Genomic DNA, 278578 nt, shown 5'->3' on the forward strand with positions numbered 1-278578 from the left:
AGCCTGATGGTTTTGTTTGCCTAATATGTGAAAATGGACTTTCGTTGTCTTTGTCCGAACACCACGCTGGTCAGAGAATCGAATACACAGTCCTTTGTCTAGGGCAAACCTGTTTACCAACACCTCCTGACATGCCTGCTTTAAACACACTTGAGTCATAATTCCAGCATATATCTCTTAATGCACATGCTGTACGCACCTCACACAAGAACTTTAGTGATCAGTGAGTTATTAGATTTCAGATGATACCTTTCAAGGCATATTGTGAACAAAAATTATTACAATAGTGAATACAGGAGTGTCCAGGGTCACACGCTTCCCTTACAAAGCTGCAGGAGAGTTACCCACTGGCTGACTCGGAGGCAGCAGGTCAGAGCCCTCTTTCCTGGATGGGGCATCTGCCACCACATTTTATTTCCCCTTTTTATAGAAGAAACCTGTTTTGTCACCCTTGTGTACAGTCTCCAGGAGACTATACCGGAGAATATCCATAATTTCACCTACTGAGTTGTTACAAACATTTCACAGTGACATTAATGACCAGTGTGTGAAGTGTAATGAGTATGTCAGGCCTGACAAGAGTTGCTGACACAGAACCACCAATGGGCCTTTGTGACACAGTTCTGATTTTCAAAAACCATGTGTCCCAACTGCACGCTCAATTCCTCCATGAAATTCCTGCAGTTTTGCACACAGATATGTCATTCACACACAAGTGGCTAGTTCTTTGTTTAATTTTGCAGTTTTGAAAAATCAGGAAAGCCCAGGAGGATGTGAATAAACCTGGTAGGATTAGGATTACTCCAAATGGGTGACTGAAGGGGAGAGGCAAACATAAGCAACCCAGTGGTTGACAGTGGTTAGTCAGCTGCTGTGCCGTGACCACTGCTTTTCTTGCTGACCAATAGTGTCTCATCTTTACTTTGGGCTCCCCAGTCTCTATTTCTTATATTTGCACTGTAAGCTCTTCGGGCAGAGACCATCTTTTGATTCTGTGTTTGCACAGTGCCTAGCACAATGGGGCCCTGATCCATGACTCAGGGTCCTAGGTATTATTGCAATACAATCCAACAAACAATCAACGAAAATGCACAGAAAGGAAGTGAGATGCATAGCCGTGAATGGAGAGAAGAAAAAGGAAGTAAGGAGTGATACACTTAGTACCAATGTGGACACAAGAACAAATGGATATAAACTGGACATTAGGAAGTTTAGACTTGAAATTAGATGAAGGTTTCTAACCATTCGAGGAGCGAAGTTCTGGAACAGCCTTCCAAGGGGAGTAGTGGGGGCAAAAGACATATCTGGCTTCAAGACTAAGCTTAATAAGTTTATGGAGGAGATGGTATGATGGGATAGCCTAATTTTGGCAATTAATTGATCTTTGATTATTAGCAGGTAAATATGCCCAATGGCCTGTGATGGGATGTTAGATGGGGTGGGATCTGAGTTACTACAGAGAATTCTTTCCTGGATGTTGGCTGGTGAGTCTTGCCCACATGCTCAGGGTTTAACTGATCGCCATATTGGGGGTTGGGAAGGAATTTTCCTCCAGGGCAGACTGGCAGAGGCCCTGGAGGTTTTTTGCCTTCCTCTGCAGCGTGGGGCACGGGTCACTTGCTGGAGGATTCTCTGCACCTTGAGGTCTTTCAACCATGATCTGAGGACTTCAATAACTCAGACATAGGTTAGGGATTTGTTACAGGAGTGCGTGGATGAGATTCTGTGGTCTGCGTTGTGCAGATCAGACTAGATGATCATAATGGTCCTTCTGACCTTAAAGTCTATGAGTCTATATGAAAGAGAGTCTGTAGGAAGGTGAGAGATCATTATTTTGAGTTTCCATTAGATATGGATGAACTCTCTCTTCATCCCAGACCATCTTTTCAGGCATAGGGAGCAGTTACAATGTTGCCATTCATTGTTGTCCATGGCTTGTTCCTCCATTGAGCCCAACTCGGTCATAGAATCGTAGGACTGGAAGGGACCTCAAGAGAGAGGTCATCTAGTTCAGACCCCTGCACTCATGGCAGGACTAAGTATTATCTAGACCATCCCTTACAGGAGTTTGTATAACCTGCTCTTAAATATCTCCAATGATGGAGAGTCCACAACCTCCCCAGGCAATTTATTCCAGAGCTTAACCACCCTGACAGTAAGGAAGTTTTTCCTAATGTCCAACCTAAACTTCCCTTGCTGCAATTTAAGCCCATTGCTTCTTGTCCTATCCTCAGAGGTTAAGAAGAACAATTCTTATCCCTCCTCCTTGTAACAACCTTTTATGTACTTGAAAATTGTTATGTCCCCCCTCAGTCTTCTCTTCTCCAGACTAAACAAACCTAATTTTTTCAATCTTCCCTCATGGGTCATGTTTTGTAGACATTTAATCATTTTTGTTGCTCTTCTCTGGACTTTCTCCAATTTGTCCACATCTTTCCTGAAATGTGGTGCCCAGAACTGGACACAATACTCCAGTTGAGGCCTAATCAGCGTGGAGTAAAGAGGAAGAATTACTTCTCGTATCTTGCTTATAACACTCCTGCTAATACATGCCAAAATGTTTACTTTTTTTACAACAGTTTTACACCGTTGACTCATATTTAGCTTGTGTCCACTATGACCCCCAGATCCTTTTCCGCAGGACTCCTTCCTAAGCAGTCATTTCCCATTTTGTATGTGTGCAACTGATTGTTCCTTCCTAAATGGAGTACTTTGTATTTGTCCTTATTGGATTTCATCCTATTTATTTCAGACCATTTCTCCAGATCATTTTGAATTTTAATTCTATCCTCCGAAGCACTTGCAACCCCTCCCAGCTTGGTATCAGCCACAAACTTTATATGTGTACTCTCTATGCTATTATCTAAATCATTGATGAAGATATTGAACAGAACTGGACCCAGAACTGATCCCTGTGGGACCCCACTCATTATGCCTGTCCAGCATGACTGGAACCACTGATAACTACTCTCTGGGAACAGTTTTCCCACTAGTTTTGCACCCACCCACCTTATAAGTAACTCCATCTAGGTTGCATTTCCCTAGTTTGTTAATGAGATGGTCATGCGAGACAGTATCAAAAGCTTTACTAAAGTCAAGATATAAGATTACTAAAGTCAAGTCATGTCCCCACATACGATATCCTGCCATCTAGTAGGTGGTTGTCTCTAGGTCCGACTGACCTTGGTTGCATTTGCATTATTTTCTTTGGCATTCTATCATCTGTCTTTTGCAGCGCTCACACCATTGTAAACTTTTTGATTGTTACCCATATCATACCCTGACTTCACATTTTGAGACCTATCAGCAGTTTTTAATGCATTTAATGTATATCTTGTTGATTCTACCTTGTGCTTTGAGATGCACAATCTGATTATTGGCAATGCTTGGTTTCTTCACAAAGACATGCAGAAGGTTACCTGGAATTCACTAGATGGCCAAACCAAAAACCCAGACTGACCACATTATCAGTAAGATGCACAGCTAGTCACTGTTGGATGTCAGAATCCATACAAGTGCCAGGTGTGGCAGTGATCATGAACTACAAATGGAAAGATTAAGTTAAAGATGAAGAAAAAGACGGGTGCAAATGGAACTAAAGTTGATCATGATAATCTTTAATTTATCTCTGTGAAGAAGGCATACAACGTGGTGCTTGGAGAGTATTTCAGGCCATTCATTTGTGCTAATGAAGAAGTCTCATTACAGATCAGATAGGAAATATTCAAAGCAGTGCGATACTGGAAGGCATAAGCAAACAGGGAAAAACTGGATAAGCAACAAAACAAGAACATTACAGGAAAAGTGCAAACAAGCCAAGACCTCTGGAAAAGTGGAAGAAGTAAAACCATTCTGCAAAGCGGTGAAGAAATCACGAATATTGGGATAAGCATACATTTTGAAAAGAAGAGGCTCAACAACTAGAGGAGAAATCAAGAAAACAAAATATGAAAACAATATACAAAAATGGTTAGGTTGTATGGATGAACTATATGTAATAAAAAGTTAACTGACTCAAAATTTGTGCTTTTTGTTACAAACTTGACAATGAGCACAGGTTTGTGAAACATTTTGCAAAGGTTTGAATATTTTTGTTTAAAAGCAAAACGTGGCCATTTTTCATTGACAATGACCCGATTTTCAAGCAATCATAGGTCTTTTCCAAGCTAAAAGGGGCAAAAATGAGTCTGCTTATCAAATAAACATAGCAGCTGTATCAAAGAGACATATAAATATATGCTTTTAACATACTTTCATTGTGAAAATAGCCATTTTGTCCAAATAGCAGATAAAGCTAAATTGCAGGAGAGGTGAAATCACTGGGAATGGGGAGCATTTTTCAGATGAAAACAAAATGTTAACTTTTGCACAACTTCATCTCTTTTATATATAGCAGCTTTGTCTGAGGATCTAAAAGGGCTGAAGAGGTGATTACATCACCCCTCTAAAGTAGGTAGATATTATATACATTTAACAGATGGGAAAAGTGAGGCCTGGTATGTAAAGTGATATCACCTATATCAAACATTGCATGCTCACAGAAGAGCTGTAAATAGATTAGAATAGAGGCCCGACCCACAGTCTCCTGCTCTGACCACTTGACAACACTCCCTTGTCTTTAACTTCATTCCCTTCCATGTATATTCTGTGGTAAACATGCTGAAAGTTGCCACATACCTCTTATTAATCACATAAGTGAAAGCACAAGTCCTAAAATCTATTCTAATTACTGAACAGTTTAAACTTCAAATTAGATATTTATATATTGTACTTTCCGTTTATTCAACTAGATGGAACATTTGATAGCTGCCTTTTACCACAAAAACATTTTTAGAGTAAAATTACCCCCCATAGTTATCTGTGGGCACTTCTAGTTCTGACAAATTGTTTGCTGGTGCTAAGGAAGCAAGAGCTGATTGGTTACTGGAAATTATAACAAACTTTACATTTCAGCAAAGTGCACAAAGCCTACAAAGTCTTCTGAAGAGATCTTGCATTCTGAAGATAAAAAGGTAATTTCCCTTGCCCCACTGCCCTATTGCCTTTTAACATTTCATTTTTCCCTACAAGCATAAATCTATTGATTAGTGAAATGAAGCTGATAAACAGTAGCTGAATTTAGTCTAGGCAGTGCATAATTTGCTTAATGCATGCCAAACAGAATATAATATATAGAAATGTCTGTATATAAGTGACAAAGTATGGTTTTTCTGCAGGTGTTTTATATACAAGCATTAATGTAACAAGAATATTTCATGGACTAGACCTGTGTAATCCACCAATGACCAAGCAGGACAAAAGGAATATGCTAACAAGCATTAATAAACACATTATTTGTGTTTCTATTTACATATATCACAGACATTTGGCACCTGGCTTTTATTAGTTTTGGTCCAGCAATTAGCAGCACTCAGAAGAGATAATATTAGTGAAAGCTTTTTACAATAGATTAATTTAGAATTATAATGAAGCACATGCTAAATTAATTACTTCAGTTATGATTATATTTCTTTCCTTGCATATGTTAATATACTTATTTGTTTACAACATTCCCCAGAACCTCTTTCATAAAAACTGATCTTTAACAAGGGGTGTATAACAATACCTTAAATAACTTTAATGTCAGATACAAAACTATATCACTATAACACTGAGCTGACATATACTTAGGGTGACCAGATGTCCCTATTTTATAGGGACAGTCCCAATATTTGGGGCTTTTTCTTATATAGGCGCCTATTGTCCCCCCACCCCCTGTCCCGATTTTTCACACTTGCTGCCTGGTCACCCTAAATATACTACACACACACACACACACGCCCCATATTACTTTGTTCTGAAACAACAACAATCCCTGCCATTACAGGCTTCTCTGAGAGAGACAGAGCCACAGCAGGGTTAGGTACCAAAGGTCAGAGCACACAAGGGACACCTAGGTAAGTTAATCACCATTGAACTGCCTTTGGTCACTACTGCTCTGGAGTGTATGAGAACCAGAGATTCAGAGGAGAATGATTCCATGTTCTGTTACTGGTCCCTCTCAGACATCCAGTCTCTTCAGAGCAAGTGTTTTACTTCTGAGGAAGTTACTGTAAGTCACCTACAGACACTTCTTATAATGCTTATGATGATTCACTGCACATCTCTAGAAAAATGAAACTAGGTGAAGCCAGTTGGAAGAAAACTTTAATTACTTTCCTTCTTTTATTTCCTCTCACCCAAAAAGAAATTCAAACAGGCCCCATTTTGAGGTTTCAGGAAGTTCTTCTCTTCTGTACGCAACACTTTAATTGTCATAGAATACTACAATTTATATTTGAGATAAAAACACGTGTCAAATAATGTATTGCTCTGTGTCCTTAGGAATCTCTGAAGATGAAAGTTTCCCTCTTGTGCCTGTGCCTCTTTAGCGTAGCCTGTGCCGAACCAGTGAGTATTTCTTTCTTTGGCTTCTAGATGTATATTTAGCATGGCACGAGACAGTAACCTGTCACAGCACAGTCAGAAGGGATCAGAATTGCCAACATCACCATTTCTGCATTAAATTAAAAAACAACAAAGAACCAGGGAACACACCTACTCTGGTGGGTGTCTTTTACATTCCAAATGTTCATTCAGTCGTTTTGTGAAACAAAGCAAACACCATACATTGACCTTATCTTGGCAGGTATTAGGAAGTTTCAATGCCACTGGAGGAAATTATTTTTTTCCAGTTTTCTTATGACAAGTTTCTATCTATGATAAGTGCCACAGCTTTTTATAGTCACAGTAACTGAAGTGAACCAAGCAATAAAATGTCCTTCATAACATAGTTGTCTAATATATCATGTTAATGTCATTTTTTGCAGATCAAGACTTTTTGCAGGTCTTCATCCAAAGCCCACTGAAGTCAGCAGGAATCTCTCCATGAACTTCCATGGGTTTTGGATCAGGCTCATTTGCTTTTTATATAGGCACTGGGGAGACTAATAAAAAGGCAAGCTGCTGTGGAAGTATGCCCAAGTTATTAATCACAATGGGGTGGATGGAACAAACGTCTTTACAGTGAATTCCTATATTCCTTTCATTTTATGGGCATGAAATATTGTTAAAAGATAAACTAAGATAAAAGTGTTTACTAATCTTCTGTGTTTAAAATGTTTTGTAATTTTTTGCCATGAGCTATTCCCAACAACAATATATTTGGAATATAATGGCAAAACCCAACAATTTAAATACATGGTCTAATTCTGCCCTCAAATACATGGTTGCAACTCCTAATGGGGTTGAGCAGGGATAGGAACTAATCTGTTAGGTAAAATTAAGGCCCATAATATGTATAAATTAATATCTGATTTACATCCTGTACAACCCAATCATATTCAATAGAGGGGAAGGATGTAAGTTACAGCAGAATTTTGACAAATGTAGTTACAGTGGTTACTGTTACCAAATAGAGTTGGTTAAATAATATTCGCTAAATAATTTATTTAATGCATTCCATTATATTTTTCAAACAAATTATTCAACATCTATGGCATTTTCCCATATTCACTAGTAATTGAATAATTCAAAATATTAAATATTTTGGAACATTTTTCTAGGTAACTTCCACTTACCCTCAAAATGGACCCATTTTTGAGTATTTAATTTGAAATTGCCCTGTAGAGGAGTACAGTGACACAAAGGAAAGTAGTTAGACAACTGTTTTACCCGCTGCCTTTTTACAGTAGTTTCACCCCATATTAATGGCTTTCATACTATTCTGGTCAGTTTGTTTTCTACCTCTTGTTAAAATCGCAGCAACTGAGTGTTGATGCTCAAGGGGGTTCCTTGTTTGCTAGTTTAAATGCCACACGGTAGTCACTAAAGTACTTAAACAGCACGGAAAGGATTTTCAAACGCTCTGGGCAATGGTCTAACCTTGCTCTCACTGAAGTTAAGGGGAATTTTACCATAGATTTTGATGGGAGCAGAGTTAGGCTGACACTGAGTGCTTTTGAAAATTCCACCCAATATGGAGTTTACTGTGAAATTTATTGTAGCCAATTTAGGCACATGGCTATTTTGCTGTGGGGGATGGGCACACTTCACTAGACCTCTGTAGCTGGTTAGACTAGCCCTCCTTCCTCCCATAACTGTGTGTGGTTAGACACCTCAGGGTGCCATTTCCCATGTGATGAGGCCACTACTCTTTGCCTGCCTTATAGGAACACTATCCCTGATGCATAATCTATCATAAGCCAGTTGTACAAGGCTCAATCATGTTTCTGTAATGGTCCTAAACATGGGATGGTCCTAGCTACACTTACGCAGTTTTCAGCACCAGGGAGTTGCACCAGTTGCTGACACCTGTTGTGACATTTGATATATAATGAAAATGATTCCCACTAGCTTCCCTCCCAAATGGATACCATAGGCCAGAGGCTCAGCTAATGTAAATTGACATTGCTCCACTGAAGTGAATGGTGCTACACCAGTTCACACCAGCTAAGTCATCTCGAACTTTCAAGACTTATAGAACTTTCACCAGCTATCCCTCAGTTATTAGAAAAAAGAAGCATCATCATTGCTGTACTTTACAGGCATCTTTTTGCAGCAGCCTGCCGTGTCAGAAAAACCATTTACCACCTTCACCCTCTAGTAACGTGTATGAGCACCCATAACACAGGTCTGATTCCCTTGTATCAAATCCTGTCAGATGCCTATAAAAGACAGAGGAATGCTGTTAAATAAGAATTAATTTATTATTGCACCCAAAGAAATTATTGCCTGACATCAGGTTAGTCAAGGAGGACAGGCAAACTAACAAAAGGTATCTGACATAAGCACACATCCTTGCTCCCAAGAATTCACTCCTCTTTTTCCTCCCTTTCCCAATTAACATTCTGAATAACCTGGCACAGAGCATCTCATCTAAGTCTTGCCCATCTAGTATAGCACTTTCCTCAATGGGGTCCTGGTCCATGACTTGGTTCCTAAGTGCTATGTGAACACAAAAGCGCTATGGGAACACAAAAATAAGTACAGAACTACTACTAGTAGTCAATAGGGCTCTCTTTATTGAAACTCTCACTTCCAGTACAATCTCTCCCAAACTCAGAGAGGGAGCAGCCATCAGTGCTACTGGCCAGTCTCCACAATGCTATGGCAAGTCTCTTATCCAGAAGAGCAGTCATTTGCACGTGTATGTTTCTTGGCTTGGTCTGCATACTCATAAAATGCCCATCTTCCTTAGCATATGTAACTGCTCCCAAGGTACTGTGTGATTTGCCACCCAGAATACATTCAAAAACATGGTGAGGCAGGTTGTTTATTGTGAATGCAAACACACAATTATGGCACAAAAGTTGTTGGGTGGATACAAACCAAATGTTGTTACTTGTAAGTGATTAATGGAGCCAATCCTTTAGTCAGGAACAAAATCATGGCTGTAAGTTGCAGCGTAGGCATGATAGTACAATGTATTATGAAAGTCTAACTAGAGCGAATTACTTTTTTCAGAACATCTGTAGAGAATCCCTTAGTTGTAGTACAAAACCCATTACTTGATAGCTTTGATCTTTTGTTCCTCTCAGGTGTTTCAGTCACACTCTGGGAAAGCCAAAGAGAACTGCAGTGAACACCACAAGGTAAACTCAGTTATTATCCTAACAGAAATGTAATTTCCCAAACGTGTTGTTAATACGTGTGTGGATATGGGGCAGGGAGTAAGGTGGGAATGTGTATTTAGAAAAAACGTATTCTTCTTCAAGTTAGCCAAGAGAGCACTGGGAAAGGAGACTGAAATGTCACAAGGTTCTTAGACCACTGTGTTGTATAGGAACATTGGAGGGCCAGTTCAGAAAGATCTATGGTGGAAGGGAAAAAATTATGGTGAATCCAGACAAGAGCGAGAGTCAAGAACTGTCTTTATCCAAGGGCGCTGGAACCTTTGTAGAAGTGGGGGGGCCAAAGCCAAAGTGCCCCCCCTCCGTGGCTGGCTGCTCTGGCAGTAAGCCAGCTGCCCTCTCTTCTGGTGCCACAGCAGCTCCTGGTGGGTGAAAGGTGTAACTGCAGTGCCTCCCTGGCAGAATCTAATATTCTGCAGGGTAGTGAGGGGGAATCTACAGGGGACATGAATTCTGCACTTATATTTCTTGGGACATGGCTCCCTGGCTCTCCTGGTTCGACACCAGTATCTCTATCACCTCCCTGGACAGGACAAATTTTCAACCTTTAAATTTTCTCTACACTGAACTCTATTGTATCTTGTCCCTAAGCAAAAGGAGTGGACCTGCTCCATTTTCACTACAAATACAGGCCCCAATTCAGCAGTCCATCACTATTCAGCAAAGCACTAAAGCTTAACCTTTTTGTTGAACAGGGATGGACTTAAGCACATGCTTAAATGTTTTGCAGGGAGTGTTCACCCTGAACCTTGTTTCTATAGTTGAAGTACAGGCACTAGTTTCCTCAACCATAGATGAGCAGATTGACAAAGGTTTTAGAGGTCCTAGGCCCAGTTGTTGATAAGGAGATTTACTTAGGATTGTAGAGGCTGCATTACTAATTGCATATAGCTGAATATATAGCTTGAATTGTTTGTTTGGAAAGAGTACATTTGCCTAGGCAAGGACTCAGACCCATAGACTTTAAGGTCAAAAGGGACCATCATGATCATTAGTCTGACCTCCTGCAGATTGCAGGCACCAGAACCTCACCCACCCACTCCTGTAATAGGCCCCTGTGTCTTCTTTTGTATTTCTACAAGGTTTGTGTTTGTCACAACTCATTGTGAGCACTACCAGAAACAAATAAATATTAATGGAAGAAAACCCTACTACCTTTCACAGGAACTAAATTATTTATACTAAAAATCATGTAATTTCCTCCTATTATTTCAATCAATTTGGATCTTAGACAAATTGAACTAGTTTGTTTACCACCAGTGACTGAACTGTTATTTTGCCTAACAGAGAAAGTCCAAATTCTAAATGAAAGCAAAAGATGAGAGTTGAAAACAGATCCATACAAAAAAAAAAAGACAAACTAAACAATTCCCTATTCAGATGAACATGGCTATGATCCATCCTGCAACGATGTTCTGCAGAAGACAAAATATGCCCCCTCGTGGTCATATGGCTGTCATCATCATGAGCCACTTACAGCATTCAAAGTGATAGGAACAGACTTGATTGAAATAAATAGAAGGCACTGAACTGTAATTACAACAGAAAACTTCCTCAATAATATTTACGTTTTTAAAGTCATATTCTGTTGTCCTAGATACTGGTGAGAGGCCATAATCTCAAGCATGGGTATTATATATTTAAGTATGTATATGCATCTTCAATCCGAAAAAATCAGACACAGATAAAGGTAAGAGGACTCTAAATTGATATTTCTGTATTATGTGTGTAGGTAACAGAATAGGAAAACTGCAACTGAAGAAACCACAATTTTCACTTTGTCCTTAGGAGTCCAGTGGTTGAAGAGTAGCCAACACTTCATAGGCAATTTTCTAAGTAAAATTCTTTCTAAACAGATTCTGTTATATTTTCTGATTTCTCTTGATTACATTGTTATATTTTGATTGCTCATGATTAATTATTGCCATCTTTGTCCTTAAAGTGCCCATAGCCCTCTGAAGAATTAGGGAATCCTCTATTTGTGACATCACACCTGCTTCATGTGGAAAGTAAGATTGGTCACAAAGAATGGAAGTGTTCTGTGCCTGTTTATTTTAAAATTGACTGATTAATGCCAGGATGCAAGGACTAGCATATGACGTTACTATTTATTTTATATAAAATAATCCTGTGCAAAACAAATTATAAAGTTCAAAATGCAGAAGTCAAGGTTAGACTACAAACAACTAAGTCCCTATGTTGTATTTTAAGCTCATGAGTAATTGTACTGAAGTTATTGCACATTTATAGGTGCCTCGGTGATTCAATGATTGACTAGTAATGACTAACTATGAGGTTAATTTGTACTGAAGCTCACCCATTAATAAAGCAAACCTACTATTCTCACAGTATATTGCTTATATTCATTTGAAGGTTAGTCCCAGGTGGGGGCTAGAACCTACTTTCTTAAAGGACCATCCCATCCACCCTTTGTCCCCCCCTTTAAGGTGAAGGACTGAATGGGCATAGAGATTGAACTACCTTCCTTGCCTCCAGATCAGACTGGATGTACATTACCAGGGCACAATGTAGAAAAGTCTACTGCCACTGACTGTGCTGAATGTGTTCTAGGAATAAATACATTATTTCAGTTTCCAGTACTATCCAGATAATAAATTCACAACAAAAATGTGCGTGTATGTTTATATATATATAGATAAACAATAGATACGAAACATATGTGTGTATATATCTAATATTGCATAAGAATATTCTCTGATCAAATCCACTATCTCACTTTTATACGACAATTTAGAAAGAAGAGGAAAATAATAAAAGCAATGTTTCTACTCACTGGTTTAACAACGGAGTCGAAGTAACAAAGCTTACAGAAGAAGACTCCAGGGTAAAAGAGAGAGGTGAAGACCAGAAATACATTGGTGAAAATGGAATTGCCAGAACATCTGAGAACAGAAGCATTTCTGATAGCAGACAGAAATTTATTGGAGTTAATGGAAACACCAGCAGCTGGGACACTCATCATCACTTAGAGGTCATTATACACAAAGATGACACTGAGATTACTACTGGGAATATTATTGCTGACATAGAGGGCAGTGGTGACCTAGATTTTCTAGACCTCCTTTCTATTAATGCCCACCGTGCCAGAGGTAGTGGCCAGCAGGATACGAGGGGCACTGGTCACACAGAAGTTTTGGGGAAAGATAAAGACAAAGATGGAGCTGGACTAACCAGTAATAATGAACCAGACAGTACTGGTTCTAATGTCACTGGAGAAAAAGATGAAGCCAAGGTCAATGATAGTGCTAGAGATATCTCTAAGAAAAACAAAGACATGAGTCAGGACCCAGAAAGCACTGGTTATTCAGACCAAAAAGGCACCAAAGATAGAGAGCCTGGCAATGAGGGAAGTGGTTACCCAGGCTTTCTAGACAAAGAGGAAGAGGATGTTGCCACCAGCAATGGGAATGCCCATCATGATATAAGAGGCAATAGTTCTACAGATATTCCAGAAAAAATGGACGATGCTAGAGTTGATGCAGAAGGCACAGAGGATTACACGTATCTTCCAGCCACAGATGAAATTAAGACAATTAAGGGGAAGTCTAGCAGTCATGTGGAAGGACCTAGTTTCACCAAAGAACATAGAAAAGGTGAAGTTAATATCCTTAGTGGGAGGGCTTGTAGTTGTGTAGAAGAACCAGATGTCACTGAAGCACATATCAAAGAGGAAGGGGAAGGTATCATTAGTGGGAGAGCTAGTAGCCAGAGAGAGAGACTTGGTTCCACCAAGAAACATAAAAAAGATAAAGGTGAAAATAATATCCCTAGCAGGAAGGTTAGCAGTCACATACAGGAACCCGATGTCATCAAATCACTTAAGAAAGATAAAGGTGAAAGGAGCATTATTAATGTGAGTATTAGTAGTCATGTGGAGAGACCTGGTTTCACCGAGACACACAACAAAGATGGAAGTGATGTTAACAAGAGTAATGGAAATGCCTATGAGAGTAAATTGGGAATTAGTTACACAGAAGCTCCAGAAAAGGGGAGAACCATTACTGGGATTAGCTTTAAAGATGGCAAAAATGATTTGACAGAAAGAGGTACCAGTTATAGTAAAGCCCCTGGATATGGTGCCAATGTTAAGACCAGCACTAGAGTTCCCACCACAAAGACAGAAAACATTAGTCACAAGTATATTAGGGGCAAAGATGCTACTCGACTCCGTGCATCTCAAGACCACAGTGAGCATATTAATAAACTTAAGAAAACTGATGAAATTCATACTTTTTATGTCCTTGGTAATGATGGAAATGTTATAAAGACTGATGAAAAGAGCAAGAAGAACAATACTGGAACTGACAGACAATACACAGCCAAGGCATATCAAGGAAGTGATAGAGTCCTAAGGAGAAAGGGCATTCGTCATGATAAAAAGGACCAGTCAGCTAAGAGCTTTCGTGGCAACAATGACGACAGAAGCCAATCATCTGACAGTCAAAATTCAAGCAGGAGTGATAGTCACCAGTCCTATGAGGTTTACCAGAATGATCAGCCTGGCAGTTACCAATCAGCTCAAGGTATTCAGGATGAGGAATATGGTCTCTCAGCTGAGAATAATCAGAGTGACAACCATAGCCAGAGGGCAGAGCAAGAGACTGATTATTCTCATGAGCACTAGCCAACAGGAACAGTTTCATTTACTGAGGTATCATTTCTGAGAACCATGTTTCATAAGCCCGCAGGTCTCACACTGAAAGCAATACTGAAATGTCAAAGTGGGATACGAACTACTAGTAGGACATGGGCTGAGATCACCTGACGTGACGGTTGCTTTAGACTATAGTATTGGAATAAGAAGCCATTATAACTACACTGATTAATATTAAACATGGCACACCAACTATTTTTGAGTTATTAGTTATGGCAGGGTAAGTTTTAAAGTCTGGGAGCCACTACTATAAACTATAATAGCATAGCCAAAATATAATATATAGGTTGAGGGTTGATTACATTTCATATTTTGAAAGCAGTTTATGGATTTGCTGTAGGTCAAATATGTTATGAAGTAGTCGAGCAAAATCTTAAAATAACCATATGTTAGCATAATATGTTGCAATTAAATAAACAATAAGAAAGTCTCCTGTCTTAGTTATTTCTTTTAAAATGAAAACATTATGTGCGCATATTATGGAGAAACAGCTGGCTAAGGCTGAACTGACATTTGCATTTGAAGTGTAAATTAATTTTGCTTCTTATTCATGAATAATACCATGTATGTCACTCTTTGGGCACAGAAGGAGTTTTCTGAAAATTTACAGAAGAATCTCCTCATTAGTTTAGGAGCTAATAGCGATTGAAACCTCTGAAGCCATTCCAGACAACATCACTGATTGAAAAGATGAATAATATAAGAACGCTAATCCTGCAAATACTTACTACGAAAAACATAGTAGTAGATCCTGTGCTGTGTCTTCTGAAAGGAACAGCGCCGAGGATGCAGCCCCAGGAATAGGAGGGGGGCAAGGATGGTTTTATGCTACATTTGTGGATTCTGGCCTGCAGTAGTGGCCAATAGATCCTACCCTGGCACACCCTTGACACCAGAATCTGTGAGGCTGAGCTATTTAATAATAATATAAAAATAATACCTAGCTTTTGTATAGCAGTGCTTTCATCAGTAGATCTCAAAGCCTTTCACAAGAGAGGAAAGTATCATTATCCCCATTTTATAGATGGGGAAATTGAGACTCCAAGTTGAAATGACTTCCCCAAGGTTACCCAGCAGGTCAGTGGCACAGCCATTAATAGAACTCACATCTCCTGCGTCCCAAAGGTGTTCTACCCACTAGGCATCTACCCACTAGTGTATCTAAGGCTGCTTGCATTGGCCCCATGCTGCCCATGTGTCAGGGTTCTCCCCCTGCTCCTTTGTGACTCCTTTGCAGACACCAGAATGAGGCCTATAGCAGGGCCCAGGATCAGCTCCACAGTGTCAGTAACCAGTGGTCAGAACCAGGTTACCTGAAGTAAGGCAAGGCTGGGTCCCAGACAGGAATAGGCTCTATCACAGCCATGGGCAAATATTCTGAGCAGCTACTGAACTGCTGCTGCTGGGTTTCAGAGGCAGTCTGCTGACTCTTCCAGCCAATGAGGAAGTGTAGCCAGTCAGGTAGCCTACTCCAGGCTAGCTGCACTTGTTAGGTTGTCTGGAGACTGGCTTTTCTGCAGGCCTTGATTCCTGACACGCAATGCTTAGAACCTGGAGTAGTACCATTGACTCCAGAATATTTAGAAACGTCTCAGTTAATGCTTCAGGTGAGCATAAGGGGACAGTGTACACCCTTGTGCTGCTGAGAGGGATCCAAATACATTGCAAGTTAAAGCACAACAACTTTGACCATGGATAGATTCCTCTATGCTCCAACCTGGGAATGCATTTTAGGTCCTTTTCAGTAGCACAGGAAGCATTAACTCAGAACATGCAAAACACGCTCTTCATTTTGGAGGTCTATCCAAGACAGTCCGGTTAAGACCATTTTCAGAGCTGGCTTTGGCCTTTCCTTTCCACAGAAAATCTGTGAGTTTTATGCGGTAGCGGATTTACCATGGAGCCACTGGCGCCATGGAGCCAGGCCCACACTCCAGGGGAGCCCCGACCGGGCCTACTCTTCTCCGTCCCCCGCTCTCTCCTGCGGGGGGCAGAAGTTTGGTGCTCCTGGCAGTGAGGCTCCTGCTGCAGTAGGGCAGCCAAGCTTCCCCTCCCCTGCCTCTTCTCACAGCTTGCTCCGTTCCCACCCTCCCACCCCCCACCGCCGATCAGCTGTTTGCCAGCAGGAGGGTGGGGAAGAAGCACAGCTGCAGCATGCTCACCTGGGGAGAGGAGGCAGAGAAGAGGCGGGGTGAGGACTTGGGGAGGGGGGTGGAATGAGCGTACCTACTCTGCCTGCAGAGCTGCACAGCCAGGCTGAAAAAAGAAGGTGCTGCTCAGCTCTCGGGACTTTGCAGCTGGACACCACCTTCTGGGTCCTAGTGCTGGTTGAGCTCCCTTCCGTGTGCTGGGAGCCATCCTTCATCTTGTACAACAGTGAGTGCCCGTGGTGGGGCAGGCAGGGCAGGGGGACAGAGGCAGTGGGGAAGGAAGGGGGTGGGATGGGAAGGAGATGGAGTGGTGGGGAAGGGGTATGGGATGGGGAAGAGAAGGGGATAGGGCAGGGATCAGCAACCTTTGGCCCGCGGTCCGCCAGGGTAAGCCCCCTGGTGGGCCAGGCCAGTTTGTTTACCTGCCGCAGGTTCGGCCGATCACGGCTCCAGGCCAATGGGGGGCTGCAGGACGAGGGATGTGCTGGCTGCGGCTTCTCGCAGCCCCCATTGGCCTGGAGCGGCAAACCACGGCCAGTGGGAGCCGCAATCAGCCAAACCTGTGGACACGGCAAGTAAACAAACCGGCCCGGCCCGCCAGGGGGCTTACCCTGGTGGGCCACGTGCCAAAGGTTACTGATCCCTGGGATAGGGGAAACAGGGGCCCAGCATGCGGATCCCTGTGGCAGCAGCTGGGGCTCCTCTGTTAAGCAGGCCCATCAAACCCTCACCCTGACAAGCCCCACCTCCCCTGCATCTGTACCACCCCGATGAGCCCCCCAGACACCCTCCTCACTGAGCCCCAACCACCTACACCTAGACCTCCACCCAAATGAACCCTGTAGAGAAATCTCTGTATTAAGTATCTTCACATAACTTTCATATGACTTTGTATTATGCCTCTTCATATAACCCTGTATTAAGCTATTTTCATACAACTTTGTATCAAGTCCTTTGATATAGGAACTTTGTATCAGATCCCTATGTAGAAAAACTTATAGAAAACTTTGTTTTAAGCCTTGGTATAATCTTATAGCCCCTAAGGATAGTTAAAGTAGAAGAAAAATGTCTTTTTGCTAGGAGTAGAATAAGATTCTCCCTCCCCACACTCCCTTAATCAATTGGCATGTTGAATGAATGAGGTGTGAATGAGCAAGGTGTGGAAGGCAAGCACCTCCAGACAGCTAGTTGGAGAGGGGATGGAAGCCAGATCCAAGGACAATCAAACTTGTCAAGTGGGTTCACTAAAGAAGAGCAGACATATTGATGGCCTGGGGAGGGGAGAAAGGGAGGGGGTGGTTTAGAATCAAGCATCTTCTTTGGGAAACATCCTCTTTGAACAGCACCTTCTTTTGGAAACAACCTCTTTGAACAGTATTGGGACAACACCCAGAAGGAAGCAGAACAAAGGACCAACAGACACAGATTTTGAATCTGGTATAGATTTGACCAACGGACACAGATTTTGAATCTGGTATAGATTTGCATGAGAGGGAAGCTGCCCTAAATGTGAGGTGTCTTGCAGAGGACCCTGGGTCATGTTAACATCAGAGCATTGATCCAGATCGGCAGAAGCCCGGCTCCACCCCTCCCCTATGTAACTCACCTGGCCAGTGAAGCTAAGGGGAGCAAATAGTTGGTAACAACAACAAGACAGAGTGTGCTTGTGTGTGTGTGTATGTGAGTGCATGAGTGTAATATAGATCATATGCATGTGATACAGTGTTGATTGATGCATGTATTATCAATGAATGTGGCGTTTGCCTTATTCCCCCTGAAAAGATCCTGTGCAGTACTTTAAGTACAACCTCCCCTGCACCCAGACTCCCTCCCCTAATGAGCTCCAATCACTTTCACTTGGTCCCCCCTGCAGACTCCCATTGCCCCTGCACCTGGCACCTCCCTGTGCATCCAGATCCCCCACTGAGCTGCCTGCACCCAGACTGCCCCCCACAGAACCCTCTTACCCCCATCTGGACCCCCCCACACTAAGTCCCTCTGCACTTGGATCCTGCTGCCGGGCTGAGCCTCCCTGCCCACATCTCGTGAGCCTGGCACAAAAGGGGCAGGGCCCCAGGATGTTTCTGTGGCAGGCCTGGCCCTTGTGCTGTGTCAGGGTCAGGTTCAGTCTCACTGCCAAGTCCCTGTCCCAGGGGGGTGGGGGAGGTTGCAGGGTAATCTCCCACCTCCATGCAACCAGTGGCCTGTGCTCCCCGCGGCCACGATGGAGCTGCGACATTTATTTATTATTAAAAAAAATCAGAATTTTAAAATATTATGCACAGAATTTGATGCAGAATCCCTTCAGGAATATGGGGCACTGTCCAGCTGTGTTGGTGGGACTGTGAAGGGCGTGCTGGACAGTGGGGGATCTGTGGGTGGGGGAGCTGGGCAGGGAGTATGGTGTGCAGGGTGCTGTGCAGTTGTGGTGGGATGTCAGCGGGAGGGGTCTCTAGGCAGGGGGTGCTGGCATAGAGATCTGTGGGGGAAGTCTCTGGGTGAGGACGCTGGCATAAGGGCAGGGCACTGGGCAGGGGGCAGTGTGGAAGGGGCACGCTGGCAGCACAGGGCTGGGTGGGCCAGTGTGCGTCTAGCAGTTTGGGGTTTGTAAACAGTGCCCTTGTGCTGGGCTGAGTGGGGCCACTCCTGCTGCGCTGCGTCTCATTGCCCCCAACCAGCCCCTCGCTCTGCGGACCGCCGCCCATCACATGCCCTATTTCCCCAATGGGGGCCCACAAATATGTTTGGCGCCAGGCCCACAAAAAGTTAATCCAGCCCTGGTTTTATGTATTTTGTAGCTTGAGTTAATACTGTAAACTCTGCAGCTGTTTATTACCATCTATGGGCCATGTTCATAGCCAGACTTCAGGCCCTGGGCTGTTCATGGGCATGTGCCCTTCTGATTTGGAGAAAACCAGAAAGGTAAAGAAAAAACTCAGCTTTCATTGAAAATAAGTACCGGTAAGTGTCTTTTCCTTGCAAAAATAGATTTGAAAATGTAAAACCATTCCTGGGGTTGTACGGAGCATACTGTCACAGTTCAGGGCAACTGCATCTGTCTTTCCCCCTCATGGTCCAGCAAAGGCAGACACACTCCTCAGCCATCACCTTGCCTGTGTGGAGACACAAGTCTCTCTCCCTCCAGACCAGGGTGTTTCCAGGATTCACAGCTCCCTGCCTACACTGTGAATTCCCCAGCAAAGGGGAAAGTAAGCCAGCCTGCTCTACTTTTCTCCTCAAAGACAGTAAACAGCGTAATTGCTGCCACATAGCTCTTTCTAAACCAGCCCATGTATTCTTATGGTAAAGGCATTACAGAGAAAACATAGAAAAACAATAAAACGAACCTACACCCATAGGGCTCTGGCTGGCAAACAGTCCTTCAAACCCCACCAATAGTTTTTTCTGTCGTCACAGGTTCATAACAGCTGTTAGCTCAGAACAAACACACCCAGGACTCCAAGAGTCCCTCCTCTATGCCTTTTGGGCCTTTTGATTTTGGGAATAGCTAATTCCTAGACAAAGGTCCCCTCCCCAGGATGGACCTTCAAAACATCAGGTCTGGAGGTGGGCATTTACCGTCCCCTCTTCCCAAGTATTTCCTAGGAAATCTACTCAACTAACAGTTCATTCTTGTCTCAGCCTATTGTTGGGAAGTGTTACCAGCATCGAAGGACTCTTTTCAAGGCTTACATTAGTCATGTCTCCTTATGCAAGTTACAATCCAGTCCAAAACAACACAAACACTTGCACTTCGAATACAACGAGCTTTTAAGATACTTGCATGTAATTCAATAAGGTTTGTCCAGGATTGTGCAGGCAATTGCCACACCTGTCATAACACAGCTGCCTCCAGTTCTGTAACAGAATGCTGGGGGAGCGGGGAGGAGCCAAGGATTCTCTTTGTGTGTAAAATGAGGCAGTTAAATTTGGAGTGTGTACCTCACAGAACCATTTTGCTAGCCCTCCCCAAAATCTGTAGGCTGGCTCTGCACACACCAGTTACATTGTGGGGTGGGGAGCAGCAAACAAAATGGTTTCACGAGATGCCTCAAAACTGCTAAAGGTTCTGTAGGTCTCCTCAGCTCTGCAGCCAGCCCTATTCAGAAGAGGAAATACAGTAACTGCTAACTTAACCTGCCTACGCCTGTCTCTTTCCAGTATTGCCAACCCCAAACCCATGATTTTTTTTAAAAAGTTGTCTTGTTTTTTGGTCTGTCTTTTGATTTTTGAACCCTCTGCCCCCAGTGTGTGACAGTTATAGTGTCACCAGCTGTCCCAGATGTATACGGTGAGGTGATGCTGGCCCCTGGGATCTTGCTGGCTGCCTGATGGTGCAGAGCTTCCAGTTTCTCCCTAAACTTCTAATGAATTTTGTGCCCCCCCCCCCCCCCCAGTCCCTCTGCAGCTGCCCTTGCCCCTCAGTGCACCTCTTCTCCTGCTGCAGCTCCTCAGGTTCTTGACCATCCACACCCAGATGTGGGGGTTTAGCTGCAGAGGGGTGCCCTTCTCCCCTTCCCTCCTGGCATTCTACACACCCCATCCCCTATGTCAGCCCTGGTGCTGCATGGATGGGGAGGGGCAGACTGAGCCGTTGTTCACTGGAAGGGAGGGGGAGGAGGGAGCTGAGCCACTGGGACCTTGCTGCTCCCTTTTCCCTTCCCTTCCCCCCAAAAGTCCGCTGGGCTCCTAAGATGAAGGGGGGAAAGTTCTGCCTGTTTCCTCCAGCAGCCCTGATTAGCTGCTCTTCACCAGGAGGTGGGCAAGTGGGCAAGGCAGCCAATCAGACAAGGTTATTCCCTCCTGCCAGGGCTGAAATTCCCGTGAAGGCTGGAGCTTCTCACATCATTCCGAGACTGGCTCCAGCAGGGGCCAAAATCCCGTCACTCACAAGAGTTGGCAACACTAATTTCCCAGGGGCAGAGTCTGCAATCCAGCCCTCTTGGTTGCCAGTGATGCTGAGAGACATGTGGAGCATGGAGGCAGTGAGGGAGCAGAGGATTCTTTTCTTGCTCATTGGTTTGAGGCAGTCAGGGAGGGTGTTTTTTTAAAAGGTCAAGTGCCAGAAATGCCCGTCTCAGACTGATAATTCGGAAATGGAGTTTAGCCATGGAAGGGAGGAAGAATGGTTCAGTGGTTAGGTGTGAGTTTGGGAGATGCAGCTTCAATTCTTAGGGTCTAGAAGTACCTCAGATAGGCCATACAGCAAAAAGACATCTTTGGAATTTGTAAACACAAAATTCCTCTACGTGATTTTTTTCCTGCCCCCAGCTTCACTGACTGTTATATATAGTCATTTGAGATGCGCTTGCCCAAATCGCTGCAAGACAATGGTTACAACAATGAAAGATAAAGAGAGCAAAATTATGTGTTCACACCTTCCAGGAGAGACTATCAGATCATCCTGGCTCCTTTCTGGTCCCCCCTCATTTCTTTCGATACAGTTTATATATCTCACTTATTTCCCATCATGTCTTGTCAGCAAAAGCTTGACAGACATGTTGTAAAATAAGTGGAGTATTATAAAGAAAGAAACGTGACCTTTCTGCGTATCCCATTGCCACTGTTAATCTAATCCTGTCAGAACAAGATTATTATACAGATCTATCAAAATTAAAGTCCGCTAGTTGACAATTATATGAAATACCATGGCGCCATCTTGTGGGGGAACTGATTCAACGCAAAGGGTTTCTCTATTCACATAACAGACTTCTTTCTGTAATATTCTAGGAAAGGCTTTCTGTGCTCCCATAAAACACAGAGCGGGAATAGTAAGTAGTTCCTAATATAGTACACCTTCATTCAAGCTGCATTTGAAACTCTTGCCAAATTTGGATTTTTCATGCTTGAATTAAGGACTGACAATTTACTTTCATTTTATAAAAAGAACAGGAGTACTTGTGGCACCTTAGAGACTAACAAATTTATTAGAGCATAAGCTTTCGTGGACTACAGCCCACTTCTTCGGATGCATACTCTTACCTAAGAAACTACACCATCTGCTAAAAAAACTCCCTGACAAAGCACAGGAACAAATCTGTACAGACACATGCCTAGAACCCCGACCAGGGGTATTCTATTTGCTACCCAAGATCCATAAACCTGGAAATCCTGGAAGCCCCATCATCTCAGGCATTGGCACCCTAACATCAGGCTTGTCTGGTTATGTGGACTCTCTCCTCAGACCCTACGCTACCAGCACTCCCAGCTATCTTCGAGACACCACTGACTTCCTGAGGAAACTACAATCCATTGGTGATCTTCCAGAAAACACCATCCTGGCCACTATGGACGTGGAAGCCCTCTACACCAATATTCCACACAAAGATGGACTACAAGCTATCAGGAACAGTATCCCCGATAATGTCACAGCTAACCTGGTGGCTGAACTTTGTGATTTTGTCCTCACCCACAACTATTTCACATTTGGGGACAATATATACCTTCAAGTCAGCGGCACTGCTATGGGTACCCGCATGGCCCCACAATATGCCAACATTTTTACGGCTGACTTAGAACAACGCTTCCTTAGCTCTCGTCCCCTAACGCTCCTACTCTACTTGCGCTACATTGATGACATCTTCATCATCTGGACCCATGGAAAAGAAGCCCTTGAGGAATTTCACCATGATTTCAATAATTTCCATCCCACCATCAACCTCAGCCTAGATCAATCCACACAAGCGGTCCATTTCCTGGACACTACTATGCTAATAAGCGATGGTCACATAAATACCACCCTATACCGGAAACCTACTGACCGCTACACTTACCTACATGCCTCCAGCTTCCATCCAGGACACACCACACGATCCATTGTCTACAGCCAAGCTCTAAGATATAACCGCATTTGCTCCAATCCCTCAGATAGAGACAAGCACCTACAAGATCTCTATCAAGCATTCTTAAAACTACAATACCCACCTGCTGAAGTGAAAAAACAAATTGACAGAGCCAGACGAGTACCCAGAAGTCACCTCCTACAAGACAGGCCCAACAAAGAAAATAACAGAACACCACTAGCTGTCACCTTCAGCCCCCAACTAAAACCTCTCCAGAGCATCATCAGAGATCTACAACCTATCCTGAAAGATGATCCTTTACTCTCACAGATCTTGGGAGACAGACCTGTCCTCGCTTACAGACAACCCCCCAACCTAAAACAAATACTCACCAGCAACCACACATCACTAACAAAACCACTGACCCAGGAACCTATCCTTGTAACAAAGCCCGATGCCAACTCTGTCCACATATCTATTCAAGTGACATCATCATAGGACCTAATCACATCAGCCATACCATCAGGGGCTCGTTCACCTGCACATCTACCAATGTGATATATGCCATCATGTGCCAGCAATGCCCCTCTGCCACGTACATTGGCCAAACCGGACAGTCTCTCCGCAAAAGAATTAATGGACACAAATCTGACATCAGGAATCATAATACTCAAAAACCAGTGGGAGAACACTTTAACCTGTCTGGTCATTCAATGACAGACCTGCGGGTGGCTATATTACAACAGAAAAACTTCAAAAACAGACTCCAAGGAGAGACTGCTGAGCTGGAATTGATATGCAAACTAGACACAATCAACTCAGGATTGAATAAGGACTGGGAATGGCTGAGCCATTACAAACATTGAATCTATCTCCCCTTGTAAGTATTCTCACACTTCTTACCAAACTGTCTGTACTGGGCTATCTTGATTATCACTTCAAAAGTTTTTTTTTTCTCTTACTTAATTGGCCTCTCAGAGTTGGTAAGACACCTCCCACCTGTTTATGCTCTCTGTATGTGTGTATATATATATCTCCTCAATATTTATTCCACTCTGTATGCATCCGAAGAAGTGGGCTGTAGTCCACGAAAGCTTATGCTCTAATAAATTTGTTAGTCTCTAAGGTGCCACAAGTACTCCTGTTCTTTTTGCGGATACAGACTAACACGGCTGCTACTCTGAAACCTTTCATTTTATATAAGCTTTTATCACAGATTCTCTGATGCACAATACTCTAACTTGGAAGGAAAGCTAAAGGATAATTTCCTTAAAAAGAAAATGAAAAATAATGTTCTCTCATTAGTTTCTAGAGTATTTACATTATGCACTTTTAAAAACTTGAATCTACCTTTCATTCGGTGCTATTTAACTGTATCTGTTACCAAGGTCCTGCATCTCCCACTGGCAGCACCTTGAAGTTCTGGTGCATAGTGATTATATCTGCATGCTTTTTCATGGCAGAAATTTAAAGCCCTAAAATAACATCTAATACCCACTGGCCTCTAGCACTGATGTAGCAGTATTTCAGTTTTTCTGAACCAATTCAGCCCATCTCTAATGCTGCACATTCAGAGTAAGTTTTTTAGTGGAAATTTCAATAAAGTCCATTACAATACTTCTGCTAGTCTCTGGAGAAACCAAAAGTTCAAAAAATCTGGTTGCTCTCTTCCAAAATCTAGTTGCCATATAGAACACCTAGAAGACAGATGAATAATTGTAGCTTGCATTTCCAGTAGGGAAATTCCGTACTGCATTTTTAGACCTACATATACATATTGTATACTATTAATAGGAATAACTAAATTAAAAATATTCTTGTTAAATATTAAAGCTCGGATTTTCAGTCATGCCCAGGAGACTATGGTCACAGCTGAAGGGGCGGAGGGCACCTGATTGTAATGCCTTGTTCCTGAGACTGGTTCTGCATCAGTATTGGCCCCAACCTATATTATAGCAGCCTCTAATCTATGCATGGCTGGTTATGGCTCCCCCAAGGAGTACTCCACCAGTCAGGGACGGCCACAGTGCAGTGAACTCTGACCATGGACCCTGCCGGCCCTTCCCTTCCCTAAGTCATATGCAAGGGCTACCAGGGGGTGGAAGAGAAGTCCCCACCTAAGCAGACGCATCTGCTTTTGGTCCCTTTGCACGATAGGTGCAGTCCAGAGGGAATGGCGCATAGCTCAGGGTTTAGGCCTCTGCATTTGGGGCTTACTTGCACTTCTAAGGCACAACCCTGCACTGGAGGTCAAGACACACCACTTCCCCAACCAGCTTGATTCTCCACTGCATTTGCACCTGAGCAAAGGGGGGTAAAAACCCTGCCGCTGACCCGAGAAAATGGAGAGTTCTGCTCTGGTAACGCTTCATGCCCTCTTTGTATGGGTGCAACTGACTACACAAGGCAGGAGTCTGTAGGGGCGTGTAGGAACCGCACAGCTGCTACAGACCCATCTTGAAGGGGGCAGTGCCCACTTCCTTTCTCTGCTCGCTGGTGCATAAAGGGCGGGGCCTGCTCGTCATCTTCTTTGGAGAGGCTAGTCCTGCTGATAGCACTATCCTCATGCAATCACTGAGCAGAAGGAAGGCCACTGTGCCTGGCTTCTGCATGGGAAAAGTAGGAAGGTGGTGGCATGCTCTCAACCCCTTATGCACCCACATAAAGGCCAACCATAATCTTGATGCCATCGACAGCTTGTAGCAGCATGAGAACCTTAATAGACTAGAATGCAACACTAGCACTTTAGTGTTTTTGACCATTATTATAGAATTCTGTAGGGCTTTTTTAAATAAAGGGCTTATGGATAAAATAAGCCCTACCAAGGAACTTTCACATAAAACTTGAAGTGAGCCTTTTATGTGATTAGAAAACAATTTAATTAACTACTCCCCAGTATTTTATGTTTGTAGTCATCTCCGCACCCTTGCGATGGGGCTGGGTCTGCAATCTCACAGGGAAGCCTTTCCTCAAAAGAGTCCAGGTTTAAAGATCCAAGAGTTTCTGATAACCATTTAAAGTGTTGATGTTTATCAGGACCAAACACACACTCCAAGTCTTTTGAGGTTCACCTGTTGGTAAATACTGACCAACACTCTGTGTTCCTTGGCAAGTTTTATTCCTGGAGCTGTAAAACTATATATACACATGTCAAAACCAAACAAGGATTTCCGTTTTGTGTTTCCTTTTGGTTTATTATAGAGAGGGAATGAACTGATTCAAGAACTTCTGCCTGTTTCTGACTTACGCAGTGTAGATTGTCTTATGGGTCTGCTGCTGTATTTGCTAGCTAATGATTGGGAGGTCAAGCAGGTCAGACTATGACCCGCTACACCAAATTTAAATCAAAACAACAACACTAATGTGACAAGTATGTCTCAACAAACATGCCAGGAGTCATGCTTGGTCAGAGCTCCACCAAAACAAATCTGGCTTATTCTCACAACAGCTCCACCCACTTCTCCAGGCACTTTTCTTACATTTTTCACTCTGTTTTTCTTATTTCATTTCCTATGCCACTAGTGTCTAAGTCTTAATATACAGGACGGCCATTCCAATGTTGGCTTTTGTACATTTATATTCCCTGCATGTTGTGTTTTGTCATCACCTACGGTATTTATTTCACTCCTGAAAGCTCCTCACCCCACAGACTGACACTTTATCTGTCTTTGTACAACGGCCATACAATGCGGCCCCAATCCTCACTGGAGTCTTTGGATAATTTGCCTCTCCAACATCCTCGTGTAGGAGGAATTCTGTTTTTCTGAAAACTCCAGGAGTGTCTATGAGACCTGGGAGCTCTGTGATATGTGACACAATCAAAAGAGCATAAACACATGATTTTAGAAGAGCTCCACTCCCCTTTATATCGTAATGAACTGTCCAGTATTTCAGTCGTGCTCAGATTTGACCTTTCGGTGACCTAGAAGCTGTATTCATATTACATCCTCCGTACTATGCTAAAAGAACTATGCTAGCCCATGCCACCACCCATGATGCAGCAGCCTCACTACTATTGTTATGCAAGCTAGCTTTGATCCAAATCAAAAGCTAGATCAAAGCTTACTGTGACCATCTCGGGTCTTGAATCCAGGCCTGGGAGTCCCCAGACAACTGCCGCCTCCTGGCCTTCACCCAATGTCTTCTGAAACCTAGTGGGCTGAGAAGCCAGTAGGACTATAGGCTCAGCCAAGGCACCACCCATGGGAGCCCTGATTGGAGAATCACCTGGCTCCACCAATTGGTCCAACCACACTATTTAAGCCAGAAGACGGTACAGGAAGTTTGTCTGAGCAACAAGGTGATTTCCTGTTGTGCCTGCTTCCTGCACCCAGCCCTGTTCCTGATTCCCGTTCTGCTCCTGGCTCCTGCTTCATCCCTGCCTTCGCTCCTGCTCCAGGTTAAATCCCTGCCTCTCCTCCAGTTCCTGCCCTTACATCTTGCTTCCAATCATCAGTGACCAGTCTTGGCTCTGACCCGCCTCCGACTTTTGACCCTGGCTTGACCCTTAGCTCTGGCATTTGGTATCTGACCTCGGCTCTGACCCTCAGCTTCGATTCCTGGCTCTGGCTCTGGCTGGATGCCTGGCTCTGGTAAATGGCAGTTGACTCAGGTGCTGATTCTTGGCTTCGTTCCCCAACCTGGACCCCTGCTCTGCCCACTAGACCTGACTCCTGCTCCGACTACTAGACCAGGTCTACATCCTGGTCTATAACACTAACTCAGAAGTGTCTCCCCATGCAGTCATGCTTCCCGATTGCAATGTAGACGTACCCTGGGTGGACCTCTTCTTGGCAGCCTCAGGAGAGAGGCCCACAACTGAACAGTCTAGGGCACGTCCCTTGCCATCGGCTCTGTACTGCACATCTCCAGCCCACTGCCATAGCAAAGATCTGCAGTAAGAGAAAAAGCTAGTGGGGGTACAACAATTAGCCCAGTAACCCCAAATTACCTGGCACTATTCTTTCATCAAGGACCTTGGCATTTGTACCCAACCAAATGACATTGTTAGTTAGCATGCAGCACACATTTCCTTTTGCTGCCCATACAATTATTTCATTCATCTGACGTCAATGGCAGTGCTACTGAAAGTAACAAAACTGGAACTCTCATCACACCCTCTGAACAGGAAACCCGACTATTCTGCCAGCCTTCTTTCATCTGCCGAATTCTATGTGCCTTGCAAAATTGCAAAAGCCTTTCTAGCTCCGGTCTACAAACGGGGAAACCAAGGCAACTGAATGATATGCAGATTGCAGGGCTGGCTCCAGGCACCAGCGAAGGGAGCAGGTGCTCGGGGTGGCCAATAGAAAGGGGTGGCACTCCGTCCGTTATTGGGGCAGCACGTCCGGGTCTGCGGCGGCAATTCAGCGGCGGGTCCTTCAGTCCCTCTCTTCCTCTTCAGGTCACTGCGGCGGCAGCTCAATCGGGTTTTTCTTTTTTTTTCTTCGTCGCTTGGGGCGTCAAAAAAGCCGGAGCCGGCCTTGCATCTGTGGAATTCTATGTGCCTTGCAAAACTGCAAAAGCCTTTCTAGCTCCATTTTACAAATGGGGAAACCAAGGCAACTGAATGATTTGCAGATTGTAATAAATTATAACAGTTTAGATTTATAGCTCATAGCCCCCAAATCCCAACATGCACGACAAATGATTTTAGACTTTTTTTCTAGGGCATTCCTATGTTTTAAACGATTAAAAGGATCCAGTTAAACAAAGACACTTGGTTACTCATTAAGCAAGGAATTTTCCCAAAAAGTGAAATATCTTTGTTAGAAATCAGTGATCCCTCACTAAGTGCTCTAGCCTGTGAAAAGCTGAGTGCCTTCTAAAAGTTGAATGTCCTCAATGCCTATCAAAAGCAATGGGAGTTGAGGACCTCCCCCGTTTTGAAAGAGCTGCTCACAGCAGCAAGATCCAAAGTTTGGGCATGTTGGATCCAGGGTTTTAATTTGGGCTCATTTCTAACACACACGAAAGTTGTAATGCAAAAAGCAGACATTAAAGTCCTAGGGAAACAGGAAAATTAAGTTTGTCATGTGAATCAGACCTTGGGCAATGTGACCTCCGTTTTCCATGATGATCCCAAAGTGGAAGTTGCCTAAAAAAAGTAGGCATATTGGTTAAGGCGTGGGTCACAGCTGTGAAAATTATGTTTCCTTGAAGCTTGCATGACCAGAAAGGTTTTCCAGTAACACTGGAAATAGCCTTCTGCTGACAAGGTCAAGATGGCATCACACATACACATCACAATTGGAGAAAACCTGTTTACCACAGCATTTTTATTTCTGTCCTGTTGTGCAAATATTTCCAAACTGTTTCTGGATACTGCCAACATGCCCTGAGATCTCTTCACAGTTACTGACTATTAAACAATAGTTTACAAACACAGATCAAAATCCGGCCCTGTGCCCTAGGGATGTGCTGGGGTGATGCTGGGAGGGTAAGAAGAGAGCATACAGACACCCCTCCTCCCAACACACCTGCTCAGCACTAAAGCTATCCTTGGAGTGTTCTCCTGAGCACTAAGAAAGGGGTCCTGGCTAATGTGCTCTAGCACACCTCGGTGCATACACTTCTGTGTTGAGCAGCTGCTAGAGTGGTGTGCAGGACTGCTCTTTTCTGATGGAGAACTCCATGTTTTAAATATAAATGACAATTGTAATCATCTCTCAGCCACTTTAAAACCCTTGTCTACTCAACCAGTAGGGTACGTGGTCAATTATTAAAATGGAGCAGGAACTTGTGCAACTGTGGTCATATGCAATTTTCCCAGACTGGTTAGCCAAACCTTAACTGGCACCGTTCTGTCACTGGGCACCTTGAGACTTGCGCAGTGACCCATTCACTATCCAAATGCCACCTTTAATTACAATGCAGCAATTATTTCTCTTCACCTTCACTGCCAGTAAAATAGCTTCATTCACCTCCTGCCATGGTTGGTCTAATGACATCAGTGGCAGTGCTGCTGTGAACAATAGAATTGGAAACCTATTATTCTGATTCACTAGTTTTATTTATTTATATATATGAATGAATCTTTCAATGAATACCAAAATGGGCAAACTGTATTATTTTGAATAAGAGATATTTTATTAATCTCTTACATTTCTAAATCCTGCTCTATCTCTAGGGATTACAGGGCACTTAACTCTCTTAGATTTTATTCATTTCATTATCTGATACAACTTTTCTATCCTAACCAGAATGTAGTAAATAAAGTAGTCTAGCAAGTCCCTCACATGGGTTAGAATTCATATTAGTTCCTTCTCTCTCTCTCTCTTTCCATGCCTTATAAAATAAACTATGTCAGATTTTAAAAAATTCTTTATTCTTTATTCTGCCCAACTCCACCCCAAACCATCCATCTATAAGACATTCAAAACTGGCTTTAAGAATTCCTCCAGGATGCTGGAGGTATAGCCAAGAAAGTGTTGCCAACTAAGTGCCTGATTCTGTAAGTTGTTGAGTGCCTCCTGCCAGGTGAGGAGCATCTCTAATTTCTCTTGAAATTAAGGCGAGTTAAGGATGTTCAATACCTCACAGAACTGGTCCCTCCCTGGCACATTTTTTGGTCCTGCTTGGTCATAAAAGCACAATATTGGCACAATATTGGCCAACAAGATTGTCCAGAGTTTGTGGCAGGAGGACAACTTGCCAGGAGCCCAAGGGCCACACCTAATTTTCATATAGAATGATTTAATGAGAAAGCAATGCACACAAATACTTGACTAATTTCCATTTGTCACAGTGGTAATCTGCCAGGGTAATTCCACTGACGTCAATGAAATGGAGCGGCGAGTCAAGCCCAGGATTTGCTTGCACTCGTGTCTTCCATGAAAGCTGATTAGAAACTGCTCGTCATTTGAGTTTCCAGCAATAAAATCCTACAAATGAGCCTCAGCTGCATTTATCTGGATTTTTTAGGACTCCTTGGACCACCCGTGATATATGTAGTTCATGCAATTGTAGAATTTACACTTTCTACCAATCTTGGCACACTGGATAACTATACAGGATGGTTTGTTTTTTCTTGCTAAACCAACCCTTGTGAAAAAGGACATGTGTGGTAGTAGGTCTGTCACATTTTTATGTCTGTGAACTATAATATATGAGACTATCCGCTTCCATACATATGTCATATAAGCTCATTACAAACTACATATACTGACATGTATGTCATATATGTTACATTTATTTTTGTTTCAGATAGGAGTTGGCTTTTTACTACCAAAGTAACAGCTAGGGAAATTGTACTGACACTGAAAAAATAAGGATCAACCCAGAGATGCTAAACAGGTGTCTGACAATCACTATTATTGTTCAGATAGAAAAGTTAAAGCTACATTAGAAAATATGGGTGAATTTATTATTCCTCTGATGAGCATTTCAATAGTGTATGCTCCCCTTGTTTTTGGGGGGTCTGATCCAATGCCCATTCAGGACATTGTGGTGTTTTCCATTGATTTCAAGGGGTATTGAATCAGTTCCTTGTGTTGTTTTCATTAGTTGATATGGTACAAATTGTGAAGTTCATAATTGGGTTTCTCTCTTCTTTTCTTCTAAACAAATCCAGTGAAGATTTTTCTTTAAGTTTTAAGGGACTGCTATGTCACCTCTGAACATGTGGATATATTAAATCAACAAAAGGATATGAAATATTATGTCAGTGATATTTTGTATCAGCTGGGTTATTTTCAACACCTCCACGTTGCATCTGATATGTTGTTGCTTGTGGGTATTTTGAATCAGAAATCTGTAGGTTTGTTTTTATACCAGCAATTCAACCACTTCTGTATGTTCAATGTTTAATCAGGGCTGAGAACGAGAATGCCAGACTGTATGAAAACATGGGTTGCAGATGTGTTCAAAAAACCAAAAGGAAGCTGTAATTTACTGGAAGAGAAGGTCCTCTTTAAACTTACAGAAAAGGGCATATATAGATCCCTAACAAAAACATGTAATGATTCTTTGTCACTGTCCACAGTGGCATCCATTTGCCTTTGCCAATGTGGAATCTGTCATATCCGTCACATGTTGGACACAGTTTGTTTTGGTCAGATCATTATACCACATCCTTTTTGGGGCTTTCTCTTTCTATTCTCATTGTTTGCCTCCTCCCTCTTCCCCCCACTTCTGGGGAAAAAGTAAACTTTCCATTTTGCTTGTATATATTTTTCCTGTTCAAATATTTTCGCATAGATTTTACAACCTAAGCATATTATTTATTTGTATTACAGTAGCACCTAGTGGCCCCAGCCAAAATCAGGACTCTGCTGTGCTGGGCACTGCACAAACATATAGTAAGAATGAGTCTCTGCCCCAAAGAGTTTACAATGTAAGCTGACAAGAGAGGCAAAGGAATGCTATTTTCCTCGTTCCTTACAGGTGGAGAAAGCATTTTGCCCAGGGTCACACAGGAAGTCTGTGTCAAAGACAGGAACTAGACCCAATCTCCTGAATTTCAGTCTGGTCCATTTGCCACAAGATCATCCTAAACTTATTCTGCCAGCACAGTCACAATGCAGTGGAATATGACACCTTCGGTTCTTGTTCTTTCTCCTAATTCATTTGGAATAAGTTATTACGATATAAATACAACTTCATCTCTACGAGTCTTTGAAACTCTTTATGAACATCAATTCTCACAACATTCTGGCTAGATAAGTATTACACCATTTTTCACCTGGGCAAACTGAAGCACAGAAAGATGAAGTGACTTGTCTAAGTTCACATAGCAATCCAGTGGTTGAGTCAGGAAGGGAACCCAGTTGTCCCGACACAAAGTTTCATACTCAAACCACTAGGCAGCATTACCAGCTAATACTTCCCCCCATTCAGTCAAAAATAACTTCCAGAGTGACCTTTTGGGCTCTGAGAACAGACTGTGCAAAGATCCCTGGCAGAATTACCAAATCACAGATCAATGTGAAGTAACAACTATTCAAAGCCAACATCTTAATTGATTAATTTTGTCTTTTTTCCTTTCTGATTTCACATTGTTGTCCAGCACCTCGCAATTTTGTCGAGCTATTGATAATTTCAAATTATTTCTTAAATATGAGTGCCACAAGAATGCCCATTGAGTGTTTGTGAGCAGTTTGCTGCAAATATTCTATATTTGAGAGGTGTTAAGCAGTTTTCAATAGACACAGTCACACAGTGTTGTTTCTGTTCTCTGGACAAGCATAACTCTTACATCAAATTTCTGGTGCAAATTCTATTTTGAGTTCAAAGCCCTCTTTGAACTCAAATAGCTCAAAGGGATAGCTCAATGGTTTGAGCATTGCCCTGCTAAACCCAGGGTTGCGAGTTCAATCCTTGAGGGGGCCATTTTGGGATCGGGGGCAAAAATCTGTCTGGGGATTGGTCCTGCTTTGAGCAGGGGGTTGGACTAGATGACCTCCTGAGGTCTCTTTCAACCCTGATATTCTATGATTCCATGAATACTGGCTAACAGTCACTTAAAAGTCAAAATGTATTAAAAGGAGACATGGAGCTAATCTAGCTTTGATTTTTCCAAGCTCAAGCAAAGATACAGTGCATGCCTTTTTAATATTAAGGCAATAAAAACAGCATCTTTCCATCCATTTATGGGTCTCTGTAGCTGTTTTCAGGATGCTTAAGAATTTCTCAAGGAGAAGAGCCCATTAGGTTGGTTTGTTGCAGTCAGACACTGGAGCTGTGCTCGCACCCTTTCCACAGGAAGGGCCAAAGAAATTTAATTCTCCACAATTTCTTTTAAAATAAAATTACACCTTTTAAGAGCCTTGGTTGGAATTTTAAGCTTATTTCTTTTTTCAGCAGGACAACTGAACAAGTGCATTAAGGGTGTGTGTGCGGGAGGTGTGGGGGAGCGGAATCTGGTGGAAACCAACACTGCCTCTTTCCACTTTAACACCAGCACACTAAGTGAAATGTAGGGAAAAATATTTTTTGTCGCATGGAAATATTCCCTAAATGGGCTGTTGCAGCCTTACTAATTCACGCTGTCATCTCGTCCCCTGTCATCAACTCAACAGGGTTGTGCCAGGTCAGTACTCTGAGGTGAGATGACCTGAAAAGCAAATACAAAGTATCCACAGGAAGTGGTACTGGGGATTCAGTAGGTGGCTCTCTGAGTCTACAGAAACAATGATCCAGCATGGTGTTGGGAGGGAAACGTGTCACTGAAGGCGATGCAAAACAAGGTCATGACCTTATCTAGTGGTTAAAATCCCCTTTGCACTTTTCAGGAGAGTGGAGGTGTTATGCCACTGTCTGGCCAAATCCCATCAGTATATTGGTAACTGCATTCTGCCTCCTTAAACATTCAACTCCCTCTTCGCTTTCAGTTCTTCTGTAAACGGTCTCTGTACTGTTAAACAGTCACCACCCTTTCCCCCAGCCAGGGGTTAGAGCACTAGGTAAAATGAATTCTGATGGCATATAGACTTTGTAAGTCAGTCAGTAAGATGTGATGGCAAAGTATCCCTTATTAGCCTTCTGGCTGAAAGTTGCTATGTTATTTTTAGTGCCCCAGAACTCCAGTCTATGTCATACCAGGGGAGAAAATATTAGTTAAAGAATGAGCAAACCTGGGAAAGATTTAACCGTACAGTACATGCCAGTCACCCAGTGTTTAATGTAACCACTGCTTTCTGTCCAATTTTGTGATATCCTTTGAGAAGGACTTTACTGCAGTCCACTCTCTCTTTCCTAATTTGGACCTCTGTCCTACAAACTTGAAATGAATGCAACTACTCACCTAGCTAAAGTGAGGCACATGCACCACATTTTGCAGGATTGGGGCCTGGGCCCTTTCTACTACTAGTCCACATATCCATCGCTATTGTGTTGACCCTTCCAAAGGCAGTATTTCCTCAAATGGACTGACTGGCTGATTCTGGTTTTGGACGTGCCAAATTGGGACTTCATCCAACATGCATGGGACACTCCAATTGACTACGCTCAAGTCCTTGTTGCACTATGACAATGATGGAGGCTCTCAGTACCACTGGCAGTGAACTTCTGTAAAATTCCTAAACAAAACAGTGTTGCAAAAAGTTGCAGTTGCAACTGTATTTAAGTGGAATCCAGCTAACACCCAAAACAACAAGCTATACCTTTAAAAAGAAAAAAAAACCCACCCAAGTTTAGAATATTTGGAAGCTTCATAATAATAATAATAATGTCATTTGCCCCCCTCCTGATTTACATCATCCACTCACATTTAAGTTTTCCCCTAAAATTTGCAGGAGATTGTTCAAAAGATCAAAACAACAAATTACTAAAAGTCGGTTGGGAATGGAGCCCTTGAATAGGAAATGGGATTTCATAATCTCCTAATAATTTGTAATTTTGACTTTTGCACATATACTTGCAAGTTTTAGATGGTTAACTTAAGGTTGGGTGGATGTTGTAATATTTTTGGGGGGGATCAGAGGGACTCAACTGAACACACTTTCAGCCTTATTATTAACTAAAGGTTTTTTTGTTTAGTAATTTCCATGGTTTTTGACAGGAATGCAAAATGTTTGTCAGGTTGATATATAAGGTTTGCAGGAGAGGATCCCTGCTCCCACATATCTTCTTATGTCCACCAAGTCAAGGCTTCTCTTCTGCAGACTTTAGGAAGTTCATAGAAAGTATGTGTGGTGGAGAGAATTATACATGGGAAAGATGTGGGGGAGGAAAAGAAAGGGGGGGCTTTTATCCATATGGAAAACTTTAAGGTCTTGAAATGTTTTATTGTATCTAGAAAACCTATATCTAGAATGTTGTTAACATGGATTTCAAACTGCCTTTCCCAGTCCCCCTGTATGCCACAGCTGGTGGTCCCCTCCATCTAATCTCAATCTAGAGAATATGGGTTTAGAGGTCTACATATTACAAGGCATATCTGTCCAGCAGTTCACTAGAGAAGTAACTAAAATCAGTAATGGAATTAATTTTCCTGCACTGTCTGAGAGAGGGGCCTTCTGTGCTCCCAAAAGGGGGGTGGGGCAGATGTGGACCATCTCAGGTGTTCTTCCTGAAGCTCTTTCTGGGTGGAGGGGGTAGCCACATGGTATCTTTCTGGAGATTTGAGGGAGGTGATAGATGGAACCCAGCACAGAAACAGATGGCAGGCCATTGGGCCTAAGACACTGAAATACATGGTAAGTGGGAGATCTGTGGGTCAAGGGGTGCTGAGGAGAAGGAGGAGGATTGATCCAGGTGCTACAAACGGTATCAGCAGATGTTTGAGAACATCTCTGAACTTGGGCTGGTGTCCAGGCATATTAGGGAACCTGGAACTCATCCCAATTGCATGTGGATTCTGTGTTTGATGCAAAGGATTTGCACAACCTTAGCGCCAACCTACGTAAACCAAAGCCATAGAACAGGTTTGTCCAGACCTCTGCCAACTGAAACCACTGGATTCTGTGGCGCTCTAGCTGTGACCTTCCCCTCCCCAATTGTTTCCATGCTTCCCAGTGACAAAGGCTGAACTTTTATCCTGGCGCATGTTTAGCTGCTGCTATTGTTCAGATGACTAACTGCTCATAGTTTCACTCTCACCTACCTCCTTTCCTCACATACCTGTAAAAAAATTAAAAGAGAACAGCCTGCTGCTATTCTTGTGTTGTGCTTAATCATTAAATCAAACCCACGCGAGGAAGGATGGGGGAAGAAGAAAGGCTTAATTATGAGCAACGCAACCAAGGAAGATCACGGGAACCTGCCAGAAAAGAATCAATGGGGCAGTAACCGTCACTAGTCAGTGGTGCGTCAGCAAGCAGCAGTCGGGATGTCTGGACTGCCCAGATCTTTTGAAAGGCTATTCAGGACTGGATTTAAGGATAAAAGTCTATTGGGCAGGAGGCTAATGTTTAGCAAAGGGCCTGGGTATGGCGAGCTGGAGAATTGGAGTGAAGGGAACTGCAGAAGGAAAATGAGGTTGATACATAGCATCCAAAGGGAACTGGATCCAGTAAAGGAGTGTCACCCCTCTGTAGCCACAAGCTGGGAAAGGTTTTCGATTTTGTTTTACTGGAAGCAGCAAAACCACAATGAAATCAGATTCAAAACACAGACTAAAGCAAGCTTTCTGTACAGGGAAACAGCCGTCATTTAAAGTCTCCCTGTGGTTACTCCTTTCCCCATCCAAGATCTTGATGGGTCTCTTCTTCATTCTTTTATATTGTCTGAGTTTCCCTCTGACTAATTATCTCTGTTTTCAATCCCCCTTTAAAAGGTTTTTTCTCTTTCTCTCCCCTTCTCTGATTCAGCTTCTTCCCTACTTACTTTTACCTTCATTGTTTTCTCTCCCTCCACCTTCCTACCAACCCTCATTCTAAGTTTTCCCTCGTCCCCCTTTGTGCAGTACTCTCTCTCCCTGCTCCAGTCTCCTCATCCTTGGTCCTCTCTGCTGTCCATTTCGTTCATATTAGTGCTCTTCACTCCTGTTTCCCCAAGTGCATATTTGCGCCCCCTACCATTTTTCTCCTTCCTTTCTCTGCCCATTTTTCTGCCCCTGCGGCTTTGCATCCTGTGCGGCTGCCCTGCTCACCCCGCCCTAAATGATTAGGGGTTTGGAACGGGGTCCTATATGAGGAGATATTAATGAGGCTAGGACTCTTCAGCTTGGAAAAGAGGAGACTAAGGGGGGATATGATAGAGGTATATAAAATCATGAGTGATGTGGAGAAAGTGGATAAGGAAAAGTTATTTACTTATTCCCACAATACAAGAACTAGGGGTCACCAAATGAAATTAATAGGCAGCAGGTTTAAAACAAATACAAGGAAGTTCTTCACGCAGCGCACAGTCAACTTGTGGAACTCCTTACCTGAGGAGGTTGTGAAGGCTAGAACTATAACAGCGTTTAAAAGAGAACTGGATAAATTCATGGTGGTTCAGTCCATTAATGGCTATTAGCCAGGATGGGTAAGGAATGGTGTCCCTAGCCTCTGTTTGTCAGAGGATGGAGATGGATGGCAGGAGAGAGATCACTTGATCATTGCCTGTTAGGTCCACTCCCTCTGGGGCACCTGGCATTGGCCACTGTCGGTAGACAGGATACTGGGCTAGCTGGACCTTTGGTCTGAACCGGTACGGCCATTCTTATGTTCTTATGTTATGTTCTTATGCCCTGGTTACAACCCTGTTCACATCCATGCACCCTATTAGTCCTTTCCTCCCCTTTCCCCTCCCATAGGATACTGGGCTAGATGGACCTTTGGTCTGACCCGGTACGGCCATTCTTATGTTCTTATGTTATGTTCTTATGCCCTGGTTACAACCCTGTTCACATCCATGCACCCTATTAGTCCTTTCCTCCCCTTTTCCCTCCCACTGGCTGTCTCTCCCATTGTCTCTTTCTGCCCCACCCACCTTCACTCAGAGAAATGGGGGCTAATATTTTGCTAATATATTACAGAAAAGAACAGCAGATTATTACTTAGAGTTTGTAGAAAGCTTGGGGATTGTTTAATGAAAGATGTTTAATAAACATCAGTTGTCACTAGTAAGCAGCAATCTCTTTTTTTCAAGCTTACTTTTTTCCATCTTCTCTTCTTTCTATGCTTATTTATATCAGGCTCTCCCTACATTTATGGGATTGGGGATCCGCTTTTTAAAACAGAAACAAAACAAAAGAGAGGAAGGATGATCTTGTGACTCAGACCCTGGACTGGGACTCAGGAGATGTGGGTTCAATACTTGGCTCTGCCACAGACTGCCTGAGTGATTTTGAGCAACCTATTTAATCTCTCTTTGCCTCAGTTCCAACTGTAAAATGGGGTGATAGAACTTTTCTCCCACCTTTTGTCTGTCTTGTCTATTTAGACTGTAAGATCTCCAGGGCAGGGCCCATCTCTTGCTTGGTAGATGTACAATATCTAGCACAATTGAGCCCTGGCCTCAGATGGGGCATCTAGGTGATACTGTAATACAAATAATAAATAATGACAATAATAAAGACTGAGAGCAGATGCACGTCAGAGAGCTTACTGGGTTGGCAGTTCATTGCTCTCAGAGTTCTGTCTAGGAGGACTCATTCATACTGCAGGAACAAAGGCATCATAAGGAATCAGTTTCATCTGGATTATATTTGTGTTTTCTATTTACAGTATTTAAGCAATCCAAAATTTCATGAACTAAGTGTCCCTTTTTTGCTGCTGCTCCTCTCCAGGCAGTGACTTATAAGACAATATTCAATCACAGTCCTCTTCACTTGCACCTAAAATTGATTGCTAAGTAAATAACATTCTTGTTAGCTATAACTTCAAGAAAAAGCTGGAACTTCTTTACACGTGAGTTAAAAGCTGCAGGCTGCAGCTCGGTCCCAAGAGGAAAAAACAAAGATAAATTTGCTTTCTGTTTCAGCCTCCAAACATAAACAACTGGAGTGGCTATTTCTCAGCTGAATTCTGAATTAGCATTTCAGGGTCCTACATCTCCATGTAACCTTTCTTCAAATACTACACTGGTAGGGGACAGCTTAGATGTCTATAGAACCACCAATTCTAATCCCAGCAGGATCCAACTAACCAGTCTCATTTCCACAGTAGATAAGTTGAGATCTATCTTTCTTACCCTACAGTCATTCAAATTAGGTTTTAAAAACCAAGGGCCTAATGACCAGGGCCCAATTCCCTACACTGTTATAAAAGGTTCTGTGCAATAATGGTATCTCTGGATGCACTTTCCTCCCAAGAGGTGGTTGTATGATTCCAATTCATACACACTTTGCTAAAGGTTTCAGGCAGACAGGCACTGTAAGAGTATGGCATTAGTACTGGTCCAAATTCTGAGGGACTTATTTAGCCAAACTCCTTCTATTGTCCTTAATAGGAGCTTGTCTGAATAAGAACTCGGTGAATACCTTGAGGTTTGGTCCATTTTATTATAAGAGGTACTTAGAACTGGCCCACTACACACCAATACCACACATAGTAATCAGGGCCGGCTCCAAGCACCAGGCACCCAAGCACATGCTTGGGGAGGCACCTGGTAAGGGGCGGTGGCGGCGGGGGGGCGCGGGTTCCGGTGGCGCGGGGCTTGGGGGGGCGGCACGGGGCACGGCGCTGGGGGGGGGGTTCGGCGGTGGGGACGGGCTGCGGCGGCGCGGCGCTCGGCGGGGGAGCTCGGGGGGCGGTGCTTTTTTTTGCTGCTTGGGGCAGCAAAAAAGTTAGAGCCGGCCCTGATAGTAATGTACATTGCACTAAATCAACATCTTTTAAAAAATGCCCTGTACAATATTTGCTATATGTTCAGAGCTGTCTGAGCAGCTGTCTTGATGGAATTTATCCCTGGTATAACTACTGAATTCAGTGCAGTTATATCAGGGATACATTTGGTCAGGGGCATCAAGTTTAAATGGTTAGGAATGAAAAACATTAACAGATCGGCTAAAAAACAAATGAAGGGAATGAAGCGGAAACAATTAATCACCCCCACATGAAGGGAAACCATTGCAATGGAAGAGACGTTCTCCAGCTATCACATGAGCAGCTGATTATGTAGTCATCTCTTTCTTTAGACTCACTGACTCAATTGATCATAGACCAGTCTGAGATAATGTAGGTTTAAATCTAGCAGCAAAGAATGTTAAAATTGAAAGTGGTCAAATTTCAGAGAAGAGAGAGAAAAGGAAAGATAGATCAAAATCTCTGTGCAACAGTCTAAGTGAATTCTCTCCCCTCTGCTCTTTCTGGAAATGATTAAATAGTACAGGAAAAGTAAGATAGCAGGCAAAGCTTCCAGTAGGATCAAGAGAAACTTGAGCTTTGCCAGCTATTTCTGGTGCCCATGAGGGTTTCACTAACCCATGATGGTGTGTTAAACCTTGTGTGTTTAACTACTTCATGTTAGCAGCACCACATCAGTGCAGTCTTCTAGAACCTTCAGGACAGCTCCTCTCATAAGTTTAATCCGTGACAAGGTGTGCTCTGGTGCTTCCTACCGGGTGTGTAGAAAGAGAAAGGAGCCTCTGAAAGAAAATGGCAATGGAGAGCTCATGATGGACAAATCTGTGTATTGAGGTAGTGTCTGGGCTTTAAGTAAAGTGCTTACAATCAGCATTTGGATTCTTCTAGTACTGCACATCAGGAGGAGTGTAGGAAAGCCCAAAGACATTCCAAAGGAGCCTCTCTAAGTGAGGCTGAAAATATCAGGCATTAGCCTGAATACTGAAAACCTCAGACCTCTTGGCAACAGGCTCAACCATATACTATTAACTACTGGAGTCAGTGAATATTGTTGCAAGGCTATTAACCTTTGGAACAGTAACCCTGGTCATGGGATTGTGACCAGGAAACAAAGTTTCTTGCCAGCACTCCTATGTATCAGCCCTTTGTTACAAACTATACAACTCCAGTCTGGCCCATATCTGAACTAGCAGAGATCAGCTATGTGGTGGGCCCAGTGCACTTGATGGCTGTAGAAGGCAAGATGGGAATGGGTGCTGTGACTTCTCTCACAATGGTGTCTGCCAGCGAGTCCTGCACTAACTCCATGGGAGTGGCTCATTTTTTAACTTTTCTCCTGTTAAGAGACCGTAGATTTGATAGTTCCATAGTGTCAGCCACAGAATGCTTAGGAGGTAGGCCAAAGACACTAAAAGAGGAGCAACCATTCTTTCTTGCTTGGGGTTGGCCTCCATTTATGGAAAAGGAGGCGGAGAACACAGAAGTGAATTGGGGACCTCCAGCTGGATTCACTGAGCTCCCATCTGTAGTTACATAACGACAGATACATACTGGGCAGGAAACTAAAACATCATCATTTGAGAACAGCCACCCTGGTGCTAAGTGAAGATACTTTTGCAACTACAGTTTGACATGTTCTGATTTTTCCTATGCCGGGGAACATTCTGAAGGGTGCACATGTCACAGCTCACTGCTGTAGCATTTTCAGACTTCTTTGGTTTTGAAACCAGACAACTTTTTTTCCTCTCCCAACTCTCTGGGTCATTAGAAAAACATGTGAAAGGAAAGCCAAGGCAGTTACTATTTTACCACATACACAGAAGCCCACCTCAATGGAATCTGATCTGTTTACTTGAATCGAGGCAGAGGGTTTTAAACTAATTCACCTATCCCAGCAAACTGTATCCCAGCCAACCTTGATTTGCCAATAAGTCTGTCTACTGGATACAGAGGCTGGAGTGTGGGGGAAGGAGGTGTGAAGGAAGCATAAGGACATAACAGAAGAGGAGCCATCATGATTGCTTTTGAACTGCAAGCTCTCCAGCATTTCTTCTTCTGTGTTTGTGTAGTGTCTAGCATAACAGGGCCCCAATCCAGATTGGAGCTTCTGGTAACGTATATGCCAGACTGTATACCCTTACTCACATTCAGTAGTGATTTACTTCAAAAGTGAGTAATTACTTATGGTGAAAACCGTTATTCAGGGTGAGTAAAGATATGCATTTATGCCCCTCACCTCCCCATGCGAAAAAGAGACCCCAGGCCTTGTCTACATGGCACCTTAGTCCTCACTGGCTGCTGAGTAAATTCTATTAAGCACCAGCGTGTTGCACACTAACTGGCCCGTGCAGACCCTGCTGGGATGCACTAAAGGTTCCCTAATGTGCATTAATATAGTCCGATTTCAAACAGGACTACATTAACATGCATTAGGAAACTTTTAGTACATGCCAGCAGGGTCAACATGGGCCATTTAGTGCTCAACACACTGGTGCTCATTCGTACTTTCTCCACAGCTGGTGCGGACTAGGCATTTGTGTAAACCTTCAACAACAAATTTCTCTCTGGTGCCCATAAAGGCCTTAATAAAAGTGTCCTACAATATTTCTAGTGAGGGAACAGCTATAAAAGTCATCTATAGAAATGCTACAGAAAAAAGGTCAAGGTGCGTGAGGTGATATATTTTATTGGACCAACTTCTGTTGAGACAAGCTTCTGAACTACACAGAGCTCTTCTTCAGGTCTGGGAAAGGTACTCAGAGTGTCACAGCTAAAACAAGCTGTAACAGATTGTTTAGCATAAGCAGTTAGCACATATTCTATGGGAGAATTCAAGGTGAAGTGGCCCATTAACACCCCTGTTGTCATACAACAAAAGGCGGGGTTAATGGGTTACAGATTGTTGTAATAAACCATAAATCCAGTGCCTTTATTAAGACCATGATTTTTAGTGTCTAGCAAAGTTATGAATTTAAACTCCCAGGCTCATCTTTTGAAAGTGTTGTGCAGGTTTCCTTTGAGGATGAGGACTGATAGGTCAGATATAGAGTGATCACTCTGTGAAAAGTGTTCATCCACTGGTGATATGGTGTTTTTGTCTTGTATCATTTCCATGTGAGTTCATTCGAGAGCTTAGTGATTGCTTGGTTTCACCCACGTCATTGTTACTGGGGATTTAGTGCACTGGGTGAGGTACACAACATGTTGTGATAGGCATGTGTAGGACCCCTGGATCTTGAAACGTGTGTTGTGGGGGGTGTTGATCATTGTAGCCGTGGAGATATGTCTGCAGGTTTTGCATCTGATCTTCTGGCAGACTCTGGTGTGGCTTTGAGTTGGTATGTCCTGGTCTGAGAGAAGCTTGCTTTGTCTCCCTCATCAACAGAAGTTGGTCCAATAAAAAGATATTACCCAACCCACGTTGTCTCTCTGATATCCTGGGACTGACACAGCTACAATTACACTGCATAGAAAAGAGGAACATTCTTCTGTTCAGTGTGCAGACAATTCTCAGAAATTCTATTGCTACAGAATGTAACTGAACAATTGTGTAGAAATGCAAGTGTCATCTCTGGATCAAACTTGACAACCTTCTTCACTATTTTGAAGAGAGTTTTAAGCTCTCAAAGTCCCCCCCCCTTCCCAAAGGCAGAAACTTCCTTAACCTTTCTTAAAAACATGGATTCTTGTGGCATCGTCTTAGCCACACTAAAAGCTGCACACTCACTAGGCCAAAAATATCTTTTGTATGATAGGGATACTTGTATTTTACATAATATGCCAACAAATATTCTATGGATAACAATGTCTAACCTTTTTGATTTAAATTATTTCAGGCTTATAGGGTCACAGGAACATCAATAGTCCAGCATCCAGTCTCCCAATTGAGAATTTCAAGAAATGTTCATAGCTCCCACATCATTTTTCTGATCAGTTAACTAGTTAATGTTTGTAAAGCATTTGGAAGATGAAAAGAGCAATAAAGTGTCAAGTCACTGTCCTGCTTAAGACTCTGATCCTGCCTGTCTTCTGCATATAGAAAGCTCTTTGAAGTCAATGGAGTTCTGCACATGTAGGGTTTTCAAAGTATGGCCCATAGTAATCAAGGTCAAATCCTGCTTTCCTTAATCATATAAGACTTCCATTGATCACAGCAGGAGTTTTGCCTAAGAAAGTGGAACTGGTCAGCGTGTATTGCATATCCCGCTCCGTGTCTAGCCACAGAGGATGCAATTCCATAACAGCTTTCTGCTTGGCAGCTTGGCTCTTTAGCTCAACTATAATGTCTCATGCTTTTAGGAAGACCCTAGTTCAATCCCTCGTGTTGGCCAAGCTGGCAGAATCAACACAAGAACTGCGAGATTTGTCACGTAGGGACAGATCCAATGCTCTTTGATGTCAATGACAGCCCTTCTGTGGGCTATACCTATATCTATCAGAGAGGAATATACTAAACACAGCAATAAAAGCATATCCTTCAAGTGGAAAAAAGTAGTTTCTATCTCAGGTATATATATTCTGTTTCTGTAATGTGTTTCCTACAGAACATGTTTCTCATGCGATAGCTTTCTTTGGCTAGATAGAGTATCTCCATGGAGATTTTCTCCTATATAGACTCTCTAGCATTTTAGAGATGCTTAGGCCGCATCCTGCTCCCACAACAGGAGCACTCTCAGGTCATTCATAAGGGACCACCACTATTGCATCCTAAATGAAAAAAAGCAGAGTGATGCTGAATACTCATTAGTACAGTACTTCGGTCCCCTCTTTCTTCTCAGACTAACTGCGCTTTGAGCCTCAGCCTGAAAGCTGGTGACTGCTCTCAATTTTCAGTGATATCAACAGGAGCGGATGGCACTCAGCAGCCCACAGGATGAGGTCCTTGTCACTTTGTTTCCCAGAGTGCTGTACAAATTCCCAGACAGACACAGCTGTTTACAAGGCACACACTGTGCCATGCCTGCCTGTAAACACAGACTCCACTATTTAGAGCTGATTGCTTCACAAGTTGTATTTCCTGTGTAGTCAGACTGGCATCATCACGTGTCCATAAACAAAGCCAATTTACTCTTTTTGATCTGTCTGCAAAGTAGATTTTGTAGAATTCTATTGGGGGTGTAGGGGGAAGGAGGCAGTTAATTTTTCACTTCCTCTTACTGCAATAAAGAGCAAACTGTTACCACTTAGTGCACTAAGTAAGAGACTTTGTGCTATTGCTTTTAATTAGCCATACATCAACCTACAGTATTTTTAATTCAAAGGGCAAATCCTGTAAATCAGCATAGTTCCACTGAAATTAATGGTAGAATGATAATCTACACCAGACAAGGAGCAAGACCAAAGTGCCCCAGAGTGAGTTTCCCAGGGGACTGGCCAGAGTTAAGCTATAAAAAATTGCAGCAAAATATTTTTAAAAGATCAGCCTAACAAAAAGATCTGAGCAATGACTGTACTTTCAGTATACAAAGAATAAAATTCCACAGCTAAGGAGCAGAGAGATATATTCCCTTCAGCCACTCGATCACCTTCTTCAGGGATATGGGTGGCAAACTCAGCTCCCACCCACTCACGAGATGGGCCCAACCTACAAAATTCAGACCTGGATCTGGAATTTGACAGCAACTTGATTCAGAGTTTTAACTTTGGCCTATTACAGAAATACAGGCCATTTGTGAAATTCAGAATCCAAATTGGATCTGAACTTTCACCCAGAACAGTTGGGAATGTTCCAACATGGAAGTTTTATTCAGACCCATCTGTAGGAAACTATACTATGGGCCATGACTATTGATATATGAAAGATCTTAACATGAACATTTTGTGGAAAGGAGGAATATGGCTATGCCTGAAGCCTTCACTGAAGTGTGCTGTGGATGATGGATCACTTGGTATGTACATGGAGCTTGTGGAGAGGTGGGCTGGAGAGGTGATCCATATTTAGATTAGATTTAGACTGATTCCAGGCTTTCACTTTGAGGCCAAATTAAGTCTGGTGCTGGGATTCAGGTTCACTGTATCTGAAAGTGCTGAAATCTCACAATACCACTAAAGTCGCTGTGCTGTGACCACTGCCAATGAGGGGACTCAGCTCTCCATTGTACTAAGGCTTGGCAGAATATGGTTTTCATTTTTTATAATTTTGATGGATTCTACCAATGTTTATTTTAATCATTGTTTTAGATTTTTAACTATTTAAATTTTCACCGTTGCAGGAAATTATGGGAGGCGTCACATAATAATTAATATCAACAGACCCAGAGATTCAAAAAGTTAACACTTTTGTTAAAACACAAATTGTCAACACTGCATGTAAAATATACAAAGCAAATATCCTTAAATCAAATTCTCATAAGTTCTCAAGCAGCATGTTTCTTACTTTGCCTACCTGTAAATTTCTATTGTTGTCAATTGGAAAGATTTTTTCTGTTCATGTTTGTACAGTGAAATCAACATTTACTTTCATTTAATCAATAAAAACGTAATACTTCCAAGCCTAAGTGCAGCAAAGGCAACCTCATTTAAGCATCCCTAAACTGCAAGCCTTGTGAGAGCAGCTGTTTTTGCAAGATTTTGGCCACATTTGTACAGGAACTGGGAAAAAAACCCAGTTCATCTTTACATCTGACCTAGAACCAAAACCCATGTCAGATCCAGGGATTCAAATCCAAAAAAAAAAAGTTCTTGTAAGCTGGAATTCTACGCGTTCAGGTTTGAGATACTGGTTCTTGCCCATGCCGAGTTTCTGTACGTAGGGAATGCCACTTGTGCATTCTCTAGCAGCACAAGAGGGACAGAAGGCTGCCAAATCTGTCCAGCTAAGAACTTGCCTGACCTGGAGGTGTGGAACTGGCATACCCTGCTCTGGCCACCTCCATCACTACCCTAGGTACAGGGAGTGCCAGGGAAGTTTGTGCTAGGGACATGGTTGGACCATGCCGTGCTCCAGCTGATGTACACCCCATTGCCAGCAGACATAGGTTACAGCAGTCTGGAAGCTGTTCTAACGTATGCTAGGGCCTGTGCAGATGTACCCTGAAAATCATGGAGCTGTAACCAGCTCCCCCCACCCTTACTTACACTCTGCCAGCAGAAACTCAGTGCAACGCCACTGGGAACCTGGGCTATAATTCTTAGAACAAGCAAAAGCCACCTAACTAGTATGTGAAGAGAGACGATGAACAAAGAATAAAATGATCACACAAATCCAATAAAGCCAAATCATACAGTTTCTAAGTGACTTCCTAGGCCTTCATAGCTCCCTAATTGTTCGCTAAAAGTTGATCAAACTTGTTTCAGGTAGAATTAGGGATTAATCACACCCTGTAGACGTCTAGATGGAGAATGTGGTACCAGCTGCAATAGCTGGAGGGTAATGTCTGGAACGCTCTCAAACAAACAAAGCACGGCAGTGTGCAGACAGCAGTATTACTACAGGTTGAAAGAGAATAAGGTTGCCAACCTGAGTCTTTGAGGTCTTTAAGTTTAAGGCAGTTTATTTACAAAGTATGCAGAAGTGCAAGATGCAAACACCAGTGAGCAATATTTCATGGTGACACACAGCAATAATATACATACTATTTTATTGCTATTTATATGTGGTTAGTCTGGACCTTGCAGGACTGGAGACATTCTAGCAGGCCACCCAGGGATCTGACCAGTTCAGGGTTTCTGATACCCTGACGGCTGCTTTCCCATTCCCTCCTGTCCAGCAATTCCTCACCTCACTCAGTCTAAAGGACTAGCATGGTTTAATAACCCACAGCAACATTCATAAACAGTTTTCTCTCTCTAACTTAGACTTCTGGCCTGCTTTCAGAAGTCATTATACATTTGCAGTGGACGGTTTAAAAACACAGACAGCATCAGGTACTGTTCTGGCAGCAAATAATTTAATAAAATTCAGGCAACCAATAGCCACTTATAAACAGCCACCACCCTAGGCCAGTCCTAGACTCTGGTTAAATTCATAAAACAAAATTGTGTGTGTGTGTGTATACGTGCACACACAGACACACAAAGTTCTCTTAAATTTTACGTCAACAATATGCACCCATTATTATGACTCAACAGCAATTACATCTGGCAACAGGACAACTCAACAATATATCCTTATGGGGCTAGACTGTATCAAACTGGTAAAGACAGAGAAAAGGAAGTTCCCAGGGCCCAATTCTTCCCTCTCACGATAGGAGTAATAACATATCAGATCCCAGGGACCTTATTCTGGCCCATATTCTGCTTGGCCTTTTTGTGGGCATGCAGTGGGGAAGAGTGCAAGAAGATCCCTCTCCCTTGAGTGGCTCATGTAGGGACCAGGCAGAATTGCCGCTCCGGCACCACACACCAGCCAACTGAACTGGCCATCTGTGCAACACGGAGTATGCTGTATCTCCGAATGGTGTGTAGTAGTAAATACACACCTTCTGTGTGCCTCGGAGCTCCAGTAGCTATTTTGCCTCCCCGTAGGGCAATGTGGCTCTGCTCCAGCCCTTACTGGGGGCTATGCCTAAATGGGAGAATTCTAGCCCTCATGTTACCACAGCAACCTTCCACTGATCTGCCTCAGTCAATGACAAACAGAGCGAGCCCTCCAGGATGCTGTCTAGAACCCAGCCTCTAAGGTCCATGGTTTTATGAAGGAAGTGACTTATGTGCTTGTGATTTGATTTTCCTTCTAGGTTTCCTGTCAGGGAGACAGCAGGCAAGCGTGGCGACAGTGATGAAATCTGCTTGCCACACCAGGCTCAGCCCAGCACTGCCCAGGGTTTGTTTTACAGTGGGATGATCAAGGTTTTCACAGGCAGAAGGCCAGTTCTGAGGGCATTCAGGCAGCACTCTCATATGTTCACACAGTGACTGTGTTTCAGAAATGCAAGTATATACCTGTTCATAAACGGAGCAGTCTTATCCCTTACTACCCATCACGATAGGAGAAGACTAGACACATATTACAGTTCCCTCAAATTGTGTTACAGAGACTAATACTGTCCTAAATATTACACATAATGATCAGATCTCCATGAAGACACATATCTTAGCAAGCTGCACTTTGTAAAGGCACTGTATTCATCCTGATATCAGTTAACTAATATAATAAGGATCACCTAATTAGGGGACAAACACTTAAAAGTCATGTGGAGGTAGGGTGACCAGATGTCCCAATTTTATAGGGACAGTCCCAATATTTGGGGCTTTTTTAATATGGTCTCCTATTACCTCCCATCCCCTGTCCCGATTTTTCACACTTGCTATCTGGTCACCCTATGTGGAGGAGAAAATTTTTCAGAAATGATTATGAGATTCAGGAGCACATTGACTTTCAATGTTTGACTTTCAATGGAACTTGTGCTCCTAAATCCCTCAGACTTTTGAAAATCTCCCCTTTAAGCCAATCCAACTTGCATAATGCATTAGAAGCCAAAGTATTCTTATTTATCTTTGTTCTTTTCTCTTTTCTGCAATAATCTTGTCTTTGTACTTTGTAGGTACCTGTGGGGTTGCTATTTGATGAAGGCCACTGATGCGCTATCTGAGTAAGTCTTTTCTCCACAAAAAGGGGAAAGATGATTACTGGGCTTTTATTTGAACATTACTAGAGTGTATAGTATCATTATGCTTACCAGTGCAGTATTGTCCTTTTCATTGTTTTCATCTGTACAGACATTTTCTGTGATGGTGTGAGCTCACCACACTAGCCCTGGAAGAGCTGAATTAGGCCAGGTGGGCCCAATCAGCTAATTAGGCTACAACCAGGGAGCATTAGGCTGGAGGCAGCTAATTACAGAGAAGCTCACCTGTGAGGGACAGGCAGGGCTTCTACAAAAGCCAGGAGGCTGGGACTAGAAGGGGTAGTAGGGAGAAGTATGTAACTACTTCCTGAGAGATGGGAGGTGTGTTTGAGGGGCTGCAGAGACAAGCTGTCAAAAGTTACTCCCTGGGAGGAGGGAGTGAAGAGACTGGAAAACTCAGAGGAGTGGGGAAGGCCAGGAGGTATGGGAGTGGCTTAGGAAATGGACCTTGACTACTGTGTAGAGCAGGGGTGGGCAAACTTTTTGGCCTGAGGGCCACATCTGGGTATGGAGATTGTATGGTGGGCCATGAATGCTCATGAAATTGGGGGTTGGGGTGCAGGAGGGTGCTCTGGGCTGGGACTGAGGGGTTCAGAGGGTGGGAGAGGGGTCAGGGGTGCAGAAGTGGGTCAGGGTGCAGGCTCTGGATGGTGTTTACCTCAAGCAGTTCCTGGAAGCAATGGCATGTCCTCCTTCCGCCTCCTATGTGGAGGCGCGGCCAGGCTCTGTGTGCTACCCCGTCTGCAGGTGCTGCCCCTGCAGCTCCCATTGGCCCTGGTTGCTGGCCAATGGGAGCTGTGGGGGCAGTGTGCAGAGCCCCCTGGCTGCCCCTATGCATAGGAGGTGGGGGGGGGGGGGGGAGAGATGTGCTGCTACTTCCGGGAGCCACGCAGAGCCCCAGCATGCATGGAGCGGGGCAAGCCCCTGACCCCGCTCCCCAGCTGGAGCTCGAGGGCTGTATTAAAATGTCTGAAGGACTGGATGTAGCCCCCAGGCTGTAGTTTGCCCACCTCTGGTGTAAAGGGTCCCTGAGCTGGAAATTGGAGTAGAGGGTGGGCCTGGCTTCCCTGGCTAGCCATTGTGGAAGTGGCACCTGAGGCAGTGAGCGGGAAAACTGCCTAGAACTGTTGAAGGAAAAATTTTGATATACCCTGGAGAGGGGAGGAACACGGAGTGACCTGGCTGGACAGCTGAGTCCTGAAGAAGCTTCTGTGGTTCCTGGAATGAGAGAGGGGCTGCAGACCAGACAGCGTGATGGCATGCAACTGCAGAAATGGGTGTTGACCTGATGAGCTAATCTCTGGAGTGGCTAGTAGAAGGTGCCAGACTGGTGGTGAGTGGATTTTCCATCACATTTCCCCATATGCTATAATGTGCATTGTATTGCTGAAAGAAATTATTTGCTAATGGTAGCATTCATGATGCATGAGGCACTTTCCAGACCTTCAGGTAAGGGTGGTCCATGCATCAAGGATATCAGGGTCTGTCCAGGGATGGACAGAGAGACAGGCAGGTTAGTACATCGAGGTCATGGAAGAGAGATCAAAAGGGATTTTTAATGCAAATCAACAAGATTCTTGATAGACAGCACTACAAAAGTAGGTTTTAAGAGGGGCTTAAAAGATGGAGAGGGTAGGACCCTTGCAGATGAGTTCAGGGAGGTTAAAACATGCATGAAAGAAGACACTAAGTACCGGTTTGAGGGATTGGAAAAATGGGCATTCAAGGGTGGGATTGTTGGTTTAAAAAGGGGGGGAAAGGAGTGCAAGGCTGTAAACTATGTTGAAGATATAGAAGCTAATATATAAAAGGGAATGTGAATCTCTGGAAATGGTATCGATCTATGATGATCAAAGGTCTAAGATCGATATACATGGCTCTGAATGGTTAAAGTTTTCCATTTCCCAGTGACTGCACAATCTTTTTTCATAACACTCAAACAGAACTAGCTGACTGCCTCCATGTCAGGTGCACCCAGTATTCTGGGTAGCCCAGTGGGAAGTTAGGCATATCCCAGTCACACATTGCCTTATTCTTCCTCCTTGTTCCAGTTTCTGTGCATTTCACATGAGTATTCATGAAAGGTGAAACATTCTAGCATTATTATTTCATGCTGTCATAAAAGAGGGGACATCCTCCCGTTAGGCCAATATCATCACATAGATTGTCAGCACTTTGGAGCAGAAACAGTCTTTTGGTTTGTGTGTACAGTGCCTAGCACAACAAGGCTTCTAGGTGCTACCACAATATAAACCATGAATAAAATGTACAAATTTCAACTATGCCTGTCCCTGGACAGTGAATTTCTAGATACAGCCTGATCTTAGGGGCCAGCCTTTACACTCTCTCTGGGGTATTTACATATCCCCAATCACTGTGGGAGCCCAGTTTGTGATTTTAAAGGTGTTAAACTATATCTGCACAAGGGGCAAAGTGCTAGCTAAAATGGTTTGACATAACTTGCTTTGACAAGGCTTCTTCACCACTTCTAAAAGAACCCCTTCTTGATGAACTCCAGGGGGCCTGACAACCCTCTCCCTGCAACCTCTAACATGCCTGTGACCTCTTGTTGTCTTATCCTTTCTCTCCACAGCCTCATGAACCTCCTTCCCTGCCCTCTGCATTTATTACTACTTTCTTACTATTTATTACTATTTGTATTGCAGTAGCACCTAGGAACCCTCAGTCAGAGGTCATCACCCCATTGTGCCAGGCATCATACAAATACAGAAAAAGCCATTCCCTGCTCCAAAGAGCTTACCCCACACACACAACTGTTGATGCATTATGAGTTTTGTGGGGGTTTTTTGTTTTTTCTATTCAGCATTCATATTTTCTGGGGTTTCCATGTTGGAGACCTGCCAGCACGTTCTTCACTCCTCTGATAAGAGCAAATGAGCAAGAAAGATCTGAAAGGATAAGCCAGCCCTGGAACACAACAGAGCTGATAGAAATGTGCAAGACCCTGGAAGGGGATATATAATTTTTTTTAATAGAGGGAGGCAACAGGTGGGGAAGATGGAGTTCATGGAGAATTGTTGGGAGCTCTTGAGGTGAGCAGAAGGGGTAGGGAAAGGAGGGCTTTGGGGGAGAAACCAAGAAAAGGATGCTTAGCCAAACACTTGAGAAAAGGTGGGGTTCAGTTTGAGGACGAGTATGAGGTTCGGGCCAGTTGTTCCTGTTTATTCCAAACTCTTTCACTCAACCACAGTCCAGCACGATTGAAAAGGGTGACTTTATATTTTCTTGCTGTTACTTAAAGAATGCTTTGTAAGTAGAAGGGCAGGGAGAGGTTGGGGTGTACATGACTTCCTGTCAGTCAATCTCCTGTACCTACTGGAGCCTACACAGGTTTAAAAGATGATGTCTTGCTACCTTTTCTATCTTACTGTTGCTACTGGCCTGCATCCAACACACTTCCCACTAAAGTTTGAAACGTTGCCCAGCCACACTTGGGTCTGACATGAAAACATATGACACACAGGAAGAGTTGGGCAGGCTCCCATGGCGAGAGGAGAGCGTCAGAGTGCATAACAACAACATAACATTTCATCCCATGGTGCTACAAATTCCCTAGGGAAACTAGACTCCCAGCTGAGGAGTGTTTCTCAAAGGGACTCTTTGTGAATCCAGCATGTATCGATTGAGTAGAATAAAACCAAACATAGACTCTCCCATAAGCAAATTTCTCTCTGCTTTTATGCGGCCACCTGGCGTATGTGATTGTTAGGACGTACTGCCATCTCGGCTGAATGAGAGCCAGAACTGAAAAAACACAGCTGTCATGACTTAAAGACTAGGGGAGGACACTATTGATATTGTTTAGAACTGTAGCTGCTTAGAAAGACTTGTAACAAAAATGAGATCAGACCTACGATTCGTTGACATACTGACGTCAATGGAGCTATGAATATCAACAATAGCTGAGTATCTGCCCTAGAGTGTATATAGTATCGTTCTTGTCCCATTATTGGCATATTCGAAGAACCCTGTGAAATAATTCAGATCTTAGTAAATGGTTTATCTGGTTATTTTATCTGCTTTGATTATATTCTTGCATGTAAGTGAGCCAGAGCTAATGGAATTACATATCTGAGTAAAATGACTCCTGTGCAGTAACTTGTTTTTGGTTTTTCAGGATCAGATTCTTGGGTCCCAATCCTGCAAACACACATTTACATACATGTGAATAGCCCATTGGCTGTAATGGGAAAATTCAGTGGCTTTAGGATGTGCATCTGCTTAAACGCTTTGTTCATGTGGGGGCTTAGTGTGAAAACTTAATGGAAAATAGGATCAATTTCAAATATGTAGGGGAATAGGAAAATGTTCCTATTTTGAGTAATCCAAATTTCATTGCAAATATCTTGCCCACTTACCTTTTAGTTTTTGCAAACTTATGATTTTTTTCCCCCTAAAATCTGATTCATTTCTGTGTGTGTCCATCACTAATACTTTTGGGGTTTGTCTATATCAATGCATAAGAAACATCACATTTCTCAGTGGGTAATGTTTTTGTACAACTTTTGCAATTACTCGAGATCAGAGTTTGGGTTACCCAGTTCATGTCGAGTCAAGGATCACAGCACAATATTTGTCTGTGGTGGTGTATGTTTAATCTTCCTGAAACTACGTTTATAGACAGAGGGAAACAAGTTTCTTCCAGTGAGCAAACTGTCATTATAGGTTACGGCGGCCCTTCCCAGACTGACTTAAACAGGAAGTGAAAGAGACGTTTGCTTTTTTTCTTAACAAACCTAACTTTATAAATTATGTTGAAATGCATAAACCATAACCCAAAATAACTTCATTCTTATGCTTCAATTTACTTTCACAATTATACCTCATAACAGGAAGAAAACTCTGTTAATTACATTTTACTGAGGAAACACTTTTTGTTGTGCTTTCCTAAACATTGTGAAAAGAGGAAAATAAAGATTCTGACCACTGTTCAAAGTTCATATGATATCCATTTTCATCGGGGAGCCCAATCTTGCCATCTGTACTCGGATGAAGAGGCCTTACACACTTGGGTAGACCCAATAAGTAGTAGTAATCTAAATGCCTGAGTAAAGGCTTGAAGTTTTGGGGTGTCAGGTACCAACCCTGTATAGTTACTTTGAGCAACATTATGCCCAGGTATAAAAAGTGTTTCCAGGCCTGATGCCTGAGACACCAATCCTGTCAGTTACTCCCTGAAAGCAGACTCCTGTAATTGTGCAAAGCCCTATTGACTTCAGCAGGGCTCTGCATGATGATAGAGGTCCACCCATGTGGAGTAACTTTTGCAACCGGACTTTTAATTTGTGTATGTATTGTGCTATGTGGATTACATTCCTGGCTGACAGACATGTAGGGTCTTTTATTTTTAATTCTAATTCTTGTTTACTAGAAGAATTCTGGACATATTTATCCTCTTGATTCATAGAAAGAAAAATCTGAATAGAATAACACACTGCATTCAACTTTCTAGTGTATAATCCTGTTGCATCAGCAGAGATACAGACTTGATGATTTAACAGGTCTTTTCTAGCTCTAAATTCTAGTCTTCCCTTTCTTAAAGGCAAGGGGTGAAGAAGAAAGTTCTCTCTGGATCTCAGAATTCATCCAGGGCAGTAGGGGATGGAGGAGAAACACATTTCCTAGAAAGCCAGTGGCGGCAGCAGCAGCAATAAGCCAAATATTGCTAAAAGATCTATGGCTCAAGTGTGCTGATAGCACGTAAGAAGGGGCAGAGCACAGCTGCACCACCCTAGAGGGAACGCTAGAGCCATTGTGCCTCTGAATCAGAATGTTTCCTGCAACATCCCAGTAGAGCTGATTGGCCATCAGAAAATTTTCCACTTTTCCATTAGAAAATACTGACTTGATGGAATTGAAATAGCCCTTGGGAATGTGGTGATTCCATCAAAATTTTACCAAGTGTCCTGTCAGTCCAGGCACCTCTGGCTCCCCAGATGTATGTCCCTGGGCTGCCTGCTCCCTGGAGAGTTGGTCTGCATGGGGGGAGGCAGCTCCTTCAGAAGCCAGTTCCTCAATGCCCTGGGTTGCTGGACTCCCCAAGCAGACTGGTCTCTGGGGAGTGAGGTAGCATGGAGAGACAGCTGCTGGTTCCCTGACTCCCTGAAGCTCTTGTGGCTTGGAACAAGCCAAAAATTCCACTTTGGGAGACCCCAAATGGAATCTTTCAGAACCTTTCCTCTCATGAAAAATGTTGGGGGTGGGAGGGGGGTTTATACTTGAAATCCCATTTTCCAGCCTGTTCTACTCCTCAGTGAGTGAGGCAATGGACAAACTGCTATACTCCTTTAAGGGGTGAAGCCAGTTCCCCGGAGGAATGGCCTGTTAGCTCCACAGGCCAGAAGAAGGGAGGGAGTCAGAGTGGCTTACTGTCTGACACACCTCACCCTTTGTGGGCAGGAGTTAGAGTATAATGAGACCATGGAAGCAGGGAAAATGTTCTCCTTCCTTTCCCTCTCCTGGCTTCTGGGAGCTCCCCTCCTCCTGCCTCTTGCACTGCCTAGTGAATTGAGGCCTTAACAGGCCAGAGACTCTGAAGTGGGAGCAGCAGGAAGAGCTGATACCTGGCTGGAGAATTTATTGGGGTCCTAGCCTTCCTACCTGCAGGTGGAGTAGCACCGGCACCTGATGGGAAAAGAATTGTCCAAGCTGGATGTCCTCTATCTGTCCCCTTTCTTCCACAGGAAGGCAATAATGTTGCACCCTCTGATACCAGTTGTGAATTTTGTTCTGTGTCCCATATTTTTTTTTTTCTCAAAATCAGCCTGGGAGGTAAGGAATCTCTCCCTCCTCTGGAATAGTGAAGGTCCAGAGGGAGAGAGAAACACCATAATCTACCTCTTACTCACTTGGAATAGGACATTTCATCATGGGTTGTCCCCATTAGGCCAGATTCTGAATTCAGTGGAGTTACTCCAGCTTACACCACTATGACTGAGATCAGAATCTGACCAATTGAAATCAGTGAGCCAGAATATGCCACCCTTACTCGTGCTGAATAGTAGCTTACTCCATAAGTTGTCTCTGCTATTGGCAAAATAATGGAAAAGCTGATATGGAATTTGATCAACAAAGCATTAAAGGATGGGACTATAATTAATGTAAATCAATATGGTTTTACTGAAAATAGCTCTTGTCAAACTCGGCTGATTTCATTTTTGATGCGATTGTGTGTTTGGTCAAAGTAACTGCATAGTTGTAATATGCTTATACTTTTGTAAGGAGTTTGATTTAGTACCAAACCACATAAAATTAGCACCATATTCTATCAATAAAGCATATCTTAAATAGCTGCCTCTTGAGATCTGTCATTTAGACAGTTCTTAATCTATCAATGGGGAATCATCATTGAATGGATGTTTATAGTGGTGTGCCACAGAGGCAGTATTACAGCCCATGATATTCAATATTTTTATCAATAAAGTGAACAAAGTTGGAGAGGATGCAAAAGAGAGCCACCAAAATGATTTGAGGGTTGGAAAATATCTTCCAGTAAAAGATTTAAGAAGCTGATTCTGATGATCTTATCAAAAAGATCAAGAGGTGATTTGATTAGTGTATAATTTACCTTCACAGGAAGAAAATACCAGGTACTATCAGTCTCCTTTATGCCTTTCCCCCATTACATAACAAGAACCAATGGCTGGAAGCCAGACAACTTCCAATTAGAGATAAGGCACACCTTTTTTAGAAAAGAGTGATTAGCCATAGACACAAACTACCAAGGGAAGTGGTAGATTCTGTCTCTTTACATCTTCAAATCAAAACTGTGTCTTTGTGGAAGATGTATTTGACCAAAACATAAGTAATTGGGCATAAAATAGGGAGTAACTGCATGAAATTCTATGCCTTGTGATATACAGCATGTCAGACTAGGGCCTGGTCTACACTGCGGGGGGGGGGGGGGGTCAACATAAGATACGTCGACTTCAGCTACGCGAATAGCGTAGCTGAAGTTGCATATCTTAGGTCGACTTACCTCACGTCCTCACGGCGCAGGGTTGACTGCCACTGCTCCCCCGTTGACTCCGCTTCCGCCTCTTGCCACGGTGGAATACAGGAGTCAACGGCAGTGATCAGGGATCGATCACTACCCCCCAATCTGTAGTGTAGATGTTCCCTTGATGATCTTATGGCCTTTAAAATTGACTATATGAAAGCACTATTTAAAAAGCAGTGCGCATATATATTATATATATGCTGTGTGTGTTGATTGTATAGATTTAAGTGATGTACTAGTTTAGTCCTCCAGCACTGCTAATTCAGCCCTAGAACAACACTCAACTCTCAAAGATTGTCACATGTGTAGCAGTTATTCTAGTGTGCAGCAACTCAGTGCACAGTCATTCTCTTTCTTTTCATGTTATTGCTGTAGGTGGATGGGTTAGGGATGGGAGGCAAACCAGCACAAAGCAAAATGGACAGACAATTGTCAGGAAGGTGATGTATTGGTGAAACCGACATAACCCTAGGACAATTGGTACCCTAAGCCTCAATTAGTAATGTCTGCATAGCCACATTATATAAACAGCTCCTGGTTCACATATCTCCAGTGTGCAATCTGCACATGTGTGCATCTCATTTTCCCACTTATGTCTACAGGACAGGACTTCCAGTAAAAGGGAAGATAATTAAAACCTATGTGGGGTGGGATTCAATTACACAGCCAGGTTACTTGTGCCTGTGTTGTTCTTTGCTTTCAGTATCCATAATGATGGTAAGTTAATGTAATACAAGTTAGACTAGACTAGTGTAACGGCGGGGTGGTGGTGGTGGGTGCTAAAATATAATGCTATGTTGTATTTGAGGTTGGCTTGTCCCAGGCAGATATTTATGCCTTGTCTGTTTTGCAGACCATCCTTAACCAGAATCTGGTTAGCCTTTGTATCCAGGAATGTTCAAATGGTTATTCCATGGACATTCATGATGAGCTTTTTGTGGACTTTCTTATATTAATAGTCACCACCTAGGGCCAAACCCTTGACTACTTACCTAGGCAGAACTTTAGCTGACTATGGGACCACTCCCTGAGTTATGTATGTTTCTGGTGATTCCATTTCCCTCTGCCACTGTTCTCCCACAAACCATTTCTGTCATAGCATTATCCTATTACCATTATGGCAACTATGGCATCATCTATCTTCCCAATTTGGTGTTTGATAGGCTTTATGGCCTCCACTGGACTTTCCCATTGTACGGCACTCAGTGGTTTCAGTGTCAGAGGATGTTCCCAGATGTTGCTTCAAAATTTGCCATAAATGAGTTGATGCTGAGAAAAATACATAGATGCTTTGAATTACATTAAAAAATTCAGCAGCCTCACTTGAAGCTGATGCTGCATCACTGACCACCAAGTTTAATGAATGAGAACTGCATGGGACAAAAGAAGCTCGAAGGTTTAACTCTCAGATCCGTGTCTGCACTCCTCTGTTCTTTCCTCTCATGTTGGCACCATTATTGTAGCCCTGACCTGTCATGGGAATTGTGATAGCTGACACATCTTCCAGCTTTTTAAGAAGCACATCTGTCATACCAGCACCTGTAGTATCAATGTCAATAAATTCTAGAAAATGCTTTCTGACAGTCACCATTGCAGGTACATTTTCACTAGGTTCTGTTACAAAATGCACCATTAAAGTAATTTGTTCCATATGGCTGATGTCAGGTGTGCAGTCCAGAATAACAAAGTAATATCTTGCTGACTTCAGATCTGCCACAATCTTCTGTTTGACTTTTGTTGCCAGTAACTGTATGATCTCATTTTGAATTGTTTTTCCAAGGTAGTGGTGTGTACATTTCTTGGGTGGTGACTCTTCTTAAATGCTCCTGGAGTACAGCATCAAACTCCCCCATCAACTCCACAATTTTAAGGAAGTGTTCATTGTTTGGAACATACAGCTGATCTGAAGTGCCACACAGGGCTAAGTTTTGGGTAGCAAGCATTCTCACAATGGCAATGAGCCTTTTCAGAACATTTTGCCAGTAAAGAGACTCTGATGCAATCTCCTCTTGATGCTGATCACCTATGGTGGCCTTTAACCTTAGTCTCATCTCACGCTCTTTCCACCTATGGAATGCTCTCTGGTGATTTGCTGCCTTCTCATGGCATGCCAGATTTCTAGCCAGATTTTTCCAGTCCTTTATTCCTGTAGAACTCAATGTGGCTGGAACATTAGACTGGAAGAGTTTGCAACAAAAACAGTATGCAGCATTCTGGGTTTTTGAGTACATAAGCCATGGCCTCTCCACTCTGTCACCGTTGGGGATTTCATGCCAGTAATGTGTTGGATGGAAACTTCTATTTTCATTGTCTTTGGGGAACATGAAGTTTTTCACTTGCTGTGCCCCATGCAGTACAAGGAAGTCCCTCAGGCTATTGCTCAAGTGGGTCCAGAGTCCTGGATCATCTAGACTTAAGGAACTAAACTCAGCAGCAGCTGTTTCTTACGCCTCCACCACACTCTCTTCTCTGATCTACACTTTTCTTCAGGAACGTGCATGGTTACATCCATTTGAGATGGAGATATGGATGCTGCAGTAGCTGCCAGGTCACCTGCACTCTGACTGGAAGATCAGGCATCCACTCACATCCTCACTGGGGCCAGAAGGCTCACTGTGAACATTTGTGTCTATGCATCTCAGGAGAGCTCCTTCCTGCTTAGATAGAAAAGCTTCCTTTGCTTGCTTGGGGAGAGGGATAGCTCAGTGGTTTGAGCATTGGTCCCCTAAACCCATGGTTGTGAGTTCAATCCTTGAGGGGGCCACTTAGGGATCTGGGGCAAAATCAGTACTTGGTCCTGCTAGTGAAGGCAGGGGGCTGGACTCGATGACCTTTCAAGGTCCCTTCCAGTTCTAGGAGATAGGATATCTCCATTAATTTAATTTTTTTTTTTTAATGCTGCCCTAGAGGGGCATTTTTCTTCTTTCACTCAGGACTGCTGTTCTGTGCCAGCTATAGTGGCTCTCAACACTGAATTAAAGAGGACAAATAAATAAGCAGGCTGGTGGTAGGGCCTGAGTGGGGGAAGATATCAGCATCTTAAGGGCCTAACTGGCTCCTACTACTTCAGTTGACTGCCTGTTCTTCTCAAGTGGGTTCAGGGAAACTGCAGGAAACTCCCTGAGAAGCTGGTGTTAATCAGTCCAGGCTCCTGGGGGTGCTAGAGGAGCCTCTTATGTACCTCTCCTCCTTTCTCTCTCCCTGCAGCTCCTGCTTCTTTCTGTTATTCCTTCTCACCTTTTCTCCTGCCTCCTTGGTATGTCACTTGTACCCTCCTTCCTCCAGCACAGCACTCCACCATCTCTTTGCAGCTAGAGCAGAGAGAATACATATGCACCAGCAGCAGACACAATTTTCTACACTCTGGGTCCTAGGGGTCTCCCCTCACAGTCTGGCACCTGAGGCGGCCACCTTAGTTCGCCTCATGGTAAGGCCAGCCCTGGGTGGCAGAGGCAGCGTCAGAAGCTGCTGGCCTGGGGTTCTGTGAAGTATGGAGCTTGGGTGTGGTCTCTGCCCAAAGAATGGGCCTGTCCCCCCTCAGCTACCACCTTGCTATGCCCCTATATCAGAGGAGAATCAGAAACGGCTGTCTCTCAGCCCCACTGCAAACACATTAAAAGTACTGACCTTCATGACAAAAAATCCCTGCACGCTAATCACAGGGTACAAGGAACGAACGTCAATTCAGTGGAGGAGCTGATGTGTTTGGCTAGATAAGGTCTCCGTATCCCATGTGAAAAAGACTTGTTCCTTCATTACAGTAGGAAAGGCTACTCGGGCATTGTTTTGAAGCACAGGAAAATGGATGTAGTGGCAGAAGCTGCTGTTGCTAACCCCATCTGACCCCAGCTATTAAATTTTGATAAAGTTACATCACTAGCTGGTTAAAAGGAAAAACAAGTCACACGAATCAGTATTGATTATTACTTATATAGTGCCATAGATAGTCAGGACTTTATGGTAGTTAACATATAGAGGACAAGGTCCCTGCTCTAAAGAGCTTCCAGTCTAAAGGCATGAGCAGGTATGTAGTGCGATTACGAAGGAAGTGCTCAGCTGAGGCCATTGTCAGCCTGATGGAATAGAAGGGTTTTAAAGAATGAGTTGAAAGAAAGGTACTTACTCCAAAAATTTGCACCCGTGGAATCACTTGAATCCATTGAGTCTTAGATGACACAAATAGTGACTTCACAGCTATACAGAGCAACTGAACACAAATTTCTACAGCGTTGGTTTTACACCCAAGGACGACATCTCAGGTAGAAAGTGAGTATTTTATCTATTTAGTAAACTTCTAAAAAGAACACACATATATGTAATTCAGACATATCTACCACTGTCTGTATTGAGACCCATTTGACCTCCATATTATAAAACCAACACTGCTTTGTTTTGCCTAATTTACATTTATGATCAAGCAATAAATCTATTCTACCAAAAATCCTTGCCCTTTTAAGTTTGACTTGCAACTGTTTCATATTAAAAATATTGGCCAAAGTAATATGACTCAGCTGCACATAGAGTTAGAGCATGCGAAGAACAAATTAATTCATTTGGAATAATTCATCTAACACTTTCCGCCTATGACAGATGAGTACTACTGACCCTAATGCACTCTTCTGTCTCATTCCAGCAGTATCAGCCTAGGAACAGGCCAGTGGTAAAGCACTACAATAATATCTCAGCCTCAAAAGGTTTTGGACAACATGGATAAAACATGCAATCAGAAAACTTCAATCAACATGTGATGTAAAAAAAGAGTGAAAAGTTTGTTTAAAAAAAAGATTGTGGATTATGAGACTGCTGGGTCATTAGTCATCCCTCAGACTCTTACCTGATGTATAGTTTGATGGTATCTTCTCACTGTCTCCAACACCTGTGATTTTTGCAGTGGGTTCCACATAGCTGGTTACACTATATTATGTTACAACCTTTCATTTACAGTAGGACACACATGTATTGTCACTAGGGCTGAGTGAATCAGTTTAGATGAAAGAAGAAACAGCCCAAAACTTCATTAAATACTCTCTAGGAGGCTATATGCTCAGCTGGTATAAGTCAGCATAGCTTCATTTCATCAAGGGAGCTAAACCAATGTATGCCAAGAACCCCTTCTGAAGTTTGAAAAAGTATGGTGAACTTTGGACCGGATACTGCTCCTATTAGTCAGTGGGACTTGTTTCATTTCCACATGGCTCTGCACTCCCTCGCTCCATCTGGGACGGGAAGTGGAAGTGCTAAAATACTACAAGAAAGGTCTATTTGACTTGGTCAAAACCAGGGGCTGCTTCTCAGAATGGCCATTCTAATGAGATTCCCAGCCCATGACACAGTCTGGCCTCCAACTTTTTGACCAAAGAATTTCCAGCAGTCTTTGCATATGTGAGCAAATGGCAGGGTGCTTTGCTTCACTTGCATGCACTACATGAGCAACTGGGCTCTCTGCAGGTGAACAAACTACCACACAACAGGGCTGCAATGCAGACACTCTCCCTAGCCCACTGTCAGTGCCCCTTCCATAACTGCCTATAGGAGGGCAGTGCAGAGACCATCACCCCCACAGTGTGAAAGGGGAGGATAGACCCTGCCTGCAAAGCTAGTTTGGCCAGAGATCAAATACAGGGTGTAGGGTTCACAGTTGGGAGAGGGTCAGAGTTTGAATGCTGCCCTTCTTCAGTTCCCATCATATAAGAACAACACTATTCTGTCTTCTAACGTGAAGGAGAGCTCTGTGTGGCTCCAAAGCTTGTCTCACCAGTAGAAGTTGGTCGAATAAAAGATATGACCGTGCCTTGTCTCTCTACTATTCAGCAAGGTATCCATCTTTTCCCTTTTATAACATGTTTATTAGGCTGGTATTTTAAGATTGGCTCTGGATTCTTCTTATTCTGCTGGCTGAGATAGGACCAACACAGCTCTAAAACCAAAAACACTTGCTGCTTTGCATTGTCTAACCAATTGTTTAGATGTGAATTAGGTCCTCTTTTTATTTTTGGCTCAACAGGACAAGTTTCTCCCCTTAGGAAAGAGGTCATTTCCAAAAACTGCCTGTCACCATCTCTAGTCACATTTTCCAGGGGTGAAGCGAAGTCATTTGACTTCAGTCTGCTAAATAAGATTCTATGAACAGCCAGCAGCATTGATTTACCTCATGCCTCCCAGTGATCTGTTCCCAGCTACTTAATGCTTCCCAATACATGGCTGTCTCTCTCATGGTTTGCTTTAAAGCCTGGTGACTAAACATGTTTCTAGGGTTTTCCTTTCCTTTCCTTAATGTATATCTACTGCTCGTTTTCCTTCTCTGTGTACATGTGCCGACCACAGTTTCCTATTTGCTCTGCCAAATTTATATTTACATACTCAACCAATAATCTTTCTGTATAGCTAGCATCAAATTATATGCAAAACATTCTCCCTAAATCTGGATGCTATTATCTTAGAATTTTACATCCCGAAACAAACTCTCCTCTAAGATTTCCCTGCTGAAGAGTATTTGCAAGGAAGGTGGGGCCTCCATAGCAATGTATTGCACACAGGTAGAGCTGGTTAAAATATTTCCAGCTGAATAGTTTTCCAGGGGAAATGCTGATTTGGTGGAATTAATGCATTTTGTGGTAATGCGTTGATTCTGTCTAAACTTTCAACAGAAACTAAGCAGGCTGGGGGAGGCGGATTTCCTGCAAGTCCACCCAGCTCCGCAAGAACCCAGGCTCCCTGCATGGTGGACTGCCCAGCTCCCTGAATGACCATAATAAGGCCATATTGGATCACACCAATGGCCCATCTAGCCCTGTATCCTGTCTACTGATAGGGGCCAGTGCAGTGCCAGATGCTTCCAGGGAATGAACTGAACAGGGCAATGATTGATTGACAGGCTGTCTGGTTCCTACTCCTACTCCCCCGTAGATTGCTGGGCTCCTGGCTACCTGGGCTTCCCATCTTACCACCTGTCTGGCTGTCCAGTTCCCTAGTTGCATGGCCAGCTTGCCAGCCAACCAGGGAGCTGGGGAGCTAGAAAGCTTGGGTAACTGGACAGCCCAGGCAATGGGACCATTTTTGGAGCTTCCAAAATGAAATATTTCAGAATTATAATCCTGTGAAAAATTTTGACTCTTCATCCCAGTTTGAGGCACCTTTTTTTTTTAACTTCAAAATCTCAAAATTTGGCGTAGAACAAAAATTCCCTATTCTGGCCAGCTCTACTGCCTGGTCTCATTTTGGCTTGGCGTACATTGGCTTCAGTTCACACTTAGTTCCTGGGACATGTGTACTGGGCAAAATATTACCAATAAAACCCCTTCATGCTGTGTCTGTCTTTCTACTTCCAGCCCTGTCCTAAAAAAGAAATGCACATTTTAACAATGAAAAAGTTAACTAAACTTTCCCTAAATCTCAGTACAAAACGCTGTCAGATCTGAGTTTGGGACAGTTCTTACTGTATCTGATCTGATTACTCTACCTGACTTAAAATATACAGAACCAAAATATGGTCATGGACACTTCCACCAACACATCAACTCTGTCTTGTTTCTTCAGCTCCAGTATTAAAATGACAAGCTTCAGCACTGAAGCTTAATCCTGCAGTACCTCTCCCTGGGTCTTTTTCAATCCAAAAATAATCCCTTTACTATTAATTTTAAAAAAAAATAGAGAATCTGCTTGTGAGTCAGGGTGGTGGGATAGGGTGAAATCAAGGACTCATTCAATGAGCTCTGGTTCCACCACAAAATCAGGCCAGTTCCCTGGCAAAGATACTTCCTCCCACTTCCAGCCCCAACTCTTTAATCTTCCTCCCCCAACGCTACAGTTGGCTTTTTTCCTCTCTGTCCCCTCACCATGAACTCCTCCCCCACGCATGCATACACACATCCCGTAACAGATTATTGGTGTTTTTCTGACTCACTGCTGCATCAGTTCACCTCAGACAACACTAGGCTGGGATCTGGAGCTGGGCAAAACCTGAAACCACACAACAGGCGCTTGGTTACTGGGTTTGTAACCAGACTCCGAACTTAGACTGGGCTAATTGGAAAGACCACAAACCATTCAAGCAAGCCTGAACCTATCACAATGCCACTACCTTAATCCGCCCTAGGAGCTTGTAGAGATAGTGGCAGGGTCAGAAAGGATGGCAGACAAAAGGTCTCATGTACAGATGATGACAGATATGTGGCCCAGGGTTCAAGAGGTTAATTACATAACACTGGCCAATTTTCCAGATTCCCAGCTCCAAGTGTTTACCAGGGAAGTGGACATTTTAAAAGATTTGAAAAAGTCTGCCTCAGGGGATTTGTGGCACCATCTTGCAGACTAGCTCATCCCCATACTAAGCGTGTGCCCACTCCACAATCCAGGGGCATAACTGTAGCACAAGTAGACGTGTCCGAGCTACTTTACTGTAGCTAGCTTGGGTACTGATGGAAGTGAAGCTGCAACATGGTGGACTTCAGCATGGACTAGCTAGGTTAAACTATCTTGAGTTTGTCACTGAGCTCTGAAGTTGCCATATAGCACAATGGTACCAACGTAGGGTATGTCTGTACTTACAGTGGTGTGTAGAGTACAGACATTGCATGCCCAGCTAGCATGGGTATAAATAGCAGTGAAGTCAGTGAAGCACGGCTCCCCACGGTATGTAGCCTACGTGGGCTCCCTACATGCCCAAGCAGCACCTCCTCCTGCAGTGGCCTAGTGCCTCCCCCCTTCTGGAACCATTCCCTGCACCATGCAGCTACACATGTAGTACCTGTACTCTACACCCTGCCTAAGTGTAGACCTAAGGGTTAGACTAGATGACCCTTGTGATCCCTTCTGACTCTGTGCTTCTACAGCCTTAGCGTAATGTGCTAAAGGGTGGTGGATACAAATGTATCTCACCCTCTGCCCTGAAGAGGGTCAAATGCACACGTGTACCTAGCACACCTTGTAGACTTGCTCACCCTTGACTTCTTGTATCATAGCTCTGGAATTAAAAATAAACGCAAAGCAGCGGCATGCTTTTAGCCAATATAGTTGCAGTTGATTGAAAAGGATAATTTCATTAATCAACAGCTTCAGAACGTCGGCCATGATCTCCGTGCACTCAGTAGCATTACATCAGTGTAACCGAGAACAGAAGTTGGCCCCTAGTCCTTTGCTTACATGCTCCTTGCCATGCTCTCCTGTTACCTTTTCTCCCTCCTGTTTTCTTGGCCGTGTGAGGGCTGGAGGAGTCCTTCATGCAGTGGCAGCAGTGATGAGTGCAGATGAGAGTGGGTATGCTGTAGCCCCAGATAGTCATTTCCATCATGCTCTGCTAAAAAGTTTCCCACAGTCAGTGAAACAGACATCTTGTGACTTTCCACAGTTTCACAAGACTAAGAAAACCCCTTTCCTTCCTTCTACTTCTGCAGTTGCAAAAAATTCCATCATTCCCCTTTTTTTTGTGCTTGGTGGAAAGAGAAAATGTCATAAGGACTGAAAAGAGGAAAATAAATGAATTCAAGAAAGTGGGTGTGGTGGGGGAAACAATTTTTATGTCACCAGCATTCCTCTTCCCCCTGCCCCTCGAAAAAAACAACTCAAGATAAAGTCCTAGCACTTTCAACCAGCTTCAGTTTTCTTGGGACTAGGGCCAGCTCTGGCAAGATGCTAAGTGTCCTCAAATCCCCCTGACTTCATTTAGGGGGAGATTCTCCAAAGCACCTAAAGGATTGAGGAGCACAGGTCCTATTGCCTTTCCTTAATTCTGGAGAGTTACATCTGCTGTGGTTCTCAGGCTTTGGGATTAATCAGAAGGGTAGTTTTGAAGCTCACTTCAGTGGGCACTGATGGTGTGACGGGTTGGATCACAGAAACCCTCTTGGGAGCTGCCACTCGATGTGCCAAGACTACTTCTACCCCTGCTTTCCCTGCCAGCTCAGGACTCCAGCACCCTGTCTTGCTGAGCCAGACACACCCGTCTGCTCCAACAAAGACCCAGGGTCTGAATTACTTGCCCCAAAGCTGCAGCCTTCACTGAAAGCAGCTCACAGAAGTGTTCTTGTCTTTAACACTCAGATGCCCAACTCCCAATGGTGTCTAAACCCAAATAAATCCATTTTACTCTGTATAAAGCGTATACAGGGTAAACTCATAAATTGTTTGCCCTCTATAACACTGATAGAGAGATATGCACAGTTGTTTGCTCCCCCAGGTATTAATACATACTCTGAGTTAATAAGTAAAAAGTGATTTTATCAAATACAGAAAGTAGGATTTAAATGGTTCCAAGTAGTAACAGACAGAACAAAGTAAGTCACCAAGCAAAATAAAATAAAACACGCAAATCTATGTCTAATCAAACTGAATACAGATAATCTCACCCTCAGAGATGCTTCAGTAAGTTTTTTCCTCAGACTGGACACCTTCCAGGCCTGGGCACAATTCTTTCCCCTGGTACAGCTCTTGTTCCAGTTCAGGTGGTAGCTAGGGGATTCTTCATGATGGCTCCTCTCTTTAGCCAGCTGAAGACCAAATGGAGGGGTCTCCCAAGGGTTTAAATAGACTTTCTCTTGTGGGTGGAGACCCCCTCCTCACTCCTATCCAAAGTCCAGCTCCAAGATGGAGTTTTAGGAGCCACCTGGGCAAGTCACATGTCCATGCACGACTCATGGGTTTTATCTCATGGACTCATCCATTGTTACATGCTACCTTGAATGTCCTCAAGTAGACTTCTTACATGGATTGGAGCATTCCAAGATCCATTGTCCTTTAAATGTTTCTTGATTAGGTACTTAATTTCAACATTCCTTTCTCCAGGAACTGACCAAATGCTCTACTAAGGTTATTTAGAAACCAAGCCAGTACACAGCCAACATTCATAACTTCGAATACAAAAATGATACATGCATACAAATAGGATTAATACATTCAGTAGATCATAACCTTTCTGGAGATATGTTACATGGCATATGTAGCATAAAACACATTCTAAGCATATTTCCATAAAGCCTTATGGGAGGTACCATCACAGAGGCACTCAGCACCTTGATGGAACAGCTCAGTATGCTACAAGATTACACCCTTTGGTTCTCAAATACTTGACCTGAATGGTATCCAATACCTAGAGTCCCTAATACCATACTCAATTGCCCCACTGGGAACATGGAATTTCCTGCAGGTAACAGGAATGTGTCTTCTATTCTAGTTCATATATAATACTAGTGCAAACTAGAACCAGATTCCTAGTTCATGTATAAAGTCAACACGTTTAAACTTGGCACCCAAATCCATAGCTAGGCACCTAAATGAAAACTGCCTGATTTTTAGACTAACTTCAGGCATCCAGGTTTGAACATTTTTGCCTATTTTTGTTTTTGATGGGAACAAAAAACTGCACCCAGGGCAAACAAATATATGTAGATTTTTTTCAGTTGTTTTAAAGTTTATATTAGATACTGAAATATATGGTGACTCACTTTTCACACTAGCAACTGAAGTGACTTGAAAATAATCTGACATTTCTGAGTCCAATTCATCTCTGAGCTGTTACTCCATAGATGGCAGTATTAAATATGTCAATGGGGCATAAGAATTGGAGAAATATCTTGCATGGACTTTTGTAGGTGGCATTAAATGTCAAAGGACAATAGTTTAGCAGGATTAAATTTCAGTAAACCACAGACATCTTGATTCTATATCCGCCAGTGTCAGAGCCAGCCTTTGGGCCCCATAAAACCCAGGACCTACTTTTAGCTCACAGCACCTCCGGTTTGTGGAGCTAGAAATGTACAAGAGAAAATCTTAGCTCTCAAATTCTGAAAAGTTTCTAGATCTTTTCTCTTAAAAAGAGGTTTGAAAATGTAAACTGATCTTCAGGCTTGGAAGAAGCAAGCAGGTTGGCTCAGTTTCTGAAGTGGAGGCAGGGATGGAATCAAAGATTACATGCAGACACTTTTAATGCAGAATGACTCTGTTCAATTTGGGTTGTCTCCCAAATAATCATCTCCTAAGATCTTTGGGCAGGGTCTGTGCATAGTGCTGTAACCAGCAACCTTCCCAGAAATGCAAAGGCAGGCTCTGGAAAATGTATTGCAATCTGTCTCATTCACTGAATAAGTGTGAAACAAAACCTGCCATGTGCACAAGTTGTTTAGCCTGACACACAGGCATGCTTGGAACGGTGGAGGGAGTGACTGGGAAACTGATACCCATATTGTTATGGAACTGCCTCTAAATCCATGCAATATTTTCCTTTGAGGAAACCAGCTTCTTCCTGGTCTCTCACTTTTTTTTCTTTATTTAATGCTTTAAAGTTACTCAGGAAACAAATGTTTAGAGTTTGTGCAAAGCATTTGCATGGAACCTCGAACACCCACTTGAGCTTAGCGTGAGTTAGAGATTCAGGAAGTACAGTGAATGGGGATGGAGGCTGTTCACACAGCTACAAACTTCGAGAACCCAAAGCAGACTCCCTTTCCCTTAATTTTTGGCTGCTTCTCTGAACTGAACCCTCGGAACCTTTCGAGGATTACCTATTACTAGTAAGAACAGAGCAGTGTGATGGATCTTGCATGTGAGAGGGCCCATGATCCAGGATATTAACATCACCACAAATGACTCCAAAGACAGTATAAAGTCCACTTGAATTGAACATTTAGGATTAGCCATAACTTGGTGGTAGCCATTTTGCATTAATAAAGGTCATTCTGATGTATGAGAGTGTGACAGCCTTGTAACCAGGGCCGGCCCTAGATCAAATGGCGCCCCAGGCAAGGAGCATCTTTGGTGCTCTCCCTCTATTTGTTAAACTTTTGAATACCTTATTTTTTATTGCATGTGTAGCCAATTTCATGACTTTGACGCATGGTTTGCAGGCATGATTTATCCCTATTATGCAAGATGATAAATTTGCACGATAGGCTCTGTAAATCTGTATTTTTTTCAAGCTAACAACAAAAACACCTCCCCCCAAGCCCTCCAGTATTGGAGTCTCCAGGAATTAAAGATTAATCTTTAATTGAAGATTATGTCATGAGATGGAACCTCCAAGAATACATCCAACCAAAATTGGCAACCCTGGTGCTACCATCATATAAATATTTACTTCTAATAGTCTATTGCACAGATAGTAAAGGGTCTTTGTAATGCTAGAAATATGGGCCCTCATTCTCATTTACATTAAGGCCCCTACTGCTCTAGCAGTATAGAAGGACCTTAAGGAAGATGTAAATTATATGGTGTAAAGGGACTTTAGTATAAATGTGCATCAGGGTCATGCTTCCACCATGACTGTCACCGTGACAGTCAAAACAACACCCAAATTCTGGATCATGAGACTTATTGACATGTTGCATATAAACAAAGACTAACGTCTGGGGCCAACATTTTCAAATATAGATACCTAAAGTTAAGCACCCTATTTAGTGCCCACATATGGGGTTGTGTGTTTAACTTTGTGCACCTACATTAGCAAATTCTGACCTTTGAATGTAATAAGCTTGTGTTTTCAGACACAAGGATCACTGGTGCCGTTTCTTTTCCAAAGTGTTCGGCAGCCAATTTTTCTCTCTCCACCATGGATGTAATTAAACTAAGTAGAAAGAGTGCTCTTCAGGAAATGGAAGCAGATGTTACAATATATGTTGTCTGTGCAAAGGCAAAAATGTGAACTGTAACTACGAACATGTCTCCTGCTCTGGGGCTTTTGTTAGACAGGAAATTCAGGGGTATTTGGGATATATAACATAAGGCTAAAAAGTCCAGTTTTTGAGGCATTTTTCAGCAACATCTCATTCCAAGATGCACTGCAAAAATGTTTTGGGTTTTGGTTGTTTTTCATATAAACCACTATTTACTACTAAGCCTGCTTTTCTTTGGGAAGTTCTGACCGCAAAGATGTTATTTACAGGAGCACTGCCAAGTGATTTTTTAAAATAGTTTTTCATTTGTGTTCTTAGAAACTTGGAGATAACATGTCTGCCCTTCCCAATTTTGTCCTTTTCCATCTGGAAGACATTGTTCCCTATCCCTCCCACCTCCTCTTTCTTGTGGGACACAAGACAACAGGGCTTCACGTTGTTTTTGTTCTGTTATTATCTTGTCTACCAACAAGTGAAGATGTCACCAATGAAGTCAGTGCGGTGTCTGGCACATGGCTTTGTTAGTTAAATATAGCACCCTCTGGTGGCTAGGTGGTTCCCCATTGCAGTAGCACAACCAAATTCTTACAGGATCATGAAGTAACAATGGCTGTAGTTTTACTTTTTGGTACAGAGCTTTAATTTTAAAATAATGAGATGGAATTGTAGAAACAAAGGGCATGCCATATACGATCAGACTGCTGGTCCATCTGATGTGGTGTCTTGTCTCTTTCAGTTGCCAGTATCTGATGCTTCAGAGGAAAGCAAACCACATGGCACTTACAAACTAATGCAATACTTTACAAAGGACAGAAGAATCTCTCCTGAGCCTCCTGGGGGATGAACTTACACCCGGAAGCAAGAAGAACTGATTTCTATTATCTTTATCTCAGGTGGCTAGTTTATAATAGTTTATAGCATGGAAAATTTGGAGCTGTCCCCCTAAACTAACAACCAGAAACTTTCACTAAAAGTGATACCTTTTACTGACACTGTGATCCTATAGTCCTCATACAAGCCAACTCCCACTGAGTTAATGGGAGTTGGCCTGTGTGGGGACTGTCGGATAGTAAAGGGGTCCAGACTGAGTCTGGAGATGTGCGGTGTGTTTATGCGATGGAAGTACAATGAAACTTATATCAAAAAATCATCATAAGGCAACCTCCTACCTTCAGTGACCATTGCAAAGTGACCCCAAACCTACTTCTACTATGACCCCAAATGACTTCCACTAAACAACCACATGTTGTTGCTTCCATAAATAGTACATATAAACCACCCCAAGGAGAGATGGGCTCAAGATGAAAAGTTCAGCTCAAGATCTAGATCTAAACCTACCCAGTGCCTGGGTGTATTTGGCTCTCAGGTTTTGGTTCAGGCTCGTGTCTAGTTTAATGGTATATAAAAAAGAATTACATTGATTCTAACACAGATTACTACTCAAGACATAGCCAGATCATCTGCACAATACAGTATCAGACAAGCCACGTAAGACAGAGCTCTGATGGGAAATGCTCCATCAAAAGAAGGAAGTCATTATACGGAAGGAGAGAGGAAGATAGCGGTGGGTAGGGGTGGGGGTGGGGGTGGGAGAAACGGATAATGGCCACATCTATAGGCAGATTGGAATTTCCCACATAGGCCAGAGGAACTATTGTCAGCTCCTGTCACTGTATTGAAGACCTAGTTCATGATTTTAAAAAAAGATAGCAGGTTGCATATAGAAGCATTGATAGTGGATTTCTACAATGAAAAATAACCACGCTTTAACAGTCTAACACCTCATTCCTGATGTTATCCAAAATGGAACTAAGTGTTGTTAAAAAATCATGTGTCAAGACAAGCGACTAGCAGATCTTGCCTGCATGCAATTAATTACATCCCTATGCAATTGCATTTTGCACATTTCCAGTTACTTTGTGGAAACTCCACCATATGCAGATTCCAGAGAGCTATTTATGTTGCCCCTGTATATTCTGACTCATGCTCTCCAGATTTAAGCATTTTAAAATGGTAAATAAAAATAGCAAACTGATCCTTCCATTCCATTCTAGCAGCCAGTTTGCTTCTGCTTTCAGTAAGCACCCACTACTACACAGCATCTAGGAGTTCTCAGCTGGGCAGCACCATCCGGAGGAGGGAGACCTTTGGTATTACTGTACTGTTTCTTGCTGATGGGTAACCACAACTGACAGACATGAGACAAATGCTAAATTTAATACAGGTTTACATAAGCTGATTTTGCATGAAAATATAGCAGTTTACTGACAGTCACTATGTCCTGTCCCTGGATTACAGCAAAACATCACTGTTGATCTTTAGCTCTTACGAAATCAATACTTCTATAACCCGGAGTATCTGCATAAACAACAGAAACAGGTTGCATGTTCAGCCGTCACAGCAGTGTTCAGAAGCACTGCCATCTGGTGGTAGTTTGGAAATATAACCTACTTACTTCTTGCATCCGAAGAAGTGAGGTTTTTACTCATGAAAGCTTATGCCCAAATAAATCTGTTAGTCTTTAAGGTGCCACCAGACTCCTTGTTGTTTTTGTAGATACAGACTAACACGGCTACCCCCTGATACTTACTATGAATACCCTATTAGGGATCATAGGGTTAACCCTTGAAAGATGGTGTTCTAACAAATTCCCCAGAAATCATTACCTATAAGTAACCAAATTGTCATTTATTCAAATGGCTGGTTACTGAATAAACTGCAGTGTGAATAAAGTTGTAAAGTATCTGAGCTCCACCAACCAATTTATGCTGATGTGCTTGTGAAATTCATAGATGCCAAGGCCAGAAGGGACCACTGTGATGATCTGGTCTGCCCTCCCATTTGGCACAGGCCAGAGAACTTCCCCAGAATCATTCCTAGGGCAGATCTTTCAGAGAAATAAATAATTCATAATCACCAAAGTAAAAATGTGTTTAGCAGGTTTAAAAGTTAGTTCGTGGTTTTACAGATATTGAAGCAATTTGCATAATAATGTGGTACCCCTTAGGTCAAAGATTGGTTCTCACAAAGGGGAAAACTTCAGTTTTGAAGAACAAAACATCATGATTTATTTTTTCTGTGCAAGGTAGTATTTGTTTCTCCAGTGCTTCATTAATGGATGATCTAGAAAATGTGGGTTTCACTGAGCTCAGTATGGAAGGCAGTGGTTAAAACAGGATTACACATTGATTTGCTCTGCATTATGTGCAAGTCATTTAATCTCTCTGTGCCTCAGTTTCTCGCTCTGTTCAAATAGAGATAATACTTGCCTTCCAGGGGGATTGTGAGAATAATTTGTAGAGAGTTTTGATATTCTTGGACTAAAGGTGCTATGCTATTTAAGGGCCTGACCCACTAAAGGTCCAATGAAGTCAATGGGAGTATTTCTATTGACTACAGTGGCCTTTGGACCAGTCCCTAAGTGCAAAGAAATATTAATTAATATTTATAAATACCTAGTTTTTCCAGCTTCACTATTAATTAATATTCAGGCTGAAACTTTCGAAAATGGGTATCTAAAGTTCGACTCCTAAATCCATGCTTAAATACCTAAATAACTGGGCTGGTTTTCAAAAGTCCCAAATCACTGGGAGACACAAAGTGATCAGCATTTTTGAAAACCAGGCCACTCAGAGCCTAACTTAGGCGCCTATTTCTGAAAATCTCGAACTAAACAATATAGTTCCCTTTACTTCTTTTTTATGTGTAATCCTTCATTTAAATTTTTAGGTACTTCGACTAAAGAGTTCCTGAATGCACAGAATTGAAAACATTAGTAATAAACTACAGCAACTTGACTTCAAAAGTGGAGAGTCTTACTAACTGTTTAAATTATTCATTCTAGACATATATGTTCAGAGTTTGAGTATACACTTTTAGAACTATTACTCAGGTAACACTTAGGTCACACTCATAATGCATCTTTCCTCCATGGGTATCAAAGCACTTTACAAACAAGAATTAATTTTCACAACGTACTTGTGAATTGGGAATCTACAGCAATATTCCAAAGGTCCATATATTGCTATCAGCAGCAGCCATATGCATAAATTAGGTGTGGGATTTTCAAAAGCTCTCTGCATTGATCTAACTTTTCTCCTACTAAGGTCAATGATTAGGGTTAGGCTAGTGCTGAGTATTTTTGAAAATCCCTCCCTGATGTTCAAGCTGTGCTTTGCACAGTATTTCTAATCATCCGACAGAAGAGTTCATTATCTCCAGTCTGCTGTACATGGGCTAACTAAATAAGAATAATGGATACCTGCTAAATTCCTATTAACTAGAAGTGCTTGGTAACAGACAAAAGATGATACCTTGTCACAACTGATGTTCTAGTATGCACCTATGTTTAATTATCCAATCTGGCTTTGCCTGAGATCAGAGATAAAGAGAAAGATGCCCCTTTCCCAACAGGTTAGAAATTAGAATGCTGTTTTGCTTTCTAAAATACTACTTGGACTTTTCTTTCTGTCTCAAATTAAAGTTAGTTATTGTGTTGAGGAAATCAAGGTGGGTACTTAGTGATTCTTCTACACCCAACAAACTAAGCATGGTCTGTCTAGGGCAATACATTTAAGGAAGACTTTGCTGGAATAGTACTGAGACCATCAACTGGCTTGTACCACATCACTCTTTTATAACTATGGAGTTTCAATCCTCACTTCTAAAGGCCACCCCTGTTATAGTTCACTCTTGAGCAGTGGGTGGATGTTTAGTCCTAAACATGTCCAAGAATCCGACTGCACCTGCTTTAAAACTTAACTACATCAAAGTACTCTGGAGTGTATTTGGCACCAAAGGTACCCAATGTAAATGATTGAATTGACATCAGGAAACATCCTTGACGGCAGAAATGAAACTAGGAAGGATCCAGAGGAGTAGCTGGAAGAGAACCGGGAGAAATATGGGAGATAGGGCAAAACCTTTTTTTTACCTAGGGCTCCAGTGACTCTAGGGCCAACCCTGCTTGTCAACTTTCTGGAAGCAGAACACCAGCTGGGAGATCTGCATAAAAATCAACATCCCTGTCATTTATATGCAAAAGCTAGTGGGCTATGTTCTGCTCCCAGTGCCCAATGTGCAATCCTATTGAAACCAACGGGGTAACACACACACATCACTGAGAGCAGAATTTGACCCATTCTTTTTTCAGGGCAGGTTTTTATCCTCCATGACACATTAACTAAGAGCTTTTATCTCCCAAGTTTAGAAGGAGGAATGAAAGAGTTCTGGACAACTGTTGATTCTACCTTAAACAAAAGCAGAACACATATGTTCCCTGAAGTCCTCCTACGTGATACTGAATGCTGTGTATTCTAACTGGTTAATGATATTGAACATAAGTAACGTTTTAACCATAGAGTAACTTTTGTTTGCTTTGAAAGCCACAAAACCAAAGAGGAAGTGTAGGAGAATGTGGGCAGGACTGTGGCAAGAAACCTCATGACCTCATCCTTTCCACCTCCAGGGGATTGGCTGGCTGATGTCTGGAACAGCATTTAAATTCCAGAAGGTTGCAGATGTCAAGCAGTAGAAGAGGAGAGAAAAGGAAGTCTGAATCCTTTCAGAGCAAATTGGCTTGAACTGCTGCACAGTGAAAGCTAACAACAATTTAGATTCTACCCTTCTGATCCAGACACCAAGAAAGGTAAATGCACATTTCACTACCTAACATTTGGGGCTGCGTTAAGTTTTTATTCACGTGAACTTCAGGCAATAGAGTTTTAAATAGTTTAGCTTTTAGTTCAGCATTAAAAACATTCTAATTCCTCTGTTGAAGGGTGAGCTTTCAGAGCAGTAAAGAGGGCTGCAACACACTATGTTAAATTATTGCTTTAGATCTGTTTGTTTGTACGTTTAGGGATGGAGGAAGGAGGTGGTTTAAATTCCTGCCACTGACTCAAGGGCTAGAAATTTGAAGCTGACACTTGAAAACAAAAGAGTGTATTGCCAAAATGTAATCATTGTCACATCACATGCCACTCTCTTCTGGCAGACTTGCAGGGCTTTGAATGAGCACCCTGGATGGGATATTTTACTTTTCTTTTATAACAATTGAAATGTCATTACTTCTAGTACAGTATCTGTTTAATGCATTGTTTAGAACATAAGAACAGTCATAGAGGATCAGACCAATGGTCCATCTCACCCAGTATATTGTCTTCTGACAGTGGGGGGTGCCAGATGCTTCAGAGGGAATGAACAAAACAGGACAATTTATTGAGTGATCCATCCCCTGTTGTCCAGTCCCACCTTCTGGCAGTCAGAGATTTAGGGACACCTAATGTATTCCTTCCCTAAAAGCAAATATCTCTGTCTCAAATTTCCTTTTCTCATAGACTTTGCATGGGGTTTTTCATTTTTTGGTTTGGTTTGGTGTTCTGTTTTGTTTTTTAATTTGCCCTTCAATACCTAATCAGATACGTGGCCTCTTGGCTTCAAGTTTCTGGAAAGACTTGATCTGCCAAAAAGCAGCTTTTGTTCCTATGAATTGATTTTTGTATTTATTTTATTGCAACTTTAATTCAAATTATGTTCTGAAAACTAGATTTATACTAACTGTAAGGGAGACAAAAAATATTTTTTCTTGCTTTCTCTGTTTATATGAAACTAAACTGGTCCTTTATCAGCATTTTTCTTTTATTCCTAAAGCTTTCCACTCATTAGCTCAAATCATCAGATCGCAGGACTATATTTTGTGAGGGACTGAACATCCTCAGCTCCTAGCTTAGCACTTTGAAGTGTCAGGTTTAAAATTCTTGTAACACTTGAGCAGAGACTCAGTAATGAATTAAAAATCTACACAGCTAATTCTTCTGGCATGGGATTATTGAGATTCTGCTCCCCTCCTCTGATTAGCTGCAGAACGGGGCAGAGGGTGTAGAGACAGAGAGAGAGGTTGGCATGGAGAGGTTGAATCCTCAGCGGAAACTTCAGCTGAACACAGTGGAACACAAAGAGAGAAACAAAAAGCCTATAGTATGCTTGCAATTTTTTGGTATTGTCAACTCACAGTTACAATATCTTTTCCAGGTAAAATATCACAATGAAGATTGCAGTGCTTTGTTTGTGCCTCATCAGCATCGCCTTTGCGTTACCAGTAAGTATATCAGACATGTAACAACAAGCAAAAAGTTGTATATTTCCTTCATATATTAACAGTGAATGTATACTGAAAATTTCTTTCCTCTCTTCTCCCCTCAAGGTGAGTAAACTGAAGCGTCATGCCATCTCAGAGAGCTCTGAAGAAAACCATGTAAGCTCTTTTTACAATCCAACTTCTCTATCATTCCTTTACTTCTTATTTAATCATCACCACCTCAGCGATGTTAAATTGCACTTTCTGATTCATTGTAACTATAGTTGTTCACAAAACTTTACCGAACTTGAATTTTATGGCCAGATTTTCATCTAGTGTAAATCAGTGTAGCTTCATTGACTTCTGTGGAACTATGCCAATTTATACCATCTGGGTATCTGGCCTAATACCTTTAAAAGACGTGCCCTTGCGTATCTTTATAGATCCATTTGTTTAATCACAAACTTTTAAACTCAAACTCTTTTTTTTTTTTTAAAAAAAAAGGAGTTACAGTATGGCATAGTCTTAATGATTCACACCAATCACTGTGGGCCGGATTCTGATACTTTTATTCATCTTGAGTAGCACCTTACTCCATGAATGGACCCATTAATTTCAATGAGACTGTTCTTAGGGTACGGTATGACTCAGGGTCAATAAGGGTATCAGAATCTGGTGCTGTAAGCTCACCCCAAAATCTCGCAAGTTACCATAGAAGTGGAACTAATGAGTTTTAAAATCAAGGACACCTCATTTTAAAACAAACTTATTTTGATAAGTTTCACTTGTATATTTATAGATGCACTACTCCACGGTATGCTATTAAATGTATTGCAGAATATTTTGCAAAAGTCACAGTGTATTTAAGAGTGAGTTTCATATTCAAAAATAGATAGATCCACATTAAATGCATGGAGAGAACACTCTGGTAAATGTATACAACAGCCCAATATCCAAAGGCCTGATCCTGTGGAGTACTCCACCTCCTCAGCTCGAATGGATTTGAAGGCACTCAGCACCTGCCAGGAGGTGCTCTGCACAACATAGGATAGTGTCAAAGGAAAGGTTAATTTATGGTGCATTTGGATGTGTGTGCTGCATGTATTTGTCAAATAGTTCTAAATCACATACTGCTGATTTAACAAGCACACACCACACTTTGCCCTTATACTCTGTGCCGCCCCAGTGAAGTCACTGAGACTCTACCAGATATGTTAGTCAAGAGAGAGTTGGGCTCCGACAGTCCAGAAAATGACTAGCCACAGCTGAGGTGTTCAAGGAGGGGAAGAAGCCGGGGGATAGTAAGGGCTCCCTCCTACTGCATCTGAAGCATTGGCCGCCCCAAATGAGCACAGAGTGATAATGAGGAAGTGGGGACATAATTTCTCTCCCTCTACGCAGCTCCACAGGTGCCCAATGGGGAGTATGTGGCACCCCTTAAGAGGTGTGGCAGAAAGCATGCTCATCCTGCACCCTGGGTCCCCGAGCTCCAGCCTGAGCCCGAATGTTGACACTGCAATGAAACAGCCCTTCAGCTCAAGCCCTGTGGCATGGCCAGCTGCAGGTTTTTCTTTGCTGTGTAGACATACCCTGAAGGAGATTGTGCCTCCTAATGATCACACTGGGGCATTGTAGCACCACCCAGCTCCTTATTTCGAGCTATATCAATCAATGACATTCTCATTTCTTACCTTGAGAGAGAAAGCATCCTGTCTGGGCAAGGGACCCTTCTGTTTATTTCTTTAGAAAATAAATGACAAAATTGGTCCAGGTGCCAGTTAATGCTTAACCCTTGTGCCTCACATACCACGATTGCCTAGTAACCACAGGTAATCAGGTCACACGCCAGTACAGGCTCAGACCAGTAACTGAAATAGTGATAGCCTGCCTGCAGGGTTGGAATGAGTAAGCTAATAAATGCACTGGACCTGATTCTCCTCTCATTGAAATTGACTTCAGTGGAGTTACTTTGATTTATGCCAGTGTAAATGAAAGGAGAATTAAGCCCCTTGTTTGATTATATGTATTTTGTGTAGAGAGTGGTGCAACCCACAACATTTGGATCCAAATCCAAACTTCCCCAAAACTAGGATGTGTTTGGTTCTTGGGGTGGAGGAGGAGTGTGCTGATTATTACTGACACAGGAACCAGCTGCAAAATTCTGATCTGAACCTTCACAAGGTTCAGGAATGTTTACCTCCAGGAGTTTGGTACAGGCACACCTCTAATATTGTGTCCTTTCACATATACATGTATATTTGGATTGCTGACTTCTTCTGCACTTTATTCCCATCTTAGTAAATGATTAAAAACAAATAGATACAAAGAGAGCAGGTATTTCACATGCCATATCTGCATGAAAAGCAGCTTCACCATATGTGTTCTCCTCAAGTCATATGCTCCGATCTGTTTCATCTTGAATTGTGACCTTGGTTCTTCTTATTATTTCCAGGATTCCAGGAGCCATCATTCTCACAGACATCACCACCAGCATGTGCATACACAATCACGTGTGAGACCAGCACAAACACAAGAATTTCTGGTACCACCTCAGCAGGTATCTAAAGCCACACTAGATAGCTACCTGCAGAAATGGGTAGAAGAGAAATTTATAGAAACCCTGCTTTGGTAGGAAAATTTTGTACAGTAAGAAAGGTAGCATATAAGAGCCTTAGTGATAGCCACAATGGTAACTATAGCAAGTGTGGAACTTCTATCAGCTCCCAGAATAACAGACCTAGAAGAAGGTTAAAATTAGAGCAGGTGGAAATTTTTCTAGTTTCCTACAAAAATGTGTCACAATTCTTGTTGCTGCCATTTTTAGACCAGCTGGTCAAAATTTCTCAAAAGTAAAAAAAAAATGAATTGTTTCCACAATTTTTGTGTGAAAATTGTCATAATTTTTTTTACCAGCTGTATTAGGTATGATTCTCCACATTTACATTTCCTTTTCATATTCTTTTTCAGGACTGTTTTTCTTCAGACGAAAGTGTTGACACCGAGCAGCAGGTAAGTCTTCATCTATACCTCAAGCCTTATTGTATACAGCACAGCAGCAATCATATCCCAATATCTATTTTTTCTAACAACATTCTCTTCCAAAGTAGTTCCTCTGACATCTGTTCCTAAATAAAACAAAACTCCTGGCAGGATCAATAAAATATACAGCAACCAGATTTCTATAATTTGCACAGCAGTTTACAGAACCTGGGGCTCTATGCTCCTGCTGCAAAATGTGATTAGCTCCCACTGAAGCGGTGGGAGAATGGGATCTGAATAACTAATTATATTGAAGAAATCAGCACAGTAGATCCCAAAAAATTCTACATAGTGTTAAACCAGAGGGATTCACAAGTGCGTATTTGATGAACGTCAGCCTCTAAACAAATTCTGCATCTGTAGTGAAACAATTTATGACAAAACCTCAATTAATGAACAAACTTACTAAAACATACATAAACCTGAAGGACAAACCTTAGGATACATGCTATCCTCTGCCTCCACAAAGGGATTAGGAAACTCTGCAAACATCTACTTGTGTAGTTTCCTCGGGCTTGTTCTGTCTGGAAGGAGTAGAAGTGTTTGCTGAAATCCCCTCGAGGAGTGTCTGTAGCTGTGGAAAAGTTACTGCTGGGCCAACCAGAAGTAACTTCTGGACAAATTGTTACCAGGAAATCCACCCAGAACTCAAGGGAGCATGCTACAGAGGGCTATTCTCTCCTTTTCTGGATCCTGTGTCCCCAGAGCCACAGCACCCTAGGAGCATAGGAGGGAACACCACAGAGTTGCTGATCCCCCTCCCCTTCCCCGCTCACACACACTTCTCCACAAGTGCACCAAGCCACCAGTTCATTTCTAAGATACTGCTACATTCTGCCTGATTAGCACCTGCTTTCCTACCTGGCTCTGCCCTCTTTGCTCAAGGAATGTGTCTCATCATGGGAGTAACCTGGAGCTGCTACCACGTTTACCATGCCATGGTAGGATCTTATCTGCCTGCCTCAGCTTTAGAATGTGCAACAGTGTAATACGCTTTGAGAGGGCCGCAGAGAGACACTGTAATAATATTAACCTCACATCTATAACAATGCAATTGCATGCTACACTATCAAATTGTTTCTATGCTTTTCAGAGCCTTCCTGAGCCAGCAAGTGTAAGTAATGAAGATGATGGTGATCATGATGATAACGATTCCAATGACACAGATGAATCAGATGAGGATGTTGTCACCGATTTTCCCACTGATGCCCCAGTAACTACACCTTTAACTCCTGCCCTCCCCACAAGGGGAGATAATTCAGGCAGAGGAGACAGCGTGGCCTATAGAATGAGGGCAAAAGCAAAGTTGGCAGACGTATACCATAAGGAGAAGTCTAGCAAGCTCTACAAAGCTGCAGGAAAGGTAAATACCATTTGTCAATGGTTCCCGGATTACGATAAATGGAGGATGATGTTCAAAACGGAAATTTCTTTGTGGGCATTAGCTGTGGAGGAGATTGACAAGTCACAGGCAAAATTAGAGGGGTGTATTTCTACTTGTTATGGATACATAACTCATTAAAGTTAGTAAGTATTATATTCCTATACACACTGAGACAGGAAAATAGTCCCACTGTTCCAGGTGGCCAGCAGCCTCATGGTATAATCATGTGTGAGACCTGAGACCAGTACTGAACTGATGTTTCGTATAGCACTATAAAACATTTGTTATAGCTCTGTAAATGTATACAGTGCTTTGCAGAACATGGATAACCTCAGGGGAGGTGGAACCAGGAGGGCAAGCGACCTCGCAATGGAAATATTTCGGGAGCTTGACCACTGCCTAAACTTGTGCACATCTTGTGGGTGGAGGGTGCAGCAGTGAAAGCAGGAGGAAGAGGGGCTGGAGTAGCTATCTCAGGGCCTGGAATCAGGCTGGGGAGCAGGAAATGGGACAGGGAGGGGTGGAATGAGCAGGTAGGAACCCCCCTGACCCTCCTTCCCAGCCTGGAGCAGACTGCTCTCAGCCAAGTCTCAGTACCTCCCCTGCTCCCCCTCCTATCTCGTGCCCTTCCTCCAATAACCTATAGGTCTTGAAGAGCACCTGAACTCAAAAGGCATACCCTGTTTCAGTGGAATATTGCAGTGTTTAGTGATTCATTGGCTCTTCATAATCTAGGATGCCTATTAATTATGCTTTACCTTTGTTTGGCAGTTCGTCATACATGAGGTCTCAGAGGAGGATGCCAGCAAACCAGAAACAGAAAGCCAGCAGGTGGATTCCTTCAAAGCCCAACCTGCTGCACACCGCTTTCCAGGGAAATCTGACATTAGCCTGGAACTGGATGACAAAAGTAACATGCAGGACAGCAATGAAGTCAACAGCAGGTCACGCGATAAGAGCATGGAAAACGACAGCCAACAGCAGCTTGACAGTGTGGAGGCAGACAGCGACAACAGCAAACCTGATGTCACAGAAGACAGTCACATGAGCAATGAAAGCACAGAACAGCTGCGGGCCCAAATTGAGGACCTACAACAGGTTGATGGTATCCCTGAAGTCAATGATAGCAATCAAACTTCTGAGAGCACTGAAGACACTCAAGACCATAAAAGCATTGAAGACAATGAAGTCATTCTTTAAAACAGAAAAAAAAAGGGGGGGAGGAGGGGAAACAGATTCATTTCCAGAATTATTTGCAAATTTAAACACATTGTGATTTTGATCTCTAGCTGTAGCAGTGGTTAGTGGCAGCTTTATTAACCAGGCAAACTCAAGTATGCAGTATTAGCTCTCCTTTCCATTACAGAAATGTAAGCCCTTCTACTGCATATTTTACTGTGCTATTTGATTGTGATTCTGTTATGAAGAAAAATATAGAGAGGCAAGACAAATATAGTTTTACACACAGAGCGAATGTTACCTGTTATGATACTGTACTTTAATGGTTTTAGAATTCCAGTGTATATTTTGTTGTATTTTGTAAGTTCAATAAAACTACAAAACCCTGTACATCTGTATTAAGTGTCAATGTAATTAATGGAGACTACACATCATACTGATCTCATCAATTCTTGCTCAGAAAAAATGAGCTATCTGTTTCGATGAATGTTACCACTTTAATTTCCTAAAATATGAACAATATTTAGTCACACAAGTTTTAAGAGTATACAAATGCATTCAAAATTAACAGGGACCTCTGCCATTATCACAAAGAGTTATCATTACTTTAGCAACAAATTGGAATGGAATCTTACCATCACTATTTATTTACACTCACATTGGCTGCTAATGTCACGACTTCAGATTTATCCCGTCCCCGCAACACACACACAAATTGACTGCAAAATAATTTAACTGTATCCTCAAAATATTATTTAACATATAGTTAAAATTAAATATTGTGCTGCCCACTATGGGCCCAGTTCTGCTCCCAAAGAATGCACTAACAAAAACTTTCATGTACTTCAGTGGGAGCAGAAACAAGCTCCTTCCTTCTGTCTACCCCTTCTCTATTTAAACTACCATTTCTACTTTTTGGGTCTTGCATGCTAAACTGAGGCATTTCAGTTGCCAAAGTAGTGAGTTACTCCATTGTTAATCCCACCCAAGACAGTGATTGGCAGTCTCCACCTCCCGATAGAAATCCAAAAAGGAGTTTGTCATGTGTAATGTTACCTAGTAACGCAAACAAACAAACGTGTTCCCCCAAAGATTTTTCTCAAACTGTCCCTATTTAAACAAGGATGCTGTAAAATTCACATTATGGATCCACATACTAGTATTTTCCTTTTGTACTCAGCAGCCATTAAAAAACAATCCAACATATTTTTGCTTTGTAACAACTGCTAAACCAGGACAGAATAAGAAAGACAGAAGATATTTTTGGATTCTAAAAACAATCCATGAGGCCGCAATAAATTTGCACTTTTGTGAGTCTGTAAATGATTTCAAAAGGGGCCTGGGTTTTGTTTTGCATTTCACATTTTAAACTTAAAAGTCTGACAAGTATTTGAATTTTTTAACTAAGTCAGTAGCTTGGAAGTTTTACCTCTAGTGGCATGATTCTAAAGCTAATAAATGTTAATTTCTGTTATGTGCATGTCTTGCCAATAACAATACAGTGAAAATTACTTCTGTGTTGAATCTCAGTTTTGAAAAAAGTACAGTGAGTAAATTTAATCCAGTATGAAGTACATTTAATCAACTGCTAAAAGAATTTGTGTCCATAAGGAATATTTACTCTGTGACAAGAAAATGACATTCTCTACATGTTCTAAAACCTTTAAATCATAGTCTAGAGCCGAGGTCACCAACTGGTTGATCATGATCAACTGGAAGACCCTGGAGTCTCTGCCAGTCAATTGCGATCTCCGGCCGCTAAAAGTCCAGCAGTGCAACGGGGCTAAGGCAGGCTCCTTGCCTGCCCTGGCCATGTGCTGCTCCCAGAAACCCGTCTGTCCCAGCCTGGAGCCCCCTCCTGCACCCAAACTCCCTCTCATAGCTTGACCCCCTCACCCCCTCCTGCACCCCTGCCCCAGCCCAGAGCCTGCACCCCAATCCCCTGCCCCAGCCAGGTGAAAGTGAGTGAGGATGGGGGACAGTGAGTGACGGGGGCGGGGGGAGTGGAATGAGCAGGGCGGGGCCTTGGGGAAGGGGTGGGATAGACCCTGGGTTGCCCTTAAATTCAAAAAGTGATCCTGTGCATAAAAGGGTTGGAGACCACTGGTCTAGAGAAACAAAGTCTAAAATAAAAACAACAAATGAAGAATGGGGGAGAAGGGGGAAATTTATAATAAAAGGCAAAAGCATAGGAACTATGCTCACCAAATTTTTTGTTTTTACAGTGCACAGGGTTTACAATGACACTGTGCTACCTTCATAATCCTGGCCTGGACGGCCTTCGTAACTCTAAGGGCTGGGTTGGGGAGTCATTTAACAGTTTGGCCTAGGATATTTGCATCTTTTGACTCTAGCAGCCCAAGCAAAAATGTCTTCAGTTACACAAAGTATGATAGTGTTTATGGGAACTCACTGAGAGGTAGATCCTATAGAACTTAGGGCTCAAAGTGGTTACAGTGCTTGCTTCCACACAGGTGGTGCACATAGCATTTCTTGTAGGCATCACCATAGAAATGAGTTGCGAAGAGAGATTTGTTTAGCAAGGGTGTTCCATGCATAGGGCCCTACCAAATTCGTGGTCCATTTTGGTCAATTTCATGGTCACAGGATTTTAAAAATTGTAAATTTCATGATTTCAGCTATTTAAATCTGAAATTTCATGGTATTGTAATTGTAGGGGTCCTGACCCAAAAAGGAGTTGTAGAGGGCGGGGGGTCATAAGGTTACTATAGGGGCAGTTGTGGTACTGCTACCCTTACTTCTGTGCTGCTGCTGACAGCAGCGCTGCCTTCAGAGCTGGGTAGGTGGAGAGCAGCAGCTGGCCAGGAGCCCAGCTCTGAAAGCAGAGCCACCGCCAGCAGCAGTGCAGAAGTAAGGGTGGCATGGTATGGTGCTGCCTTCAGAGGTGATTGCCTGGCCCACAGCCGCCACTCTCTGGCTGCCCAACTCTGAAGTTAGCACAGAAGTAAAGGTGGCAATACCGTGACCCCCCTAAAATAACCTTGTGACTCCCTGCAACTCCCTTTTGAGTCAGGACCCCTAATTTGAGAAACGCTGGTCTCCTCTATGAAATCTGTAAAAGCACACAAAAGACCAGATTTCATCAGTGGAGACCAGATTTCACAGTCCTTGACGCATTTTTCATGGTTGTGAATTTGGTAGGGCCCTATCCATGCCTAATGGGCAGCATGGAAAAAAGTGCAAAGACAGTTGTGGGAGAAGAGGGGACTCGCACACACACATGCACACACTCAGACTAAAGCTTTGGTGGGGTGGAGGAAGCGAGTGAAAGAGCCAGTTCAATTTGGGATATAGGCCAATGAATAAGCACACTAACCTTTCCCCAAACCCTCAGGCTGGCCCTGTGTTTGTGATCATAATCACCAGGAGTCCTCCTGCACCTTTGAACTGTGGCAAAGAATTGTATTGTAGGCTCACCCCAAATGCTAAGAATGGCTTTGGGTGGAGCTCTCCCAGAATACTGACAAACAAAGCAAAGCATCATCTTGATTTATTATTAGTGACTGACAGATCTACAGTACAGGGTCACTGAAATCACTGGGATCCTGCGCTGACCAGGGATGATTTTTGAGGCGTGTAGGTTTATGGTATGTGTGTGTTTGGGGGGGATGAGTGTGTCTGTGTGCGTGTGCATTGCACGGGGTGTGCACACAGGGGCTGGATGGCTGCGGGTGCAGGTGGGGTAGGAGGATGCGAGGGGTAAAACGGTAGATGAGGCACGTGGGTGTGGAGGGAGGATGTCGGTGTGTCAGGGGGTGCATGGAGAGGGAGTGGGGCGTGGGGGCAGGAATGGGGCAGGGCTGGGGAAAGGGAGGAGGCGGTGGATGGCCAGCAGTGGGGGCGCGGGTCTGTGCCGACTGGGTTTGAGGCGGGAGGGACGTTTCTCTCCCCCACGCTCACCCTGGGCCGGGAAGGAAGGGGGGCGGGAGGCTCTGGGGGCCGGACGGGGCGGTCCGGGCCCGGGGGCGGAGCTCTGGGGGGGTCCCGGGGCGGCAGCAGCTCCCCGCGCGGTCCCGCCCGCGGCTGCGGAGTCTGGGCGGCTGCAGCGGGCTGATGGCGGGGGCCGGGGGCGCCAGGGCCGCGCTCTCCTCCCCGGGCGGCGGCGGGGGGCCGCTGGAGCTGGGGCGGATCCAGGAGCCCGCGGGCGGGCCCTACTCGCCGCCGCCTTCCTCCTGCTCGCGGCAGGCCTGGAGCCGGGACAACCCGGGCTTCGAGCCGGAGGAGGCGGCGGCGGGGCCGGTGCTGCAGATGGAGATGGACGTGGAGTGGGGCAGCCGCGGGGCCGGCTCCTCCCCCGGTGCCAGCAGTGCCCGGGGCCCGGCCGGGGAGCCTGACAGCGGCCGGCGGCGGCGCCGGCGGGGGGAACGCGGCGTGGGGGCGGCTCCGTGTCCCAGCCCCGCCGGGGGGGACCCGCTGACCCCACACCTGCCCCCGGACGGGGCCCCTCCGTCCTATCGCACCGCCTGGGCCAAGAGGCTGGCGCGCCGCTTGCGAGGTAGGAGCCAGCCCCGCTCTACGTCCCCCTCCCCACCCAGGTCCTGCCCCCCCGCCCCATGGGCCCCCCGAGGTGCTGGGTCCCCCGAGGTTCGCCCCCCCATGGGCTGGGCCCCCCCAGGTTCTGCCTCCCCCCCTCCCCCATGGGCTGCTCCCCCCCCGTTCTGCTCCCCCTCCTGCCCCAGGGGCTGAGACCCCCCCCGCTTCCTTACATTCAGTCCCTTAAGCCCTCCCACCTGGTCACCCCTCTGCTTCGAGTCCTTGCCCCTTGTGCTGGCCATTTGGAACCTTGTACTCCATTCCCCCACGCTCTGTAGAGCTCAAGCTCGTCCCTCTTTTCCTCCTTTCACTCCCATGTTGACCCCCCCCCACACACACACACTCACACTCTCACTCACACTCCTGTTCACAACCTCAGCCCCTTATTTTAAACTGCTCTAGCTCTTTGCCTTTCTTGCCTGTGCTGCTTCTCCCAAGTTGTCAGTTGCAGGGGATGCTTTGTAGGGCAGAGATCACACTGAGGAAAGGTAGGTCAGGCTGCACCCAGAATTTGCAATTGTATATGTGACCTTTTCTGGAGGCACAGGGCCCTCTACCCTGACACCAAATCTCTGAGTGACCTTGGGCCAAGTTGTTTCCTCTCTCTGCCTCAGGCTCCCTATCTATATAATCAGATTGATGGGTACTTACCAGACAGAGGTGGTGTTGGGATTAATTACCTTTTTGTACAGTCCTTTGAAGTGCTGCCTAGCTGCCAAGTGTTGTCATTAGCTGCCAAAGTAAAAAGGCGCTGTTGATACACAGTTGGCTTATATACATCATCTATTTGTTACAGTAGTCTCAGTGGCCCACTGTAGTCCTATTGCTAAAAAAATTGGCATTGCAGAGATGCTCACTGGGGTCCAGTTTTGTGGGGGAGAAGGCATGGGAAATGCCCCCACATTGTTTTTGTTTTTCTTGTTTTTTACAGTTGCATAAGGTCAATATTCGTAAAAATTAAAAGGCTTCGGTATTTTAGACAGGATTTTTCTTCATTTCAAAGAAAATCTTTGTAACTGTAAAAGTGAATGGTGAATGGAGTGAACCACTTTTTCCATAAAGTTTGCAGCTAGATGGATAATCTGAACTGGTGCAAACTGGCAAATATTAGCTGACAAGAAGGGAACAAATCTACCAAACTGTATTCAGTTTCAGGCCTGAGGTTTGCAAATTGGACAGTTGCTTGTCCATTTATCAATGACATCCCAAAAAATTGTTTGATGTAAAAAATATTCTGTGAATTGAGCCATCTCATGTCAAAATAAATGCACTGTTTTTTTTTTATTATTTATTTGGATGTGAAAGTCAAAAATGCACTGTTTCCGTTATGCAGCATGCACACTCTGCATAAATTTTTGTGAAAGGTTGCACAATGAAATAAGTTCCTGTTTTGTGGTGTGAGATTGTGGACAGTAGTGCTTGATTACTGTATATAAAAATAATTATTATTGTCTGATGGGTTTAAAGCCTTTAACATTGTTCCTGTTATCTGTGTGTGCATAGCTAGTGCTTGGAAAAGGAGCTGCCTTGACAGATGTGGAAAGTGAAGTCCTTTTTTTTAAACCAAGAAACAGGTACAGCCTAGGCAACTGTAATAAGTTTCCCATACTCCCGTTCCGATATACTTCGCCATGTTTGTCTACATTTAAAAAATTGTCTGAACATGACTGCAAGCACTTGAATTAGATGGCACAATACTGACCATGACTTTGTGATGATCACAGTGTTGTGTTATCTAATTTAATACTGTTGGATCAATTGTGGTATGTGAAACAGTATTGAAAACAGTCAAGACTACACTGGTATGATCAATGCTAGCATTAGAACAGTTTTCAATACTGGTTTGTGGAACCTGTTGATGAAAAATGATTGACTGTACAAAAAACACTTTCAGCAGCAGTTCATCTTTTAGTGTAGATCCAGCTTTTGTCCCCGACTAGCTGAAAAAGACATTTTATTCCTCTGCTAGTCCTCTGAACTATCCAGTTACCTTAATACAATTTTTTAATGATTGACCACTCCACGCTGGGAAAGGAAGACATTGCTTGCTGGACAGTTCAAACTTTGTCAGTGTATGCCCTCAGGAAATCTGTTTTTTAAAATACTCAATGATCCTACTGTACTACAGTTGAACTGGTTTTAGAACAAGTGGGAATATTTTTTGGACAAGTCCTTCCACTGACTTGTACCACACGGCCTGAAGTGAAATTAGCATCTTCTGAGAGGAAGAAGTTGTCAGGAGAAGAGACTGCAAGATATGATTCTGTCAGCCAGGCTGTCAGGGAGATCAGTCTAACACAATTTTCTCAGGCAAAATAAGCAATTGGAAGGTGGTGCACCTCAGTCATTTAAAATTTACCTTTTTTTTTTTGTGGTGCAGGCCCACCTTGAATCACCTGATCCTCTTGCATGCTGTCTTCTGGTGACTGATTTAATTCTCTTTATGCTATTGGGTGTGATGTCACGAGTAAAGTGCATGCTTTGTGGAAACTGGTGGGCCTACATTTTATGGTTTTGCAAGATAAGAAAATAAAAGGTAACATTTTAAATTGCTAGTGTGCTCAATATGCCCTCTAGCTGCTTGGGGCATTCCACATATATGGATAGTGTTTTACTTAAATGTACATGTCCCTTTTGGAAGTAAAATGGTTTTGTTTGACCAAGTCTGAAATGTTAAGGTACAGCTTGAAGGATGCTTACTACAGATAAACTGAACACCTTTATATCAAGGCCCGGTGAAATTCACTACAGCATAACTTAAGGAACTATTCAATCTAGAATTGGAAAAACACACATTTTTGAAGTTTCATGGAGAACAGGGATGTCACTGAAGAATGGAAAATGTAGTACTTACCTTGTATTCAAATATTTTGTATGTTTAAATATGAAGTCAGTTATGGTGCAAAAGCATTAGCAGTGTGTTTTAAGTGTTGGTACATGCAAACCAAAGCATTAGATTAAGAAGATTCTCTGCAGTATCTGATGCATTGTTAGAGTAAATAAACTGGTAACCGGAAACACAGAAGGTAATAAGTAGGGGCCTACCAAATTCATGGCCATAAAAAACACATCATGGACTGTAAAATCTGGTGTCCTCCCGCTACCCTGTGAAATCTGATATTTTGTGTGCTTTTACCCTATAGTATACAGATTTCATGGGGGGAGACCAGCGTTTCTCAAACTGGGGGTCCTGACCCAAAAGGGGGTTGCAGGAGGGTCACGGTATTGCCACCCTTACTTCTGTGCTGACTTCAGAGCTGGGTGTCTGGAGGGTGGTAGCTGTTGGCTGGGTGCCCAGCTCTGAAGGCTGCGCCCCGCCAGCAGCAGTGTGGAAGTAAGGGTGGCAATACCATGCCATCCTTATTTCTGTGCTGCTGCCTTCAGAGCTGGGTGACTGGAGAGTGGTGGCTGCTGACTGAGGGCCCTGCTCTGCAGGCAGCTGTGCAGAGGTAAAGGTGGTAATACCATACCATGCCGTCCTTACTTCTGTGCTGCTGCTGGCAGCGGCTCTGCCTTCAGAGCTGGACTCCCAGACAGCAGCTGCTGCTCTCCAGCTGCTCAGCTCTGAAGGCAGTGCTGCTGCCAGCAACAGCGCAGAAGGAAGGGTAGCAGTAGCGCAACCCCCCCACACACACAATAACCTTGCGACCCCCCCCCAACTCCTTTTTGGGTCAGGACCCCTACAATTACAGCACCGTGAAATTTCAGATTTAAAAAGCTGAAATCATGAAATTTACTATTTTTAAAATCCTATGATCATGAAATTGACCAAAATGGACCATGAATTTGGTAGGGCCCTAGTGATAAGTAGTCATAATGGGTTAAGAACATAATGGCCATGCTGCCTCAAACCAATGATCTGTCTAGCCCAGGGGTTCTCAAACTTCATTGCACCCCGACCCCCTTCTGACAAAAAAAAAAAAAAAAAAAAAAAAATTACTACATGACCCCAGAGTGGGGACAGAAGCCTGAGCCCTGCCACCCTGGGGCAGCCGGAACCTGAGCCCTGGGCGGCGGAGTGAGTAGGGGGGCAAAGCTGAAACCCAAAGGCTTCAGTCCCAAGCAGGGGGCCTGTAGCCTGAGCCCGCTGCCCAGGGCTGAAGCCGAAGCCTGAGCTCAGGCTTTGGCCCCCAGCAAGTCTGCAGCCAGCCCTGGTGATCCCATTTAAACCGGGTTGCAACACACTTTGGGGTCCCGACCTACAGTTTGAGAACCGCTGGTCTAGCCCAATATCCTGTCTATGACTGGCTAGGGCTAGATGCGTCAGCGGGAAGAAACAACATGGCAATTATCAAGTGATCCATCCTCTGTGGTCCAGCCCCACATCTGGCAGTTGGAGGTTTAGGAACAATTGGAGCATGGGGTTGTGTTTCTGACCATATTGGCTAATAGCCACTGATAGACATATCCTCCATAAAGTTATCTAGTTCCTTTTTGAACCCAGCCTTTTGACCTTCACAACATCCCCTGGCAACAAGTACCATAGGTTGATTGTGCATTTGTAAAGAAGTACTTTCTTATGTTTGTTTTAAATCTGCTGCCTGTTAATTTCAACAGGTGACCCCTTGCTCTTGTGTTATGTGAAGGGGTAAATAACACTTCCCTATTCACTGTCTCCACACCATTCATGATTTTATCATATTGCCCCTTAGTTGTCTCTTTTCTAAGCTGAAAAGTCCCAGTTTAATCACTTCTTTATCACTCCTTGTATGGAAGCTGTTCCATACCCCTAATCATTTTTGTTGCCCTTTTCAATTCTAATATCTCTTTTTGAGATGGGGCGACCACAACTGCATCGAATATTCGAGATGTGGGTGTGTCCTGGATTTATATAATGTCATCACATTTTCTGTCTTATTGTCTATCCCTTTTCTTATGGTTCCCAACATTCTGTTAGCTTTTTTGGCTGCCACTGCACATGGAGCAGATGTTTTCAGAGAACTATCTACAGTGACTCCCAAGATCTCTTTCTTGAGTGGTAACAGCTAATTTAGACTCCATCATTGTATGTATGATTGGGATTATTTTTTCCAATGTGCATTACTTATTAGCATTGAATTTCATCTTCCTTTTTATTGCCCACTCACCCAATTTAGTGATATCCCTTTGTAATTCTTCACAGTCAGCTTAGAGTTGAACTATCTTGAGTAATTTTATGTTGGTTAAACAGGATTTGTTTAGACATATTATTCATAGAGGCATACACAGAGTATGCCAGTGCACTTGGAAATATAGGTAGAAATTATTGGTATACCAATATATTGGCAGAGGGGGTAAGTGCAGTAGCTTTTCATCTCTGGTGACTTGCATTCCAAATTCCAAGTTGGGTCAAAACAAAGTACTTTGAATTTATCCTGCTCTTTGAATTACAACCCGTCACATGATCTTTGCATGACTGCAGTTGTCTGTTACAGAGAGGGCCAATATTGAGTAAGGAGATATTTTGCTGGTTAGGACTGAGGTATATTTGTAGAGCCAGGTAAGGAAGATCACAATCTTCCTCTTCTGTGCTAGGCCTTGCTTCAGTCATTGCTGTTTTTCTGTCGCTTTCATGAATACTAAATTCATCTACCTAGTGTTTTCCTTTAATGTTTTTCTTATTTGAATTTAATATTCTTAATTGTTATTTTTAAACAAGAAGGCTGCTACATTTGGCACTTATTGGGTCATAGTAGCCATGAAGTTGATGCTTCACTAAGCAATGTGAACTTCAGGACATGTATAAGATTCCTCTTTTATGTTTGCTTTGTGAGGAGGAGATGTTGCTTGAGGATGGCAAATTTAGGGAGGGTGAGGTTTTATGTTTCTGATTTTCTGTATAGCTTAACTGTTTGCTGCTATATATTATGAGTTTGCTTTTGGCTTGTTTTGGTTTTTTAATTGTGTTTTTAAACAACTTAAGGGTGCTTACAGCTTTGGAGGTACCTTTTTGTTTATAAATCCAAATATATACAAGCTATTTAAAAATAAAAGGAAATACAGCAAAACCTGTGTGTCTCAAACAAATTCAATTTATTCTGTGCACAGATTTTTAATATGAGATGAAGTTTCCTTTCTTTGGTAGTTCCCTTTAATCACCACAACGTGACACCTCATCTGAATTCTTGTAATCTATGGATATGCCTTGCAGGCAAATGAAGGAGAAGTGTTAGTTTATGGATTTGATAAAAATTTGATGAAGTGAATGGTAGCTCACTTCAGCATGGATCAAAAGTTCATGAATGACTTTATATGTCAGTAATGGGATGCTGAAAATGGTAAATTATAGCTAGAATTGAGATAATTTTGATGGTCCAGAGATGATTCCAGTCAAATCTTTACATTGACTCCCTGAACCTGCAGTGTTCTTGATTATCTAGAATAATGTTTCTAAACCTGGGGGTGGTCGTGGGACAAGTTTAGGGGGGTCGCAAACCGGGCCAGCGTTAGGGGGTAGGCAGCAGGGCAATTGTCTGGGGCTCTGTGTCACCAGGGGCCCTGCAAAATTAATGTACATGTTTTAGCCCTGAGCATAAGGTAGGGGGGTGCAATTTTTTCTGGTGGGGGGTGGTCACATTTTTTTTGTAAGCCCAAAGTGGGTCGCCAGCACAAAAAGGTTCTAGAATAATCTAGAATAATATACTAGTAAAATGGTAAAGTGGCGACATCAGTCCTAAAATCTCAGGCACTAAAAGAAATATAATGGCCAATAGAATCTGGATTTACTTTATTGGTGAGCCTACTCCATGAGCTGGATTTTTCAAAGCTGTAATTTTCCGCTCCGTGCTGATTTACAATATTTCTCTAATATGACAGAATTTCAGTTAGCAAATATTTTGCTTGCTACATTTCTTATTGGTGACTAATGTACTGACAACTAGTACTTGGCATTCTTGGGCGTTTTATATGGTAAACTGCAGCAGCACTTATCTGTAAATTTTTCAGCTTTGGCTTTGAAGAACAAAGTAAAAAACAAAACCAAAAACCTAGTTTCCTTGTGGTAGAACTAATTCCACCTTTTTATTAATGTATATTAATGAAGGGTTGTTAAAGACTGAAAACTGAGAGGAAAGCTTATGCTAAAGTTATTACTCACTGTGCTGAAATGTCTTTTCCTATTTGGCTTTGTGACTAGGTAATGTCTTGAATTGGTGTGCTTTAATGGTTTCTAAAAATATTTGCTCTGCTAATGCTTGTGGAATGAACCTTAACATTGCATGCAGATGGAAGATTGTAGCTTTAATCATCTTTCTCTTCGCTGGGTGAAGCTCCCTTTCAACAGCTGGATCATTCAGATTTTACTCTTTGCAACAGCTGGGATTAAATTTTTGCTTCATAATCCAGTTTACCTTTGTTTTAATTTTCCATTGTTGCTGTTAAATTTGACTCCAAATTACTGTGATATCTCGAATATAAAACTTTTTTCTCAGAGATTTTCAGATAATTTTATTTCCATCCACTAGTGAGCTAAAGGGAATTATTAAGGCTGGTTACTTAAAATACCTGAAAACTGAGAATGATGACTGTTTGGCTTTGCAGGAACAAATTGGGTTGTTTTTTCACCCATCTTTTTCTCTCTGTCCTCCTTTAAACTTAGATCATATTGGCTTGCTTTTCGGTTAAACAACAGTTGGCTGGAGGTAGCAATGCTGAATTGAACATCAGCAGCTGTTCCAAGCTTCTCTCTGTTCCTTATTACTTTCCTGTTGTTAATATGATGATTGCTAATAGATTCTGTCCTGATAACATTTAACAATTGACCTTTTGGTGACACTTTTTTTTTTAAATTTCCTTTGTTTTCTGATCCCCTTCGGGAGAGTATAGCAAGGCTGAGGGCTTGTCTACACTGGCAATTTACAGCGCTGCAACTTTCTCACTCGGGGTGTGGAAAAAACACCCCCCCAAGCGCAGCAAATTTCAGCACTGTGAAGCGCCAGTGTAGACAGTGCACCAGCGCTGGGAGCTACGCCCCTCATGGAGGTGGCTTTTCTGCCGCGACCACACAAGCCACGTTAAAGTGCTGCCATGTAGACTAGCCCTCAGTTAGGGGCTCTTGCATTGAATGCTAAAGCTTCTTAAGCAAGCTAGTGTCATAAACCCAATAATGGACCTAGATTCTTCAGCTAGTACAAATGCCCAGATTCCCATGGAAACTGTAGATATGGGGAAGATTTTTGGCTCTGGAAAAGTGGAACAACAGTGTTTAAAACATTAATAGATGTCCTAACTATAGTTCCTTCTTGCACTGAAAAATAAGAAATATAGAAAGCCTTATTAAAGCCTCTACTGCAGTGGTCCCCAAACTTTTTCCTTCACATACCCCCTTACCAGTTTCTCTACATCCTTTCTATACAGCAGTGACCAAAATTGGACACAGTACGCCAGCTGAGGCCTGATCAGTGCCAAGTAGAGTGGTACTATCACCTCCCATGACTTGCATGCTATACCTCTGTTAATGCAGCCCAAAACTGCATTTGCGTTTGTTTTTTTTTTTTTTTTTTTTTGCAACAGCATTGCATTGTTGACTCATGTTGAGTTTGTGATCCACCACAACTCCCAGATCCTTCTCAGCAGTGCTGCTGCCAAGCCAGTTATCCAATTTCTACTTGTGCATTTGACTTTTCTTCCCTAAGTGTAGCATCTTACATTTGTCTTTGTTTAATTTTATTTTGTTGTCTATAGCCCAGTTCTCCAATTTATCAAGATCCCTTTGAATTTGAGTTATATCCTTCAAAAGTGTTTGCAACCCCCCCTAGCTTTGTGTTATCTGCACATTTGATCAGTATTCCAATATCCAGGTAATTAATAAAGATGTTAAATGAACTGGGTCCAGAAAAACAGATCCCTGTGGAACCCCACTTGAGACCTCCTTCCAATCTGACATTAATAGTTACTCTTTATTTGCTGTTGTTTAACCAGTTATGTATCCACTTATGTATCTGCCAAGCCCACATTTCTCCAGTTTAAAGTCTTATAGAAGAATATGCAGCAATAATTGTGTCATGGTTTGTGTCACGACAAAACTTATGCACACTTTGCCTCAATTATATCGGTAATGTGGCTAATATGTGATGCCTTATGTGCATTTATGTAAATATTTCTTTTTAAAGGTCTGTGGGGTACAAGATTGATGGAAGAAAACACTAGCAGAGAGAGATACCTGAAAAGTGTTTTACGAGAACTGATCACATATGTGATTTTCCTTGTGGTCTTGTGTGTCTGTAAGTACCATTTTCCATTAATTTTCAAATTTCTATACTAATTGTCTGTTCTGTGTGACCCACGAGTGAACAGTGAGGGTTTTTACCCCAGGATTGTAGGAGTGTTGTCTAGTGATTAGGCCACGAGGCTGGTATTTAGGATACTTGGATTCTGTTTCTAATTCTGCCATTGGTTTCTTGTGTGAGCTTGGAAAAAATAATTTCAAACCATTTGCCTCAATTTTCCCACCTTCAAAAGAGAATAATAATACCTTCCTTTTAAAAAGTGGGAACTTTGGTAATAGTTATGATTCCTGTGTGTGCCTCTGTTTTGTATTGCTATATGGAATGAAAGGGTTAAAAAGTTTCTCTTGAGACAGAACAGGAGACATGGGGCGTTAGGTCATGTAACTGGGCTGTCATGAATGCATCCTTAAAGGACTGGCTGAAACTGACCCATATCAATGGAGGATCCAGAAAGACAATGGGAACCTCAAGGACTGAACAGTTGCCACCTATCTACAGGAAACTCTGTTGGGCAGAACATGTGAACTCAGCCTGCATCTGCAGGAGGAAGACAATGGAGCAAAAGATGACAGGAGGTTAGGGTAGGAGCAGGCCTTTGGGAGAGAAAGACCAGCTCTCTGGGATTGAGACAGGGATAGAAGCAGACAATAGCATAGTTCACAGGAACCCTGGTTTGGCCAGTATGGATTATGTCTTAACCATTGCCTCTCTGTGCTAACAAAGGATTTTCCACTGGTGAATTTCAGTTGACTGATAAACCCTACTCTGGTGTCCCTGAAAATACTTGCTGAGGAGTATTGATCCCTGAAGAGGGCAAAAAGTCTGTGAAGAGGGGTCTCATGGTGTGAAATAGGAGTTCTGGAGGCTCAGGGCAGGTCTACACTACATAATTACTTTGGTATAACTACATCACTCAGGGGTCTGAAAAATCCACACCCCTGAGTGATGTCGTTATACCAACCTAAGTGACAGTGTCGCGGGAGAGCTTCCTCCACCGACATAGCTACCACGTCTTGTAGAGGTGGATTAACTGTGCTGATGGGTGAACGCTCTACTCCTTCCTACGGGGTCTTCATTAAAGTGCTACAGCGGCACAGCTGCATCAGTACAGCTGTGCCCATGCAGTGTTTTAAGTGTTAACCTTCCCTCAGTCCTAAAGGCATTGAGGCCATGTGGCCTACCCTTGTGGAAGAATTGGGGCCCCTTTCAGGTTCTGGCATGCTGAGAGGGTTCCTCCAAGGGACTGTTTAAAAGCTGGTGCATTGCACAAATCCTCTGTATCTGACGCCATCGAATAGTGAAAGGCATGAGCTATTGATCACAGTCAAAAATTAAAATTTAGAAAGTGTCTGAAAAGGTCTGATTTTTATCAATTAAGACAACACCAGATATCCTTAAGCGTAAAAGTTCCTGTAGTGGTTGAAAGACTGGCGGTGGTAGCCTCTTTAACATTTTTTGACTCTCTCTCCATGTGCACATAATATTGAGTGTCCTAAACAGGCTTGCAGCCTCATGCATGCTAATACACAGACGTAAATCTTGGGTAAAGTATGTGGTACTAAACATTGGCACAAGATAGTGAGTAGATGCTCAGATATCAGTCTTATTTATAGGGAAGTTTACCTTTTACTTTTACATAAAAGTAAAGGTAAAGAAATCCAAAGAGGCAGATATTGGAATTTCTAATACACGATGGATAAGGTGGGTGAGGTAATATCTTTTATTGAGCCAACTTCTGTTAGTGAGAGAGACAAGCTTTTGAGCTTACAAAAAGCTGCTCTTCAGGTCCTCTTCAGCTCTGTGTAAACTTGAAAACTTCTCTCTCACCAACAGAAGTTGTTGCAGTAAACGATGTTACCTCACCCACATTGTCTCTCTTGTCTGGAACCAACATGGTGTGTCAGTTACCACAGGTCCGGTGCTTTCGCACGGCTCTGTATCAGTCTCAGGGAGGGCCCCGTTAGAGTGTTAACCCCCCTTTGGGTTACACCCTCTCACTGGGGTAAGCCCCTTGGCTTCAGCCTTCTAGGACCGCACTTCTGAGCGTTCAGCATGCCTGCCTCACTCTGAGAGCTCCCCTCAGTGGATCCACTTGAACTGGACCCTGGAGCAGACTTGCACAACCAAAGGGAGAAATGCAATCCTGACCTCTTTAGTCTAGAGTGACTCTCAGACAGCACTGTAAAACGGAAGGATTTGTTAAATTTCTGGAATACCGCATAAGCAGTTCTTCAGTTAGCACGGAGAGTGGAAAAGTTGCATCCAAGTCCAACTGAGTCTGACTAGAGCCCAGGGCCCTCTTCCAGCCCCCAGTCCACAAGTGCCCCTACTTCCAGCAGACCACATTTAACTAACCCAACCTGCTCTTCTTCAGTCCTTTGTTCCTCTTACCAGGCAGACATCGTCACCTGACCATCCACCTTGACTCTTTGTTCTCCAGCTGGTCCGAACTGGCTGGCTTCCAGCAAGGGGGGGACAGCAGTCCAGGTTCATTATTTGCTAGACACCCAGATGTCCACGCACTGTCTTCTGGGTTCTTGGAGGGGGGCGGGGGGGAACGGGCAGGCAGCTAGGCGACAGTGACGCTGGGATCTCTGCAAATAGTAATCATCCTTTCCCCACCACCTGGTTAAACATGCAGCATCCAAAGTGCTATGAGAAATTCCCTCTTCATCACACATGGCTATAACAACACTACACATAATATATCACACCCACACAGAGAGAATCTTAGTTCATTTTAGTGGTTATCCCTTGCGGGGAAGATTAATGAGTACTTTTTGTGTGTGCAATGTAGGATATTTTAGAACCCTAGAACCATATTCAGAATACATACTGGGAGGTCTTCTACATTAGAGTTTGTGCTGTTAGCATATTGTGCTTTTACAATGGAAGCATCAGAAGTAAAAACATTCCTTTATCTAAACACTGAAAATGTTAAAGATTTTTTTTTAACTTTTAACAAAAGTATTTTAGGTTTTTATTAATACACCATGATCTAGTTTGTAGAATAAACTCAAGTACAGATTCCTCTTAGTTATTGAGGCAAAATAACTTTTTAAAGGATTTTAGGCAGCTGACCAAGGTTGTGGGAAATAATATAAGTATGGTATTACATAGTGCTTGGAATTATTAGAGGTTCTGAATATAATTTTTTTTTAAATAAAATCTCTCCAAAAATAATCTTTTTAGAGTTTCATTTCTAATACTGTTACACACAAAGTAGCTCATTCAAATAGAGCATGAGCAATGGCTAAAACAGATACTTGTTTTTTTATATGGTCTAGTGGGTCAAACATAATGCAGGGAAACGGGGGGGGGGGGGGTCCTTGTTCTGCTCCAGACTTCAGCCTTGCAAAACAATCATGAAAATTTGCCAGTCTAAACCTAAAATCTATTCACCGACTTTCCTCATGGTGGTGGTGATAAAACAAATCTTTTACTTGCCTAGCAAAACAATTACTTGCTGCCGGTTAATATAATTCTGGAAAGCTGGCATATTTTTTATGCTCTTTATTTTTAGCACTGGCAATAAATCCACAATTTAATATTTTCAGTGCCTCAAATAAAATGCCAATGAAAATTTTAAACTAAAATATAAAGTTGTAGCTTTGAGACCAAGTATGACTTCTTTATCTACTCTGGTATTTTCCTTAAATTTTTAGTACCAGTAGTACCATACCATTAGCATGTCAGGTGAAGTAGTGTAAACGTGATACCAGCATTTGTATCACTGTGTCATCTAACCCTACTCCGAACTAGTCTAGATGATACAGTGGTAAAAACCCCAGTGGACTTTCAATACTAGCACCAATGGAAATGCAACAGTGAGAGATTTAATAAAATAAAAAAAAAAAAAAAAAAAAGAGAAGCCAGGGTATACACGGCCTTGATGTAGATCTACAGTTTATTTCCCTGTAGAATTTTAGCACTGCTAGAAGATATAAATGTTAACAGATCCATCAGCTGAATAACTTGATGCAAACTCGCATAAAATGTTTTTGCCTGCAGACCATTTAACTACAAATGTTTCATGCACAATTTTCCTTTCAAATTGTTTTTTTAATGGAGGAGAGGGGAACTACAGTATTTTGAAAATTAGTATAGCCCATTGTTTCAGTTAAAAAGGCATTTTAAACATATTTGTCTCCTCTCCCCCCCTGCCCCCAAGCAGTTTGCTCTTGAGTTTTCACAGTTCATTCAGTATGTCCTGCAGTTATTATTTGGCATAATTTGGATGGTCATTTTTCAGTACAAGAACAGAAAGAGAGAGAATTTCATATGTACTAGTATTTTTAAATTAATAAATTGACTGAAGGTCAGTGTCCTGCATTAGCAATTCATACACTCACCATACAACATAGAAGAAAAGCTTGAAGAAATAGTTCTTGTTCTTTATTTAAAGAAAATAAATAGTCTTATTTATAGGGGAGTTTAACTTTTCTCAACTCTGTTTATACTGTATAGTAGTCAAAGGACTCTGTCACCACAACAAGGTTAAAAATTGGTATAAAGCCTGGACCTAATTCCATCCCTCAAAATGGGCTGTGGTATTGGACTTTCCAGGGTTTTAACAGTGTCCCTGTAACCGGGTTAGGTACTGTCCACCCATTAACTTTAACTATGCTATAACTGGATCTCCCAATGGGCTTATGTTTATAGTTGTAGTGTTGATGCAGTCTTTAAGTTGGGGGCCTAATTCTCTGTTGTGTCAGTCTTTTCTGGTGGCTGTGCCCTGTTCACTCCAACTGGAAAGATGCTATTGTACTATAAGCGAGGGGCCAAATCTTACCTTGCTTAATATGCCCTGCTATTAGATATCCTGTTCCTTTCCTCTGTCTTCTCCTCATTTGAGCTTTTCTGGGGGTTTTGGGCCTTCCTTGCCTCACCCTTCCACCTGCCTCATCCACCTGCCTCACCCTTCCACCTGCCTCATCGCCCACCTATGCTGCTGCTTGTGCACGTGGCCCTATTTTAAAGGAGTGAGGAGAAGCAACAGATGCACTCTTAGGCCCTGATGCAGCGGTGCATTTAAGTGTGCTTAACTTTGTGTATGAGTAATCCTATCCCTATGCAGCAAAGCATATAACTGCATGAGTAAGCATGTGCTCAAGTGCTTTGCTGCATAGGGTTGGGATTACTTAAATGCTTAAATACATTGTTGAATCAGGAATTTGGTCATTTTCAATGTCTGTTCCTAATGGTGCATAGAGGAAGCAGTATGTCTACGAGCAGCCAGTGACCATTGCCTCCTCTGTGACTAGTCTGCAGTGTTAGAGAACACTGCATCTGCTGCTACTACTACACTGAGCAACTCCAGTAGGGCTTGTAGAAGTAGAGGATAAAACTGACTAGGGATCACATTGGCATCACTCTGCGATGGGAGAAATGCAATGGGCAGGAGCCACTGCACAGCCTTACTACAGGGAAACGTCAAATCTTCGAAGGTGATGGAACACAACTCCTGCAATTGCTTTAGAAATTTGGCAGTCTTTCAGCTGTTCTGTGCTATGCTAGTAGCAGAATCTGACTGAGCTAGCACATCCAGCATTTGAAGGATTAGCCTGGTTCAAAGGAGATTATTCTAGTGGTGTAGGCCTGATTTAGAGAATCCTGTGCCACTTCCATCCCTGCGGTGGGCTGCTCTAACTTTTGACTAGGGATTGGTCCTGCATTCCATGACCCAAGGATCAAAGAAACCAAAGTCATCTTTCCATCCCACTATAACTTGTGCTATATGGTTCTCAGCCAAGGACTTGGTCCAATAGAAGCAAAAACTAAATCCGTATTCAGGGTTTTCTAATTAAAAGATCTTTTAAAGTTACTGCACATATCCCTTTCCTTACCAATTATTATTTTAGAAGTTTAATAATAAATACTTGTAATTATAAATAATAAGCTAACTCAAGAAAGTGGAGTTTTAACATTGAGTATTTTAAAGCTGATTGACGTGTCTATTCTGTATTCCTTTTACACTAAGGGTAGGTCTACACTGCAGTTAGCCACCTGCAACTGGCCCGTGCTATCTGGCTTGGATTGCAGCCCGAGCTCTGGGACTCTCCCACCTCTCAGGGTCCTAGAGTCGGGGCTCCAGCCTGAGCCCCAATGTCTACACCTCAGTTAAATCGCCCCTTAGCCCTAGCCCCATGAGCCCAATTCAGCTGGCACAGCCAGCCACGGGTTTTTAATTGCTGCGTAAACATAGCATAAAATCACGTTGGAGTGATTAATGGTGATTATTGGGGGCTTGGTGATAGGGAAAAGCTTGCCTTATGTTTTCTCCTATTTAGAAATGTTAAAACATTTGGATGTTTTTGAAATAAGCGTTTTAAACGTGGTTTCCTCTTTTTCTCCTCCCTACCAAAAAATGTCTCCTGCAGTGACTTATGGGATGGTGAGTTCCAGTATGTACTATTACACTAGGGTAATGTCACAGCTCTTCCTGGAAACGCCTTTATCGAAAATGGAGAAAACCAATTTCAAAACCTTATCCACCATGGAGGACTTCTGGAAGGTGAAGGGAAAAAAATTATCTTCTTGTCACTATAAATTCATTATTTTTCCCCCTCTGGACTCTCACCTTTAATCTGTAAATATCTCTTAAATGCGCCATCGTAATCAACAAATGCTCTTAGGTCTGGTCTACACTTTTGTCAGTACTGTACAGCAATGTTGCCTGGGGATGTAATATTTTTTTTTGTTTGTAACTACATTTTTATTCTGGCAAAAGCTCTAGTGTAGACACAGTATACACAGAGTGCAATTAAGTGCTTTGCTACTGAAGCTTATTTTGTTCAGCAAACTGGAATAAGCTATATGAGTAAAAACACTCTTTTGTCACTATAAGCTGCATCTACACTAGGAGGGTTTGTTGGTATACTACACCAGCAAATCTTTGTAGTGTAAACAAGGCCACAGTTACTAAATGCAATCCATTACAAGTGTTGAATTTAGGAATCTAGATGTCACAATAGATGAACACTTGCTAGATTCACTTCTAGAACCTGGATTTAAATCTTAGTTCAGGTCCCAAGAGAGAATATATTTGGTTCTGATATACTAATACAGTTACTTATCAGGTCTGGACATTACTGACCTAAGACGTGACACACCTGTAGAGTTGCTGATGTGTGTTACATCAAGTGTTGTTATTAGGAGTCCTGTTGATTTCATTGGTACAATAGAACCTCAGAGTTATGAACTGACCGGTCAACCCCACACCTCATTCGGAACCAGAAGTACACAATCAGGCAGCAGCAGAGACAAAAAAAGAGAAAAAAACAAATACAGTACAGTACTGTGTTAAATGTAAACTACTAAAAAAGAGAAAGTTTAAAAAAAGATTTGACAGGATAAGGAAATTGTTTCTGTGCTTGTTTCATTTAAATTAAGATGTTAAAAGCATTTTTCTTCTGCATAATAATGTTTTAAAGCTGTATTAAGTCAATGTTCAGTTGTAAACTTTTGAAAGAACAACCATAATGTTTTGTTCAGAGTTACGAACAACCTCCATTCCCACAGTGTTCGTAACTCTGAGGTTCTACTGTACTACTTGCATTTCAGGCTAACTACATGCATAATTCTTTGTGACATTTGGGCCTTTGTTTGCTGATCATTGACCTTTCACTCCTTCTGAGCCATTATCAGTCCTAGTCCTGCAATGTGCCGGTGCAGTAGTCTTGCATCGACAGGGTGTGGCTGTAGCAGTCTGCCCAAGCATGACACATAGCAACCCTATGTACTAATTCTTGCACTGTGTATTCAGGAGCAGTTAATGTACTAAAAATAATTAGAATATTTCAATATATCAAAATTATTTTGTATTCCTCCCATCTTCCAGAAAACACACTAGTCTGTAGACTGAGTAAAAAATTTAAAATGACTTTTGCACTTAAGCGCCTAAGTTCCATTGATTTTTAAAGGCTCTTAGGTGCCTAAGTGCCAAAGTCAATTTTGAAAAAAGACAAGCTCCTAAGTCATTTGGGCACTTTTGGAAATTTTACCTATTTAAGCCTACTAATAATTTATCATAAGCCACTTTGATATATTTTAAGTTTCATATTTCTTATTTTTGTAACTCAAGCAGCCACATAGATTTTTGTATCAAACATGCAGAACAGGGCTTTAATGACTCTCAACTGCAAAGAGCATAAATAGGAGTGAAGAAGAGAGCTGCATGTAGCTGAATTCATGGTAGCTTTAGTGGGAATGTTTTCCCTAGTGCAGACATGGCCACAGAGGATCGCTCCATTTCTAAAAACTCAGAATCCTTCATTCTTCCTCTCTTTAATCCTTTGCCCAGTGAACGTAGCATAGTTATCATACTTCTGATCATGGTGGGTTGGGGAAATTCCCTTGGAACCCATCAACACTTAGTTAGCCAGAGGACTTTTTGCTAAGTAACTTTATGTAGCAAGAATTTTTTCTGTTAATAGTCAAAAACTAACAATCGCAATATAAAACACATCTTTGGCAGGAATGGAGGTGTATAAAAATACTGAGTGTTGGCTCTGAATGAACTTAGCATCCCTAACATTCTTTCTTCCTCCTCAGTTCACAGAAGGCCCTTTGCTGGATGGTCTGTACTGGGAGATGTGGTACAACAATAAAACCATGGCAGAAAACAAAAGTTTCATTTATTACGAGAATCTGCTTTTGGGGGTGCCTCGTGTTCGGCAGGTGAAAGTGAGAAATGGGTCATGCTCAATACCTGAGGATTTAAAAGATGAAATTAAAGAATGCTATGACGTTTATTCTGTTGCTAATGAAGATACTGCTCCTTTTGGGCTCCGGAATGGAACAGCGTATGTATTTCTCTCACATCCACATAGCCAAGTGTGTGTTCTGCAATTCTGTGGGCATTTTTAGCTGATTCTCCAATGATATCTGGTACCTGCCAAAAGCAACATCTTAATTATTGCGTGTTCTGCATGTAAACTCTTCCTTTACAGTTAAATCTAAAACAGTTGTCAACTCTAAATTAGTTTCTTCCACCTGTATGAAATCAGTCTATTGGTTCTGTAGAAGACTCTGTTCTTGGCCTTACTGGTTTAGGTACATCCAAGTCTGCTACAAACAGGTATTTCCATTGCCTAGAAATGCAACATGATCGAAGCATGACAGTTGAAGCCAGAAGTCTCGACTTCTAATTCTGGATTTTACTGCTTACTCACTGTGAGTCTTTGGTTAAATTGTCTTCCCCATGCACAAAGTGGAAATACTACTTTTCTCCCTCACAGTGGTGTTTGTAAATTATTATATGAAAATGCTGCTTTTCGTTTCACTAAGAGAATACAACTCCCTGTGCCAATTGAGAGTATTCTGTTGTCAAGACATAGTTAATTTACTGTGACTTGTCATTATCTATCTTTACTATTAATTTTGTCTGTTAATATCAAGAGACCCTCTAGTGCTTCTTTCCAGGTTACAGATACCACAACTTTCTTGTTAATATATCTTTAAAAAAAAAAAATCCCAATTGCTATAATTTACGTGATCAAGCTTTTGTATATATGCTGTTACATATGAAAAGAGTAATTAATGTATTCTTCTCTTGCTGTCTTAAACTAGTTGGACTTACACCAATGAACAAGATTTGAATGGGAGCAGCCACTGGGGGTTGATTGCCTCATACAGTGGGGCTGGTTATTATCAGGATCTGTCACGAAGCAGAGAGGAGACAGCCGCACAGATTGCTAACCTTAAGAAACACTTGTGGCTGGATAGAGGGACCAGAGCAGCCTTTATTGATTTCTCTGTGTACAATGCGAACATCAATCTATTCTGTATTGTCAGGTATTTATAAAACTTTGGATGGCATGTATGTTCTCTCAAATGACATTGCACAAACAGTAGATATGGGATCTGCTTTATTTTGTATCATGGGAATTGATCAATATGCACTGAATCTTATTATGTAGGTGAAGTGAGAGCCTCTTGGAACGTTTCAGCAAAAGGAAGAGTTATTTGTATTGCTGATGATTTTCATCCCAAATGCTTACATTTGGATAGTCCTTGGAGTTGTTTAGCATCTACTCCCCTCGGGGAGTCACTAGAAAAGACACCTGAGTATCCTGTCCAGCACGTCCACAGAGCCTAGCCATTTTTCTCTTGTGTACTACTTCCTTCTAACTGACAATTTTGAAGTGTCAAATGTGTGGGGGGTTTTTTTAAGTTTTTTTTTTTCCCCAAGTAACTCCTGTTTGAAAGTATGAATTTCTCATTGTGTTTGGTATTTCTGTCCACTATCACTACCAAATATAGAAACACTTTGTACATTTGAAAAAGATTAGCTGAAGGCAGTATAGCCTGGGTCAGATTATGAGAGCATCTTTTTGATGTTGAAGATGATTTATCCTAATGAGTTAAGGAACCATGTAGCTACGTGGAATGGGAAGTTTATATTCTGAAAGATGTACTACATAACTATGCTTTGTAAAAATCAGGATTTTTCCGTGACTTAAAAAAAATCCCAATATTTGCTTTAAATTATATTTACAAATGCAGTTACCAAAACGATCTGAAATCAGTGACTCTGTTCCAAAGGGACAGTGCTGAGTCTTAAAATAGTTGCACACAAAAAAATCCTTACATGTATTATTAACAGCACCTACAATTATGAAAAGGCCAACATTTTTTAAAATTGCTGGTTAAGGTTTTTTGTATTACATTTAACCTGGAAAGTGAAATTAGACAGACCAACTTCATCTCCTGGTACTCAGGTTGCAGACAGTAGGGACCAAAGTTTAAAGTGTGAGTGCAACAGAAGATATCTATGTGCAAATTAGGGATTTGTGTACATACAATCTTGCCTTATACAATGTCTTGTGTGTGTCACCTGAGTGCAAAATTGTGCACATACTTTAAAATGTTACCATATAGGAATTTCTAAGTCAAACAATTTCCATCCTTATTAATTTTAGCTCTAAAAAAATTTAAAAATTAAAACCCATGAAAATGTTTTTCTACTACTGTTAGATTTTTGTAAAACTTCCTGCTGACAAATTTTAAAAGTCCAGGCTTATGCTCCTGAAGTAATTTTCAGGGTCTGGTCTCAAACATACTATTTTTGTTTTCTTTTTTAAAATGCAGGTTATTAGTGGAGTTTCCAGCAACTGGAGGCCTCATTACATCTTGGCAGTTTCAGCCAGTGAAGCTTATCCACTACATTTCTACTTTTGATTTCTTCCTGGCAGCCTGCGAAATAGCCTTTTGTCTATTCACCCTTTATTATATTGTAGAAGAGATCTTGGAAATTCGCATCCATAAACTGCATTACTTCAGGAGTCTCTGGAATTGTCTCGATATCCTCATCATTGTGGTGGGTAATGCTTCTGGATATGAATCTTTATGATATTCTAGTACTGCTTTCTTTGAGGCGTTTTTCTGGAAGTGTTCTGTGCACTCAGCACTAGTAGCATGGGTATAGGGGACAAATGTGTGCTGAAGGGGACAGTAACCACATTCTAATGACATGATTTCAGTGAGATTACTCACGGCAGAAGGTACTATTCAGTGTGAGAAAGGGTATCACAATTTAGATGATTATGTATATTTTGCTGAATTTCCTTGATTCTCCTATTCAGTGGTATCTTTAGGCGAGGATCTGAAAGGATTCTACTGTGTACAGAGGGATTTTTAGCATCTCTCAGGTTTTTAACCTCCTTCCCTCTGTACAAAGCTATTTTGAAATAATTTTCTTCCAATGATTCTTGAAGCTGCAGGGACAGCCAGGAGGAGAGGAAACTATAACAAATTCTGCTTTACCATGGCTCTCCCATACTTCCAGACATCAAATACCAGCTGATGCAATGATTTTTGAGTGCCATTCCAGTGACAACATCCTCTGCTTTAAAGCCAACACTTTTGGGCACTTTGAGAGAGGGTGTGGGTGTCTCTGAGTATATTTGCAAAGTAATACTAACAAATCTTAGTGTTTTTATTCCGATATTTAGCAAGCTAATAACAAGTTTTGAATGACATTGCTTGCTACTTGCCAACCAGACCCAAGTGCCAGAGTGTGTAATTGATTGTCCAGCACAGCCTGCACCAGCATGATTTCCATATAGTACATGTCAAGTTTGGCTTCCTGATAAAGTAGACAGAATGTTCTCTTTGTATGGGGTGAAAAATTTAGTTTTGAACTTCAGGCTCCTGTGTAATCCATGATGTAGACCACTGTGCTGGGGTTTTGCCAACTTTGCTTTATACAAAAACATTTGCCAATAATGTAACGATTGAAATGAGCATGGTACCAGGACCCAGCAGCTTCTGCATTTTTATTCTAGACTGTGTTTCAGTGTTCTCTAGCTCATGCAGGGGAGAGGGCTGAATTCTATGTGTAATTATGGTCCATGGGCCAGGGTACAAATTCAGGACTATATGCTCCCAGAATGCACAGTGCCATGTTCACTGATGTCATTAAAAGATTTTGATGATGATCAAGGGTGGAAGTTGACCATCATGGTAGTAGCTAAACATGTAGTTAGTCATTATTTGTTCTGTGCATTATTGGCGCTTCATTACTCAGTGAGAAAATTTGCTCCCTCTTTAGGCCATCGTTATTCCTGCCCTTAATTTCTCTTCCTCTTCTTTCTCTCCCTGGTCTTTGTGAATCTCCTCTGTTCTTTTCCCTTCTCTATATTTCCTTCCCTCCAGCAACTCCCATTTTCCAATCCCAGTGGGGTTCACTCCTGAAACCGTTGTCCAGTCTGTCCGCTAAAATGATCAATATAGAGACAGAGTAGTTGATCTGATTCATTGTATAAGACATTAGGCAGACATTAATGCATCGATTTAGGGTACGTCCAGACTACCCGCCGGATTGGCGGGTAGCGATCGATCTATCGGGGATCGCTATATCGCGTCTTGTCTAGACGTGATATATCGATCCCTGAACGCTCTCCCGTCGACTCTGGAACTCCACCAGGGCGAGCGTCGGTAGTGGAGTCGACGGGGGAGCCGCGGCCGTCGATCCCGAGCCATGAGGACGGGAGGTAAGTCGAAATAAGATACGTCGATTTCAGCTACGCTATTCCCGTAGCTGAAGTTGCGTATCTTACATCGACACCCCTCAGCCCCCCAGTGTAGACCAGGCTATAAACTATGCTCATGGTTAGAAGGTATTTGGCACACAGGAGGGCTAGAAACTTTATTTTAAGTGAAAGCTTTGATTCTGAATGTCCTGCAGACCACAGTAAACCTCATGTGGGCTAGATCTAGTCCATAGGCACTGATTGTGCTTTTTTTTTTTTTTTTTTTTTTTTTTGGAAAGGCCAGTGTGGCAATCTATTTATGTAGTGGCATTTAAAACCTATTCAGTCAAGTGTTTCTTATTGTTTATGTGTTTCTTTTCTACTCAGCTATCAGTAGCAGCTATAGGAATTAACATGTATAGAAGGTCAACAGTGGACATGTTACTGAAGAAGCAGCTGGAAGATCAAAACGCTTTCCCCAATTTTGAACCTTTGGCATACTGGCAAATACAATTCAACAACGTTGCTGCTGTCACTGTGTTTTTTGTCTGGATTAAGGTAAATCCTAATACTTCAGATTGGAATGAAGCTCTTTAACACACATGCTAATGTAACTGCAAGAAATATCTTTGATTTGTTTCTGCACCTTGGAAACAACCAAATGCATTCCAGGCTTGCTCACGTTTCTGCTGAGGCTAACCATGGAAAATTTCAGACCAAAAGCATAGCTATGTGCAAGTGAAAACAGGGCTATAATCTTGAAACCTAATTTTAGAAAAAAGAATCAGTGAATATTGCTAATGCTAATAGTGCTCATAGTAAATTATATATATTCCTTGACCCAGTGACAAGTCACTAGCCCTAATTAGTTCCTGTTCTCTCCCAACCTGGTGGAGCTGTTGCCCTTTCATCAATCAACCCATATATAAAGTCCTATAATGTTAAGACATGGATAGTTTCTAAAACACATGGATTCCATGACTGCTGTGTTGAGGCTACGTACTCATTAGTGTTAAATATGATACTTTTGCTTTCCTGGAGTCTTCCTTGTTGCCTTTCACTTTGTTTTGTTTTCTTCCCTTTTTGTAGCTTTTTATGATTTAGTCAAAACTGACATTACATCAGCAGCAAAGACTTAAACTAGGGCAGCTGGTTTAAAACTGTTTTCTGTCAGACCATTTCTATGAAATGACTAGCTTCATTGAACCAGTTGCCATTTAATAACTAAGCTTTAAAATGGAGCAAGTTCATACCTCTGCTTGTGCTGTTTTAATTTCTCTAGGTAAAGGCTAGATAATATTGGCAGTTTTTAATGCTGAAACTATTTTCACAACTGACAGGCCTAGAAACTTTTTAAAAATGGGGATAGAGTCTAATAATGACACCCTGGGGTTCCATGTTTAATGTGTTTCGGTGATTTTCACATCATGTGTGCTTGGTTTACAAGAAAAAAGAGGTCTTTCCTAACTCTCATCCCTGACAGCTTATCCTAGGATCTGAGAGTCATGCTGGGTTATTCCTTCCACACATAATTGCTAGTAATAAAGTTTATTTGGGCTGAATCAGGCCCTCAGGGTTGCACAGGTGTCACAATCCGCCCTCAGTGGGTTTGCTCATGTACAGCTCACCAGAACTAAAGTTAACAATGCTGCTGATGAATGAAAGAATAGAATCCAGCTGAGTCTTAGCAGGGCTGAGAGAAGTAAAAACTAGTAACAATTTAACTTGTATTACTTAAAATTAGTCGCTATAACTGAATATGCCAAGAGAGCTGATTTCTTGAGTAAGAAGGTGCTATATTTGTAGTCACTTTTCAGAATAGAACTGCACTTCAGATAACTAGATTTTAGAGCAGTGATTTCCAACCAGGAGGGCACGGGGATTTCTGAAGGATCATGTGGGGCTGCCACTCTATATGTTTTTAGCTTTCCTTTCCCACCAGTGGCACCGTATAGTGCTGCCACTGCAACATTGCTTTCTATACCTCTGGTAACAGACAGAACTTCTACACGGGGCTGTAACAGAATGAAAGGGTTGGGAATCACTGTTTTTGGAGGACCCTATTTTGACCGATTTCCATTGCCCCTAGCTGTAGGACACTTCTATTACAGCTTCACCACCTTGCAGGAAGTCGGTTATAAAGTATATAAAAATTCCTCTGGCTCTCCTATGATCTCATTTTATGCTTCCAAAATATTCTAGTAATCTATTAATTTCTGGAAATGAAGTTGATAGTAACTCAGTGTATTTTGATGTGGAGGAGGGAACCTTGAGATATAAATGCATACTACATGGGACTATTTAAAGTGCTCTGGTAAATCCAAATCTTGGCATTTGAATGGCTCTTCCATGATAGTTTTTTTCTGTCCATGTCCGTCTTTGCTTTCTGTCCTCTAGATGTAATGAGTTCTAGAAGGAAACTTTTCTGTTAATGAACTGGTGAAGCTATCTAATGAATGGGCATTTTAGCATTAGATCAGTGGAGAAAGAATTCCCTCTGTATGCTTTAGGAAGTAACACAAATTCACTCTTAATCTACCAAGTGTATTCTACCACTATGATATAAAGTATAAAACAAAGCATAACTATGTGCAGTATTTACGCTCAAGAGATGGTGACTGTTAAGAAATAAAAATTGAAAATTCCTGACTCTTTCTTTGCGTTTAAATAGAAAACAAAAAACCCAACAAGCCTGTATGGAGGTTTCTTAAAAAGGCATGCTTCAATCTTTGTCCCCCTTCAAAATAGTTCTAATATTAGCAGCCCAACACTGCAATAAAACCAGCGGGCGCATATAGTGAAGCAGGATTGGAAATTTGGTTCGCCCTCATTGAATTTTCCTCTCATTTCTAGTACAGTATGAGTGCTTTGGTAGAAGGGATAGTTCTAAAAATAAAAGTAGATTGATTTTCTGTGTCTTCAATGTTAAGTGCTATCAGATTTGAATACACTTTGCACATGAAAGGTTGGAAAGCTGCTCATTCATTAGTAGTTGTCTGTCATGTTTTTACATCTATTTCCTTTTTTTAACAGCTCTTCAAATTTGTCAGCTTCAACAGAACAATGAACCAGTTATCCACCACCATGTCTCGCTGTGCCAAAGATGTCATTGGCTTTGCTATTATGTTTTTCATTATTTTCTTAGCATATGCTCAGCTGGCTTACCTTGTGTTTGGCACTCAAGTTGATGACTTCAGCACTTTCCAAGAGTGTGTGTAAGTATAATAATAAAAAACAGTTCTTCAGTATATCGGCAAATGACCTCAGCTACCTCATCGAAGACAGAAGGTTTTATTATAGCTCCCAGATAAATATAAAAATTCTATAGAGCTGACTGTTTTTGTAGGTATATGGGATTTCTAAAAACTGTAGGTTAAACTTTCTAAAAACTGTTTCAATATACTTTTGTTGAAAAAAAGACATTCTACAATACAAAATATGAAATTGCATATAATAAATTCAATCATTTTCCTAAGAACTGCAAGTATGTCCTGACAAAAATTATATTAAACATAAAGACTTCTACTTTTTTTTCTTAACATCTGAAGAGATGGGCAACTCTTTCAAATAGGTGGAAGTCATAGGGTTTTCAGAATTTATCACTGACCATTTGTTACTTTACGTTGACTAGTGACATACATTTAGTTACTGAGTGATTGCATAGTACCCTAAAAACTGCAGGACATCCTGATAACTACATGTAACTAATAGTTAAACATTGCTTAATAGACAGTAATTATTCCAAGTTGTACAGCGTAATGGTGATTTTAAAATGTCTTATGTGTAAAGAGAGGTTGGATTTAGTTCAGTTAGGTTCTACTCAACTGTGAGGACATTAGTGATGGGCATGAAAATTTAATTAGCACAGCAACTGACTATCATTCAAAAAATATAGTTCCCCTACCACGCTTCCTCTTCCCTCCATCCCACTCGATAATGAAAATGCTTAGCTCAAAATAGAGTGAAATGTCACAAATTGCTGCCAGAATTCAAAAATGTTTTAACAGCTGGACATGTTTTTGTTTTGTTTTTAAAGCTTTACTCAATTCCGCATCATTTTGGGAGACTTTAACTTTACAGAGATTGAAGAAGCTAACAGAATTTTGGGACCAATTTATTTCACTACTTTTGTGTTCTTTATGTTCTTCATTCTTTTGGTATGTAAGCCTTTGTTTATGAAGGGGGGCAGGTGTCACACTTGAGTTTTCAGTTACTTTTATCTTTACATCTCTCACTGCTATTATTTTTGGGTGACAGTAAGCTTACAACACAACTGGGAACTTAACCTTCAACAGATGCCCATCTCTACACTTTCAAAATAAAGTTGCATTGCATCTCCCTGCCCCCGCCACAGCCCTTCAAATGTTTTCCTGATTCAAGAATATTTTATTTCTTCTGAAATCTAACCAGTGACTTGCTATATAAGCTCTTCCCAAGTAGATCAACAGCATTATGGTGAGGAATTACAATACTCCCCCATACATACTACATCTTTATTGATAAACAGTGCTCATGTTCAGGGGCTGGATGTTACTGTAATCTGAAGAAGGAATTGAAACATTAGACTACCATTAAGTGTCTGTGCAGTACCCGTTATTACTGGACTGAATACATATCACATTCTTTTAATGAATTCAGGGGTTGGGAGTGAAAGAGACACTCATCCCCCACAAATCATTTTTCATTGTTAGATGCAATATTCATGAGATCAGAACCGTTCACAACCTATTGAAAGTTGCTTTGACTTTGTGGTGCAATTGCTGGTAGTCTGACAGACAAATTTTTGCAAGATCGGAGCAATTTGCAGAGACATTAAAGGCATTAATTTTGATAGTGGTATGTCCATCATGAAAATAAGCTTGTCCAAAAGTCAGTGTCTTTCTAATCTCCTCCTCCAACTGCTGGATGTGTCCAACAACACTATATATGTTAAAATATTTTAAAACATTTATGCAGCAGTGGTACACTTTCTTGAATAAGATGTAGAGAAAAGATGGGACCTAACTTGTTTTGACTGGGGTGTTAATGATTTTAGAGCTAATTGGGGCTCCCTTGTAGCAACCTAGCCCCTAGAAGGAAAATCTACAAGGCTTTGTGGAGAGAGAGCAAAGGTAAACATTTTCATAGGACTTAGGAGCCAAAGTCACCTTGATTTTTTTCTTTCAGTGAAACTTAAGCTGCTAAATGCCAAAGTCACTTTTGAAAATGGGACTTAAGAGATTTAGGGACTTCAGTGGTTTTGAAAATTCTATTCCAGATTTAAAAAAAAAAACAATCTTTTAATATGAGTAGTAACTTTCCCTTGGCATGCTTCATCCACAGACCAATCACATTGGGTGATGAGAGCAATTTCAAAGCCACTCCCACTACCTTTATACACTTTTCCATTTATTAGATACTGTTATTAATGCTTTCAAATACCATCACTAAGGTTGCTATTTAGTCACGGATCCCGTGACTTCCAAAGCCCTCCGTGACTTCAGCCAGCCTCAGCTGGGAGCTTCAGGGTCCCCTGCCGCTCCTGGCCACCGTGGGCGGTGGGGGGATCTCTGTGGACGGCCACGGGGACCCCTAGAGCTCCCGGCTGCTACTGGTGGCGGGAGGGACCCCCGGAGCTCCAAACTTCAGAGCCGCAAGCGGAGGGGGACCCTGGAACTCCCAGCCCACCCGCAACTGCCCAAGCTCCTCATTTTATCATGGATATTTTTAGTAAAAGTCGGTGACAGGTCACGGGCTTCCGTGAATTTTTCATTATTGCCCATGACCTGTCACTGACTTTTACTAAAAATATCCATGACAAAATCTTAGCCTTAACCATCACCCTAATGTTACCACCAATATGGTGTGGAAATTTCAGTTATTCCCAAACCTGGGGCTTCCACATGGTGATTTGGTATACTGCTGATAACCTATTATATAGGACAAGATTTTTCTGACATTGATTCTGTGGTTAATTAAGTACTATTGTCTGAAACAACCTTCGTTATTTCATGATGTCTCTTATCTAATATACTTTTTGGATGTTACATTGTTTGTGTGTGATAGGTGTTGAGTGCATCTATTCTGTTATAATTATTATGAGATTAAGAAATTTGTTAAAAATGTAACTGGCCTGAGGACGAGTGAGCTAGCAAACAGAACATGGCACACTTGAACTTAGGAGGGACGTTAAGCAGGTTTGAAATCCATTGTGGAACATCTCAGAAAGTTAAACAAATGGAGGATGGTATTTTACAGGAGGAAAAAGCCCTTTTAATTAGATTAAGTAACAGCATCACTTATGGGTGTGGCCTACTTCTTTTGTTATGTTAAGTAGTAGCGTGAGCCTCCTACTCCATGGCTGCTATCTTGTTACAATGTTAAGGCCTGTCAGGGAATTTGCAGTACTACACCATATTTTGTGTGCTCATTACCATTTTCGGGTATTGTCATAAGGGTTGAATGGAATTGTGTTGAGAGCTCCTGTAGAGCAGTCACTGACATTGTGATACAAAGTTAGGAAAGATTTATCAAAAACAGCAGCATTTTTAAATCATGCACTTGTGAATTGAAGGAAAAATGAGCATAAGTCAAGGATGGGACTCCAGCCTTTCCTTTTAATTGTCCTGGTCTTTGGCTGTGGTGCAGTGATATATTGATGTACATTTTTAAAGGTTCCTTTGAGAGAAAAAAAATAATGAAAATATATGCTTTTTGCATGCGAACGGAACACTTATTTCAGAATAGTCCTAGTAATGCCTATCCTATAGACTTGTGCAAAGACACTTATTGGGCATAAATGTGCCTTATTGGTATTTTGATACAGATATTTACTCTCTTTGTAATGGCTTCTTTCAAGTAGTTAGTGTATGTCTGATGAATTAAATATTTGACACATGTAGCAATTTGAAATGGTTGACTTTTATTTCCTGATATCATTTATATAGCAATTAAAGTCTTATCAAACTTCATATTTGGGAAATATATACGTGCATAGTAGCGGATGGCTTTTTATACCTGCTCTATACTAAAAATATAACTGCATTTGTAATCAGGTGGTTAAGTTGTCATCCAACCTGCTTAAAACAGAACAGTTGTGTCCACACACAAGCTTTTACCATAATACAGCTATGTTTGTAGTGCATATATGTCATGCGGTCTAAATTCGTGTATAACTGCCTTCTGGGAAAATCTGGGCAGCTGTTGGAAACCATCTCAGCAGGGGATAGTTGGGACAGGAGAGCATATAACACAGAAGAGAACTAGCATCTCCTGGGACATTACCCTCTGAGATGTCTTACCACAGCAAAGAATGGTCAAGTAAACGACATGGGCAGGATTGGGGTCCCATCATCAGTACAATGAAAGTGTGCCAAACTGTAACAGGAAGATATCTGAGTGCCGAGATAGACTGCTGGCAAGGTAGAAGGCTATTAACTGCCACAAGTATTGGAATAATAATTAGTAATAATCAATTAACCATGTTGTTTACTGATTACATTCTCAGTTAAATATTGTTGTGGGTGAAGACCCTTGCATTTCAATAGCTTGGCTGTTCAATATTACTTTCTAATTAAGGTCACTCCTCCCTTTATTTAAAAAAAAAAAAAAAGTGCATCCATAGACTGGACTTTGTAGAGGACTTGTGCGATTGCTAGAACTATGGCACAGTAGTAGTAATGGTCAGGTGTGCTGTTAAACTCTAGAATTGCATTTTTTAACCTGAATTTTTAAATTTACTTTTTAAACAGAACATGTTTTTGGCCATTATCAATGATACTTATTCAGAGGTCAAATCAGATATGGCCCAGCAGAAAGTGGAAATGGAACTGTCCGATCTTATCAAAAAGGTAAAGAAGTTTTGTTACAAATACTGACATTGTATTGGCCAGATTCCAGACTCCTTTGTGCCTGGCTTACTGTATAAAATACTAAACTGCTGTATGGGCAACACTGAGTCAAACCAATCTACTGCTGAATAAAGCAAAAAACCCAATGGGCAGTAAAGGCAAGTCAGTCAGAATTAAGTACAAATTAAAATGAATTTTGTAACTTCATGTTGGTTTCTAGTAACCTGAGACTTGGGACGTTGAATCCAATCTCCTTGAATGTGATATACCGGAGAAGTTGAATCGGCATTGATAAAAAGTTCTGATGTGGAACTGGATTAGACTAAACCTTTAAATCTGTCAGGGTTTAGTTTGCTTACTTTATTTTATTTTGAATTATTTTGAATTCTGACTTGCAGTACCTTTTACTGCACAATCATACATGCAGGATGTCACACATTCATATGTACAGTAAAAGCTGTTTTATTCTGCACTTCACCAATCGGAAAGCTCTATAAACCGGCATTTCTGATCTTCATTGAAATTGCAGTTTATAGTCCGGTTGGCGTGGGGCTGGCAAGGGGTTAGGGTTGCTCCTAGGCTGAGTTGCGGCAGGTGGCTCTGCATGCTGCCTCTGCTCGCAGGCGCCGCCCCCAGAGCTCCCATTGGCCGTGGTTCCCAGCCAATGGGAGCTGCGGAGCTAGCCCTCCGAGCGGGGCGGGGGCAGCACATGGAGCCGCCTACCGCGCCTCCGCCTAGGAGCACCCGGGACAGGTCGCTGCTTGCAGGGAGCTGCCTGAGGTGAGCGCCCCGAGGATCCAGCACCCCGCACACCTTCACGTGCCCCAACCTGCTGCCCAAGCCCCCTCCTGCACCCAAACTCCCTCCCAGAGCCTGCGCCCTAAGCTCCAGTCCCGCTTCCGCACCCAAACTCCCTCCCTCTTAGTTAACCGGCATTTTTCACTTACCGGCACCCCTCATTTCCCCAACATGCCGGATAAAACAGCTTTTACTGTACATTGGGAGTTGCTGATTGCAGCCACTGTTTAGGCTACTAAAGTTACGTGCCTACTTTGTGTGTGTGTGTGTGTGTGTGTGTGCGCATATATATAGAGAGAGAGATTTATATCTAGGCCAAGATTTATTTATTTGTGTCATGTATAGAAAGTGGCTAATTTTGTAGCCAGCATAATTTAAAGTTTTGAATGTGATTATTAAAGTAAAGGAGAAAACTAGAAGTGTTGCGTTGTTGGAATGAAGTTGCACAAAATTGCATCTCCAGAATTTATTTCAAAATTAGATAGTGATTTACAAAATGAATAAACTAAATAATATGTTTGTTTTGCACCCAGAACTATTGGTGGGAATTTTTTATATATATAAAGAGAGATGCCTGTCTCATAGAACTAGAAGGGACCCTGAAAGGTCATCGAGTCCAGTCCCCTGCCTTCACTAGCAGGACCAAGTACTGATTTTTGCCGCAGATCCCTAAGTGGCCCCCTCAAGGATTGAACTCAGAACCCTGAGTTTAGCAGGCCAATGCTCAAACCACTGAGTTATCCCTCCCCCCATTTTCAAAGATGCCTAACATAGTTAAAAGCTCAACTCCCATTGACTTCAGTGGGAGTTGGGTATCTGAATCCCTTAGGCTCCTTTGGAATCCTAGCCACTGGTTGCAAGTATGCCTACCATAATTCATAGAAACAGGGAAATGAGAGATGAATAAGATTTACTGGGTTATCTTGTCTATTCAGGCCATGAGGGCCTGATGAAATACATCCTAGAATACTCAAGAAGCTGACTGAGGAGATATCTGAGCCATTAGCTATTATCTTCTAAAAGTCATGGAAGACAGGATAGATTCCAGAGGTGCCCATCTATAAAAAGTGAAATAAAGACAATCCGGGGAATTACAGACCAGTTAGCTTAACTTCAGTACCCAGAAAGATAATGGAACAAATAATTAAGCAATCAATTTGCAAACATTTAGAGGATAATAAGGTGATAAGTAAACAGTCAGCATGGATTGGTCAAGAACAAATCATGTCAAACCAACCTAATAGCTTTCTTTGACAGGTAACAAGCTGTGAATGTGAGGGAGTGGTAGATGTGATATATTTTGCCTTTAGTAAGCCTTTTGATACTGTCTCGCGTGACCTCATAAACAAACTAGGGAAATGCAACCTAGATGGAACTACTATAAGGTGGGTGCAAAACTGGTTGGGAAACCATTCCCAGAGAGTACTTGTCCGTGATTCACAGTCATCTGGAAGGGCATAACAAGTGAGGCCCCCCCAGGGATCAGTTCTGGGTCCGGTTCTGATCAGTATTTTCATCAATAATGTAGATAATGGCATAGAGAGAGCACTTCTAAAGTTTGTGGATGATACCAAGCTGGAGGGGTTGCAAGTGCTTTGGAGGATAGGATTAAAATTCAAATTGATCTGGACAAACTGGAGAAATGGTCTGAAGTAAATAGGATGAAATTCAATAATGACAAATGCAAAGTACTCCATTTAGGAAGGAACAATCAGTTGCACATACAAAATGGGAAATGACTGCTTAGGAAGGAGTACTGCAGAAAGGGATCTGGGGGGTCATACTGGATCACACACTAAATATGAGTCAACAGTGTAACACTGTTGCAAAAGAAAAAAAAAAAAAAAAGCAAACATTCTGGGATGTATTAGCAGGGGTGTTGTAAGCAAGACACAAGAAGTAATTCTTCTGCTCTACTCCGCACTGATTAGTCCTCAGATGGAGTATTGTGTCCAATTCTGGGCACCACATTTCAGGAAAGATGTGGACAAATTGGAGAAAGTCCAGAGAAGAGGAACAAAAATGATTACAGGTCTAGAAAACATGACCTATGAGGGAAGATTTAAAAAATTGTGTTTGTTTAGTCTGGAGAAGAGAAGGCTGAGAGGGAACATGATAGTTTTCAAGTACATCAAAGGTTGTTATAAGGAGGGAGGGAGGATGATTGTTCTCGTTAACCTCTGATGATAGGACAAGAAGCAATGGGCTTAAATTGCAGCAAGGGAGGTTTAGGTTGAAAAACTTCCTAACTATCAGGGAAGTTAATCACTAAGCTAAATAGCCTTGGGAGGTTGTGGAATCTCCATAATTGGAGATTTTTAAGAGTGGGTTAGACAAACACCTGTCAGGGATGGTCTAGAACAGCGGTTCTCAAACTGTGGGTCGCGACCCCAAAGTGGGTTGCTACCCTATTTTAATGGGGTCGCTTGGGCTGGCTTGGACTTGCCAAAGCCCAAGTCCCACCACCTTCAGCCCTGGATGTCGGGGCTCATGTTACTGGCCCCCTGCCTGGGGCTGAAGCCCTTGGGCTTCGGCTTTACCCCCCACCCAACGCCCAGGGCTGCAAGACTTGGGCAGGCTCAGGCTTCAGTCCCCCTTCCTGGAATCGTATAATAATTTTTGTTTTCAGAAGGGGATCGCGGTGCAATGAAGTTTGAAAACCCCTGGTCTAGAAGATAATACTTAGTCCTGCCATGAGTGCAGGGGACTGGACTAGATGACGTCTCGAGGTCCCTTCCACTCCTATGATTATATGATTCCTCCAGTCCTTGTCAGAAAATATTAAATGAGGTTTGACTTCATTCAGGAATGCAAGCAATCTTCTTTACATGAAACAACAAGCAAAACAAAATTAAGTATGCCATTAGAAGTAGTTTTATTTTCTCTTATTTTATTTTCTCCGTTAGGGATACAATAAAGCCATGATTAAACTTAAATTGAAAAAAACTACTGTTGATGACATTTCAGAGAACTTGCGACAAGGTGGGGGAAAGTTAAACTTTGATGAACTACGACAGGATCTCAAGGGGTAAGGAAACCAGTATTTTGTATCTTAAACAATATTCCCAAGGGACTTGTGATACAAAGAATCTGTCTGATTTCCTCCAGGCCTGTAGGGTGTGAGTGGGGGTGAAGCCTTTGTTAAGGTACATTAATGCAAATAAAAACAATATGTAGGAATGCTTCCATGTCAGGTGGGTTGCCAATAAAACTTATGCTTCCTTTTGTATCTAACAGAAGGGTTTTTATGTAAATAAATAGGGTGCTGGAAAATCTGCAGTGTTTCAGGAAAGTCCAAGGGCATTGCAGAAACAAACCTCCCAAAAAATGAGGGGTGGGGGAAGAGAGAAATAAAGGCTAATGGTGTGAGCTGGAGTGAGGTAACTAACTTTTCTTGGCTAGTTGCCTGTAAGTTGGACCCGTCCCCTTCATGGTGAGTGAGGATCAACCGAGAAGTTTTGGCACCATTATTGAAGAGGATTGGTAACAATTCATGGAGAGCAAGATGGTAGCGGCATTTAAGTAGGACCCTGCTCAAAAGGCTACCAACTATTGCCCTCTTTCTAGCCTTCTCTTATTTTTGGAAGGTTTAGAAGTTGGCATTTGAGCAACTCAGTTGCATTTTTGATTCAACATGTGTTCTCCATTCTGACAAGGGGTTTTAGACATATGTATGGTATGAAGGTGGCATTAAAATCCATAGAGAACAATCTTTCCAGTGATGGATGCAAGCTGATTTTTTTTTTCCAGATCTCTCAATAGCCTTTGAGTCTGACTTTCTTGCAGGATTTCATGAGGATGGATGGAGTTTGTCTTATAGTAGATGTGTTCCTCTCACTGATACCAAAGACAGGCAAATGAAGAACCTTTCCTCCCTCAAGTGCTCTTGTAAATGGGGTCCCGTAAAGTTTCATTTTGTCACCTGTCCTGTTAAGCAGAATCTGGGGTAGTTCATGAAATGTTTTGGTCTGCAGAGTCACCGGCATGCAGATGGTAGTTAGGACTAGAGCTCCTGTTGATCATACAGAGATACTGCATTCTCTTTGTTTTTACAATGCTAGTCACAATTAGGGATGTGGATAAGAGGAAACTGTCTTAAATGCAATCCAGAGAAAAGAGAGAGATGCTGTTAGGCAGGAAAAAAACCTCTAAAGCAATGGGCTGGGGCCAAGACTGTTGGTGATATGTACCCAAGCTTTGCCAGCATGGTTAGTGGACTTGGATTCGTGATGGGAAAGCTTGTAGGCAGCACTGAATTAGGCATGTTCTTTGGCTTTTAGAGAATTTGCTGTAGTTAAGACTTTTTTGTCGTCTCTTCTCCCCACCCTCACCCCCAACATTTTTCGCAAAACATCAAAAAAAAAAGGGGGTCCATTTTATCTCCTTTTCAGGAAGGGTCACACGGATGCAGAGATTGAAGCAATATTTACTAAGTATGACCAGGATGGGGATCAGGAATTGACAGAACACGAACATCAGCAAATGAGAGATGATCTAGAGAAAGAAAGAGTAAGTCATGCTTTAGGGCAATTGGAAGACCTTGAACACCATCAGTTGGGTCAATGGAGTTTCTAAGCACCAATTCTCATTTGCATTTGATTTAGACTTACTAATCTATTAGGTTGCCTAACATTTACTCCCAACAAAACTATAAAAGGGTGAAAGGTAGTTCAGTGAATGAGGTCATGCAGCCTTGACCTTCAGCACACAGGTGAAAGTCTATGGATAACGTTTGTTTTTCATGAAGGAGGATCTGGATCTGGACAGGAGCTCTCTACCCCGTCCAATGAGTGGTCGAAGCTTTCCTCGCAGTCTGGATGACTCTGAAGAGGACGATGATGAGGACAGTGGACACAGCTCTAGAAGAAGAGGTAGCAGCTCTAGTGGGGTTTCATATGAAGAGTTCCAAGTGTAAGTGCAAGCAGTGCTGCAATGTGTGGGTTTTTTTAAATATATGTTGCCCTCCAATATAATTCTGGGTATTAACCAAATGAAATCTAAGAAATGTGTTACAAAGCTAACTGTATAAATAGCTATTTATCACTTGAAATCTATTCTCTGCAGTTAAAGTTGCTGTTAGAGGATCCTGGATGAAAATGGAAACAAAAGAAATAGTAACTCCCAGATTTAAATAAATAACCAACTCAAAAAAAAAAATTGGTGCAAAATGAAGGTTACTTACCTGTAACTGGGAATCTTCAGGATGGACTCTGCATATTCAGTGCAACACCGATTGGCACAGCCCAAAAGTAGGAATGTGCAGAGGACACTCAAAGAAATATGGGGTTTTCCTACTTTAATTTGGTTGGTGTCTAATGAGGGCATATGTATGGCAATTTCGTGTGCAGCAAGCCCGTCGTAATTCTACGGTGCATTAACTGGCACCCAGTTAATGTGCAGGACAATAGTGCATTGTAGATTCACATCCTGGCTTGCCACGCACTAAATCGTTGTGTAGACAAGCCCGGAGCCTCTTTGGTGTAATTACTGTAAGAATGAGCCATATCACACCAGAGTCCAAGTTAACACCTCTGCTCTCAGGTGTTTGTGGAAGAATTTCATCCATGCTCATACAGTGGCTGACAACCTGAAAGAAACATTGTCAATGTTAGACTAATTCTAAAAGCCTGCTCTGCTCTTCTTTCATCAGACAAAAATCGAGGTTATTGTACATTCAAATAGAACTAAAGGATCAGCAGGAATTTGTATTACTTATGCTTGTATATTTGGCTGAAATGGTCTCTCTATAGGCCCCAGTCACAGCAAGGATGAATGAAGTGGTTATGACTTAGCGTTGCTAGAATCTGATTGACCATCTTCCTTGTTCAGTAGTAACTGTGTGTAATGATCCCAAACTGTACTAGTTAACATATCCGCAATCAAATGCCTGTGGGGTGGATGTATTTTCCTTATCTCCATACAGGAAGTAGACCGTATCGGTTAATTTGCTTGGGATGGGATTAACTTCATTAGAAATATTACAGTGTAATTAACACTTGTTACTTGCTTTCTAAATCCCCTTCACTTTAAAACATTCCATTAACTTTAAGGTTGTCTGCTATGTTCACCAGCTGTTATATGAAACTTGTTTGACAGGAGGGGTGGGTGGGTAATTAGGTAACTAGATCAAGGGAAAAAATAAACCTAGATGCTGTATTTCTGTAGACCATGATTGTAGAAAATGATTGTATTATATAACATCTAGCTCAGTTAGAGTACATACAGATCAGAATATGGAACCCTTCATTCACCATGGAAATGCATGTCTCTCTTAAGAAGTAACAACAGTTCTACTTATTTTTTTCTTCTCTCTCAAAGTATTGCAGAAATGAGTGTGTTTTAGTGACAGTGTGCTGGGATTCATTTCCGGGCCCAAAATCTTCCTCCGAGGATGCTATGGAAAGCAGAGTGCCTCTTGTACAATCTGTAGCAAACACCAGAAGTGGTACTGACCAGCTGTTGAGTGAGCCCCACCCGGCACTCCATTCCTGTACATTTTATATGATAGGATATCCCAAAAAAAGAAGGAAAACAGAGGACATAATTTAGGAGTTTTACACTTGCCGTCGCCCCTCTCCCTTGCTGAGAAAATTACAAATTATTCCATTGTCATTTTGGTTGTAGGTTTAATAAAAACTGTACAAATGTCATCTGATGACCTTTCCACTTCCTACAAGTCGATTAGCTAAAATCAAATTAATGACTTGAAAATGTCAGTAACAAATATCTGTTGCCTTTAGGTTGGTGAGACGAGTAGATCGCATGGAACATTCCATAGGCAGTATTGTTTCCAAAATTGATGCTGTCATTGTAAAGCTTGAGGCAATGGAGCGGGCCAAACTGAAAAGGAGAGATGTGTTGGGAAGACTGCTAGACGGAGTTACAGAGGTAAGAAACCCCCAGTATGACTTGAGCAGTCAGTTGACTGATCCTAACTAAAGAGCTGTTTTCCATGTAAGTTAGATGATGAGCTCATTTGTTTCTACTTTGCTTTTCTACTACTTCACACATAGGATTGTGATAACTGAGGTAGGCACCTTAGCAATGTTAAGCCAGTGACTATCAGACTCCATTTTGGGTTTATTTACAAGCACTTGATCAAAGTCCAGCCAGAGACTAGTTATCATAGTGAATTAACACATCACTGTGTGAAGGCTCTGTCATACCATGGTGATGGGCACAGTATAAAAACTTGTTGTCACTATTCTGCAGCTGCTACAACAGTACCTTTACCTCTTGTTCAGTGCTTGGTTTAGTACAAAGCCACACTATGGCATGAATTCATCTGAGATGTCTTTCAGAATATTTTATACCTTCTTCCAGATTTTGTTCACAATCAAATTTGGAAGATTACACAGCGAGTTTGTATCTTTCTTTGTATTTAGGATGAAAGATTGGGACGTGACAATGAAATCCACAGGGAACAAATGGAGAGGTTAGTGCGGGAGGAACTGGAGCGTTGGGAATCGGATGACACAGCTTCCCAAATGAGCCACCGCTTGGGAACACCACTTGGACTGAATAGCCAGCCTCGTTCTAGGAATTCCCGTCCATCCTCCTCTCAGTCAACAGAAGGCATTGATGGAAGTGGAGGAGGGAATGGCGGGAGCAACATCCATGTGTAATATTAGTCAATGGGTTGTTTTAAAATTTCAATCCTGTATTATAACAGCAAATACGCTATTTACTATTTGTTTTCCAAAAACAGTGATGAATGTTAAAGCTCCCAGTGTCCCTCTGGGGATTGATCTGTAGGCCATAGGGACATCTAATTTACAACCACTGTGTCAGCAGCTGACAGATGTAAAGTTGGCATTACCTACCTACCCCACTAAATAGGGTGATATTCCCGTTGCCACCTACACTGGCTTTAGGACCATAATCCATCAGTAGCATTGCTTCAAGTGGCTGCACTTATAGGATCTGTGCCAGAGGGTTTTACAGTTTCCCTGTCTTCATTCAGTAAATGCAGCTGTTGGGATTTTTTCTAAGTACTCCCATCTTAATGCTTGCTATGCAGCAGGAGCTCATTTTGGTTATGTAAAATAGGACTGTAAGAATCTACTTTCCCATTAAATAATGCTGGAAACTAGTTTCAAAGTTGTTGTGAAGTAAGTCTCTTCTAAAAGTTTTGATTAATAGTTAGTCAAAAATGCATTTAACTTCTCAACTCAAATGCTTAGATTTCCAGTGCTTTATAATGGGAAATATTATTCTTAAATTCCTATTCTAAAATGTATTATTAAGGTGACTTCCTATATAGTTATTCCTGTTAATTATATTCAACACAAATTACAAACAAGTAACAAGGTCGTGTTTAGTTCATTTTTATTATGAAGTAGACGCATATGCAAGAAGCATATGAATAGTGCATATCAGTGCACTATTGCCAGAGGAAAAAGGCAATAGTGCACTGATACATAGGGAATGTTACTTCATATATTTTAGTGTTTTAAAAGTAGTTCTTTGGGAATTTCTTTACACATAAGAGAGACAAGGTGGGTACGGTAATATCTTCTATTGGATCAATTTCTATTTACACATAACTAATGTGATCATTGTTGTATTTGTGTCTGTCCATAGCTGGCTTTTAGGGCCAAATTTTCAAAAAGGAAGACCTCTGAGCTCCGCATCCAAAACTGCACCTACCCTTTCCACAATTACATGCAGAAATTAGGTAAACAGTAGATAAGTTGTGAAAAACATCAATTAATCTTGGGGGATTCAAGGGGAGAGAGAAATTGACATTTTGAACATTTCTGATTAGCTCTAGCAAGTTTTCATTCCAATTCAAAGGCAGGGGCCTAATTAGTTTCTTATGTATGCACTTACCTGACCTGCATGAGCAATTGGAGGTATATTTCTGCATGTACACGTTTTTCTGTAGGGAACTATGCTACATCCTTTTGAAATTGTAGTCTTTAGTATAATCAGCACTTTTTAGTAGAAGGCTTGCTGGATTTGAGACTGCAGTAGAGCTTTGAAGCAGCAACTGCACTGACAATGATTTGAGTTTGGTGTACAGAAAATTAGAGGCAAATATGTACTATTTTTGATAGTAGTATATATTTAGATATAGTGAAATATGGGAGTCTTCACTTAAGCTGACAGTTGCCTTAAGATTAACTGTAGGTTTAAAGGGGAATGGAAAACTTAATATTCAGATGAAGTACACAGTATTCTAAGTGCGTAGATTTGTAGGGTGTAAGAAGGAAAATGTCCATGCCTTTTTATTGATGCTGGTGGCTTTCATGTTGTGCTGCTTATAGGAATTGCTTCCTGTAATTAACCTTAAGTACCTTATATTTTTGTGTTAGTATTTTTGGTTTGGTACTGAATCAAATACACCTCCAAATATTGCAGTTTTCCCATATCTATATATACCAGCACTTGTTGTCATGTTACGGTGTCATCCAAGACACATTCCATATGACCAGAGCACTTGTCCTTGATAAAAACAAAACTTTTCTTATGTTAAATTTACAAGAAAGTGCATGTTCAGTAACTTACTCATCTTAGATGAAGGGACTTCTCCCCTACTGAGAGCTGAAATTTCCCAACAGACTATCGGTCAAGCTCCACCACTGCCAAGTGGATAAGAAATTAATCCAAATAGTTACGGTTAAGATTTTATCACAGTTATTTTTAGTAAAAGTTAGGGATAGGTCACTGGCAATAAACAAAAATTCACTGAAGCCCCTGACTTTTATTAAAAATAACTGACAAAATGGGGCTGACAGGGGGATAAAAGCCTGAACCCCGCTGCAGGAGGAGAGGAGAGGTCTAGCACCTGCTGCCGCTGTGGTTCACAGCTCTGGGGTCCCCCCCCACTGCCTGTGGAAGCTGGAAGCTGTGTGGTGGGCCCTCCTAAGCCCACAGCGGCTCAGAGCACCAGGGTCCCTGATAGCTTCAGCCCTGCCTCTATGGAGCTGAAGCGGAAAGCGTCATGGAGGTCTCTGAAAGTCATGGAATCCTGGTCTTCCGTGACATAATCTAAGCCTTAATAATAGTATACAAAACCTTCTGTTACATTACTGTGTCGGAGGTATATTTCAAGGGGTCAGTTGGCTAATTGATAAGATTGTTTTTGTAAGCTCTAAAAAATTAGTATTTGGTCTGTTGGGGCATAGGAATATCAAAATGCCAGATACAGTATTATATGTCATGTAGTTAAAGTTTAAAACCAATCATCTGACCAAACAATTTGGCTTCACAGGAAAGAGGTTGCTAGTGCTCAGTTAAAGTGATCTTTTGTTATAAAGACAAGACATGTTGGATGTTGCTGCAATATCATGCTGCAGAACTAAGGAAATTTGCATTTGTGAAGTTATCTTTTCAAAACACTACAGCTATCACTGTGGCTTTAAATGTGTCCTAAAATTGTACCTTTCTCTAAACTAATATCGAACAAAGCTTTTCTTTTATTAGTATGTTAACTATGAAAACCAAAATGTTTGCATTCATAGCTATATTTGTTCATCTGTATATCTGTAACGTGTCGTTACTTAATAACAAACTTCATTTTGAAGTGCAGTAAGCTTTCATGGGCTATCCATGTGTGTTGACAATATGCCATGCAAGAAGTACATGGCAACTAGACAAATGTGTTATACATTTTTTATTATGGTTTCATTTTAAGTTTAGATTCTCTTGTAACTGTTACTTTGTTTCTAGGGTAAAGGGTTTCTTCTAAGTAAGTGTAAAGTTTTGCATTAGCATGTGGTCTTATTAGGAAGCTGTTAATTATGCAAGTCTTCCACAGTTATCAAAGATTTATTGGTCTATAATACTGAGCACTTTACTTCCTAATAAAGATTTTACATATGAAAATCACCAATGTGTATGAGAATTATGGACAAAAATAGGCTGCATTTAAATCAGTCTCATTATGGGCAGTGTCCGGTATTTGACATGTTGCTTTTCTCTTCCCCCTTCTTCCCATCCCCCTGTACTGTTTTAAAAATTAAAAAAATATGGCTGCAGAACCACACTGATCCTCTTCTTTGGTAGAACCCAAAGGAAACTGAAGGCCTAGTCAGTTTCACTTACTGCCCTGCCCATCTGCATTAGATAAGGAAACTAAATTCTCATCCAACTTCACTTTATATAGTTTTTTAAACTATATATTTCTAGGTAGACATGTTTAGATATTTTTTTCAAGTGCTTTCTTGAGCTAGCTGTCTGCCACTATCAATAATGCAGACTAAGCCTTTGTCACCTTAGGATGTCAAAGATGCTTCTCTGTTTACATCTCCCTTACTGCTGATCTGGGGTTTGTACAGCAATCCTTGGTCCCTGGAAATCCCAGGCCTAAATTGTAAGCTGTCAGCAATCCTCTGCTGTCTCCATGCGCGTGAGACTTTTGTAATAGATGTAGCTCGGTAGCAAGCAGTATTAGTAAAAACTGAACACAGTTATCAAAATCTTTAATGTAATCTTTGAAAATGTTAAAACATTTTTAGTCCATTCACTATCAAAACTGCATTGTAATGTGTTATACTAGATGCTTGTTAACTCAGCTGAATTAAGAGAACTTCTTCAGGAAGCGCAGTTTCAAATATGCAATTGTAAAGAAGATTAGTGTCATGCATAGAAGAGCCACATAATTCCTCCACATGCCCCAAGCAGACACTTCAATGCCTTGCATTTTCAAATATTCTTCTCCAGTGCAGCTAGTCAATACAAATTAAAGTTTAAAAAGTTAATCCTTTGTAAAGATCTGTAACTGAATATTTAATTTGCTTGTTTTCATAATTTTGCTGAAAAATGCTTTGGTCCAATGCAAACAAACAGAATGGTGACCAAGGATAGATTAACCTGTGTCAGGAAAAAAAACAGGTTCAAACCTCAACTCTAATACTGAATTTGAACCTTTGCTATTCAGTTTGCATCAGCCTGCATAAATAGTTACTCTACTCTGAAGAGGCCTTGGACTTGTAATACTTTTTAGGGCCTCAAGCTAGCAAATTTTGCAAGTTAGCATGTTGCATATTGTGGAGAAAAGAAAAATCTGAATTTAAAAGTCTTTGTGAAGAATTTGAAGAGATTAGCTGAGTACAACCTAGCAGAGAGTACCAAGACTAAGGGAAATTCCTCTTCCCTTCACTATTCTTTGGTAATAAACTATGAGATCTTCAAAGTGCAATTTTAGATATGCAATAAGAAATTAATATTACAAATATAAAGCACACATTAAAAATATTCTGTTAGGTCCTTTTCTACACAGGAAAACTTGCCATGTCCTGAAATGGTTTTCAAGAACAGATCTTAAACTGTTCCAGGATCACTACCTGTTCTCTCAAATGCTTTCTTTAAAAATTGTCCCCTCTACTTTCTCTAGCACTTGAAATAGTTTTAAATGTCTAAGCTTTACATGACTTATCTGAAATGAACCACCAAATATTTGAAAACCAGAGACTGACCCACTGGGAGCTGCGGCACCAGGAAAACAATGACAAAAAAATCTCAAATTCAATTTTGTAGTTTACGGAACTTGGGCTCCTTGCAAGAGCTTGTTTATAATAACTGCATACTTACATTGTAAATGGACTAGAAGTGATGCAACTTACATTGACCCCAGTCACATTGGCATTCTGGCAAAAGCTTAGACCTGTAAATTCATTAATTTGCAAAGCCTTTAAAGATAAAAACAAAAATATTAGGTAGTCAAGGGGGAACCTCTAAGCAGGTTTAATAAATTACTACATACTAAACAAACCAACAAAAGTTTCCATTAAAGTATATATCAAAATTGTAAGCCAAGATCTGAAAAACTGTCTGGAATCGAAGCTTTTTTTCTAGGGTGTTGAAGAAATCCTTCCACTGAAAACAGTTTAGTCTAATTTTCAGATAATCACATTTAAAGTATTGGTAAAATACTGTGAAAATACCCCCCTTTGTGACATAAGTGCAAACATTATCTTTGCCATAGGCACAGGGCCTGCTGCTGCACAGACAGTGCTATTGGGAAACGTGCACGATGGAAACTCATTGAAACAGAGCAAAAATGTCTCTGAACTAAAATAATACTACTGGCTCATTTCTCTTATGCTATAAGCCACAATATCTATTCCTTTCAGCTTTTTCAATTATTTATTTTATATGACAGGCCTCTAAGGCATGCCACTTCTTTTTTTTTTTCTCCCTGCCAGCTCCAAAACACTGATCAGATTGACTGTGTATTCTCTACTAAATTTCATAATTATAACGCCAGAAGGAACCATTGTGATCATCTAGTCTGACCATCTGTAATACTCAAGTCATAGAAGTTCCCTAAATTAATTCCTGTTTGAACTAGAGAATATCTTTTAGATAGTGCGTTCAGGATTGCAAATCATTTTAAGACACGTGACTGTGGCAAAGGTCACAAAAATCAGAAAATAAGATCTGAATTATGGTTATATATGACATAAGTGTATAGTTCAAAAGAGGCCACTTCTACAGCAGCAACAGGGATACAGCTTTCAGATTAGCACTACTGGGCTCACTTTAGCAATCTGTATAAACGTTTGAAAGGAGTGTACTTATTTGTGTTACAGTTGTGCCTGATGCCCTTATTAAAATTGAGACTCACTCTGTGCTTGTATATGCCTGGCACAGTAAAGACAGTCCCGCATTTGAAGAGTTTACAATCTAAATAGAAAAGGTGAAAGACATGCGGAAAAACCAGGATTTTATTATGTTTTCTGGTTGTGGAGGAGAAAGCCACTCTTTTCCCTTCTTTGTAACTATTGCTGAAATTGACATAATCCGGTTTTTAAATACCCCACCTCAGCATTACCTAAATCTCACTGGTACCCAGGCATGCTATTATTAAAATGTTATGGCAATAAAGTAAGGGAATTATCCAGTTTCACATGAAATAAGCAATGGCGAAAACGTAAGAAATTAAAAATGCAGAGGAGTTAGGAAGTTGTTCATACTTCTAAGAGCAAATGAGAAACCACCATTATAGCAGATACTTAAGTTAGATTAGTATTAATTATGTATTGTGGAGAGCAGTTCTGCAACCTGCAAAGAATCAGGATGACTCGAGTAATCTTTTTCTGGCCCTACTGCTATTTATGATTATCTATTGATTGCATTTTCTTGAGCTATGCTAATTTGTATTACAATACATATCAAACTGAGACCAACTGCACTGTACTGAGAATGTAAAGAGACAGGGAGAACTTATCTGTGTAAGTTGTATTTACCAATTATAACTGGAATAATATTATTTGACATTATTTCTTATAAGATAATGGTGATCTCTTTCAAAAGGTGTTTCCAGCACAATGCACAGAAAATGTAGCACTCACTGTCAGGCCGTAGCGAGGGATGCTGAAATAGTTCAGCCAGAAAAGCCAAGATTCGATGCTTGTGAGATTTACCAGCAAGCCAGAGAAAATCTACAAACAGTAAAGAAACAGTCAAAAGTACGTCCTGAGAATTTTGCAGAGTCCTGAGTCATTTTAGATCGTGACATGCTTAGGGCTTGTCTACACTTGAAACATCCTTCCCTCCCTTGCACCCCCAAGGCAGTAGCTAGGTCAACGGAAGAATTCTTTTATTGGTATTGTCTACGAAGGGACTTAAGTCATCTTAACTACATGGCTCCTGGGTTTGGATTTTTCACACCCTGCATGAAACAACCTAATTTTCTAGTGTAGACCAGGTCTTATTCAGTGTACAGAAATAATTCCCATTAATGTTAAATGTACACATGCACGATGAGTATAGAATCCTAAATCTGGGCCTGATCCTGTAGGCTTTACCTGCTCCCTGTCAATAGGAATAGGATTAGGCCCTTTGTTACGCGAGATGTTTAGTTGTTCCATGGTCTTGGACAGCAAGGGAAGAAATGCACTGGAGTTGTATTTGAGGCAGAAGTTTACTTAGAATCTTTTCGGGACAGTTTCTTTCTACCTGGAGCAATAGTGGCCTGCTGGGCCGTCACTAGTTTTTTGGCAGGAAACAAAGGATTTTCACTCAGAAGCACAGGTCTTAAGCCTCCTCCTAAAGCAGGCGAGTCCTAAGGAACACGAGCCTTTCTCTGGTCCCCAGCAGTAGGAAAGCCTGGAATCGCCCTCAAGTCATACTACAGCAAGTTGGAGCTTCCCTTTTCTAACCTTTGACATCCTAAACTAGGAAGAACTCAAGAGGGGAAATCCAGCAGTTCCTCAGCAACAATCCTCTGACATGATTTAATTATAGAAATAAAAGGCCTAAATCTTGGTCAAGACAGGCAATGGGTAAAAATATAAACAAAGCTGACAGAAATGACCACCGCCCTGGAAAAGAAAAGCTCCGTAATCTGCTCTGGAAGAGCAATCCAATAGATTTTTCTCTTTATAGGTAAGAATAATCCATATCGGAGGGGGACAAAAATAATCATTGAGTTCAAGGACTTTGATTAGGCTCTGGTGTATTCCACAGAATCTTCCAAAAGCTTTCCTCCCTCCTGCAACACTACCAGCAGTTACACCCATACTTGCCAAGGCCATGCAAAATAGTCCTATTCAAGTCATGTAATTCTGCAGAGGTGATAACGCCTAAGGAGTCAGAGACCAATCGTACCCCTCAAACACTAGTCACTTGCAAAGCAATGGGGAGCCACTGCTCTGGGCCACTTTGCTTTTTTTACACCTGCTCACTTGAGCTGTCTCACTTTACAGGAGATGTGTCCATAATGTGATCTGATATCAAGAGGAAGGATTAGGCAGTATTCTTAAAATTCCAGAGGACTCTGCTGATGTGCTTCAAAGCACATATAAATAGTTTTCTATAAACAAAGTACTTACACATGGCATTTCATTGGCATTTCTTTTGTACAACAAACATTTAAGAGAAAAAACAAAAATGTATCACTTACAATCATAAAAACAAAGCAAATATTTATGAGGAGATTAGCGACAGCCACAACATCTTGTCCCGTTGCTATAGCCAGAGCCATAGAACTGGCTGTGTAGGCGACCAGTATAAGGGTAACCATCATGATAAAGAAGGCTCCAATTGTTGGCTTGAAACCTAAGAAATGGGGGTGGAAAAAGTCTGTCTGTCTTTTCCTAGATTAGGGTTTTAATGTGTACTATGCACATACCTTTTTGTAGTACCACAGTACATAGTTTGCTTTTATTTGCAGAAAAGGAGTATTATCAACCATAAAGTGTTCTGTCCTACTGCATGAACACCACTTTAAAGAAAATGAATATCTTGGATTACAATAGGAATTCAGAATGGAAACCTATATCCATTGTACCTAAAGCTGAGTCAATTAAAAGGCCAAATAAAGAAGTAGTCCAGCTGCAGGGAAGGAGTAGTAAGGTCATCCTCCCTTCCTGCATGCTGGTTTACTCTCTGCCCCCTTCTGTTGTCTGATACCCTTCTGATCTATGCTTGCCTAATTTAGAGCAAGATTTTTATTTTTTTACTTTCATTCATGGTGAGCAGTCCTACTGATTTGATCGTATTAGACTGTAATCTTGTCAAGACAGGGATGATGTCTCTTTAATCCCTGTTAGGTGCCACACAATGGTACTGTATTGTTTATTGTCATGAATAGTAATAACTGGATAGATCCTCAGCTGGTGTCAATTGGTGTAGCTCGATTAATGTCAGTGAAGCTACCCAATTTACCTCAGCAGCAGATCTGGTCCAATCAATTTATTAACATAGTTAACTTGTAGAAAAGTCAAGTTCATTAATACCCTTGGGTCTCTTGCTCCATAACCATTAGATTAGACAAATCCTAAAAAGGCATACACAGAATTTGGGAGGAATGCATAAATGAGTGTAAAAGCTTACAAAAGCTAACTTCAGATTTGTATTAACAGTAAGTAGCTTCAAAACAATCTATTTACCAACCTACTCCCAGAATAAAGGTTTTCTATAAGCTTATGCTAAAGGGAGGAAAAAAATAAAAAATGGGACAAGGACCCTATAAGGAAGAAGTGCAAACAGACAACCTGTGGATAACTGAATTATTTGCCAAAGGAAAGAGTGAATGACCATAGTTCATTTTGATGCAGCTTTCTTTTACAGGATACTTGCCTATTAAGAAATAATTTATACAGGTGAAGATGATGCTTGGTAAAGTCCTCATGGGTATTAAATCAGCTATTATCTTTGAGAAAAAATATGCAGATACTCTGTAGTAACCACTGATATATTCATGTCTAGAACACAGAAATATATATGTATATTACAGATTATATTTCAGTAATAAAGCAATGAAGCCATATAGACTGGGATTTTCAAAGCAGCCTAAGGGAGTTAGACACCCAACAGCCATTAATTTTAATGGAATCTGGGCACCTAAATCCCTGCCATGATCTATAGTGATCAACTTACATTTTAACAAACACTTTAAAGATCTCCTGAAACCTTATAATACAGGGTACATAGGAGTACTGATTGAGCTTCTCTTATTCATTATTTTGTAGCTTAGGGTACGTATCGGGGGGGTAGCAATCAATTTATCCGGGATCGATATATCGCGTCTCGTTAAGACGTGATATATCGATCCCTGAAGGCGCTCACCGTGAACTCCACCAGAGCGAGCAGCAGTAGCACAGTCAACGGGGGAGCCGCGGCCGTCAATCCCGCGCCGTGTGGACCCCAGGTAATTCGATCTAAGATACTTCGACTTCAGCTACGCTATTCCCCCCCCCCCCCGTGTAGACCAACCCTTATTTAAGCACTATATTAATCATCTCATCTTTAATCTAAACAATCCCACTTTCTTCAATCTATTTTTATATGAAACTCTTTCTGTGCCTCAAATCATTGACACCTTCTCTGAATCCACTCTATTTCTGCTGTAACCTTTTTGAGATTGGATGACCTGAACACCCTATTCCATCCTTTGTGGTGAAGACAGATGCAAAGAAATCCATTTAACTTCTTTGCAGTGTTTATATTCCTTAATTGTTCCGTTTATTTCCTGTCAGTCTAGTGGATTTATTGATTCTGAGATATACTTACATATTTCCTTTTTTGATTTTATGTCTTTAGCTATTTGCTTTTCATAACCCTTCTTAGTCTTCCTTATTTATAGCTTACATTTTTATCTTCCATAGTTTATGCTCCTCTTTATTCTCTTCATTTCTTGATTCATACTTACTTAGCTTGAATAACCTCTTGAACTTTGGTATTTGACCATACTGCCTTTTTCTTGCCCTCCTGGTACTACTTTTAGTTAGGGAGATACATCGCTTCCATGAATTATGAACTGCTTAAGCAGGCTCCATGCTGAGTCTAGTGTTTTTATCCCTTAATTTTGACTTTAGAGTCTTTTTGATTATCTTCTTCATTAAAAAAGAAAAAAAAAAAAACCCTCCTTGCTCAAGTTTACAGTGCTAGTTTTTGGTATCATCCCTTTCCTACAAATGTTCAGTTTAATTATTTTGGTGGTCACTATGACTTAGTGGTTTGATTATAGTTACTTCTTGGACCAGCTCTTGTGAGTTTCACTTGGGACTAAATGGAGAAAAGCCTGTTTACGCTTATCTTTGCTGCAGAGTTCATTTGGTCTCTTATTCAGGTGTTGATCCTGTCCACAAACAGAAACATCTTATGCGAGTTGGTAGTGCTTTACACCCGAGCTAGCTGAGCTATAGGCTAAAGCCCAGAGACTTTGATACTGAGGGTGGTAGCCCACCGACTGCACTGTGGATACAGACTTTTTTACATGAGCCCTAGAACAGTGGTTCTTAACCAGGGGTACACAGCAGTCTTGCAGTGATACAGCAACTCAACTAGATATTTGCCTAGGTTTACAACAGGCTACATAAAAAGCACAAGGAAAGTCAGTACACACTAAAATTTCATGCAGTGACTTGTTTATACTGCTGTATAGAATATACACTGAATTGTAAGTACAATATTTATATTCCAATTTCTTTATAATTATATGGTAAAAATGAGAAAATAAGCAATTTTTCAGTAATAGTGCACAGGGCCAGATTAACGCAGGGGCTTTAGGGGCTGCATCCCAGGGCCTCGGGCTAGGGGCGCAGCAGGGCTCAGGCAGGCTGCCTGCTTGCTGTGGCCTCACGCCGCTCCTGGAAGTGGCCAGCTGCTGGCACGTCTCTACAGCCCCTGAAGTGGCGGGGGAGGCAGCTCCACATGCTACCCCCACCCCCAGGAACTGGCCAGTGGGAGCTGCGGGTGTGGTGCTTGCAGACATGGGCAGCGCACAGAGACACGCTGTCCCCCTTCTCCCCCCTGGGTATGCAGAGATGTGCCAGCAGCCGGCTGCTTCCAGGAGCGGCATGGGGCTATGGCAGATGGGCAGGCAGCCTGCCTGAGCCCTGCTGAGCTGCCTCTGGTAAGCGCCTCCCGGATGGCACCTGTACCTCACACCCCCTCCTACACCCCAATCCCCTGCCTCAGGTCAGAATCCCCTCCTGCACCTAACTCGCTCCCAGAACCCTCACCTTCTCCCGCAGCCCAGCCTGGAGCCCCCTCCTGCACCCAAAGTCCCTCCCAGAAAGAAAGTAATATAACAGCTGTTCTAAGGGAAGAAGTAGGCTATTTTGAATTAACTTAACTATATTCTACATGTTTTAAGCCTAAAATGTAACCACAGAATGGCTTTGTTTATTAAAAGTTTAGTATAGCGTTAATAGCCTCGATGCCATAATTGTGATCATTTTGTTTTAAATTAGGAAAAAGGGGCCCACAAAATCACAGGAGAGTTAATCTGGCCCAGCTAGTGCGCTGTAACACTTCTGTATTTTTATGTCTGATTTTATAAGCAAGTAGTTTTTAAATGAGGTGAAACTTGGGGGGTCCTCAAGACAAATCAGATTCCTGAAAGGGGTATAGTAGTCAGTCTATGATTCTATGAATCTTTCCAATCAGAGTTGCTCAAAGCAGGACCAATCCCCAACTAAATCATCCCAGCCAGGGCTCTGAGATAGGTAAATATCTCCATATAACATCCTCCTAGTGAAAAAGTTTTTCCTAATATCCAACCTAAACCTCCCCCACTGCAACTGGAGACCATTACTTCTTGTTCTGTCATGTCTAGATCCATCCTCTTTGGAACCCCCTTTCAGGTAGTTGAAAGCAGCTATCAAATCCCCCCTCATTCTTTTCTTTTGCAGACTAAATAATCCCAGTTCCCTCAGCCTCTCCTCATAAGTCATGTGCTCCAGTACCCTAATCATTTTTGTTGCCCTCCGCTGGACTCTTTCCAATTTTTCCATATCCTTCTTATAGTGTGGGGCCCAAAACTGGACACAGTACTCCAGATGAGGCCTCACCAATGCCAAATAGAGGGGAATGATCACGTCCCTCGATCTGCTGGCAGTTCTCCTACTTCTACAGCCCAAAATGCCGTTAGCCTTCTTGGCAACAAGGGCACACTGTCGACTCATATCCAGCTTCTCGTTCACTGTAACCCCTAGGTCCTTTTCTGCAGAACTGCTGCCTAGCCGCTGACTACCTAGTCTGTAGCAGTGCATGGGATTCTTCCATCCTAAATGCAGGACTCTGCACTTGTTCTTGTTGAACCCCATCAGATTTCTTTTGGCCCAGTCCTCTAATTTGTCTAGGTCCCTCGGTATCCTATCCCCACCCTCCAGCGTATCTACCACTCCACCCAGTTTAGTGTGATCTGCAAACTTGCTGAGGGTGCAATCCACACCATCCTCCAGATCATTAATGAAGATATTGAACAAAACCGGCCCCAGGACCGACCCTTGGGGCACTCCGCTTGATACCGGCTGCCAACTAGACATTGAGCCATTGATTACTACCCGTTGAGCCCGATGATCTAACCAGCTTTCTATTCACCTTATAGTCCATTCATCCAGCCCATACTTCTTTATCTTACTGGCAAGAATACTGTGGGAGACCGTATCAAAAGCTTCGCTAAAGTCAAGGAATAACACATCCACTGCTTTCCCCTCATCCACAGAGCCAGTTATAGTGAGTGAGAATCACTGCCCTAGAATAAGCATTTCTAAGAAACATGTTTAAAATATCAAGGAATTGTTTCTCTAAACTTTATAACATTTGATTAGTTTACATGTGAGCAGCTGATTGTGGTGAGAGCAAGTTGTATTTAAATTCTGCATCCAGCCAATAAACCTTATAGTAGCCTCACTCTTCTCAAATGGTATCTGTGACAGGGTCTGAATGGCCTAGGGAAAAAAATGTAATATTTTCTAAAATTCCCCTAATCCTGTTTATAGTCTGCTTCTCCTTAAACTGCTACATCTCCATGAAAAATGTATAGCCCCAGTGACTTTCTTCAATCCTTCTTCCTGAAGATAGGTGTTTTGCCTAATCAGTCAAGAAACAGGAACACCACCACAGCTTTAAAAGTTGTTCTATGTTTCTCACACTTTAACAATGCCATATTCCTCAGCTGTGAAAATCAATTACCTAAAATCTAGATTGCTGACATCATAGATGTGAAAATTGACTTCTTTTACTTAGTTGGCAGTAGAGTTTTTGACCTTATCTATTAAACATATAACAATGACAACCAGTTTCTGGTTTGAGGGCTATACTTCTGTTGAGAGAGACTAGTAATCAGGGGTAATACTGTGGGGGACAAAGTGGTAGTAATCTATTCAAGCTCTGCCTCCAGCTCCAGAATAATTGGGTTTTTCTGTTAAAATGACAAGCAGACAGTTATCAATGCTCATATTCTCATTATCATTAAACTTTTGAGTTAATACCATACTTAAGAGCTGGGATAGTTCACATCTATCTTCGAACCAAATGCTAAGCTGTGCCTTCAGTAACAAATTCATCACTAGACCCTAAAGATGACTGATAGATAGATAAGGGGCAGTTAGTGTATAAGTTAAAGATAAACTGATACAGCATCAAATAAAACAACATGAAATGCTTTCTATTACACAGGGATTTACCTACATAAATATCTTTTTTTCTGTGACAAAAAGTTCAATTGTTGTAACACTGCTCAAACACTGATTGGTGGTCAAAAAGAATAAAGCACCAACTCTGTGGAAAGAACAAACAAAAGCAAGAAAATTAGCTATGCAAATAGCTTTTTTAGCTACTGAGGAAGGAAGAACATTTATCAGAGGGAGATGGGTATACTGTTACTACATGAAAATGGAATAAAGATGCAGGAAGCAAATTAACTGTTTACTGGAACTAATCACCTTTTGATCTTATGTTAGAAAACAGTCACACTTCTGGCTGAGAACAGCCGGAAGCTGCTTCCAATGTAGTCCATCAACTCCCTTTGTTGTATATACCCTAGGTACTGCTCCGTGTAACATAACCTTATGGATCTTATTAAACTCCTTAGTGCAGGGACTGTCTTTTTGTTTGTGTCTGTGCAGTGCCTAGCACAATGGGTCCTGGTCTATGGTCTCTTGATGCTACCATGGTACAAACAAACATTGTTTTTCCTCTCTCACAGATACTTCTTAAAAATGTAATTTATTTTCTACAGTGTGTAGCTGTCTGCTTGCTCTAGCACAAGAACAGAGGCTAAGTAAAAATCTAAACAAAATGAACTATACAGTGTGATTTGTATGCCCTATTAAAATGTTCAGTTCCCATGTTTACTAACCTGTTCTGAATGCCACTGGAATCATTTTTTATTCCAGAGAAAATGGCCCCTACAACTACTCCCAGACCAGTTGTAATACACAGCTGAAAGAAAAATCAAGTAAGAATTTGCATTTTATTTCAGATAATTATAATTGAAAATTATAATAACTACAGTAATAACCTAACTAAACAGCAACAGCGGTTACTCATTAGTGAAGTGACAAAAATGTTTTTACAAAATACTCTACAGTATTTTATTACATTCTATTTTCATTCTTCGTTCTGACGAGAGTAATGTGATTTTAAAACCAACAAGAATTATACATTAACAGAATTTTTGTATCGCTGTTCAAACAAATTTCAATAAATTCTTAGACTTTATTTGTGCAATTTCTATAAACAATTTAATGGTAGAAGATGTATGGCTAGCTACTGTACAGCTCAAAGATGGTAGGATTGCTTCAAACAGATATTAAAACTGATTTAATGAGAGGGATCCAGATATATGCTCCCTACTGGAAAATAAACATCTGGTTCATTCACTGTTGCCTCAAAAATCAGACACAAGATCAGTATAGAAAATATGTAGAGTAACCAAAGTAGGTCTGCAATGAAAACTATGACAGCAATGAAAGAAAATAGTTGGCATTCTGGAATCTTGCAGATGAAAGCAACATGAATAGCATCTACAAAAAACTGAAGTGCATCTGTGCACCAGGAAAAAAAGGAAGTGTGACGCTCAGAGCAGATGATATAGGAAGATAAACTGACAAATTTGAAATTATTTCTTCCTGGAGAGCTCTCTTGGGTGGCATCAGAAGCTTGTCATCAATCATTCTAAGAGGTCAACTGATCATATAAACAAGATAAAACAATTCCAGCTTTAACATTTTTTGAGAAAAATCAGTAAGTCTATATATCCGCTCAAAAGTCACTCCTCACTAGGGGCTTCTGGATGTCTTCATTATGAAAATAAAAAATTTAACATAGTCTTTGACGGTTATTTGTATCTATCTGGGAATTTGCAGTCAGGACAAGTGTTTAAATTGTGATTATCTTTAATCTGAATCAGAAAGAGAGCAGAATATAGTATGGAAATTACAAGGAGACTTGCTTTCTATATATCTATGGTTAATACTTTCATAGTTTTATAAATTTAAGACCAAAAGGGACCATCGTGATCTTTAGTCTGACCCCTTGCATAGCTATATAATATCACCCAGAAATTCCTGGGTCAAACCCAGTAACTTTTTAAAGGCATCCAAGCTTGATTTAAAGATTATAAGTAATGAATAATTCATTGTGATGTATGATTATAATATGACCATATATATCATTCTTGCTGTTATATGAATGCAACAAATCTTATATCAGGTATGTCATGTAAGGTATCAATGGAAAAGTTACAATCTATTAAATATGATTATCCTGTTTGTATACATATATCATCCTTTCACCTGAAGTTATGAATATTGACTATATATCTGTATTACAAATGTGTTTGCTCCTGAGGTAACACCCACAAGGTAGTTGGCATCCAGTCTAGCCAACACATTGTGAATGGACCATTCAAGTTGATGGCCCATTAATTAACATAATTGGCCACAGAAAAAGCTTATCCCCCTTTCTGATGACATTTTAGCCAGAATATGGGGTAATGACTGCTCCTATGATTCATCAAAGCATGCAAGGGCATGTGACTAGCTCATGTGACCCTGGACTCCATCTTGTGCCTGTACTTTTCCATAAACTAAAACTGAGAGCTTTCCCTCCACATGGGAGAAAGCATAAAAGGCCCTGGAAGCATCTCCATTTGGACTCCTTCCTGCTCTGATCTATGGACGTACACTAAAAGGAACATTCCAAACAATGGGCCAAGGACTTTCCAATCTTTTTGTAAATTACCAGAGATTTTACAAGCCAGCAGTTTATTCCATCACTGCTACAAACCTGATCCAAGAACTTTGCAGTGAGTGTATGTATTTGTTTTCCTTGACCATTTTAACTCTCCCCTCTTTCTTTTCTCTTAGAAATAAACCTTTAGATATTAGATACTAAAGGATTGTCAACAGCGCGATTATTTAGTAAGATCTGAGTTATATATTGACCTGGCTATGTGGGATTAGAAGAACCCTTTGATGAAAATGGTTTTAAATAACCACTCATCATATAGTCTGGTGTCTGGGTGGTGAAAGAAGGGCTGGGATGCCTAATGAGACTGCATTTCTGACTTCTTGTTAACCAGTGTGGTGAGACAGAAGTTTACTTTTGTTACTGGCTTGGTATAGCTTATGGAAGAATAACCACCAATTTGGGGGTGAGTCTGCCCTATTTTCCAGCAGTTTGTCCTGAATCTGGTATTGTCACCTGTGACCCATTGAGACACAGTGACATCCACCACTCTCCTTCGATATCTGTTCCAATCACAAGTAGTAGATACCTTCTCCTTGAGTAGGTACTTATAGTCTGTGCTCAAGTCACCTCTTAGCCTTCTTTTCAATAATTAAGCATGTTGAACTCTTGCAGCTCTTAGCTATAAGATATCTTCACACTTTGAATCATTCTTGTGACTCTTCTCTGAACATTCTGCATGTTTAATACCAGAAGTGGAGATAGCATTCCAGTTATGGATTCACCAATGCCATTTCCATATTGCCCTGTTTATAAATTTAAGGTTCTTGTTAACCCTTTTAACTATATCACTGCACTGTGAGGTCACATTCATGACCCGTCTGTCCTTTTAAGGGGCCTTTCCTGGACACAACTCTCCATCCTATACATACAGTCTACATTCTTTGTTCCTAGATCCTGCAGTTGGCGCTGTTAAAATGTATGTTACTTGACTGTGCCCAGCTTACCAAGTGATCCAAATTGTTCTGTATAAGTGACTTCTCCTCATTATCATTTACCACTCCACCAATCTTTTTGTCATCTGCAAACTTCATGATGAATGATTAAGGCCATTAATAACATTTTTGCACAGTGTTGAGCCAAGAATTGATGTCAGGAGAATCCCAGTAAAAACACCCCACTTGGTGATTCTCTAACAATTATGTTTTGAAATCTACCAGTTAGTTTTTAATCTATTTAGTGTGAGCTATAATAATTTTATAGTGCTTATTTTTTAAACCATAATGTTATGTGATATTAAGTCAAATGTCTTACAGAAGTCTATTACATCAACACATTTATCTTTATCAACCTGTGAAGGGATGTATAGATTAATCCTTTCTGGCTGAGTTTAGGGCTTAAGGGAGCCTGAGAACTCTGTTAACCTAACCTGGAATAACTGGGGAGGATGTGATCAAGTTGAGGGAAGAGATTAAAAGAAAGAGTACAGGGCAGTCAGAGGAAAGAGGCCCAGATGAGAGCATAGGTAGAAGTCCTCTCCAAGAAGGGATGGGACTTTAAAGGAATCTGACCAGAGAGTCAGGTTCTGAACATAGGAAACTGTTGGAAAAAGCCACAAAAAAGGTGATCCATAATGGCTGTGCAGCAGCCTAACCAAACTCTAAACCTTCTCAAAGCATGATAGCACATTCCTCGACTTTTGATATACACATATTGATTGGCATTAGTTATATTTCCATCTTTTAATCCTTTATTGCTTTGGCAATAGGACTTTTCAATCAGTTCCCCCAACACATGTCAAATGCATTTCTTCACAAAAGTCATTAGCTTTCAAAGAAGCGCTCAGGCAGCCCCTCTAGAAATACAGCTTTAAAAACAAGTTGCCCTTTGCCTGTTCAATGTCTTATTTGTTGATATTATTTTAAAAGAGCCTCAAATGTTTGTTTAAATACACAGCTGGCACTTGGGAAATTCTAGGAGCTATCAGACTGATTGTAGGGTGATAATTCAGCCACTAAATCATGAGAATCTTCATATTCGAGGAGCCCAGAACTGAGAATTTAAGATTGACAAAGGCTTTCTTATACTAGATAAAAACTAGTATCCCTGCTCTGCTGATGAGGAACAATGGTAACAAAAACTCCTAACATAATACAAACCAAAATGAGAATAAAACTCATTTTTATACAAAAAAATAAATTTTCAGAGTGTGGTTTACAAAATGTGTATTTCTAATATTTCCAGCTCAAACAAATATATTCAAAAATAGTACTCGCTTAATAACTATAACAAAGGGATCTTTAATAAACTAAGTGCAGAGGAGGGAGCAGAGACATTGCTGAAGTGAAGAGAAACCTCCTTCACTTTTGTACTGAAACAATAAAGCAGAAAAGAAATCACTTCTAAACTATTATTTCTTTCAAATGCTAGGTTCAAACAATATATTTTTTTAAAGTAGCAACTTTGTGCTTGTAACAAGGGGTGTATTTTTAAGTCTATTAAATAATGGATCGGGGGGGGGGGGGGGATTGAACCATATTAATAATTTATTTCACAGTAAAGCCCAATAGAAAGGATGTTAAAGCCTACTTGATCCAGAACAATCCAATTATTGTTAGTTTTAAGCCAATAGAAACATGATTTTTTCCAACAGATAAAAAAGTATGAATGGCTTTAATGACATAATCAGAATGATGAAAATTTGTACATGATTATTTCTTAATATGTAGAAGCAAAAAAAAAATCTCAGCAAGAATGATGGTGTCAGGCAGTTCAGTCATGGTTAAACATGAGGGATGCATGAGTCTTAACACTATAAAGCATTTCATACATGGTACCATATCACTAAGAACCTGCTGAAAGGACCAAATGTCAGGGATAATTCAGCCACTAAGCTAATTGTAGTGGAAAACAAGGATCACATCAAGACCAATTTGGAGAGGATTAGCAAACACAGCTTAGTGAACTGTGTACCATTTATAGAATGTGTTTGAAATCCATTCCTAATGAGGTTTGGGAGATAGAAAAGATTGTGAGAAAGAAAGTCAGGACCATTAACCCTGGAGTATTATAAAGCTTGAGAGTATAATTCTTGTCACAAGATCAAGCTTTTACAAACCAATTATTAGGGATATCCATAATATCAACATACAGATATACATCCAAAAACCTTTTAACTTGAGAGATTCTGAACAGATCTCCCATACGCTGGTGATCATAGTCTTTTGGAAAATGTTTGCATCATTGTTGAAAAATGCTCACAAAGGTTTGATTGTGTCATTTAAGCATAGTTCAGTGCAGAGCAATGCAGACGTGCATTTAAGCACAGTTCAGAGATGCACTGGGCCAATGAGAGCACAAAAAGGCATTCAGATAGAATGTGTACTGGAGCTCCCGGGCATGCAGACTCTGCATATGCAATACTTCAGTGCTTTGTAGGGCGAAGCCTACTCCCTTGCATAGCTGTCCAACACTGTTGGTCAGTGCTTAAAAAGGGCAGAACCATGGCCTCGCTTCCTATCTGCCCCTCCTCACCCTTTTGGAAATGGAGTAACATGGGAGCAGTCCCTGAAATCCCCACTTTATGGGGCTGCAATTCTGCCTGATCCTTATATGGATTATGCAAGTGAGGGAGGGAAGGCTTCTTGTGCATCCCTCTTTTCACTGGACACCATTGTAAGGATCAGGCTGAATCTGGCCAAAGTAGTGGTGGGACATATCAGTGCATACCATTTATATTACTGTATTTGTTGTCATTAATCTATCAATTCTAAATAGTTTATCAATCCTTCCATTTGCTGCTCCAGAAGTGTACATGTTAAGCAAAGGTAAGAAAAGGGAAAATACGATCTATCCTAGTTCAAACCCACAATATGATAGTCAAGACATCAAGAAAATGTAAAATAATATTGCTGTCATCATCATCATCATTGCAATTCAAAGACAATTATACTATAAAATCTACAGAGGCTCTACAAAGAATGACAATTTAGTGGCCAGACTGTGCCACTAAAGTAGTAGATTGTTCCTTGAGTTGTCCCATTTGAATCAATGAGACCAAATGCAGAATACAAGATATTCCGCATAAGTAATTGTGACATGATCTGGCCCAAAGGGTCTGATCCTATTTTCACTAAAGTCAAAAGGAATTTTGTCTGTGTTAGGATTACAAGATCTCATTTATTTCTGAAAAAACAATCCTCCGCTTTGGAAATGAATGTTATCAAACAGACAGCATTCTGACTTTATTGCACGACGAAATATAAAGAGATGTTGGACTGTGTAGCAGAAAACCTTTGTTTAACACATACATTAGACCCTCATAGTTACGAACACCTTAGGAATGGAGGTTGTTCATAACTCTGAAATGTTCATAACTCTGAACAAAATATTACGGTTGTTCTTTTAAAAGTTTACAACAGAACATTGACTTAATACTGCTTTGAAACTTTACTATGAAAAGTAAAATGCTGCTTTCCCTTTATTTTTAGTAATTTACGTTTAACACAGTACTGTACTGTACTTGCTTTTTTTTTTTTCTTTTTGGTCTCTGCTGCTGCATGATTTGTGTACTTCCGGTTCCAAATGAGGTGTGTGGCTGACTGGTCAGTTCGTAACTCTGATGTTCGTAACTTTGAGGTTCTACTGTATTTGATAATTAGCAAAAGTGTGAAGGGCAGCACTGAAAAGAATGAAGGTCTATGGATTTCTCTGTTAATATGATCTATGACTATGTAAAGATTTCCACAATGTGAAAGACTATTTAAAGTCATACTGTTGGCTAACCAATTGGAAGTTTTTTTCTTCATTTCTTAATTATTAGAAGCCAACATTGTATATTTCAACCCAACTCATCTTCAGAAAGAAACAGACTATTTATAACTGTTCATGTTTTAAAGATTCACTACAATTACCTGGGCCATGGAGCTTTGTGGGTTATATATCAAGTTTTTAAATGTGCGTCTGGACACCCACTTGAGCTGGTGAAAGAAGGAAGTGCTATATGTGATTTTCTGGAAATCTGCACTCATCTTCCTTTTATTTTTCAAAGACAGCTTCTCTAATTCTGCTTTTGTTTCTTTGTAGTAAGGGGAACTGGAAAACAACTCCGCTAATTTCTCAGCAATAGTCTTATCACCTCTGTCCTCTTCAATGATTTCTTCAGATTAAAAAGAAAAATATTGTTGTAGGAGCAACAGCAGTAGAAAGCTAACGACACAAATTAGTTCATGGCAGTTTAGGTATGCTGAAGTTTTCTTTTCCCCCCGAAAGGGCTACATTTTATCCTCAAAAATCTCTTACCATAAATAAATAGAGATGAGGCTAAACCAGAATCCAACATCCAAACCTACAGAATGTTACAGCAATTCAGATCAGGATTCAAGCTTCAAAGCTCAAGTTTATTTCCGTATCGGGCACAAAGAAGAATCCCAGCAATGGGATACCTAGGACCAGGTTGGGGACCATGTGGAAATGATGATGACATGCACTGTACAGTTTATTGCTGGGTATACTCCCAGGTATTTTAAGTGAATGAAGTTGTGGCCTAGTTAAACCACATCTATTGCCTCCTGCCTTTTTTCCAGGGTGGCCAGAATATCTAATGGCAAACCAAACATGTCCCAGAATAAACTGTGTGGTTCAGATGCCAAGACCATAACACAATTTTCTCTTCATGTTCTCAGGGAGCTTATATTTTCTGAATGCAACTCCCCAAGAAGTTCCCTGAGAATGTAAAGCTGAAAACTACGTTAAAATCTTGGAGGCTGAATCACACAATCTATCTGTAATCTTACCCACAAGTAACTGTGGGCACAAAATTAGAAACAAAAGAGTTTTCTGCTTTTACACAAGAAGCGGCATATGAAGCAATTAGGGCCGCCCGGGGGGGAAGGGGCAGGGGGGCAAGTGGGGCAATTTGCCCTAGGTCCCACAGGGGCCCCCACAAGAATATAGTATTCTATAGTATTGCAACTTTTTTTTTATGGAAGGGGCCCCCAAAATTGCTTTGCCCCATGCCCCCTGAATTCTCTGGGCAGCCCTGGGAGCAATGCTCCAGTATGTACTCCTTTCCTTGGCAAGTGAGACATCTGGAGTGCCTGTTGTTAATAGGCATGATACAGTTGCACAACTGGCAGGTCTTGAAGCCCAGAGACTTGGAATCTGGTATGATGTGGGAATACCCTTGTGTACAGGAGGGCGGTTGGAAAGCTCTTAGTTAAGTCCCCCTCCCAACAGGCAAAACAAAGAAAGTAAAGTTAAAAATTAATAAATTAAATCTTAAAAAGCTAACCGAGCTCACAAAGTGAGTTAGAAGAAGCTATGTTGCATGAAGACACGTGCTGCAGGTGTTCTGGCATGCACCACAGTTAGTAAGAAGGAACAGAGTAATGACTGCAGCCACTCCACCTCTTATCCTTCACCTATGATAGCCAAGAGGTCATTAGGGGTTCAGGTGTGGCCATAACCGATATTGCTATTCAAAAAGAATCCGATCTCGCACACCTGGGGTGCATGTGCATCATGAATGGGATCAGTGTGGACAATCACTTGACCTCCAGCTCCCATACCTGATAAATTGTATTGACTGACAAATTCTGATTTGCTGAGTCTCACAGCAGTTGAGTCTCCATTAATGATATCCAGAAAAAAATCAGCAGGATTGTTGTATGGCTCGCATTCATAACCTGCAAAGAAATAATACCAGATCTCTAAAATAAGTCATTCAATAGATGGGAAAAATATGTTGCAATATTAAGGGTAATATTATTAAAAACTGTCTTAACGGGAAAGCAATTAGACATCCCACCATCAAAAGGTACCATCTAATACAACAAGTCAGCTTCACCAAAGATAAAAATAGAATGGGCCAAAACTACAAAGTTCATGTGTGTTTGGTTCCAGAATTTTGGTTCATTCCGTTATGGAAGTTGGATCAATGGCACAGTTCAGATTTGGATTTGGATGATCACCACGCTTTCAAATGCCTGACCAAATAGGGGCTTGAATGAGACACTGAGCTGTCTGAAGTCTATCCAGACAAAACAGTGATAAATTTAGGGTGGCATAAGCATCTAAAGGATTTGGTGGGGATGATATTGGTCCCTATTTTCACAACATCGGTGTACTGCTGGATCCCTGACGCCTTCTGAATTCCCAGGAAACATTAGTAGCCAAGTGTCTTTTTCCATTTGGTTGTGAACATTTCTCTCTTTCATGAATCTCATAACAATTATTCATGCCTTTGTGATTTCCTTATGGAATTATTAAAATATGCTTCATATGGGGCTATCCATAAAGACCATTTAGAAATTATACTTGGTTCAGAATGCAGCTGCTCACTTATTTAGCAGGGCAGGATGTACAGAGAACATTAGATCAGTTCTCCAAGGTCTGAATAGGCTTCCTCCTGTTCATTTCTGGATGCAATTAAGGTATTGATAGTAATGTATCAAATTCTGCAAGATTTGGGACTTGACTACCTAATGAACAATTTCTCTCTCTATGTGCATTCTTAACAGCTGCAATCAGCTGAGATGCTCTTGCTCAAAAGTCCTTATATACAAACATCCAGGATTTGCAGGCAGGATGTTATTAGTGGAGTGCCATTGACTCTGGAACATGCTTGCCCCATTGCTCTGACAGAGTCTATTGGAATATTCAGATAAACGTTTTAAGCACATTATTTCACAACACAGCTAAGACTTTTGAATTAGGATATGTGGTTAGAAAACATTTAGTTTAAAATATTAAAAATTGCTATATCTTAATAGTGTTCATATCTTACATTTCACTTTTGATGCAAGCTCTACAGGAAGATAATGAGCCTTGGGCCTGCTCTACACTATGAGTTTAATTCGAATTTAGCAGCATTAAATTGAATTAACCCTGCACCCGTCCACACAACAAAGCCATTTATTTCGAAATAAAGGGCTCTTAAAATCGATTTCTGTACTCCTCCCCGACGAGCGGAGTAGCGCCGAAATCGATATTGCCATTTCGAATTAGGGTTAGTGTGGCCGCAATTCGATGGTATTGACCTCCGGGAGCTATCCCACAGTGCACCATTGTGACCGCTCTGGACAGCAATCTGAACTCGGATGCACTGGCCAGGTAGACAGGAAAAGCCCCGCGAACATTTGAATTTTATTTCCTTTGCCCAGCGTGGAGAGCACAGGTGACCACAGAGAGCTCATCAGCACAGTTAACCATGCAGGCCAATAATCGAAAAAGAGCACCAGCATGGACCGTACGGGAGGTACTGGATCTGATCGCTATATGGGGAGAGGATTCAGTGCTAGCAGAACTTTGTTCGAAAAGACGAAATGCCAAAACTTTTGAAAAAATCTCCAAGGGCATGATGGAGAGAGGCCACAATAGGGACTCAGATCAGTGCCGCGTGAAAGTCAAGGAGCTCAGACAAGCCTATCAAAAAACGAAGGAGGCAAACGGTCGCTCCGGGTCAGAGCCGCGGACATGCCGCTTCTACGCCGAGCTGCATGCAATTCTGGCGGGGGCGCCACCACTACCCCACCTCTGACTGTGGATTCCGAGGCGGGGGTAATCTCATCAGCCACACCTGAGGATTCTGCGGACTGGGAAGAGGAGGAGGAGGAGGAGAACAAGCTTGCGGAGAGCACAAAGCACTCCATTCTCCCCAACAGCCAGGATCTTTTTCTCAGCCTGACTGAAGTACCCTCCCAAGTAGGGTGACCAGACGTCCCGATTTTATCGGGACTGTCCCAATATTTCCTTGTTTGTCCCGGACACTGGACAAACAAGGAAATGCTCTGGAGCCTGGAGCCCGGAAGTGCTCGCTCCCCCCCCCGCCCCAACCCCGCCTCCTCCTCCCCCCATTGTCTCCCTCCCCGAATCCCCGCCTCTTCCCCGGGCTCACCATTCCTCCCCCCTCCGCAAGCGCTGGAGGGAGGCCCGGGAGACTCAGGGGAAGCGCAGGGCTGGCGTGAGTGAGAGTCCGGCCTGGCCCCGAGCAGGCAGGACTCAGTTGGGCGGTAGGGAGAGGAGGGGGGCGGCCCGTGGGGCCAGGCGGCGGCTGTTCTCCCCCCCGGGCAGTGGGACTCGGGAGCAGCCGCTGCTGCAGCTCCCACTGCCGCGGGGGGAGGAAGCGGCCATGGCGCTTGGCGGCTGCGGCTCTGGCGCCCCCGAACCCCCCGGGCCTGCTGCAGGGACCCAGCAGCGCGCACGCTGCGCCCAGCCCCTGGCCAGCATCTGGGCTGCTGCCCAGCTGGTGCTATCGTGCGGCGGCCCCGGGGTGGAGGCAGCGGCCGCCCAGCCCCGTTCGTTCCCCTGCGGGACGGGGGGGCTGGGGCCTGCTGCCCCCACTCCGGAGCCGCCGCACGATAGCACCAGCTGGGCAGCAGCCCAGACGCGACTGGCCAGGGGCTGGGCTGGGCGCAGCGTGCGCGCTACTGGGTCCCCGCAGCAGGCCCCGGCTCGGGGGATTCAGGGGCGCCAGAGCCGCAGCTGCCAAGCGCCATGGCCGCTTCCTCCCCCCGCGGCAGTGGGAGCTGCAGCAGCGGCTGCTCCCGAGTCCCGCTGCCCAGGGGGGAGAACAGCCCCACCGCCTGGCCCCGCGGGCCGCCCCCCTCCTCTCCCTACCGCCCAACTGAGTCCTGCCTGCTCGGGACCAGGCCGGACTCTTACTCACCCCGACCCCGCGCTTCCCCTGAGTCTCCCGGGCCTCCCTCCAGCGCTTGAGGAGGAAGGTGGGTTTTTTTTGTTTTTTTTTTGGCCACGCCCCCCCGCCACGCCTCCCGATATTTGACTTGGGTGATCTGGTCACCCTACTCCCAAGTCAGTATCCAAGACCATGACCCCATGGAAGGGACCTCAGGTGAGTTTACCTTTTAAAATATAAAATTTGTTTTAAAAAGCAAGCGTTTTTTAATGATTACTTTGCCCTGAGGACTTGGGATGCATTCGCGGCCAGTACAGCTACTGGAAAAGTCTGTTAATGTGTCTGGGGATGGAGCGGAAATCCTCCAGGGACATCTCCATGAAGCTCTCCTGGAGGTACTCCAAAAGCCTTTCCACAAGGTTTCTGGGCAGTGCAGCCTTATTCCGTCCTCCATGGTAGGACACTTGACCATGCCATACTAGTAGCAAGTAATCTGGTATCATTGCATGACAAAGCCTGGCAGCGTATGGTCCCGGTGTTTGCTGGCATTCAAGCAACATCTGTTCTTTATCTCGCTGTGTAATCTTCAGGAGAGTGATATCGTTCATGGTAACCTGTGAAATACGGGAATTTAATTAAGGGGACAGAGGTGGCTGTTCCTACTGGGCTGTTTGCCTGTAGCTGAAAAGAAATCCTCCCCTGCAGTTAGCCAAGTGCAGGGGGACGGGGGGAATTGGCCCTGAGCTTTTCGTGTTTGGCTAGCAGGGATCTTCCCTGATACCAGCCATGCGGTGGGGGGAGGGATAAAGCGATCATCCAGAGAATTGGATGGGAGGGGGGTTAGTTTGTTTTCTGCTGCTGAAGGTTAACAGGAAAACCGCAACACTCAACAGGCTTTGCTTGGTATGTGGGAAAGGAGGGCGCAGAAGCCGAAAGACAATGGCTTACCATGGCCGCATGCAAGCCGAATTCTGTTGCCCGGACCTGCGTCTGTGATCTCTAGCAGCAAAGCCACAGGCACTCAATATTAAGAGGCAAAATGCGACCTTGCACAGAAATCACATATGATATGTAATGTGAACAGTGTTGTTCACCGTGAAGGAGTATAAGCATTGTTCTGTAAAATGTATCTTTTTAAAAAATTCTCTCCTTTTTCCCCCTCCCTCCAGCAGCTGCAAATTTTTCAAACCTCCCTCCTCCATCCCGAAGGCTATCTCAGATAAGGCATCGGAAAAAGAGGACGCGAGACGAGATGTTCGTGGAAATCATGGAATCCACCCGCAGTGAAAGAGCTCATCTGAATGAGTGGAAGGACACGGTTTCAAAGTATAGGAAAGATGCCAGTGAACGTGAGGACAGGAGGGACCAACGTGAGGAGAGGAGAGACGCTTGAGATGAGAGGTGGTAGCAGGAAGATCAGAGGAGGCAGGATGCAACGCTGGGGCTGCTGCGTGAGCAAACAGACATGCTCCGGCGTCTGGTGGAGCTTCAGGAACGGCAGCAGGATCACAGACTGGCGCTACAGCCCCTGTATAACCTCCCTCCCCCCTCACCATGTTCCATAGCCTCCTCACCCAGACATGTAAGAACGCCGGGGGGGGGGAGGCTCCGTGCACCCTCCCATTCCACACCAGTGGACAGCCCAAGCAAAAGGCTATTTTTTTTTAAATCTTTTTTTAGTGGCCTTTTCCTTCCCGCCGATCCTCCTCCCAAACCCCACCCGGGTTCTCTCCCTCTTTTTAGAATCAATTAATAAAGAATAAATGATTTTTAAACTATAGTGACTTTATTTCCTTTGAAAGCAAGCTGTGATCGAAGGGGGAGGGTGAGTTCCTTACAGAGAATGAATCAATAAAGGGGGCGGGTTTTCCTCAAGGAGAAACAAACAGAAATTTCACACTGTAGCCTGGCCAGTCATGAAACTGGTTTTCAAAGCTTCTCTGATGTGCCGCGCTTCCTGGTGTGCTCTTCTAATCGCCCTGGTGTCTGGCTGCACGTAATCAGCAGCCAGGCGATTTGCCTCAGCCTCCCACCCCGCCATAAAGGTCTCCCCCTTACTTCCACAGAGATTGTGGAGCACACAGCAAGCAGCAATAACAATGGGGATATTAGTTTGGCTGAGGTCTGACCGAGTCAGTAACGATCGCCAGCAACATTTTAAACGTCCAAATGCACATTCTACCACCATTCTGCACTTGCTCAGCCTGTAGTTGAACAGCTCCTGACTCCTGTCCAGGCTGCCTGTGTATGGCTTCATGAGCCATGGCATTAAGGGGTAGGCTGGGTCCCCAAGGATAACTATTGGCATTTCAACATCCCCAACGGTTATTTTCAGGTCCGGGAAGTAAGTCCCTTGCTGCAGCCGTTTAAACAGAGTAGTGTTCCTGAAGACGCGATCATCATGAACCTTTCCCGGCCAGCCCACGTTGATGTTGGTGAAACGTCCCTTGTGATCCACCAGTGCTTGCAGCACCATTGAAAAGTACCCCTTGCGGTTTATGTACTGGGTACCCTGGTGCTCCGGTGCCAAGATAGGGATATGGGTTCCATCTATCGCCCCACCACAGTTAGGGAATCCCATTGCAGCAAAGCCATCCACTATGACCTGCACATTTCCCAGAGTCACTACCTTTCGTAGCAGCAGCTCAGTGATTGCTTTGGCTACTTCCATCACAGCAGCCCCCACAGTAGATTTGCCCACTCCAAATTGATTCCCGACTGACTGGTAGCTGTCTGGCGTTGCAAGCTTCCACAGGGCTATCGCCACTCGCTGGGGGCTGCTCTCATCTTGGTATTCTGGCGCTTCAAGGCAGGGGACAGCAAGTTACAAAGTTCCATGAAAGTGCCCTTACGCATGCGAAAGTTTCGCAGCCACTGGGAATCGTCCCACACCTGCAACACTATGCGGTCCCACCAGTCTGTGCTTGTTTCCCGGGCCCAGAATCGGTGTTCCACGGATAGAACCTGTCCCATTAACAACATGATCTCCAAAGCACCGGGGCCCGCGGTTTGAGAGAATTCTGTGTCCATGTCCATATTCTCATCACTCTTGTCGCTGCGCTGCTGTCGCCGCCTCCTCCTCACCTTGTTTTTCTGGTCCTGGTTCAGCATAAACTGCACAAGAATGCGCGAGGTGTTTACAATGTTCATGACTGCTGTCTTGAGCTGAGCAGGCTCCATGCTTGCTGTGGTATGGCGTCTGCAGTGTTCACCCAGGAAAAAAGGCGTGAAATGGTTGTCTGCCGTTGCTTTCATGGAGGGAGGGGTGAGGCTGTACCCAGAACCACCTGCGACAATGTTTTTGCCCCATCAGGCCTGGGATCTCAACCCAGAATTCCAATGGGCGGAGGAGACTGCGGGAACTATGGGATAGCTATGGGATAACTACCCACAGTGCAACGCTCCGGAAATCGACGCTAGCCCCGCTACATGGACGCACACCGCCGAATTAATGTGCTTAGTGTGGCCGCATACATTCGACTTTATACAATCTGTTTCCAAAATTCCAATTCTGTAAATTCGGATTAATCCCGTAGTGTAGACATACCCTTGATGATTGCATATGCCAACTTTGGTCTTGGGATATAAAGCTTTTATCATAGTCCATCATCTCAGAGGCCACAGTGACAGGGATTCATGGCTTAAATAAATGATATTTACCACTTTTTTTTTTAATACTGAATGCATTGTTAAACAAGATGTCATTCATTCCTTACTTATACAGTAGGGCCCAGATCCTCAAAAGTATTTAGGTGCCTAACTTCCATTGAGATCAATGGGAGTTCGGTGCCTAATTACCTTTGCGAATCTGGGTCAAAATCAATATAATGTGCTGGAAGGCTAGAGGCCAACATCAATACAATGTGCTGGAAGACCACCATTATGACTTGAGCTCCCTTTGAAAACTCACCAATAGATTTGAAGTACTGCAGAGCATTCCGAGCAGGGCCATGGTACAACAGGCTTCCTGCAGCCAGTAACGTCAGGCTATCAAACAATCTGAATATGGAGTACCGGGGCTGATGGAGTGAAAAGATTATTGTTTTCCCCTGACTTGACATCCTGAATGCAAAAAAACAAAATAGGAGAGGCATTAAACATCTGCAACTACAGTATTCCTTTTCTCTTATATTTTCTTTCTGCTATGAATGGCTAATACGACTCATAATCTGAAGTAATGACAAACATATCAGATCAAATCCTGGAGTCCTCTCTCAATTTGTACTCAATCCTTACTTAAGCAAGTGCCCATTAACTTCAATAGTAGCTTGTTTAAGTAAAAACTGAGTAAAAGAAGAACATGGACCTCAGAATTTGGCCCACTATCCATAAATTACTCCCTTATAACGAATTATTTTCACAATGTGTACCTAAGCATTCATTATTCTCTTGATGATTTGATAGCTGAAATGAGATGAAAGGCCACATATTTTCCAAATAACGGTTTATAGAAAATAAATTCTTGTGCAAATATTTGTAACATCTTAGGATAAGTTGCATACTGTTTTATAAGATATAATGGAGCAAACAAAGCAGAAGAAAGTTTAAAAGGGCCAAATCCTAAAGCCCTTACTAGGCGGGACAAAGAGAAAGTGGGGCGCATCAAGTCTTAGCCAGATTCTAACCTCCCATACCTACAAAACCAAGTAATGTAAATTACTGCAGAAGCGTTTAAGCGTAAAGTAACTAGCAATGCTCTTCCTTCCATGAGATGTGGCATTCCCTCACCCACTCCAAACACATGACACATTATTCAGAGAGCTGTCCTAGGGATATTGAGAAATGGTAGGGTAGGTAACTGTGAATGCATGAGATTTCTATATCAAAGTTCCTTTCCCTGGGCAGATCCTCCAAAAGGATTTGTTTGTTGGTCCAAATTCCCTGCCCCTTTTGGCACAGTGTGGGTTGTGGAACAGGAGACAGAGTCTGACCCATTGTAGTGAGGCCTTATCAGAAACAACTGGGAGGTGGGCGGGCCTCCCACTGAGTCAGAGAGGGAGGAACCATTCTGTGATTCCTAGTGGGCGGAGCCAGGCTAGGCTTGCCACTCCTGCTGAAAGCTAAGGGGTGGGGCAGGAAGTATAAAAGGGAGAGCCTATAACCCAGTTGAGTCTGAGCCAGGGAAGGAAGCAAATGTCTCCTGGCTGCTGCAGCTCTCTGGAGCGAAACCTGTGCTGCGCCTTGCCACGCCCTGCCGCTGAAGAAGACTGACCCAGGCAAAGAGGTGCCAGGACTGCCATTCACCACATACCCCAAAGAGACCAGGGACAGCCCTGAGCTGCAGGTACATGATGGTGGGCAAGCAGAAAGTAGCTCAGGGTCAGCTAGCTATGGTTAGGGTGACCAGATGTCCTGATTTTACAGGGACAGTCCCAATTTTGGGTCTTTTTCTTATATAGGCTCCTATTACCCCCTGCCCCCTGTCCTGATTTTTCACATTTGCTGTCTGGTCACCCTAGCTATGGTCCAGTTGTATTGCTGCCTGAATCCAGGTCAGTGTGTTGTGGCTGGATCCCCCCTGACCCAGTGGTGGAACCATCTGCCACTGTTAGGGCCCTGGGCTAGGGCCTGGGATCCGTGGGGTGGCAGCTTCTCCACCTTAGGCCAAGGGGCCTACATTTGTCTGCCATCTGCCTGCGTGAGGATGACAGACTGTCTGGTATTCCACCCTGCCTGAAGGCCTGAACTCCCTAAGACTATTTGATTCCTCTGCCCTGGCTGAGGGCTGGAGCCTTGAGACTGTTTGTTTGCCCTACTCTATCCTGCCAGAGGGGCCCTGACCTCACCACTTGCATCACAACTCCCCTGAAACAGAGCAGTGCCCCAGTGATGTGGTGAGGTGGAGTGGCCTCCCACTGAGCCAGAGAGAGAGAGGGATGATTGCTAAAACACTACACTAGCTGATAGAATTAGAAGGAAATTCCATTTGTGGAAGCCTGCAGTTTCCATTCCCTTACATGGGAATAACCCAATCATAAACCAATACATCAGGCTGTGACTATTTCTAAATATATCTTAATTCCAGATACAGTATATAGAGTACACTTCTATCAAAGACAAGATAGTTCTTTCCCAGTGATTCCATTGCAGTCACCTTTTCAGGAGCAGCAAGACAGCATTGGCAGTGCTGGCATCTAATCCAGTAGTTGGTTCATCTAAGAACAAGACTGCAGGGTCAGTAATGAGTTCCATTCCAATATTGGTCCGTTTTCTCTCTCCCCCAGATACACCACGAATAAACTGGGTGCCAACCTAGTGCAAAAGAAGCATCACACCTTTAAAAGGAGATTTCTTTATTAATTAATTAATTAATTTTTATTAACTTTCTCAAAATCTAGGAAAATATTAGCGCCAACTTCAGATGTTAGATCAGAAATCAATATTTATATGAAACAAACATTCACATGATTTAGTGATGAAATGATAGCAATGCATCAAAAATGAAAAAATGAACCAGTTTTCTAACAAAAAAAAATTAAGATAAAGTTAAGATGGTAAATGTAGGTAGCTTTTTAAAAAGTGCCTTATTAGAATGCTGTAAATTTAAAATAAGTAGCTATGCTGCTAATCCCCAGGAGTTCTCAGCACCTCAGGATTAAAAAATACATATAGACCCGTATTTACTGTGTGTGAATGGTGCCACAAATGGTGGAATGTCGGGGAGCAAAGTGCAATTCTATTCTGAAAAGCGAGTGTGTAAAAATGCACCTTCTAAATCAACAGATCTGCTCCCTGCATGTATGCAAAGTCATATCTGGTTACTTTCAGGACAAAAATAATTTGTACTGCATTTTAGTCCAATGAGAGAGCCTGAGATGTCATCTGTTCTTTTAACAGAATTAATTAACTAACTTTCATTTGCTCAACCAATCAGTGACATCTGTACATCCCCCATTCACTGAATGGGGTTACAGAAGTATCACAAGGCATCATTTGATATGCAGAATCTTTATTACTGATGATAAAGTGCTAGAAAGAAAGAACTCAGCTTCATTTACAGAACCCAGGATTTAACTACAGAGATGGAAGTTAGAAAAAACACTTTTTGAATTGTAAATTGAACACATTTGATATAGAAATCACTGAGCTACTATGTATAGAACACCACAATGCCATTTTCAAGACTCTCTTCAGGGTAGAAGTATACTTTAAGGTAGTCTTAACTCTGAATTTCCTGCTTTTCAAATGTTTGTTGATTGTAACTACAACAGTCTAATGGGGTTGGTTGGTTTGTTAAATGCTATGTAATTACAACACCAACTGTCTCATACCTCAGCTTTTTGTTTGGTAATATTAAATACCATGTCATGCTATGCCATGTGTAGTTACCTTGGAATCTGCCACTTTGGCCAAACCCAGTTCCCTGATGATTTGGTTCACTCTTTCCTTCTTTTCCTGTTCAGACACGGTACTCGGCAATCGGAGTGCAGCTGAGAACTCAAAATTTTCTCTCACTGTCAGGGTCCCCATAACCACATCATTCTTACAAGACACAAAAATATTAGCAAGTTTTAGTCTCAAGCTTAATTTTTCCTTTATTTATACCATGCTACAGTATTGTAACGAATAAGCATTAACATCTGCAGGAAGGGAAAACTGAACAAGACCAAAGTTCACAAATATGATACTTTTGATACAAGAGTCCAACAGAGCTTTTTCCATCAACAAGCAAACGCTTTTCAGATATATGCCTCATCCTTTACAATTAAATGCTCTCTTTACTTTTGAAATCATATTAACATTGTTTAACTTCTCACAGTGGAATCTGTACTAAGGGATTTCATGCCCATGAACTAGGGAGATTCCCCAGCCCAGAGAAGTCCCAACCTCTAGTGGTCTGTTTACTTGTGCTGGAAGATGCCTGGCTGTGGTCTGTGGAAATAGAAGCCCAAACCCTTACTGTACTGGATTCCCACTGCTAGATAATCTAAAACCTGGATATGACAGAGGTCTGGAAAATCATGACTGGTGTGGAGAATGTAAATAAGGAAGTGTTATTTACTCCTTCTCACTACACAAGAACTAGGGTCACCAAATGAAATTAATAGGCGTGCAGGTTTAAAACAAACAAAAGGAAGTATTTTTTCACACAATGCACAGTCAACCTGTGGAACTCCTTGCCAGAGGATGTTGTGAAGGCCAAGACCAACGGTTCAAAAAAGAACTAGATAAATTCATGGAGAATAGGTCTATCAATGGCTATTAACCAAGATAGGCAGGGATGATGTTCCTCGCCTGTTTTCCCAGAAGCTGGGAATGGGCGATAGATCACTTGATGATTACCTGTTACGGTCATTCCCTTTGAAGCATCTAGCATTGGCCACTGTTGGAAGATCGGATACTGGGCCAGACGGACCTTTGGTCTGATCCAGTATGGCCGTTCTTATGTGGGAAACCCCAGGACAGGGAAAGCCCATCCTCTGAATCCAAAAGAATCCAAGACCATGTTTGGCAGGTATTCCCCAGGATAGGAAGTTGTCCCCCACACCCTCATGAGTGGGAATGCATTGTGCTGATGAATCAAAGGTTATATATGGTATGGATTCACCAGGGAAGGGAAATGGTGTCCACTGGATACGGAGTTTTCCTGTGTTCTGCCTATAAAGCCAGAGCCCAGTTGACTCAGTTTGCTAGCTAGACCTAATCTCTGCGAAGTGAGGGAAGGGCAGTAGTCTTTCCCGAAAAGATTATAGTACCTTCTTTGGGATTGAGGGAGAGAGTTGTCCTCTGTGCCAGCTCCCCAAAGATGGAAAAGGCCAGCTGGCTACCACCAGCTGATATCAACTGAAAAGATGGAGGAATGTTCATGGAACAAGCCCCAGGTGGAGAAGCATGGAAAAGATGGGGTACGAAACATTGTTTTTGTGCTGATCCCACATGTTGTGCTGATCCTCCCAATGTTGACTCTGGGAGGAGTAATTTCTCAGAAAAGATAAAAAAGTATATAAGACCATTTTCTGATCTCAGTAGCACTGGTCAGAATAACTTCATGGACTTTAATGGAGTTACTCTGGTTTACACCTTTATATCTGGGCTCACAATCTGGCCCGAAGTATCCAGACGATATTTCAACTAGATAGGATAATATTCAGATTTAAGATAGCGAACAGTTGGAGCCTGAACTATATGACAATGTCTTTTTAAATGGTGGTCTCTCAAATAAGATTCCAGGAGTTTGCTGAATTTTAAGTATCTTTAAACTCAATATTTTTTTTTAAATAACAAATTTCAGATAACTTACAAGCTTCCAAAGCTAGTTTTTGGTCATACATGGCTGATCCATAATCTGCTGCTAGTCTTCCACAAGCCAGCCCTTCAGCCCTCCACACACACCCCAAATTTATTGGGAATAATTAGTCAACTATAACTCTGATATGGTCCCTACTCTGGACAGTCCCTATAACAAGTCACACTCCCTCTCCCCATAACTAGACCTGAAAGGCTATGTCTACACTGCAGCTGGAAGTGAGCTTCCCAGCCAGGATAGACAGACTCACGCCAGCTCTGCTCAAGCTCCTGTGCTAAAAATAGTAGTGTGGACTTTGCAGCTCAGGCTTTCAAGATTACCTGACCCCCTCAGTCTGAACTCAAGTAGCTAGTCTGAATCTCTTCCAGAGCTACAACATCCACACTGCTATTTTAACGCACTAACTAGTTTGAGTGAAGCTAGCATGAGTCTGCCACACTAGCTAGGAGGCTTGCATCCAGTAGCAGTGTGGACATACCCTAAGCTCTCTCTAGGATATCGCAGTTGGAGGCACAAAGAGCAAAGCAGAAATCTGAATATAAAAGTAGTAACAGGACAAATGAAAAAACTGTATAATGTAGATAACTTTGTACAAAGCTAATACAATTGGGCCCTTACCCTGACTGACATCTCAAGACAATACTGTAATAAAAATAATATTGAAATAAATGTAAAGGAGGCACATCTGAAACAATCAACAATGGGGCACATGACTTACAAGGAGAAGCTGAGGGAACTGGGGTTATTTAGTCTGCAGAAGAGAAGAGTGAGGGGGGATTTGATAGCAGCCTTCAACTACCCAAAGGGGGCTTCCAAAGAAGATGGAGCTAGGCTGTTCTCAGTGGTGGCAGATGACAGAATAAGAAGCAATGGTCTCAAGTTGCAGAGGGGGAGGTCTATGTTGGATATAAGGAAACACTATTTCACTAGGAGGGTGGTGAAGCATTGGAATGAGTTAACTAGGGAAGTGGTGGAATCTCCATTCTTAGAGGTTTTTAAGGCCCGGCATGACAAAGCCCTGGATGGGATGATTTAGTTGGTGTTGGTTCTGCTTTGAGCAGGGGATTGGACTAGATGACCTTCTGAGGTCTTTTCCAACCCTGATATTCTATGATTCTAACTGCAGGTCATTTTCCTGCAAATTTTCAGCAACGATTAAAAACATAACAGTTGGGTTGAAAATAAAAACAAAGAAAATCTTCTCGTAACATCTTCTTGTAGTCTTTGAGGCCAATGAAAATAGGTTCAAATTCAGGTGAAATTCAGTCAGGGTGATCCAATATAATAACCAAAGTGTAGTAGAAAATGGAAAAACTACCAAACGTCACGAGGTGTTTGTTTACAATAGAAAAACATTTATCAAAAATTGGGACACTAGAAAAGGAGTAAGAAACACTACACTGGTTTCAACATTTTTTATCAGGTTCTTTTGTCAATAAATTTTATACCATAATTCTCATCACGGGTCTGTATGAATCAATTAGTGGTTAATTTTAATCCAGATTGTGTGTCTCTCTCTGGAGGGAGGTTAAAACAGTAAAGGCAGATAGTAACTGCAGGCTCATTTACCTGTACCACATATCCAGAGATGCATTTAAAATTGGCAGGCCGAGGAGCTCCATTTATCAAAATCTCTCCAGAGAGCCCGTGAGGATCTTTCCTTGCAGCTAAGATATCCAATAGCCTAGAAAAAGAAAAATCATGCTCCTAAAAGGGTTCTGAAGAGTAAATCTTTGAACAGTGGAGTAGGTAGAAGATAAATTTGGCATACAAATCCAGTTAACAAAATGTGATGTGCACACAGTTTTGATGCTGAATGCAAGCTCAGCATTTCTCCTGTGACAAGATCTGCTCACAGTAAGCAGAGGTGGGACAGTCAGGGTTAGGGCTCCCTGATTTTTAGGGAGCCTTTGTGCTGGCCCTGGCAAAGGTTTGAGCAGCCTATGAGCTGCTGCAATTTTATGCCAGCTGGAAAAGGTTCCAAAACTTAGATTTACATCACAAACTTAGTTTGTACACCTAAATCAAATAGCTGAACTCTAGATACCTTATTTTTGAGTATGGAAATCTGAGTTGTCCTTTGAGTGATAGAGCTGCAGTTTGGGACATATTAATTAAGAGTTTGGGTTGAAGCCACTTCGAACACTTGGCTCTTGTGTTCCTAATCATCCGTACTGTAAGTATGCAGGCACATTTTCTGTTTGGTGTGGTTTCTCAATGTGATGAATATGGATAACATAAAACAAGTCTTTTCATTGCTTCAATACTTACGAAGATTTGCCACTGCCAGTGGGTCCCAAAATTGCATTAAGACCGGGTCTCATAATCCCACTGCAAACAAAAGCAACATTTCCTGAATTCATGGCTCTATTTGTAGATTAATTCATTTAATTTGAAGGCCTTTTTTGTTTGTGTGGTATTGTAAAAACAAAATCCTTTGGGAACTGGTGATGTTCCTCAGCTATGTGAAATAACAAAATTATAAAAAAATTAATGATCTTCTAGTAAGTAATTTTTAGTTTTGAATTATATTTCAGAGTGGTAGCTGTGTTAGTCTGTATCAGCAAAAACAACAAGGAGTTCTTGTGGCACCTTAGAGACTAACAAATTTAAAAAAAAAAAAAAAAAAAGCCCCACACATTTAGCTCCTCTTTTTCTCCCAAAGTTCAGGTCCAATTGCATACCTACTTTAGCATGGACATTTACACATTTTTCCTGAGAACTTACAGTTTATGCCTACAAACTGGTGGTGATTTGCACACTAACGTGATCTTTGCCATCAGAACTAAGGTGGGCCTTGAGTTAAGCATCTGAAAAGTGATTTTCAAACTCTCAAATATATCAGAGTTTCAATATGAATCACAAATTCCAACTGAACTGAGGTATTTCTTTGCAGTGCTGCAAACAACACATCTGTATAAGGGTTCTAAACTACTCATTTCTTCGCTTTTTTTTTTCTTTCAAATTATCATACAACATTTATAAAAGAAATAATATATCGGTACAGCATTAAGTTTAAATTAAATAACACACAACTGATGTTGTAAACCTCATGTATTAAATGTATCAATATCACATTAATTCTGTTTTATAAACTAATACAAAAGTTAACATACAAAGTGTGAATTCAAAAACTATTTTTTACAGTTATTTTATCAATCATTCCTGAATCCATCTGATGGATGTTGACATGAGGTTGTTGACTAAGTTGTATGAAAAAGAAAACAACATTAACATACACTAAACATTTTTTAAATACGTACTTGATATCTTTCAAAATTTGTTTAGGAACAGCTTTTTGACAATATAAAAAGCCACTCCTCACTTTCACTCTGTAGCAGATGTTGTGAAAGGTCACAGTGGCTTCTGCAGGAAACTTTCTCTTTTCTATAGAGGACAGTTTTCTCCAGGGGAGGCCATTGGTACTTGGTTCTGCTATCTGAAGACTGCTGTGTGGTTGGTTCTCTGTCATTCTGAAAGGATGTTTCTGCTGTTTATAACAAAAATAATTATAGTAAAAGTTACCATTCACAATAAAAACAATCAATAGAAACAAGTAGTTAAAATATAAATTTAATGTTTTGTTGTGGGAGAAACCTACATGTATGGCAACATTCATGACACTCTCATATCCTACTAATTCCTCTTAAAAAAAAAATCAACTATACAATAACAGCAAGGTTTCAGTCAATCATAGCATACCAAAATTGAATGCCATTATTCGAGAAATGATGTATAAATACCTCCTGACACTATTGTTTCATTTTTTAATAAAGCCCAATTCCTTCAAACTACTATTTACTTGTTAGGCTTTTCCTCAAAGCATTACTCAGTTTTTGAACCCACAAATGAACAAATTCAGCTAAAACATCTCCATAAAGTTACATCTCTGGAAAGAAGGCAACAGCAAAACTTTCAATCTTTACTATACAAGATACAATATTTTACTTTTTCATATTGTAACTCTAATATAATGCAAACAAGAGCCTGCAAAGAGACAAGACAAGTACCACATCTGTATTATGGCTAATTTTGTCCACTTTTATACTATACTTAATAACTCAGGCCCTACCAATTTTACGGCCGTGAAAAATGTGTCACGGACTGTGAAATAAGTCCACCCCCCTGGATTCTGCCAGGGCTCAGGGTGCCCATTTTTCCAGGGGCCCCGCAAATGGGCCAGGGCCCCTGTGTTAATCTGCCACTGACAGGGACTAACAGCTATAAACCCTCAGTTTTGGTGCTCCCAACAGCATGGGGGAGATGCCTGCAGGAACCTCCTCCAGCTGCAGGAAGCGCTGGGGCTGCTGCCCAGCCATGGAGCTTCCTGCAGCCCGGGGAAGTACCCAGAGGTGGGTCTGATCTCCCCCGAAGAGGTGCTGTGCAGGGGAAGAGCAAGTCCTGTCCCTCTCCAGCCCGTGCAGGCTAGCAGATAGGAGCCCCTGGCTGGGGCACTCCTAGCAGAATGGGGAGATCAGACTCCTCTCCACATCCAGGAACCTCCTCCCTCTTCAGGAAGCTCCACTGCTGCTGCCTTCAGAGCCCAACTGTGAAGGCAGCATGGAAGTGAGGGTGGCAATCCTGCGACACCCTTACAACAAATTTACAAACGTCCCCCCCACCCCCATGCCTTTTTGAGTCGGGACCCCCATGGTTACAACACCCTGAAATTTCAGATGTAAACATCTGAAATTGTGAAATTGACCAATTTTAAAACCCTCTGGCCATGAAATTGACCAAATGGACCCTGAATTTGGTAGAGACTTATTAATGATTTAGACAACATAATGTTCAGTGCTATGACTATATTTGTAAGTGACACACAACTACAGACAAAAATATTAGATTGCATGTGGGGGGTATAGATTTATATGAATCAATGTAAAGAAATGAAAGGGTAATGAGACAAAAAATAAATCAACCAAATCAAGAGTTATAAAGAGTCAATTGTTTTACGGTGATTTATTTGAGTATATATTTATATTTATAATGTTGTATTTACTGAAGTACTTTTCATACAGACTATTTTTTGCACAATATTTACTATTGTTTAACTTTACTTTAAATGAGAACTAAAAACATTTCTATAAAGGGACTGAGGGTTATCTAGTTTCTCTATCGCTTCTCTGAAAGGATATTTCTATGTGGTTGGGGTGTAGATGGGGGAAGGTTGTATGGGTGGGGGGGTGTAGGTGTAAATGGGGGTGCAGTTGTGTATGGGTAGGATGATGTATGTATTTGTGTGGTGTAGATTGTGTTTATAGATGTGTATGGGGTAGGTATAGGTGTATGGGTGGAATGTAGGTGTAGATGGGGAGTTTAAGTGTGTATAGATGGAGGGTAGGGGTGTGCATGTGGTTTGGGTGGGGTGTAGAGGAGTTGTATAAGGTTGGGGTGTAGATATGTATGGGGTGGGGTGTAGTTGTAGATGTGGGTGTATAGATGGTTGCAGTGCGGACGGGGTCTAGGTGTGTATGAGCGGGGTGTAGATGGGGGGTTGTACATGTTTATGGTGTAGGTGTCGGGATGGTTGCTGTGCAGGTGGGGTGTACATGGGGGGGTTTGCGCATGGTTGTGATGTAGGTGTATAGATGGTTGCGGTGTGGATGGGGTGTAGGTGTGTATGAGTGGGGTGCAGATGGGGGGTTGTACATGGTTAGGTGTAGAGATGGTTGCAGTGCAGGTGCGGTGTAGATGGGGAGGTTGTACATAGTTACAATAATAATTTATAAATCTATCCTATCTCCTAGAACTGGAAGGAACCTTGCCAGGTCATCGAGTCCAGCCCCCTGCCTTCACTAGCAGGACCAAGTACTGATTTTGCCCCAGATCCCCAAGTGGCCCCCTCAAGGATTGAACTCACAACCCTGGGTTTAGCAGACCAATGCTCAAACCACTGAGCTATCCCTCCCGGGTGTAGGAGTCGGGTTGAACCCCTCTCCCCGCAGCACAGTTACAGTTAAGGTGAGCAGACAGCAAGCGTTAAAAAATCAGGACGGGTTGAGGGGTAATAGGATCCTATATAAGAAAAAGACCCCAAATCAGAACTGTGCCTATAAAAGCGGGACATCTGGTCACGCAAGTTACCCTCACCCTTACCCTGCACGGCTCCCGGGGGAGTCGTTGGTTGGATTTTCAGCTGCTGCTGGGATCACGGCCCCGCTCCGCTCCCGGACTCAAGTCCGCCTCTCCCTACGGCAGCGAAGCGCCTCCTATCGCCCCGCGCTGGCTGCGCCGCAAATGGGCAGGTGAGAAGGATGCGCGGGCAGGCACGTGGCGAAGTAGGGTGGCGGGTGCCCGGTTCGCGCTGATGGGGTCGGCTCGCGCCTGCCCATTCCCCCCCACCCTTTCTTACTTCTCAGGCAGCCCCTCTCGCCCGCGCGCAGTTGTGTGCCCCCCGCCCCTCCCAGCACGTGCAGCGAGTAACGGCTTTAACGGAAGCCACCGGCGGCTGCCACTGGGAGCGCGCGCACGTTTCAATGGCCCGGTCAGGGGAGCAGCCGCCCCGTTGTTCGTTCTCTGCCCCGGGCACCGGGGGCCCTTGCTCCGCGCTCTGCGCGCTCCTGCGCCCACACTGACGCCGTCTGTTGTGCCCCCGCCCCCGCTCAATAAACGCGTCTGAGAAAGAGAGCGCGAGTGTGGCAAGTACAGGCCCTTCTGTGCAACTGACAAAATTGAAATACCCCCCCCCCCAAAAAAAAAAAGTTTAAAAACAAACAGCGACATTATTCACCGACACTTTATTTTTATATATAAAAATAAATTGTGCCAAGGGTATCTGTGCGGTTATCCTGGAAAACTGTGCAATAAAATCCAATACAATAAAATCCAATAGTCTCCTTTTAATATTGCCCAGTTATAGATGTATGATGCCAATTTCAAGAACCCTATGTAAGTGGTTGGCTCTAACAACAAAAGAGGGACTAGGAAAATAATTCACCAAAATCAGTGGCACAGTCAGATAAAGGCTTTATTTGTGAGCATGGTACTAACCCATAGTCATTTGCTTAGGAACCTGCTGGTTTTAAGGCCATGGCACTGGTGAGCTATTGGCTACTTTGATGGTCATTTACCTTGACTGTGATAGATGATTTTTAGAAGGTTTGCATAATAAATATCAATGTTACATACAAGTTTGCTTCTGTTATACAGGAATATATCATTTGCATATACTGTACAGTTCAGATATCTCACTGGAGATTGTGACAAAACAGCTTATTTTGTGACAGGTCAGAAGGACAGACAATAATCAAATAGTACATAATATTATTGAAATCAGTTCAATGAATGTTAAGAAGTAAATTTTATATTTTAATTAATGGAACAAACATACATAATATGAATAACTAACAATCAGTTATACCACACAAAAATTTGTGTCAGCCACCTACATTGCTGTGTGACTGACAATTATGTCCTGAAAAGGTTAGAAATAAAATTTCAACCATTCAGAAACCAGCTTATTCACAGATGCACAATATGTTTTTAAAAGACTACTTTCCATGGGCGACTTGCTGTGACTGAATGAAGTAAACAGGTGTGATCTCTATGCTAGTCAGAATGTCAGTATATTGGCTAGTGGCACAGTGAGCAACCATCACTGTACCAGCATGCATCAGACACTATTACGAAACATGTTATAAAATCAGTTGTGAAACATGGCTTCATACTTTTGATAAATGCCTTGGTAGAAAATACACAGTAATTATATTTTATCTGTTACATCACTATGGTTTGAATTCAGACGTTAGCTGGGTTTCTCCCCATGACTTTAGGGAACAGCAGTAGCTAAGATATAAATAGAATTAATGTCAACAACAAAGGTCTGAAACATTTGGAAATTTTAAAACTACATCTTACCTGATTTATTTTGCTAGTAACCTAAAATAAAGAGGGAGGATTTCGGTAAAGAAAATACATGGAGAAGAAAATTTAAAATGGTGGGATATCAGCTTTTAGGACTTCAGGGGAAACCATGCTGCAGTGTATTACAACCCACGTGCATATAAAAGGGCTCTTCAATTTTTTCAAAAAGTGTTTTAGTGACACTTCACTGATGACAATGCATATGTTCTCAAGCCCCAGACACAACCTTTTCTGTCCACCATTGAGAAAGACGTGAACACATCAGTGATAACGAAAACAAACTAAAACTATTCCCACATACATTTGGGCACAATCCTGCAGCCCTACTGACCTCAATTGAACACTAAGGGCTGCAGAATTGGGTTCTTTTTACATGCTTTTGTTACTTATTAACGCATTTTATTTAATATTACAAATTTCACAGAGAAAATGGGTCAATAGCGGGACTGGTGATGTTCAGTTTATTTATGGATGATCTAGAAGAGCGTAAATGTTGAGACAGTAAAATTTGTGGCTGACAAAAAATTATTTAAATTAGTCAAGACTAGAGAGGAGTGTGTGCAATTTCAGAAGGACCTAACACACTTAGGTAATTGGGCCACACAATGTTAAATAAAATTCAGTATGGACAAGGGCAGTAATGCATACTGGAGGGAACTTCACATACATACTGACAGTTTAAATTGTTACCATGGGAAAAATATATAAGAATCATTGAAGGCAGCTCACTGAAGAGGTGCAACAATGGAAAAAATGTTAAGATGTTAGGCTCTGCTAAGATGGATAATGGAATACAGAAAGCATTATAATACCATCATAACCAGATAGTACTTCCTTTGAATAACACATTTATTTTTGGTCACCACATTAAAAAGACACACTATAGCTGCAACAGAAAAAATCCTAAGGACAACAAAGATAATTTGTTGCACGGGAGCTGGGAAGCCGTCCATTCAAGGAGAGTAGGAATAAATACAACAGAGTTATATAAATTAACAGAATGAGAATATCTTTAGGGTACACCTAACTTCCCCTTCAGATAACACAAAAACAGGAGGTATTTGACATAAGGAAATTTAAAATGCAACATAAAGTGATAAGAACAGGAGTACATTGAGGAGATATATATATACACACATACAGAGAGCATGAAAAGGTGGGAGTTGTCTTACCAACTCTGAGAGGCCAATTAAGTAAGAGGGAAAGAAGTGATATGTTTTTTTCTCTTACTTAATTGGCCTCTCAGAGTTGGTAAGACAACTCCCACCTTTCCATGCTCTCTGTATGTGTGTATATATATCTCCTCAATGTATGTTCCATTCTGTGCATCCGAAAAAGTGGGCTGTAGCCCACAAAAGCTTATGCTCAAATAAATTTGTTAGTCTCTAAGGTGCCACGAGTACTCCTGTTCTTTTTGTGGATCAGACTAACATGGCTGCTACTCTGAAACCTGTCATAAAGTGATAATTTATTTACATTAATATGTAGTTTCTCCAGGTATTACAGCTGTAGTATGTTGTTAAGGCAGTGTTGCCAGCTCTCACTATTTGATCATGAGTCTGGCGATGAGGGTTTAAGGAAAACACCAAGCAATGGCTGGAATCAAGAGATTACATGAGAATCTCAGCTCTCACTTCAAAGAAGTTTCTAGCCCACATGGTTCCAGAATAAAGCTTGAAAACATGAAGCAAATTCACCCTAAGAGCAGAAGACAAATAAAAATAACCAAAAAATTATTACTTTAAAAAAAAAATCTCACAATGGAGATAGGACACCAAAGTAGATTACTGGTCTGTTGCAGTATGGTAATTTGTGTTCCTAACTGAAACATTGTGCAAAGAAAATATACATTATATTTGGCATGTATATTTAATGCACATTTTCCCATGCATGATAGTTAAGTTTGTATTCAGCAATAAATATTTCCACATTACTGAAGCCATGCAAACCGATTTTACATCTGACCAGTGAGCAGATGTGAGAGGCTGGGCAGAGCCATAACCTCACCTTCTGCCTGCTTCTCCTTTTGTGGCACTGCACCCTTTACAATTGGTCTAATGAAGAGATGAATACTCATATGTACATTTCATGACCAAAAAGAAAATTCAGGAATACTGTAAATTTCCAAAAAGTGCAATTTCAATGAATATTTAGTATTGCTGAAGATTTTTGTTAACTTTGTTCAATTTTGAGGCAAGAGATAAGATACAAAAGAGTACTATTAACAAAAAATCAATTCAGTTTTCTAACTTATAAAACTATCCAAACAGTGTGAATCACAGTTTATTTACACTTTTGTTTTAAGATAACTTTTTCATGAAGCGCAGTTTCAGATAACAAATTGTAAGGAAAATGATTGTCATGCATGCAAGAGCCACATGATTCTGCCACAGGCCCCAGGAAGTTGCCTCAATTCCTTGGTTTTTCAAATATTCTTCTCCAGTACAATACCTACAAATACAAACAGAGATTTTTAAAAGTGAATCCTTTGTTAGGTGTCTGTTATGTTCATTTAAACTGGAATTCCACATGACAACAAAGGCATTTTTGCAGCAGCCAAGTATTAAGAAAAATGCATGGAGACATTTCACGACAGGAGTTCCTGACCCCTCAGAACCATAGGATTTAAATTCCATTTTTTCTTCTCTTGATTGACTTGCAATAAGATTACAACACCGTACACACATTTAAGCTACCCAGAAAGGGTGGTCCAGTGGGTAGGGTGCTAGCCTGGGACTGAGCAGCCCAAATTCAATGTCCAGTTCTGCCACAAACTTTTTTGTGTGACTTTGAGTAAGTCACTTAGGGTGCATCTATACTTAAAATGCTGCAGTGATGCTACTGCACCACGATAGCACTTCAGTGATGACACTAACTACCCCAACGGGAGAGGTTCTCGATGGCATAGGTACTCCACCTCCTCAAGGGGGTAGTGGCTAGATCGATAGGAGAATTCTCCCATCAACCTAGCACTGTCTACACCAGAGGTTAAGTTGGTTTAACTGCTTCACTCAGGATGGATTTTTCACATCCCTGAGCAACATAGTTTCCTAGTGTAGACCAGGCCTTATTCTCACTAGATATGTCTACACTCCATTTGGGAATGAGCCTTCCAGTCCGGGTCCACAGACTTGCGCAAGCCCTGATAATACTAATCCGCTAAACCTAGCTGTGTAGATGTTGCTTTGTTCAGGCTCTCAAGCCTCCCGTCCCATGCTTGGGAGACCTGGGTGCAATGGCTACACAGCTAATTTTAGCATGCTAGCATGAGTCCCACTAGCACAAGTCTATAGATGTAGGCTGGGAGGCTTGTTCCCAGATGCAGTGTAGACATACCCATTGTGCCTCCCCAGTCTGTAAAATGGGGGGTAATAGTACTTTCTTTCCCCACAGTGGTGTTGTGAGGATAATTACATTAAAGACTGTGAGGTGGTCAGATACTATGGTCAGGGGATCATATAAGTACCCAAGATAAGAGATCATTTTCTTTTCCATTTATAATTTTATTTTTCATGTTGTATGATTAATAGTTTTGTAGCAGGAGAGGCTACCAGGAGAGTGGGTGAATAGATATTGCAAGGTTGCCTGCTACACTGTTTTGTGTGAGGGGGTTGTTTTTGTTTTAATAGACATAATGAATGCAAAATGACAAAGGCATATCGATATTACTATGAATACCTTTACTGATTGTTTTGCTAATGGCCTCTGTACCATGTTATCTTAGCACATACAACGGAAAAAACCAAACCCAAATGCTTTTTTTTCTTAATACTAAAGAAATATTACTGTAAAGAATCCTATTGTAGGTGGTGAATGCACGTCAAATTCTCTAGCACTCAAAAAGCCCTTACAATCTTGTAGATGCCTTGTACAGTAGTGGGATTCATTTTAATGAAAAACATATACTTACGGTTGGCTAACCTGTGTGCAGTTCGTATCAATCTGACTTGTATTAGTGATACCAGGGCAAAATTTCAGATCAGTAAATTCATTAACTTGCAAAGCCTTTTAAGATAAAAGAAAAAAAACAACTGAATCACTATTAAAGCGATGACAAACCAAGTGGATCAGATACTTACTAAAAATCAAATTTATCTTCAAAAGTGTTATGGCATCATAGCTTATGATCTCAGACAAATCCACCTTTTCTAACAGCTGATTTTGTTGTAAGAGTATAGTTGTATACATGATGTAAGAATATAGTTTATTCAGCATCTTATATGACAGAGGTCATCTATAAAGCAGCTGTCTAACCCAGCGCTTTCAAAAGACTCCATATTTTCCACCATAACTGTATTACTGACTCAGCTTCCTAAAAATAAGATCATAGTAGTTAGAGATGGAAAAGATCCAACTCTTATCAAGTCCACCTCCTGCAATTGCTCATATGATTCAACCTATTCACTTTCAGTTTTTTAAAAAAAGCTAAATATTCTGTGTGACTGAAGCAACTATGTGAAAGACAGCAAATTTCTTTTGTTTTTAAGTAATACAATACTGTTTCATTTTATATAGTGTTTTATGCAAACTGTATCCCAATATAGTTATAACTGAGATATATAGTTATTTAAATACCTGCACATCTCTGCACATTTGAACTGTTTGCAGATAGGAGACACTTACCTCTTACAATCACCTTTAGCTGCTGTATCCATAAACTCCTCATGCTACCTGACTAAAGTATGCCATGTCAAGTTTTAATTTTCATATGTTTAAATAACTTGCTCTTTACTCAGTAATCTATGAAACCTGGATTCATTTCTCCCATCAGATTCAGATGTCCCTTTTGACAAATGCTTCTAAACACAATGCACAGGAAAACATAGCACTTACTGTCATGCCATATCGAGGGATGCTGAAATACTGCAGCCAGGAAAGCCAAGACATGACGCTTGTAAGATTTACCAACAACCCGGAGAAAATCTGTAGACCGTAAAGACACAATACAAAATCTAAGTCCCATTTCACAGGAAAATGTTTAAGTCCAGAGTCACCATTACTAATCAAATGTGCACAAGTAACTCCCATTAGATCTATATGCTATACAGAAGTCTGAGTCATATTACATTGGGGGATAATAAGGGGTTCATATCCTCCAGTCAGAGCACACAAGTAAACTCCTATAGAGGTTGGTTGCTGGTGTACTATGCTTTTAGTTGTTAGCCCCAAATCAGGTTTTTGCTAAGTTATGGTTTTTATCATATGAAATTGTATTTTCTATTCTCCAAACTCTGCCTTTGCTTCTCTATGGCAACTAGACAAAAACAAGGCAGACAGGCACTTTTGAAGAGCCACACCGAGAGTGTTCAGGAAAAGTTTTCCCCAAGTGGCCCTGAGATCACTGTCCAATGCGGCGTTTCCCCACGTGGAAAACTGGACATGCGTCTATCCACGCTGCACTGCAGCCAACTCGCATCTCTTTCGTGTGTGGCCTATTAATAGATAGTTGGGTTCCTTGTTGATGATTAGTAAGTTAGTGGTCTCATAATTTAAGGGACTTTATCCTTGGCTCAGCTGAGGAGAGCAGGAGAAATGTGAGTCTAAGCCACTTCTCTGCTCCCCCAGCCCTGGATCAGCTAAGGTCCTCTCTAAATCATGCTGGCTGCAACAGTCCTACAGGGAACTATGCACTAGTTGCAGAGCAGATGGAGCATCATGCATCATACTCTTACCTGTGGCATGATCCCTCCCCTCTTCTTCCCCAATATTTTCATCACTAAAACTTGGCCCTAGCTAGAACATCAGATCCAAAACCCACCTTAACCCCAAATTTCTGGAGAAGTTCAGAAACAAGCCTGAACTTTGCAATTTTGGTTAATGTATGTATTGGGACAAAGTGGAACATGAAAGCCCCAGATTCTTGATCTTTTTGCAGAATTCAAATTGAGATCTCAATCTGGCTCTGAACTTCACAGATGCTTGGGTTTATGTCTAAATAAATAAAAACATAATAATGCTACTCACAATCATAAAAACAAACGCGATGGTCATGAGTAGATTAGCTACAGCTACCACGTCCTGTCCTGTTGCAATTGCTAGCGCCATAGCAGTGGCCGTGTAGGATACCATCATAAGAGTAAACATCATTATAAAGAAGGCATCTGCTCTTGGCTTCAAACCTTAGGGAGCAGAACAAGAAGGCTGTTAGTATAATTTTGTCAGAGCTTGTACCATAGCCAATGTGTACTATCTTAATATATGTAGTTGGCCCCACTTATTAGAACAAATTTTGTGGGAGGACTGATTCAAGGAAATCTGCCCTCTTTCCACCACCACACCATACACTTTGGATCACCGTCTGCAAGGCCCAAGGATCAGTGTTCCAAATTCCTATGCCTTGCTGGTTGGGGAAAGGGAGTTCAGATTTCCAAGGGCACAAAGCCTAGGGATTTTGTCTAGAATAGAACTGATGTGTATACAGTATTTGTGGATGGAGATGGGGGATTCTAATGGACTTTTTCAATGAAATGGAGGGAGAAAAAGCTAGTAGTGTGTCTCAGCCAAGCCAAGATTCACTAAGGGCTCAAGTTATCACCACAGAAAAACTGAACAGGAAGTAGTTCATGCCTCACCCCATAGAGCAATAGATCACACGCAATAAACATCCAATATTATTTCACTTGTTTCCAATGGGGACGGGACTCCCATGAGTCAGGGGTTGTTGGCAGCTGTAGATTAAGCATTAGTTTCTGAATCGCCCGTTTTACAGCCATGAAAACGTTCTCTCTGTATATCCTAATAGTGCCATAATGTCTTGTTTCTTTAAGGGAAAAACTCAGACTAGAGCAAGTGATGATTTTTGTTCTGTACTTGCATTTTGGTGACAGTAGTGCTGGAACAATTTGTATAGTGGGGGTGCTGAGAGCCATTGAACTAAGCTGTGAACCTGTATATAATGGAAACCACTTAAGCCAGGGGGTGCGGCAGTAACCCCAGAACCCTAGTTCCAGCACCTCAGGTTGCTAACATATTATTATTATTTATTTATTAAGTTTTGAAACATCCTGAAAGTTTCTTGTCTGAATTTCTTGCTCCATGAAATATTTCAATCTGACCTTCCTGAAATGTGTAACAGGCATGGTGTTTGAAACTGCATTAATGGTCTAAAATGGATGTCTGCAATTTTAAAGTTGTTCTTACTACCGGGGAAATGACTGAAAAGAGCAGGCTAATATCAGTTTCCAGGAGCTTGAGTTTTTACAATCACACTTTTCTTTTACAGGGGGTTTTATCAGCAGGGCCAACTGTAATGAAAAGTATTTTGTGATAGAATGATTAAAAGTCACTAAAAGAAAAGATAACGGCATGGAAACTAGTGAGACGGAACCATCTAGGAATGATGCTTAAATCCCTGTTTCCAAGGAAAGTGCAGATGGGACATATCACAGACTGTGACAAGAGTGCTTGAAACTTTGCAAGTTTGCCCAGTCCAGCAAATTGCATAGCAGCACCAATGGCAATCTCATGACATTCCACTCACCAAGCAAGGGAAATGATGCCATATTGGTATATGGAGTTTAAACAGAAAAAATGATGATTTTTTTTTAGTGGAAGAAGGAAGATTTGACCCAACCTACTCCTGGATATCTGAAATGATTGACAGAGGCATAAAATGAGTGTACATCGTTGGTTCTGAAGCAATTTTCTTTTTAGTTTTAATGCAGCTTGTGAATAGGGCACTTGCCTAACATGAAATAAATTATACAGGTGAAGATGATGCTTGGTAAAGTCCTCATGGGTATTAGATCAGCCATTAGCTTTGAGATGAAGTATGCAGACACTCTGTAGTACCCACTGATATATTCATGTCTAGAACACAGAAATATATACAACATATTACAGATTACATCAATTATGACGCAATCAAATCCTTTTCACATATGGACAGGTTTTGATAAAGTCATGCATGCAATTCCAGATGGAAAAATAAGACTGCATTTGTGCACATACTGTAATTACACATGCAAATGACCAATAAGATGTCATTATAATTTTGATAATTACATATGCAAATATACATGCATATTGCTGTACACAAACCTCTGAGTATGGCCCACAGTCTTTAGTGTACATCTTACATCATCAAAATACACTTAACTTATAGAAATATGTAATTCTCTGATTTTGTGACTCAAAGCCTGTAAAGTTCAAAGTATCCAATTAGTATCAACTCCATATGATTTTGGTAAAGAAGTGAACAGTTCACAAACAACTCAGTGTGAATATTATTTATCCAAACTATTAGCATTTATGGACAAAACCATCCACAGAAATGATGATTGGTTTGCAAACAATTCATAAACAAGATTAAAAAAAATGTTGGCAATGAATATTACTTGCAGTGAATAATTTGACCAGTTTGAATAACTAAATTGACATACCTAGATGACAGTTTAGTAAGGCGACAAAAAAGACTAGCAGTTGAATAAGCATCGCTAACAATAGGCAGTGTTACCCATTACATCAAGCTTTACTTACATAAATATCTTTTTTTCCACAATAAAAAGTTCAATAGCTGAAATACTGCTGAAACACTGGTTGGTGGTCACGAAGAACATTGCTCCAATTCTATGGTAAAACAAATATTTACACCTATAAAATCAGCTACATAAGTGCTTTATTCAGTTATTTTGAATATAATTTCAGTAGTTTTTATAATAGACCATGTCTAAACTCTTCCAAAGAACTACTGGCATTCACTAGTATGTGCTTTGCTACTCCACATACTCCATAATTCATGCACAAATTGTCTCTCTCCTTATTTCTCAGTAGAGATTTAAAGGTGTAATCTGAAGTATGGATTTATATAACTAAGATTTCTTTACAAAATATAAATGGACAAAGTATATTTTATTATGCTTTTTTGTCTTGTTGGCTTACTCAACTAATTCACATTTAATAACCTATCGCCAGAGAAGCAAGGCGTCATTAAGTGGGATGTCATTAGCACATGAATCCTAAATAAATGTGTCCTTTTAAAATAGGCTTGGGAAAACAGGTAGAAAAGTTTTAAACCATCTTCATTCAAACTGCTAAACCAATTTTCTTCATAGTTGTATTATTTTTTAAGTTTCAGTGAGATCTACTAAAGAAGTTAAGGGACTCATCCCACTCCTGGTTAAGTTAATGGTAAAATTTCCATTAACTTCAACAGAAGCAGGTTTGGCCCTAAGACTGAAGCTTTAGCAAATCTTGAGCTAGCTGAGTTCAATGTTTATTATTGGAATATGTGGGTAACATCTGTTGCTTGTCAGAAAGAAAGAAATGAAAAATGATTTGACTGACTTTACTCAATACTTTGTTTAAATCACCTTCGGACTGAGCACAAATATGAGACCAAAAATTTCAGTCTACAAGGAATTTGAGAAAATTATGAGCAACTGGAGATGGGTTTACCTGCTAAAATGAAAGGCCAAAATTGTCCAATGTGGATGCCAAATTTAAGCCTCTGGCATACACAGATTGAGGCACTTTAATAAAAATGGCCAGATTTTAAGAGATGCTGACTACCAATAGCTCCCACAGATGTTGCAGATGTTCAATCCCTCTGGTAATCAGGCCACTTTTATTTAGATACCAAATATAAATTTAGGCCCCAGTCAAACACGCACTCAAGTAACTTCATTCACATGAGCAGGTTCACCTCTGTAAAGTTAAGCATGTGTATAAGTGCTTGCAGAATCAGGGCTTTAGTTGCCTGAAGTTAGGCAACTAAAGTCTGAAAAATTTGGCCATTGAATTTTACTTCAGGGAAGTCTTTCCAGATACTGTTTGTTTAATTGTTGAAGTGGTTAATGTACAGTTATGCATTTTTAATATTTTGTATAATTTTCAGGAATCTTTCACTGCAAACTTAGGATCCAGTGCTGCCACCCTTACTTGCCATGAAGAGTACCTTGCTACGCAAGTAGCCCCACTGATTTCACCAGGACTACTTGCACAAGGTAGTAGACAACATGAGTAAAGGTTGCAGAAATGGGTCCTTAGGCCTTGAGTCTGCAATGAGCTTCATGCAGGTGGAGGGATTTAGCCACAGAGAGCTCATGGCAGGACTGGCGCTTATTTTGTAATGTATGATTTACAGGTATGTATTTGTTCTAAAGTGGTAGCTATGGTATCTCACAAAAGACAAGAAAAGTTCATTTTCAACCTCTAAAATTTTCATTATCTTATGATGGTAACAGCAAGGTTTTGTCAGCCCCGTTGATATTTGCTCCCTGAGTTGACTGACCTGTTTTGCACACCGGTAAAATCATCTTTTATCCCAAAGAAAATGGCACCTACAACTAGTCCCAGGAAAATTGTAACACACAGCTAAAATAAAATAAAATAAATAATTAAAGAGAGAACGGCTACAATTTAAATTTGTATTGTAATGAACATTTTTTTTTTTGAAGTTCAAAATTGCAAAAACTACATAAAATATTTAGATGGTGAATACAGATGGAAAAGAAATGTACTCATGGTACCTAGATAGAGGGTGATAAGAGATGGGAAGATGGAGAAGGTCTAGAGGAGGGGTTGGCAACCTTTCAGAAGTGGTGTGCCGAGTCTTCATTTATTCACTCTAATTTAAGGTTTCGTGTGCCAGTAATAAATTTTAACATTTTTAGAAGGTCTCTTTCTATAAGTCTAACTAAACTATTGTATGTAAAGTAAATAAGGTTTTTAAAATGTTTAAGAAGCTTCATGTAAAATTAAAGTAAAATGCAGAGCCCCCCGGACCGGTGGCCAGGACCCGGGCAGTGTGAGTGCCACTGAAAATGAGTTTGCGTGCCGCCTTTGGCACACGTGCCATAGGTTGCCTACCCCTGGTCTAGAGCATACAAAAACTCGGCATGGGATCCACAAATGCACTTAGATGCCTAAACCCCAGACTATGATTATTTAAGTATTTATGCACAGTGGAGTAGTCATTAGGCCAGAAAAGGGGTGGGGTAAATGACTCTGTAGCCCAGTGGTTAGGGAACCTACCGGGTCCAGTTCCCCTGCCCTGATCACTTTTTTCAGTTTTTATCCACAGTGGAACAGCTTCAGCAGGAGAGACTGAACGAGCCCCACCTCAGAATATTCCATAGCTCAGTGGGTAGAGCACTCTTCTGAGAGGTGGGAGACTGCTGTTCAAATCCTTTCTCCCCCTCTGGCAGAGAAGGGGGATTTGAACATGGGTCTCCCATATCCCAAGTAAGTATTCTAATCAGTGGACTGAAAGTTATAAAGTGGACAGTAGCACCATCTCCACTTCCTCCAGTGGCTGTATCTGGGTGGTGCGAAGCAGGTACCAAACTTATTCCCACAAGAAATGCCTTAGGTAGCTAAGCTGACTGACTCCAGATAATGGGTGCTCACTTGCGGATTGCTAAATGAAGCTAGGCACCTAAATCCAGGAGGCAGGGAGATGTCTATCTCCCAGAGATGAGAGGACTCCCGCCTCTGGTCAGTATCTCCTATTGGCTAGTTTAGGCAGCTCCGACCTCACCTAGCATGCTGGCTTTTGTGGATTGTCGGTTTGGAGCTGCTGGTACCCTTTTCGCTCTAAAGAAGGGCAGGATTTAACCCTAAGGGCCAGATTCTTACAGCTTTGCACTAAACAGCACTCTACTCATGGAGTAAATGCTATTCAACATAAGTAAGGGTATCAGAATCTGGCTCCTTGTAAATAGAAACACGCAACTTGAAGTTCTTTAAAATAACAAAATTATCAGTGAATTCAGTGATATAATCTGGATGATTAAATCTGTATGTCACAATTTCTTAAGACTAAGTAGAAGCGAAGAAAATCTCAGCAAAAATGATGGTATCAGGCAGTTCAGTCATGGTTAAGCATGAGGGATGCATGAGTCTTAACACTGTAAAGCATTTGATACGTGGTACCATATCATTAAGAACCTGCCGAAAGGACCAAATGTCAGGGATAATTCAGCCACTAAGCCAATTGTAGTGGGGGAAAAAGGATCATATCAAGACCAATTTGGAGAGGATTAGCAAACATGGCTTAGTGAACTGTGTACCATTTATAGACTGTGTTTGAAATCCATTACTAATGAGGTTTGGGAGATAGAAAAGATTGTGAGAAAAAAGTCAGGACCATTAACCCTGGAGTATTAGAAAGCTCTTGAGAGCATAATTCTTGTCACAAGGTCAAGCTTTTGCAATGCAATTATTTGAGATATCCATACTATCAACATACAGATATATACACACACACACAAAGCCTTTTAACTTGATGGATTCTGAACAGATTTCCCCTTTGCTATTGATTTTATTTTACTTGAGATGTTTTTTTCTCAATCCAGATAATTTATAACAGTGATAGGGTACAACTGTTGTTATGGGTTCGATCCCCTCTCGTATTACTCAGATAAAATTCAAGGGGGAGTGTTGCTGGATTAAGGACCTTAGGAAATAACACTTATCGGCTTGATCCTAATTTCTTATTCCCCAGAAGAAATCAATAACAAATTCTTTATTTAAAGGCAACTTGTAGATTTTAAAAATCCATGAACGTTATTATACTGTGCTGAATTTCCAAAAATGCAACGTTAAGAAGGTCATGTAGACTCTGAACTATAGAATATGCTTTCCCTCCTTTAAGACCTGCTACATCCAATCTATGTTTTGCATTACATATTTTACATAACATATCATGGTCCTCAGGTGCAGCCATTTCAACTTTATGTGAAGTTGGATCTATATTAGGAGACCATGAGACTATCTCTGTCTTTGACTCAGCTACTAGGACATAATTATATGTTGAGAGCTAATTTACTTTCCCTTGGGGGGAAAAAACAATGCAGTGGGCCAGATCAGAGGTGAGGACGAGATTCTGAGAATCAGCTTCTCGGTGTACCATGGCGCGGTTGCAGGGGACTACTTACTGTGAGTCAGTGTGGCAGAATGGTGTCGTTAATGACATAAGTGTGAGGAGAATCAGACCCCACACACCTAAAATAATGGTAAGTGTAAGTTGTTGCATGTCCCTGTCATGCTCATTATTTGGGAACATTTAGCCTAGCATTTTATGGCACAGATTTTCAGATACTGACCTCGATTTTAGATACAAATTTTAGGTCCAATAATTTGCAGGTGCAAAATTGTGCCTAGCCCATCTTCAGATAGAAATGGTCTCCAAATCAAATCAGACTTACAACTGTTATATTAACTATGATTACCTGAGCTATGGAGGCTTGAGGGTTGCCTATCAAGTTTTTAAATGTGCGTTTGGACACCCACTTGAGCTGATGAAAGAAGGAAGTGGTATACGTAAGTTGTCTGAAAATTGTCTTCACTTTCTTTTTATCCTCCAAAGAAATGTTCTGTAATATTGCTTTCGTTTCTTTGTAGTAGGTAGAACTGGAATAGTGCTCTGCTAACGTCTCTGCCAAAGTCTTATCACGGTTGATGTGTTCTTCAATGTTATCTTCAGGTTAAAGAGAAAAAATATTTGGTTACCTTTTATTGAATTCATAGACAAAAGTAATTCTCCAGCAATCAAGCCTACAGAGTTATGCTAGAGTTTTGATTACTAAGCAATGAGATAGCAATTATATTGGCCTATTTAGTTAAATTAATCCATTCCACTCAGTCTAGAAGTAGGAGATACAAAATACTGTGCACCCTCAGGGCCAGAAAGAATCTGTCCCCATGTTGTCAACCAGACAACACAATTTACAGCTATATCTGTCTGTTCACCCGAATCAGTTGATCTATCTCAGTTTGAAAGCATTGCATTAATTTTTGTTTCTCAAATCTACCAAGTGTGAAAGACTCAATAAATAAATAAATCTTCTAAACAATTCAGATTAGAATGATAAAGCACAAGAATTGCATGGGCGGGGGAGATTTCTCTAGATCTTATAGGACAAAGTTAGCCCTTAAATATTTATTTTATCTACATTGTACAGCAGAATTGGTACCTTAATAATGGTTTGTTTAAACCATTATTAAATCAGTTATACCTGGCCAACGGTGAATTCATTTTTATATTATAGTGTGGAAATGTCACTAATGTGCTATCACTCAGATTTAGGGGTATTGAAAACACCCCAGCTTTTATTATCTTTGCATTTTTGTTTTGGGATTAATTCAATTCTGGATTGTTACAGTATAGGCCTTTGGTGTCAGGGGACTCGCCCTCCTCATCTGAGGCTTGATCCTGCACTCATTGGAGTCAATGGTAAAGCTCCAATTGAATTCAATGGAGCAGAATAAGGCACTTGTTCATTATAGTCTCTGAAAACTACAATATTCATTTTTTAGTTTAGGACAAAAAAATACTAGCAATTACTTTAATTCAACAGAAATCAAAGGAGAGTCCCTGAGGAATTCTTCCGATACTGTGCAGGGATCATTCTGCAACCTTGATTGAGTCTCTTCATTCTTAAGGAGTATGTTTTCCTCCTACAGCATGTGTGCATATAGGGCCTGATCCAAAACCTATTGAACTCCATGGGAGTCTTTCCCTTGATGTCACTTTTGGATCAGACTGTCAAAGGAGAAAATGGACTCCCTGCAAATGAGAAATTTTACTTTCAGTAACAAAGATTTACCACATGGAATGAAGGGTCTCACAGCCAATCATTCCTTAAATAACCTTTTCCTCACAAAAGTTAGGGGTTGTCTGCACACAAAAGCTGTACTGCTTTAATCACAGTGGCATAGTTAAAAGTGGTACAGTGCCCTGGAGCGTGGATGCAGTTATATCGGTATAAAAGTGCTTATACCCGTATATAGTTTGTTCATCTTCACATACGGGAATAAACTGTGCTAATGTAAGTAATCTTTATACGGGTGTAACTGCATCCATACTAAGAGTTGTACCAATATAGCTATTTAATTTTTTAAAATCACATCCCTAACTAAAATAGTTATAGCTGTACAGAGTCTGTGTGTAGAGCGGGCCTTGCACTGTATAATTTTGTTGAGATTAAAAAGAATCAATCCCTACATGGGGTTGTAGTAGAACAATCCATAGCAGTGTTAATGTGACTACAATAACCACCTATGGTCCAGTCCCGGAAGAAAGTGATACTAATGATTGATTACCTCAGCTAAATTTATGAGCAACAAGCTGCCATTGCAGAGATGGAAAAACAAAATCAGTCCAACAACATGACAAATATTGTATGCATTAAGTACACATGCAAAGCTGATATCAAGATTTCCTGCATATAGTTACAAAGAGTTTTAGAATTTTGGTTTTTGGCACTACTATATCACAACAGGGTTTTCTGGTTTTCATGAAAGACAATGGGAGTTTTGCTATTGAATTCATTGGCAGAGCAGTCCTTACTGTTTGAGGGAAAAGAGCCAGAGGGGATAAATCCAAAACACATTTTGTCACCCTGCAAATCAGCTTCTTACTGTATGAAGAACTTCAGTTTTATACCTAGATCAGCATCGTCCTTGCTTGATGCCACAGCAGTTGAGTCTCCATTAATGACATCCAGAAAAAAATCAGCAGGATTGTTGAATGGCTCGCATTCATAACCTGCAGAGAAACAGTGTTAGTTCTCTAAAACAAGTCATTCTACAGATGGTAACATGTATTGAAAAGCATTTGAGGTAATATACCATAGGCCAGACTATGATACCCTTACTTATGTTGAGTACTAACTTACACCACAATGTGGTCCAGTTGGCCCAAACTACTAACCAACATGAGGAAGGAGATTGCAAACTGGCCCTACCAAAGCTGCCATAAAAAGGAAAGCTGTAAGAATTCAAAATATCCAAAGCTGACAACTAACAAATGAGCCCTTCCAAATTCTAACTGCATGTCTGTTGTTGCTAATTCTATTTTGACCTATCAGCTGGAACTAATAGACTTAATGATAAGTCATTTTTTTGCTTCTCCTTATGGCAGGTTTAATCATTTGGATGTACTGAAAGCCACATATCTATGGGTAAAGTGCTTATGTGTTTTACTGAATCAGGACCTTAGTGTGTAATTCATATAACAAAACAAAACTAAATACTGTGATACAACATGCATTACTTTTTACTTTTAAAGTAATGACTAATAAGCACAAAGGGTAACAGTTAAGTTCAGCCTTCATCCTCAACTCTGCATTTCTCGATTTCTGAGTGCTTGGTTTTTCAACTTTAACTTTGCATTAATGTTACTGTTATATTAAAAAAACAATTCTTTAGTATGTTTTGGTATGGGAAACAATGAGGCACATTAACCATTGAATCCCATGATTCAAGAGTCATTTCTACTGAGTCACTTTTCAAAACAGAACTGCATTTTAAGCATGTTCCTTTCAGTGTCCACTGTTGTGACTGAAGCTCCAGAAGAAAGCTCACCAATAGATTTGAAGTATTCAATGGCATTCTGAGCAGGGCCATGGTACAGCATTCTTCCTGCAGCCAATAATGTCAGGTTGTCAAACAATCTGAATATGGAGTACCGGGGCTGATGGATGGAAAAGATTATTGTTTTCCCCTGCTTTGACATCCTGAATGTAAAATGGAAAATAATAGAGATATCAAATATCTGTGCTCTATGTGGAGTTTTCTTCTTTCAAATTCCTTCCAATACAAATCAGTAAATAAACACAGTTCAACCTGTTGTTGGAGAATCCAATGCAAGGTACAAAAAGGAATAAAACAAACCCAGCAATATAGTAACTACATATTAACCATTCTAACCACATTTTAACTGCAGAGCTATGGAGTGCATCTCTGTCAAGGCTGGTTCTTTCCCGGTGATTCCATTGCAGTCACCTTTTCAGGAGCAGCAAGACCGCATTGGCAGTGCTGGCATCTAATCCAGTAGTTGGTTCATCTAAGAACAAGACTGCAGGGTCAGTAATGAGTTCCATTCCAATATTGGTCCGTTTTCTCTCTCCCCCAGATACCCCACGAATGAACTGGGTGCCAACCTAATGCAAAACAAGCAGCTTGTGTCATTTTGTCTGACTTCAAAGTATGCAACAAAGAACATCCAACACCTTTAACAGCACATTAACTTCTGGGAGAGTTCTGGGTGATTATATTGTGACTATGGATTCAAATATGGATTCGATGGTTGACATTGTGTAAGGCAATAGTGCAACTCCGAAAGTTGCAGAAAGAAGCCGGCCCCGCCCCTGAAAGTTTTCACCCTGAAATCTAAGTTTCTTCATGACACTCGGGTCACCTGCTTTTCTCCTACTTGTAACCACTGTCCTGTGTATGATAGTTTAAGGATAGGCACAGAAGTAACAAGCCTTTATCTTCATTGATACTATGGGAACAGGCAGCTGTGCTGGGGTTTATCAGTTCTTCTGCTATTAGAATAAGCCACTAAATCAAAAACATCCCTCCTAAAGTGAAGCCATTTTATCATCTAAAATTATTTAATATTTGCTATTAATTGGGCACCATAATATGACAGTTTACCTTGGAATCTGCCACCTTGGTCAAACCCAGTTCCTTGATGATCTGGTCAATTCGTTCCTTCTTTTCCCGTTCCTTCACAGACATGGGTAGCCGGAGTGCTGCTGAGAACTGGAAATTTTCTCTCACTGTCAGGGTTCCCATCACCACATCATCCTAAGTAAACAAAATTACGTATTTAATGTTCATTCTTCCTCTTCTGGGACTTGCACGTGCATCTTATGTGTGTACTTCACATGCAGAGTGCATTTGTATGGCAGTGACAGCTGCTAGAATCAAATAGGCTGGATCTTCAAAACCTGAACGTCCCATCAGATATTTGCTTTCAATACTAGTCTCTGCATGTTTGTGCAATTTATGGCAACAAGAGACTATCCTACATGTATCAAATAGCAGAAATATCAATAAATCAACACATGTATATACACTGTCCAAATGTCTCCCTGCCCAGAGTGTTTTGCAGAACAGTTAAACAATGGCAACACAGCAAAAAATTCAAACATAGATTTTCCTTAAAACAGTTGAAAATTGTCAACAAAATTGATTCTGGATTTGGTCCTGCCCAGGTGCTGAGCATCACCTGAGGGAAACAGAGTGCCCTCAACTCCTATTGTCTTTAATGGAGGTTGAGAGTGCTCAGCACCCTGCAGAATCAGTATCTGGAGAGAGTTCTTTCTACAGATGTGAATAAAATCTTTCTTCAAATATCTGAGGATGTGGTAACTGCAGATCACAACTAAGCAGAAACTAACAAGTGCAGAAAGGTTGTGAGAACAGCTCCATGGAGTGCTGTGAAACTGCTGATTTAAACTGAATCCTCTCTTGAGGTTACCAGAGCAGGGGGTAGGCAGCATGGTCCTTGATACTCTTGTCTGGCTTCAGGTGGCCCTGACAACTGATGCAACTCCTATCTGCATTCTCTCTCTTAGATCTGAATCAGCAGCTTAAAGGAAAACACCATGCAGGCAGCGGGGAACCAAGAAAGTGCCAAATCACTACTGATGGAGTAGGGAAACCTGGTGCCAAATACATTTTGAATTTGAAAGAGAAAAGGAGATGGTGGGAAGGAAGAAATATATTACATGTGAAGGGAACGTGTGTGTGTGTGAGAGAGAGAGAGACATGGTGGATAGAGAAAGCAAAAGCCAGAATTTAGAGCTTCTCACTTTATAAGATCAGAACAACTTAAAACTGATAGTTCAAGTGAAGAATCGTGTCAGTCAATGATGTGACATCTTTGAAAAACAGAATGTCATCCTTAGGACAGGCTACAGACAATTAAAAAGGATAAGAGGGACTGATTCACTGTGATCCACAATCAAGCCTTTAGTTCCTTCAGCTGTACACCTGTCAAAGGACCACTCCTATTTAGGAAGCATTATCTGCTGTGATGAAGTACATTGTCCAGCAAGGTCTCTGGACATTTGAGCTGGTGTTGCCCAGGTACAGCAAAGACCAACCCACTGTTTTCTCTGTCAGAGTTGTGGAGATTTGGAATAAGACTGTGAAGGGATAAAGGGAGCTAAGGAGCATATGCAGCTGAGCTCGTTAGTCTATCAGCCTCAGCTACTGTGTATAAAAGGAGGAAGAAGAGGGTGGTATGGGAAATTAGATTATGGGGAGTGGGGAAGAGGGTTGTCTTGATTTGTTCTGAGAAAAGTAAGGGGGGGGGATTTATCTGGGCTTTGTTTATTGCTTATAAAGGGAATGACTTATTATCTGATGTTTGATCATACAAAAGTTTAGACAGCTCTCTACTAACTTTGTTTTGAGAGAGTACTGGTCAGTAATGGGCTGATCATATTTAACAGAGGTCTCCCTTAGCCTCTAATAACCATATGTATTGCACTGAAGATAGGCAAGAGATAGTGGGAAATCCATTCATTTGTTTTCCTACTGAAGCAATAACACTTTCTCATACCTAAGGAAGGAGGCATCATCTCTGGCCAAACAAGCTTATGAGCTGTACATTTGTGGAAAACTTTATACTTTGAAAAATGTATTGACTATATTGGTAGTGTAGATCTGTGTCCAACCTTTTGAGCATGAAGTGGAGGTATGGAGTGATGACTCTGCAGAGGACGATGAGGGAACAATTTTTGAAAATACCACTCCACCTAGAGCAATCTGGTCTGTTGTAAAGGGGGGAGGGGGAGAAAGCCCTGATGACATTTTTTTATGAACCCCAGTGGTAAAATCAACTCTGGCTAGGATACAGAAAGGGATTGATTCCATCAAGGGTAGGGAAATCATCCCAAACTTACTTTTCATTTGGTGGCAGAATTTTAATATAAGGCTCCCAGGAGTAGCCCCAAAGAATCTCTCCAGCACATTGGTGGGCAGTCATACCCTTCCTATTCTTGTGGAAAAGCAGCCAGATAGCAGAGTGATAACAATTGTAAAATTGAATATTCCTTTACAAGGCTTAAACATTTCTTGTAGTGTTTCTCAAGACCCATCCCCACCCAATTGATAGGGAAGGGAAATACCTGTAATTTTGGATGTGTTTCCCTGATACCTTCTTGTAGGCTCAGATCTCTACATGAGTTAGAATTCTGACCTGTTTCAGAGAGCATTGCTATAGAAAGGTCAACTGCAGTTACCTCATATTGGACAATTCTAGTGCATTTTGTCCCAGAGGATGTCAAAACGACAAAGGCAGATGCAGTCACTGTAGACTGACTTACCTGTACCACATATCCGGAGATACATTTAAAGTTGGCAGGCTGAGGAGCTCCATTTATCAAAACGTGTCCAGACAGCCCATGAAGATCTTTCCTTGCGGCTAAGATATCCAATAGCCTAGAAGAAGAAAAGTCCATCACCTTAAAGAGCTCTGAAGTGTACGTTTTCACCAAAGTGTAGGAGTTGGGGCCAGTGAAAGGCAAATCTGGCAGACAAATACAGTTAACAGTATATAGTCAGCTGTGCACAAGCTTTCCCATATTGAAAATTTGCAACTTACTATAGTTCATATTTTTTAAAAAGCCCCTCAAAGAACAGAATTGTCTTTTTTCAATAAAATAAGCCTCCCGCTGTACTGTAGATTGATGCATAAGGGGAGCATGTCAGGAAACTATTTACTACAAAGAAATAAATTAATTAATAAATATAAATAAACTAGTAAAATTGGCTCTCTTCTTTTTCTTTTTTCTTTTTTGTTGCTTTTAAATACAATTTCCACTTGGGGTCAAATTCTGCTCTGAAATCCATAGATTTATTTTAGATTTACTCTGGTGGAATTAAGACTGAAATCTTGCCCTGGGAGTGTTGTTCATATATATATATATATAGGTGCATTTTCTTGTTGGCATGTTTCCTTGTGGTAAGGAACATGGATAAAGTAAAACAGGTCCTTTCACTGCTTCAACACTTACGAAGATTTGCCACTGCCAGTGGGTCCCAGAATTGCATTCAGTCCTGGTCTCATAACCCCACTGTAAGACAAAACCAAGAGGTTTCTCATTCATTGTTTCATTTACAGGTTAGTTCTATTAATTTGCAGAAATGTATTTTGCATCAAATCCTTTTGGGGCTAATGAAGCTAGTTGGTTACATAAAATAATGACTTGACTCCTGCTTAGTTTACATTGCTAACTTAAAATAAAAAGAAATATCCCATATTGTTAACTAAAAAGTACAACACAGGAACTATAATTATCAAACAATAGCAAGACATATGTTGATGTATAGCCATACTAAACACAAACTTACTCTAGAATACATGCAGTCATAGCAAGCATGGTTCTCTGGCCATCCCTTGGTAAGAGAGGCATCTGTCATGTAGGAAAGGCATCTATATTTAAAGAAATACTTGGAAACCTGACTTAGTTCTTTGCATCTGATGTACAGTCATTATCTCACGCTCAGCAGCCAGAAGGAAATGCTATTAAGTATGTATTTGGGTTACCAGTCATTTTGTTTGGAGACAACTCTTTCAGTAAAACACAGTAGGGAGCTATTTACACTGTGTAGTTTCCTAGATAACGATCAACACTTCCCTTCTTCTGGTCATTGTTACAGATGAAAAATTTAGTGGTAAGGGTCAAATTCTCACAGTTGGCCCCCATATTGCACATGCAGACAAGCATTGTGCACTTAAGTACTGTTTGCATGTGCAAATGGGTGTGTGTGTGTGTGTGTGTGTGTGTGTAAATGCAGGCTTTGTTCACTGAAGTGGGAGTTTGACCATGGAACTGGACAATGAGCTGCACAAACAACCATTTATATATACAGTATAGGTAGCTACTTTTGAAGGGTAGCACTGAACTCACAAATATGAGTACAAAGAAAGCAAAACTAGCTGATTGAGTGGTAAGTAATGGAAACTTGGTAACTCACTTGTAGTCCGAGAAGCAGCACCAATCTGCATCAGACCAGAGGACTGGCAGAGAGGATCTAAAAGTATCCATCTGAGGATCTATCTGATCTGAGATTTGGAATGGGCAAAAAATATCCTTGTAACTAAGAAGTCATGTCCGAACCACTACTACTCAGTAACTTTAACTATATTGTAGTCCACTCCTTTCCCACACTCCTTCATCTGTGTTTTGTCTAATGTAGTTTGTCAGATCTTCAGACAGAGAACTGGTTTTTTACAGGTCTGCAAAGTGCCTAGCACATGGGGGTTGCTACAATACCAATTAAAAGTTAATAATAAACAATTTATCAGAGGTTTAGTTTCAAATCAGAGGGTACTGGAATCTTATGAGCTCTTCACATAAAATTCTGGGTGCATAGAAACTGGAGAGAGAAAATAGGCCCCTTCCAGTTTTGGATATGACCTGAAAGCAGAACTGCAGGGATGGCTTTGGATAAAGGAAATGTTGAGAAGATTTAGCCTCTCCCAGTCTCAGCACAAGGATTTAAAAATTAATTAATTAATCAGAGCGTAGGAGTAGAGTATTCTCACTGGTGAGGGTGAATCTTTTGATGTCTGCAAGTCACCTGGAATAAAACTTCCCTTGGGTAGGCTTCTCATACATAACTAAATAGATTTTTGACCAGGCAAGAAACTCCACTCTGGGATGTATACGACTGACATACATGAACATTATTAGTTAATAATGTCTGAAGTAGCACCAGGCAGGTAGAGGGCTCCCTCACAATCTCAGTATTTCCCTTTGCAATTATTAATTAATGGCGAGTCAACACTTTCCACACATAGCAATGCCTGATTGCTATTTCTTGCCTCATGTCATTGGATTCTGGTTACTTCCCTCTGTCTGCGATCCATTATAATTATTATTTTTCATAAGGCACCACTTTCCCCCTTCTCCTATCAAAAATGTCCAGGTGTTCTGCTTAAACAGTTAAAATACAGTAATTAGATAATGAAGTTACATTATAACAGTCAACAAAAATAGTTAAAGACCAAGTAAAGGGCAGCAGGGAGTTGTACACAGGGACCAGTGGGAATTAAAATAGAAAAAAGCAACTCCGAAATGTTTTCAGTCATGCTTATAATTTGGCAGAGATGGGCTGAGGGGATTGTCCAAAGGAAGTAGTTTCCACACTTTAAAAGCCACCCAGGAAACAGATCATGTCCAATCAAATTTATTCTGTAACAACTGAGAACTTAAATGGAAAAGCAAGCCATCACCTTCAGCCCAGGAACAGTAAAAGTTGTTAATAATTAATAAAGATTTCTATATACTTTTTATCTGTGCTTCATTCACTTATCACTAGCAATTTTATTATTCAATTTTATTATTCAAAAAACCTGCAAACTTCCAAAACACAACACGCAACCTCACAATGTAAGAAATCATCATCACCTGATTCCTCTTAAATACGCATGTTTGGCAAACCTTCCAAGGTCTTTAGAATGCACAATGGGAATCACATTAAAGTAATTGTGATCTAGCTATGAATAATTAATACAAAGACCCACCAATCATGTGAGGAAATCTGTGTGAGCTGACTCTATCTGCCCTGGGAAATGTCAAAGATATTTAATATTGTCTTTCCAGCTAACTGTTGGATAAAATGTTAATTCCAAGAACCATAGAGCAACGTCAGGTTAAAATTAAAATGGATATAAAGTTAAAAGACGAGAATTTTTGAATCATTTCTAAAAATGTCCATTATAAATAAGAGCCGGTTAACTGTTGCTACTGAACATGAGAAGGATCTTGCGGTCTTTATTCAGGCAAGTCTGTCATTGATGTCAATAGGAGTTTTGACTGAGAAAGGACTACAGGGGCTGGACTAACTGTGTTAAGTATAATGGTCCCTGCAGCTACTACATTTATCATTAGTAGGAATGGTATTAAAATTGATATTTTTGAGAAACTGACACACATGAGGGTGTACCCTTTCAGCAATCTGGTTATAAACTGTGACCATCTAACTCTTTAGCATTGCTACCAGAGATGTCCAAATTTGGGGGTTTGGATCAGCCCGTTATAGACATAGGAACCCGCTGCCATGTTTGGCTCTGGATCTAAACTTCCCCAAAGCTCAGGGGTGATTGAATCTAAAGTTTTTCTGTAGGCCCAACTCTAATTTACAGCACTCTATATTACAAATAATAAAGGGTAGTTTATACTTTGTATGAAATGTCTTATTTCTTTTATCAATCTTTTCTCTGCCCATGGTTGTTACAATAATGAGATATCACAGCTACATAGTAAAGGCATTAGTACATCATGATAGTTCTGGGTAGTTGTGAGGGGTTTGTTTATTTGATTTTCTGTCTCCTTTCTTGTAGGCAATATGGCAGAAGTTGTTCTTTAGGAGAGAGGGATTTTTGTGTGTTTCAATTTAGATATAAAATATCAGATTGAATCTCTGTGTGCTATCCCTCACCCCTTTCCCAGACACATTATATTTGTTTTTTTTTTTTCTTTGTTGTTTTTGTCACCTAAACTAATTTTTTTTTTTTTTTGCATTTTGTTTATGGGGAAACAACATACACTAGGTCTAGACTCTGAAGGACATATGCTCTTCTCACACCACTGCAAATATGGAGTAACTGTTTAAATCAAATGAGTTACACTGGAGTAAGACTCTTGTGAGAGAATAAGGATTTAAAATTTCACATTTGGTGGATATAGTCACTGTATGCAGCATGGAAGGCTTGGTGTATTAAGAAATGCTGTATGGGCAAAGAGCAGTACAGATAAAGGTCCAACCTTTCATGCATTCTGGGAGCTGAAATTAGAGAACCGACCTACAATTACATCATGGAATGGCAGGTTATACAACTAACTTTCATGACACGCAGATCGGACTTATCTAACTGGAAACTGGCCAACATTATACAAGGGATCCTTGACAACAGGAGCAATGTCATGCAATTACTAAGCAATAACTGTAATAGAAAACAGTGCAATAAAATTGTGGACACCCAAACTCTCACACGCATTGTTCTAGTTACAGAATAATACTCTTTGCTACTTTTAAAGTTTTAACTCAAAGCTAGAGACAGGGTTTTTAAAAATACCTGAAGTTATGCTCCTACATTCACATCTAGGCAGTTGAGTAAATGACCTGATTTTCAAGAGAGCTGAACACACTGCAGCTTCTATTGACGTCAATGGGAATTCAAAGATGCAAGCACTTTTGGAAATCAGGTTACCTTTTTACGTGCCTAAATATGGACTTGGGAGCCTACTTTGAGTGCCTGGTTTTTTTTTGAAATCTTGACCAATTTCTGTACATTACTATTACAGAGGTATTCATGGCTCAGTGACTTATCTGAACCTAACTGTCAAGAAAGGAAATCAAATGAACATGTACTCTGACAGAAGTTTAAATACGTACTTGATATCTTTCAAAATTTCTTTATCGGTTGTTTTTCGACAACATATGAAGCCACTCTTCACCTCCACTCTGTAGCAGATGTTGTGAAAGGTCACAGTGGTTCCTCTGCTGACTGATGGGTCTTGAGAGGACTCTTTTCTGCTGGGGAGGCCGTTTGTACTTGACATTTGAATACTGATGTCTGACTGGTTGTCTGTCATTTTGGAAGGATTCCACTTCTGTAAACATAAACATTAATAAAGGTATCATAGAGGAGAAACGAAAGACCACCCTATATGTAATGCAGCCAACTTTGTTTATACTGTATGTACCCTCCAATAAACGTGGGTGTTATACTCAGTGAACCCCACTCAACACTTTTCCTTCCTTGGTAATCCTGCCTAACTTTTCTTCCGTGTGCTGGATTATAAAATGGGAAAGCCCAAATATAGATGACATCTCAAACACTACATTAAAAGAACAATAGCACTGCCAAGCCACACACTCAGCAGTAAGGAAATGTAAGGATTAAGGTTGCTGTGTAACTTTAATTCTGTCCCTTTTAATTACATGATTGCATACTATTCTTTCCCACTAAACCCCTGCCTTATTCTGTGCACAAGATGAATGGGGCTCACTGAATGAGTAGCTATTCTCTGTTTCTTTATATACTCATTGTTAAAGGCATTACTTTCAAACCCTGCTCTGAAAATAGAACTATTAATTATAATTTCCTCATGAGCTGTGCTATGGTACTCTCATCATAGTATCTTAGTGCTTAAGAGTCATCAGTGATTTTTTCTTCACCACACCCTTGTGAGAAGAGGTGGTATTAGCAACCTTTTATACACAGGGAACTAAGGCACAGAGATTAATGGCAAAATTGTCAAAAGCGTTAACTAAGTTTGGGTGCCCACGCTGAGAAGCCTAGGACCTGAGTTTTCAATGTAGTGAACATTTTACAGCACTTTATATGTTCAGAGCACAGCTCCCATGGACTTCAGTTACAGCTGTGAGTACTCAGCACTTCTGCAAATCAGACCCCAGGAACTTCAGATCAGGTATGCAGAAAATGAGGGACACACAGCGGACTCCTATGAAAAATCTGGTTTATAAGACTTGTCTAGCTTTACATAAGGAACTCTGTGGCAGATGCAGGGATAAAATCCAGTTCTCCAGGCCGAGGTGTTGGAACAATTTTTATGAGGGGGTGCTGATCATGGAAACAATGGAAATCATGTATTTGGTGTTTGTTATTACTACTTCAAGCCAGAGGATAGAGTAGCACCCCTAGTTCCTGCACTACTGTCTCCAGGGCCGCACTCAGTTGCCTTAAGCATGAGACCACACTTTTTCTTCCTGAAATCCCTTGCCTCGTTAACCACACACCTTCCAGCTTCTGCAACAAAAGAGACAGGGGTCCTGCAGAGAGCAATCTCCTTCACTACACAACCCTGCTTCATTATTTTTATTACAGGTCTGTCTCATCTTACGGGGGGGTTCCGTTCCGCGGTTAGCGCATAAAGCAAAAGCCGCGTATAGCCAAAATCCCATTGAGTTCAATGGTGGGCAAAATCGCCCGCACTACAGGTATAGTATTAAAATTGTTGTTTTTCTTTTTTTTTGTTTTTTTGTTTTTGCTGACCGCGTAAAGTTGAAATCACGCATGTTAAATGCGCGTAAGATGCGACAGACCTGTAGTAGCTAACCATTCAGACATGTTGACTGGCAACTAAATATAGCCTAGACACTAAAATTTGATGTTTCTTTTTTGCTAACCAGGAGGATACACTGTATCTATACACATTTATTTAAGCAATTATATAGTTTAATTTACATTTATTCAGATTCTTAATTTTTACATTTTTTATTTTGTTAGAAAATGGTGAATAATGCATTTCCCATTTATTAGATAATGATTAATATTTTTCTTGTGATTTGTGTCAAGGATGGATGCAAGTTCTAATTAAATTAAAAATGCAGACACTCAGCGGTTACATTTTTTTATTAATTAAATCTACCTTAACAGTGAATGTTACATAAGAAAAAATGTTTATCAAAAGTTTACAAAAGCATGTTTTGCATTTCAAACTAACCAACTTATATAGCAAAGGAAGTATTATATAATGTGTAGTTAATGAACTGAACCAATTGTTCCCCATTATCATGTCCTTCAAGATTTTAGAAACAGTAGAACGCACCCTCTCACACATAGTTTTTAGTCATAGATTGGAAGAAGAAAAGAAGCTTTCCTGCTTTTTCAGCTTCCAGTCAGTCTCTTAACTTTGAGTGAACTAGTCATTGTACTGAAACTGAATAAACAGAACTAAAGAAAATATTTTCTCTGCACCTGCAGAAGAGGCCACAACTATCAAAAGCTGGTTTAGTACTTCAACAAACTCTGGTTCCCGGTGCTTTGTCAGTGACTTCCACCAATTCAGTGGTTTGACTTCCTTTAAAACTTGGCAGCAAACATGTACTGCTTAATATTATTTTTGTATTTAATTTAAATGATTTTAATAGATTGTAATAAGTTCAGGCCTTAACATAGGTTGTCAATTTAAAATTTAATTTTAAATAGTTTTTTTTAAATAAACCAGTATTTAATTTCCATTCAAAACCCAATTTAAATTAAAATAATCTGATTTTAAATTTAAAAATGCAATTTTTTATTTTTAAAAAATCATCTATTTTTATCTGCCCTGCAATCTACTATATTCGCAAGGAGTAGGTCTGTGATCCAGACCTCTGCACTGAGAAATAGGGCACCTGGAAGGGGATGACCATCCCATCAGGAGCCAGATTCTCCATTCCTCTCCAGCTGTTCTCGTAGCAGGAATTGGGGTAAGGAGAAGGTACAAAGTTCTCAGCCTGGCAAGCTGAAACTACTACAGCCCCCAGGAGACCATTCCACAACCATGACTAGCTGGAGTGCAGCATACTCCAGCCGTGCCTCCTTACTCCTCTGACATGTCCTATATGCCCCAATACGCCCCCACACCAAGGGTGGCAAAGGAGTAGCATACAGTCTTTCTGACATCTCTCTGTCTTTTTTGTCTTATCTTATTTTTTATCACTAGGCAGGGTCTAGCTGCTTTATGCCACCAAAACAGCATAAAGAGGCCACAGTGCAACACAGAAGTTGACCGTAGATTTGTTCTGTTCTGGTTTTACTACAGACTGATGTGGGATCCTCCAAAATTGAAATTACATAACACCTGCTTCCTATAATCTTTCCACTATTAAGGGACATTTTCAAGGCAATAGACCTAAAATAAGACTCACCATGTTATGTTTTGATTCATGTGTGCTCTCAGGGTTATAGGACTCTTTCTCCACCCATCTATCAGCTCTTTTCTTGTAAGCAGGTAGGCTGGTGCCTTTTGGGATAGGTTAATATGATGCCCGATTAAACTGTTTTCATCTGGAATTCCTCAAAGCAGCTTAATTTTTGGGCCCTAATCAATCCATGTTGGGCAAGATCCTTCCGATCTTCTACAAGAATAGATGGGGAGGGCTCTGAGTTACTAGTGCGAATTCTTTCCCAGGTGTCTGGCTGAGGGTTTTGCCCACATGATCAGGATCTAACTAATTGCCATATTGGGATGGGAAGGAATTTTCCTCCTGGCCAGATTGGCAGGAGACTCTGAGGGTTTTTTGCCTTCCTCAGCAGCATGGGGCACGGGTCACTTGCAGGTTTAAACTAGTGTAATATTGCAGGGCTGCCCAGCGGATTCAGGGGGCCTGGGACAAAGCAATTTTGGGGGCCCCTTCCATAAAAGAAACTTGCAATACTATAGAAAACTAGATTCTCGTGGGGGCCCTGCGGGGCCTGGGGCATTTTGCCCCACTTGCCCACCCCTCTGGGAGGCCCTGTAATATTGTGGATTCTCTGTAACTTGAAGTCTTTAAACCATGATCTGAGGACTTCAGTAATTCAGTCAGAGGTTAGGGGTCGATTATAGGAGTGAATGGGTGAGGTTCTGTGACCTGCAGTGTGCAGGATGTTAGACTAAATTGTCACGATGGTTATTTCTGACCTTGAAGTGTATGAGTTTAAGAAAGTATTTGATATTGTTGCTGTTCGTCAAGAAACCAGTGGAGCCATTAACATAGGGAGCAGTGGCCACCCTGTCAGTGATAATATACCCAAGGGGCTGCTTTTCAGAGATAAGCCACATAGTTGTATTCCTGAAGCTTTGACAGCACATTGGCTGCCTTGTAATCTTTACTGAAACCAGAGATATAAAGTGCAGCTTGCTTGTTAAAGATGCTGCTGCCAGTGGCTGAAACAGATGTCTTTTTGAATGACACCCAAAGAGGCCTGGCACTATTGAGGTCTAGGGTTCTTCATAGTTGGGAATACATTTATACTCTGACCTTTTCAAAAGTGATGTTATGAAGATGAGGACACTCTCCCCATCTCTCCAGTGCACAAGGACAACAAGAAGATCTTAAAAGTATTTTGTGATATGAAAGTTCATGTTGTTACAAAGCAATGGAAATAAAAATACCATGAAAAAATTAGAAAATCGTTTTAGGAACAGAAGTGCAGTTCACTAAGGAAACTCCTCCTCCTGGCATCAGCCATGCCAACTGGGAGCACCCCCTTCTCCACCAGGTGGCATATAGCAAACTAAACCAACTTCCTGCGTTTCAGGAATTCCCCTACATCAAATGAATTCACTGATGCCCTGGTTAGGATAGATCTTGGCCTCCTTAGCATGGCCAGAATGGCACAAAGTGCTGAAGCACAAATTAGAATTTGGCCTGCCCTTAAATTTAAATTTGACTTTCCTGAGCTTATATTGCTTTAATTATCATACAACATTACACCATTCTCAAAAATATAAGAAAATAAAATGTGAAACATTTGGTGACATGTTGAATAAACCCCCTGTAAACCAGGAACACAACAAATGATCCTCTCCAATAAGATAAGCAGAGAAATGTACTGTTCAAGATAACTGGAGGCCACCTTTTTGAAAACAAGAAGTGACCTTGTACAGCTACATTTGTGCATACTTTTATTGCAATTGACACACAATTGTTAAGTCTTAATTAATTCTAAAAAATAATTATTTTGCTGTTCTAGCTTCACAAATTAAAATCTGCACTACCCGCCTCTCTTCTCATCTGAGTCTTGTCATTACAAGTCTTCCACTGTAGCAATTCCCTATGGGAGAAATTGGTGTGTCTCTAATCTTGTGCCAAAAGGCAACGAGCCACTAGCAGCAGTAATATAATATCTATGCATGGTGGGCGGACTTTTCATTTGCTTTTGATGAAAAGTCCGCCCACCATTTTAGTATTTTTTCTATTAATAATGCAAACATTCAGTGAGAGATTATATAGTTAATATTTACTCAGGAATAAGAAGATTTTTATAAATCAGTAAGCCTAACCATGGAAAGATATGGGCATGTTCCTTTTGATGTTTGCTTTGAGAAAAGAGCAAAGGTTGTTAACATGCTTTACTATTACTTGTTTTCTCTGAGTGAAAGGTTTGTGTAACGTTATTTTGTTTCTGATTTGACAGTCCTTTTACAAGTAAAATACCCAGAGAACAAAGAAATAGCAAAGAAAATATAAATCAAATTAATGTTTGTATGTGTAATGAAATTCCATTTCCAAGTCACAAAAAAAATCTACAAACATATGCTCATCTACTCTAGATTTTAATGGACAGATAAATATCCAATAAAATAATGTCACATCATTGTGTATAGGCATCAACATATTATAAGTAAATAATCAGAATAAATTAGTTTGTGTTCAGAAGTATTTTTCCAGTATGATGAGCAAAGGGGACCATATGATCATTATATCAACTTTGGTTAAAGTAAGTTATTTTCTCCATAACTGAAATGTCACCCATGTTGGTGAGCTATTCATGAATGGTACATGCTGTACTTGTTCTCTTTCAAAAAATCTTCCTCAAGCACTCATCCTTGCCATCAAGAAGTGAGTCATCAACAGCATTAATTCTTACCCCCCAGCACCTAATTTAGAAAAAAACAGTAGGAAACTCTTTGGATCAAGCAGCAGCGTAGACCCAGCAATATCTTCTATGGATTACTAATATTTTATACTTGATGGATGATCCCAGAAGAAATCTAAAAAATCCTAGTTGAAGACATTTACTGTAGCAAGCTGATGACTTGTATTCATATGATGTAATGATATAAATGGACTAATATAAGGGCAGCCCTTCCAGATGTTTAAATCCCCTTAGAATCAATGAGGGGTTTGTGTGAGTAATGGCTGAAGTGCTGACCACACAATAGATAAATCACCATATTTTCTATCACAACACAGTACTGGACCTTTCGTCCTCCACTTATTTCATTACTCCATTTTTCTGTGTAACCAAGTTGTCCCCATTAAGCCTATCCTCAAGAAAGATTCTTGCTTTCAGACCTTCCACTGCATCCTTTCAAGGCAGAAGTTCAGTATCCATAATCTCTCTCAAACTATTAATCATATTACCAAATCAGGAGACAAAATAATTTATCTGAAAATATTTAAAATATTGGATCTTGATATTTAATCTTTCTTCTAATTGAACACTAAAAATGCCCTTGTTAAATAAATCATCATATCTTTCTGTCCATAGATGCCATAATTTAAATAACATTTTCAAACCCCAAAGAGGAAAACACCTTAAGTGTGTCATTTGGGGTGCATACAGGCAGTTTTCCCATGCATTGTATGTTGACTTGTATAGTCCAAAGGCCTGATTCCCCTCTCACATAGAGCAGGGTAAATCAGGAGTCATTTACCTGAAATCAATGAAGTTATATGGCTATCAAACCAACATGAGTCACAGCAGAACCAGGCCTAAGATTTTTAAAGCAACTTTACTAAAAATGTTTGCTAGTCTAAGATATTTTATATTAACAAAGAGATGATATGAATTCTTGTCTTAGCAATTTCCTACAGTAAGCGACTGGCACTGGACAAGTTTTCTAAATCATAAAGGAAGAGGCACTTGTAACTCAGTAATGCAGTTGCAAATCGCAAAACCCAACAACACATATTTTAACTGGTTTTCGAAAGACCAACCAGTTTATTCTAGGTATTTTACCTCTTCAAACAAACACATCAAGAGCTAAAATTAACTAAGAATATATAGTTTTAGAGCCAAAATCAACTCTCATTTGTGTTAATGAGTTTTCCAAAGTTCCAAGCACGATCAGGCCTTTTAAAAAATATCCTAATTTTCAACATCCTGTAAACCTGCCAGCCATTCATTAGTTAAGCTGTTACTTCTCTTATTTACAATGGGTACAAAGTTTAACTAGTGCAAACTGTCAGGTGAAACCCTCCATAAAAACATATTGTAGCTGTGCATTTTAGTTCTCTATATACATACAAATACATGAAATGTCTATATAAATCCTATACTTTATACAATGCTTTATTACATATGTACACAGAGCACAGACAGGTATATGTATGTACATATGCATATATTTATACAGGAAACTGGTATGGTATATGTGGATTTATACACAGCATAATCCTCGTTTTCATTAATGTTTTGGAAATATTAAAACCATTTGTATAAAAGGGGATTCAGAAAATCAGGTATGTTAACAGGTAACTGATATACCTGGGGATGTGTAACCTAGATTCAGAGAAAAGGGTATGTACTAAACAGGTTTGGATAAAAGAGCTCTTGTGTATGTATGTGTATTATATATGGTACATACACATACATCCAAATTTCTAAGTAATATACTTGTTTCCCTCTCCATATTCTAGCTCTTGAGCTCTTTCACTATTCAGCCATCAGTCTTACGTGAGTTTTCTCCCTCATTTAATAAAATACATTCTTATTTTGGACATCTAATTTTGCTGGTAAATTAAATGCAGTGGAGAACTCCAGGCAAATCACAAAACATTTTCTTTCTCACTGTCGGCCAAACCAGCTGCAAAATCTAATTCATTCGTTGGTGGCAGAATAGCACTTCCACTATTGTTTTTCTCACCTCTCCTCTCCCTGGCACAGGGAAGGAAACCAGTCACTAGATTAGACAGTTTAAAAAAATACAACTCCATCAATAAGGTTGAAATGCCCCAGTTGACTTACCCAGTGGATCTTGGTCCGTGCAGAAGGCAGCGGCAGTGAAGAAGCTTACGGGTGATACAGACAGGTACTGGGACACAGCTGGAATCAGGGGAAGAGCGGTGAGTGGCAAGTGCAGCAGCGATCCCAGCCTCTTATGCAGCTCAAAGGAAGGTGAAGTCTCACCAGTGGCTCACCAGGCTTTCTGTAATATCAAGGGCTAATCCACAGGAAACCCCTCCTTTCCCTCCCCCACAGAGCCTTGCAAAGGACAGTCACCTCCCCTCCTCTTTGCTGCTGAAATGAGAGAGGCTCCCAGTCCAGGGGCAGGGACAGAGGCACATGCAGCTCCTAATCTTAGCTTTTCTAGCTAAGGGTGCCACAAATGAACTAAAGTGCATTGGAGCAGGAGTTCTGCAACACCTCATGTCCCCACATAGTCTTGTGCCCAAGCTCAGTCACTGCCAGTGGCAGTGTGCCTGGGGACACACCACCAAACAAAAGACACTGCCAGTGTTGACTTTGACATACTACAGCAGTGCCACCAACTATGGACTTAAAAATATTCCACCAAACGGACTAATGATTAGTACATATTATATGCCCACAATGCACACAGTCCTGATTGCAACTTGTTGTGGGGTGTTTTCCCTACTCTAGGTCTACCAGCCCTTCTTCCCCTCACTGCTGAAAATATTGTACCTGTAAGTGTAGACAAGGTCAAACCATGTTCAATAGCATTTCAGTAACCAGGGCTAAAACTTGATTGGCACAAACCTAGTTAACCATTTACAGGACCTGTAAATGACACCTGTTGTCAATTCCTTGATCTGGTGAAATGTGTGGGTCAAATGGTGCAAACTTCTTTCAGAGACTGTATGCAGTCCTCCAGATCCAGGACTGGATCCTCAGGTATACTGGAACTCCATGTTATTTCATCTCTGCGTCCTCAGAACCTGGGGGCTACGGGGCTGCTCTAACATGAGCTCGCAGGAACAGTCCCCTAAGGGCCATTACATTGAAAGGGATAACTGGACCACAGCATGCTCGGGCCACACCTCCTCAAGCCGCCACATCTGACTCACTCTAGAAGACCCCCTATGTTGGCTTTGCACCACCAGAGGATTCTCCTGTGACAGAGGAATACCCAACTGCCCCTTCAGTTGAGTCCCCTTTATGCCACCAAAGCAGTACAGAGAGGACTTAGCCTGTTGGGTATGAAATGTTCTATTGTTCATGGTTTATTAAGTTACATGTGTGTATTAGACCCAATAATCAGTTTCTAAGGATATTGCAGCAATCCAAGATGGAGTCTGAACTGTCATCTTGTGACTCCATTTTGTGACCCCTCTATGTACTGCCAAGCCACCTCAGACTGTTTCCCGCCTTCCCCAGGATCATACCATGTTTTCCTGCCACAAACTGTATAAAAGGACTGTAATCACAGACTGGTGGTGCAGTCCATCTTGGGTCTTCGTGGCACCAGTGCACCATCAAAGAATACCATTCACTCCTAAGGTGAGAAGAAAGAGGAAGACGCATTCCACCTTACCTGCTCCTGTTCCTGGGAACGTCAACAACCAAAGGGTTCTCAGTCCGTTTCTTCCATCCCAACTGTCATCGAGGGACTCTCCAGTGCTCCTCCTCTACGGGTTCCAGTTACCCATGGAATGGAGGTCCTGGACTTCGCCACCGCCACAGAAGTGCTGGAATATAGTGACACATAATAATTAGGGTTTTCTTAGTTGGGGTTACATTTTCAATTGCCAGGGTGAGTTCTGTATTTTTGGGCCTGAGCTTTATGCTCATAGGAAGAGCTGCTGTGTCACTGGCTTTGTGTTGTTTATATTCAGGTAGTTATTGCTCGTTTACATTTATTCCTTCCCTTATCTGTAATTTATCCCTTAATACACTTACCTATTGTTTAACCCTTATTTCTGGTCAGTCTTTATTATTTGTGCACCACATAGGGAAGAGGGAAGGAGATCTACACCAGTCCACCGGTGACAGAGGGCGGGTCTGCTCTTCTGAGAAAAAGGGGCTTGTTTATATTCTGTTACCTACACCCATTTACTCAATTAGAGTTATCTTGGCTCCCCTTTGAGATAACAAGTCTGGGCTGAGGAGCAAGCCCCTGGGTGATCAGATTTGCTTGATTGAGTTTCCAAAGGTGGCTCTTCAGAATATTAAAACACCATCTCCTTTTTACCTTCATGGGTGTGTCATCCAAGAAATATGGCCATGTCCTTAAAAGTTAATTCTTCAATATTCTGCTTCAAAGTCGAATCCCTAAGAGAAGGAGTCTCGTAACTGATTAGGCTGGGCCTACAGATACAGGAGGTATCTTTTCCATGTTTGAAAGTCACTTGGACAAACTAGCTGGTTTACTTGCCAATATTATCAAAGCATTCAAGGAGCGCCACTACTCTGAGATTATTCATCTGAATTTTATTATCAAGCTCTTTGACCAGATTAACAGCCCCTTAATTAGTTTATTGATTAAAATCATTCCTGTTGAAGGTATGACACACACAAATATAAACTAGGGACTTTTTCAGTAAGAATGATTTTTTGCTTTCTAAAATAGAAACAAAAACAGGGACTTTTGTCAGCCCTTGAGATATTAGATAAGATTTATCAATTTTCTAAAGAGACATTTTCACTTTTAAGTAAATATAAAGTATTCTACAAGAAGAACAACCCAGTCAAGAAAATGAGGATTCGGTGATATGCCCAGCTTTCTTGGATATATATATATATCTTGGGCACATGGGTATATCATCATGCATGCAATACCTTTCTCACCTGTTCTACTCTTTAGTTTATTTATTAATTTTGATGTAAATAGTTCTGTAAAAAGATAGCTATACAAGGCTCTAGGCCCTCCAGCACTCAATTAATATTAAGTATGGACCCAGCAGCACTAAACAATCAATCAGCCAGGAAGTCAGCCAGCCAGCCACCTATGAAAAGGTTCCTCTTTGTCATTCTGGGAACATACCTGCAGCCCTCTCCAAACCCCAATCAAACGGATGTCTTTTGCAGCATGCCAGGAAGGTCACCAAATCTGGGCTTTCTCAGACGAAGAGGGAGAACAATCTCCAGAGTCCTGCCCCCCCTACCCTCCCAACAGTCCCCACTCTTTAGTATGATTTATGCTGGGGATGAGGTAAGAGAAAAAAATGGAGCTGGCAAACCTCAGTTTCTCTTGGCCCTTCTCTGATGTATGCACTAAAACTGAAGAATAACAGTCCCAAGTAAGACTCTTTTCTCGTTGCTGCTCTTATTATTATTTAGTGACGACTATTCTGCGAAGATGTTTGATTATGTCATTTAATCATAGACAGCCAGAATAGAGTCTACATATTTTTCAAGATGCTCTGTCACAAGGCCCCACTGAAATTCATGTCAAAACTCCTATTCACTTGAATACTGCAGGATCAGGCCCATAATGCTGTTCTGCTCAAAACAGCAACTGCAAAAATGAGATTGTCCAGTTTCATTACTTAGCGTCTCTCTATAATTTCCCTTTATATTTGCTCAGTTTACAAATTAAAGGATGTTTTTTCTAACTGCCAGTCCTGCAAACAGAGCTTGGGTTCATCTTTGAGCATCAGCATCCTTAGCAAAAGTTCTGCTGGCCATGTGTCGTCCTCAGATACACTTGTCATAACTCCAATGTCTTCAAATTATGCCCTCAGTGACAACTCTCTGTATATCGCTAGAAAGCCGAACTGCTCTGCTGTTCTCTCAGCTAGGAATGCACGACACTCATAAAACAATAAAAATATACGCCTAAGAGTATAAGCATATCATAAAAACAGATGGCAAACTTTAGTAACAAGTTACATAAAGGGTTTGACCTTTCAAACCAGCACTTTATAATCATCTGCCAGCTCCATTACACAGCAAACTCATTTTCTCCTGCAGCACAACACAGTCATGTAACAGACCTTGGGCCTACTCATGTTCCCTTCACATAAAACTCCTGCTGAAGTCTTGCGTGAGTCAGATGAGCAGGGCATGGCCCCTTGCGATGGCAATCATAGACCTTATGCTGCAATAGCCACTAAGGAGTTAATGGCCAGAACTGCTACTCCCTCATTATTTGACTATCAAAAGCCATGATAAAAAACTGCAGCTCAGGCAGAAGTGGGCTGCTGTCAGAGAGGCAAGGGAGCACCCCAGCAAAGAGTTGGCAAGGAGCTGCTTTAGAAACAGACCCAGAAACCCATAGGGAGTGGGGTGAGATTGCTGAGAAACAGTTAAAAGGGACTGGACTTTCTGCACCTTGTCAAGCCCTTGGGAGGATTACAAGACAAGGATTGAAGAGTAGCTGGCATAGGCAGGCATGCTGGGACAGTTTTTATAGTAGGGGTGCTGATGATGGAAATCATGTATTTGGTGTTTGTTATTGCTGCGTCAAACCAGGGGGTGTGGCAGCACCCCTAGTTCCAGCACCACTGTGCCAAGGCCAGATGACCAGGTGAATGGGGTTTTAAGGGCCAGCGTACCCTTAAATAGTCCCTTGGGGAGAGGGAACAAGCCCTCTCTCGTCTCTGTATCAGATGCTGTCATGCTAGACAATGTTTCATAACAGTTTTTCAGCAGCCTCCATGTCTCATTTAACGCTATTATAAAAGGTCATTGTCTTATGTATCCACAATATTGTTTGGTAAGAGTCCATGCACACACATCCTGACACTCTACTTTGAACTTTCTCAGGTCATCCTAGATGCTGTATGCACTATTACTGCATTCACTAGTCCTGAATCTTTGTCTGGTTAAAGATACAAAGAGCTCCAGTTTGCCTTTACTTATGCCCTGCATTTTGGAAGTTAGTAAAAAAAAGAAAAATTGGCAGAGGGACGAGAGTGGCTCACTCCTGTGGTGGGACTGGTAAGAAGCAGGACTGCAAGTATGTTGCTGTGAACTTTGGGAGAAGCCATGGGGCTTGGTTCACTTACACTGATATGAATCAGGAGTAACTCCACTGAAGTCAATGGAGTCAGTGATCGAACTGGGAAGGGGAGACTGGCTAATCGGTTCTGATGTGTGCACTTACATTGGATACATTTGTAAGGACAAAAATAAGTGGTGCTGAGTTCCCTCAACTCCCACTGATTTCAGTGGGAATGGAGGCCACTGAATGGCTTGCAGGACTGTGCCCATAATCAGACTGTGCCCATAATCATCGCCCACTCAGAGGCCAGATTCCCTACTGTTCATTTGGGGTGCACATTTTCCTCACCCCTCAAAATCACTCCCCCAAATAGTTGCTCAGAGCAATCAGTAGTAAAGGGGAAACAAGCAGCCACAGAGGTGTTTCTAAGCCTCATTTCATACATAGCATGAAAATAACGATACAAATAAAAACCGCAGCAGGAAAAGTGACCCTGAAAGTCGCATCCCTCAGTTGTGTTGTTAAAGATATTGCTTACCAAACACTGAGGCCTCCTGTCACATGTCATTTGCAACACGCCTCTCCATGCTGCCTATCTTATCTTTACTCTCAGCCGGCTGGCTTCCCTAGAAAGAAAGCCACAGAAAGGTAGTTACACCCCACTGTCCAACTAATACCGTATTCACTGGGAGACTTCACTAACAGAAAAGATGAAAGGGACAGTACAAATTTTATTTTAAAAAATGTCTATCCTGGTCATTTTCTAACATACCTGCACTTTAGGACTATGACTGATACATTTTTTTCCTTTGCATCTTTGAGTTGTTTTAAAGACTTTTCTCTCCCCTGCTGTTGTTTGTGTGGGTCACCCACCAGGGAGTGCCTGGGGGCGGGGGGGCCTAACACCAGCAGCAGCAGATTTCCATCAAATTTCTGGATGTTCATCTGTTAGCAGAGAAACAGCAGCAGCTTCTTCCCAGTCCTCCTTCCCTGCAGCCCTTAGCTGCTTGCAGCCTGCTTCCCAGACTCGGTGATTCTGAATCTGAGCTCGCCTGAAATTTGGGATTGTTCAGACTGGGATTCCAGTCCATTCTCCTCGTAGATATAGGATCAAGTCATGAGGTTCATATCCAGTTCCAAATATCCCCAAAATTCAGGGGTTTGGATCCAAGGGATTCTAGTTTAGGTCTATATATAATAGGAAGTATAACCTCTAGCAGGATTCCTTCAAATACAGAGCCACTGATTTACATATCTTTAAAGACAGATCTGAGTATTACACATAAAAAAGGGTTAGGAGATACATGAGGTAAGGACCTCGGGGGGGAGCTGGGGAACAATTTTGGAAACAAATATATGCCAGATTTCAGTGCGTGTTTATATTAGCTGCATTTTTACAATCATCACACATTTTAATTAGCACAGTGCTGTGCTCTTTAATAAAGAAGTTTAGAGTGGGTCTGAGAGCTGCTGATGAATGAATGCTGATACCATGGTGCTGCTAAGGGTACTTACTCTACTGTTTCTTTCCCTTTTGGAGCCATGATTTTGGAGCCAGGATTCTCCCTCTTGTGGTCAAATATAAGTATTAAGTTAACACATCTGATCATGTCTTTGTAGGGAAAATACAGACAAGCACAAGCACTTCATCATTCATTTTATTTCAGAGATAAAAAAGGTTTGAATTCAGAAATCATGTTTTCAGCATTATTGGTGCAATTAACAGTCATGCTTTTTCCTGTATTATATTTATTTATAGAGATGTTAAAAAAGCACAGTTAATCTGCATAGGCCACAACATTGACCTGACATTAGAAAGATAAATAGCATGCCACAGTCCTGAATAATGGATGGACCTGGGCTCAATAGATAGTAATCCCTGAGTCTTATCAGGTAAAGCTTCAGCACTCTTAAATTGGAAGGCAGCTCAAAGTTTGACATTGATACTGCAGTGACTTGGGATCAGGGAAATGAAGAGACCTAACAGATGGAGACCTTGACAGACAGTGCATGGTTGCTAAGACTGAAATCAAAGAACTGTTTCCTTCACTCTCTATGTTCCCTCCAGGGAGAGAAAAACTTCCCCTTCATTCTCTGAAACTGTACTCTGTGGTGAGCCAAGTTTTGAGTGGGTGTTAGGAGAGATTATTAACGCCAGAGCTTTGTTAGCACAGCGGTACGTTCATTATGGAGCTGACTCCAGCCCTGACACTACTTAGAGCGAAAGGTCTCTCTATATTTTTTAGCCAGAGCCTAACCTGTTAAAACCTTTTAAAATCTACATGGTCAGCCCATCATCTTATAGGATGGACATATCTATTATAAAAAAATGGCTATTGTACAATAAAATGGCTCCATTCCATTAAATGGCAAAAGTCTTTAAGAGGGAAAGTGGTGTACGGATCTCTGAGCTCTTAGTATCTCCTAATTATGGATATAGATGTTCTGTATCACTCTGGGAATTCTCTCGGGTCTGTTTCTTTAGTCCTCTGCTGGCTTTTTCTCTGCATTCAAAATACTTGTGATTTTCTCTTTTTCCAAACTTCTTTTACTCAGATTGTTCATGAATAGTCATTTACCATGTCATGTCAATATCGCATTATTAATTATTTATATTATATGAATGACTGTAATCCCTAGAAACCCCAGTCATAGACCAGGACCCCATTGTGCTTGGTGCTGTACAAACATGGAACAAACAGACAGTCCCTGCCCCAAAGAGCTTACAACCTAAGTATGAGACAAGAGACAACAAATGGAGACAGACAGATGGGGGAGTACAAGGAAACAATGAGACAATATTGGTCCATATGTTAGGCAGTGGTCTCAGCACACCACCAGCCTAGCTGTTGTGAAGTTTTTTGTAGGCATCATAGCAAAGGAGCATTGTAAGGAGGGTTTTGTAGGAGGATAATGAGTTAGTTGTGCAGATGGTTACGGGGAGCTTCTCCCAGGCATGAGGGGTAGCATGGGAGAAAGCACAAAAATGCTGCTTATCATAGAATCATTGAAGTGTAGGACTGGAAGGGACCTCGAGAGGTCATCTAGTCCAATCCCCTGCAATCAAGGCAGGACTAAGTATTGTCTAGATCATTCCTGACAGGTGTTTGTCTAACCTGCTCTTAAAAATCTCCAATGACAGACATTCCACAACCTCCCTAGGCAATTTATTCCAATGCTAAACTACCCTGGCAGTTATGCAGTTTTCCCTAATATCCAACGTAAACCTCTCTTGCTGCAATTTTAGCCCATTGCTTTTTGTCCTATCCTCAGAGGTTAAGGAGAACAATTTTTCTCCCTCCTCCTTATACCAACCTTTGATGTACTTGAAAACTGTTGTCATGTCCTCCCTCAGTCTTCTCTTCTCCAGACTAAACAACCCCAATTCTTTCAATCTTCCCTCATGGGTCATGTTTTCTAGACCTTTAATCGTTTTTTTTTTTTTTTTGCTCTCCTCTGGACTTTCTCCAATTTGGCCACATCTTTCTTGAAATGTGGACACAATACTCCAATTGAGGCCTAATCAGTGTGGGGTAGAGCGGAAGAATTACTTCTTGTGTCTTGCTTACAACACTCCTGCTAATACATGCCAGAATGATGTTTGCTTTTTTTGCAACAGTGTTACACTATTAACTCATATGTAGCTTGTGATCCACTATGACTCCCAGATCCCTTTCTGCAGTACTCCTTCCTAGGCAGTCATTTCCCATTTTATATGTGTGCAACTGATTGTTCCTTCCTAAGAGGAGTACTTTGCATTTGTCCTTATTGAGTTTCATCTTATTTATTTCAGACCATTTCTCCAGTTTGTCCAGATCATTTTGAATTTTAATCCTATCCTCCAAAGCACTTGCAACCCCTCCAGCTTGGTATCATCCACAAACTTTATACGTGTACTCTCTATGCCATTATCTAAATCATTGATGAAGATATTGAACAGAACCAGGACTGATCCCTGTGGGACCCCACTTGATATGCCCTTCCAGCTTGCTTGTGAACCATTGATAACTACTTCCTGGGAACAGTTTTCCAACCACTTATGTACCCATCTTATAGTAGCTCCATCTAAGTTGTATTTCCCTAGTTTGTTTATGAGTAGGTCATGTGAGACAGCATCAAAAGCCTTACTAAAGTCAATATGTATCACATCTACCACTTCCCCCCATCTACAAGGCTTGTTACTCTGTCAAAGAAAGCTATTAGGTTGGTTTGACACAATTTGTTATTGACAAATCTATGCTGACTGTTACTTATCACATTATCTTCCAAGTGTTTGCAAATTGATTGCTTAATTATATGGTAGCCCAGAGACTGGAAAGCATAGTGTAGCATTAAAAGCAAGTCTGTGCTTTTGTAAAGATTGGCAGTTTGCCTGACAAGCAAGGGATTGGAACTAGGCTGTTTCCAATTCTATGTTTCCAGCTGTGAGCTCTACAAAGCAAAACTCCAGTTTCTCATGACAACCAGCAGATGGGGCTATTTCTTTCTTTTCATAGTTTCTTTTCAGGGACACACTGTGACAGTGTACCCCATAAGGCTTTATGGGGAGGGGGTGCTTATAAATGTATGGATGACATAACTGGAATATGTTTTGTGCTGCCTGTGCCATGTAACATATCTCCGTAAAGGTTATGGTCTACTATATCTATTCATCCTATTTGTACATATATATCATTTTCTACTCGAGGTTAAGAATATGGGCTGTATGCTTGCCTGATTTCTAAGTAAGCTTTGTGAGGCATTTGGTCAGCTTCTTTAGGAAGGAATTCGCCAGGTTAAGTACCTGATCAGGAGACACTTAGGGAACAATGCATCTTGGAATGCTCCAATCCACATGAGAAGTCTTCCCGGAGACATGCAAGATGCCATGTGGACAATGGCATCGGCCTGCAAAGACTGAGTCATGCAGGGGCATGTGACTTGCCCAGGTGACTCCAAAACTCCATCCTGGAGCTGGACTTTGCATAGGAGGGAGGAGGGGGGTCTCCACCCACAAGAGAGAGTCTATTTAAACCTGTGGGAGACCCCTCCATTTTGTCTTCAGCTGGCTAAAGAAGGAGCCTCTCCACCCCCCCCCCCAGGATACTTGAAGGAGACTGAAACAAAGGACAGTAACTACAGGGGGTGTGAGTGATTGCTGGACCCAGGCTAAAAGGAGCTTAGCCTGTAAAAGGGAGCACTCTGGAACTGGTGAGGAAATTATCTGTATTCAGTTTGATTAGGCATAGATCTGCGCATTTTATTTTATTTTGCTTGGTGACTTACTTTGTTCTGTCTGTTACTACTTTGAACCACTTAAATCCTACTGTCTGTATTTAATAAAATCACTTTCTATTTAGTAATTCACTCAGAGTATGTATTAATACCTGGGGGAGCAAACAACTGTGCATATCTCTCTATCAGTGTTATAGAGGGCGAACAATTTATGAGTTTGCCCTGCATAAACTTTATGCAGGGTAAAACGGATTTATCTGGGTTTAGACCCCATTGGGTGTTGGGCATCTGAGTGCTAAAGACAAGCGCACTACTGTGAGCTGTTTTCAGGTAAACTTGCAGCTTTGGGACAGGAGATTCAGACCCTGGATCTGTGTCTGGAGCCAAACGGGAGTGTCTGGCTCAGCAAGACAGGGTGCTGGAGTCCTGAGCTGGCAGGGAAAACAGGAGCAGGGGTAGTCTTTGCACATTGGGTGGCAGCTCCCAAGGGGGTTTCTGTGATCCAACCCGTCACAGTGGCGTAGTGCTACACTATGTTTTGTCTCCCATGTGTGCACTGAGTTCCTGAATTGTTGAGTTCTTTGCCAAATGAAATGAGATGCAAACTGCTTCTGTAATGCAGATCTTTTTTCTTTGATTTTGTAAACCAGGTTCTCAATTCCCCAGCCCCAGAAGACCCTGCTCCTTCCCCCACACTCCATCTAATCAAGATTCCTGATTTTCAGAGGCGCTGATCACCCACAACTCCAGTTGAAGCACTCTGCGGTCTTTGTGCCTTGACTAGGGTTACCATACGTCCGGATTTTCCCGGACATGTCCGGCTTTTGGGGGCTCAAATCCCCGTCCGGGGGGAAATCCCCAAAAGCCGGGCATGTCCGGGAAAATCGGGAGGCTCGGCTGGGGCCTCTTTGTCCGGGGCCGGGGGCATGGTGCCGGGCCGGGGGGGCGCGGGGCCAGGGTCCGGGCCGGGAGCCGGGGGCGCGGTGCCGGTCCGGGCCCGCGGAGCCGGGTCGGGGAGCCGGGCCGGGGTCGGGGGGTGCGCCGGGCCGGGAGCCCGGGTCGGGGAGCCGGGGGGTGCGCCGGGCCTGCGGGGCTGGGAGCCGGGGGGTGGTCGGTCGGGGCCGGCACCCCAGGGCCCGAGCCGACCCAGGCTGGAGCCGCGGGGGGACCAGCCTGGGCCGCGCCTCCTCCCCCCGCCCCCCTTACCTGCTTCAGGCTTCCCGCGAATTAAATGTTCGCGGGAAGCAGGGGAGGGGGCGGAGACTTTCGGAGGGGGCGGAGACTTTCGGAGGGGGCGGAGTTGGGGGCGGGGCTGGGGGCGGGGGCGGGGCCCCGGGGAGTGTCCTCCATTTGGAGGCACAAAATATGGTAACCCTAGCCTTGACAGTGGCATCAACCAGCTCTCAGCCCTAAAACCCACAGATTCAGTCACAAAAGGATGTCCCTCATTTAGGGGACTCCAGGGGGGTAGAGAACATTATGGTAGCCCCGCCTAGTCCCCAGCACTGAAGGTATTGCCAGAGAAAAGTGATGTGACTGGAGACCCTGAAACTTGTGTTTAGCTGATCCAGGTTGCCAGTTCATTACCAGCCAGTGCATAATAAAGCAGCCTTCTGCTGCCCCAGGCTGCTGCCAGTGTCTGATTTTACCAGGATGGGGGTACACAAAGATGTCTTAAAGGCCCCTCCCCTAGATGTGCACCAAACATCCCCTGGCAGAGGCAGAGTACCCAGCTCTATGACCTCATTTTTTCCCCAGAATAATTTGTTTTCTCACTGGAAATGTCTTTCTTATTTTGCAACTTCTCCCTTACTTTTAAACTCTGTGAATTCACAGCAAATATTTCCCCTCTCAAGTCAGCTAGCAGGTAGTAGGCTGATGCTCTGACATAGAAAGGCATCAAAATGTCATAACCCCATTGACTGTTATACAAAGCACAAAGGATTGGACAACTCGTCTTGAAAAAGTAATACAAAATGTGAATGAAAATCTGTCTGACTCAAAGGAAATAATGTTACTCGGTTGCATCTTATGTCTTTTATTTGTCCATTTATGCTTGCAGTGCAGAATGCTGTAATTGTATTCATGTTACTGCTTTTGTCTCTGACTCTCAACTCATTAACAAAATATCATCATAATTTAAAAAAAGAAATCTGGACACTATTCTTAAAATATTGTTTCCTGTGTTCTAGGAGAGAATATGGTAACTCTATATCCTCTTCTCATTCAGGCCTTAGTTCAGACAGGTTCTTAAGCAAGTTCCTGGTTTTAAGCATGTGAGCAGTCCCATTGATGTTAGCTGGATTACTTGTATGCTTAAAATTAGGTGTGTGCATAAGAGCTAAATATCCCACTGAATTGGGACCCTAGGCCTAATCCAAATCACACTGAAGTTAATCGCAGACTTTCCATTGACTTGAGTGGGAGTTAAATTGTGTCCCCAAATTCCTTCTAACATTATGCTCTCTCCCAGAATGTCCATCAAAAGGGAGTTGATAACATTTATCTAATAAATAATAATTAGCTCATACTATTTGTATTGCCTTTTCCAGATTTCCAAGGGTTTCCTGTCTTCTCTGTGTCTGTCTTCCAGACTGTCAGCTCTTTGATGCAATCACTATCTCTATTTTTGTGTACGTCTCAGAGCAAAGCATACTGATGATGCTAAAGAAATTTATCTTTGTGCCTCAGTTCTTCATCTGTAAAGGGGAATATTAGTACTTCCTACCACTTAGGGGTGTAGTGAGGTTAAATACATTAAAGACAGCAAGGTGCCCAGATAGTACAGTAATGGGCATCATATAAGTACCTTCTCCTAGCTCTTAGCAATTTGATGGTCCAAAGATACGGTACCTTCAGAACCTAATTCACTACTCTAATATACCAGATCTGTACAGGTGCAGCTCAGTTGTAATGCATTGTTGAATCTGGCCTTTTGTCTCTTCATGTGATGGCAGTGTGCTTTGCTCTTTGGGGAAGGCTAAGGGACCAGGGAAGGCATTCACGGAGACCTAACTGGAGTTTACTTTCATAGATGGAGGATTGTCTTGCTGGTACCTACACCATACAAAAAGGGTAGTCAGATAAAAAGGGGGGAATAAGACCTTCTTGAGGGCACAGCCCCATGCTCCCAACTGCCCAGCACCCAGATTTCTGGCCTGACCAGCTTACCCAGGCGTGAAGTACGAGACTATGAGTTCATATTCTGTACAAGCCTTTTATTTATTTAGTATCTTTCAGGCCCAGTGAAGGCTGGTGATACTGGAAAACGGGGAGGTGAAACTGACACAGAAATGTACCCTCAGCTCATGTATAGCAGCCAGCTAATCCATAACGGAGTAAGCAATATCTGCTGTGTCCACCCTGAGGAGCTGCTCAGCTCTAAGAAGAGTCTTACCATGTAGAATCAGTTTATAACATGTGCTGTGTAGGGTTTATCCATTGCATGCACCTCTGTACATCATCTGGCAAGGAGCACAGTGTAAGACCTGGAACAGGATAGAATGGAATTGATCACCCACCTTTATAAAGTGCTTTGGGGCATCCAGCTGACAAACGCTATGTAAGATTTAGGTATTATTGTTAATGCAATCTAGATTTTAATGGACCCTGACAGAGCTGATTGTTCCAAGTTTGATTTTTTCCTATAAATAAATAAACTGAGAAGAGACTCTAGCGAAATGATTTGTAATGTTAGGAAGGACTATCTGAAGCGACAGTCTGCCCCCTGCTCCTGGTGAGTTACAATATTGTTAACATCCCAGGCAATAAGTCAGCTGCCCTCATGGGCATACATTTGTCAAGAGTGCAGAGGTCTGCAGCTGTTCCCCCTCGTTGTGCTCCCTCCAGGGTGTGAGCCATCCCCAAATAAATGACTCCAATTTACTCTTCCATGGCACCACAGCCATCACTTATCTCCCCCCAAAACACACACACACACACCTAGAATGCCACTTTGGAAGTCACTGCCATATTGTGGCAGGGGAAAAAGGGAACTGGCTCAGAGTGAGCTCGCCCCACCGGGGCACGGTTTTTGCCGCACCCCAATGAAGACAATTCCCTAGATTCTAGGCCATGAGAGAAAAGAAAACCATTTGACCATCTTACAAACAGAGCCTCAGGCTGCAGCCCCTGCCAAGGTAGGACTTTGCCCTCAGAGTGCATAAAAGGCTCATGTCTATAATAGCTCCTTAGCTCCTGGAGTACCGCCACCCAGACACTACTGTGCTTGTATTGTAGACCCAAGCTCCAGATCTAGAGCCTCACAGCCCTCCTCCATCACTGTGGCCACCTATGACTGGGTCTATCAGGCCTTCTCTGCCCCTTGCTGGATGTACTGGCACCCTGGTGCCACTTGACTTGCTCAAAGAAAATCCACCCAGACTGGGTTATCAGCAAGACAGTCCTCCAGAGGCCTAGATGGGCCAGGAAAATTACTGCCCAATCAAGAGTCAGCAGGCCAGTTAAGAAGGCTTGCCTACATCTTCTCAGGGCAGTGAGACTGGGACTGAGGAGGAGCTGCATCGTGATAACCCAGAATCCCAGGCCAGGCCAGGCGCTGCAGGTAGCTGTTTGCCTTGGAGTTATGTTTGTTTATTTAAGTTTCAGACTGCCAAAGACTGAGTTTATTACTGAGCTGGGTATAGACTCATTCCAAGCTTATGGCCACAACCTGTGGATTGAGGCAGGGAGCTCCTCCTGTTTGAGGACATGTTTGGCCCTGCAGGAGGTGCTAGGGAGCAGTCCCATCTGCCACACCATCTGATACCATGGGAGGGTGTAGCCCCTTTGAATGCCTGCCTGGCATGCACAGAACGCGTCACTAGAATAAAACACGGGGACTAATGCAGCACCTGCTGCCAATTACACTGCTCTACAGCCAAAATGCTTCTGAAATAAATGTAGTCAAACTTTACTAATTCTTTCGTGGACTACAGCCGAAGAAGTGGGCTGTAGTCCACGAAAGCTTATGCTCTAATAAATTTGTTAGTCTCTAAGGTGCCACAAGTACCCCTGTTCTTTTTGAGGATACAGACTAACACGGCTGCTACTCTGAAACTTTACTAATTCTGGGTCACTGAGAATGAAAATGATGCTTAAAATTGTTGATTGGCTCTAGTTTTCAAGATATGCTATTGGGTCAGTATATATGACCCTTGACTTGGGAATGGCAGAGGATAAGTGAGTTATAAAGGGAAGGGATCTCAATTTAAACTAGAAATGACTAAAATACATCTTTGACTGGATCTATGAATAAATCTATGACTGGGTTTGGACAGTACTTGCTTTTTAGGCAAAACAATGAATGATGCAATCTGAAGCTGGTATTGCGTCATACATGATATCAATTGCATCATGTTATTCCTAGAAGTCATGGATGATGCAATCATAACGAAGCTTACATCACTCTGCTGAACAAATTGCCCTATATCAGCTCTAGAAATCATACAGTGTCGTGCTCTTTTATTTGTCAGTGTTTGATTTTGCAAAGGGACACATTTCTGTTTAGCTAAAGTGAGCAGAGATGCCTCGTACTTGTGTGAACAGTGCAGATAACTTCTGCTATGTTTGTGGTGAAGTGACTTTTGCATCACAAAAGCGCAGTATAACCACTATGGTTAAGAAAGCCTCTCACCTTTATTTTGGTTGCAAAATTGGAGATCAGGACAAGAGGTGGGCCCCACACATATGCTGCAACACTTGTGCAACAGATCTTTGCCAGTGGTTGAACAGGAAAAGGAAATCTATGCCTTTTGCAGTGCCAATGATTTGGAGAGAGCCAACAGATCATAACAGCAATTGTTACTTCTGCATGGTGCCTCCAGTTGGGAAAGGTGTATCAAAGAAGAAAAAGTGGACTGTGCATTATCCAAACATTCCATCAGCTATACGCCCAGTACCCCACGGAGAAGGACTGCCGGTTCCTGATGCACCAGAATCATTCTCACTTGAGTCAGACGAGGAAGAGGAAGAGGATGAAACTTCTGGTCCTGAACCATCAGTGTTACAGGACCCACATTTTCTCCCATCCTCCTCCTCTGAACCACACCTCATAACACAAGGTGAACTGAATGACCTTGTCAGGGATTTGGAACTACCCAAGAGTAAGGCAGAGCTGTTGGGCTCCAGACTACAGCAGTGGAATCTCCTGGCAGGTAATGTTAGGGTTTCCATGTTCCGTGACCGTCAAAAGGATCTTGTCCCATTCTTCTTCATGGAAGGTGATCTTGTAGCCTGCAACAACATTGATGGTGTGATGGCAGCCCTCAACATCGTTCATGATCCAGATGAGTGGAGACTGTTCATTGATTCATCGAAGACGAGTCTTAAAGCTGTTTTACTGCATAATGGCAATGTTTTGCCATCAATTCCAGTTGGTCATGCAGTCCATATGAAGGAAACCTATGACAACATGAAACAACTTTTGAGGTGCATAAACTATGACCAACATCAGTGGCAGCTTTGTGGCGATTTGAAGGTTGTTGCTCTCTTGCTTGGTCTGCAGACTGGATACAAAAGTACTGCTGTTTTCTCTGCAAATGGGATAGTCGTGCAAGAGATTCCCACTACATCAAGAAAGATTGGCCACTCCGACAGTCATTGGAGCCTGGGAGGAAAAGTTTTCAGCATCCACCACTTGTTGAATCAAGGAAGATTTTGTTACCACCCTTACACGTCAAGCTGGGTCTGATGAAGAACTTTGTCAAGGACATTGACAAAACACAAGCAGCTTTCAAGTACCTCCATGGAAAATTTCCAAGGTTAAGTGAAGCTAAGATAAAGGAAGGTGTCTTTGTTGGTCCTTAGATTCGTGAACTTCTTCAAGATGATGCATTTGACCATGCACTGCGTGGCAAGGAAAAGACGGCATGGAAAGCCTTCCAGTTAGTGGCAATAAATTTTCTCGGAAACAACAAGGCAGACAACTACCGGTTGTTGGTGGAAAACCTCCTCAAGGCATACAAAAGCCTTGGTTGCAACATGTCACTAAAGATACATTTTTTGCACTCTCATCTAGATTTTTTTCCACCGAACTGTGGAGCAGTGAGCGACGAGCACAGCGAGCGATTTCACCAGGACATTGCAACAATGGAGAAATGCTATCAGGGCAAATGGAGCCCATCAATGCTTGCAGTCTATTGCTGGACAGTGACAAGAGATGCTCCATTGAATGAATACAAGAGACAAGCCAAGAAGCGCCGAGTAGACACTGAATAGGACTAAACTATGTACATAATAGTTTTTTGCCTTTTGTTTCATAATAAATTTTATTTATATAACCCTTTTGCTGATTTTTAAAGTGTTACATAAACAGGACAGGTGAAATATTATCATGTAAAGCGACCATAAACACATGAAAAGACCTAGGTTTACAATTTATGATTAAAACTCTACTAGCTACACAATATACATAGACATAAAATGTAAACACTTAAATATCTTAGAAACAGTAGCCAATCAGTTGTTTTAATTGTCATATTTGAATTCAGCACATCAAAATACATAATAAATAGCACATTTTATCTCTGAAGCAGACGACTTCTCAAAAATTGTAGACCAGTGTTATAAAGGCACCAGCTCCCACAGCAGACTCTTATGTATTGTTGCAATACACAGCCTCACAATGAGCAATTCCTAACTGCAGCACACTGCTCGGGCTGCCTGTTCACTGACATGCCCCCAAAACATTCTGTGTTGATGCCGCTGATTCTAGTAGTATCTCTAATGCTCCTCCCTCTTAATTCCTCTCTCCAGGTCAGAGACGCAACCAGATACAGCATTACTGCTTATTCCTGGCTCCCTGCCCTCCTAATCACCAATTCTAAATCCTCTCTGTACTTTCCCGGCTGAACAAGCCTCCAAATCCTTCCTAACTCCACTCCTGCCTCTCTCAGTGGCTGTCTCTGAGCTGCCCTGGCAGACCCTGTGGCCATTCAAAGACTGCTTGGAGATCTTTTAACCTGCATCACCAGGGCTTATGCCTCATGTAGCCCATTCCCAATGACCCCTCCCTATGCAGCTCTGAACATGAGGCCTGTTTATTGATCTCACAAGCCCACACCTTTCCTTCAGCCTTTGCATGCTCCGTGGATGCCTGGCCATTGCCATCCCCTTTGAAAAAACTGTAGCCCTGCTAGAGACTGAGTTGAGCACAACAGCTGAAAGTTGAGGAGTTGAGCTCAGTTGAAACCCAGATGGAGGGAGGACAAAGATGACTGTGTGCCATTGAACCTTCTGGAGTCATGTGGGGACCAGAGGCCAAGGGCTGCTCTAACTTACAATGTGCTGCAGACCAGAATGCGTCCCTGTATGTGTACACCTCCTGCACGCACCCCTGGTTATCTATGGCCATTCTGAAAATCCAGCTCAAAATCTATTTCAAAAGCCCTGTTTCATTAAAATGTAAAATCACCCTGGGGTTTTAAAAACTCACTTTAGAGTCAAGGGTGAAACGGCTTAGCTGCAGAGTAGTAAACAGATCTGTAGCAAACTCATCCTCAAAATAAAAACACAGCCTTCCTTGTGGATGTGCTGGGTTATGCACAGGTTCCAGAGAAGGATGAGTAGGTGCCACAAACAGCTTGCAGAAGGCAAGGGGGTAGGGCTCGCAGCAAGTCTTTTGATTGGAAAGAAGCAGCCTCACCCCAAGTGGTGTTGACATTAAGATAATTATAGTTAGAGTCCCTATGCCAAATCAGCTGTTGGCCTATGTTAGTCTGGCACCCTTCAGGCTGTGCTGGGGAGGGATCAGATAAAGAGGCAGTTATGGAAAACAAACACTTGGCTGATTTCCCCATAACATTTTTGGTTGGGGAAAGAAATAAGAACAGCGAGCTCCAAAATTCAACACAGTTCCTGTGTCAACATCTGAGCCCACAGAAGCAAACCAGCTGCTTCGCTAGAGGTCCGGGACCAGGCCAGGAATGTAACAATGCATTATTACAAGTGCACCAGCTTTTATCTCTGGCTTTTCCGTATCCTGCTCCATCCCAGAAGGAGATTCCTGCAGTTTCTCCCAGATCAATGGCTAGATTTTTAGAAAGAGCTCAGCTTCCATTTAGGGACCAAAACAAGTAGCCAACTCTTCAGCAAACTTCACCCTTGTGTGTTGGGTGCACGCTGGGTACTAATCACTCTTGGAAATGTACATGTTAACAGACTGCAAATAAGTCTAAATGAGCTGCAGTACAGACAGACCCTTAGTCTTTATCTCAGGAGCAGACAAATAATTGATCTCTTGGGGCTTTTTAATTTCATTTTTCCATTTAGTATGATGATGATGATTAATTATTTGTATTACGATTGTGCCAGGTACTGTACAAACACTGAGCAATCTAGGGCTCTAGCAATGTGTCTATCATGTGTTTTCTTAACTATCGGCATCAAAATAACACCAGGCCTTTTGTGAACTATAATGGAGAATCTCATTCAGTTCAATATTCAAGCTGAATAGATTTTCCAAATTTCCTGAGCATGTCATAGTAGCTGCTTTTTGAGACTGCTGGAAAACATTGTCCCTTACATAGGTGGTCAATGTTTGGCTTTGAGTGTTCACAAGGGTGAAAACTGCAGGGTTTTTATAGGATTAAAATATTTTGCATTATATTATTACTAACAAAAGGATGATGCATTATCCAATGTCCTTACAAACTGTCAATTCATTCTGGGTGCTGGTGAGACACCGGAGCAAAAACCAGATAGTTCCCACTTAGACCCCACACTGTGTAGGAAGCTGCCACAGGGTGTGACTGCAGCTCATATAGACATACCTGAGCTAGCTTTAATTTAGCACGGGTCCCAGAGCAGTGAAACTGCAGCCGCACAGATGGCAGTGTGGCTGAATAAGCCTGCCCAGAACCCAAGGTAATTACTTGGGCGGCTATCCTGCACTGAAGCCCTTTTGTGTGGCTTCACTACTCTGTTACCTGTGGTAACTTAAAGCTAGCTGGTGTGTATCTACATAGCTGCAGTCACCCCTTGTGGTTGCGGTATTGACAGACCCTTAGGCTTTACCTCAGGAGCAGACAAATGACTGAACTTTTGTTTTTTTTTTATTTAATTTTTCTGTTCAACCTTATTTGTATTTCTGCAGCACCTAGAGACGCCCATCGAGATCCAGGACCCATTGTGCCAGGCACTGTACAAACACAGAGTATGAGACAGTCCCTGACCTGGAGAGCTTCCAATCTAAATAGACAAGACAAAGAATGGGAGGAAGGAAGTATTATTTACAGATGTGAATCTAAAGCACTGAGGCCCAGATCCTCAAAGGTATTGAGGCTCCTAACTTCTGTTGAGATCCTTTGAGGAGCTGGGCCAGAGCGATGAAGTGATTTGCCTAGGGTCACACAGGGAGTCTGTGGCAGAGCGAGGAACTGAAGCCAAATCTCCTGAGTCCCCGTCCAGTGCCTTAGTTTTTACACAGCAAAGGAAAAACCTGTGGCACCGAGTCTCAGACTTGAGTTTGGGCTGCCGGGCTAAAGATAGCTGTCTAGCTGTTCAGGCTCGATCTGGGCTCTGAGACCCTCCTACCATGCCAGGTTTCAGAGCCCAGGCTCTAGCCTGAGCCTGAACTTGTATAGTGTCATTTGTAGCCCTGCAGCCTGAACCCCACAAACCCGAGTCAATTGTTCTGGGCTCCAAGACTCGGTGCCACAGGTTTTTCTTTGCAATATAGACATACCCTGGACCACAGAAATGTCCTTCACCCCAACCTGTCTTTCACCAACACCTAATTAGGGGAATTAAAAATACCAAGTGAACAGGAAAGTAACAAAGATTTGGCTAACTGGCATTTTTGGATACAATCGGAAAATGTCTGTTTTTATATATACTCCTCCTCTTCATCCACCCAAACCACATCACAGGGCCCAATCCTGCTCTCCACGAAATCAAGAGAAATGGGGGTTGGCCTTTATTTTGCACACCCGGTGACATGGCCAGGCAGCCCCATCAGACAACATGGGGATTTGTTTGGTTTTCAACCAGTAAATCTGGGGCTCTGAGTTGTTAACTAGAGGGAATGTTAAAGCAAAATGATGTCCGCTTTGGTAAAGGAGTTTTGAGCCAGGCTCATGCTCTTGGCATGAGAACTAATTTGCAGACTGAGACGCTTTGGAGTAATGCTCCTTCTTATCTGATAAGCCCTTTGCCTTTTTAATTTAGCGGACAGAATCTCTGGCCACTGTTGAAAAGATTAGAAGACTTGATGCTTAACTACATTGTGTAACAAAGGAGGTGGAGGGAGAAACATCCTCCCTTTTAGCAAGCTTCAGAGAAGTGAGCAAACAACCCCAAACAAAAACCCACAGGGTGCAGAGTCCCCTCCCCAGCAGTGGAGGCAAGTGAAACACACAAACAAAGGGCTGCTGGCCCACTAGCCCAAGAGCCAGTCCGGTCCTGCATTCCATGTGGCAGCACTGCAGAAAGTGGTAGGAGTGCTGCAGAATCATGAAGGCTACTAGTCAGATGAAGGGCCATGCTCAGGTAGAAGCCATGTCCAGCTTCCTCAGCCAGCAATAGTTACTCTGAAGCAGGGCCTCTGAAAGAAGGTGGGGGAAAAGGGATCCCTGAGAGAACCTTTCCCTTCTGCGCTAAAGAGAGAATGAAACAGATGGGAGAAATAGCTTGACAAAATTAAATGGTATAAAGAGTAGGGTTACCATACGTCCGGATTTTCCCGGACATGTCCGGCTTTTGGGGGCTCAAATCCCCGTCCGGGGGGAAATCCCCAAAAGCCGGGCATGTCCGGGAAAATCGGGAGGGCTGGGTGGTGCTCGGCCGGGGCCGGCGGTGCGGGGCCGGGGGCATGGTGCCGGGCCGGGGTCCGGGCTGGGAGCCGGGTCGGCCGGGCCCGCGGGGAGCCGGGCCGGCGGGGAGCCGGGCCCGCGGGGGGCCGGGTCGGCCGGGCCCGCGGGGAGCCGGGCCGCCAGGGAGCCGGGGTCCGGCAGTGCTGGGCGGGCCGGGGGTGGTGGGCCAGGGCCGGCACCCCAGGGCCCGAGCCGACCCAGGCTGGAGCCGCCGGGGGGGCTAGCCTGGGCTGCGCCTCCTCCCCCCCACACCCTCCTTACCTGCTTCAGGCTTCCCGCGAATCAAATGTTCGCGGGAAGCAGGGGAGGGGGCGGAGACTTTGGGGAGGGGGCGGGGTTGGGGAGGGGGTATGGGCGGGGCTGGGGGCGGGGGCGGGGGCCGTGGAGTGTCCTCCATTTGGAGGTACAGAATATGGTAACCCTAATAAAGAGGGAGGGGCAGGGAAGGGATTTAGAAATCTGCATCCACTCCAAGTAAAACGGAGGGAATGAGGGAGCTCCCACAATCAGAAAGGAAGATAGCAGCTGCTTTGCAAGATAAAGGCCTCACACGCCATTCTGAGTGCAGAACATGATTGCTACATTAAAAGCCAAATGACTTACCCAGTGCGAGCCCCATGGCATTACCCCATGGCATATGCATGGAGTGTAAGTCTGGCAGAATTTTGGCCCAAAGCACGTAGTATTCGGAAGGAGGAGAACTATTAACCCTGAGTTTTAAAGCAAACCCTGTTCAAGGTGTGCAGTCTGGGCTGGCCACAGCCTGGTGGGACAGTGCTGCTAGTGAGCTCACAGGCTCAGGAGTGAAGCAGCCCAGAGAAGAGTAAGGACATAACCCAGCGCTGGCTGGTCTGACAGAAGATAACACAAAAGCCAGGTGATCATTGCCCCGCATGGGAGACACAATAACATGGGAAAGTGAGAGGTGGAGGAAAGCAAGGCTAGTGAAGAACCCCAGCAGCTCGACTTCTACCAGGAGGACTTTCGCTCAACAAGACAGACGAAGGACTTTTCAACCTGTCCCGTGTATTTGAAGGAAAAGTATTCTACTGGAAGGGAAGATTCGCCTTTAACCAGTATCCCCAGCTGTGGCACTCTGCTAATATTGTAGTCTACTCTACATGATCACAGAATGAGACTGCTCTGTTCTCTCGGGAAGGCTGCCGAAAGGTTGAGTAGCTCAGATAAGGAGAGATACCGTCGTGTTGGCATAAATGTGAGAAGAGGGGCTTGTTCCAGCATCTGCCATGGGGGTGTCCTGTTACACAACCCTTTTGGAAGAGGATACAGTGCCGTATAAGAAACACAACTTCAATGCAGTCAACACTAGAGCCAAGTTTGTTTGTTTTTAAACTTGACTTCTGTCCTAAGATCCTTTTCATGAACTTTTACCCCGATTCACACAATCGTCGGAGCCAGGCGGGGAAACACTTTGCTGGTGTTGAAACACAGCCAGTCTCCTTCCCTTCAGAAGGTACAAAAAAAACAGAAGGTCATAAGGACACTCATTATAGGACAAATACTCTCATTACAGAGGAGCCTGGCAGCAATTTCCTGGCTACTGTGAAAATGCTGAAAGCAAGACCAGCAAAGGCGAGTCTGATAAGTTATTCTGCTTGACATCTGGGCTAAAGAATTCACCATATAAGTAACCTAACTGATAAGAGATGTGGCAATGTAATCCTACCAGCATCTGGTGCAATGAAGAAGGGTAAGATGGCTCCTGAGCCATGTAGCCGACTGAAGCTAAGATACTAATAACAAGACTAACGTGAATTTTTGCTTAAGAGGGAAGGGCAGATCCTGAACAGCAGTAAATTGTCATCGCTTATAGACTAGGGAACTATGACAATTTACACCATCTGAGGATCTGCCCTGGAGTTTTTTTCTTGTTTTTCCTTCTGGGGGGGATAAGAGAGGAGTTGGGGCTGGGGGGTTGAGTACAGGTGTACAAATCTATAGAAACTGAAATCAGTTAAGAATGGTAATAGTAGCAGATTTAACTGTGCCCAGGGGCTGTATTCCTGAACTGTGAGCTTGCCTTATGGAGAGTCAGTTGGAAGTTTTGAATCCAACCAGTCATTTGAAACCAAAATATTTCCCTTTCATTAAATATTCTACTTCGCTTTTTTCCATATCTTCAGATGTGGAAGTCCGCTCTAGAGCCGAATGGCCAGGGTTCTCCTGGCTCGGGAAGAGCTGTCAACTGTACCTACTCTTTCAGGTTTCAGAGTAACAGCCGTGTTAGTCTGTATCCGCAAAAAGAAGAACAGGAGTACTTGTGGCACCTTAGAGACTAACAAATTTATTAGAGCATAAGCTTTCGTGGACTACAGCCCACTTCCAGTTATGCATCCGAAGAAGTGGGCTGTAGTCCACGAAAGCTTATGCTCTAATAAATTTGTTAGTCTCTAAGGTGCCACAAGTACTCCTGTTCTTCTTTTTACTCTTTCAGGAAGAGAGAAAGAGGCTTTTACATTTTCCAATTTTTTTTTTAATCTTATGTATTGAAACAAAACAAAATACAAACAAGACAAAATAGTAAAAGGAGAAAAAGCGATAGAGGAATCCAAATAGAACATCCAGGAACTAACTTAGGGCCCCAATCCTGCAGTGGACTGCTGCACCCACTGACTTCTGTGTGGGGCTGTGTCTGAGCACAGAAGTCTGTCCCATCACTGTCAATTGTATGATCAGAGTGTAAGTCAACCAAAGCCATTTATCAATCCTGGGGGAGGGCAGTAGGGATTCCTGAGTGCAAACCTAGCTCTGTCACTGAATGTGTGTGTGTCCTTGGACAAGTTCTGTATCCTGGGTGTTTTCTTCACTCCAATGTGTACAATGGAGATAACAACTAATAGTTATGTCACGGGGGCTGGTCCCAACGGGGTCGGGCACTCAGCTTACCCATGACAGATTCCTCTAAGCAGTTAAGGAAGGAGCTAGCAAACAGGTGCAGCAGGGGAGTTTTGTATGGGAATTTAGACCGGAATTGCAAGAGGCAGCTACATCTAGCAAACATACTTTAAGGTAAGGCCAACCCCCTCCAAGAAACAAAACATACAAGAGTAAAAACAATGCAGGCAGAAGTCCAGCAGCAGCATGGAGGCTATCCAGCATATGGCACTGAATGCAGCATGTACTATTGCTTGCCTCATGGGCAGATGTGTGCACTTGGTGCAAACAGCTCTGGGCCCCCAGAGACACAGCACAGGCTCTGGAAGCGAGTGGCTGAACTGGAGAAGCTAAGGGGAGACAGACTGATACAGACAAGATCTTCAGGGACACAGTAGTGTGGTCCCACATCCAGTCTGATAGCCTCTGTGCTGTTAAGGAGGATGACAGTCTCGGGGAAGAACAACAGGCTGGAGCAAAGGAAAATAATCCCATGGGACCCTCCTTCCAGATGATGTCACAGTGAGGATACACCTCATAGGGAGGGACCCCCATTACTAGGAAGAGCCAGGTAATAGTAATAAGGGATTTATTAGAAGTATAGAACTGCATGGTAAATTGCCCGCCAGATGCAAACATTGCAGATCTCCTGAGACATCTCAAAAGACTGGGCTAGATGGACCATTGGTCTGACCCACTGTGGCCATTCTTCTGAGCACCTGAGCCTAATAAATACTTATGAGGGCTCAGTCAGGAAGCCCCATACCAGAGGAAGCTCCTGAGGACAGATTCCTCAGGGGAGCTGGTTAGGAAGCTACTCCCATTGGTGTTTCTCTGGAGAGCAGAGGCTCATGGAGAGGGAGGCTAAGACACACTGAATGTCCTGGGCAAACCTCATGGAATTAAGATAAACTTTATTGAATTAAGTTAAACCTTCCTGAGTTAGGGTTAATACCTCTGGGGATCCACTGTATTAAAAACACAATTATGTATGTGTGATTGTGGCATTGTATGTACTTCGGGGAATGCTAACATTATTCTTCTGGTTATCAGCTCTTTTGAAGCCACCTCCTGAAGAGGTGCGCATATACTAATTCAAACTGGATTCTCCAAGGACCACCAGACAGAGAAAGGATTTGTGGATAAACACCCTGAGTTTAAACTGACTCTGGGCAGCCTTTCTGATCCAGCAAACAGACAGGACTTCTGGTCCAAGGTGGACCCAATCCTTGCCTTCCACTCAAGAGTGCAACATCAAATATAACAATGAGATGGCAAACCGGACTGTTTCACACTATACATGCTACTAGGTATGACAAAAGTAAAACCCACATTTTCTTGTTATCACCAACACAGCTGATGGAGAGAAGTCAAGGTGGAGAAAAGTCAAGGAAAGACAAGGGAGAACAGTAAAAATGTGAATACCACCCCCATGATCACAAAATGTTGGGAGAAGAAAAAATAGACAGCTCTTGACGCAAAAACTTTATTAAAAGATCCTTTAAGCATTCATATTTAGTCTGTTCACATTGTACAGCTGATTCATTTAAAAACAGAACATTCATTTCAAATTAAGTAGTAGATGAATTATGGATTTTGATTTTGATTACACCAAATATATACATCGAACCATGGAGAATCTAAGTAGTTCCAAGGCAAACTATGTAACAAGTTTACACAATTGTACTTTTGCATTTATAGAGTTATGACATGCGAAGTTGCCATACTCAAAACATAAGGTAAAGAGGAAACCTTGTAGCTGCCTATGTGAGGCATAGCAGCTTCAGCAGCCAGGAATACACCTGTGCAGTGGATATCCAGTACATTCAGCTAGTTGGATAAATGACCTATTTATCTAACTAACGGTGACAAACAGTTTGTCAAAGATGAAGAACTAATCTTAGTTATTCTGTTTTATTGATCTAAATTGGTTTCTAGTTCTGTATTAACTGGAAAAGTCAAAAGCCTTTAATTATAGCATTTCCATCTACCAAAAGACAGAGGGTGGAATCCTGACCCTACTGAAGTGAGTGGGACTTTTGCCATTGACTTCAGTAGGGCTAGGATTTCACCCGAACTTCATTTTCCCCAAACACATAATAAGCAGCAACCTCAGTACTTTGTTTTCCCCACCACCATTACTTTGACCACAAATTTTACTCCATGATTATTCACAGATTCATACATTTTAAGGTCAGAAGGGATCGTTACGATCAACTAGTCTGACCTGTATTTCACAGACCATGGAACTTCACGCAATTTCTGCATCAAACTCATAACTTGTGTGAGCCAGAGCATTATCTTTTAGAAAGATCTTCAGACATGATTTAAACACTGCAAGTGAGGGAGAATTCACCACATCCCTATCTAAGAATCAGCATTTCATTCTCCACTTAGTTGGAGAAGAAAGAACAGTAGCTTGGATTACTCTTGTGACTTCACTACTCAGCTTCTCCAAAGATCTTGCCAAGGTCCTCCAGCAAAGAGAGAAGAGTGAGGCAAACGGAACTCTCCTAATCTTTGTAGTAAAAATAAATTGCTATGTGTATGATTTTTAAAATACTGAAACAGTCTTTCTGCATCCTAAGGGCTAGATTGTGATACACTTAGTGACAATGAGTAGCACCTTACTCCACTGAAATTGCTTTCTGCCCTATTTAACATGCATACGTGCATCAAAATTGGGCCCAGAAAACCAGTGAAGAGCAAAACAATCCTTTGCTTTGCAGTTCACCTCTAAGATAGTTTAGTTTGTAATACAAAAGCAACCTCCTATCCATTGATAGAATAGATGCATAGGAGGTAAAAACTCAGTGATTCTATTTAATTCAGTTCACAAAACGTTTGGGTATATATAGTTAGTCCTGCACTAAAAGCCTCTTACAATAGGCAACTGCTGTCATAAAAGGCCACTGTAACTACAGTGGCACAGATTTTCAGATCAATTTTGTTCCTACATTTTAAAAGATCCCTTCTATTAGGCCACAGATTTTTGCTGGTCCCTTGGGGCTTAAGACCAGTTTCTCTGTGTACGTGTTAGGAGCTGCCAGAGACAGCAGGAGGCTGACAGACTAGAATATATTGTTTTAAAATGCATCTTGGATGTAGATAAACACCTGAGTCTGACTTGGACACCTTGATATTCCACATAAGCAGATAGCTGGCTAAAAGCTAGAAGGAGACTGTTAATTTGATCCCCATACACTATCAGAATGCACCTCTTCCTTCCCTCTGACAGGCTCTAAGCCACCAAATTCACCTTCAATGCCCAAAAAATGATATTCAATAAATAAACATTTGCTGCATTCAACTCATTAACTAGTTCTCAAAGTCCAAATTCTGAACAGTACATAAATAGCCACAACACTGAAAGGCAAAGGAGTGGTTTTATTCTACTCTTTCCTCACTCAGTATCAAATGCCAAACCCAGCAACACTGTAGTGCCTGACTCATTGGAGAAAAACAGGCCCTGTCACAAATGCCTTTAATTCCACTGACCGTGTGGACTGGACTGTGGTGGGGGAAAAGTGTGATTGTGGTTCTGAAGAAGGGCAAATAGCTATGATTGTGTAAGGAAGAAGAGCCCTGAGAAGCAGGATGTCTTCTACAAACAATGCAACATAATGTATTTTTCTAGCATGTGATCAATGTGGTACTGAGTATACTACCCACCTTAGATCCACATGAAAGGCTACAGTCCTACATGGAAATACCACAACTCTGGTCTTTACTAGGGAGATAGGCATTGCCATACCAGATCAGATCAATGGGACAGTTAGCCAGTATCTTGACTCCCATAGTAGCTATATGTTTCAGGGGAAAATGCCAAAAACTCCACAGTGGACAGTTATGAAATAGGAAAAGCTTTTCCTAACCCCCAGCTGCTCACTGACAAGAGGTGGTATATGCCTAAATCCAGTAAACCCCATGGGCTCAATGATATCTAGTGGCAAGTTGGTTCCACAGGTTGTGTGTTGTGTTTAAAAAGTATTTCCTTCTATCAGTTTTAAATATGGTGCCTCTGAATGTCCCTTAAGGACATAGTGAGAAAGGTTAATGGGAGCCACTCTACACCACACTTTTTGTAGAGCTTTATCATATCCCCTTCTTGGCTATCTCCTTCCTAACATAAGAAATTATTTATTAATTCTTTCTCTATGAGAGGACAGCCAGACAACAGACTCAACAATCTCCAATTTGCTATAAAACTAGGTGATAGGCTATAGGACAGTGATGTAGCAAACCCTAAGGAACCTAAACTCACGTTCCACTTGAAATATTGTTAGGGGACATACTTAAACCCCATCTTCAAGCTACTCTTTGAGTTACTTGCCTATTAACTGGCGCACAGACGCTCTAGGTACGGTATTATTCATTACCCCCCAGCCATTCAATAGAGGGGTTCAGCTCAGAAAGTGGCAAACACTACTCCAATTTGAGCACATTAGAACACTAACAAAAACCAGAACTAAATAAATCAAACATGTGCTACTAAAAGCCTATGTCTCTGAGGTACCTTCAGACTGGATACATGGCTAATGGACCTCATGAAAGGGAGAGACTAAGCACCAGTTGGAGTGAGGCAAAATGTTGATGGACCTTCTGCAAAACTGTTCCCATACAGTTCTGCTAATGCACATCTATCATTTGTTGCCTACGCCACCACCCCAGCTGCTCCACTCCCAGGCCTCTCCTGAAAACAAACGGCTACTTGTACCAAGGCATGGATGGATTTATCATGTGGCTAAACGTTCACTAGGGATTAAGTGGAAATCATCAGATTTGTATCGTTACCAAGGCTGCAGTTGTCGCAGGAGAAAGGCTAGTAGTACTGCACACTGCAGCACTTTGTTCTCTTCTCACCACTTTATAATTAGTGGCACGCATTCACAACGCAGCACTCAGAACATACACTGAGTTGAGGCTATAGTAGTACCCATAGAAAGATGTGGCCTTTCTATGATACTCATCAAACGTCTTTAGCAAGAGTCCTGTGGTTAGTTTCTCTATATATGCAATAGCCACTTTCAAAGCCTTGCTCTCAGGCCTACACATTTAAAGTTTTGAAATAAACCATTGAGTCCCAGAAGTGCACAAAGAGACGCAGAGTAGAAAGAAGGCCCCACTGAAGGCAATGACAAAACTCCCACTGACTTCAGCAGGGCCAGGAGTTCACCCTAAATGCTCAAGGGAAGAAGTGTTTTGTCAACACCAAATACAGACCCAACCCAAGAGTACTGGGGAATCAATTTGTTCCAGACTAAGAACCTGTTCTTACTCCCACTAGTGGCAACTCAAGGGAAGCAGGGCTGGGCCCAGGACTTTGGACACAAACCCTTAACCCAAAGTAAAAATCTTACTCCAAACCCTCAGCAATGGGAGCTGGGGGAAGGGAGGGATTATAATTGTAAAACACTAATATACACCCATTCCAGTGAGCTTTGCAATAGCATTGGATATAATATATATATATTTATATATATTTACAAATATTGTTTCACAAACTCTTTACTTATAAAAGCAATATAAATATTATTTACACCATATAATACACTGAGTAATGAGACAAGCAGGACACTTTCTGTATGCAAAGCACTTCAGTACAATATTAAGCATAGTTGTCTAAAGGATGCTCATGCATCTTTAAATATATGCAAAGAGAAACAGCGGCAATGGCGGTACAAGTTTGGGCATGGGAAGGGTTAAAGTAACAGAGGTTCAAGATTCACATTGTAATAAGTGTTTGACCAGGCAGCTCAGCAGAATTTTCTCTCAGGTGATTTATTTCATTTTAAAATCTTTCTTGCCAGAAGCAGGTCCAATGTGAAAAATATGATGGCAAAACTAATGAGAACTCAACTCCAATTTCACTCTTCCTGACTTTACTTACACTGGTGTCTAACTAGTGTAACTCTGATGATGTCAGGAGAGTTGTGCAGCTGATTTACAATGGAGTAAGTGAGAACAGAACTGGGTGCTCTCGGACAGATCTTTAGCTGGCCTGAATTGGGGTCATTCACAGAAGTCAACAGAATCTGGCCCTTTGTGCCTAATTTGACAGACTCCCATATTCACCCTTCCACATTAAAAAATATGGAAGAGGAAAAAAGAAAGATGCTATCACCTTGAACAAAATAAATCATATTTCTGTCTGAAAATCTGGCAGCTACTGTTACAAGCAATGCCCAAGGCTACAAAAGCTAAACCAATTAGTTAAAAACAAAAAAAGTGTATTTCTTCCTGTGGTGGGGTGTCTATCCCACATTGGCATGAAAGGGGTTAACCCCAGGAGGAAGTAGTGGAGGGGAGGCCTCAGAGCGGCCTAGAGTGGCTGCGTGGATTGCAACCAATCTGAGAGGGGTCAGCAGGGCTCATGTAAAAGAAGCTGCGGGGCCACATTTGGGCAGTCATGGCCTGGAGCTCCAGGGGTAAGGACTGGGTTCCTAGCAGCTAAAAGAGGCAATAGCACCATGGACAGGGCAGCTGCTGGCAGGGACCGGAGTGAGGGAGCTCCTGCCTGGCTCTGGAGCAGGGGCCCTGAAGTAAAGGTGAACAAGGTGCTGGGGGGAAGTGGCCCAGGGAAATGTACTGACCAGTCAGAGGGGACGCAGCATGTGGCTGCCAACTACAGAGTCCCTGGGTTGGGACCTGTAGTAGTAGACGGGCCTGGGTTCCCCACATTTGCCACGGATGGAAATGGGTGGACGAATGGACTGCAAGGTACTGACTCCCGGAAGGGGAAAACAGGTGGTGACATGGCCGGAGAGACGTGGCAGTTCCTGGAGAGACCGCCAGCAGATGTGGGACAGAGTGATGGGGTGCAGACTGCAGACGGGGGATGTCATCCTTGAGCTAATCCCCAGAGTAACCAGGAGGAGGCGCCAGTTCAGCAGTGAGTGTTGCGCCCCAACACACTCCCCTTTTTCCAGTTTACTCTGTGCACTTGATGGCATCCTGTGCACAGTCAACTAGAAACTGGCTTCTGGAGAGCACAAAAGCCCTTACTCATTTTTTAAAGAATTAAAACATTCCTGTTGCACTGTTTCCAGGGAGCTCTACTAGAAAATGGAATAGTTAGAAATTAAATCATTAAAAAATGGAATTCAAGTTCACAGTGCCTCTTAATTTGAAAAATATGCAGCTTTTTGCACCCCTGTAGACCAGCTTCCTGTTCCTCTCAGTGAAATTGTGCCAGGGGTCTACACAGAGGACTGCAATGTGGCCTCCAAATCACACATTGGCCAGAGACATAGGACAGCAGGGACCTCACAAACTCCAGGCCATTGTAGGGAATCCCCTCTGCCCCCAGTGGCAGCATATCTGCCTTGGCTGCCAGGCTCCTGGCCTGCACACATACTTTGACTTGCAGAGCGTGGCGGTCAAGGTATTGTTCTGCTTAGCAGCATTAATATAGACAGGACTTTTGGGCTAAACTTACACTATTGTGTCAGAGGAGCTTGCTGCATAGAATAGCCTCTTCCTCAATCCTCTCTAGCCATGCCACTATTTTTCACATGCTTCTCTTGAAGCGCAGAGGGACTTTTTTGGTGGCTGTGACACAGGGGAAGACAAAACAGGCATCTTTCGTCTCCTCATGATTACGTGTTTGCTCCCCTCCCCGGTGTTTTGTGCACAGAGGGGAGCACAGGGCTCAGTCTATCCAGCGTATCAATCTTTCACAGAGGACTAGATAAATCAGTCAGAACAAAACATGTATTGAATACTGCCCTGCACCTAGTCCATCTGCACAGGACTACCCATCATCTTCTGGGATTGGAAACCAAAAAAGTCAGTAAAATGAACACTTGCCTAAAATCTTAAAATATCAATAAAAATGGTAAAATGGGACATGTACATGATGAGGGTTTGTTACCCAGAAAGCAGTAAGCTTACTATTTTGTACAATAGTGGGAGAAAAATAAATGGGCAAGATGTGTTCTCCTGTAGCATGCGGCATACAGGTTATTGCACAGAAAATCTGATTCCAGCAGGTCCTCATGCCCACCTTCCGCTCGAGGCAAAGCTGCGGGTGAATGAGAAGTTGACCTCAGAGTTTTTGTATTTTCCCCATGCTCCAAATGGTACTATGACAGCAGTGCTGTTATCTTCAGTACCATATTGTATAGCCTGAGAAAAGAAATAAATCATTAGAAGAGAGAAGTATCATTATGATAAATAGTACTTTATCTGTGAGACTGAAATGTTTTACAAAGGAAGGTGAGTATCCAGCCCTACAGATCCAAGAGACCCTGGGCCTCCAGAGAGCCTCGGTCTCCAGGACCTGTCTCCTCCCCGCTCCTGGCGGATTCATTGAAGCAATTCTGCCAGGGGCTCCCACCCCCCAGGTGTGGTGATGCCTGGAACCCCATGTGTCACCCCCAACTTTAGCCTGTGTTTGGAAAAAAACAAAAACCCCATTTCTTGAATACTCAATCCCATTTCAACTGGTGCCAATTTGCTGCCATAATATCATCTATGCACTGCAATGGATCTGTCAGTCTGAGCATATTCAGCATTACACAGGCTATTCCCTGCCAAGCTGCATTATCCCTGCATCATCAACAGAACACTAGTTCAGCCCAAAGCCAAACATTACCTGCTCAGTCACAACATGGGCTGCTTCAGGGGGATCGTGGCACTGGTTAATAAAGTCACATATCTCTTGACTGTTCACCATGAAGTTAATGCCATCTGTAGTAAGGACCAGGAAGCTATCGCTTGCATGATGCAACTGTAATTAGACAGCACAATATAAATCATCTTATAAATAAATCATTGCAGGGCAGAACAGTTCTACATTTTTTTTCCTTTGTTACAACAGACTTTTCCTGTTGTTGCTGCATGTTCCTCCGTTTTCTACATGGGTAATACCAACAGCACCAAAACTCTTAACTATGTCACCACATTGCTTTAAAGCCCTGGCACACGAAACAGTCAAGATAGCCATATTCCAAACATCATGAGTAAATCACTTGAGTGTGCTTCCAATGCTTGGTAAGAACCCTGTCCTGGGTTCAATAAATTGAGGCCCAAAGCCCAGCAGCTCAGTGTATTACCCAGTTACCAATGAACAACCTCAGTTATTACAGTTTTTAAGGCAAGAAAGGACCATTATGATAATCTCGTCTGGTCTCCTAATAGGGAAGTGTGCTCTGTCCTCACTCTGGAAACTGCCCTAAGAACACCATCTATATTGGTCCACCTCAAACATAACTCCCTCAGCTTCTGACTCTTACCACCTGGAGGTGAGGGAGGAGATACTGAGAAGATTAAATTTAGGTGAGGGTAGAAGGGTGGGAAGTGGAGGTTGGGGGAGGAGGAGGCAGAAACCGAGAAAGCCATGTTTAATTGATTTTGAGACGCTAACTCATTTTTCCTCATATGCTGAACAACTGTGGAGCCCCAATAAAATGTGTCACTTACACATCTCCTGTATTTCCCCCTAACAGGTGTGCAAAATACACACGTTTGCTATTTTTTAAAATGATTTAAATTCTGGACCAACCTGTGAAAATCAACATGCCAACCCCACTGCTGAGGTGACATTTTCCTTTTAGCATACAACTAGTTTCAACAAAACACAACACTATTTACAGTTAACAGATGGCTGTCATGTTTTATTCCCTCCCCCCGCCCCCACACACACATTAAACCATGCTATTTAAGTTCGACATTTATTCATGTCAACATTTATTACTGGGGCCAGATGCTGTTCAGTGTCCATCTGGAATGACCCCACTGACTACAGCATAAATGAGATCAGAACTTGGCCCACAGTCCGACTAAAGGTCCCAAAGGCATTCTGACTGCTAGACACACATGCTGTGCACATCGCAGGATCCAAATGCGCAGGTTCAATGTCCCCTATTAATCCGCTCTTACCTGAATCCTTTTAGTTTCTGGCTCTGCTGTTACTCCACTGCTTTTAAGGTCCAAATCTCCTATACTCCGTGTCATTGCAAGTCTACCATTCACATGGGGCTGCCCCAGACTGTTCCACGCTATAAAGCCACCACATTTCTTTATCCTGTCCAAAGCACAAAACAGAAGAAGGAAAATATGAAATAAAGGGTCAGACCAACTATAAAAGGTGTAAAATTCCTGCCAGTGTCTTTAGCTTGGATTATACCATGCAGAGGGATGGGGAAGGTATGGAGGCCCAACCCAGAGACATTCACAGAGTCAGACTTCTATTCTGAAGGACTTCCAGGAGGGGATATGATTTAGGAGACTGAGTACTGGACGGGAAACATAAGCATGAGTTCTAATTTTGGCTCTACCTCTGTGTCTTGGACAAGTCACTTAACCTTCCAGCCTCAGTTCTGCACCCATCTCTAGATAGAGAGGAATGTTGTGAGGATGAGTTCAAGATGTAAAGCGCTATGGGCCAGATCCCCAGACCCAGTAAATCTACCTAGTGCCACTGACTGCAGAGGAGCTGCACTGATTTACACTAGCTGGTCCTATTTATTTACTTTGATTCCCTTTTACCCAGAACAAAATTAGCCAAGAGTTTGAACAAGGCTGTCCCAAGTGATGTTATTAGCATAACGGAGCTGTACCTTTCCTTCTCGTCCTTCCTTTCTGGAGTATGATCAATGGTGAGTTTTAGGGCCTTTCCCTTTCGACACAACAGTGCACGACTGTCCCCAACACTGGCCACAACCAGTTCAATACCATCTCGCAGCAGGGCCACTGTGGCAGTGGTCCCAGCGTTCAGCAGGGTTGCTACAAACATCACATAAAAGAGAGAAGATTTAAGACTGTCCAACAGTGTTGCTGCATTTATAACAGAACAATGGTTTTAACGGTCAAAAACATGTGTGCTCTAAATTACTCAGTCACTAGATTGAAGTTTCAACTAAAGCTATGAAAATAATGGACAGTGGGGGGAAAAAACATGCATGGGAGGGGGGAGGTAAAGGTGTTCTGTGCAACATGGCTCCATGCAAAGATTGCAAACGTGATAAATAGGTGTCGGAGGGGGTGGGGGAGGGGGAAATGGCTGCTCTTTGGGTCTGTGGCAAGTATATTTTCTATTCCAGTACCTCAGCTTTAGATATTGGAATGTAGATGGGCAAGTCAGGATAAATCCCACTGCAGAGCTTTCCTCCTGTAGATGCAGGTGGGTAATTCATCAATGCTAATGAGAGTTGGGTGTATGCTTTGAAAGAAGAGACATTTTATATCTCCTTCCTAGCCCCAGGCCCTGTCAGAGTCATTATGATCTGATCATTTCCCTCCCCCTGCCAAGAAGCCAATATTGCAGCCAGTATTTTTCTAGCTGTGTAGGAGAAGACTCCCTTCTGAGCTCTTCAGTGCCACTCTATTTGTTGGAAAGGCCACTGACAAGAGACCAGATGTGCTCCAGACCTGATTCCGCCCTGCCTGGCACCCTGTGTAGTAATCCATACTGGTGCAAAGCAGCTGGGAATGCTACTAAATCTCAATCCACCAATTGCCTTGGTGGAGGCATTTTACACAGGTATAAATTAACTAAACAAAGTGCAGTGGAGTGCAAGACAGGTCCTCCACTGCCTTCCCCCCTTCCTCTATCCCTTGTGGGTTGAACAACATGCTCGGAGCTGGGGTTTTGTGTTTTTTTTATTAGAATGGATTAACTAATGCAGTTATATTTAGGGATTCTGGTTTCAAATACTCATTTGCTTTAACATCCTTGGGAAAAGTCATTTTGGTAGGTTAATATGAATTGTGACTGCACCAATTTGAGCACAAACCAGTTGTTTCATTAGCAATGAAGTAAATCCCCAAAGCTAAAAGAATTACTTGCCTTTTTTTAGAAGAGCAGTTCCCCCTTTATTGCTAGCGCACACAGTGTATGCAACTCTGACAGAAAGAGAGCTGCTTAACATGCTTCTGTGGTGAGCTACTGCAGAGGAAAGCATGGACAGGAAGAGGTGCAGCCTAGAATTTACAGCAGATGTGAATTCAGTTGAAAGCCCGGCTTGGGACCGGGCCATATTCTGGGTTTTTCTTTTCAACTGTTAGTTTTTAAAAACAGATTTTAAAAATTACAGCCGATATTTTGTTGGTTTAAGCTAGAAATCCAAATCCCCATTTATATTCCATACTTCCAAATGAGAAAGTAATAATAATTAAAGATCTTCCTGCAACTACACCTTTTCCTTAAAGGATATGGACTTCAGTCTTGTCCACACCTATTCACACTCTAACTGTGCATCTGGGGATTGACTGACTGGGGCCATCACAAGGAGCTGGCTAATCCATCTTTGTGAGACTCAGGGATTCCACCCTGCCAGGGCGATCCCCAGTTGCCCCATTAGGGCCCATACCGATTTCTTTAATTAATGCATTATGGGTCTGGTCCTGATGAATGCTAAGCACCTACTAACTCTCACTGTGGTCCATGAGAGTTGCAGATTTCAGCACATTCCATAGTCAGCTCGTATCATATTGACAGAGCATGAGTTTCAGACGCGTTGACCACTGGCAGCTCCAGTCATCATCCACTGGAACTGTGGGCGCTCAGCACCTCTGAAATAGTTAGACTTGTAACGTGCTTAGGAGGAATTTTTCATGTGGGGAAGGTTTAAAGATGCATTGAGCCTTGTTGTAGAGAAAGCAGTGTGAGTTGACAAATGAAAAAATAAAGCAAATCCATAAAACAGTCTAAACTAGCCCATCAGTACTATTAAAACAGGTATTATCACTGCACTGAAGTCTTCTGGTTCAACAAGTCTATCAACTATGTCCTCAAACAAAGTATCCATCATTATACGTCTCAACTAACTCCACTGTAATTTGTATCAGATCTTTGATTATTTTGGGGCCCAGATGCAGGAGGCAAAACCAGATTTTTCCAGCCACTAAGCTGGCTGTAGCTTTTAATTTTTTTAAATGAAGTGTCTGCATTTTATTTCCAACTTTAGAAGGACACACAAAAATTAGTGTGCTGCAGGCCCACTTTGAAACATGCTTGAAATATGCCATTAAAATTTAGCAGTGAAATCATATTTTAGCAAAGCCAGTAAAATACCTGTTTTAACCAGACAGTTAAAGCAAAGTGAAATGAAAAGCCTACATAAAACTACCTTTAATTCATGCTAAATATATTTTGTTTAGAAATTAAAAACTAATGAGTTGCCGCCACTAGCCTCTGATATCATTCCTTGCTTTTGGAACTGTAATGCCAAGTATCAAATGCTATATTCTAGAAGGCATAAAAGAGAATTATTGCATAAGTTATCAAATTCTCTTGCGACTCTTTAAATATTTGGGGATGTGCCTCAACTCTTTAAGGCACAGCAAACACACACATCCCAAATACTCTTGAGTATTTAAAAAAAAAAAAGTCAAATCAACCTTCAGTACCAATTCTAGGGATATTATTAAAGAGCCAGACATATGTATGGCAAAACTGTAGTACGTACCATAGTGACAGGCACCTTACAAATACCTATAGACCAAACAAAAGCTTAACATCATTGTTTGGAAATATAAGTGCCACTCATGCTCCCTTCGCTGGGCCTGATTCTGCTCTCAGCAAGACCACTCATGAAGGCAATACTCAATGTGAGTAAGGGAGGAAGAATCAGGCCCTTATTAAATTAAAGGGGGCTTCAGACTCATTTGGGTCACTAACACAGTTCCAAAATCTAGGAATTATGACTGTATCAAATTTCTAGTGCTTTATTACTATTGCTTCTAATATATTTGTTAGCACTTTAAAGATATGCTGCAACAGCACATACATTGGTTTTAACGTTTAAAAAAATAAAGTAAAAAGTTTTCACTGTTTCCTAATAATATGACTATAAAACTAAGATCTTTCAATAGGTTCTTAACACTCACTGGACAATTTTTACTGCATGTCATCTCAACTAATGTGACAAAGAGGATGTGGGAACCTTCCAGTAGTCCAGGCTAGGAACCGCCGGACTCCTTCACCTGGGACAAAATTAAGCAGATCTCTCTTTCCACTGAAGCCCAGCATATAGTGTCCAGGGCCTCCAGTTCTAGAGCTGCTGACCAGGTACAGACTCTGCCACAAATAACACGTACACAGAGGCAAATAGGAAATTCACCCAGGGATTTTGTTCAGACAAAACAAACCTGCAACACTGGGGAGGACAGAGTAAGAGCTGCAAAGCAAGGGGAAGTATTCACTTTGGGTTTGCTTGCTCTGCTTTTCACAAGTGGTGTGATAGACTAGGTAAGTCTTATGACAATGCAGAATGTCCAATCTGACCATGGCTCAATCTTGTCTAAAGACATACATGGTCTCAAATAGGTTCACTTTTCTCAATGATTTTCTCCCTGACGCTTTCTCTACAGCGGTGTGTCACCTCTGTTGTAGCTTCAGCCTAAACAAAAGCCACCAAGTATTTTTGTAACAGTATTGGATGATCAAACAAATCAATGGAAAATGCCCAGCCAGCTCATATTTGGCAAAGATAGTCGTTCTAAAGAGCATTTCAAATACAGTATATGGATCAACCTGTTTACACTCTTCATTTCTAAACAAAAAGGTTTCAAGAAACTGACTGCTAAAAATAAACAGCTTTATAGCCATTGGATATAGATTCATGGCTCGTCATGACCCATTGAACACTGAATGTGGATAAAAACTTAAGAAAATTATTTAGATCAAGAGTCTTCTAACTTGATTAGATAATAACCAAGTACCATTACCAAGACTCAAACTTTTTAGGTTGATGACTATATATATTTCAGCAGCTCTCTCTTTTCCTCAGTGTTGCAGGTTAACATATTAAAAAATAGTCATGTTTTTGAATGGTAACTTTAAAAAAAATTGATTCAGTATTTTATTCTCTTTATAGAAAAAGACCTTTACTATTTGCACAGCGTAGTAAGATTTCAAGAGTGCCCCAAACAACACACACAGATACATCAACTAACAACCAACCTTGTTCAGTAAAATGGCTATTCTAGATATGAATAGCCAGTGTGCAATGAGCACTGAAGTCAATGGAAAAATTCCTATTGTCTTCAATGTGTATTGGACTAGGCTTTCAATAAACTGAAGCAATAGCGGCACCTTACATGGCTGTCCTAGGCCAAGTCAGGAGAGTTGGTGGCAGTGTTTTCATCAAGAAACCTTGAACGTACAGCACTAGTCCTCTATAAGGTTGAGAATGTGCGAAAATGATCTATCATGAAGAGTCTTCCCTCACATGCTAAATCAGGGTCTCTCAGCTGGGGGCTCGGAGAGCTTCCCTTCAGGGCCAGCGGAATAGTCCAGGTGGGAGGATGCAAGGCAGAGAGAGGAGCTGTGGGGACACGGAAAGCTGCAGGACCCTGGATTTATCCCCAAAGCAACAAGGCCAGAAGAAAAAAGAAAAAAAGCCCCATCATTAGGAAAGTAACTGGTCCTGCTTCAGTTCTTCAAAAAGTTTGTGTTTATTCAGCTCTGGGCCACTGATATGGGGAGAAAAATGCAGCTTTTTAACATTTTAAGAAATACATGCTCGAGATATCTAGATCAGAAATGTAACAAACTTTGAAGTTGTACATGCTTGTAGGGAACATGGTCCTTGATCGAAATTAGTGGGAGAAGGAGATTGTTGCATTAATTGCACTTTGAATCTTGCGAAGATTTTGTCCTTTAAAATTTCAGTTCAGAGCAAAGAGGGACTGGACGTATCTGTGGATAGTAAGAACCTCCAGTTACAACAGTTAATGCTGGCATACATTTTTGAAAGAGATATTAAACCTTCAGGGTTTAAGCCAAACTCTGTTAGGGATTAGAGGGAGACCTAATTCGGAGGGCAGATTATCCTACATGTGCCGACTGCGAGGTTTCTATGCCTTTCTCTGAAAAAATCTGGTACTGCCCCAGTCAGAGACAGGATACTGGACTAGATGGACCACAGTCCAGTATGGCAAATCCTGTTTCCTAAAGAGCCCATAAAACCCATCAGTCTATGTGCTGCACAGAAGAGACAGCACTGTAGTGTTGAATGTGTAGCTTTTTTTACATTGGAAACTTGATGTAAGCGTTACTTTATATTTATTTTTTAAAAATATTTTAGTACCGGAAGGACTGATTTCAAAAAATAAGGACCACGTTCCTAGAAGAATGCACAGATTGTAAGATCTGTTCAATTTCTGCCATAATTAAGTAGATCGTCTTTTTAAACAACAACTTAAAAAACTCCATCTTCCCCAGATTATCTACTGTTTTAGTGACAGATTTTCCCAGTGAGGCCCAGATCCTGCAAACATTCATATATATATATATATATATAATTTTAAGTGTGTGTAGTTCCATTGACTAGTTTGTAGGTGTTAGCAGTATCAAGGCCTCCATCATCCTAAAAATCCACTGTACTTTAAAAAAAAAAAAAAAAAAAAAAAATCAGAAGTACAGACCACCAGCCCAAAAAATCAACAGATGGAGTCACCTATCAGAAACATTTAATTGAACTATTGTCTTCAAATACCCAGGATGAGGCAGAATTTAAATATGAAGACCTGGCTTGGGTGCCATCACACATGTCTTGAGCAGCCAGTATTCCAGGAACATTGTTTCCAAGAGACTTTGGTGACACTCTTGACTCTATCACATCTAGAATAGCCAAAAATAATCTGTAGCTTTGCTAACCAACTGTCCCGACAGTGTAGAGTTAAGTTTCTGATGAGGATACATGCAAAACAGTTCAATTTTATTTAATGTTTCAAACAAAAACAGTCTCAAAAATATTTACAGTTTTCAACACCACACATGCAAACAGTTAATTACATTAATAAACTGGTATCTGTCTATGTCTTTACATCCCATTACTACACTCCTTTGTGGCCTGATTTCAGGGACTGCTCAGCACCTGGCAAAGAGTGCTGAGGGCCTTCAGCTCCTACTAGCTTCTACAACAACTTGAGGGCAATCAATACCTCAAAGGAGGTACTCAGCACCCTGCAGAATGAGGCCCTTTCACATCTGGATACCACTTCCTGATGACTGTCTTTACAGAGGGGTTCCATGTCCACTGAGAGTAGGACAAGAAGCAATAGACTTAATCTGCAGCAAAGGAGATTTAGGTTAGATATTAGGAAAAACCTTCTAACTATAAGGGTGGTTAAAGCTCTGGAATCGGCTTCCAAGAGAGGTTGTGGAATCCCCATTATTGGAGGTTTTTTAAGAACAGGTTTGACAAACACCTGTCAGAGATGGTCTAGATTAACTTGGTTCTGCCTCAGCACAGGGGCCTGGAGTTTATAACCTGCTAAACTCCAGCCCTGTATTTTAATGATTCTGTGAAATTACTCATGAAAACTAACATACCTCTGCTTAATTTTCATATATTCTTGAGCTGCATTAGTGAAAAGATTTTACCCAGTGTCTCGGAACTGCATTTGTTTAGCTGTTCTCAAAGTTTACCAGCATTAGCATTAGGTTCCTAATAAGTTAATGGGGGCATTTTCAGAGAAGTGCCTGGTTGGTTAGCCATGCTGCTCCTGTTAAAGATGGTGAAAATTGTGAAGTAAAATCCCAGACAGCATTTTGAAAGCCCACCCTTACTGCACAGCTTGTCAATTAGAGAGTCTCTTTAGCTAATTCAGTAAGGCTCAAGTACTAAATGTTGTAATTATTTTCAGCATAACAAAATCATATTTTAAGTACCAATGTTTTCTTTCATTACACGATCTTTCTCCTCATGGAGCTGCTGTGAACACAAACTTCCATTGAAATGGGTCACTCTAAACAAGCTCTTTTAGGAACAGAGTTTGACAAATAAAACAAGGGGCCTTCAAGATAAGCCATTCCTACGGAAGCACTTTAGATCATTCAGGTGGGTGTGAGGCAGACTCAATATTACTGCTGCATTTCAGACCCCCTCAGTAAAAACTCTAACTTCACAATTAAAATATGCGACTTAATTCTTCATCTCACTCCCCAAAATCAGGTTCAAATAATCAGAGGTTACTAAAACGGTAATGCCAATTATTTTGTATTGCTTCTTCAGTCAGGTTAAAAATCACTTTTAAATCAGTAAATACCACCATAGCTTATTAACATTGTTTTTTAAATGGGTCTCTGTTTATCCATTCATGCTGTTTACTTTTTGTACTTCAGTTTGAACAAAAACTGGGTCAGTCTGTTTCACTTTCCAGTTTTCACACACTAGACAACACAGCAACATTTGGCTTGCAAACAGCAAAGGGGAATATTTAAATCCAAGCCAAAAGCGTGTGCTGGCATTTTTTAATGTCAATGCGCTCAGCAGTGCAACTAGGGTGATCAGATGTCCTGATTATATAGGGACAGTCCCAATTTTGGAGTCTTTTTCCTATATAGGCTCCTATTACCCCTCCACTCCCCTGTCCCAATTTTTCACACTTGCTGTCTGGTCACCCTAAGTGCAACATGGCTGTAAAATGGGCTTAGCCAACCCACAAGAGTAATACCCCACTGTCACACAGCCCTCTGGTGACACCCACTTCTCAGGGCCAATTTCCCTGTGCTCCTGCAAGCTCCAGATGTTCTAACAGCCCCTTGGGCCACTGGCAATCAACATAAACAGTATCATCACACAGCCAGCCCAGGGTTAGGGGAATACCAAAATTGCTTAATGCCACCTTCATACACAAGTTGACCTGAGGCATGCAGCAGGCTCCTTGACCATAGCTGAAGATCTGGGATATACTTTTCCTTACTGACTATGTCCCTTTCTCTTTGTCAAACGTAGCTACATTATTTATTTGTATAGAGTTGCATCTATCATATTAATCTCTCTGAACCTAGTTTGTTACTTAACTGCAGCAGCATAGCCAAGAGGGAACATTGAGGCCTGGTCCCCACTAACCCCCCACTTCGGACTAAGGTACGCAAATTCAGCTACGTTAATAACGTAGCTGAATTCGAAGTACCTTAGTCCGAACTTACCGCGGATCCAGACACGGCAGGGAGGTTCCCCCGTCGATGCCGCGTACTCCTCTCACCGAGCTGGAGTACCAGCGTCGACGGCGAGCACTTCCGGGATCGATCCCAGGACATCGATTGCCTGCCGCCGGACCCTCCGGTAAGTGTAGACGTACCCTTAGACACTATTTCTTCTAAAATCTACAGAATTAACAGCATTTTTTTTTAAATTGGTGACTGAGTGAATTTCTCATCATAGAGTGTTTAAATATATATCAAATATGAACCATTGTAGCATATAGCACATTTGGTAAATAAGCTACTTGACAGTATCCCTTTAGGATACAAGCTCAGTGGAATGTTTGGCAGAAGTTCAGCCTCAGATCCACTCCCCAAATAAATTTCAGAGAGGATTTTCATATCATTTCATTTTAAAGTGCTCAAGCGTGATTGACGCCGGTTGTTTCATTTGCAAGAAATGCTCAAAGCAAATCCTTGTTAAATAAAATTGCTTTCAATATCAAACATATTTTATTAATAAAAAACATCGCAGCTATTTCTAAAACCATTTCCCCCACTGCTGCAAAGTAGATTACAGTCGTTCTACCTACCATCCACAGATAAGTGAGCATGCCTCGCAAACGCGTTGTCTATTTCTAGAAAAGCTTTGGTCAACACGGTTTCCAAATTCTTCTCCTGAGAAAGGAATTCTCTGGAAACAAAACAAAGACAGGTTCAACTTCTTCCACAAAGATACCTCTCCATCTACAGCAGTTTCCACAGGCTTGTCTTCACACTACAAAAGTTGAATCACGCTATATCATCCTTTTGGGGTAACAGGAAGCCATTAGCATTCTTCCCTGACCTTCAGGGTTGCAGTTGCTTTTTAATGGTTGCATAATTCTGGTTTATATAGAAAGTATGCAGCCTTCGTTTAAGCCACTTTAATTATGCAAATGGAGTGGTGCAAGTGGTACACATTGCAACCTGTAACTCTCACATGCTCTTGGCAGGCCCAATCCTGGACGATGCTGAGCACCTTCAATTCCCCAGTGAATTCAATGGATTTGACTAGATGGGAGGGTGGGATTTTACCCACCAGCCCCACAGTGCAGAGGATCCACGTAAGGACTAAGACCACTTAAGCCTTGAGTTGTCCCTTTGCACAGGGGAAGTTTCACGGAGGCGAATAGAGGAGGGAAGCACTACCTACCCTCTGTTAATTGCTAGGAGTGCCCACAGGACCTGACTTTTCTATACTTCCGAAGGGTAAAGAACGAATTGCTCATCATGGCAGCGTCCAATCTCTGACACTGTTCCGGCACCAGGGAATCCTTCGACTCCAGAAACAAGAGGCGAACAGTGAGACAGAAGTGCCACCAAGTTGTATATTTCAATGATCAAAATTACTCTATGTGATGGTGGGCAACTCACTTTGTCTCTCTCTGCTGCAGTCCCCTCGCTCTAAACTAGGGATAATCATATTTACCTTCTCCTGCTCTCTGTGTCTTGTCCATTTGAACTGTAAGCTCTTCAGGGCAGGGACTGTGTCTTACTACACCTCTACCCCAATATAACGCGACCCGATATAACATGAATTCAAATATAACGCGGTAAAGCAGTGCTCTGGGGGGGCGGGGCTGCGCACTCCGGAGGATCAAAGCAAGTTCGATATAACGCGGTTTCACCTATAACGCGGTAAGATTTTTTGGCTCCTGAGAACAGCATTATATCGGGGTAGAGGTGTATGTATTCGTACAGCGCCTTGGACAAGGGAGCCCCAAGCTAGTAGGCATTAGTAGTAATGCAAATAATAAAACAAATGCCAGGCATCAGACCCTTGCTTACGTACTGAATGTACTTTTCCATGTACTTAGCACAGAAATCAGCTGCTGCAGCCCCGCCATGCCCATCATACACTGCAAAATACAGGACATCATCTGTCAGGTGAGCGTAATCAAACCGGTCCTCATTTTCCTTCCGCTTTCCAATCTGGCTTGCGCAGCCCACCTTGGCCAGACTGATTTTGGGAATCGGCTTCCCATACTTTATGCTGGGTGGGAGGAGTATGGGCTCATCAATGCGATTGTCCCAGATACCAAAAGCATCCCATGTGGCTGGACGCCCACTGCCGTCTGGATCGAAGCGGGAAGCCCGGCGTTCTGTGGTGGAGCTCTGGCACACGGCAGTCAAGCGTTTGTCGTCTGCCAAGAGGCGGGAGGTCAGCAGCGCTCGCCTTCTCACTTGATACCCTCCATTTCTAACCAAATTAATTAAAGCAGCTGTTGACATAACTTGATTCCACAGAGCTTTGCAGTGAATGAAAGATCAATATACAGCTTCCGGAATGTCTTCAAGGACAATGAGAGAACTGGTCAGGAAACAAGAAATGCAGAAAGGGGAAATTCAAGTTATACCACCCAAGAAACATTTTCACCATCGGAGATTGTTAATTGTGGATTGCATTGCCCAGAAGCAGCTGGAAAGGTCCATCTGCAGGAATCACGGAGAAATAATCTTACTCAGACTAGCCCACAGGTGGGGTTTAAATCAGCGGCGGCTCCAGGCACCAGCACTCCAAGCGCGTGCCTGGGGTGGCAAGCCGCGGGGGGCGCTCTGCCGGTCCCTGAAAGGGCGGCAGTCAGGATGCCTTCAGCGGCATGCCTGCGGGAGGTCTGCCGGTCCCGCGGATTCGGCGGCGGGTACACAGAAGCCGCAGGACTGGCGGACCTCCCGCAGGCATGCTGCCGAAGCCGCGGGACCTCCCGCAGGCATGCTGCCAAAGGCAGCCTGCCTGCCGTGCTTAATGCAGCAAAAAAGCTAGAGCTGCCCCGGTTTAAATATATAGTATTGCAAATAGACCAAAACAAGGCACTGGATGATGCATTTCTACTGATCATTTGGCTGCTGACCACCAACTGTAATAAAATGAACATTAGTGGCAAGGACTTTATTACTTGGTTGCTCAGAGAAAACCACCACAACTCACATGGTAACGTGATGAGTGAGCATTTTATAAATTACCTTAATCATGCAACTGCTGAAAAGCTTGCATTGTTGCTCTATAGGGAAGTAAAGAATATCAGACTAAAATGACACAAAATAAAAATATACAGAGTTCCACTTTTTTATCTAGTTGCCAGCACATGAAATTTGCCAGAACTGGGCATCATGTACTTTTTTCAGGGCCTGATCAATATTTTCCAGTACAGATCAATGAATTGAATCATAACTCTCCCTCTTCTTCTGGGAACGACAGTTGTTTTGTATTAATTCATTTAAGAATCCTCTTTAAAGTGTTTCTATGAACTCACACACACTCTTTCCATAGATAACTTTGCCCAAGTACACTCTTTATAATTTTCCCCTCTGGAGCTCTGTGCTACTTGACGTTTAAATTAGATTCCTCGAACAACACAAAGAAAGTTCCCACTTGTTTTCATATATCTGTTGGGGCCCAGACCACTTCCCAAATCAAACAGAACAGTCATTATCTCAGAATAAATAAAATAATAAATAAAATACCCCTAATGATGATTCTGAGAGATAATAAAATGAATGAAAATTGGACAGCTAAAATATATCTGTTACCCATAACACTTTATTTAACTTATATGTTAACATAAAGGGATTAAAAACAGACAGGCTCCATGTAGATTCCATTGAACAATACTGCAAGCTGCCTTGACATAATCAAGGAACAAGGAACAGAGTTACATTACAGATACTGTATATTTGGCCTGTTGACAACAGTGTGCTGTAATATCACTAATTATAGGTATAGTATAATCACGCTTTTATCTGCAGCATTTGGAATACTTCTGTATAAGGAGATGTGCAAAGTTATTTTAAAAAAACCTCTGCTTGCCAAACCTACAGTCATAGGAAATTCTATAAGCAGTCATTTTGTTGGCAATAGCTGTACGGTGTGCTTTCTGGTGGTGCACGTTAAACTTGTTCACAGCTCAAAGAAATGAAGGCTGGACAGGAAACCTCCCTTGCTGTGCTTAGCTTATCTTGAATACAATTCTTGGTTGATGAAAGGAATGTTTACTCTTACCATTTGTATAAGTAAGTGATGAAAGTCAAACATGCTGTGAAGTAATTTGTAATAAGCCAATTTAGAGTTGCATCATGGATGATTTTGGCCTAAAGTGTAAAAATGGTTAAGATTGTCATTTCAATGGGTAGCTAGATTAGAGATTGTAAAGAATATAGATATGTCAGTATTTTAAAGCCAGATGTCCAAATATCTGAAGTTTATTATTCCTCTCCATATAACCCTATACCATCCCATCCTTTCTGTAATATCCTGGGTCACATAGATGGACTATTACTTTCCATTTGTCACCTTCACTCACCTTTTCAGTATGTTAACATCCTTTTGTATAGCCTGACAAAACTGAAATACAGGAGTGGCTTTGGGATTCACTTCCAAGTGTGGATTTGATGCAAGAGGAACATAAGTGTTCGCTATACTTAGAGCTCAGAATACTGCAGCACTATTCTAATGCTCAAGTAACCATTTAACATTCATTTTCCACCAAATTCATCTCTCAAAAGCTAATCCGCCTCCAGACTTGTATAAAAAAACCTGACAACTGGGGGGATAAACAAAAGATACAGGACCTCAAGCTTTATTCTCCCACAGCATATGACTGCAGTGTCACTGTTTAGAAGACATGTTTGTTTGTATGTAAAAATACAGCAAGGTTGTTTGGCAATACATCACTGCTGGGCAAAAACAAGGTGGTGGGACAAAATAAGGTATTCTTCATGTATCTAAAGTGAAAGCCCACCTCGGATTGCTATAGATGGTAGCCACTCTTTTTAAGTGGAACTCTACAGTGATCAGGTAAATTGTACACATTTGGGTTTATGAAAGTAGTTACCGAATGTAATCTTACGAACATACTATCAAACAAAAATTCCACAATAGGTCTAGCTGTACAAAGCCCTTTTCACATGATGACTATTATTCTTGGAATAGTGGAATTTTTCAGATTGCTACCCAAAAAAATGTGGTGGCGAGAGTGTATGTCTGTATATACGTCTGCCGTCCCCAAAGGGTTACGCCATTGCACAAATATATATGTACAAAGAAGATAAGTGACCTTGCTCTGAGTGTTTGCCAACAGCCACAACAGTGATCAAGACTAACTAGCAACCAAAAGGAAATTGTTGTATATTTAATATTTATAAGGGAGGAATAAAATATCGTGTGAAAAAAATCTGCATTTTCCTAAACCAAAAAAGAAAAAAGAAAAAAAAAAAAAAAGGAGCATAGACTATTACCTTCTTATCCTCCTGCTTATACAATAAATAACAGGCACAGATTAATTTAAGAAGCTTTACATTTTTACAAAGAAAGAAATAATTGACCAACTTGAATATACATTTCTAGCCTATTTCACACATACAAATAATCTGCAATTATTTTAGAGTGGTTTTGAGCATTTCAACAAAGCTATTGGTTACACCAGAACAAGTATTTTTAAGCCCTCCATACAGCCTTGATCTTCCAAGTGAGAATGCCCGTGCTTAAGTTTAAGCACACAAAGAGTCCAATTAGTCAATGGAACTACTCACATACTCAAAGTTAAGCAGATGCACACGTGTTTGCAGGATCAGAGCCTTAGTTTTGAGCGGTATCTTCCCCATGGAACAATCAAACCGAGAACTAGGTCATGCCCTAAAGACCCTTCACATGCAGCTCTCTCATCCTATGGAGAAAGGGGAAGGATAGCTGTCATTGCAGCAGTCTTCCCCCCCTTTGTCCCCACAGGTCCCATGGAGCGCTCTCTACATTGGTAAATGAAGATGGAGAGTGACCAGGAGTGGGAGCAGACACAACTGCGCCCCCACCATCTCTGTGGAGTTCCATAGGTAGTTAGTAGAGCCAGTGGGGTGGCCTTATCTTTGCCACTGAGCCCCCAGTGCAGTGAGGGAACCAACCTCCCCCTCTTTAAGGACAGCCCTGGGGAAGCTGATGTGTCCCTGACAGGAGAGCACCACTGGAGACTCAATGTGAGCGAGGAGGGGTGGCTAGGAGGCCAGAGCTGGTGTGGAAGCATGCAAATGGCTCCAACTCCTCTGGATCATGGTCCGTTCATAGAGAGGACAGCCCACAAGTCCCCAGTGAAACAAGGTAGGGGAAACTCTGCCAGGTTCTCTTCCTCCCCCTTATTCTCTCTCAGGTTTACAGTGGGAGGGGGTTATTTGGACCTCATTTATTCTGGCAGGGAGGGATGGCGCAGCCCAACACTGGGGTAGAGAGAGGAGCTCTTGCCTCTCTGGTAAGGTCTAGGACGAAGGTTCCTCAAAGAACTTCTTGCTTGAGCTCCCAACATAGACTCATAGATTCCAAGTCCAACCTGCCCTCTTGTACAACACAGGCCATAGAACTTCCCCAAAATAATTCCTAGAACAGATCTTTTAGAAAAGCCTCTGATCTTGATTTAAACATTGCCATGATAAAGAATCCACCACGATCTCCAGTAAATTGGGGGAAGGGAGGTTCTCAATGCAATACCTCTTTGAGGAATTGCAACATGCTCCCCTTACACAGCTCTGCCTCCTTTCATGTCTTTCGGGTGTGTGGGGCTCTTCTCACCCCACAGAGCAGCAGGGCGTCAACTGGGTCCACAGAAAGAGGAAAGGAGAAAACTAAAGCCTTGTCTACATTACAGGGGAAATTCGATTTAAGCTACGCAATTTGAGTTACATGAATAGCATACCTCAAATCGATGTAGCTTAGACCTACTTACCACCTGGTCCACACTATGCGGCGCTCTCCCTTCGACTCCCCCTACTCTTCTCAATCCGGTGGAGTACAGGAGTCGACAGGAGAGCAATCTGCAGTCGATTTAGCATTGATCGCTGCTCATCGATCCCCCGATAAGTGTAGACGAGTCCTAAGAGGCAGCAAAGAGGTGGGAAGAGAAGCAAGACGGAAGGAAGAAGAGGGGGAAGGGAATGGATAAGAAAGAACAAAAGGGATAATACAAAACAAGAATGCTGCTATGGCCTGTAAGACTCGCAATAAGAGCCAGTTTGTCTGGTGACAATAAAGGTTAGGCTGAATAAAGAGAGAACAAAACAGAACAGACTAGAATAGAAAATAGAAGGGAGAGAATAAAAAGGAAACAAAAACGGGCAAGAAAACAATAGAGAAGAGGCCCACTACAGCATATAGGTTAGTAAAAGGATGTTCTCTTCAGCTGTATTTCTGGGGAATTAATCTAGAGGATAAAAGGTTATTGGCAGACTGTTGCCACTGCTGAGACTGGAATCAAGTAGCTGCTTTTGCTGCAGGCATTTAAACAGGTTAACAGGGCACACAGCAAGCAAGTATTTTTAGAAGTTGCTTGCTACAGTGCCAGGCAGACTGTTTTCCAGAATTTCAAGTGCTGATTTATGTTATCGGAACCCAAGTTCCTAACTTTGATTCTCAGATGCTTGTGCTTCTAAACCTGATGTTTCTCAGGGTAGCTTAAATGAAACATGAAACACCTTCTTTAAACAATGCCTTTTATTAACTCAAATCTATATTTTTATACCCTTCAGACTGAACAGCTGTGGGGGTTTTTTGTATTTAAATGCTACAGTGGAAATGCACGTCCTGAGTCTAAATCCTTTTACAATTCTGAGAAATGGATCCTGGATTACAACTGAGCTGCTCCTGAAAAAAGAGATGTTCCGTTGCATGAGTCAACAGTGAGGCTATGCCACACTCCAAGAGAACCGTGATTACCGAGGGAGACAGCATAAGTGATCCTATAAAGTTGGAGAGCTATGAGAATTACAGCAATAAAAATAACTGTTCTTCCTACAATGCAGCATGCTTATCTGCAAGGAAGGAGACAAATGAGAGAAAAGCACGTTTCATTTCCCTTTCCCCTACTAATACAAACCCAGAAGAGTCAAAAACTATTTTTTTTTAAATGTCCAAATTTCCCCTTTTTGGTGCCCTTACTGAGACCTTTTTGCACGATGTGGATATTTGACTCTTTCCTACAGTAGACCTTTTGCCAAGTGTCTAATCTAGGGGCAGATACACAGGGCAGCAGCCAAGTTCTTCTGGCACAGAAACTATGTAGGTTACAAACCAGCATTTACAATCTACTTTCACTGACTCAATAGTGCATCCTCCTTAGCCCCCAGCAAAGAGGTAATGGTGATTTAAGCCAAATATTCTTCTTATATTTCAGCATCAATGCCAAGGGGCGGTGAGTTGACTTTATGCTAGGGCTGGTCCATTATCAAAACTGTTTTCCAAATCTTCAATTGCACTGACTGGAGAATGGTATAGCTATGGGGGTAGGGGGGGGCACAGACAGTTGTGATTGATAGTGCAAACCATAAACAAACAGGGCGGGTGGGAATCCGATCCTGGGGGCTGGATAGTGGATTGATTTTTTTTAGAGCCGGGGGCTGTGAGTAGGGGAGGCTTACTTTGGTTACCCGCTGTACGCTGGAAGATGGCAAACGCGCAAGCCCCAACGACAAGACTCTCAAGGGACGAGCTGGCAGCTGCAAGGCCTGTGCTCACATTGGAGCGGACCCACCCCCAGCCCAGCTGCCTTGCTGCAGGGAGGCGGGAACCCCATCCTGCTATTTCTCCGCCTCCCCATCCCCAGGGATCAGCACAGCAGCGGCGAGATATAAGGAACCGCCCCTCCCCTCCGAATTTAGAACTCCCCGGGCCGAGTTCTAGAACCCACTGGGTTTTACACCGCGCCGCCGCCTCTCTGCTGGTACTGCAGGGCAGCGCCATTTGTGTCCGACCGCAGCCACCGAGGTAATGAATGGACCCGTCACCCGGCCTTTCTTTCCCATCCCCCGCACTCCCAAGCGATCGGCTCCCAGAACAGCAACCCTCCGCGGCACGGTGCCTCCAACACCCCCATGCACCGACCAGGGCGGGCACAGCTGGGAAAGCGTCGCCCGAGAAAACGAGGGCCAGACACTCCGCACGGCGTGCGCGACGCGCAGTCCCTGCCGCAACAAGATGCTATTTAGCGTTTCCCCAGGCCACAGAGAAGGCGCGGGGTGGAGGGAGAGGGGAATTCGACGATTTATTTTTAAGCCGACAAAAAGTAGTTAAAGATCGACCGCGATCGGTCTGCCTCACTGACCGGGGGGAGATGCAGCTACATGCATTTAGTGCCCGCAATCCATGCCGTGCTCAGAGGCAGAGATCCTGTTACCACCCGCATTTCGAGGTGCAAGTCTAATGCAATGGCAGTCGGAGGCGCTTTTTCTTTCTCCGAAGCCAACAAAAACGTAGCTCGAACGAGCAGAGCCCATCCCGAACCAAGGCAGAATGGGCGGGGTAGGCGTGGCAGGACGAAGAGGAAGAGACAGCGAGAAATTAGAGAAACTGGGCGGTTCAGAGGCAGGATTGGGGGATAATTTCTGCCCCTCTCTTACCTGGCTGAGCCCGCTTTAAGGAAAAGCGTGCAAAAGCTGTTTCGCTCTTTCTTTTCAATGCACCGAACGAAGCTGGGCTTTTCCCAGCGAGCCACCCGGACCGACTGATCCTCCTTCCGCAGCCGTCCGGGAGAAATTCTCGAAATGTTTTGCGGCAATTGCCTAAGTAAAGGAGGAAACCTGACTCCCCGTCACGCTGGCAGCTCCCTTACCCAATAGTTCCACAGATGGGGCTGGGCATGCTCCCGCCCCCTCTCTGCAAGGGCCAATGGCACCTGCGAAACCGAACGAGCCTCCTTCGGCTCCCTTCCCTCTCCCTGTGCCTGGGCCCCATTCTGCTCTCGCTGACCGCAGTGAGATTCCTTCCTGTTCCTGCCACATTTCAATGGAGTTACTCCTGATTTACACCCGGGGGGGGGGAGGGGAGGAGAATCAGGCCAAGTCCCTAACCTGCATGGCAATGAAGTGAGTGACAGTAATGGAGAGCAGATTTTCTCCCCACCCCCTGTTGGTCCCAATGGGAGTGGGAAGGGTTAGGTGTAAGGCTGTGGGATGTGCCTGGATCTTTATGAAACGAGAGGAGACCAGTGGAAGATTAAATTCTCCTTTGCTTAGTGGCTAAAAGTCAGAGATCTGGCTGGGCAAACTGCATCCAGCATACTCTGAGCTGCAGAGAGCCAAAGAAGAGTGCAAATAGCAGTTCAGGATGTAGACAGGAAATATTTTGCATCTCGGTTATTTATTGTTGTGGAGAATAAATAATTCACCCTGCTTGCAAAATCAAATTATTTGTTTGTCTCTGGGCTCTCTTGGAAAAAGATTTGTTATCAGAGTTACCTCTGACCTTGGATCACGTCACCCAAATGACTGGTTTGAATCTCATCTGTAATGTGACAGAATCAGGTACACAAAGTTTCCAATACATCTTGCTGACGGCAACAACACCATGTCCCCACGTGTGATGTGTGACGGGGGGGAAAAACAAATGTTTCCCTGCCAAAAGTTGATGATGGGATACTGGAAGGCTGCATTTTTCGCTGATCCTTTCAGGACCTGCTATTAGCCAGGAGGGGCAGGGATGGTGTCCCTAGCTTCTGTTTGCCAGAAGCTGGGAATGGGCAACAGGGGATGGATCACTTGTTTGGTTCATTCCCTCTGGGGCACCTGGAATTGGCCATGGTTGGAACACAGGATACTAGGCTAGATAGACCTTTGGTCTGACCCAGTTCTTATGCAGGGAGGCAATACTTTTACAAGCTCCCAAATTCTTTAGCTGGTCCTTGGCTCCCCTGGCATTCTGCATGTTTCTGTAAGGGAGTTTGGTTTCTATGGCACTTAGACCAATCTCAGGGCCACCAGGGCCAGGGGATTTCTTTAAAAGCTCTCTGTATCAGCAGCCACTGGTAAATACTAAATGGGTAATGTCACTTCGTGAAAGTTACGCCTGTCCTAACTTCCCATCTCTGCGTCCTTGGCCCATATTGGGCTGCTATCATTGGACTGATCAGGTGTGTGGCGTTAGATACGGGGAAAGGGATGCTTGAAATTCAGTCACTACTTGGCAACGATTCATTATTTCATTTCCTCCTCTGCGTGACCCCAGCATGCCCCGGTCCTCCCCTTAGCTCCAGGTTTCCACACAAGTTCCACGGCTTCCATTCTGGACTCTGCAGCCGGAACCTTGTCTTTCTAATGTTCATGTCATGTCACCCTGATCACTTACCTCCGGGCAGGCACATAAAGCTGATGTCTTCTTTGGGGGACTTAGCTTGTCACTGGGGCTTCATCATACCACAATGGGAATCTCTTCTGGGAGGAGCCTATCAGCAGGTTCCTCCTTTCCCCCAGGAAATTTGGGAATCCAAGACCACATCCTTTTTCTCCTCCAATGGGGAAACAGACAGCTGCTCTTCACCCCTTCCAGGGAATCAGTAGTGGCAATCCTAGCCGATAGCTCTCAGTCCTCTCAACCAGCAACTTCCCTTGCTATTTTTCCCCCACAGAATGGCAGCAACATCCACACATCTTAATGATTACAACACATGGGCAACACTCTTCCCAGCAGCCATTTACTCTTCCCATGTGTCTCTGTGCTCCTGGTCTGTGCAATGTGAACTTGAGTAACAGAAGAGGAGCACATGAAGGGAACAAGCACTTCAGGATGGGCTGGCAGAAGGATTCATTGTCATCATCAAAAGCAGGGCCACCTCATGTGCCTCCCTAGAACATGGTACCTGTGCAGCTGCTAAGTTAGACTGTGCCGAAAGCTGTCCCTGGCTAGATGTGTTGTCCCATGAGCTACATCTTCTGAAATGAATTGAAATAAGAAGTCAGTGGGCTAGACCAGATTTTTTATTGGATGCAGCTCCATTGCCTTCAACAGCGTTTTGTGCATTTTACACCAGCAAAGAATTTCGCCCAATTAAACCACTTAATAGTATACCTATTTTACTATACCTAAGAGTAGAATCACATTAATCACTGGTGTAACTCCACCAAAGAGAATAGAGTTGCACTAGTTGAATCTGTCCCATTTTGTGTTCATTTTCTGGAGAAGAGTAATAAAAATAATAAATAAAAAGAATAAATAAAATCATAAGTCACATATAGCAATAAATTAAAATAACAAATCCCTAAAGAAAGAGAGTCTCATCTAGTTAAAAAAAGACCAGTTCTTGTTTTCTCAGATGTTCCCCTTCAGGGTTATTTGAAGGAAAGAGAGGCGGATTTTCTGCAGTGCACACTTCTCTTCCAAAGCAGTCAGTTGTAGGGAAAGAGCTGACTCATCTTCAGGTAACACATCCCACAAGGTCACTTTTGTGTTGTGTCATATGGTGCCACCAAAATGTAATCTTTGACTAGGCACAGAATCCCATGAGATTAATTGCAAAAGCTTTTGAAATAAATCCTCCTATTAACCTTACCCTGTCTGCTCAGAGCAGAGAGCCTGCACAATAGGAATCAAGGGAAAGGAAATCATCTGGCATCATTTATGAAGATGAAGAAAGGACAGCATCAGCTTTATTCAGTGTTCAAAACACATGGGATTTTTCTTTATTTGGTTAAGATTCCTACAGTATTAGTACTTCATAAAGTGTAACCTCTGCCATTGTTTTCCTTGTGTCTTGCATTGACATCCAAATCCCATCACTCTGGCAGACTCATTACAGCAAGTGGTGTTACATATAGGAACAAGATTTTCAGAAGAAACTCATCATTTGGGGTGCCCAACTTGAGACACCTTAAAGACACCTAATTTTCAGAGGGCTTAGCACTTAGGCCCCTTTAAGGTGTCTCAAACTGGGCACCCAAAAACTGAAGCGCCCAAAATCACTAGGAAGATCTTGGCCATGTATGTGTATATGCAAAGTCATCACAAGGCAACTGTTTTACTCTTTCAGAGCTACCCACGGGTATCATCATCTTCTGCAGTGCCAGCTTTACTCTCAGTTCTGAATCAGACTTGAATGTCAGTTGTCCCTGTTCCAAATCCTCTAGTGTCTAGCTAAATAGGCCTAGCGTCAGCCACAGAATCAGCACTTCCATCATAACACTATGTCTTTGCTACTAAATGGATTCGCTTCTGGTTTCCAAATGGTAGAAATGCAGCCAAAGAGCCTTCTCAAAGAATCCATCCCAGTGGTCTGCATGTGAAACAAAAGTTAGATAGCCGTAGCAGCAGCCAAAACCCGTCAGAATGTTATTTGGTTTCCAGAAGACATACATCCTTGGCAGCATTCAGAATTGAATCCACCCTGGCAAATCTTACAACTGTGGTGCTAGTGTTCACTGAATCTCTGTTTAAGCAGCACAAAGAAAATAAACCCTCTCTGGAAACTACTAATTCTGGAGTCCTAAAAAGAGTTGGAATTTTTCCTGAAGGGAGGGGTTTCTTTCTGAAATGGATCCAAGTGGTGCAAGGCCCTGTCAGTGATGAAAAACAAGGGGTTAACATTTAAACACAATGGCTATTATTGGTGTTACAGTAGCAGCTAGGGCCCCAACTGACACTGGTGCACTTCTGTACTAGGCACTGTATAAACAAATACTGAGTGAGAGACAGTCCCTGCCCTTACCTGTTCACAGGCTAAGTCTCTGATCCAGCAAAACTCTTGCTTAACCCTAAGCTTGTCAGTAGTCCCAGTGACTTAAACAGGGGCCTAAACAGACAAAAGGTGGGCGGGGAAATGCAGGCACAGTAACTTACAATGGTCACACAGCAGGTCACGGGCAAAGCGGGAAAGAAAACTGCTCTCATGACTCCCATGACCAGAGCCTTATCCACCAGTCTACATTTCCTGTCAGCAATGCTGAGCTGATCTGGACCTTCCTCTCACTGCTGTTTCTTCATGACGTGGGAATTTGTTTTTCCAGAAGCAGCCCCTCTTCACTATGATTCCCTGTTCCTGCAAGATTTCCTCTCATTTTTTCCACCTTACTTTCTGTTTTCTGCTTCCTCTTCTGTGTTTCTCTTCCTGCATTATTGTCTCTGCCCTCTTCTCCCCACCTTGGTTTTTTTTCCCCCTTTCTTCCCGTCCATCATTAGTACACTCTACTCAAGTTCTTCTGCAATTGTCTCTCTCATTCTTTTTATTTCCCTCCTCGTTCACATTACCTTCTGCTCTAAGTGCTTTGGAGTCTAGACGCGTGATAGTGTTGTCTCATTTAGTCAGGGAACAAGACAAGCTGTCCAGAGCGGGATTTGAATGGTGCCATATCAGTTCAGTAGTAAGTGCCCAGACTCATGGCTCACGTCCAGAGGCTGCACTGAAACTTGGGAAAATGTATTTTAATCTCCATGGACAGTTTGTATTAGGTCTGCAATCAGAGCAGAGACTCGGAGGCAATGTAATCTGAATAGGAGTACTTGTGGCACCTTAGAGACTAACAAATTTGTTAGTCTCTAAGGTGCCACAAGTACTCCTGTTCTTCTTCTTGCGGATACAGACTAACACGGCTGCTACTCTGTAATCTGAATGTAATCATAGGGATTACACTGTTAGGCCATCTCATCTATACCCCTGCCAGTGCAAGATTGTTTGCCCTCTCTAGGATTGTTAATAGAGTGTGGAGCCAGGTAACATCTCCATGTCGTCACTCCAGATCCAGCCCAGGTCAACAGTGACCAAAAATCATCTGATCATCTCAGTTCACGTAGGCTGTCACACTCCAGCGCTCACCATCATACAACTGTTTCTCTTCTTGGTAGCCCCAAGAGCATTCAACAAAGTGAAACCACTGTACTGGAGACTGATTTGCCCTCTTGTCCCCAGAGTAGGCCTCTCCACCTCAGATGTAAATCAGTGGCAGGTTAGTGTGGGCAAAGCATGTATAGCTGCCACCCATACTGTGCCTGGTTTGGTGGATAAAGGAGATCTCTTTCTCCAGGGCTGTCACTCTGATACATTTCACAAGCATTGCATGTGCTCAAAAATAAAATTAACCTAAAGCCGTCATATGATACCAATGAGACAATGTAAGCCATGTGTTCTGATAGACACTGGCACTTCTCAGGTGAGTTACAGCATTTAGCCTTTGGCCTGATACTTAGCAATAAGACCCTTATGGTGAGATCATGTATTTGTCATAAGACTTCATTGTGTTGCAAGCCCCTATCCCTAAAATACTTTATGTGCTTGCTCTGCCTCTGACTTTGGGCTCACTAGGTATATAAGGGATCATGTTTTGAAATATTAATTATGTGACCCAACTGAACCTTGTAAAATGAACAAAGTCACAGAGTTGGGTCCATACCAGAATCTTAGATCCAAACACTCCTGATTCGTAGGGAAGATCAGAACTGGTTACACATCTGTGAGCTAAATAAATAATATCATCTGGATCCAAACTTCATGGCTGGCTTCTATCTCTATAAAGGTTCAAACCAGATCCAAAGTTCAGATCAAGAGTGATAATTAGGGCCCATCTCTAATCACTAAAACAAAAATCTATTGTCTGTAACCAGAGAGTCCATGTTTCTGAAAAGAGCACTCAGAAAAGGTTATTTTGATTACACTCCAACTTGAAAAGCTTGTAGAATTTGTATGTTGTTTTACTATTTAAAAAATCACATAGATTTTTGTTAAGATAGTAGTGCCACTGTGTAGTGAAAAGTCCACTATTTAAAATATATATTTTTAAAAATCCATGGTAGAATGGTACCAGACCTTCACAGTGGTGCCTTTGGCACTCTCCCTGAATAGCATTTCAACTGTCTGAGTTGAAATTGTCCCTGAACGTTGGTCATTGCTGTAAAGCAGCATAAATTAGTGCTGTGTTGAATCAAAGCATCAGTTAAGCATCATGTACTTGAAATACAATAGACCAGATTCTGATCTCAGTGATGCCTTTGTAAATCTGGAGTAACCTAACTGATTTCAATGCTGTTACTCCAGATGTACACAGGCGAAACTGAGTTCAAAATCTGTCCCTAACTCTGCTGAGAGAAATCATAAACATTGTTATAATATAATGGTCAATTAACTTCTTTTAAGAGTTGTATTTTATTTGCACAGCTAAAACCTTCAGGCAATTGTAATTCAGTGACAGGAGATTATTCTTTCATGTACTATGGGATGAATATTTTAAAACAGATTTTTAAAAGTATCCACAGCAGCTATTCTTCATCAATTTTGTTAGAGAGCACTGTTTGGTACTAAGCATGAAGCCATGTTTGGGACAGTCTGTGTTAGATATATGGGATCATACACTCCTTTAACATAGTGCCACTCCTCCACAGATCATGCCTTTATTGCCATCTGCAAAGCTGCTCCCTCTGCTTCCAGCTCCAAACTTGACGCTAAAGTATTGAGAGTAGGGATGACTGTAACGCACTTGGTTATGGAATGAAAGATCACTGCCTGCCTGATTTCTTTCCATACAAACAAGCACACACATCCCTGTTATGAAACAGTATGCAGATGGGCGTAGGCACTGATTTGGATTGCTATTGGTCAACTTCTTATCCAATGACTGCAAAGAAAATAACATTTTTTTTCTTCTCATTCATATACCCTGGGAAAGGACATGCTTGTGACTTGCAATTCTTGTTCAAAGATGTATCACATACATACAGCTCTTAACTGAGCGTAATTCACAATCTTTTCTGAATAGTTATTTTATTGTTGACCTCTATGTGCTCTGCTCTTTATGTTTATTATATTTCCCCATCTATTCGCCTCTTGTTTAACATGTAGTTGCGGCTGTTAGGGGGTTTAATGAGGAAGCACAGGTTGTGGTGTCTTCAGTAAGTGTATGCCACCCACGCTTGTGTTTCTGTCTCATGCAGCTCGGCTGTTTCAGCTGAGTGCTGTCCTAGGATCTGGGGCATGGATGAAAGCAAGCTGTCTGAGGCTCAGTTCAAACAGAGGGGATGTTGGTGGCTTGTGGAAAGGAATTGAAAAACATGGGAGGATTGTATCTGTCTTTGTGATTGATTTTCCTGCAGTTTGTTACTCACTTGGGAAGTCTGGTTCAATCCCCAACTGTTGTTGGGTGATTGTGGGGCAGGCTTTTCATCTACATCTAGCTAGAAGGTTGAAGCTTTTTCTTTCTGATGTGAAACTTGCCACTGTGCTTCATGCCTTTGTCATCTCAAGATTAGACTTGCAATGTGCTCTCTTTGGGGCATACGATACATGTTTGTGGAAAACAAAAAGCACATGGCATCAATGCTACATGGTTTGCAAAATGAAATTTTACAGCCTAAAGTAAATGCATGCAGAGTAACCAAAGCAGAACACTTGAGTCCTTCATGCTACACAGAACAAGTGATATTCACTGTTTTCAAGACAAAAGAATATATATAGAATATGAGAAGGGGTGAAGTATTGCAGCAGTTGTCCTCTCTATATAGATATCCCCTGCTCTCATCCTTAGTGTTGTTTTGTGGATAGTTATTGCATTTTCTAATATAATTCTATTGTTCCCAGTGTTCCAGAAATGGTTTCTATACAAAGTCAATGTCTTGGGCTTTCCCATCAAAGTTATTCAAAAACTTGTGTTTAGAATTGTCAACGCTTACTGCTTTTAGCATAAGGAAGTACACAGAGATAAGGCATGGCAATATACAGAGATTTAAACTAACTCTTCAGTCTTCAAAATATATTTTTTTCTGGCTATCACAGGCCTGACCCGGAGCCAACTGAAGTTAACAAGAGTCTTTCCATTGACTTAAATGGGGTTTGTATCACATCCAGTGAGCCTGCTCTTGCAGCCCATAGGATGATAAAATTTTCCATTGACTTAAATGGGAGTTTTCCCAGCATAGGGATTGTGTGATAGCCTAAATCCCTAATTGTTGAAATCTTAGATCATCAGATTTGAATGATTATGTTTCTCTCACCCATTAAACCACTGGATATTGGGAACAGCACAGAGCTAGCATTTACTGGAAGTCTCTTGGCTGATCTATCAAGTCCTTGAAAGAAGTAACACAGAGATGTAACTGCCCCAAACTAGCTTGTTACATTTCAGTGAGGGAGAAAATCTTAACCCTTTAAGATGTGTTTTCTGCTGCATTAAATAAAATGAAAAGCCTCTGTCTGAATGTCCTGTTTGAACTGCCATGATGAAAACATGCAGCTGTAGTGTCATTTGTGATTTTGATAGGAAGAATGGCCCAATGGTTAGGGATCTAGTCAGGGAGAGACTTTGGGTCAATTCCCTCCTTTGCCACAGACTTCTTGTATGAGTTTGGGAAAGTCACTTAGTCTCTCTCTGCCTCAGTTCCCCATCTGTGACCTGGGGATAATAACAACTGCCCTGTCACACAAAGGGGTGTTATGAGGATACATTAAAGATTCCGAAGTGCTCAAACCGTATAAGTACCATGGAGCTTAGAAGCTGCAGGTTGCTTGGCAGCGTGAAGCCAATCAGCCATGTATCTAGGACTTGCAAAATACACAGAAGCTGGAATGCTCCAGCCAGTTGCTTGCATTGCTGGTACATGACGTGGCTGATGTGAGGCCCTGATGAAATGTTAAGGAAGAACTTGCATCATCTGTCAACTATCCTTGGCCTGCCCGCTTGCTGGTCAGATTCACTGCTCACTTTGCTTCCCTGTTCCCGGAGGTGTGTAAGATTCAACAGACAGTCATATCAGTGTGGTTCTTCTTTCTTCTACAAAAGGGAACATGATGTAGGGAGCCCATACAGTGACTGGGCACCACAGGGATCTGTTTATCTAAGTGTTGAGATGGACGTGGGGTTATCTGCCCTCAGAAAACTAAGATATTCAGCCTGTCAATTAATGGACACTTCAGCTGCTGATGCATATTCTAGCCCAGGGGTCGGCAACCTACGGCACCTGTGCCAAACATGGCACGTGAGCCAATTCTGAGTGGCACGCTGCCTGCCGGTGAGAGGAGGGGGCGGAGGGGCCGGAAAGCGCCACGCTGGGGGAAGAAGCGGCGGAGGAGGAAAGCTTGGCTGCCGCAGGACCAAGCTTCTGCCTCCTGGCCCGGCAGGGGAGAGCGGTGGGGGGGGGGGGGAGGAGTCCTGGCCCCCCACCCCACTCAGCCCCCCCGCCCACTGCTCTCCCCTGTGGGGGCAGGAGGCAGAAGCTTGGTCCTGCGGCAGCCAAGTTTTCCTCCTCCCCCACTTTTTCCCACAGCTTAGTGCATTCCGGCCCCTCTGCCCCTCCTCCTCCCTCTCCCTGCCCGCATGGCCCTTGCGAGGGGGAGGGGGAAGAGCGGCAGGCTGCACACAGCTCTGTAGAGCAGGCAGAGAGAGGTAGGGACAGGCCTTGGGGAAGGGGGTGGAACAGGGCATATCCCTCCCAGCCCCCTGCCCTGAGCCGCTCAGGGCAGGGGGCTGGGAGCACCCCCCATGAGCGGAGCACCCCAGCCTTCTGCCCTGACCTCGAGTCCCCCCAACACCCAGCCTTTTGCCCTGCACCTCCACACTAGGTGGAGTGGCCAAAAAGAGGACACTCCACGGGGCCCCGCCCCCAGCCCCGCCCATGCCCCAACTCCACCCCTTCCCCAAAGTCCCCGCCCCAACTCCGCCCCCTCCCCTGCTTCCCGCGAACATTTGATGTGGGAAGCCTGAAGCAGGCAGCAGGTAAGCTAGAGGGGGTGGGGGGAGAAGGCGCGGCCCAGTCTGGCCCCCCCCAACCGAGCGGCTCCCTCCGGCGGCCGGCCCCGGCTCCAGCGTCTCCAGCCTGGCTCGGCTCCTGGGGTGCCGGCCCCAGGCCAGCCCCCGGCCGAGCACCCCCGGCCTGGCCCCCGGCCCAGCACCCAGCGGTGCCGGCCCCTCCCTATTTTCCCGGACACGTTCAGCTTTTTGGGATTTCCCCCCAGACGGGGATTTGAGGCCCAAAAAGCCGGACATGTCCAGCAAAATCCGGACGTATGCTAACCCTACTCCACACACCCCAGCCCTCTGCCCTGACCTCGAGTCGCCCTGCTCAGCCCACTGCAGGCCTAGGTGAACAGAACCCCAGGCTGGCAGCGAGCTGAGCAGGCTGGTGGCGTAAGATCAGCATTTTAATTTAATTTTAAATGAAGCTTCTTAAACATTTTGAAAACCTTGTTTACTTTACATACAACAATAGTTTAGTTATATAATATAGACTTAGAGAGAGAGACCTTCTAAAAACGTTAACATATGTTACCGGCACGCAAAACCTTAAATTAAAGAGAATAAATAAAGACTCGGCACACCACTTCTGAAAGGTTGCCTACCCCTGTTCTAGCCCATGACTCACTGCTCCTTTGGAACTTAAAAGCAAACTGCAGTGTTAAGTTATAATACATTTGATTGCTCAGTGTGTGTGTGTGTGTGTGTGTGCGTGCGCATGTTTTTAACTTGGAATGGATCAAATTGATTCGATATGCCAGTCAATGAAAAAATGGCAGTTTCAAGAAATAACATTATTTTGAAGCTACTAAGGTTTTTAGATTTGTGTTATTAATATGTGAAGTCAGTCTCTTGTCATCTTCACAAATTAGTTATTGCATCTCTATCAGATTCATGAACTAAAAGAAAACATTCCAGAAAGATCTGAACCAGGACAGTGGATAGCTGGAAAAAAAAAGTAGAGGAATAGAACCTAAACCAACATTTTCTGTTCTATAGTTGTATTTAGTGACTGACTCATAGTTTAATATAGGTTTCAGTAGCTTGACACAATGACAAATGGTTTGAAGTAGTATATTGTTATGATTGGATTGACTGGGTTGTTGCAATTTCAGGTAAGAAATAATATTAACTATGGGAGATAGGGGCCTTTTGTCTCTGGTGCCCTATAGCTGTGCTCTGTGTGCTCAAAGCAGCACTAAAGCCAGCAGGTCTGACCAGGAAAGGATTTCCCAGCAGTTCTTATATCGTATCCCCTTCTAGCTGCTGGGGTAGGAGACATGGCCAGCGAAAAGGGTTATGGCTGGGTTGTCGCTGCATCCTACTGATCCCCAGGTGCCTTCAGGTTGCTCTGACTTATACCAGAGAACCAGCTGTACTTGGGAACACAAAGCCACCTTTTCATGCCACCCACCTCCATACTTGTTCTCCTGGGTCTGTCTGGAGAATTTGCTCCACACAGTAGACTCTTTGTCCAAGTGACATTGCTATAACGAACTATAAGCTCAGAGCAAACCAGCCTTAGAGTCAGAGCCACTCCAAGCTCCTGAATGACTCCACTTCATCATACAAGTTGTTAAATGTACCGAGCTGTGCTGCTATCAAAAGAAGGTTGAGCAGGTGTTTACAGAAAAATTTTCCTTTCGGTTAACTCAGAGGGAAGCGTGTGACTGACTCATTATTTCCTGCAGCACCTGGCATTCTTGTGACCAGAGGGGTGTCAACCCTGGACAAATTCCAATGTGGGTAATTGCATTCTTCTCTCCTGAAACACCTCCTGCAATTTGATATGCAGGAGTTATTTTTCCTCTTCACTCCTTTAAAAAAAAAAAAAAAAGCTATTTATGTAGTCAAATGTTTCTAGGACAAAATTGTTGCTGCTTTTCACCTAAGAGGAAGCTACATTTCACTGTTTCTTTTCTCGTAATACACCACTCAGCCTGGTGGATAACCAAATGGATAACTGCATATGGTTTAATGCTGTAAGACGGACCAGGAGTCCTATTCTGCCCTGAACCCGTTTAGAAAGGGGCTGGGGTTGCACAGGCGTAAGTTGAGGAGCTGATGGCAAAATAGTTCCAGAAGGAACTTTGATATCTGGAGATCACCTCGGCCTCAGCCTCACATGTCACTCAGCAGGTAGTATTCCACATAGATACTCCCTCTCCTGCTCTTGGCCATCACATATCTCAGATGACATTTTAGCTGACATGGCCTATCATAACTAACCTAATGCTCTCTGATGCTTGGAGCGGCCAAAGAAAAAATCCAGGGCTTTTTACAGGTATGTAATGTATGTACAGATATGAGACTGAAGGTATGTATTACCATTTGTATCATATACACAGGTCTACCTGATAGACAGAACCAGCAGTTAGCCAGGAGATAAACATATTTAGTGACTGTTTTGCAGTTTGCCAGGGTAACAGAAACCCTAGAATGAGTATTGGTGTATGTGTTGTTATTACTGTGTGGATGTAAGTATGTATGAATCATTCTGTGTGTAAGTGGAGGTTTGCATGGATAAATGGGTGCATATACCTGGACCAAACCAGAGCTGATATTTATATCTGTGTGCTTGTGTAATTGAGTAATATGGTGGCGCTTTGCATGAAGGTTAAATGGTCTTCATTTCACATACTTGGACAAACAGCCTGGATCTGCATATTAGCCTTCTGCAAATTTTTCTCTTCCTTATACAGGGTTTAGACCCCCACAGTTTTAAAAAACAACCTAATGGGGGGCCCTTTCCCTCATCTTCCCCCCTGGCCTAGAAGAATCCTGAACTGCTGATAGAAAATCTGCCTGGATGGTTCATAGTTTTATTTTAAAGGTCAATATGAATGGGATATCTGGGTTCCAAAAGTTCAGAGGGGAACCCCATTTTGGATATGCCTGTATTCACTCTGGCACACAACATGATCCAATAAGTAGGTAAAGTATGTAGTAGGCACATGCATGTTTGCTTTGAACAAGTAGGCATGGAGATGTCTGTAGAGATAAGTAGGCTCACAGCAAATCACCTGGGGGAAGATTGTTTTGATATAGTATCTGTACAGTGCTCAGCACAGCTGTGTCCAGACCCTGACTGGGGCCTCTGAATGCTACTGTAATACAAAGTAACACAAAGTAAAATAATAATAGACATACTAGAGCAGGAGACTGGAAGTCCGGGATCTGGGTTCAATTCCTGGCTCTGCCACTGGCTCTCCTGGACAAGTAACTTTTAAAAAGAAAACTCTTTGACTCAGTCTTTCCATCTGTAAAATAGGGATAATAGTACTTAGCGACATCAACACAACTAAAGTGCGTTGAGATAATCGGTGAATGGTATTTATTTTGTTTAAAGCTTCATTTCCCCAAGTTCTCGTTTTCTTAATTCAGTATTACTGTAGTTATACTGCACCTTATCTCCATTTAACCACAAGAAATTTGTGGTGTTGTTGATGTCATCATTGGAAAAATGAAAGTTAAAATAGCAGAGGCATTGGTAGAAATATTCAAGTTGGTTAGGTGATTTGTCACTTTACAATATTGACATTAAAAAGCTGGAAGGAAATACAGCATTGCTGAACAAACACAGTAATTTAAAATGTGCTAACGATTGGCCTATTATTTTAAATCATACCCACTTGGCTTTGTGGTTTCTTATCATACTGGTAACATTGATTATTGAAGTTTCTTTCTCTGTTATTTTGACAATACCAAGTGAATCTTTTTTAAATGAAACGAAAATATCTTATCGAAAAGTCCTATACAATTTAGTAGAAAGTGATAACCTTTCTGTAGGTTGTTTGAACCATCCTATAGAATTTAAGAGAAAATTCTCTCTATATACCAGAATTCTATTTAAATGGTTAAACAGACAAGTCTATTAAATTTTGTATATTTTAGAGTAATTTCTATAGAATTCTTCTGTTTTCACTCCTACTAAATTCCACAAGGGAATGCCTGATGGTATGTACCAAATGGTGCCAAAAGATAGCACATTGGACACCAACTTTTCAGGACAAAGAGAGAACCAACAGTGAAATATTGTGGGTGAAGTCCCGGCCCCCTAAACCCCAACTACTTCGTCCTTGGATGCCAATCTTGGGATCAGGATTTCATCCTCTGAGTGGAAAGTCATAGAAACAGATTTTATTTTCTTATTTGAAGCTGGTTTCTGAAAGTTGGCAGGTCTCTTCCAAAGGCAAGCAATGACCTCAGCTGATCTAGCAGAAAATAACTCTATCTTTTTCAGTTGCATGGTCTCAGAAATCTAGGGACCCTAGCGAAAGATCATGCCGACCCTTTAGCTCTTCCTGTTACAGAGCAGCTCTCACGTAGCTAAGGAATTTAAAAAGTGAGAAAGAAAAATTGAGAATAACCCTGAGAGAAGTTAAAGCAATAGCCTCACTCTGCGGCATACTGGCACTGAATTAGAAGGGAACTGTTATGCTATCCCTGTGAAATGTCTCCTAGCTAGATGATTATAGTGCATTTAATTTCAATAACATTTGGCAATATCCTGTCATGCCAATAAATTTTATTGAGCTGCAGCAAAAGCTGTTTGAACAGTTACATGTTGCTACTCAAGTTAATGAAAACCACAGATGTGTAGATTTCAAAGCCACTCCAGAGGGCTGGGTTTTATTTAATGAAGCTATAACAGGGGTGACAAAGTTCCTCCTCTATCTTGGTGGGTCCTGCACTTATTGGCAGATTTTCTTGCCTCAGAGATTCACCATGTGGGTTGGGGAACAGCCCAGAGACCTTCCCCTGTGGAAGAACCCACAGTCCAGGTCAATTGGGAGGTTTGGGGGGAACCCAGGCCCACCCTCTACTCCAGGTTCCAGCCCAGGGCCCTGTGGACTGCAGCTGTCTATAGTGCCTCCTGTAACAGCTGCATGACAGCTACAACTCCCTGGGCTACTTCCCCATGGCCTCCTCCAAACACCTTCCTTATTCTCACCACAGGACCATCCTCCTGGTGTCTCATAACACTTGTGCTCCTCAGTCCTCCAGCAGCTCACTCTCAGCTCCCAACCCCTCACACTCACACCACAAACTGAAGTAAGCTCCTTTTTAAAACCCAGGTGCCCTGATTAGCCTGCCTTAATTGATTCTAGAAGCTTCTTCTCAATTGGCTCCAGGTGTCCTAATTAGCCTGCCTGCCTTAACTGGTTCTAGCAGGTTCCTGATTACTCTAGTCCAGCCCCTGCTCTGGTCACTCAGGGAACAGAAAACTACTTGTCCAGTGACCAGTATATTTGCCCTCTACCAGACTCCTGTACCACACTGGTCTGGGTTTGTCACACAGGTTTCACAATGAACACAGACACTAGTATCAAGTGGACTGAGATATAATAGTACTTCCCTGGGTTACAGTAGTCACACAATGAACATTGGGAGTGAGGAAAATAAATTGTCTCGAGTGAATTTCAGGGAAACAGTAAACAGGTAATAAGGATACTTTTCCAATGGACTCCTCCATTGGCCCCTTAACATCTTGATCATCAGCAGACCAGGATTTACCTTCAAGGGGATGTCTGTTAGGGAATTTTGCTGATTATGTTAAAGTTGGTAGCATCTTCTGTTACTTTTTACAGAAGCCAGTGGGGAGTTATGCCATTAACTTCAGTGGAGCCAGGATTTTACCCATAGCCTTCAGTCGTGCAATTGTACTCCAGCATTTATGGCTGCAAATAGGCAAGAAGAGTAAAGACAGGAGACTGGTTTCAGAAATAACTATCTCCCTGTTCTCCCCAACTCTCAGACTCCTCCCTTTCAGGGTCTGTAAAACATATAATCCTTCAGGCAGAATGGAAGATTTAATTCCAAGAAAATGGCTGGGAGGACACTACTCCACCCTCCTGCTGGAAGATCCCTGTATCGCATACAAAGGCCATATCTACACTACGGGCTAAATCAACACTACTGTGATCGATGCAGCAGTGTCGATTTATTGGGTCTGATGAAGACACGCTAAGTCGATGGGAGAGCGCTCTCCCATCGACGTCTGTACTCCCTCACCCCAAAGACACCAGTGTAAGTCAACCTAAGTTACCTCGATTTCAGTTACATAACTGAACTGGCGTAGCTTAGATTGACTTGCCTCTTTCGTGTAGATCAGCCCAAAGAAAATTGGACAATTAATGTTGGACAGAGTTTGGAATGTGTGGGAGCTCTGTCACTTGCTAGGGTTCAGGACATCCTGGGAACTGTGCTGGTCTATAACTCTGGCTGGAGAGAGAGAACATCAAATCTGGGGCTGAGACCACGCAGCCTCACATCAACCACCGCCAGACACTCAAGATAACATTGTTAGTATCTAGATCTTGTGGTTATAAAATGTTAGGGCCTGATTCTGCAAATGCTAACTGACTTGAGTAATCCTTACTCATGCAAGTAGCCCAGTAAGGGTTCACGGGATATGTTACTTAAGGTTTCATGACATATTCTCTTTCCATTCAAAAAACACATTGATACATTATTCCCACCTATCCATGCCCTGGCCTCACAAGACATATATTGACATCCTTTTGGGGCTGCGGATAGTTCTGGCTTCCCTCTTATCACATGATAGATGAGACAGGACAGACAAACTGACAGAGAAAGTAGAACGGATTCGGCTTTGCAGTGTTTGGGGTAATGTTGATAAGCCAAACTCTCAGCCTTTTTAGGTTTGCCTGTCTCAACTCTTAATGCATTGTAAATTCAAAGTCCTCCCAATGTGCACTTGTGCACCTGTGATATATTCAGCTATTCTGTTTTATTAGCCACTTCAGAGAGAGAGATAATTACATCTTAATTTGAGGTGTCACTGTAGCTTATGTTATAGCACCTCACAGCCTCTGGCTAACTGTTTCCCGTTCTGTAATATTTTAAATATAGATCCTCACATGCTCAAGCATCTCCAAAGCTGCTAATAAAACTGAATAGCTGAATATATCCCAGATGCACATTGGCAGCTGGTATCTGCAATGGATTAAGAGTTGTGACTAACGGCACTATAACTACCCCTTTAATTTGCAGTAGATGTACCACAGAGTGAAAATAAACAGCATTGTGATCCTGATCCTGGGAGCTGCTGGGCATCTGCAACTCCCCCTGACCTCAGCCAGGCTGAGACTCTGCGTGAGGTATAGTAAATTAACGATTGTGAAAATGATTTGAAAGGCCTTTTCTCTGAGTCACCCCATTGGTAGCATTCCTCCCCATCTACCTTACCAGGACTGACCACTGCAGCTTGCCTTATTCTGCCCTGATCGAAGAGGGGCCTTTTGTAAATAGCTCCGTTTACTTATTAACGTTCATTTTTGCATTGACTGGCCAGTATCTGGATTAGCTCAGGAGCCAATAATTCCTCCTTGACTGTTTTCTACATTCTTCTCCCTCTTTCGTTAATGTCTTGGTGAGAATTAAAGCATTAAATAGGGTGTATAAAAAGCAACCATGGACTATCATGCAGATAAGTAACCTGTTTAGATGTGCAGTTTGCATTACAATTGACAAAGGCTCATTTTACAGTTGGAAATGGACTTTTCGTTAATGCTATGGGCTATTTTAAAAATACGGGGTGACTTTCAGTCCTGTACAGAAAGCCAATGCAAAGCCTATGCACCACTCAAGTCCCATCGAGGGTTTAAGTGGGATTTAAACAGTGCACAAGTCTTGTGCTGAAATGAATTTCACCCTCTGGTTATGATTACACCAGATTGTGGTTTTGTGATTGCCTGCAAGGTGCAGCATGGTCCGGTGGTTAGGACGATAATTTGGGAGAGCTAGGTTCAATTCCCTGCTCCATCACAGGATTCCTGTATGACCTTGGGCAAGTCATGTTGGTTCTCGGCGCCTCAAAATGGAGATTTTAGCACCTCCCTACCTCAGAGGCATGTTGAGTATAAATAGGTTAGCATGTAAGGCACTGAGGTACTGCAGTGATGGGGTACCTAAAGTAGATAGGGAGACATGCATCTATACACTCCGAACCATCTAAGACCAGCTCTGCGAGGGCTTCATGTAAACAATCATCCAGGTAAGCAACCCTGGAGGTAACTTACCATTCATTGAATGGTGATGGGTCAACTGAATTGGAATGGGAGTCATGACAACAGGTCACTGGGGGAGAGGGTGGGGATGACGTGCAGTAGCCTTCCTGTGCAAGGCTTCAGTTTCAGATAATGGGAAACATTTTGCTCCATGAAGTTGGTCAAACGTTTCTTCCACTCTCTTGGAGAGCAGACAGCTCTCTTACAGATGGAGGGGGTGCAGCCTTCAGGGCTCTGCCCATAGCCAATGGTACCATCTGACTTCTTTACTAGGACCGGGTGAGACCCATCCACTTCCATTTCTTTGAACATCAGTGTCACAAATTCCTGGAGAGTTAGTACTATGCATTGAACTGCTTGTCTCTGCTGGGACCCCTTGACATTAACGCTTTACTCATCAGAGCGCCCTCACATGCACTGCCTTCTTCAAAGAAGCCTGGAAACTGAGAACAGACTCTGACACTGGCTGTAATATAATCTGACACAGAGCCACAATAGGTGCCATCCCGGGCTTGACATGATTCTGCTCCATCTCTTGCAGTGGAAGCTACAGTGCTCATAAAAGGGCATGACCCAGGCCAAGTGACCTGTCACATGGCCTGCATTTTTCTCTCATTCCAGCCACCAAGGGTACTCTCACACCATGTATGACCAAGTGGTTGTCTTTGATGACTGACATTTTTATGTGGCGTGCATGCAGAAAACCTTTTCCTGACACCATCTCTGCTGAAATGCCTAGGCTAGAACTCCCACTGTAGGGCAAAACTCTCATTGTCTTCAATGGGGCCAGGTTTTTACCCTCTAAAGGTATGTCTACACTGATGGCAGCGTGTAGAGTACAGACCCTGCACGCCAGCTAGCACGAGTGTAAATAGCAATGTAGACAGTGAGGCACAGCTTAGGTGAGTAGAGTAGAATGCCCTACATGCCTAACCCTTAGGTATAAACCCAATACAACTCTTGACACACCCAAGCAATGCCTCCCACCTCTATACTGCTATTTTTAGCAGTGTAATGGCCCACTGCCTCCCTGCTGCAGGAGTCTTTCCCTGCTGTGTGTAGCTACACACCAGTAACAAGTGTGGACACTGCCTGCCTTTCACTGTGGCATGTAGCGATGCACGTAGTGTCCACATCTACACGTTGCATTGTCTATATTGCAGCAACATCTGTGTTTCTCCCAGATCTCAGCACTTCCACAGCTCTCTGGCTGATTTATTATTGTTAACAGTTTAGCCATTTCTAATCTATTGTTCTGCAAAACAAGATCATTGACTTCGATCCCTGACACTGACTCATGAAGCACTTGTGGTCTGATCATTTACAGATCCCAGGCTAAATAACTGGCCTTGATTCTTCTGTTGAACCCGTCTAATTCCTCCACATGTGGTGAGGTTTCTTCCTCCTCCGAAGCAAAGAAAAGCACCCTCAACAGGGAATTGCATGGGGCCCGATGTCAGCATCCCTACAAGTGTTGTTGATAAGGGCTCTCTCTCAGCCTCCCAGCCAGCCCAAGGTTTAACTTGGCAGCACTCTCAGTTCTCAGGGAAATCAGTTCTGCTGTTTACCAGCACATCTACCTCCCACAAAAATCCCTTAATATCAAAAGATACATTTTTAAAACCACAAAATGCCACAGAACCCAGAACTTGAAGTACTAATAATACAGTAAAATTTGGGGGTGGGGGGGGAGAAATCTGGCTCTATAGCAATAAAATCACCCACTAAATGAAACTGGGCTCAGCTCCCTGTGTCAGTCCATGGGCTCCCAGTGGGGCCACCTAAGAGGGCAAGACAACACCTGGGGAGCTTTAGAAGCTCATTCAGCCGTCAGAGCAGACGGAGTTAGTCAGGAGTCTGACAGCAGAAGGGCAGCAGATGAGATCTGCCAGAGACAAGGTGGTTCCTGGAAGAGAGCTGATGGCAGGAGAGCAGCAAGAGGGGTTTGCTGGCTGACCTTCCCCAACCCAGAGGGTCAGGGCTGCAGAGGGCTGGAGGCAGGAGCAGCAGCAGCAGCGAGAGACGCCTGCTGGCTCTAAGCTGGAGCCAATAGCCAGAGAGGGCTGAATGAAGGGGGAACAGTGGATAGACCTTGCTGTAGTGTTAGACCCTGAGGAGCAGTGAGAGGGCTGGGGGAGTGCGGCATGCTCCCAGCAGAGAGTGGGAGTTCCTTCCGGGAGGAGCAGGGTTCTACCCTAGAAGGAATGGCTGGGTGACTGTCTTAGCAGAGGGAGAGAAGAGGCTGGATAAGGGCCTAGCTGTGATGGAAGACACTGGGGGTGGGGGGTACAGTGAGAACAAGGACTATGTGCCCTGGGGTGATATGCACTATGCCTTGGGATTTTAGTTATAGCCTATCTGCACAATGTTCTTGTTATAAACTGGCTCCCAGGAGGAGAATTGTTTAAGTAAGATCCCAAAGTGGAGTCCTTTGGGTTATCCAAGAGGAAAACTGAGGCAAGGGGCTATTAGTAAGGCTGCCATGAGGAGGCACCCAGGAGGAGGCCACTCTTTTACAATGGCCAGATACCTTCAAAAATCTGGATTTGGGAGCCTAATCCTGCAGCAACATCTGCTTCAGTGGGATTCTATATAGCCTCAGTCCTGCATCCGGATATGCCATCTACAGTATACAAAACACAAACAGTAATACTAAGATGTTTATCAACTTTCACTCTGTTTGTTTCATCTCTCTTCCCCACTGTTTGTCTTTTTTATTTAGTTTGGAAGTTCTGCAGGACAGCGTCTGTTTCTTACTGTGTGTTTATACAATAGTCACTCATCACCAAAATGCAGCAGTCGTAACAGCAACACTGAACAATCCCCTTGGGAAAGCAAGTGAAAAGCAATTCCATTACCAGTTAAAAGTGACAGGGGAATTTGGGTAAATAGCATGTTCCCTTAACTGGCTTCTTCCTTTAGGTCTACCAATGGCTATTAGCCAAGATGGCAAAGCCTCTGACTGCCAGATGTTGGGACTGGATGACAGGGGATGGATCAGTTGATGATTGCTATGTTCTGTTCATTCCCTCTGAAGCACCTGGCATTGGCCACTATCAGAAGACAGGATACTGGACTAGATTGACCACTGGTCTGATCCAGTGTGGCTGTTCTTATGTATCTTATGTTTCCATTCCTAATAGCCAAATTCTTTTCATAAAGCTGGTGTACTGTTAACAGACCCCCCTGTCAGCCACTAGGATGCTAAGGCGGTAAATTAGGACCCTTCCTTTCCTGTGCGTAACTAACATTATCATAATACCCCCGTTAGCTACAAAGCAGACATTATTTTTCCAGCTGTATTTGTTTTCAAAGTGCTGCTGAGGCCTTTTTGTTCCTCTTGGCTTGCTGTCACTTTAAACACAG

General features: G+C 42.2%; 5 protein-coding genes across 6 annotated transcripts; 2 read left to right on the forward strand and 3 right to left on the reverse strand.

Annotated features, from left to right (window-relative positions):
- Window positions 1-77146: 77146 nt before the first annotated feature.
- Window positions 77147-84688, forward strand: SPP1 (secreted phosphoprotein 1). Its single transcript, XM_054031144.1, has 7 exons — window positions 77147-77265; window positions 78651-78717; window positions 78823-78873; window positions 81149-81253; window positions 81664-81705; window positions 82829-83098; window positions 83891-84688. Exons 2-7 carry the CDS (start codon window positions 78664-78666, stop codon window positions 84317-84319), a joined length of 951 nt encoding a protein of 316 aa, XP_053887119.1. The 5' UTR covers window positions 77147-77265; window positions 78651-78663; the 3' UTR covers window positions 84320-84688.
- Window positions 84689-88328: 3640 nt separating this feature from the next.
- On the forward strand, window positions 88329-130492 carry PKD2 (polycystin 2, transient receptor potential cation channel). Its single transcript, XM_054029598.1, has 15 exons — window positions 88329-88814; window positions 97942-98052; window positions 104439-104572; window positions 106612-106862; window positions 107629-107853; window positions 109150-109378; window positions 111420-111590; window positions 114066-114247; window positions 115069-115189; window positions 118763-118861; window positions 122566-122687; window positions 124051-124168; window positions 124407-124570; window positions 126400-126547; window positions 127045-130492. The coding sequence occupies exons 1-15, from the start codon at window positions 88373-88375 to the stop codon at window positions 127282-127284; spliced, it is 2757 nt and encodes a 918-aa protein (XP_053885573.1). The 5' UTR covers window positions 88329-88372; the 3' UTR covers window positions 127285-130492.
- Window positions 130493-131183: 691 nt separating this feature from the next.
- On the reverse strand, window positions 131184-166390 carry LOC128838270 (broad substrate specificity ATP-binding cassette transporter ABCG2-like). Its single transcript, XM_054030323.1, has 15 exons — window positions 166182-166390; window positions 165190-165249; window positions 164488-164602; window positions 161001-161153; window positions 159766-159923; window positions 157582-157733; window positions 150604-150720; window positions 148948-149192; window positions 142203-142285; window positions 141533-141622; window positions 136691-136815; window positions 135513-135667; window positions 133960-134049; window positions 132197-132294; window positions 131184-131331 (listed from the first exon to the last, which is right to left on the reverse strand). The coding sequence occupies exons 1-15, from the start codon at window positions 166388-166390 to the stop codon at window positions 131184-131186; spliced, it is 1998 nt and encodes a 665-aa protein (XP_053886298.1).
- Window positions 166391-172013: 5623 nt separating this feature from the next.
- LOC128838724 (broad substrate specificity ATP-binding cassette transporter ABCG2-like) lies at window positions 172014-204401 on the reverse strand. Its single transcript, XM_054031164.1, has 16 exons — window positions 204008-204401; window positions 195934-196151; window positions 191544-191603; window positions 190854-190968; window positions 188170-188322; window positions 187513-187670; window positions 187093-187244; window positions 186173-186274; window positions 183957-184204; window positions 181016-181098; window positions 179263-179352; window positions 178469-178593; window positions 176749-176903; window positions 175618-175707; window positions 174695-174789; window positions 172014-173235 (listed from the first exon to the last, which is right to left on the reverse strand). Exons 2-16 carry the CDS (start codon window positions 196131-196133, stop codon window positions 173085-173087), a joined length of 1977 nt encoding a protein of 658 aa, XP_053887139.1. The 5' UTR covers window positions 196134-196151; window positions 204008-204401; the 3' UTR covers window positions 172014-173084.
- A 32099-nt stretch (window positions 204402-236500) lies between these two features.
- PPM1K (protein phosphatase, Mg2+/Mn2+ dependent 1K) lies at window positions 236501-257793 on the reverse strand. Of its 2 annotated transcripts, none has more exons than XM_054029127.1 (7): window positions 257100-257793; window positions 249520-250038; window positions 248279-248379; window positions 239368-239533; window positions 238688-238832; window positions 237402-237536; window positions 236501-236932 (listed from the first exon to the last, which is right to left on the reverse strand). In XM_054029127.1, exons 2-7 carry the CDS (start codon window positions 249957-249959, stop codon window positions 236801-236803), a joined length of 1119 nt encoding a protein of 372 aa, XP_053885102.1. In that variant the 5' UTR covers window positions 249960-250038; window positions 257100-257793; the 3' UTR covers window positions 236501-236800. The 2 variants fall into 2 exon arrangements, with proteins under 2 accessions (XP_053885102.1, XP_053885103.1); XM_054029128.1 differs by lacking the exon at window positions 257100-257793 and adding an exon at window positions 256805-257075.
- Window positions 257794-278578: the final 20785 nt, after the last annotated feature.

This window comes from Malaclemys terrapin, chromosome 5, assembly GCF_027887155.1.
Source record: "Malaclemys terrapin pileata isolate rMalTer1 chromosome 5, rMalTer1.hap1, whole genome shotgun sequence".
Classification (NCBI taxonomy): Eukaryota; Metazoa; Chordata; order Testudines; family Emydidae; genus Malaclemys; species Malaclemys terrapin.

What these genes read in the sequence shown, in the direction of transcription:
- LOC128838724 (XM_054031164.1), bottom strand. Translation starts at nt 196,133, where the DNA reads ATGACAGACAACCAGTCAGACATCAGTATTCAAATGTCAAGTACAAAC. An exon ending in GAAATTTTGAAAGATATCAA is followed by an intron (nt 191,604 to 195,933) that starts GTACGTATTTAA and finishes TTTGTCTTACAG; the next exon opens with TGGGGTTATGAGACCAGGAC. An exon ending in CCAAGGTGGCAGATTCCAAG is followed by an intron (nt 187,671 to 188,169) that starts GTAAACTGTCAT and finishes GTTTTGCATTAG; the next exon opens with GTTGGCACCCAGTTCATTCG.
- SPP1 (XM_054031144.1), top strand. Translation starts at nt 78,664, where the DNA reads ATGAAGATTGCAGTGCTTTGTTTGTGCCTCATCAGCATCGCCTTTGCG. An exon ending in TTCTGGTACCACCTCAGCAG is followed by an intron (nt 81,254 to 81,663) that starts GTATCTAAAGCC and finishes ATTCTTTTTCAG; the next exon opens with GACTGTTTTTCTTCAGACGA. An exon ending in TCTACAAAGCTGCAGGAAAG is followed by an intron (nt 83,099 to 83,890) that starts GTAAATACCATT and finishes TTTGTTTGGCAG; the next exon opens with TTCGTCATACATGAGGTCTC.
- LOC128838270 (XM_054030323.1), bottom strand. Translation starts at nt 166,390, where the DNA reads ATGACAGAGAACCAACCACACAGCAGTCTTCAGATAGCAGAACCAAGT. An exon ending in TCTCTGGATATGTGGTACAG is followed by an intron (nt 161,154 to 164,487) that starts GTAAATGAGCCT and finishes GTGTCTTGTAAG; the next exon opens with AATGATGTGGTTATGGGGAC. An exon ending in TCCCTCGCTACGGCCTGACA is followed by an intron (nt 132,295 to 133,959) that starts GTGAGTGCTACA and finishes TTATCTTTAAAG; the next exon opens with GCTTTGCAAATTAATGAATT.
- PKD2 (XM_054029598.1), top strand. Translation starts at nt 88,373, where the DNA reads ATGGCGGGGGCCGGGGGCGCCAGGGCCGCGCTCTCCTCCCCGGGCGGC. An exon ending in GGGCTCCGGAATGGAACAGC is followed by an intron (nt 106,863 to 107,628) that starts GTATGTATTTCT and finishes GTCTTAAACTAG; the next exon opens with TTGGACTTACACCAATGAAC. An exon ending in TCATATGAAGAGTTCCAAGT is followed by an intron (nt 124,571 to 126,399) that starts GTAAGTGCAAGC and finishes TGTTGCCTTTAG; the next exon opens with GTTGGTGAGACGAGTAGATC.
- PPM1K (XM_054029127.1), bottom strand. Translation starts at nt 249,959, where the DNA reads ATGTCAACAGCTGCTTTAATTAATTTGGTTAGAAATGGAGGGTATCAA. An exon ending in TACATGGAAAAGTACATTCA is followed by an intron (nt 248,380 to 249,519) that starts GTACGTAAGCAA and finishes TTTTGTTTCCAG; the next exon opens with AGAATTCCTTTCTCAGGAGA. An exon ending in AGGAAGGACGAGAAGGAAAG is followed by an intron (nt 238,833 to 239,367) that starts GTACAGCTCCGT and finishes TGCTTTGGACAG; the next exon opens with GATAAAGAAATGTGGTGGCT.